At 38.5% G+C, this 288,358-nt stretch overlaps 2 protein-coding genes across 4 annotated transcripts; one reads left to right on the plus strand and one right to left on the minus strand.

Annotated features, from left to right (window-relative positions):
• Positions 1-25,670: 25,670 nt before the first annotated feature.
• On the plus strand, positions 25,671-122,857 carry LOC127433787 (E3 ubiquitin-protein ligase CBL-B-like). Of its 2 annotated transcripts, XM_051685989.1 has the most exons (20): positions 25,671-26,004; positions 26,452-26,480; positions 26,617-26,779; positions 29,118-29,368; positions 70,738-70,884; positions 82,768-82,924; positions 84,968-85,089; positions 90,912-91,049; positions 93,586-93,673; positions 93,900-94,031; positions 98,693-98,884; positions 107,554-107,721; positions 108,166-108,528; positions 110,328-110,413; positions 118,220-118,348; positions 118,706-118,770; positions 119,044-119,148; positions 119,614-119,769; positions 120,399-120,521; positions 120,819-122,857. In XM_051685989.1, exons 3-20 carry the CDS (start codon positions 26,627-26,629, stop codon positions 121,067-121,069), a joined length of 2,826 nt encoding a protein of 941 aa, XP_051541949.1. In that variant the 5' UTR covers positions 25,671-26,004; positions 26,452-26,480; positions 26,617-26,626; the 3' UTR covers positions 121,070-122,857. The 2 variants fall into 2 exon arrangements, with proteins under 2 accessions (XP_051541949.1, XP_051541948.1); XM_051685988.1 differs by lacking the exon at positions 26,452-26,480 and having other exon boundaries at positions 25,674-26,004.
• A 255-nt stretch (positions 122,858-123,112) lies between these two features.
• LOC127433790 (CD166 antigen homolog A-like) lies at positions 123,113-222,677 on the minus strand. 2 transcript variants are annotated; one of them, XM_051685998.1, is made up of 16 exons: positions 222,432-222,677; positions 152,048-152,154; positions 150,376-150,595; positions 148,802-148,866; positions 144,827-144,914; positions 144,084-144,257; positions 139,996-140,120; positions 139,701-139,833; positions 138,969-139,081; positions 135,819-135,945; positions 135,553-135,674; positions 130,567-130,696; positions 129,616-129,642; positions 129,130-129,244; positions 128,561-128,678; positions 123,113-125,030 (listed from the first exon to the last, which is right to left on the minus strand). In XM_051685998.1, exons 1-15 carry the CDS (start codon positions 222,487-222,489, stop codon positions 128,588-128,590), a joined length of 1,695 nt encoding a protein of 564 aa, XP_051541958.1. In that variant the 5' UTR covers positions 222,490-222,677; the 3' UTR covers positions 123,113-125,030; positions 128,561-128,587. The 2 variants fall into 2 exon arrangements, with proteins under 2 accessions (XP_051541958.1, XP_051541959.1); XM_051685999.1 differs by lacking the exon at positions 129,616-129,642.
• Positions 222,678-288,358: the final 65,681 nt, after the last annotated feature.

Below are 288,358 nucleotides of genomic sequence, written 5' to 3' on the forward strand. Positions count from 1 at the left end.
CACTATTGGTTAAGTTTACAGTAAAGTTTTAGGTAAGGGAGGTATGTTTTAGTCAAACCTCCATCTAAAATTCACCTTAAAGACCTTGTCTGATTACAACCTCATTTCACTTGGTTTTGGTGCCCCCTGCTGGACATTTCACTTGAAAAGTGCAGCCAAATGTGTTATGAAGCATGTAATTTCAGTTCTGCAAAAACGTTGCAATGCTCACATAAATTTCATGAGACCAGGCTGATGTAAAGGCAGAAATATGAAGCTTATAATTTTATAAAACCACTTACATGAATTCTTCTGTTAAACTCAAATATTATTTGAGCTGTAAAGTTGTTTAAATCGTCATTTTTACAGCCGTTTTAGGGTTTGTTGACATTACATCATCATGGCAACAAAGTTGTAAAATTGGCTATAAATTTAAACAGAAAAAGGTTATTAAGTGATTTTATCACCCTAAAATCATGTTAACAAGCATATTGTTTGCGTCTTTTGGCTATATTTTTGAAACACTGAGTATTTTAACATTTATGGATTGGCCCCTTTGACTTCCATTGTAAGTGCCTCACTGGAACCCAGATTTTTGCTTTTTTTAAATCAAAATTAATTTTTGTGGTAATCAACATTATGCCATAAATGCTGTTGATTGAGTTTAAAGGCCCAGATATACTGTACTTCATACGAAAACAAAGAACGAACATGTGTGACGTCATTTACAACAAAATTTGGCCAAAAAGGTGTTTTTGCGTTAGTTTCGGTGGTTCGTAACTAGGGTTGCTGCACGTACAGATGAAATGATGCATCCCATATCAAATCAATATGGAACGCGTTTTGTCCGGTATTTAAGCTGGTCCGATGACGTCACTGTGAAATTGTTCAAGATCATTAATTTAACCTTGGAATATTCCTTGGAAATTGTGCCTACGGTGGGTAAGGGACCGTCTGAAAACTTCAGCCAGCACCCCTTTTCTTTTGTCTTTATTTTGCACATTAACACTTTTATACAGTCATCACTGCAATTGTATACGTGTCATCATAAATTACAATAACAGCATAACCAACACATGTTATGGCCAAGTATAGCGTGTTAGTGCATTAGCATCATCAAAATGTAAACTGGACAAATTAAACATGTTCTACTGCATATATATTACTTTAAATCATCATTGAGTGGTTAAACCAACTTCTTTTACTGACCTCATGTAAATTCTACTCATAGAATGAGGCATAAAGTCATTGATAACACATTTTAATGTTACATTAGTTTAGGTTTTACATAGCGTCCTCATATTTAAATGTACTTCTAAACGCCTCCCACAGCGGTATAGCGGATGTCTTTCTGCAAGTCAGCAGAAAGGTTAATTAAAAAATGACACCTTGTGCAAATCTGACAAGACACTGTGAATCACTCGTTATACCACGGTTCCAAAGGGCACTTATAAATGTCTGAAAGTGATGCATCCATCAGAGAGTGGTCTCTTTTGAATTTTGAGTTGTGTTGCTCATTATCATGTGTGAGAACTCTGTCTACGGAAGTGGAAATGTTGGTTTTCAGACGATTGGTTGCTTGCAGTAAGCACTTAGCCCTGCTGGAAAAAAGAAAAAGAAAAAAGAAAACAGCTAAAACCAGCCCAAGTCGGTTGGCTGGTCTTAGCAGATTTGGGATGGGCTTAGCTGGTCACCCAACCTGACCAGCCTCCCAACTCTGAAACCAGCCAACTGACCAGCCTGACAATGTTTAAAGCAACCACCCAGAACAAACAACCACCCAGAAATGCATTAAAAGACACTCATAACAGCATGGCAACAACATAGCAACATGACTCACTTGTCATTAAAAAACATAAAACTCTAGTTCTTACTCTGGTATTATAACATTAATTCAGTCAGATCACAGGCAACTTTGAGCTCTAGACTAGCAAGGACAGTGTTTAATTATAAAGAAAGATCTGCTGATATTCTGAATGAACCAGGAAGTAGCAAATGACCTAATTAATGTAAAGTGTCTCTCACAAGCCATACTTCTTCTGCTCCAGCTCCCTGTCATAAGTACCATCATCACTCAAGATGACTCAAGATGGCACCGAGTATGGCTGCTGCATTGCGAGCTCCGACACAACATTGTAGTGTTTTGTTTGTTTTGTTTACAATTCTTATGTTTTTTGTATTGGATGTTGTCTGCTTTATTGTCTACGACAGACAAACACTTTTGGACATTGGTTCAGCAATTACACACCGTAAACCGGACTTCAAATTCCTCAATGCAGACCTGCTGTTTACAAACACACCAGCAGAGCCCTTTGTCTGGGCTGCACAGCCGCGGAAACACAGGAGGAAAAGGGGAAATAGAGCCGGCATTCTCATCAGAGAAAGATGTCGTGCAAATCGATCCCCGCTACCCAGTATACTACTGGCAATTGTTCAGTCTCTGGATAACAAGCTCTGCGAGCTGAAAGCGCGGATCTCTTTCCAACGAGAGATGAGGGACTGCTGCATTATCTGCCTAACAGAAACTTGGATGTCTGCTGAGATTCCAGACTCAGCCATTGAACCCGCAGGGTTCTCCGTGCGCCGAACGGACAGAGCGAAAGACCTCTCAGGTAAAAGTCTTTCTGTTCTCCTGATCTGGAATTTCTCATGCTTCTGTGTCAACAATTCTGGCTACCGAGGGAATTCACAGCGGTCGTTATCACTGCTGTGTACATCCCGCCACAAGCCAACACAGACCGGGCACTCAAGGAACTGTAAGGGATTATAAGAAAGCAGGAAACCGCGCATCCTGAGGCTGCCTTCATTGTGACCGGGGACTTTAATAAAGCCAGTTTCAAATCATGAAAAATACCACCAACACATTAGTTTTAACACATGAGGGGACCGGGTTTTGGACCATTGCAAATCCCTCCCCCGCCCACCATTTGGCAAATCAGACAACTCTTCCATTCTGCTTCTGCCCGCTTACAGGCAGAAACTGAAAAAGGAAGCACCCACCCTCAGAACGATCCAGTGCTGGTCGGACCAATCAGAATCTACGCTACAAGACTGTTTTGATCACGCGGACTGGGAGATGTTCCGGTCCGCCTCTGATGACGACATCGAGCTTTACGCTGATAGCGTAACGTGTTTCATCAGAAAGTGTGTAGAGGACGTCGTTCCGACCAGAACAATACGGATCTATCCGAACCAGAAACCTTGGATTAATAGCAATGTTCGCGCGGCACTTGATGCGTGGACCTCCGCTTTTAATTCCGGGAACGTGGAGGAGCATAAACAAGCCAGTTATGTCCTCCAAAAAAGTACAGCATCAGATCAGCAAAATGTCAGTACAGGAACAAGATTGAAGGAAAGTTTAACACCACCAACTCTAGAAGCATGTGGCAGTGAATTAACATCATCACGGACTTTAAAGAGAATAAAAACTCTGCCGTGAACACTGCTGCCTCTCTCCCGGAGGAGCTAAATACTTTTTATGCTCGTTTTGAGGGAAATAACACCGCCCTCGCGGAGAGAGCTCTCGCGGCCGAAGCTACAGAGGTTAGTTCACTCTCCGTCTCTGTTGCGGAGGTAACCCGATCCTTCCGACGGGTGAATATCTGCAAAGCCATGGGTCCAGACGGCATTCCGGGCCACGTCATCAGAGCATGCGCGAACCAACTGGCTGATGTTTTTACGGACATTTTCAACCTTTCCCTCTCTTTGTCTGTAGTCCCCACATGCTTTAAAACGTCCACCATTGTGCCTGTTCCAAAGCAATCCAAAATAACTTGCTTAAATGAGTGGCGTCCTGTTGCTCTGACCCCCATCATCAGCGAATGCTTTGAGAGACTAATCAGAGATTACATCTGCTCAGTGCTGCCTCCCTCATTAGACCCATTGCAGTTTGCTTACCGCAACAACCACTCCACTGATGATGCCATTGCATCTACAATACACACTGTGCTCTCCCACCTGGAAAAAAAGAACACTTATGTGAGAATGTTGTTTGTAGACTGCAGCTCAGCATTCACCACCATATTGCCCTCCAAGCTTGATGAGAAACTCCGGGCTCTGGGCTTAAACAGCTCGCTGTGCAGCTGGATCCTGGACTTCCTGTCAAGCAGATGGCAGGTGGTTAGAATAGGCAGCAACATCTCCTCATCACTGACCCTCAACACTGGAGCCCCACAGGGCTGTGTTCTCAGCCCACTCCTGTATTCCCTGTACACACATGACTGTGTGGCAACACACAGCTCCAACGCCATCATTAAGTTTGCTGATGATACGACGGTGGTAGGTCTGATCACTGACAATGATGAAACAGCCTACAGAGAGGAGGTGCACACTCTGACACACTGGTGTCAGGAGCACAACCTCTCCCTCAACGTCAGTAAGACAAAGGAGCTTGTGGTGGACTTCAGAAGAAAAGACAGAGAACACAGTCCCATCACCATCAATGGAGCACCAGTGGAGAGAGTCAGCAGCTTCAAGTTCCTGTGTGTCCACATCACTGAGGAACTAACATGGTCCATCCACACTGAAGCCGTTGTGAAGAAGGCTCATCAGCGCCTCTTCTTCCTGAGATGGCTGAGGAAGTTTGGAATTAACCGCCACATCCTTACACAGTTCTACACCTGCACTGTAGAGAGCATCCTGACTGGCTGCATCTCTGCCTGGTACGGCAATAGCACCGCCCACAACTGCAAAGCACTGCAAAGGGTGGTGTGAACTGCCAGACACATCATCGGAGGTGAGCTTCCCTCCCTCCAGGACATATATACCAGGCGGTGTGTGAAAAAAGCTCGGAGGATCATCAGAGACTCCAGCCACCCGAGCCATGGGCTGTTCGCACTGCTACCATCAGGCAGGCGGTATTGCAGCATCAGGACACATACCAGCCGACTTCATGACACCTTCTTCCCCCAAGCAATCAGATTTTTGAACTCTTGATCTCTCACGATCAAAATACATCAACACTGCACTTTATTACTCTTACTCTTATATCTCACACCGGACTGTCATAAATTATATTATTATTATTATATATATTCTCTCTTAACAACACACTGGCAACTTACTATCAACCGACAGCCTGAATGTCAATACAGAACAATACAACCTACTGTACATTCTATATATACTTTTTTATTGTATAATGAGTGGTGGTGGTGTAGTGGACTAAAGCACTGAACTGATAAGCAAAAGGTTGTTGGTTCAATCCCAACAGTTACCACCATTGTGTCCTTGAGCAAGGCACTTAACTCCAGGTTGCTCCAGGGGGATTGTCCCTGTAATAAGGGCACTGTAAGTCGCTTTGGATATAAGTGTCTGCCAAATGCATAAATGTAAATGTAATGTGTATTCTATATTGTGTGTTGTATACTGTACATTGTATGTTATTATTTGTATATTGTGTTGTGTGTAATTATGTGTATATTAGATTTTAAATTGTTGTAAATCTGATGTTTATTGTAAATTGGTATACGTCTCATCACTGTCACGACTACTATGTTGCTCAGAACTGCACCCAAGAATTTCACACACTATTGCACTTGTGTATATGGTTGTGTGACAATAAAAGTGATTTGATTTGATTTCATTTCATTTCACCACCCTCCCAAGGAGAGGCAGATAGCACCTAATGTGAAATAGTATAGAATGCTGTAGAATGAGAATACAAGTGTTCACACCCCATCAGGACAGAAGGAAGCTCTGTACATCAAGTAAACGATAGTCTGTGGAGCTTTAGATTTTACAGCACATTGTTTGAGCGAAATGGCCTTACATTGCCAAGTGAGAATCGCTGGCATATGGTACCAGGATTCCCTTCTGTTGGAAACAGAGCATGTGAGAGTGCCTTTTTGAAGATTCCACTCCGCTTGCTCAGCGCCACAAGCTCAGCCCAGAATGTGCTTCGTGATGTGCTGGTTTGGGAACCTGCAAAATAAGCAATAGGCCTGAGGTTGTTCAAACACTGTTTTAGTGATGTTGCAAACCTTATAGCCTAAATAAATGCAAAGAATAAATCAAAGTTAAGAACAAGGAAATCGAAAGGGAGTGGAGAGACTTTTGGAATAGAACGCATCACATTACCAGAGAGCACGAGGATGTGCTACGCAAACATAGCAGTGGAGCAAAAGGCGAGCTAGTAGGCTACACTACTATTCGATAATAAATTAAGAGATAAGTACATAGTAAGGTTCCATGGGGTTGCAAACGTTAGAGCACCCTCAATTGAATACTGCATATTGGCAAAGCATATTTCCTTGAATCCCAGCGAACACACACACAAAATCCCAAAACGAATAAACATGTATGATCTTGCAGATCAGTGTCGTAATTTGCAGGCGCAGCATTCTGCTTTCATGCCTTTATTGTACAATTGAGCAATTGATTGGTAAAGATTTCCGCTCTCGCATAGGAAATTTCATAGCGGAATTATCTCACTTAATCGACCGCCTGTTGCTTTCGATTTCTGCTTCAGGATAAAGCGGCACATAACTGCTGGTCAGGTTCCCAAAGCCAAATCCACACCTTAACGATAAGAGAAACGTAAAACACTGACACTAGATTAGTGGTTGCAGATACCATCTTCCGACATCACTTGCTGCATTCATGCGCAGAGAAAAATAAATGTGCGTACAATAGAAAAAAACTTTTCTTAAATGAAGGCAGTGTCATTTGTAAATTAAATAAATTGTATTTGTTTTGAATCATAAAACATGATTTCATCTAATATATATATATTGGACAAAATCTCACTTTATGCAGGACAAATATTTTTTATTTGTTAAATCCATGGTTAAACCCTGCTGTATGGTTTACGCATGGTTTACGCATATAAAGTCCGGATTCACTTTATAATGCTTTAAAAATATCAAGGAAAAACAAAAGGGGCACATGCTAACTACTAATATAATAATTATTATATAAATAACCACAGTCCTATAGATTGCATATGATTCGTACATATACAATTGTAGGGAATATTAATCGAGCAACAATACTGAAAAAGAGAAAAACATTCACTGCTCTTGTCTGGATAACTTAATACACCCTTTAAAACTGAACACAAAATTAGGATGAGAAATTGCTCATTTTAATTTACAGACACAAAGCCTGACAGCATTAAATCAGAAACCTATTAATGAATCAAATCTACAGTAAAAAGAACTAAAGAACATTCATGAATTTCACTTTTACCTGTAATTTTTTTCCTGGTATCAGTCCATGTTTTCATTATTGCCATAAATGACTCAAACAAACCTTAAAGTTGAAAAGATTGTGTTTTTCTAGGTCGGTTGTGTCACTCAGATCCAGTTTAAACTGAAAAGTGCGAATTTGCACGTATACGAGTTTCTGCACCACCGCACATACTGTATGTTTTATCACTTGTAGAGGCATATTTGATGACTTGTTTAAAGTAAATTTCAAAGGCATTATTTGAAGATGTTCAATGACATATGTGCTAACAGAGAAATATTTGACTGATTGCACATGATAACGAAGGTCTGGTTGACCCGATTATCTAACAGCCATTGTAAACCAGTTCAAAATAAACAGCAAGATTTGATATACTAAAACACAACAATACAATCACATAATTTCAGATGTGTACATTACTAAGCATTTGATAATTTAATAAATGTCAGCCTACAACCTAGCCTATATTTCACACAGAGGGGCATTTGCTTGGGCCAATGTAGCCACCCCTCCATGTACGTGCCCGGAAACAAGTATACTACAGAGACATTTCATGTTGGAGCGGGATTTGAGCAAAAAAAATTTTTACCAGTGAGCGTGAGTGGTACTTGAGTGGAGCATTCACTTGGGCTGCTCACATGCTCTGGTTGCAAAGCACCTCTGAACAAAACACTTGTAAATCATTAGAGGATTGTGTAGGACAGCCTTACAAAATGGTCTGGGTTTAACTTACACAACTTTGGTCATGATTGCATCTCATTACTCCCCTAGTAATATAAATATTTATTTTGTCATGTCATGGATTATTATGCCTGTCTCTTAAAGAGTCTCAGGAAATATCTCAGAGCAGGTTGCCAAAAGCTTATGTCTCTGACATTGACTTTGATTTAGTTTACACATATAACAGCAAAATGGAAACCATGTTATTAAGCTTTTGGAATTCATGTACTAATTTGCTTTTATGTTAGTGTTGGTACAAACATCTGGTAAAGCTGATGTATATAATTGACATTAAAGGGATAGTTCACCCAAAAATTATCTGATATTTTACTCACCCTCATGCCATCTGAGATGTGTATGACTTTCTTTCTTCTGCAAAACACTTTTGAAGATTTGTAGAAAAAGATACAGGCTCAGCAGGTCCTTAGAATGGGAGAGGGTGGTGATTAGATATCTGTATGTCCAAAAAGCACAGATAGTCAGCATAAAAGTAATCCATCCTATCTCCAGCGGTGACATTAATGTCTTCTAAAGCGAATTGATCACTTTGTGTGCGAAAAAGAATGATATTTAAGCACATTTTAACTATAAAAGATCGCTTCCAGTCAGGCATTGCCAAATGGCCAAATTTAACTCATTGGTTGTATGTCTGTCACGCGTCAGTTCACGTGCATTGCGCTTACGTCATGGGAGCACTCAGGTAAATTCGGCCATTAGTCAACACCTGACTGGAAGTGATCTTTTCTTTTTGGGTGAACTATCCCTTTAAAGGAATATTCCGGGTTCAATACAAGTTAAGCTCAACTGAAAGCATTTGTGGCATAATGTTGACTTCCACAAAAAAAAAAAAAAAAATATTATCGACTCGTCCCTCCTTTTCTTTAAAAAGGCAAAAATCTGGGTTACAGTGAGTCACTTGCAATGGAACAGAATGGGGCGAATATGTACACATTAAAATACTCACTGTTTCAAAATTATAGCCACATTGATTTTAGTGTGATGAAATCACTGTGTAAATTTCTGTGTAAAGTTAGCCAATTTTACAACTTAACGCCATGAAGCTAACACCCTAAAACGACCATACAAATGATGATTTAAACAACTTTACAGCTCAAATAATACACAAGTTTTAAAAGAAGAATGAAAGTGTTTTTATAAAATTACAAGCTTCACATTTCTATAGTAAAACCTTAAAAATTGGCCCTATTCACTTCAATTGTAAGTTGAAATGTAACTGTAACCTTGATTTTTGCTTTCTTTTTTTAAAAAGGACAAGTTTAAAGAACAGACTTTTTCACTTTACATACTGTATTGACAGCAGTCTCCTTGGCAATCATGATTTCAAGCTCGATTACACTTCCTATAGTGCCATATAGTGCTCTGCACACACGTCAAGCTCTAGGAACAGTAATCAAGGTTGAAATCATGATCGTGCCAAGAGACTGCAATGACAAGATGTACAGTGAAAAATGAGTTACATTTTGTTTGTTCTCACCCAAAATCCAACTGGATCACTTCAGAAGACATTGATTAAACCACTGAAGTCAGATGGATTATGTTAATGATGACTTTATCTCCATTTGGAGCTTCAAAGGCCTGATCATCATTCACTTGCATTGTATGGACCTACAGAGATGAGATATTCTTCTAAAAATCTTAGTTTGTATTCAGCAGAAGAAAGAAAGTCATACACATCTGGGATATGGCATGAGGGTGAGTAAATGATAAGAGAGTTTGAATTTTTGGGTGAACTATCCCTTTAAGTTCGCAAAGTTCATGATGATTTGTAACCATCTGTCTGCTTCCATCTCCTTTCAACTCTTTGCATGACTTAGCCCAGGTGGGATTTTCAAAGCCCTGTCCCGCAAATGGGACAAAAGTGACATTATCTCAAACCGCTTGCAAGGAGCCATTTCTCCAGCCAAGAGCTACGAGCAATTTAATGTAGAATATCACACACATGAATCAGTGCTAATGAAATGTGTAGGTTTTGTTCTGAGAACCTCTTGGATAGATTACAATCAAGAGTTTGTCATCATCCAGATTTCCCAAAAACTCTTTGCACTCCATGTTCAATCCAAACAAATCCCATGTTTACTCTCCGCATGCCAAGATTGCTGTCGGCTGGAAAGGTGCTGATTCTGTCCTATTCACATTCTAAATTAATCATCACATCCCACTCGACTGATCCCACTTTCTCCAAGAGTCTCTTTAAGGCTTTTGTGTCAAAGGTTGTATAGTCTTAAAAAGCCAGACCTTTGGCTAAACTACATATGGTCTCGTCCAAATTGCAGCTTATTCTAGCCAAGAACAAGCCACTTAGACAGAGGGAAAACGTCTTTCCAACAATTAAAGTGACCAACCACAGTTCTAGTAGTTTAGGTACAGTTTTTATCTGAAATAGACTATAGGACAACAATAGACATGAAAAAATAATTTAAATAATGGCACAGCATTCTCTATAAACGGTTGGACAGAAAACAACGTAAAAATAGCAGAAAATGTGCAATGTAAAAATGTTTTGTCAGGTAACCTAAAAAGTTTTTGTGGGCAGTGGACAGACTGTGGGCAGCCTGTAGGCAGTCAGTCTGAGGCTGAGACTAAAAGTTGGGTTTAATGCTTGGACTCAAAGGACTTCTTTCTGTGGATACAGTAAGAGAGATGTTGAGGACAGAAGAATGAGTGGTTTTGGTAGCACTTGGATGCTGTAGCGCAAATCAGCATGTGTGGATCTGTGTGGGTGGAGACAAAATGTTTGAGACCCGACAGGCTTGGAGTAGTTCTCCTCAGACGTCCTTAAACGGTGCAGTCATCCTACACTTATCCTCTGCCGTTCCCACAAATGTGGAAGTGTGGCTGATGAGATAACATGGTTAATACACACACATCTGACCCACATCATCATGGTGTAATCCAGTACAGTAATAACTCCCTAAATATACTTTAATAAACTGTAATTTCTTCAATGACAAGCATGTTGTGGCTGGATAGAACGCTTGGCCTCCAGAACTGTATGGGTTCTGCCTTATTATCTACGACAATGTCAATCTATATTATTAATATTCCATCTCCAGCAGTATCCACGGGTTTGCTGCATTTCCAATGCTGAGGTTTAAACTTTTTCACTGATATTCAAACAATCTTCCATGACTCTCTTTCTCTGCACTGTGGAAAATACGACTTCAATTTAGCCAGACTTTTTGGAGTACGTTCAACGTGTTTGGATTTACAATGGTAACTATCTAAACAGCTTTTTAAGTATGCCCAACTAATTGGTATTTACAGTAAGTGTATGATGCTTTCATCTAGCCACGGAATAAAAAAATAAAACTGTAATGTAACGAGCGATAGTGAGACAAACAGACCCAAGAGCAGAGGAACAGTTCAAAGGAATTATTAACAACAGATATGGGCAGTCACTGGGTTGTGGAAGTCAGGAACAGATTCGTAGAATCCTCCTTTGAAGCTTAGTGAGGTGCAGAACAACACCCAGCAGAGATGGGCAATATTAACACCCGATATGCGGGCAACCAACAGATACACGAGACAGGACCAACTAGGCAGAGAGAGTGAGGTTAGTACTCATCATCAAACAACAATCTTGCAAAGATACTGAGAATACGACGGGCTTAAGAAGGGAGTGAATTAGAGGAGAACAGGTGTTGCTCGGCATGATCAGTGTTCCCCGTGGAACAATCAATGCTCCTATGGAAACACCGATCATGCATGCCAGCTGCGCCTGCGAGACATGAGGGAGAGAAAATGACAAAACAAACAAAACAAACTGGCAAACTCACCGGAGCCGTGACAGGTAATTCTGACATTACATTTGACTTAATTTCTCGCAATTGCAACTTTAATAATTGTAATTGCTTATATCTCACAATTGTGACTTTAATTCTTGTATTACGAGATATAAACTCACAATGCAATATAATTTCTCACAATGCAAATTTACATCACGCAATTGTGACTATATCTCACAATTATGAGATACCATATTAACTCGATTCTAAAGTTAGAATTGTGAGATATAAAGAGTCACATGGGGTAACCTCCTCATGGTCGCTATAATGCGGTTCGCTCTCAGTGAGGCACGTGGTGAGTTGTGCGTGGATGCCATGGAGAATAGCGTGAAGCCTCCATGCGCTATACCTCCGTGGTAACACACTCAACAAGCCACGTGATAAGATGCGCAGATTGACGGTCTCAGATGTGGAGGCAACTGAGATTTGTCCTCCGCCACCTGGATTGAGGCGAGTCACTATGCCACCACGAGGACTTAGAGCGTATTGGGAATTGGGCATTCCAAATTGGGGAGAAAAAAGGTGAAAAAAAAAAAAGAACGAACGCAGCGGACGAATTACGAGCCATTCACCGCGTGTCTAAGCGATAAAACTAATGGTTGCCGTCTCCCCCACGATCGCTAAACCGGCTTCGGTGCCGTCACCCTGTTCTCTCTCTCTCGTGCTAACCGCACACACACACAACCCCTCACAAACATGCCAGCACACACATTTGGCGAACAGATAACTTGGCGATTGAGCCCAGCTTTGTCCCTAAGTTATCGTACCAGCGGAGACACGTGTTAAACGGGCAGACGCCACCAACCAGTCTCTCCACCCAGCTGGCTACCATTACACACTGTAAGTCGCTTTGGATAAAAGCGTCTGCCAAATGCATAAATGTAAATGTAGAATTACAAGTTCATATATTTGCAATTTAATTTCTTGCGATTGTGATTTTATTTCTTATTATCACAAGATATAAACTCATAATTGCAACTTGATTTCTTGCAATTGCCAGTTTATATCTTGCAATTGTGATAAATAAATTCAGAGTTGTGAGATATAAAGTCCGAATTTTTTTTTTTATTCCAGCTTCCATACAAGTGGGACTTACACAAATACTGTTGTGGAAATCAAAGCCTCCCAAACAAAGAATATCTGGAAACACTTTACAATAAGGTTCTATTTGTTGAGGTTAGTTAATCCATTTGATATCTTGAAGCAACAAGGAATTAGTTGTTTTACAGCGCTTATTAATTTTGGTTGATGTTAATTTTCAAATATACTATTGTTCAGTGTTCATGTTAGTTCATAATGCATTAACTAATGTTAATGTAAACAACTTTTAATGTTAAAACATTTATTAGCATATGTTGAAATTAAAGGAATATTCCGGGTTCAATACAAGTTAAGCTCAATCAACAGCATTTGTGGCATAATGTTGACTACCACAAAAATGAATTTTGACTTGCCCCTCCTTCTCTTTAAAAAAAAGTAAACATCTGGGTTCCAGTGAGGCATTTACAATGGAAGCCAATGGGGACAGTCCATAAATGTTAAAATACTTTTTCAAAAGTATAGCCACAAGACATAAACAATATGTGACAATATGATTTTAGTGAGATAAAATCCCTTACTAACCTTTTCAGTGTAAAGTTATATCCAATTTTACAACTTCATTGCCATGACCACGTAATGCTGTAAACCCTAAAACCCTAAAATTACTGTAAAAATTACGAATTAAACAACTAAACAGCTCAAATAATACATGAGTTTTAACAGAAGAATTAATGTAAGTTCTTTGATAACATTTTAAGCTTCACATTTCTGCTTTTAAACCCTCCAGAAACTGGCCCCAAGTTGAAATCAATTTTTGTGTTAATCAACATTATGTCACAAATGCTATCGATTTAGCTTAACTTGTATTGAACCCAGAATATTCCTTTAACATTAAACAAGATAAATAGGTGCTGTAAAACTAATGTCCATTTTTAGTTCATGTAGTGAACTAATGTTAACGAATACAACCATATTGTAAAGTGTTACTGAATATCTTGTTCCAAACAGTTCAATATCAACATCATGGAATACACAAAATATATGCTCAACTACACTTTAAAATGGACGTTTATTGAACTTGTGTTTACATATAAAAATAGTTTGTTGAATTTATTGTATTATGCTCATAGAAGGCAGAGACGACTTTAATTGAGTTGATACTAATTTGTGTTAAGGTTGAGTAAACTCAAAAAAGTCCTGAGCCTAGTTTCCTTCATTTATTATTTTCTCAAATACTTTTTTTTTATGTTGACAAATGTCCTTCAGGCTATATGAAACTAATCATTATTTGCTGAGTTTGCAGTGTGAAGCAGGTCTTGGCTAAAAGCAACAGCTAGCATGACTGTGAAAGGTATTGCTGTGGTTTTGAGGAGTTCAAAATATAACACGGGTTACTATGTATTTTTAACACAAGGAGACATTTGTCCAACAAGCTTGCTCTTTTCCTGTGGACTCAAAGTCATTGCTTGGTACACACAGGCACTGGTTCTCACCTGAGGCTCTGTGGTGAGGAAAATTGAGTGGGCTCTATTTTTGAGGAAATAGGTCTGACTACACTTTGATATGCTTGTTGTTCAACATACCCTCTGCACTTACCCCAGCTTGACCAAAAGAATGTCGACTGAAGCAGCTCTTTACTGTATATAACCAGAACAATCCAACCCTGTCACAACGTGGTACAACACACTTTCTTCATTTTCATGCTTCCATTTTAGCTGTTTGCTTTGTGCTGTGTGTGACTGAAACAGCATATTCGATAACTATGACTAGTTCTTAAACCGATAAAATAAAGATTTCAAGGTCTACATCCTCCTTCCGCTTTTTTGAAAAGGTGCACAGAAAGAATGATTTGTGACCTTTCTTCATGTCTTCAAGCTTTCCTCCCTACACAGATCTAGTCAAAGTATCTCTTTGTATCAAAGTGAAGTGTTGTTATTTCAATGGCCTTCATTGGATGTTTGAGGGAAATGTTAGTGTGTTCGAATCAGGGGCACTAGCACTTTTGGCCTTTTCAACTGTTCTTTTACGGCTGAAATTAATATATGAACCATTGCTGGTTCACATTAAAACCACATTTCTGATATAGGCTGTAATTTGCTAGCATTTGAGCTCATGAAATTATGTCAATCAGGTAAAATTGCCTTTTTGCCCCCACACTTACGAAAAAAGGCAGATCCCAGTAGCTGTCATCAGCCAGAGGGCAGATGAGTGGTTGAGAACCAGGCAACAGCGTGAAAGTTTTTCTCTCTCTTTCCTCTCTCTCGCTCTCTCTGTGTGTCTCCCGCTTGCCCTTTCCCTCTCCCCTCTCCCTCCCTCGTCTCTCCCCCAGGTTCCGAGGAGGCGGGGTGGACCACCGGCTGGCGGAACAGCCGGAAGGGCAGCGTCTCCCCTCCAGAGATGGAGTAGGTCAGTATGGATGGCCCCCCGGCCTGAATCGGGTGGGGGAAGAGTGTGGACGAGAAGGAGCCGGGCCATGATAGTGCATCGCCGGTGCTGAGTCAGCTGATCAGCGGGAGAGCGAGATAAAGGGGAGCCAGAGATGCCAGTTCGAGAGAGAGAGACACACACGCCTGCTGTATGTGTGTGTGTCTTTGTTTTAAGTTGTTTTAAGTTGAATTTCTGTCATTAAAGATAAGTTTACCTTTCTGCCGGTTCCCGCCTCCTCCTTGCCCACCTTAACCCATTACAGTTAGGTTTAGGGTTTGGGTTAGGGCGTATGGTTAATAAAATATGCACTCCTGTTAACTGTATTATATAATTTACAACTAAAAACAACTCACTTTACAACTCGCTTTTGGCGGATGCTGTGGACATTTCACCCAAAAATTGGAGCTCACACATGCCCATACATTCAACAACACTTCTAGCTTCTGCCACTGGGTCAGTGGTTTGAATTTCAGTAAGCACAGACTGATTTTAGATGAATATTTTCCTACCTACTGTCAAATTCACAGTGTGATCAATCTGGAACAAGCTACTTATTATTCATGATAACACCCCCCAGAAATTGGCAGGAGTAAAAAGACCTGAACGACTTTTGACAAGGGCCAAATTGTTATGGCCAGATGACTGGGTTAGAGCATCTCTGAAATGGCAAGGCTTGTGGGGTTCTCCCGGTCAGCAGTGGTGAGTACCTACCGAAGTGGTTCGAGGAGGGAAAAACCACAAACTGGCAACAGGGAGTGTGGCGCCCAAGGCTAATCGATTCGCGAGAGCAACGAAGGCTAACCCATCTGGTCTGAACCAACAGAAGGTCTACTGTTGCACAAGTCACAGAAAATGTTAATGATGGTTACGGGAGGAATGTGACACAACACGCTGCTGCGTATGGGGCTGTATAGCTGCAGACCGGTCGGAGTGCCCATGATGACCCCTGTCTCCCATCGAAAGCGCATACAATGGGCATGCAAGCACTGAAGCTGGACCTTGGAGCAATGGAAGAAGGTCGTCTGGTCCGATGAGTCCCGTTTTATTTTATATCAGGTGGACGGTTGTGTACATGTGCGCCGTTTACCTGGGAAAGTGATGGCACCAGGATACACTGTGGGAAGACGAAAAGCCAGTGGAGGGAGTGAGGAGGGAGTGTGATGCACTGGGCAATATTCTGCTGGGAAACCCTGGGTCCGGCCATTCATGTGGACGTCAATTTGACACGTGCCACCTACTTTAACATCGTTGCAGACCAGGTACACCCCCTTCATGACAGGATAATGCACCATGCCACACTGCACACATTGTTCAGGTATGGATTGAGGAACATGATGAAGAGTTCAAGGTGTTTCCCTGGCTTCCAAATTTACCAGATCTCAATCTGATTAAGCATCTTTGGGATGTGCTGGACCAACAAGTCTGATCCACGGCAGCTCCACCTCGCATCTTACAGGACTTGAAAGATCTGCTGCTAATGTCTTGGAGACAGATACCACAGGACACCATTAGGGGTCTTGTAGAGTCCAAGCCTTGGAGGGTCGGTGCTGTTTTGGCAGCACGCGGAGGACCAACAGCATATTAGGGGACCTGATTGGACTTCTCTGTCATATTGGTCTAATTTGAAAGTGTCATACATCAGTTGTCTACACTTAATTGTAAGCAAAAGGTAGCACGGGACGAACTGTTCTATTATGCGCTCACAGCTGTGCGAGTTGAGTCAACACAGTTACTGTGGTGTTACAGTTTCACAGATGGCCCCTTAGATTTTTGTTTTTGTTTTTGCGTTCCACAGAAAAAAGTCAGATGGGTTTAGATGGACATGAGGGTGAGTTAATGATAACATAATTTTCATATTTGGGTGAACTATCCATTTTAGGTGAAATGTAAAATTCTCTTTAGCTCACAGTCATGTTTTGGAAGCAGGACTGAATAAATCGACAAACCCAGACTCTCCTAGAGGCCAGGTGTCACTTTCTTGAACTGACTTTAGAGTAATAGAAGAGTCCAGTCTGGAATTGGTAAAGTGAAGAGTCTGGTGGAGTTGTATCCTGTGGAGCGCAGACTGTGAGGGTGTCAGATTTCACAACATAGGATCCGGAGATCTATGTTTGGGAATGGTGCGCTGCTTCCTTTTAAGGCCGATGAAGCACAGCAGGGCCCTCCTCCTCCTCGCAGATGCCATTTCCTGAGTGTTCACATTCTTCTGGCTCTCTGAGTCTCTGTGATTTCAGGACAAGAGTGGGATAAATATTAAGTGGGTGACGTAAGGGTCTCTCCAGCCCACACATCCTAACAATGTCATCACCACTTCCAGTCAAGGACTCAGCTTGGATAACTCAAAAGAAAATAATATGAAGGTCAGAATGCAGTTAAAGTGTGTCACAATGTCTGATATTGTACACTCTTAAAAATAAAGGTTCCAGATGAGTTTTACAACCTAATACCACTGGAAAGGTGAAGTGTTTAATTTTTGCACCACTAGTAGCACCAAACGGAATTGCAAAAATAATGACTTGTTCTTTCAAAACAAATAGTCACGCTTCAAACTCACAGCATTGGTTGATTCAATCAGTTCAATTTCATTCAGAAAAACAAAACAGTCTTTTTACAATGTAATTTAACTAGTCCTAATTTTTCGGAATAAACAAACCTATATAATACAATTGTAGTTTGGCGTCGTCCAGCATATATACACTCACTGAGCACTGTATTAGGAACACTATGGTCCTAACAGAGGTGGGTAGAGTAGCCAAAAACTGTCCTCAAGTAAAAGAACTAAGTCTTTTAAAAATTAATTACTCAAGTAGAAGTAAAAGTACTAATGTTAATAATTACTTGAGTAAAAGTAAGAAAGTATTGAATTAAAAGATTAAAAGCGAGTAACTAGTTACATTGCAAATTACACTGCAAAAATCAGATTATTCATTTTAACACCTTGCGTGCATGAATCATGTACCTATGTGATCCTTTATACCCACTGTTACAGTGATAGTTTAAACATGAAAATGATGATATCATTTATTCACCCTCATGTTCTAACCAGTATGACTTGGACACAATTAACACAATTAAGGAGATGTTAGACAGAATTTTAGCCTTAGTCACCATTCACTTCCATTTGTTTGTCATTTTTGAAAGTGAATGGTGACTGAGTATGTCAGTCCCTAACATTCTGCCAAACACATTGTTTTTTGGTTCCAGAGAAGATGAAGACATAAAGGTTTGGAACAACAAGAGTGAGTCTAAATGATGACAGAATATTAATTTATGGGAGAACTATCACTTTAAGGATGCTTCACAGATCGAGTTTGATAATTAGAAGAAAAGTTTGGAAACGTTCCTAGCAATTATTACAGAAAAAAACTAAATGTCTCCCAGGCTCAATTATATTATTATGTATAATATTGTATATTCTTAGTTATGAATCAAAGCAAAATCATTTGATTGGGGGGTGTTGCACTTAATGGTATTTAAGGGCACAGTCAGTGTTCAGGTTGTTACAACTGGTAATGTATCACAACAGAGCATGCATGCATTAAAAATGAATACAGAATTAATTATCAAAAGATTCTTCATACATGACCAAGGACATCTTCTCTGATAAACCTTCTTCAAACTATTATTTCTTAAATTAACCTTACAGGCAGCACCAAACTATATCAGTCTCCTTAAGCTACTAAAAAACTAATCCTATATTGATGACACTTTATACTTCCATTTGCCATTAACAAACATATACTGTAGGTAGGCCTAATTCTTAACAGATTAGTAGCTAGTTCATCAAAATTTAAATCTTTCAAATCAAACTTTCATGACATTCATAACTACATTAATGTATTTTCAGTTTTAACTGTCTATTAAGTGTTGTACAATGCAATAATGCTTAATGGGTTATTCATGAAAGTTATAAAAAGTTAATATATTTTATAAGACATAAACTACCACAAAGAATCAATTCTGCATCTGTATATGCTTTTTATATATATATGAAAATATATGCCAGACCAGTGGTTCCCAACCTTTTTACCTTGAAGCCCCCTCTACATATATATAAGTCTACACATAGAATATATCACCGCTATGGGAGCGCACTCTCTCTCTATGTGTTTGCTCGTGTGCGCGCGAGAGAGCACCATCATCGATGGCCGTGAGAAATGCAAAATTATGATTATAATACAATGATTTTTGGGAACGTGCATTGCCACGGATTTTGCATAACCGCAATAGACATGATACTTGATACATTTCTAGCGGTTGTTTATTACACATTGTCGCAGAGCCATGCAGCTGCTTGATGGTCTCGTTATAAAGCATCAACAAGGTATGCTGTTTTAAAAGGTTTTTACAATCTTGCAGTGCATGGTTATAATGTTATAGAATTTTCATGATCATTGAAGATCCAAGAAAAATAAACCCACAAGCACTTGTCCAAGCGACAGCTAGCGCACCTGCGTTAGAAGCAGAATACTGTAAATTTGGTGCGTATCATCCTCACGCAGTTGTGCAAAGAGGCTGTTTTTTGTAGTGACATTTCATGATTTTTTACATTTATTTTTCTGTTTGAGATTTTGCTTATCACATTGAGTTACTTAGACGAGGACGTTGACATGCTGTTTACTGTTATAGCGCATATTATTGATTCGCACATTTTAATTTGACTCTCTGTTTTCTTTGCATGCGCATGAAAGAAAGAGAGGGAGGGAGAGGATAGCGCTTGCAGCCATGTGAGAGTGAAAAAATGCGCTTTTAATGCAAAAATAACTAACGTGCCTCTTTTAAAATGTTTTGACTTATTATGGGGGTCCCTAATGCCTTATTGGGGTCCCTGATTGAACAAAAAAACACTATACCTTATTGTAGGATTTCTAGACAATTAAACTATACTTTGTTGCAATCAGTCAAAAATATCCAATTACTGTGCAATTATTCCTTTGATTTATTTGTAGTGTTATGATCCCTATGCTTTTTTATTCAAGCCATTCACTGTCACAGGCATGCCAGTGCTCATGGAATACTAATGCAAATGTCTGTTCCTTTGTAAAGCATATATGAATCAGGGCTTAAAGAATGCAGACAGGACATGATGATGGAGATGACTACGATCGTCACAGTGATGATGGTGATGATGGTGCGGTTATGTGACCTCATTAAGAGGCCACAGAAGAAGGCCTGTGTGCGCGCATGCATAGCTGTTTATGGATGTGTGTGTACAAGTTTGGTGCAAGTAGCCCAAAGACCAGCTGCAGCACAGATTAGAGGTTGTTTGGTGTTCTGGTTGACTGGATTGTTTCTCTTCTTTAGCTGTACCCTTTCTGAAAGAACTCCTATGTCTTATCTGAGCTCCACAAGCTTTCATGAATCTTTATATAGCTCTGTTGCCATGGGCATCATTCTGGATACAGTGCCTGACACCAACCATCAAGCATGACAGAAAGATGTCTAAGAGAAAAGACAAGCCAACACAGTTCACATCAAACCATTGAAATATTAGGTGAATATTGATACTTATTTGATGTTACATGATTCTGTGCATCTAGCATTGATGGAAAGTTAACTTTAGCAAAGCTATAAGCAGTGGTTGCAGGAAACTGTTGTTAAGAGAAAAATTGTGGGTAACAATCTCCTGTCCGGGCTGGGCTCAGACTGTCAGGCCGGATATTTGTGTTTGTTTGATGAAGTCTTAGTTTACTGTTCCATTACAAGAACAAATTGCAAACTGAGTGTCCAGCCATGGGATTCTCAAGGGAGCCATGTCAAGACACAACTGCCTTGCTGGAAAATCCAGCTAAAATCAGTGTTGTAGTTGTGTTTTAGAACAGGGTAGCTGATCTAAGCTGGTCCAACATGGTTTAGGTGGTTTACAAGCATTGAAACACCAACTGGTAGGGACCAAGCTGGGCTGGTAGACCAGCAACAAATCATCCTGACCAAATTATGTTGGTATGACTTGGTTTTTCCAAGTTGGCCCTGTGATCAAGATGGTCTACCAGCTCAGCCAGGGACCCAACAGCTGATAGTCCAGCTAGTTAACTACCAAAACCAGCTTGAACCAGCAAATAACCTGCTTGGACCAGCTTGAAACTAGCTACCATGTTCCAAAACACAGCTCCCACTTTAAGCTGGTTTTAATTTCCAGCAGAGCGTGGATGTAGTTTTTTTTTCTCTCGATATTAGAAACATTAAGGGTTGCCAGCTGTCCCGTATTAGCTGGGACATCCCATATTTTGGCCAAAATGACGACGTCCCGTATTTTAGCGGCGAGATGCCGAAACGCTTGAAGGGGACCCCCGTCCTGTATTGAAGTGTTTTAAATGCTCAAGCGTCCCATATTTGCATGGCAAAAAGTTGGCAACACTAGGCTATATACAATATTTTACTGAATTTACAATATGCATTGTTGAGTCTAAATGTTATGAAATGGTCTTTGACATCTGGATCTAAAATTATGGGTTTTGGGGTTTTACAGATTTAAAGAGAGCCTCAGCAAACAACTTAAACCAGAAAGACAGTAAAAGTGAATAAGGAAGGCCTTCCGGAAGCTAAGTGGGCACAGATGAGTCTAGCGCTGGCATAATGCTATTTTTACTGTCAGGCTGCCCCCTGGTCATTCCCATAGGCACAGTAAGCCCTTTTACATTTCCTGAACACACACAGTCACACTGGCACACATGATAACTCCCTGATTGAATCATCATACATCAAAGACTTCCTGTATGGAAAGCAACTAAATTCAAATGTGCACCAAAAGTCCAATTCAACACTTATGCAATACTTTAAATTACAGATACCTTGTGAGCTTAAATTACTATGCATAGTTGTCATTGCCAAGAATACTTTTCATATTCTAATTATGTTGGCTTTTTTTTAAATTCCTAAACCAAGACTAAAGTTTTAACACTAACTCCTCTTTTAATCTACACCCACCAAACTTGGCACAGACCTTCAGACTGTTCTGTCTTAGTATGGCATGTCTTTTCTAACTGATCAGACATATGGTTTTTGCATAGCAGACAATCAAAAAGTTTTAGAATCCCACAGACTTACATTGATGGAATGTTCAAATTGGCCAATGGAATGCTTGTTAATTCAAATTACAAGTCAAAAAATTCTAATGTAAACAACCTCACGAAAGGCCTTTGATCTGTTTTAAGTTGCTCTCTCTCTCTCTCTCTCTCTCTCTCTCTCTCTCTCTTGATCTGATGGTTTATGTGACAGTCTGTCTTACTATCTAGCTATCTAGCAAGCTGGCTGTTTGTCTTACAGTAATGTCTGTATAACAATCAAACATCAAACATTTAAAACTAGTTTAAACTTTCAGACAAGGCTTTGTCAAGCCAACAAGCCAAACCATTAGACATACTAATCCTTGATATTTTACTTTATTTTGAACCTCTACATCTAATATTGTGATGCCTGTTGCAACACCAAAGTCTATGACTGTCAATCATGTTTTGCACACACAATTAACAGGCCACAGACATCCTGAAAGATGGATCTCTCTGAAATACATAAATGTGCTTAGTCGTTACAGCAAAATAATGATTCTTCATCATCATTTCAGTGTATTGTTTCAAGACTAACTGCTATGTACATTATTCTTTTTCTTGAGACAGATGCAATTTGCAAATTGTTGCATTGTAATTCGATGCTTTCTGTTGGTTAGTGCAAATGCAATTTTATGTATATTGGATGTGGAGGAAAAGGGGGTCTTCACTGATCAGAAACACTCTCTTTCACTCTGGGCTCTCTTGCCTCCTCCTTTTCTAAGCTATTACCACATACTTGACCTCCACAGGTCAGGAAAGAGGAAATCGAAAGCAGGGTCACATACTAACAGAGAAGCAAGATATTATGCTGACCGTCTGATACTTTTGAGAGGAAATCAGTTACGCTGACCTTTCAGGCATTCTTAACAATCGTTTTACATCCTGTAATGTCACACTGAAGATAAGATGTGTTTTTGAAAATATGTTTTCGTATAAGCTGATATTGCTAATATTTTTCTGCTGTATCAGAGAATACCATATTTCTTTATTATAATTAAGACATGTTTACATATATTCTGAAATGCATGAGGCAGAAAGTATGAGTCATAATATGCAGTGAGATAGCAACATTAGCCTGTAATGATATGATTGTTCCTCCACTTTTGTGCAACTCCACTGCTTCTTTTTCTCTATCTGCTGTCTTTTCTTTCCTGAAAGATATGCCCAGGAGACACTGGATCACATATCCTGTGTGTGTGTGTGTAATGTCATTGAAGAGGAACTGAGAGCGTGGTGCTTTAATAAGCACTATGCTGTATCGTGTGACCTCCTGGTCATGGCCCCAGGAACACCCATTCTCATTACAAACATCATCCATGGTTTTTCGCTGTGTATGTGGGCAAGTTTACAATTTAAAAATTCTCATCAGGCGGTACATAAAAGCCAGGATTTTTTTTGTTGTTCAATTTTGCATGTAAAATATGAAAAACAAAGTTTTTCTTTTATTCTTTGAAAGAAACTTATTTTTCTCTGTGATGTACTGAAAAATGTATATGTGAAGGGATATGTGCTAACCACATAAACAGTTTCACTCGATCCAAACAAGCCTCAACATTCTGTTTCACACATTAAAATTCTGCAACATGGTTCTCAGTTAAATGAGGCATGTATTACATTTCTAATTTCCTTTTCCTGATTGACAGCTCAGAGTTCATGCGGTACTGGGCCATTTAAATTGCTTGTAATAACCAATGTGATTTCCACATTGGCATAATGATAAAAAATGAAACAGCAGACTTATAGGGATGGTTCACCAAAAAAGAAAATTCTCTTATTATTTACTCACCCCATGGCATCCCAAATGTATGACTTACTTTCTTCTGCTGAACACAAATGCAGATTTTTAGAAGAATATTTCAGCTCTGTAGGTCCTCACAATGCAAGTGAATGGGTACCAAACTTCTGAAGGTCCAAAAAGCATATAAGGCAGCATAAAAATAATCCATATGTCTCCATCAGTTATATCCATATCTTCAGAAACGATATGATACCTGTGAGGACAAAACAGACCAATATTTAAGTCCCTTTTTAAGATCAACCCCCACTTTCACAATCTTCTTTGGTTTTTGGCGATTCACATTCTTTGTGCACATCACCACCTACTGCTCAGGGAGGAGAATTATAGTAAAAAGGACTTAAATATTGATCTGTTTCTCCCCCACACATATCACATAGCTTCTGATGATATGATTTTAACCACTGGAGTCACATGGATTACTTTTACGCTGCCTTTATGTGCTTTTTGGAGCATCAAAATTTTGGTCACCATTCACTTGCATTGTATGGACCTACAGAGCCGGAAATATTCTTCTAAAAATCTCCATTTGTGTTCAGCAGAAGAAAGAAAGTCATACACATCTGAGATGCCAAGAGAGTAAGTAAATGATGAGAGTAATTTCATTTTTGGGTGAACTATTCCTTTAATAGTATACCGTAACATCAAGAGAATATTTCATAAAACAGGAATACAAAAGGAAGCTTATCTAAAGCCTTTGCAATAGTATACACATTGTACTATAATTAGATTTATATCACTTATACCTCAATACAAAACATTGTGTTCATAGAGTGTGTAAATGTCTTCAGATGCACAGATGTTTAATTGTTTTCGCTATTTCCTGTTGTGCTGTTAAAACCCTGCTTTGTCATGGTTTGACCTCACAGTTTCACATATAACGTTCTTGTAACCGAAAGGTTAAATGTTGACTTTTCTACACATCTAATTAAAGGGTAAAATACTAGGATTGTTCATTCATATGCAGGTCTCAGGGGAAAAAATGGGTGGAATGTCAATCTTAAAGATTGCTGTCATTATTGACCAGGCCTTTGTGGCCAATCTGGTTTATATTTACAAAAACCTGATCTTATAGAGCCTACCTGCATATACTGCATGATCAACAATTAAACTGTGAAATTATACTGACACATCACATTCCATCCTAACAAAGAATCATTTCAAACTGAACATGACTAAGTCTTCAGACTCTGATGAATGAACTGAAAGGAAAGTAATTGTATAGGATGATCACTATGAGTACCATATGATCAATCTGTAACCGTCATGATTAATGATTTTGATGTTATTATACAGCACTTACACCCTCTAATAATGCAAACAGCAGTCACTTTATAATGAGATGATGAATAAGGAAAAGAGAGGAAGAACACTTAAAAGATGTGGAAGAAGAAAATCAAGACATTCCTCCATGAACAACCAAGACAAAATGTTCAGCCAATGACCCACGTGCTTTTAGGGCGACCTAAACAACAGGATTTGTTGTTTAGGAGTGCGATTTGCATAATAAGAACAACCTACAAAAACGCTCGGCCCGATTTCATTACTCTTTATGTACGGAAATATTAAGTATGCGCTTACCGTTTTTAAACCTGATTGGTGATTGGACAACTCCATCACATCCGCGCACGTTCCCTCAGGAGACTCGCCATCTGATTGGACGTCTGAGATCGATTGCTTCATCGACCCCGCCCCTTCAGCTCCGCCCTGTTGCTCTCGCTCCAGCGCAGTTTAAAGCGTACTGATTTTCAACCGAGCAGCGTTCACGAGCGTATCACACACACAGAGAAGAGAGGGATTTTATAGGGTTTTACGTGTTAAGCGTGAGGACACGGAAGGGAAGTGTGTAGTTTGTAAACATCTGGACAGTGATGTGACAGTTTACTGGTATCGGCGTTGCGCTTTTGTTGTCATTTGTTTGTGAGCGACCTCCCTAAAGCTTCAGGAACTTGGGAACTCTCCACTGTCTTGGCAGCTACACTGTTTTTCTGTTGCCGCAGTAAGTCTGGAGTTTATCGGTGATACAACCCTGTCGAAACCAGCCTAAGCGGGTTGGCTGGTCTTGGCTCGTCGTCCAGCTTGAGGTTTTAGAGGGGTTTGGGCTCCTTTTAGCTGGTCAGGCTATGAGACCAACTTGAACCAGACAACCAGCTTAGGCTGGTTTTAGCTATTTTACGCATTGAATAGAGCAAATTGTCTGACATTAACTGTGATTTTTTTACTCTGGCTAGCTGTCATAGTCTTTAAATATTCTGCTGTTTTTATTACAATGGATTTGTGTACGGTGCAACACCGTAATCCTTGATTCTTGTGCTGTGGTATTTAAGCCATTGCCATGGTTACTGTTACAAGGCATGCAGCTGTTAAAGTAGCGTAATTTATGTTGACTATTCACCTGAAGTGATCTAATCCTTGGATTTATACTGTATATTTATTTTCTTCAAAGGAAACTTAACCAAAAGTTACCGTTCATTGGTAAGTACTGACTTTGATGGAAAAGTTTTCAGTCCAGATCCAGTTAATGGTACTATTGTCGAGGTTTGCATGGTCACACATCTGCTCGCGTTTGTTTTGTTGCCTTCACTAGCGACATTTCGTCTCTGTGTTACAGTGTGCAGAAAATGGCAACTGCTCTCAGTGGACGCCCACCTAACAATCGGAAAGGCCGGATTTTAGGCATTATCGACGCCATTCAGGACGCTGTCGGACCCCCCAAACAAGCGGCCGCGGACCGCCGGACCGTTGAGAAGACGTGGAAGCTCATGGACAAAGTAGTGAGTGTCTCGAGCGTGTGTTTACAGTGTTCCTGGAGATGACGCAACAGCGCTTCCTTTCCTATCCCGCCCTAAAAGAGTTTTCCATGAAGACAGTTGTTTGAATGTGCTTGTTTGATACATTGTAACAAACTGTTTACTGAGCGGCGGCAAGCGAGATAACTTTCTTTTTGCAACTGAATTCCTCCCAACTAGCTTACTTTACTAGTGTACCTACACTGTTACAGAACAAATAAATGTCAATATCTATCTGTCTGTCTAATTGCTAAGCTTGGAATTGTGATAGATATAGCATATCTATCTCTATAATATGATGCGTAAACATACTATATAGCCACTTGGTTTTGAAATGTATTCTGGCTTAATTTGTTATTAAAGGAATAGTTCATCAAAAATGAAATTTCTCTCATCAGTTACTCACCCTCATGCCATCTCAGATGTGTATGACTGTCTTTCTTCAGCAGAACATAAATTACGATTTTTGGAAGAACATCTCAGCTCTGCAGGTCCATAAAATGCAAGTGAATGGGTGCCAAATTTTTGAAGCTCCAGAAAACACAAATAGCCATTAGGGCTGGGCGATAGGACGATGTAATCGGATATCGAGGATGTCTTACAAAGGTCCCGATGCCGATTATGAACAGATGATGGTCGACAATATTGGGAAATGGCAAAACCATGGATCTGGGAAGTCGGCAAATATATTAAACAGTGGCCAGGGTGTGAAACTAGCACCCGCCAAATCCGACGAGGTTGAATCCAGTTCGCAAGCTCCTCGTCCAAATGTATTTCATGCGTGGGTAATTTTGCTCATCTAACCGCAACAGGCGGGCAACCTGTCTCAGAGTGACACATGACAAGAAATGCTGTTAGTCACAAAGACACACCCTTGAAGAAACACTTTTTGTTATATTTTTAAGAACCGACAAAATAAAAGCCGTCAATGCTTGTGTTTGATTCGTTGTTTGTTCAGAGGCGTGCAGCATGAGCCTGTCTCGTGGAACAAGCACATGTAAAGAGTTTTCACTCTTTTTTTTTTTTTTTTTTTTTTTTTCTCTGTTTCATTCATCTGAAAACTGTTCGCAAGAATAATGTCATCTATGAGAATGCTGAAAATGATCTCCGGTCATCTCGGGATGTGCTGTTTAATTCGCTTTATTTCCTCACGGTTGGCATGCATTGCAGATTCCGTGATGCAAATGGAGCCGTTGGAGACGGTAAATGTTTTGATTTGGGGAGGTGGTTAAATATAATTTTTTGATCACTTTGTTTTTTTATTGCTTTTTTCATTTAAAGTGCAATTTGAATTTAGAAATGTCTTTTATGTTTTTCGTGTTTCAATAAATGAATTAAATTTTTAAAGCAAAAAAATTCACCGACCCTCGGCAGGGGGGTTGACGATGTAATCAGATATTGCGATATTTTTACAAGGCAATTATCGCAAAAATATTTTTTACATATCGCCCAGCCCTAATAGCCATCATAAAAGTAATCCATAGAACTCCAGTGGATTAATTAATGTCTTCTGAAATGCTAGGTGTAAGAAATGTGTCAATATTGAAAACTTTTTTCTAAAAATTCACGAGGGTCGAGGTCACGCAGCCTCTCGCGTGACATAAGTGCATTGGCAAGTTCATGTGAGAACTGACGTATGAAATACGAAAAAAATACGGAAGCGCAGTTTTTTTTTTACAACAGAGGAGCACAGAGCTTCATACATAGATGCCTTATTTGGCTGGTTTGGATACGTCAACTGCGTGGCCATTTTGGAACGGTCAACAAGGAGAGCTGTTTGAATCGGTTTGAATGCAAGTGAATGGAGGAGATGCCTCAGACCGAGCTCCTTGCTCAGTCCACTGTATAAATAGCTTTTGTGTGAAAGCAGTATCGTGGTCCATAGGAACAGCTGTAAATAAGGTATCTACATATGAATATCTATGCAGAGGAGGCTTATGCACTTACAAGTGGAAGTTTGGACTCCACCCACCTCAACGAGTTGGCTGGAAATTAATTTTTTTTGTAAATATTGATCTATTTCTTACACCTAGTGTTTCGCTTCAGAAGACATTAATTAATCCACTGGATTACTTTTATAATGGCTATACGTGCTTTTTGGAGCGTCAACAATTTGGCACCCATTCACTTGCATTTTAAGGACCTACAGAGCTGAGATATTCTTCTAAAAGTCTTCATTTGTGTTCTGCTTAAGAAAGACAGTCATACACATCTGGGATGGCATGAGGGTGAGTAAATGATTGGAGAATTTAAATTTTTGGGTGAACTATTCCTTTAAAATGTATGTGTAGTTTGTTTTCTAAACCTGCGGTTGTTCTCGTAGGTGAGGTTATGTCAGAACCCCAGGCTGCAGTTGAAGAACAGTCCGCCATACATCCTGGATATCCTACCTGACACTTACCAGCACCTGAGGCTGATTTTGTGCAGATATGAGGACAACCAGAGACTTACTCAGCTAAGCGAGAATGACTATTTCAAAGTCTACATCGACAGCCTGATGAAGAAATCTAAACGAGCAATCCGGCTCTTTAAGGAAGCCAAGGAGAGAATGTACGAAGAACAGTCACAAGACAGGTAATATTCTCTGTTTATCGCTTATGGTCTTATTCCCACATGGCCTGGCCAGTGATTTGTAAATGGAAGCTTCATGCAAGCAAAATGGAAGGACAAGTCTTTGTGAACAGAGCAAGAATTTTACAAGTTTGTCTGCATCTATGTGCCTGCATGCATTACACTGTATTTCAGATGTCTGTTTTTACACCAGCAGATGGTTTTTTTAAGGTCATTTTCAGACATTAACACGGTTGTCAGTCTCATAACCTGAACAGTCCTTCTTTTTTGACACTGATCTGTTGCCATTTGAACATTTGGTCAGATGGACATAGGAGAGGTCAGGTCACATGACTTCACATTGGTCTGTACATCGAGTTTGCTCTGGTGTTGCATGTCAAGTTGAGTCATGGCTTTTTATTACGGAAATCCAAATCAGATCAAGAACAGCAGCCCTAATGAAAGAGGCTGACCCTCCCTGGATATGAACCCTTGGTGTGCTGACCAGATTCTGCACAGAGTGAGAACAAAGTGAGAGAGATTATTAACAGAGCAAGTGTGTCTCGGGCATAAGCTGACACATGCAGAATAGTTTCCCCCGGGGCTATTAGAGCTCTGGGCTACCCTCGGCGTCTTAGACATGAAACACAGGCCTTGACTAAAGAGGAAAATCTTAGTATTCCGTTGTACTGACAGCCAAGTGTAACATTCACAGCATCTGGTTTAAAGTGTAGCCTCACTTCAATTAAATTGTATTTAGGCCACTGACTATTTAGGTAAATACTGCACAGTCTGAAAACGTATCACAAGGCTTTTGATATTGCCAGGAAATAATAGTATTTTGGTTTACATCCCAGTAATTTCGAATGGTATCTGGCTCAACTCAGTTTAATTTTAGCAATGCTTTGGATCCCAGCTTCATCAAAATCTGCAGGAGGGAAATGATCCCGCAAAAGAGCCAGGCCAATGGGTGAGGGACTAAAAAGTGTGTATGTGTGTGTGATTTTGGGGTGATGGAGAGGTAAAGCAACATTTGTTAGCCCAAAGACGCTAACTGACAGGCTGTCCTGACATGTTGTCATATCCAGAAACAGTGACACACTCCGGACTGAGCATGGATATCAGCTGACAGCCCCTCCTTGTCTGCCGTGTCACTCTTCCTTAAATCTCCTGGGAGAAATCCTCTACTTTGCCTTCTAGCCTTTGGCTCCTGTCCCACACAATGGGGGAGATTGCAGAGAGGAAAGGAGGGCAAAAACACAGAGGAATGGACAGAAGTGGCAACAGGATAAGGAAAGGAAGAGGAGAGGCATGTGGAAAAGTGAGGAGAGTTCATCCATAGTGCAGTGGTGGTTTGGGGAGACATCAGTATGGAGAACTGGTCCCAGGCCTGCAGCCAGGCATCTTTGCGGAGGCCCCGCATGTGCTATAGTAATTATACTGACTCCTGAGCCTAACAATGGGACTCTCTCTTTCTGTCTCTCTCCCCCAGCACCCTCCCGCCATAAATATCATCACTACTATGCAAAGTTAGAGAGTCTGTGGAGGACAAATAGTCCCTAAACAACTTAAAACTGATTAAATCCCAATCTCGTCAAGTATGCAGGATTATATAGTGAATTATTTAAAACTTTATTATTTTTACGGTCTATGGAAATTAATAAAACCTTTTTTTTATTTTTTATTTTTTTTAATGTTTTTATGATTTATTTATTTTATTTAACTGAAAATGTTTTTTTTTTTTTTCCTAATGTTTTTCACTAAAATATTTCAATGGCCAGATATTTTTTTTTTTTTTTTGTGAGTGCAAGCTCTATAAAATTGTGTGCAACTTCTTATCCATTCCGCAGTACAAATGACTAGGAAAAACTTGGAAAATGAATTTAAATTTAAAGGAATATTCTGGGTTCAATACAAATTAGCTCAATCAACAGCATTTGTGGCATAATATTGATAACCACAAAAATTTATTTTGACTTGCTTCTCCTTTTCTTTCAAAAAAGCAAAAATCTGGGTTCCAATGTGGCATTTACAATAGAAGTGAATGGAGAAAATCCATAAACACTTAAATATTAACTGTTTCAAAAGTATTGCCATAAGACAATACACAAGTTTTAACAGAAGTATTAATGTAAGTACTTAAATAAAATTATAGTCTTCAAATTTCTGCCTTTTAAACTCTCCAAAAATAGGCCCCATTCACTTCCATTTAAGTGCCTCACTGCAACGTGACTTTTGCTTTTTTTAAAGAAAAGGAGGGACAAGTTAATATGTCAAATGCTGTCGATTGAGCTCAATTTGTATTGAACCTGGAATATTACTTTAATGTTCAAAAAAGTTGTTGGAACCCCAAATGTAAAAAAAAATAGGAATTTTTTTATTCTCATTCTCATGCCTCATTTATCAAAGTTATCTTTTGTTGACCACATCTGTGTTACTATTTTACTGTGTTTATATTTTGGAACAGCTGTGGGCAACACCCAACCCCCCCCCCCCCCAAAAAAAAAGATCCACAAAGTCACTCATGGGAGGATGATAAAAAAGTAACATCTCTTGCTTTGTATCATAAATGACAATATTTTTAACAGCAGTGAATTTGGAACAGCTGTTATGTTTTTAATGGTATACTGGTGATGTAGACGACCATCTTCAGATTGCTTTGTGTTGTAGCGCTGCTACTCAAAAATGCATGACTTGACAATGTCAACCATGTTTAAGAATTATCAGAGGATTGCTGAGGCTCTGAGTTTCCCTTTTACTGGAAAGGTCTAAATGCATTACTATCTATTAGTATTGATGTTAAGAGCTGGACAAAACGGCAGTCTGGAACAGAGATGAATGAGCAGGATGTATTTAATCTATGGACGGTTGGCAAGCTTCAGTTTATATGGGGCTGAGGTGGCAATCTTAAGTTCACATTGTGTTTTTGCAGTGTCATTTTATTTTTTTGCTTTACTCTCTTTGGTGTCTTTTTCAGTGAAGGAGATGGATGGCATTGTGGAATTAAGCATGGAACCATTCAGTAGACCAGCAGAGACACTGAAGCCTCAAAAGTGGCTTTTTTGCACACTTACTGATGTGCTTGTGTCTGAATTATCATGCACTAAGAAGATCAGCAGATGTTTTAGCGTTCCTGTGGCTTTGAGGTGTGACTAAATGAGGAGGAGACTGCTGTCAACAGAGATAGAGACCTCAGATGTACTGTTCTCAAACTCGCAGAAGGAAATATCTGAGGTTTGACCTTTAAGCGGTCCAGGGAGCTATTTTGCATTTGTGCCGTAACAGGCCCTGCTAAGCTGTGAAATCATGCTGTTTATTTACCACCGTCTGTGGGTAATTTAAGGACGAGGTGTCTGCTGTGTCTCCTCTTCCAGTCCTGTCACCTCTTGAAATGAAATGGCGGACAGAATTATTTTAACTCAGAGAGGCCTTTGCGAGAACTTGTATCCCTCTGAGAAAGGTAATGTACTCCAATAGCTCACAAGTGGCTAAGTCCCATTAGCAAGCTGCTTTATTGCCATGGAAAAGTTTTCAGAAACGTTTTATTTATTAACGTTCCACTTTCAACTTTCTTCCCACTTTTCACCTCTACGTCTTTTGCACCTGTAATGTGTGTAGGCGTAAGCACCGTGATGTTAAATTGATGTTTGAAATGTTTATGATTTCCTAAAAGCACAGGAAGTTTACCGCCTTCACCGAAGAACCATTCTTTATTCATGTCTGACTATAAAGTTTTACACAATCCTACACACATGATCACTAGTGCGAACACTAGTTACCCTGTTCTGCTGCAAGATGCTTCTATGCTCAGATTATTTCAGAACACTTGATGTGGATAAACACAGAGCTCTAGTTGTTTGCAACTGCTTTCTTTTGGAGCCAATTACCGTCTGCTGTAAGTAAACAGAAAAGGTTCAACACGTTACAGTACACAAAATGCAGCCCTAATGTTGCATTAACAGCCTCTCTGCACACAGAAACACACCCTTAAAACTCAGTGTCACAGGATGATACTCGGACTTGAACAGACTGAACGTAATTGCTAATGCAGAAACAAATTAGATCTTGCACAGAGCAGATGGAAAAGGTCACCAATGTAGCTTTAACTCTTTTTCAAGACACTGTCTGAGTCGTGACGAAAAGTCAAAGTGAATGTGCTGACATTGATGGAAACAAAGCTGTGGATTTGAAACTGCTATGCAGGGGAACTAAGAGACAAGCCTGCCTTGTTTCCTTTGACCTTGAGTAAGCAAACTGCAGACAGCATCTTTTAAAAGGTTAACCTAGTTATTTTCATTGTGTAAACAGAAGTTAATGTTCAGTGTTTTCTTGTGAAGAACTAAAAATAACTTCATTTGACTGGTGATAGCACAGTAAAAATTTCTTTCCAAAATTCATTTTAGCACATTTCAGCATGTTGCAAATCATGTCCCCAGTCCAAAGTAATGATTGTATTATCTTTCTGGCCTTCACGAAAGGTTATATTGTTTTGTGATTAATTGTATAAATATCTGTAAAAACTTTTCAGGAAAGTCAGTGTTGTTGCTTAGCGGTTAGTACGCAAGCTTTGACATTTTGAACCACGGTGCTCATATAGGGCCCTATGAAATCCATTTTATTTTTTTTCTCCAAATTCCATTTATTTTTTTCCCAAATTCTGTGTTTTTCCTTTTTATTTTTCTGAATTCTGTTTTAAAATGTAATTAAATTTTATCATAACTGTTTAATCAAATGAAAAACAAAACAATTATTTTTCAACATACACTACCGTTCACAAGTTTGGGGTCACTTGACTGAAGTGTTTCTCATGATCTTAAAAATCTTTTGATCTGAAGGCGTATGCTTAAATGTTTGAAATGAGTTTTGTAGACAAAAATATAATTGTGCCACCATATTAATATATTTAATTACAAAACAAAAAAAGTTTTTGAAATGGATGACTTGGACCAAATAATTAAGAAAAGCAGCCAATAAGTACCCAACATAGATGGGAACTCCTTCAATACTGTTTAAAAAGCATCCCAGGGTGATACCTCAAGAAGTTGGTTGAGAAAATGTCAAGAGTACATTTCTGCAAATTCTAGGCAAGGGGTGACTACTTTGAAGATGCTAAAATATAACACAGTTTTGATTTATTTTGGATTTGTTTAGTCACAACATAATTCCAATATTTCCATTTCTATTATTCCATAGTTGTGATGACTTTACTATTATTCTAAAATGTGAAAAAAAATTAAAAATAAAGAATGAGTAAGTGACCCTAAACTTTTGAACGGTAGTGTACCAGTACATTATTTTTGTCAAAGTGCTTCTATACAGATCCTCACAGCACAATCCAAAACACAACATTGGAGCTATTTTTTGTTGTTGTTGTCAAATACAGTGTTGCAAAGCAGAGCATCACAGTATTAATGAAAGCATTGACGAAAACCTTTATTCTGAACAACAGCATTCTTGCTTGTGAGATATAGCTTAAATATAATGTAATTATTATTGTTGTTATTATTATTTATTACTACATTGAATATTACATTTTACTATACAGTAGTAGTATATTTCTGTTGCAATTTCTTTAATTTCACACATCTAGTTAAATTTAGCTTTTATTTTGGCGGAAGGAAGCAATCTCAGTTTGAATGTTTTTGATGACAGCTTCACACCTCCGGATAAGCAGTTCGCTATATGGCTTAAATGTGCTTAATAAACCGCAATAAATTGCGATTTACACTGTATTTATTTAAGCCTCTTTAATTTAGTCCCTTTTGTAGTTTAACACACTAGGGCATATCAGCATTTTAGTTTGATTTATTGAGCATTAATACATTAATTTTATCGCAAATATGTTAAATTCCGCCAGTACCTAGTACATAGGGCTCTTGAGAGACTGCAGCAGGGCATGATGCACCCTGACTGGAGTTAATTGGAGTTATTTACAGGCTAAAAACTTTTTTTTTTTTTTAAAGTGAGTGGTCCCCCCACAGAGAATAAAAGGAAAATATAACCACCATTCATCTTGGACCATGCACACCAAATGGGTCCCCTCTCCATCCCCCTACCCCAGCCTTCTACAGCTGCATCCAACACACACACACAAGCACAATGAATTTAAAACAGTCAAACAAGAATGGAACAGAGCCAGATGTTTGTGTGTTGCAGAGTATATGAGGAAGAAGAAGAGAGAGGGAGGCAAACACATCACAATAAATCAAGTATGTCAGCCAGACTCCCAGAAGACCGGTACCACAGAGACACAAAGACAAAACACAGTCCCATATGGACACCCGTGAAACCTCACTAGACATTCCTCATTCCCTCACCCAATTGGGCATATAAATGCACATTCTACACCCACCTACTCCCCAAACACCTTGCATGAATCAAGTCAGGTTTGATTCAGTTGATGAATGAGTAGAAGGCTGTGTTTGGATAAAAGTGCAATTAGCAGCCCTCTTTCTACCACCAATCAGATGGGACCCCCCCACCTCCCCACCATGCCTCAGTTACCATACCGTGTGCTCTGCAGAGTGATGATGAGGTTCATCTGGTGCCTGGCTAATGATCGAAAAAGCTTCATTAAAGAAGTAGTTACGGACTGATTCCCAGCTTCAGATCAGAGAGATGGCACTGAATTCTGCTTGGAATTGACCTTAATTGGTGAAGCCTATGCTTCTCAACCAATCTAAAGAAATTCAGAATGCATTCAGTTTCTCTGTTCTCTGCTGTTTGGTACAATTGGATAAGAATTCTAAAGACTGTAGAGGAAGTGAGTTGCAAGTAGAGCAAGATAGGAAAGGAAAGATGCTGGCAATTATGAACTCAAGAGCAAGGCCTAACACACACTTGCAGGACCGGACAGTGACTGCAACCCAGTCTTTCTGCTGCAAATCAGTTCAGCTACATTGAGCACAAGTATCTCAGAATTTTCCCTTTACCTGAAAGAAAATGAATGTTGGAGGAAATGCCCCGCAACTTCTGTTTTTGTTTCCTCTGCATATTTATTCAGTTTCTTTGAACACACATACACTCGCTGAGCACATTTTATGGAACAGTATGGTCCTAATATAGTTCCCGACGTGGTCTTCTTCTGTTGTAGCCCATCCGCCTCAAGGTTCAACTTGTTGTGCATTCTGAGGTGCTATTCTGCTCAAGTTACCATTGTTTTTCTGTCAGCTTGAACCAGTCTGGCCATTCTCTTTTGACCTCTCTCATTACAAAGTCATTTCCATCTGTAGAACTACCGCTTACTGGATGTTTTTTGTTTCTGGCACCATTCTAAGTAAATTCTTGAGACTGTTGTGTGTGGAAATCCCAGGAGGTCAGCAGTTACAGAAATACTCAAACCAGCCCGTCTGGCACCAACAATCATGCCACTGTCAAAATCACTGAGATCACAATTTTTCCCCATCCACACGATTGGCTGATTAAACAGTCTTATGAATATGTAGGTATACAGGTGTTCCTAATAAAGTGCTCCGAGAGAGTTGTGGTGGGTGAGCAAGAGGCAGACACAGTGGGTATGGCTTCAAGCCTCAGAGAGGCATTTATTGGAAATAATAATAAACATAAAATGTCCATAATAGGAGAAATTAAAGTGTCCAGGGGGAATGGTGTTCAAAATAAAGGGGGAATCTGGCATCCTCGCGGTGAGATGGGGCTCCATGAAGGGTGGGGAAGTGTCCGAGGAATGGCCCAGGTAGCGGGGTCCGACAGCTGCACCCCTCCTGGGTCCACGGCTTGTGGGGCGGCGGCGAACTTGCTGGCCTGTCTTCCCATGCCCGTGGCAGGTGAGAGGGAAAGGCGACAAGGTCTGTAGCCTGTCGGCTATGACGTGTGCTGTTCTCCCACGGCGACACATCTAACTCGCGCCGGGGGTCCGAGGAGTGGGTCTGGCAACACTCTGGTCCTGGTTGTGCGAGGATGCCAGTGTGTGCACACATGGAGATTTGAAGCTGACTCGCCAAGAAGAGCTGCACTTTGCATTTTAAAGACAGCGATGATGAAGCATTATTCACATCAGGTGTGCTTCATCCACCACTGTCAGAACGAGGCTTATTAATTATCAGAATCAGCTTTATTGCCAAGTATGCTTACACATGTCTTGGTGACAGGAGCTTCCAGTGTACAACAATACAAAAACAATACAAAATCAGCAAGACAGATAATAATAAAAAATAGTTATACACATACGTACATACACACACAGACACACACATACATACATACACACATACACATATGTAGTGCAATCTAATACAAATCTGTTATCTGTTATGTACAGTGCAAATACAAATCTGATATGTACAGTGCAAAGGTTTTTTGTGCAATGTGCAAATTATGCACCACTTCTTGCTCCCCTGCCCAACTCCTGTTGTGAGCCTGGCTGAAGGACAGCCCTAAGAGGCGGGGCGACGATGACGAGAGGGAGGGACGGGTCTTTCTGCCACATACTCGCCCCCCCCCCCAAGCATCGCCCCATCTGCACCTCTTCCATGCTCGTATCCACACCATGGAGTCCAGAGCCAGAGGTGCGTGCTCTTTAGCCGCCCACACGGGAATGCTACTTCCTCAACCAGGCCCTACGGTCGGAGTGGGCGTATGGGGGATACCTCTATGGGTCAGCTGTCCCTCTCGCTCGCACCCAGGTGGGAACAGAGAAAAGCACAAATTAATACGACAGCCTCAACCAACTGCAGGGTAAATGCTTATGAAATGCCACTTACCCTTTGCTGCGGCTGGGAGCTGTCCTCGTGTTTTCTCCGTCCTACTCCAGGCTTTCCATCTATCCGGCGAACGAGAGGAAGAGTGACATCACTTTTGGTGCCCAACTGCGCCGTCTCTGCCCACAAAAATACCCGCATTCTCCTCCACTGTTGTGGGGTGAGCGAGAGACAGACACAGTGGGTGTGGCGTCATGCCTCGGAGAGGCATTTGTTGGAAAATAAATATTAAACATAAAATGTCCATAAAAGGAGAAAATAAAGTGTCCAGGGGGAATCTGGCATCCTTGCGGTGAGACGGGGCTCATTCCGAGGAATGGCCCAGGCATAAGTGGGGTCCGTTGGCCACACGCACTCCCCTCCTGGGTCTACCTCATATTAATGCCTTCTTTTGTCCAATCCCCTTTAAATTTGGGGTTAAACCTTAGCTGATCTCAGCTTGCAGATGGAACGCCTCCACTTTCCCTCCAGTGAACATCTAATGATTTATCAGCTTTTGAGGTATCATTTGTGTCTCTGCAAGTGGTTTTAAGTGTCAGAACATCTGCTCACCTCTTTTGCGTCTTGTTCTCTAATTCCTCCTTCATTCTCTCTATATTTTTTGCTCTGTCTTGTAGTCGGGCATCTCAAGTGTCACACATCACTGTTGCGCTCGTAAACTGAGTGGGTGGGTGTCACACTTTCCATAGCGGCGAGAATTTATTTCTCTGAAATCTGAGCCCTGTTAAGCCATCTGTGACAGCTTCTTGTCTTCTAAAGTGAGTGTTAGTGCAGGTTAGTGTGTGTTATTTCTTTAACAGGTGGTGCGGGCAGGAGGTGAAACTTCAGGATGGATTCAAATCAACCCAACATCCAATCAATACAAGTCCTGACTGCTGTCACATGCGGTTAAGTCTCTTGTAGAGAGTGAGAAGGGAAAGGAATGGAAAATGAGAGAACAGGCCTTTTGTTTTCATGTTTGTTCTGATCTGATAATGTCCCATCAGAGCTCTCGGTTAGGTCCTGGTGTGGTCCATTAAGGCAGATGTGCGCTTTTAAGAACAGAAACCTGACTCGATTCCTGCAAGGTGTTTGGGGAGTAGGTGGGGTGTAGAATGTTTGTTTATATGCCCAATTGGGTGAGGGAATGAGGAATGTCTAGTGAGGTTTCATGGGTGTCCATATGGGACTGTGTTTTGTCTTTGTGTCTCTGTGGTACTGGTCTTCTGGGAGTCTGGCTGACATGCTTGATTTATTGTGATGTGTTTTCCTCCCTCTCTCTTTTTCTTCCTCAAACTCTGCAACACACACACACACACACACACACACACACACGCACACCAGCAGGCCATCTGAGCCCAGTCACCATCGAGTGCTGTTGAGAATGAAATCCCCGGAGAGAGACTGTGAACAAACTTAAACATGCTGAATACATATGAAATGTACATATTTGGAAACATTACACCTTATCATAGTGTTGCCCATCCGTGTTGTAATCTCTAACTCTGTTCCAAAACTTAGTGAGCTGCCTTCCACTTGCATTCCATTGCAGTTAGGATGCTGCCAATGTATGCAGTCCACCAAACTAGACTAGGTTTTGGAACAGAGCTTGTTCCAAAACCTTCGAAGTTCCATCGTTGTCCTGTGTGCCTGTGTGTATGAACTTTCATAGCTATCACCATACATCATATTGATGTCAATGAAGCATTTGTGTGTTAAATGTTGAAACCTTCAGGCAGCCACAGAAGAACACCTGCTGTAGCACAGAATAGCTTTGTTTTTTTCCCGCCATAGTAGTGGTGACCTCATCAAAGGGACCATATAAACATTACTGTCAGCCTGTGCATTGTGCTGTCAATGCATGTTGAAGTACACAGGATGGAAACTCTGAGCTGGCAGCAGCTTCTATTCTTCTCGCTCTGATCAGAAAACTTCCTGAGACTCCACTCAGCGTAATGTGGCCCCGAAACTGCCCACAGCACTGTGACCGACTCACTACCTCATTGTGAAAGACTGTTAAACTGTCAGACTGGATTAGTCCCTCTGGGATCGGCTGCCTTCCGTCTGTCAGTCAAACTGAGATATGCGTCACTCATTGCTGGGTGTAAGAGACATTTTCCAAGCTTGTGGTCTCTTCAGTCCATTCCAATAAAACACATGATTTCTTGCTAAAGCAAGCATCGTTATTACTATTGTTCATACTTTGAATAAACCCCTAACCCTAAGTTTTAAAGTTTAGCATGTAACTTTTCCCACACCGTTCATTTGTTGTACAAACATAAAGCATATTTCAAATCATGTGGCTTGAGAAAAGGTGTGCTATTACTTTTTTTAAGCAACTGGACTTAATGTTTGCCTGCTGTTGGATGAAATGAGTGAAACAATCTCAAGGAGGGACCCAAGCCATATCTAGGGACCAGAATATCGTAGACTTTGGAGTTGGCTCTTTTGACTTGGGCCAGTAAGCAACCACCTGGAACACCCTAGTAACTCCTTATAATATCCTAGCGATCTCCCAGAATATTCTAGCAACCGCATAGCAACACGTCTTAAAACACTCAAAACACTTTTGCAACTACATAGCAATGAAAAAGCATGTGCAAACACAACAACAAAAAATCTTTTTGTTTATGATGCATATGTATTGCTCATTCAGTGGGTGTCCTAAGATAACAGAAAGGCTTCTTCATTAATCCATTAATAACTTTAAAACCTATACAGCTTGTTTTAATTAGAATAATGAAAGTTCTGGACATCTTAGACTTTTGCTATAATTAAAACATCACAGCTAAGTGCTTGGACATGCCCCCACTCTGTGTGTGTGTGTGTGTGTGTGTGTGTGTGTTTTCAGTGCACTCACACTGATAAGGCAGGATAGATCCTCCAACAACCTTCCTTAACTGAAACCAGTATTGATCTGCTCCATCCCGGAAGCAGCATCTTCCTCTAGCCAAACAGATAGCAGGTTTATTGTGAAATGAGAGATGGACCAGAGATGAAACACACTGATCAGTCTTTCATAAGGTCTTCTTAAGGTTCTCTGGCCTCTGGAGCTCTGAAAACCAGACCTAACAACCTACACTACCCAGCTACGTCTGTCTTGCAATGTTATCCTGCTTGAGGCGTGTTTTCAATAGACAGACAAACAAACTCGGACATGCCTTGTTCTATATGTTTTTGGACACTTTTATCGATAGAAACAGAGAAAAAGTGTACTTTGTCAACTTGTAAGTGAACACTAGCATAAAGAGACCTCCAAGCTTGCAGACATGGACTAAAAGCCACAAAACTTCACAAAAATGTTGATTTCATGGCGTCTTTAATTATAAATTGTGTAGAACTGATTAGAATTAGAAATGCACCAAGAGTTCTAGACCCTCTGCAGAGACTTAGATTAGCTCCATCTGGTGCAGAGTATATGATGTCTCATGCTTCAGAGCAGTTGATATGTACACATAGAAGCATGAGAAATCTGTCCAGCTGTTGTGGTAAGTTTCTGCCTCTCATGGTCAATCTGACAGCCATACCCACAGCAGCTTCCTAAAGTAGGTCTAATCACCACACAATCTGCTCAGCTCTTTAGTTTTTCATGAGGAAACAGGATGTTGACGGACCAGATATTTGTTTACCACATTCATTTGGACTCTAAAAAGCAAGCTGCTAGCCAGAGGTATATTATATACTATACTGTGCAATAATGTCCATACTCATGCTTATGTAAGCAGAGCAAATGTTTTGAGGGAAATGATGATTAAAAACAAAAATCTAAAATGGAGTTTTGTGGCTTTTAGTCCAGGTCTATTAGCTTAGAAGTTATCCATATGCTAATGCACTCCTAAAAGTTTAAATTTAGTTTTAAACAACATACACATTCAAGATACACATTCTCGGAAAACAAACCAAAATTATTGATGACTCGTTCTGGAATATGCAGATTTTTATCCAATCAAATGCTCATAACTAAAGCTTATAGACTATTTTTAAAAAGAGTATGAGCACTTTGATACGTCCAAACTTCCTGTTTCAATTTGAAATGCATCTACACAGGACAGAACTATCCATGAGTCTTTAAATAGCTGGACATCGAAACAGATTCATGACTCATCAAATTTGTTGTGAAAAATATTACTTGCCATTTTCACAGTTAGTCATCTACCTCACAAATGTGTTTCTGCAACTTGAAGGCGTAAAATGATATACTATGAAACTTCAGAATTGCAATGTGAAGTCACGTGCACCTCGCCTACCTTGGCACCAATCGGTTTCCTGCCGTTAAGCGTGGTCAGTGTTTAGAATGAGCATGTGCGTCAGTCTTATCGCTCTAGCAGAGCCACTCAAACAGGAAGTGACTGTGAAGCTGTGTCCTTCACATGGCTGTGATGTCATTCTACTTCCTGCTGATGTTGGCTTGAAAATGCCCATTCCCATTAGCCCTGTCTGAGCTTTGTCTGAGCTGAGGATACAGAGTATGTAGCTGTTTTCATAAAGATGGTCATTGTAAAGCTAATCTCAGATCTCTTTTTCCTGTTATCTGCTGTTATTAATGGGCTATACTGACACAGAAACGGCCGCTCTGGCCACTCACAGAGAAAAAATATCTCTGTTTGGGTAGATGTTGAGCTGTGGTCTCTTAGGGAAACCACTGAAGTTTAGAGCTTGTCCAGCAAACCACTGACACACACATACATACACACAGACTCACACGCAGTATTCTTGGCTAGTCTTGTTGCAATGTCAGAGCAAGTGGTGAATAAGTCTGTGGGAGAAATGTTGCTTTAATAATACCCTAGTATTACAGGAAATGAAATGATGCAGCTGCATGATGTTTTGGAAGTTATATGAAGTCCTGGAAGCTAGGATAACCTCTTTATACCCACGCAGGACACTGAAAAGTTGGTATCATCACTGCCCACTGTGGTTTTAGGGTCATATTTATTGTTTTGTTTTTTCAGTTCATTAAAGCTTAGAATAGATGCTTGTTCCATCTAGGGCTGGGTACTGATACATATTACCACATTTCATTTGATTCCGATTTATGTCCTGGTATATCCACAGTTTTCCTGACTAACCACTGGAGGCAACATAATAATTCTAAGTACCACTGGACTGTTTTCTAGTTCTGGTTTCCATAAGACTACCAATATGAGCATTCCAGATGGAGAACAACAACCATTTTAAATGTTAGTTGGAGTAAAAAGGAGTTCAGGCTCGATTTGTGCAGATGTTGGCTGTCATAACAACTCAAATTTATAAACATACTCAAATAATATCAACGTAACTAACCTTGGTTCATAGCTTCACTTCATCCACCTACTCCTTAAATTTTGACGGGTGAGGCACTGTCAAAAGACGCTCATCGTGACTCTCCTAAAGTATCAGCACTATGGAGCCACATGCTTTTTTTTGAATACGCTGAACATGTCATTATCCACTAAGAACATACTGCGATGCAAATGAAAACACTGGAGACCGGAAAACGAAAACAGGAGTCCATTATGAATCGTGGAACACTTCCGCATTCAGGGAAAAGCTGGATGATCTCAGCTAATGCTTTTAATTATACAAAGGACTTTCTAACTTGGTACATTACAAAAATATTAATAAATAAAAAAAATATATAAGTTTTCATCATTTGTCACATTTGGCTTTTTAATAATGTACAAATCCAAGTATTCCATCAATAAATATATCTTGAAATTGCATATATTGCATATATTTCGTTACATGCATAATTTGTACTATTTAAAAGTATTTACATTGATTTGTAGAACACGTGCTAAAACGGTAGTGTCTCTAAGAATAGCGGCACCTTTTGTGTCTGCTCCATTGTGTAAATAGCCTACTATCTTGTGTATTGTACCTGTATGTCAGAGTGTTGTAAGCCTATACTGTACTGTGCAGTCTTTGTTCAATGTTATTGTTGCTCTTATACAGACATCAATAAAGTACATGCATCTATCTATCTATCTGTCTGTCTGTCTGTCCATCTGTCTCTGTCTCTCTCTCTTCTGAGGAGATGGGGCTTGAAAACGAACGAGAGTGGAAGAAAGAGGCTAAGTGAGTGAATGTGTGGGAACTTGAGCTAGAGAGAAAAGGGGTCTTTTACTCATGACTGTGAGTAACAGCATGTAGGGAGTGACACTGAAAGAAGGAATTACGGAGTCTCCCTTCAGTGTGAGAGTCTTGAAGAGCGCCGACTTACTCAAAGCTCTGCCATTCCAATACTATGATCAAACCTGGGGATCACCCACACTAACCCATTACACTATCTGAAACGCACTCTCCTACATACTCATAGAGCCTTGCTTTCACTGACAAATTCTGGGATTCTTTACCAGGAAGTCCCCCTTTTTCATCCAGGCTCATGTAGGTAAGGCCTGTGGTTTCTTCCTAGGTTTCCTCCTGGATCATGCACATAGTGGGAATTTTACAAGGCTCAAGAAAAAGGAAGGCCTGATGGTCCGGGGCCAGTATGTTGAGAGTTTTGGGCCAGCTGATGGAATTGTCACTTACCCTATTCAGCCAGTGCTGATCTCATGTCCGATGTATTGTGTTTTTATGCTTTGCAAACTTAAACTTACAAATGTATAGCTGCCTTTATATTTTATTACACAGGTCTCTGAAATACTCTATTCTGATTGCTCATTGTCACCATCTAATGGTCTGATATTTCTGAGTAACAACTGCACATCTTGGGACTAAGACATAACAGATCGGTATTGCGAGTCATATTTCCTACCTCTCGGATAACTGTGTGATCTCTACAAGTAAACTAATAAAATAATTAGTGGTCAACCGATACGGGTTTTTTAATGGCCGATGCCGATATCCAGAGAGCAGGGTGGCCGCCGATACACTGCCGATTTATCGAACAATTTAATAGAGTAAATGACCTAAATATAAAATTGCTAAAAAAATAATAAACTCTTATTTAGCACTACATTATCTCAATTTCACACAAAATGTTAAGTTTGTAAAAAAGAATCTAAAGAAATAATATTGTATTTTTAATGGTAGATAGCAGTTTCTTCTGATTTCTGTTTAGTCTTCAAATTTTAGTAATTTATTTGCACATGAAGAAATTGTTAATATATTAGGAAGAAGGAAATAACAGTACTCACAGTAGTCCAGCAACCATGGATGGCATGTCCACGTTAGCAATCGCATTTACTCAAAAAATAAATAAAATAAAAATAAAAATAAATACAGAATCAAACCAATTGTACATACAGTGCATAGTGAGTAAGACATTTACTCATAGCACACGTGAAGCACTTTTACCTTGAAGTTACACCAGAGACTATTTAGCAGAGATGGGCCACATCTGTTAAAATTAATGGGAGAAATTGGAACGCCCAACTGCAGCCAACGGTCAACAGATGTAGATAGGAAGTCCTGCCTTAGAGGTAAAAGAGCCAATCACCTTTTAGATACAGACATCGCCTGTCAATCAACTCGGTAACATACATGAATATTAGCTATAAAAGCTGGGAAAAATGTGTTTTTTTTTTTAGCAAAATCTGAGGTAAAGAAGCACCATTTGTGATACCAGTGTTGTCAGATTTTACTGCTGATTTGAAATCTGTTCTTTGATTGTAATCTTGACCAACCAGTATATAATAGAAGTTTTACTGATATTTGCCTTATAATTAGAAAAGTTACAGGGAACTGTTGAGGAGAGACTGTTAGAATACGTGCTTTAGAGGTAAATAAATGAGCTCTCCACAGAATGCTGGATCTGCTGAAGTTGTTTACATCTGTTTAAACGAGATATGTGCATATTAGCAGATGGTATATGATATTAGTTTTCATTGATATTTGCCTTTTTATCATTAGACAAGTTAAAAGTTACAGGGAACTGTTGAGGAGAGAGAGGGAGAATGAAACAGGCGAGCACTTTAATATTATGAGCTCAAATACGTCTGCTGTGGCTCTGATATGCGGACCATTTAAATGACACCGTGTTGCACACCGATCGATTATTGTAGTAACACGATGTGTGTAACGACAAAACGAACCGTGACTGGTCGTTTACATGTCTCAGTCGCTTCACATGCAAGCAGGCCATTCTCAAAGCCCTCAAGAAAAAATCAGCCAAACAGGAAAATTTATCGGCATCTGCGATTATATCGGTTGACCACTAAAACAAATGTAAACTAATTTTAATGTTTCATGTACATTTATTTATTTAATTATTTATTTTTTTTGGCAAATAGTCTTGTAATAGCTAGATATTGGGGCTTATTTTTTAAATAAACCCCTTCAGTGTGATACAACACTTCGCGTCTGGGTCCTGATCACCCTGTTAGGGTTATTTTGTGATAAAAACCGGCTATCTATTATAACTGAATTATTGGATTATCCCTTATCAGTGCCTCATCATATAGTACGGGAATTCCTGTTTTCAGAATGATTCCTTTTTGGAAATCTGACTAATCAGCTCTCTAAGGTCTGACAGCTCGCAGTGGCCTGGAAACGACCCTTTTGAGCATAGCGTCTGGGGCACATCTGCTAGGATGTGGTAAGACGAACACAAGCAGGGTTGAGACATCTAGTAATTATACATCTATGGCTCAGGCAGAGAGAGGTGCAGCATGTGGGTAGAGAGGAGGAGGATGATGCCTTTAGAGATGCTCACTGTAAAGATTCAATGACATGCGCTTAGTCACTTTGTGGGTGCGGATGCCATTTTATTCAGCTGTTTATTCCTTTTATTAATGAATAAAGCCTTTCGACCACACGTCACATTCTGTTAATTAAAGTGGCAGAAATGCTACAGGAAATGGCAGTGCAACCTTGACTCAGTAAGTGAACGGGAGCTGACAGAGTATGTGAAAATGATTTCCAGTTAATTTCCTGCTGCACATCCTGTATCTGTGGGAGGGAATTGTCTCCCCTATCCTTCCTTGTCTTTCTCTTGTTTAATCTCAAGGCATACATTCACATCCCTCCCAGCATTAGTGGTCACCTGGATAAGGGGGCGTTCAGAAAAGCTATATGCGGAGCAACAAATATAACGCTTTTGAGACACGTTTTTAAAATTTGAAGCTCTTTTTAACTTAAACATCTTAAAAAACATGGCGCACCTTAGTGAGACACTGCACAACTGTCACAGACATGCGTCTAGAATGTGTTTACATGGCAAAACAATGAAAAAACAGTGCAGACATACAAAGAAAATGTGTCGCTAAGTTGTGTTTTTGATACTGGTGTGCTCAAGATGGAGACCAAAATATCAAGAAATCCGAAAACGCATCAGAAGGTGCTAGAAGTTTCTCTTCACCACAAAAGTTTAGTTTAGAAAATATACTAGAAGGCAAAACTGCAGCATCTGGGCTCCAGAGGAGATGGGATGCGTGGGTTTGTTTGCTGACTTTTGTGTAAGTTTGTTTGCTTGTGTCTATGTGGTATGCATGTGTTTGTATGCGCGAGCGTGTGTGGAGGCGCCAGGCTGGGGCTTTGGCAAAGAGTGACATTTATTCGTTATCTAGAATGATTGATGGCGGGATTCGGTTGATAAATCTTGCAGGCATGTCCTACACCTTTGTCCTAGACCTCTCCACCCCCAAACTGATTGGCTGTCGCTCCATGTCAGTGCATCCAGGTAAGTAACAAAATGCAGTTATCAGTTGAGTTTGTGGCTGAACTAGTGACTCACTGCTGGTCTGAGATCAGCATAGGCTGACACCCACACATTCACCAAACTGCAGTCTGATATCTTGGAGTGACTCCAGTCTCCATATACTCTGGTTTTGGTCCAGCTAGAATTAAACTTAAAATCTCTCTTTTGAACTCATTCCACATCGTTTCACCTAACGCTAAACAAGTGTACCTATGCGAAAGAAAAAAATCACAAATGAGAACTCTAATATATTAGTTGTTTCTCCTAGACAGCAATGAGGTTATGCATTGCGAACATATGGAGACTTTTGCTGAAGGTATATTGCTTTTTAGAATTTTCTCCTGAGAAAAAGGCCCCAATAATCTCACATTTGTGTTTCAGAAGAGATCTCAGCAGTTAGTGTATGTACATGCACACCAATTCTCTGATAACTACCAAAAATTTGCTTATTCAAAAATCAGACAACGCAGGAAAACAACATTTGCATGAGACTTGAAATCATCGGGTTGTTCTCTGCTTTTGATGCAAAATGGAAACAGTCATGAATAAGCCGGTTAGAACGCCGGTAAATATGTTTAAATGCAATGCAGGATAACGGGAAAAATATGTTTTGCTGATCAGCGTTTGCTTAAACCGTTTATGACCTTACTTCGATAAAGGAAAACCGTTAAAGTGTTTACAGTTTTAATTTTATGACAGACACAATTATGTATTTTTCGATTCAGCATAGCACAAGACAAATGGCCTGAGCTGTTGTACATACCGTACATACTTCTGCTGTCACAGCACTCAGTGACAGCACAGGCCATGTGGGATTTCAACCTTCAACTTTGAATTCCTTTGAAAATACAGACCATTTTTTTGTTGGTGCACCATATTTTATTGTACCAACTTGTAGGATGCACTGTGCTCTTGTGATCATGACTTTATAGCATTAGTTTATAAAGAGAAACAGAATGCAGCGTCCATCCAATCCAGCCGCCAGAACAGAATCAGACTTGATTTCTCGGCTACTCAGCTACCTCCTACGGAAGGGTGCGATAGAACCTGTCCCTCCAGCCGAGATGAAGAAGGGGTTTTACAGTCCCCACTTCATCGTACCGAAAAAAGGCAGTGGGTTGCGGCCAGTCTTGGACCTGTGAGTACTGAACCGTGCTTTTCACAGACTCCCGTTCAAGATGCTGACACAAAAACGCATTCTGGCGAGCATCCGGCATCAAGATTGGTTTGCGGCGGTAGACCTGAAGGACGCGTACTTTCACGTCTCGATTCTACCTCAACACAGACCCTTCCTCTGGTTTGCATTCGAGGTTCAGGCATATCAGTACAAGGTCCTCCCTTTCGGCCTGTCCTTGTCCCCTCGTGTCTTCACGAAGGTCGCAGAGGCAGCTCTTGCCCCGTTAAGGGAGGTGGGCATTCGCATTCTCAACTATCTCGATGATTGGCTAATCCTAGCTCACTCTCGAGACATGTTGTGTGCACACAGGGACTTGGTGCTCTCACACCTCAGCCGATTAGGGCTTCGGGTCAACTGGGAAAAGAGCAAGCTCCTCCCGGTTCAGAGCATCTCTTTTCTCGGTTTGGAGTTGGACTCAGTCTCATTGACAGCACGCCTCATGAACGAGCATGCACAGTCGGTGCTGACCTGTTTGAAGGCGTTCAAACAGAAAACAGTGGTTCCACTGAAACTCTTTCAGAGGCTTCTGGGGCATAAGGCATCCTCAGCGGTGGCCACCCCGCTCGGGTTTATGCATATGAGACTGCTTCAGCACTGGCTTCAGACTCGAGTCCCAAGATGGGCATGGCGCCTCAGGACACATCACATGGCCATCACGCTGGTCTGTCACTCTCTTCAGCCCTTGGACCGACCTCTCATTTCTATGGGCAGGTGTTCCCCTAGAGCAGGTCTCCAGGCACGTCGTGGTCACGACAGATGCCTCCAAAATGGGCTGGGGCACTGTTTGCAACAGGCACGCAGCCACCAGCTTATGGACGGGACCGCGGCTGCATTGGCATATCAACTACCTCGAGTTACTGGCAATTCTGCTCAACCTGTGGAGGTTCTGGCCGTTGATCCAGGGCAAGCACGTGTTAGTTCGGACAGACAACATGGCAGCAGTAGCATATATCAACCGCCAACGCGGTCTGCGCTCTCGTTGTATGTCACAACTCGCCCGCCGTCTCCTCCTCTGGAGTCAGCAGCACTTCAAGTCGCTGCGAGCCACTCACATCTCGGGCGACCTCAACACTGCAGCGGACGCGCTGTCACGGCAGGTTACCCTCAGGGGAGAGTGGAGACTCCACCCTCAGGTGGTCCAGCTGATTTGGAGTCGATTCGGACAGGCACAGGTAGACCTGTTCACCTCCCCAAGAATCGTCCCACTGCCCGCTTTGGTATGCCCTGGCACCTCTCGGCATAGACGCGCTGGCACACAGCTGGCCTGCGCAAATATGCGTTTCCCCCAGTGAGCCTACTTGCACAGACTCTGTGCAAGGTCAGGGAGGACGAGGAGCAGGTCGTCCTGGTAGCACCTTACTGGCCCACCCAGACGTGGTTCTCGGACCTCGCGCTCCTCGCGACAGCCCCCCCCCCCCCGGCGAATTCCCCTGAGGAAGGACCTTCTTTCTCAGGGACGGGGCACCATCTGGCACCCGCGACCAGACCTCTGGAATCTCCATGTCTGGCCCCTAGGTGGGACGCAGAAGACCTAAGCGGTCTACCACCTGCAGTGGTAAACACGATCACTCAGGCTAGGGCCCCCTCTACGAGGCGCCTGTATGCCTTTAAGTGGCATCTGTTCGCCAAGTGGTGTTCTTCTCGACGGGAAGACCCCCAGAGATGCGCAGTCGGATCGGTGCTTTCCTTCCTGCAGGAGAGGTTGGAAGGGCGGCTGTCCCCTTCCACCTTGAAGGTGTACATTGCAGCTATAGCAGCACACCACGACACAGTGGACGGTAAGTCCTTAGGGAAGCATGACCTGATCATCAGGTTCCTGAGAGGCGCCAGTTGGCTGAACCCCTCCAGACCGTGCCTTGTTCCCTCATGGGACCTCTCTGTAGTTCTTCAGGGTCTACAGAGAGCTCCCTTTGAGCCTTTGCAGTCAGCCAAGCTTAAGGCACTCTCCTTGAAGACTGCCCTCCTGACTGCACTCACTTCCATCAAGAGGGTAGGAGACCTGCAAGCATTCTCTGTCAGCGAAACATGCTTGGAGTTCGGTCCAGGCTACTCTCACGTGATCTTGAGACCCCGACCGGGCTATGTGCCCAAGGTTCCCATGACCCTTTTTAGGGACCAGGCGGTGAACCTGCAAGCGCTGTCCCAGGAGGAGGCAGACCCAGCCCTGTCATTGTTGTGTCCGGTGCGTGCTTTACGCATCTATTTGGATTGCACCCAGAGCTTTAGGATCTCTGAGCAGCTCTTTGTCTGCTTTGGTGCACAGTGGAAAGGAAGCACTGTTTCCAAGCAGAGGATCGCCCACTGGCACATTGACGCCATAGCTACAGCATATCACGCCCAGGACGTGCCGCCCCCGGTAGGGCTACGAGCCCATTCTACCAGGGGTGTAGCGGCCTCCTGGGCTCTGGTCAGGGGTGCCTCTTGAACAGACATTTGCAGAGCAGCAGGCTGGGCAACACCCAACACCTTTGCGAGGTTCTACAACCTCCGGGTGGAACCGGTTTCATCCTGGGTAGTGGCACGCAATACAAGCGGATAAGCCCTGGATAGCCGGCCGGATGTATCACTTGCACATAGCGCCTTTCACCTTCTCTGAGCTGAAGACGTGCGCCATTAATTCCCAGTAGTGTTCACAGACTATTTTCCCTGGTTGACTTCCTCCGAGCCCTGTGGCAGTCGAGTTTTCGGAGAGACTCGCTGCCGGCCCAGTACACATGCTAACTAAGAGCCCTGTTCTGGGGTTGGTGCCCCGCATGTGGCGGTTCCCTGTAAGGTAACCCCATGCAATATATATCTTCCGCTAATTTGTTTCCCTGTTGGCAAACTGCGTCTTCCTTGGGCAGAGCCCCCTCTGCCACAGTCTCCATGTTTGTAGTAACTCCTCCCCCGTTGGGTAGGATCAACCATGAGACTTCTCCACATGGTCGGCAAGACCATGTGACATATTTTCCACTTAAATATCCCCCCCTCTCTCTGGGCAAGTTGTGGTCTCAGCGGTGTCCTCCCCTTGGGAGGGACACCCCCCGACTAGACCTGGCAGCCCAGTCGGATAATCCCCCTTGTTTTTTAGGGAGTGGAAAAAAAGAAGGGGAAAAGAGGCCATGACTGGGCTAGCCTGTCTCTATCTTTTGGGTAGTCGACTTCTCCCCAAAGGGCTGTTCGACACTCATAACTATGTTGGGGGAGGTTACATGTCGGCCTACCACTCGCCAATTTTCATTGGCCTTTTATCAAAGACCAGAGGTGTCACTACATTGACAAAACGTCTCGTTCCCTCCATCAGGGAACGGAGATTACGCAAGTAACCAGGACATTGTAGCCCATCCGCCTCCAGGTTCCACGTGTTGTGCATTCTGAGATGCTATTCTGCTCACTACAATTGTACAGAGTGGTCATCTGAGTTACCGTAGCCTTTGTCAGCTCAAACCCATCTGGCCAGTGGGGTTCTCTGCAGGGCTCATTTGGTGCACCTTTTCCGCCGCAGTTCTCAGATTGGTGGATTGTTTTCTCTCAGGATCATGAGTTAAGACATTCCACTATTAAACATGTTTTTTTTTATTTTTATTTTTTTTATTACGATGCAGTAACGCAGACTGCAGGCTTCAACAGGAGCATATACCATCGATTAACAACCTCGGAGCTCACGGTAGGTCTGTGATTTAACGTTATCATTAAAATCAATTCCCCTGTAAAGAAATTATAAATGCGTCTTACTTCCAGAAACAGACTGTTGTGCTCTATTGAAAAACTCTTATCAGTCAACCACTAATTTCAATTATATGGTAAAAAAAGGGTGTATGTACATCATGTAAATGTATTACTGAATCAAATACTTCCCTTACCATTTTTACTCAGTAGATGACTCCTTTTGTTTGCATGTATCCAAACATTTTGTATGCTTCATTCAGCCCAGGCAAAAAAATAAAATAAAATAGAACACAAGAAACAAGTATATCAGTTACTTGTGAATTATTAATCTTGACTGTGTGACAATTATTCAAAACTCCTACAGAAGTCAGCTTGAACTTAGCTGGGTGATTTGACTGTAAGAGTGTGAAAAAAGCTAAGCAGTATCATACACTAGGAGAATGCCAAACATGCTCACATACACATTTCTAAACCTCATCTGACAGAGAGATAGAGAGAGAGAGAGAGAGAGTGATATAATCTTTGACCCAGTCAGAGGTGATAAAATCTATTGACCAATTAGCACAGAGGACTTGGCCATGTGTAGCCAATCAGAGAAGGGCTTCAGCTGTAAAGGTCTGCTTGGCTGTTGTGGTCCTGTGCATCATGCTAATCAAAGACCTCTGGATGGACTGACCCCTGTATGTATGCATGCATTCACACAGATGCACATATACTTAAACCCTGATTCCAGCAGAGATTGAAGTTTGTTAGATAAACTAATCAATGAAAAATCCCATTGCACTGCTAACTGTCATGAATGCCCTTTGTCTTGTATTATATATCCAAAATGGCATTTTTTCAGCTGGATATTCATTTAGTCTCTCAAAGGCTAAGATGTTATAAATAGCGTGCAGAGTTGATTATGGTTTGCCAGATAAAATTCTGCTGAATGTGGATTTAAATCAATACGTCAATGTGGTGGGAACGTTGGGATTGATTTCTGTGTGGCCCATCTTTTTTGCCGAACATCTCTCTCTTTCTCTCTCACTCTCTGTCTTTTCCTCTAATGCTTTCTCTCTTTAATGAATGTGTGTGTGAGCTTGCAGTGCTCAACAATATGAGTTGAGCCAGTAGTTGAGTTGTATTTTTTATTTTTTTGCCTTGCCTGCATTTTCACAGGTCCCACTACAAAAAAATTGTACATTTTATTTTTATTTTACTTTATATATTTCATTTCAGGAAAGAAATATTAAGTTACATTTACATTTTTAAAACATCTTTATACAGAAAAATAAAATGTACAACAAATAGTTAGATTGTATTAGATCTAATACTAGATTTTTTTTTTTAGATTGCATCTGGAAATTATACAGCTATAATTTAACCCCATGACAGCTTTACATTTATAAACACTTTCGCTGGAAAATAATGCCATGTAATTAGTGATTTATCATTTTGAGCTCATTCTGAAGTGATTCTCAAAATTACAGAAATCTCATTTATGTAAGCCACATGGATAAATTTACATTAGCGATGTATTTAAATCAGAATTCACTGCAACAATGTGCAGTAAATCACAGAAAATCGCTTAAGTTTGCAAGGTATAACACATGTATATGATCAATGGACGTAAGATGACAACACAGCATTGGCTAGTTTTGTCAGCTGGCCCAAAACTCTCACACACTGGCTCCGGACCGTTGAGCCCTGGTTTATAATATCAAGTTTACATTGTTTAAGCCAGGGCAGGGTGCCCATGCAGGGACAGGCCGTTAAAATGAGATGCACAAGGGCTGCTTGCCCAGCTCTCAACAAAAGTATAATTTGTAACACTGTAAGCTGAAAAAGGAGGGAGGAGTTGTGGCACCAAACAAAGAGATGGGGGTGTGCAGGATGTGGTCAAAGTATATCAAGAAGGGGTTTGAAAGTCAGGGTGGGGTTATGGGGAATTTTTGCTGGGGACAGGCCCCGTCTGCTCACTCCGCCCCCTCCTTTTAATTTCTTTAGGCACATGTGTCCCTCTTCTCCCTCGGGACAGACCTTAAACAGGCAGTGTTCTGATGAGACAGAAGTGTCCCTGCTCTTTGTTTTGATTGGAACGAGGCAGTTTTCTCCATACATATGCACACACACACACTGTCCTAGCAGCCTATAGCCCCCTGAACCAGAGACAGAAAAGCTGTAATTAATATTCTTATACCCCCAACTTCAAAGTGAATCTAATCTCTTAGATTCGGTCTTGAGTCTGTGTTTATTTGCAGGTCAAAGATGAACAAGTCTGGCGCACACAGAGAGAATCGAGTGATGACCCTGAACCCTAGCACAGGGGAATATATTGAATATTCAGTATACGTTTGCAATGAAAAATTATGAATATCGTGATACTATTAATGCACTTTTTATTTGCTCTTAGGTTTCCTAACGACCACATCGTTAGATTAGCTTTGTGGTCATTCTTTGTCCGGTGACTTGCAAGTATGAGAGCATCAACTGAAAAAGTGCCTGTTGGTAGTGCAATTCCTTTCTATGAATCAGTTCAAACTTTCCATTTCAGTGAATCGGTTAAAAACTATTTTTTTCAAAGATTAGTTTTGGTCATCACAATCGCAGACCCCCCCTTGTTTTTATGTATTAAAATGTTGTAGTAAAATATACAGTATGTTAGTAAATCTTGCTATTTACTACTATCCATTGTTATATTGGTGCATGTTTTTGAACATTATTTAATATCCTTCTTTTGAGTTAATTTAGTAAAAATCAGTGTGGAAAACATGCATTGATAATAAACTAGAATTTTACTTGCATTTTTAATTGACTTTGGTACAATGGCTGTTTGGTCAAAAAATAACTTTAAATATTGAATATCCTCAAAAGTCGATCCATCCTTCAGCCCTCTGTTTAGGAGTTCACCAAGGCTCTGTACTCGGCCCGTCTATAATCTGATTCCTCTTCACTCTGAGCCATTGAACTTGACCTTTAATTACACATATCACACTCAAAACTCTTGCATGGTTAAGCAGTCTGATCTGCACAGCTCTCCTCTAGTCACTTTTTTCATAATCAAACAGATTGTTGTGTAATTCAAGCTAGCACTTTGCCTCATGCGCTGTGAGCGGCAAGGAATGCCTGCAGTTTTTGAGGACTCATTATAGAAGTATAATGAAATTGCTCTTTTCATAGAAAATGTTTTGCCCTACAATTTTGTGTTTGTAAGATTGCGAGCAATATCCTATATGATGCCACGGTTATATCTTACTGTCTAGTCTTTTTTCAAAGAGCATTTATGACCACATACGTGGAATTAGAGATTTTTGCATAAAGAGAGGGAGGATTTGCTAATGAGCACATGAAATATTCTGGCAACTTGAATTAGTGTTTGGAAGCATTTGCATGTTAATGACTTCGCCCTGAGCGGATATACACATTACCATTTAGCCTAATTATTTGAATATTTTTTCATTGGATTGCATAAACTGTGAATTTGTTTACATTAGGCCTTTTTAATAAAACATGCATTACCTTACATGAAATGAAATGAATGAGGCTATGTTGACTTTTGTAAAAGCTCTGTGTATTGAAAAATTCACAAAGCCCTTACTGTATCACTGAAACTCTGCAGTGCTTCAGACAGGATAGACTGAGGCAGTAAAAACGGAAATAAAATGATGAGAATAAAACTTTTGAGATGAGATTAAGAGCGTCTCTGAACTTCTGAAGGATCATCTCTGTCTGAAGCCCTCAGCAGTCCTTAGAAGTTTGCTTGTCTGTTTCTTTCAGCATTTGGCTTTTACAAGCCCTTTTAAAATGCAGTTGCTGTGGTTTCTTTTTAGGTTTGAGGAGTGTTTGTTTACTGTGTGCTCTTTTTGCACCACAGCTGAACTGTAAAAATGTCATATTAACCCCAAATTCTCTAATCCTCACCTGCTCCCAAGACATTATTTTTTAAGAAGTGGTAACGGAGCAAAAGATAAGGGCGAAGGATACGGATGAGGTGACTGTAATGAAGTGCTTCTGAAAGACTGCAACGTGAAACGTTTACTCGGTTGCTGTCTTCCCTGATGTTTTACTGACTCTGACTTTTAAGGGGTTAATAAAATGTGCATCTTTTGATGCATCGAACTAAAACTACTAAAAGAAAACTAGATTTTTACATTTTCTGAAGAAAATGTGGGTTGTGCTTTCCTGTCTTAAACTCACTGCCATGATGCTTGGTTGTTCTTGGTGGTTGCTAGGATGTTGCTTTGTAGTTGTTTACTGGCCCATGTCAAAAGTGCCTATTTTCAGGTCTCTGACATTCTGGTACCTAGAAATGTCTCTGGCCTTTCCTTTAGTCTGTTTAGGATTTTTCCCTTTTTTATCGAAAATCTTAAGTCTGTCTATAATCCCAACCCAAAGTATGAGCAATAGTAATAGTGATTAGCCACTTTTCCACTATCAGGCAAGTGCGAGCCAAGGCTATCAACTGGCCAGCCGGTGCCAGTAGCCTCGGACCTCAAGCCCCGAGACCAAAATCTATCTGCATTCCCACCATTAGGCCAATAGCCCCGCAGCGTTGCCCTAAAAACCCACCCTAACCACGGCGCCCTGATGCCAACGTCACACATCCCGCCAATGTTATCTAGAATATTGCATTTATATTGTTTGTAAATATTAGTTAGCTAGCAACATAAGTTAGCGTTGTCAACTCACCAGCTGTAACTGACATGGTGTCCCAATTGGTCTCTCCACTAACAGCAGGACAATGTCCCAGCACACCGTCAATGATCCCGAACCATGGAAACTTATTTCTTTGGGCACCGCTTTGTCCATTGTGCATTTTAACGTATTTTTACTGTGGTGGCATTTTTTTCATTTAATTTTTTCGAACCTGTACCGTTGTGCGCTGGATACACAACCTGACAAATTTTTGCGAAACTCCACCATTGGCTGTTGGCCCCGAGAAAGCCCAGAGGATGCACAGTGAAGCCCCAGAAGTGACAGTGGAAACACAACTGACCCTGGCACGCACTAGCACGCCATCATTTGGCCCGACACTGGCTATTGCTTGCCTTAGCAAACCAGTAAGGTAAGGCCTCAAGACTTTCTTAGGGCAGTTTTGGCAAACATAACCATCAAGTTAATCTTTTAAAAGTAATTTTATAATTGGACTTGGATGTTACAGTACACTTTATTTCTTTTCTCTTTTTCTGATGCCCAAACTCCTCATTTGAACAATTCAGTTACTGGAATCCCATCAGTTTTTCATGAACATGTTCAAAGCAGATGAGTTGGAGTGAATTAGAGTGTGTGAGAGGAGAGAGAAAATAAAAGCAAGAGGGGGTTGTGGCAGCATTGATTTAGTCATAAAACAGAGAGTTGTGATGTCTTACCCCCATATACACATTTCTCTCTTTCCTGTCCCCCCCCCCCCATTATGGAGAAGAGTACTTCAAGGTTCAGCTGTTTAGAGGAAGAACAGACAGCTGTTCTTGGCTAATGAACAGGCTTGTTTGTCAGTTCCTCTGCAAATGATTGTCGATGGTTTTAATAATTCATAGTGATTTGTGCATGGGTGATGCCGGTAATGTGTGTGTGTGTGTGTCTTGCAGATTGGGCAGTGGCATGAGTTCCTGATAGATATTGCTCTCTCTCTCTCTCTCTCTGGGCCTTGCTGTGGAGCAGTCTGCCAGGTGTTTTATTGATGAGTCATGTCGCTTGCCTAGCTTGTGGGCTCACTCCTGCAGGGAGCTTTCAGATGGGGGGGGGGAGAGAGTGAGGAAATTCATCATTAATTACCTCAGCCTTCCTCTCTGATCTCTCCATTCTTAAAACCCTTTTTGTTGCTCAGCCTTTCAAATTATTGTTTCATTGTAAGTAAATGAGGCACTGACAGTGATGTAATTGAATGATAATAACATTGACTAGTGTTGGAAAAGAGCTAATGAAAAATATCAACGCTATTAACTTCTACATTTTTTAATAGCGTGACAGTACCTCAGCTGTTTTCAAAACAGAGTAGCTTTTCCCGTAACAAACTAATTTTCCAATGAGAACTGGTGTATATCCAAGCTAACTGAGATTTCTACACCCACCAAACACTGTATTAGGAACACCTATATACCTACTTTTCCATGCGATTATTTAATCAGCCAATCATGTGGCAGCAGTGCAATGCATAAAAGCATTCATATATGGGTCAGGATCTTCAGTTAATGTTCACATCAAACATCAGAATGAGGAAAAAATTGTGATCTCAGTGATTTTGTCCATGCTGTGACTGATGGGCTAGTTTGAGTATTTCTGTAACTGCTGATCTCCTGGGATTTTCACACACAACAGTCTCTAGAATTTACTCAGAATGATGCCAAAAAAAAAAAAAAACATCCAGTGAGCATCAGTTCTGTGGATGGAAACACCTTGTTGATGAGAGAGGTCAATGGAGAATGGCCAGACTGGTTCGAGCTAACAGAAAGGCTACAGTTACTCGCAACATGTCGAACTTTGAGGCGGATGGGCTGCAACAGCAGAATACCCTGTCTGGCACTTTATTAGGACCATAGTGTTCCTAATAAAGTGCTCTGTGATTGTATATTCTCTATTTATCCTTTTTGTTTTGTGTCAGATAAATTCTGCACTGATTACAAAAATACCTCAATTATATCATCTTTGTATTTATATATTTTAAATGAAACTGCCCACTTTAAAAAGCTTAAATATTGTTTTTATTAGTAGCTTGTAGTGTATCTAATTCATTTTTAAAAAGGGTAGCTTGACTATTTTAAAGGGGACCTATTATGCAAAATTCACTTTTACATGGTGTTTGAACATAAATGTGAGTCAGCAGTGTGTGTACACAACCACCCTACAATGTTAAAAGTCCACCCACTCCTCTTTCTTATATTTCTATTAATCAAAAACAGTGTCTCAAAATGACTGGTTTTCGTATCCGCTCTAAAGTGATGTCACTTTAGAGCAGGCCACACCCACGACTGGTGACGGACTCCATCCTATTATCATAGATCCTCCCCTGAGTGATCGACACACAGTCTGCCATTTTTTGTCCACGCTGGAGCAGCTACGGTGAGAAGAATAATGTCTCAACTTCGTAAGTGTTATAAGTGTTCTGTTGTTGGTTGTAAAAGTGAACATAAGAGTCTTCATGTGCTCCCGGCATCAGAGCCACTGAAGACGCAGTGGACAGGGTTTGTTTTTGAAGCAAATGTGCCCCAAAACATGCCAAAATTCGTGTATGTTTGTGCAAATCATTTTACACCGCAGGATTTATAGCATATAAAGCAGGATTTTCCAAAAATTTGACTGTCAAGCGTGGATCAGTACCAACTGTTCGTGTTCGAGCTTTATATCCTGAAGATGTAAGTATCGCACTTTATATTTTGTGAATGCAAATCGCCTTACCGAATGTGCTTATTAGCTGATTCCATGGCTAATGCAGCTAAAGTTACCATTGTCTCTGATTGTATTCACGGAGACCAGAGCTATGTCGTTATAGCTTGTTTGCACATGACATCACGTCACTGCGTTGCTGTGGTGTGAAATGCAGATGGAGGGCAGGAAGTGATTTTCTACATAAGAAGCACTATCACAAACTCAAAATGCCTATGTTTTGCATCATTTACGGTTGCTTAAATCGATCAAACCGAGAAACCACAAGGAGCTTTTATTGTGTACCAAAAGATGTTGTTCATAAGAGGGGAAAAATGCAAGAAATTGACTCTGTCCGACACTGGTTCATACATATATGGCTGAACTCCGGTATTTACGGTGTCAGTCATATTGGTTCTGATTTGTTGTTGCTATAGTATCCGAAGCACGAGCTGTAAAGGCACAGCCCTCTTCCGGAATGGGGGCAGGGAGCAGCAGCTCATTTGCATTTAAAGAGACACACACGAAAACAGCGTGTTTTTGATTCCACCCAAAAAAGAGGCATTTACAACATGGTATAATAAATTATCCGTGGGGTATTTTGAGCTGAAACTTCACAGACACATTCTGGGGACACCTGAGACTTATATTACATCTTGTAAAAAGGGGCATAATAGGTCTCCTTTAAATATTTTAGATTACAAGAAGCTTGTAGCTTGTGAAGTTACAGTTGCAAAGCAGCTTCCTCAACCCAGGTGCTAACCGCTAACCCAAGGCTTTGATGAGAATCTGGTGTTAATTTTTTAGATTTTTATTGAAATCTTTTCCGCATATCGAATACATTTCATTCCACCACAACGCTGCACTCTGACTGACAGCTGACCAGCTTGATGACAGTGTTTATGGGAGAGGGTGTGTGCAGCTGAATGTAGGTCAGCGTGAAAGTGAAAGACGATAGCGCAGGAGAGGAGGCGAGCAGCGCAGAGTCCTACAGGTGTCAGGAAACCTAGAGAATGTCACACCGGCCGTTAGACATGACAGGTGCATCTACGTCTCTCACATGCTCTTCTGAACCACACACTTCTCGTAGGGCCTCAGCTGCAACATGCATGAGGAGAATACAGGGTTGTGTGTGAGTGTATGTTGCAGAGTGAGGTTGAGCTACAGATGTGGAGAACCAATCTACAGTTCTGTAGTTTCTCATCAAGAAGTATTGGGTATGGTGCTTACTGCTCATTAGTGTGGACGTGGCCATAGAGCAAGAGTGTGACAAGGCAAACTTACTGTGCCATTTGGTTAACAAATACCTAATTATTTTTATTCAACCAAAATACATACTCAGAATGAACTAAGAATATAAGTCTATAAACTTTAATTTGAAAGGATGTTTATACATCTCCTCTGGCACCAAGGTACGCTTTTCCCATACAGCATATTTTTTATTGACATTGATGTATCTATGCTCTTGTCTATGCTACTTCAATGGCTCTACAAAGAAGTAAAGCATACGTTCAGCATTTGTTGTGCAAAGTACAGGAGTCCAGTGAATATGAATGAGAAACAAGTGAGTGAAAGACTGCAATATATTACAATTTTGAATTGCTATACACTACACATAAGGAATCGCAGTATTATGCTATTGTGACCAAAATATTGGCATGATAAAATATAAACTTATAAACGCAAACCTATCATGACATTTAAGGTTACAGTGAGGCACTTATAATGGAAGTGAATGGGACCAATATTTGGAGGGTTTAAAAGACAAATGTGAAGCTTATAATTTCATGTAATCACTTACATTACTTCTGTTAAAACTTGTGTATTATTTGAGCTGTAAAATTTAATGGTCGTTTTACAGTTTTAGGGTTTACAGCAATGCATTACTAGCATTACTAAAATCATGTTAACATGCATGTTGTTACATGCACTTTCATTGTAAGTGCCTCACTGTAACCCAGATTGTTGCTTTTCTTAAAGAAATGGAGGGACAAGTCAAAATAAATTTTTGTGGTAATCTACATTATGCAACAAATACGGTCGATTGAGCTTAACTTGTATTGAATCCGGAATATTCTTTCAAGCAATTGTTTTATGCTTTTTAGAAGTGTGATTTTTAACTTTATTTCTAAAAATCATGTTTAATAATAGAATTCCCAGTGAAGAACTACACTATCAATGAATCCTGAAGAGAGCTCCACCAATTGAAGAAGTCGCTGTTTCCATGGAAACAGAAAATACAGCAAAATAGCTCAACAGTGAATGACCACTCCCATGAAGCATTGCAAATGATGTAATCGAAATCAAAACCTACACTTTAAAACTCAATATATTTTTGCATATTGTGACAATAAGTGATCCTAAATACTTTAATATTGTACAATATTTTTTATTTGTTTATGTAATTCGCAGTGCTTCATTGGATTGTTGTCAATTCCCTCCAAAAGTGTTTCCTTTGCAAGGGTTTTCATATAATGATAAACACACTTGAACCAAGGTACACTATTCCCTCATGTCATTTTGTTACTGACACTGACGTGCCTGTCCTCTACGCTACTTCTATGAATCTATGATGAAGTAAAGCAGGAAAACAAGTGAGTAAAAGATTGCAATATATCACAGTTTTGAATTGCAATACACAAAACATGAAGAATCATAATATAATTGTATTGCAACCAAAATATTGATAGAACATTGTATTGCCAGGACCCTGCCCCCAGGTCCCACCCTTAAAGAGTGGGTCTCTCTCTTTCTCTCTCCAGAACTTCTCTGCCTTAATGGTCAGACCGTTAATCAAATCAATGCCTGGTCTCTGACATCACGATATGGCAAATAATTGTTCAGTACTCCAAGTACCTTTTATGAGTCTACATTTGACACTCCCTAATGCCCCCCTTTAGACCCAACTATTATGAGGTACTTAACCCTGATCACACTTCATTAACATAAAACAGTGTAGACCTGTGTGATCTTTCATGAGCGACAATGAGTGCTTTGATCTAGCTTTGTTGTTTTAGAAGTTGAGGTATGTTGTCACCGTTTTGGGTAATTTTACTTCCACTGTGATAGCAATGTAATGATAGACTCTGGGGCCCATGATTCATTTTGCAGCTCTGACTTTCCTCACAGAGGTCAATTCCTGCTGGACTGCGGTGGCCTTTAAAGGATGATGGGGCTTGATTGCAGGGCAACTTAGATGTGGCCTCTCACACAAAACTCTTCAAGGCCTGCAAACTTGCTTCATGCTCCAATTCGGGACATTTAGAAATGCAGTAGCTTTACCAAAATGTGGCAAATGGAAACATGCAACCCTCACTGGGCCACTTGACAACAGCCACGTGGCAACAACCAAAGCCGAAACGCTGTGTGCGCATGTTTCTGTGTGTGAATGGAGGTGGATATTAGAGGTTGCGACAGGAAATCCATACAGATTGTTCGAAAATAAGCGCTCTTCAGAGTAATTTCACAGTTTTTCCCTACTAACAAGATGAGCTCAGATGAACCCAAACCAAGCCACTTTAAAATCATCTGTTTTCAAATACAACACTGCCATCCTCTGTCTCTCAATAATAAATGTGGTTTTATGGGGTTGCAGTTGGAAACACAGAGGTCATCCACAAAGCAAGAAGCAAGTGAGGGTTTCTAGATTTGGCGAAGACAAAGGGATGATCACATAAAGCCTCACTCTCTGGTCAGGGTTGTAAGGCAGCGGCTTCTTAAAACAGCAGGAATATACCGTATTCACACAGTAGCACCATATTTGATTTTTGACATGAACGACAACAAGGCTGTGAGTGATATTCTTACAGTATTTTCAATGGTATACACTACCATTTGAGTTTTTATATGTACTCAAATTTTTTGGAATGATGTTTCTTTTTTTTTTTTTAATGTTTCGGCAGCAGAACGATCCAAAACACTTTAAACAACTGTACAACCCTGAAGAAAGTCTATCCCTCACAGCCTCGTTGTCATTTCCATCACAAATTAAAGATGGCTAATTAAAGACTGTGAATAATGTCCATAAGTTCAGACAGTATAAATACCATTCATTATCTCCATAGAGAAATTGGTTTTAGCAATAATCTATAAACCTATAAACACAAAACGTCTTTGAGCTTTTCCTTAAGCAATGTTATATTCTGATGTAGAAGCCACAAGTTGATTTTTAACTTAATTTATTAAAATTGTGTATTAGCAGACTTCCCTGTGAAAAACTATACTAAGTCAACACTGCATTTACGGTTGAAATCTTTTTCTCTGTTTTTATTGTTCTAATGTCATTGTTTGCAAAACATGCAGTTATAGAGAGCGTTTTCAAAAGTCTCTGGCTATGTCTACATTAATCTGGATAAAAGTAAAAATGCGTTTTTGATTTCGAAACACAGTTTTCAAATATTTTCCAAAAGTTTCTCATCCACACTGAAACATTTGAAAACTCTTATATCCCCTTACTGTGCATGCGAAAAATCGCAGTTCCATGTCTGAAACGCAATTGTCCTCGTGTTCTGTCGCCGGACAGCAATTCAGAGTAAATTTCCCGTCGCCTTTGAAGGAATGCAATGTAAAGGTTGTACAAAGTAACATTTATCTTCAACAATGCTATCAAAGTGTAAGAGTCTAAGAACTTATAGATATTACAGTTTAATTTTTTGTTAATGCATGATTTTTGGTAAAGCTGCTTTGAAACGATGCATGTTGTGAAAAGCGCTATACAAATTTTGGATGGGAGGCATAAACATCGCAAAATCAATACATTTTCAAGCAAAAAATTAATTGGTGTGGGAGAGGGCTCTACAATACAAGAAGTCACTCTTACCATGGAAAAATAAATTGCAGCAAAAGAACTCAACAGTGACCATCCACTCCCATGAAGCATTGCGAAATACATAATCGTAATTGAACCTTCACTTTAAAACTTTGTAGATATTTGCGTATAGCTGAATATTTAGTAATAAACTTAAAATATATTGTTTTATACTTATATTTAGTGACAATAAGTAAATAATTTCATATTGTACCATCATTTTTTTGTTCGATTACATCGTTCGCAATGTTTATGAAATTGTTGTTCATTCCCTCATTGATTCAGTTCTCAAACCACAGTGGGCCAAATCCCGTCTGCTCACCACAGATGTTGCTGTAGACCTGCATGCTGGTGATACGTGTGCTTGTATTAGCGCAGAGCGGCTAACATGCGCAATTAAATCGGACTACCTTTGATATCGTGGTGCATGTGACCCATTTGAGTTCTACATGAGAATTTTCTATTTTAAAGCATTATGGAGCAATTCAACCATGTCAAACTGCTAGACTGCCCAGGCATTCTGAACAGAACTGACGATGAAACAGAAAACATGGATAGCACAAACTCTCCTGTCATAAACAAGTCGTGGGTATGTTAGTATTTTGGATTGAAAGACTCGCTTGACTGTTGTAGCGATGACAAATTGTCACTGTTGTCTTTACCTCATTCCACAAGGCAAAGAGCTGTCATTAAACGATTGATGATCACATGTTTGTGACTATTTTATTTTTTATTTTTCTGTATTATTTTTTTTCAGCAACTGAAGAACCTTATTTTGTTGTGGATGTCCTAATGTAGATACTAAATTTGCACTTTTCAAAGAGCTCAATAAAATATTTAAATTATATTTTGGTTGCTTTTGTGAGATAATAAATGCAATTGATTGTGTAAAATAGGCACATAATATCGTAATCTCAATTGCAGGCCCCTGAATCGAATCGAATCCAAATTGTGGCAGACTTTGAGATACTGCCAAACATCAGATCGCTGGCTAAGAGAATCCATATAAGATCGTATTGTGATGAAACTTGCGATTTACACCCTTACACTTACTGCGTGGTTGCTAGGTTGTAACTTACTTGTTACAACCTAGCAACCACGCAGAATACCCTAGGAACTGCATAGCAATACAATAAAAACCATTTTGAACACCTTAGCAACCAAAGCAGAATTAAGTTGCTGACACTAGAACAAATAAGGAGAAACTACATTTGCAAAGAGAAGCAGGTACCTAGAAAATTAGTGTTATTTTAAACAAATCCGACATTTTGCACATGTAGCGGTTATGGAATTTTTTTTGGAGACAAGCTAGTTTTGCTCATCCCAGATTAGGATCCAGCTATATCCTGCTGATCCATGGTATTGCATGCGGTAGAAATGAGTACTATGGAGTACTGGCCCTGTTCAAGCACACTCCTGCTCCTCTCGATAAGAAGTGAGGCATCAAAAAGTGGTAATGCATATGGAATTAACATACGTTAGTTGCCTCTGGGCCGAGAATATTGTTCTTTTTTAAATTCAGTTTCTCCTACCTCAGGACAAGCCTCTGTACAAGGATCTCTCTCTCTCTCTCTCTCTCTCTCTCTCTCTCTCTCTCTCTCTCTCTCTCTCTCTGTGCATCCTTCACTCAATGTTTTCAGAGGTGCTTCTTCTCCCTGGCTTTGTGGCTAGCATGTGACATGTTATCAGTCTGTACTGCATGGATCAGGTTGAAATGATTCACGGACATGGCTGAGAATTGGTGAGTCAGAGGTGTTAAAGTCTTAACAATAGCTGACTTAACTCAACAGTCAGCACACTGGCTTCTCTTAGATTCATTTGTGTAATAGTGTCACTTTCCGGATGTTAGAGATGTAAAATATTGCAATTTGTTTTTACAAATTGATTCTGTTTGAATGTTTCCTGGTAATGGATATACTCGTTAGAGATTAGATATGCACATATGTAAACATTTAACATTCATTCCCCTAGATTAGATGAGTTTCTCATGGAAACTGTATGCAGGAAGAGAAAAGGGAGAGAGCTGATTGGATTGAAATCTCCAAAACTATTTGTCCAGATTACATTTTAATAACTTTTTTCAAGTCAGAAATGATAGAAATCTGACAATAATGGTATTATAAATGTAACTTCTTTAGCTCAAATTAATATGTACTAACTGTATTTTTAAGGCTGGCCCAGCTATTTCTCATCAAATTAAAGACTCATCCCAGCCAGAGTTCCAGAACTGTGTCAGAATTCCAAATCTGTTCTGTAGTTAAATCTGCATTTCTCCAAACTAACAGTAAATTAATTAAACTCTCAGCAGTTTTAGTACTACTGCATAAAAAAACAGGATGATAAAATGAGCAGCGACTCACTGAAGTGACAACTTGTAGAGTTAAAGGTGTAAAATGTTCTCTTGTGGGTTCATCAGAGACTTGTAAAGAAATAAAAAGATCCCTTGGCTAAGTTGAGCTGAAAGAACTTCTATTGCCTCTCTGAAGCAAGTACCACAGAGAACCAAAGGAGTATATCACATCAGATAATATCTGACAGTTCTAGCAGTTTAAATTCTCCCATGACATTAGTGAGAGGTTTAAGACTTCTTAATATTTATTTATTAGGGCTAACCATCATTCAACCAAACAGCAATGTAGATTCAAAATCTTTAATGCAAGAAAATTGAGAAAAAATAATTTGTCTTCCATTTCTCACTAAATTAACAAATGGTAGAATATTCGATGTATTATTTAAAATGTTTTTTTTGTTTACATATTTACCGGAATTACTATTACTATAATGTAATGTATAATATAATATAGTTTACCAAGTATAAAGTTGACCAATAAGACACATACAGTATTTTAAGTATTTGGACATATTTTAATATTTGAAATATTATTTTCATGTCATTCTATACCTGTGCAATATTTTCAAAATTTTCCGTGAAGGAAATCATATCACTATTTTATGATGTGATTCCAAGTTAAATATGAATAAATGACTTCTTAAGGTGTATGTGTATTAAGCACACATAAGCCTTAAGAAATATGACATTTTGCATGACAACTAGGCTGATTGTCTTAATGACAATGAAAACAAGCCTTAAAACAGATAATTAAATCGGTTAATCGCATTATTTATATGACAGTCGTCAGCCAAATTTCATAATCATGACAGCCCTAATTGATATATCGGCAAGCCCTAGTCGTAGGGATGCACCAATAGCATTTTTTTCTCTCCTGATCTGATTCCGATACCTGAACTCTTGATATCAGCCGATCCCGATCCATTACAAGTGTTGTATTTTCCTCAATTTACTTAGAATATCTATATCTCACTGTGTGGAAGTGATTGTCAGTACTCTGACAATATATACAGTATATACATATAAATCGATAAAAACGTGTATCCTTTTAAGAAAAAAATATATTGTTAACTAGTCTACTGGATAATGCAGCAGCAAAATTAACAATAATTCCAGTGGAAGTCTTCAGTAGAAAAAAAGCCAGTTCTCAATCACAGTTATTTTTCAGAACCCAGTCAACGTAAAAAATTATTGTAATTTTTAAAATGATAACAGACCTTTTTCACATCCTGGTTTTGGAACACAGAAGTAAACGAATGCAGGGTAAACTTCAACAGCAGTGAATGGGAGATCACAGCAAATATTATTTTCACATACCCATTTGCTCCATGACCAAAAGAAAAAAATCCACTATTACATTTGAATGACTTTCCAGAAGAAAAACAAAATAGAGAGCGGTGGATTAAGACAGTCAGATGGGAAAAGATGCCAAATTTATTGTCACTCTCTCAACAGCTGTAATAGAAACCCTCTCACAGCTGTTTAAACTAATTCCAGGGTAATATAACACAAAGCATAATGTTATAAACTTACTCAATATTTTCAAAAATGATCATATAAAAAAGTTTGCTAGATTTACGCTGCTAAATAAGGTGGAAACATGTCTTCACAGTCTGTGAAAAAAGTCTATAATAATAATAATAATAATAATAATAATTAGTATTATTATTATTATTACCAATGATAATTATATATATATATATATATATATATATATATATATATATATATTTTTTTTTTTTTTTTTACAAAAATAATATATTTCAGTTGTAATTTCTTACATTTAAAACCTTCAGACTTTTTACCTCTAGGAAGACTTTTGAGTGTTTGTTTGTAGGCTAGTTCGAAGTAGTTTAATTCACTTTTCATTCAAAATCTGGTCAAATGCTCCTCTTGTGGTGTTCTCAATGGATGGTACAAGCACTGAGAGCTAAAAATAGCAGCACATCACAAGCCCCACATGTGCTATGAGTGTCTTTAAACAGAGCACTGCCCATTCAGTGAGCGCTCCTCACATGCAAACTGTATTTTTATTTATTTATTAAACACAGTCTTTTGCGATTCACGGTACGAGTCATATGGACTACTTAAAGGGTGCTTTTATGGTTCTTTTGTCATTTTTTGAGCTTGACGGTAACAGCCACTGCCAACACGCAGTATCGAATTTGGATCAGACTTATTTGGTTAAAAACATCAGTATCAGAACCGGATCAGTGCATCCCTCATAACAACTCTCAATAAAGTACTTCAGAATTCTGAGGTAATCAGCGCTAGCTCCGTGTTTGTCCGCCATGTCTCATTTGCCAACTACCACCTTCTTTTGTCGGTTCTGAGTCGCTGCTGAAGTGCTAATTGCTTTGTTACAGTTTTGTTTTGACAGGAAGATACACTAATACAACGAGCTAATTAATGGGCCTCTATAAACATCCAGATTTAGACAAGTACTGCAAATGTGAAAAGTTTTTTGTCTGACACCAGTGAAAATTGAGAGATTGTTTGTGCCAAACACGAGAGTAGGGGCTACAGGTGCCCCTTTGCAAATTGCTGCCTTACAAAACACCACTGCGAATCCTAAAAACTTGTGTGTGTTGTGCCTCAGAGGGACTAGTTATCTACCGTTCCTCCCGGCCTATCTCCAGACCTCCCTTGAGCTGAGTGACCTGGCGTAATTAAGTGCCACCTGAATGGTTGTTCTGAAAGGCGATTTATCTGCCTGCTGTAATCCCACAGATGTGAGGGGGGACGGCACAGAGGGGAGGAAGGGGAGGACGAGCCCCTGAGGGCTGCAATCCCTGTTTACCAGCCACAAGGCATAGTGGGAAATGTCAGCTTCATAAATCACACTGGGACAAAAACTTTCTTAATGACTTGTGGTACCTAGAGACAGAGTAACTCATTATAGGTTCATTCTGTGTCAACTCAAATAGAGGTCCCTGATTGTTTTGTATAATTTTACTGGTCTGAACATAAATGATAAACATAAATGATTATGAAAGCCAAAATATTAAATGCCAGTGATCAATATTTACGGAGAAGTCCATTAAAATAAGTTGACTTCAGCACCTCTTGTTGCATTATATGCCAATGGTGAGTCCAAAAATGGGAACACACACTTTTTTGTGTTGTTTTTCCATAGTTTGAGTGTCTATAACTCCAGAAGTATTTAAAGTATCTTGATATTCTTTTAAATTCCTTATATGGTTAAATCCCAGAGTAGCTCTCAATGTGGCTTCATCCGGATTTTTTTTTATTTGACCCGTTTACAGTGGTCGAAAACCAAATGTGTTTTGTTTTTTAAAATGTAGTGAAGTAAAAGTCAGCAGAAACAATTACACTCATTGAGAAGAAGTTATTCCAAAGTATTTATGTTTCATTGCTATACACATCTGCTCCACAGACAGTTCTTGTTTTTTTTAAGCTTAATCTTCCAGCAGTATTCAGCTGCAACAGGAGCAGATTTTGATTTCATTCTCTTGCCGAGGCCCCAGTTAGTGTCTGTGTTCTGGCATAGATACATGCCCTTCAGACTGCATGTATCAGATTGTACCGTATCCTCCTGCTGTATAAAGAGAGACGCGTGCAGCACATTAACTCTCAGAAAAGCTCAAGGACAAGAAACTTGTGTCTTTTAGTTCAATAGATAATGCTAAGGGTTCACTTTCTGTGTCTACACTCATGCTGAATGCTGATTTCCTGTCTGTTTAATGTACTGACCTTTGTGCTGTGGTCTTTGTCTCTCTTTCTCTCAGACGAAACCTCACCAAGCTCTCGCTGATCTTCAGTCACATGTTGGCTGAGATCAAAGCCATCTTCCCGGGCGGACAGTTCCAAGGAGACTCATTCCGCATCACCAAGGCCGATGCCGCCGATTTCTGGAGGAGATCTTTTGGTGAAAAGTAAGATTGAGCAATTTCTCTTGTTTCCAAAAGTATATCAAATCAAATAAAAATTTGCAGGTTGGTTTTAATGTATGAAGTACATTTACATTCTGCAACTTTTTGATTAGAGATGTATCTTGATTAGAGATGCAACATACGTTACAAATACTTTGTACATTAAAACCATTCTACAGCTTTTTGATTCAGTTTCAATTGATACAAATCTGCAGGAACACGTTTGGTCTGGACAGCCCCTAAGACTAACGTATGTGTCAAAAAGTTTATACATCTCAAATCATCTCATGGTTTCAGTGTACAACATTTTTAACACGTGTGCATGAAAGTTATGTCTGATAAAGTGCAGTGCTGAAGGCTGCTTAGAGTCCAGTGAAAGGGGCTGTTCACACCGAACTCGCTTGCGTCTGTGGTGGTTATTAATTTTCTATTTTTTTTTTTAAGTTTCTGCACCACTAGCACCACCAAACAGAATTGCAAAAATAAAATTGTTTTCAAAACAGCTTTCTGAATACGCCTCCCACCTGTCATTGATCAAACAAACAGATAGCTCTGCCCCAATTCATGCCATTGGTTCAGTAAATGTTATTGTCACTCAAAACAGACAGAGGAATTTTTATAATGCCACAGAGAAACAGTAATTATATTTTTCAAAAAAATGTACCTATGAATGGCTTAACTATGTCTGTCTCTACCTATTAAGCAGGGATAGGAGAAAGTAACACTGAAAGTTACGTACTTCAGCTTTAAACATGCGCTACATTAACCATTGCCCCACGTCATGCTGTTTTTTTCAGTATTTTGCACAGGAGTGCTGCGTTTTATAGACTCAGTTTCAAATTAAAAACAACTTCAACTTTAAACGCTTCTCAAGACACCTGGGTTCTATAATATTTGTTGTGCTGCATCTATTTTTTTAATATATATATATATATATTTTAGCGCAAGAACACTTTCGGACTGAATGGCCCCTAATAACTAGTAAAGTTCGAAGCTGAAGGTTGAGTGGGATTATGTGGACGTTATCTGCCAAATCAGATCAACTCGTTCCAGTTCCTCAGAACTCCAGTCAATTAAAACTCTTTATCATATAGAAATGCTTTTCTCTCCTCCATTTAGCAGCTTGTGAGTGGGGTGAACTGTCTGGTCATGGGCTAAAGTGCTGCACTTGAGTCATCCTGGTGATTTAGCATACATCTGCACACAAAAACAGAATGATGATGCCTTTCCTAACTGATCTAGTCAGTGTTTGCAAGGTGAAGGTCACTGGTTTGTTGATTTTACTAGGCTAATATGGAGCATTAAGGGTCTTCTGCCTCTGTCTTAATGCTGGAATATGGGATTTCCCAGATGGCTTGACTAGTCTGGGCTTGTTTGCTGGGCAGAATATCTGTGCACACATATTTATGAATGCTGGTGCTTTAAGAGACTTATTTTTTTATTTTACGAGTTTGTTTTAAGAGTTTTTCTTTGACCAATGCCCTTTTCCAAAACTTCAGAAAATTCAAGATGGAAGAGGAGATGATAAATATGTAGATCAAATATATTTAATTAATTAATGAAAAGCATTGACTTTATGTTTTAGTCTAATAAAAAATTATGATACCTAACATTTGCATATCCCATATTGTTATTCTTATTAGAGAGCAACTTAGCAACATGCTCAATCAATTGTGAATCAATTTTCCCGTGTGGGAGCATGAAGTTGCTGTCTATATAGAGCTTTCCAGATCAGTCACTTATGAGGTTCCATTGGTGATAGGATGCTGCCTTAGTAGGCAACTGCCTATGTAGGCTGTAGGCAGCAGGGCAACTTACGAGGTTTTGGAACACTTAAGAATTTATTTTAATTGCTTCTCCTGATAGGAGAGAAAATAATGAAATAATGTGGAATGAAGACTAATTTCCTTTCTGAGCACATCGAGTGCATATCTCTCTGGATCTGAGAAGTGCCGCCCATTTACAGATGGCAATGTTAAATTCATTCTCAGTCTCTCTGGCTGATGCATATTTAACCTCCTGTTAAATCAAGCAAATCAGAGGGTTAAAGGAAGTGTGTGTACACACACACTCGCATGCATGGATAAACTGGCAGTATGGGCTGCACAGAAACTCGACCACAACTAACGTAGTTGACACCGCAAGCCTGAAGTCGACTAGTCGCTCGCCACATGACTGATAAAGCACTTCTGAAGGAAATACAGCGAGTGTGATGCCCGGTGTCTCTGTGCTGAAAAGGTGCCTGAAATAGTGCCTCAAATAGGCCTATATGATGGATGCTGTTCGCTCTTTCAAGAACACAACAGTTCGACGACAGTTAGAAAGCCCTTCAAGTTGGAGTCCAATGACCTGTCGGAATACATCCCGATTGTCAACTTTCTGTGTTGGGACATCTGAAATGGATGCTGTTCGCTCCTTCAAGAACGCGATTCGGTGACAGTTTAGAATTGCGCTTTCAACTTGGAGTTCACTGACATGATGGAATGCATCCCCATTGACATCTGCATGCTTGAGCCTGTGGCCTCCTGAAACCTGCAGCTGCAGGTAGTCCAGGCTAAGTTAAATATGTTTAGACACTATGGGTCTGTTCCAAAACCTAGTGAGCTTCCTTCGGAGGCAGCATTTTAAGGCATTATAGGCACACTTCCGACACGAAGGCTGTTCCAAAACATAGGTATCTTTATTATGATGCCTCATAAGATATCTTGTTTTGGCTAAAATCTAGGGTATCATTATAAGTATCCTTCCCCGGGTAGACGATCCCAGAATGCACTGCGATTAGCTCGGTGGAAAAATAAATCCAAGATGGCGGACAAAGCGAGAGATATTTCCATTATAAATATAATCCATTCAATACTGAAAAGTATTGTTAGAAAAGTGTTTAATATCATAGAAACTGACTATTTTACCCAAATTGTGCACATTGTATTTATGCTCATTAGAGTATCGCATCATTCATCTCGCATCACCTGTTTTGAAATTGGTTGTGAGTCAAGTCTCACTCTGCGCTGAGAGTTTTAAAAAACGCGCGGAGCTGCTGTCTATGTAGAGCATTATAAATTGCTCTCTTATGAGGCATCATTCCAGTAAGGATGCTGCCACAGAAGACAGCTGCTTATGTAGGCAGGAGACAGCGAGGAAACTTACTAAGTTTTGGAACAGACCCTATGTTAACTTTAAGTTATGTTACAGCTTGACGTATGCCTACCTTTTGTGGCACACTTATAATAAAAAGGTGCGTTCGAGGAGATTACATTATGGTTGTCATTTGTCAAACTACCATGCACATTTTCATGGCAACCAGTAGTACCCCAGGAACAGACTAGCTGGCTATCTAATGCCCGATGACATATAGCTACATTGATATTTTTATAAATACAGTACATATTATTAGCTAAAACCTATTACATTGTAGCAAACGTAGATCTATCTACTGTGTACTGTGGGATTGTACGGGTAGGGGATTTCTGCAAATTCAACTCGACTAATGGGTTCAACTAGTCAACAATAAAATCAGTAGTCGTGCAACCCCAAACAGGCAGTGTTTGGGGCGGAAAGGCCTCGTAATGGGGCAGGTGTGATCAGCTATCCCAGAGAGGAAGAGCAAGAGAACGAGAGAGAGAGAGAGAGTGAGAGAGAGACGGGAAAAGACCAGCATGGTCTCTTGTGTGTATCTAGTTACCGCTCTGATATATTATAGATTATTATAAAGGCCTACTTCCCGCTCGGTACAGAGGAAGTGTGTGTAAGTCATTGATATGAGAAATAGAGCAGTCTTCCTTTAGCTCTCTCTCTCTCTATCTCTCTCTGTCAACGTGAGTGGAAATGGAAGCCTCAGCATCCTTATCCCACAAGCACACATCAGTCTTGTGAGCACTAGAGCTGAAATCTGTAGACCACAGAATGGAGCTAGCTGCACTGCAGGCCTGCATGTTTGTGCGTGTTTTGGTGTATTGAGACAACAAGGAATGAATGTGTGTTTCTCATGATTTTGCATGATTAAGGCTATGCATAAATGTTTGAAACTAATATATATATATATATATATATATATATATATATATATATATATATATATATATATATATATATACAGTTGAAGTCAGAAGTTTACATACACCTTAGCCAAATACATTTAAACTCCGTCTTTCACAATTCCTGACATTTAACCATAGAAAACATTCCCTGTCTTTGGTCAGTTAGGATCACTACTTTATTTGAAGAATGTGAAATGTCAGAATAATAGTAGAGAGAATGATTTAGTTCAGCTTTTATTTCTTTCATCACACTCCCGGTGGGTCAGAAGTTTATATATGCTTTGTTAGTATTTGGTAGCATTGCCTTTAAATTGTTTAACTTGGGTCAGACATTTGGGTAGCCTTCCACAAGCTTCTTACAATAAGTTGCTGGATTTCTTGCCCATTCCTCCAGACAGAACTAGTGTAACTGAGTCAGGTTTGTAGGCCTCTTTGCTTGCACACGTTTTTTCAGTTCTGCCCACAAAGTTTCTATCGGATTGAGGTCAGGGCTTTGTGATGGCCACTCTAGTACCTTGACTTTGTTGTCCTTGAGCCATTTTGCCACAATTTTGGAGGTATGCTTGGGGTCATTGTCCATTGGAAGACCCGTTTGCGACCGAGCTTTAACTTCCTGGCTGATGTCTTGAGATGTTGCTTCAATATATCGACATAATTTTCCTTCCTCATGATGTCATCTATTTTGTGAAGTGCACCAGTCCCTCCTGCAGCAAAGCACCCCCACCTGCCACCCCCATGTTTCACGGTTGGGATGGTGTTCTTCAGCTTGCAAGCCTCACCCTTTTTCCTCCAAACATAATGATGGTCATTATGGCCAAACAGTTCAATTTCTGTTTCATTAGACCAGAGGAAATTTCTCCAAAAAGTAAGATCTTTGTCCCCATGTGCACTCGCAAACTGTAGTCTGGCTTTTTATGGCGGTTTTGGAGCACTGGCTTCTTCCTTGCTGAGTAGCCGTTCAGGTTATGATGAAATAGCTATTTCCTGTTTCCTCCAGCATCTTCTCAAGGTCCTTTGCTGTTGTTCTGGGATTGATTTGCACTTTTTGCACCAAACTACATTAATCTCTAGGAGACAGAATACGTCTCCTTCCTGAGCGGTATGATGGCTGCGTGGTCCCATGGTGTTTATACTTGCGTACTATTGTTTGTACAGATAAACGTGGTACCTTCAGGCATTTGGAAATTGCTTCCAAGGATTAACCAGACTTTTTTCTGAGGTCTTGACTGATTTATTTTGATTTTCCCATGATGTCAAGCAAAGAGGCACTGAATTTGAAGGTAGGCCTTAAAATACATCCACAGGTACACCTCCAATTGATGCCAATTAGACTATCAGAAGCTAATTGGCTAATTGCCTAAAGGCTTGACATCATTTTCTAGAATTTTCCAAGCTGCTTAAAGGCACAGTTAACTTAGTGTATGTAATCTTCTGACCCACTGGAATTGTGATATAGTCAATTAAAAGTGAAACAGTCTGCCTGTAAATTATTTTTTGAAAAATTACTTGTCATGCACAAAGTAGATAAACAACTTGCCAAAACTAGTGACTCGCCTCAATCGGGGTGGCGGAGGACGAATCTCAGTTGCCTCCGCGTCTGAGACTGTCAATCCACGCATCTTATCACGTGGCTTGTTGAGCGCGTTACCGCGGAGACCTAGATACTGACTGGAGTCACTCAGCATGCTGTGAATTCGAACTTGTGACTCCAGGTGTGGTAGTCAGCGTCTTTACATGCTGAGCTACCCAGGCCCCCTAGTTTGCTAATATTAAATGTGGAGTGGTTAAACAAATGAGTTTTAATGACTTCAACCTACACTGGTGGCCAAAAGTTTGGAATAATGTACAAATTTTACTGTTTCGGAAGGAAATTGGTACTTTATTTCACCAAAGTGGTATTCAACTGATCACAAAGTATAGGCAGGGCATTATTGATGTAAAAAACAGCACCATCACTATTTGAAAAAAGTCATCTTTGATCAAATCTAGTCAGGCCCCATTTCCAGCAGTCATCACTCCAACACCTTATCCTTGAGTAATCATGCTAAATTGCTAAGTTGGTACTAGAAAATCACTTGCCTTTAGATCAAACACAGTTGAAAGCTATTTGGTTCGTTAAATGAAGCTTAACATTGTGTATGTTTTTGAGTTGCCACAATATGCAATAGACTGTCATGTCTTAAGGTCAATATTTGGTCAAAAATGGCAATAAAGAAACAGCTTTTTCTAGAAACTCGTCAGTCAATCCTTATTTTGAGGAATGAAGGCTATACAATGCATGAAATTGCCAAACAAACTGAAGATTTCATACAAAGGTGTACACTACAGTCTTCAGTGACAAAGGAGAACTGTCTCTAACAAGGACAGAAAGAGATGTTTGACATCTGCATGCTTGAACCCGTGGCCCCCTGAAACCTGCAGCTGAAGGCTAAGGCTAAGTTAAATATGTTTAGACACTATGGGTCTGTTCCAAAACCTAGTGAGCTCAGATGTCAATGGAGCTAACTTTTCAGTACACTGGAACGATTTTGCGAATGAGACCGCCCTAAAAATGGCTGACTCAATGATCAGTGCCCTGACTACTGAACTAGGGAACTGATTGAGATGCACCCTAGATCATTAGACATGATGGTGCCTTGGGAGATGTTCTACAAACCAGTTTCCTTAGGAGGTACCTTCATACTAAAACTGTGTATTTAGTCATTGACTTTCTGGGCAGCAATGCAGCACGGCAGCTGCCTTTGGTTTCAGACACAACCAATAAGGGAAAAAAAAACATTTTTATCAGCATTACCAGCAGGAAGTGTGTTGCCCACTGTTTCCTCATTATCTGTTCATATTCATGGCTTGCTGTTTCACTCACTGACGAGTTGAGAGGTTTGTTTTGATGCTAATTTTCCTTATTAAACTCCCTTCTGTCCGCTGAGACTCAAATTTGTTTTAGAATGTTGTTTAAACAAGTGGCCATTGGCCAGCCAATAAGAGCAGTTTCCAGTGGCAACACTGAAGGCCACCGGCTGAGCTGCCTGTTTTCTGTATTGCTGAGGAAACAGCTGTTTAGTGAATTAAAACAATGCACTCTCTGATTTTCACCGATAGCAAGGGGGATTATCACACAACAAGCTACAAAGAATTAAGAAATTGCCCGGAGCTGGCACCCTGTTTTCATTTGGTACCCAATTTGTTTTAGCCAGTTGCATTTGCTGAGCCCTACAGATACAGGTGAGGTTATTTGCTTATATGCTGACATAAGGGATGGCACTTGAGTACTCGAAAGTGAAAGCAGTGATAAAGCATGAAAACTTTAAAAATTACATTGATTTGACAGACAGATGAGACACCGTAATTTTGTACTGTAAATGGTTAGAAAAAAAGCCCTCATAAAGGTAAAAAAGTGCCCCTAGAAAGCATGTCACATCACATGACATATCAACCTCCCAAACGTAGTTTATGTCAACTACCCACATAGACCAACAATTTTAAAATGGAGCAGATGAAACTCACTCCGATGTAGAGGCAGAAATTTGACTATGACCCGCCTTGGTCGGACTCTCCACCCCTTCGCTCATTCACTTATTGTCAGTGACATGATGTCATTGTATGTGTCTCTACCTGTCCTGGTTCAGTAATTGCCAAGGACAGGATCCAATCTAGCTGACTTTTTGTGTCTTCCACTGAGAGAGGCCCTCTGCCCATTAAAAAGTCTTCTTTAATTAAGGGGTCAGCTATTCAACTAAATTTAATTTAGCAAGATTTCTTGCTTGACCTGTCACTCAAAGAACCAAGCAGTCTCCTCTCTGAACATCTCCTCCCCTTGCCTCTCTGAACGATGACATTCCTACAGTTTTATTAGCCACACATTAATTTAATTACCCTTCATTAAACTTACCAAATTGATTAAAGCAGAACAGCCTTATTTCGACTGACACCTTTTGGCAAACCTCTCTTATTATTCTCTTTAAGATGAGTCTGATCCATACATCTTTATTATCTCGTGTCTATGTCGTTCCGTTTTCAGCACTGCCCAGCATTTAGCAAGTTCATCAGAGGCCAGAGCACATTTCCTTGTTTCTCAGGGCATGTAGTGATGAGTAAGCACTTTTGCACTGTATTGAGCTTTGCTTGCTGATTCTTAAATATGCAAAACAGTTTTGCTCTGGAAAAAGGGGTCAATTCCACACTCAAATCACGCAAAAGACGCAAAACGCGCAGAACTCATGCCATGACTTAGATGAGTTTGGCCATGGAGATGTTAAAGCTTCTCATTTGGTTTAGAAAAAAACAGTAATTTCTTCACTTGCATGTGGTACTTAGTAAATAAAGGTATCAGACGGCAGTGTGTGTGTGTGTGTGTGTGTGTGTGTGTGTGTGTGTGTGTTTTCTGTCAAAGCTTTCGAACAAAAAACATGTTCATGAGTAACAGAGGATTATGAATGCACTATTCAGAGTGCTATTTAGATTTTTAATGGCATCTAATCACACCGTAAATCCTCATGTTGGCATAATGTAAAATGTACTCAGAATGTACTTATTGTGACTCTTGTTTTCTGTGTGTGTGTTTTTCTTGCCTGGCTACAATTAAAGGGACAGTTCACCCAAAAAAGATAATTCATAATTTAATCACCCTAATGCCAACTCAAACTCATAAGAGTTTTTTTCTCCTGCGGAAAACAAACTGAGATATTTATAAGGATGTTTGATGTGATTTTGTCCACACAATGTAAGTCAGTGGGGTTCAAAATTTTCAAGCTCCAAAAGTACATAAATCAGCATAAAAGTTATCATTACGACTCGTGGTTTAATCAGGGGTGGAAAGAGTACTGAAAAATCATACTCAAGTAAAAGTACTATTACTTTCCAAAAAATTTAGTGTGAGTAGATGAAAAGTACCTGTTCTAAGAACTACTCAAGTAAGAGTAAAAGAGTTGCTCATTTAAAAGTACTCGTGAGTAGTGAGTATTGAGTTCGAAAGCTATGCCACCTTATAATGAACACAGTATGCTGCAATTTCAAAATGTGGCATACATACTGTAATTCACATTCCCTTTTATGGCTGTTTGTCAGAAAGAATGAAAAATATAGCCTTATCTATAATAAACAACACTATATGTATCTGCGTTCAAAAAAATAACAGGGAGACATGATTACAGATGAAAAGATTATTTTCAGTACACTGATTTTAAATCGTAATGTATGAAACAACATTAAAGTCAGTTTATATGTTAGGTCTAAATTTCCCTTAAAGGGATAGTTCACCCAAAAATGAAAATTCTCTCATTTACTCACCCTCATGCCATCCCAGATCAGTATGACTTACTTTCTTCTGCTGAACACACAGATTTTTACAAGAATATTTCTGTAGGCCCTTAAAATGCAAGTGAATGGTTTCCAGAACTTTGAAGCTCTAAAAAGGACATAAAGGCAGCATAAAAGTAATCCATAAGACTCCAGTGATTAAATCCATATATTCAGAAGTGATATGATAGGTGTGGATGAGAAACAGAACAATATTTAAGTCCTTTTTTTACTTTATCTCCGCTTTATCTTTCACTTTCAGATGTGAACAAGTAAAAGTATACAATTTTTAAACTACTTAAAGTACAATTCCTGAGAAAAAGTAATTAATTACAGTAACGAAAGTATTAGAAATTCGTTATTTACACCCCTGGGTTTAATTCATGTCTTCTGAAGCGATATGATCGCAAGCATTAAACTCGAGAAAGTGTGAACGAGCTTCTCTCACAAATGCGACTGTGGATTTCAAGATTTATAGTGAGTAAGCACATCAAAATATCTTTAGTTCGTGTTCCGCAGAAGCAAGAACGTGCTTTTTCTTTTCTTTTTTTTTAATTAGGGACTAGTCTACATTAATTATATTTTTGTGGTAATCGACATTATGCCACAAATGCTATCGATTAAACTTAACTTGTATTAAACATGGAATTTACTGTCAAAATTTGTATATCTGCTAAAAATAGTTATTATGCCAACTTTTAGGGGTACACTAGCATTTAGATGACCTCAAAGATAATAGACATGAGCTAAAAGCCACAAAACATTTTTTTTAATTCATGCAGTAATATTAGTTAAGGCAATTATAATATAATTAAGAACCATAATAGTAAAAAAATATTAAAATAGAAGTGATCAGGAAATCCCCAATTATATAGTTAGGTAAAGGCGCTTTATATGCGAATTGAACCTCAACCAGCAGGCCACTGCCCTCTCTAATAACAGTTAACAGAGTTCATGATTCCTCATTAACCTGCTGGTGTGGACTGATGGCTTCACCCACGGCTGATTCAGTGGGGATATTCCACCGTAATACATGTCATTATTTCTGCCATTCAATTCACTCATTTAATCTCCTGATTAACAGGCTCTGATCCTCATGCTGAATCAAGCCAGTTTCACTATTTTTACTATTTTAATCTTCAAGCCAGAACAGTTTTACAGTACTTCCTGACAGACTTGGGCTGCTTGTAAAACCTGAAAGTTCCTTGTTTCGGTGCCAACACATTCTTTCTGTGAAACAGTGGCCAACGGGATTCTCAGAGATTATGGGTAATGTTCTCTGACACTGTCACACTGTCAAAATGAAGAACAGTATATACTCTGTTATTAGTGTGAAGAGTCTCTTTTCTTGTCCAACCTAAAGGAAACTATATGACTGCTTGATGTGTCTTTTGGCCTAAAGTGAGAAGTGTCATGTTAACAGCATAAGGTCTTTTAAGAAGCAGCAGCTCTGCATTTCTCTTTCACACTTTTTCTCGCACAGTTATTTGACAGGTGTTTTTGTCATTGTGTGTGTGAGTGTGTTTACTGGTATATTTTTGACGGTCAGTGTTTATGAAGCTGTTAGAGAAGTCAGAGTAGCGTGTGGGTGGGACATTTCTCCGTAAACTCTGCTACTGACCTCAACCTCAATTTTGTCGCTGTCAGAGACCATCATGAGAATATGTGAGACATTTTACATTATGTGCATACGTCATACATGCATCATGACTTATGAACAAGTATAGAGTCATAGACACATGTAAACAGTAAGAAAATATTGATGGTTTTAAAGGATAGTTCACACAAAACAGAATTCTGTCATGTCTTTTCGAACCCGTATAACTTTTCTTTTTGAATGAATGACACAAGGGCGAATAAATAATGACAGAATTTTCTTTTTTGGGTGAGCTATGCCTTCAGGTTGTTTTTCAGGGAGAATTTTACTCAAATGTTTAATATATTTGTACAGAAGAGGTATTTGTACCCCTGAGGCTTTTACAAGACCAGACACCTTTCAGTCAAAAGAAAACTCCATGTGAATTGCTAAGGCATTACTCTTTCTCATACTTCTTACATTGTTCAAAACCATTTACCCAATGTGTTACATTTTGATGTGTAACTTGTTCTGCACCATTTGTGCCACTGATATGAATACCTCAAATTGTGCATCTTTTTGAGGAGAAGTGTATTACATTCCAAAGCATCTGGCCTGGTGAACAATAAAACAGGCAAAAATTCCCATTGGTTTATGCTGAAGGAGGGACCCAAACCATATCTATGGATAATAATATTATAGAGACTTGGGGGTGAACTCTTTTGCACACACCAGCAACTGCATAGCAATGTGCTAACAACCACCCAGAATTTGGTTTTGCACAGCTAAGCACCATTTTTTTCAGAAAATGTACACAGACAGTATTTTTTTTAGTTTTCACATAGCAGCCACTGAAGGATTTGGTGTCTGATTCAGCACAGTTCATTTTGATAGCCCAAAGCAATTGGATGTATTTCAAGAAGAGTTTACCTGAGCCTAATCCTAGTGTGCTTTTTGTGTGTGTTTGTTTGATTCCAGGACAGTAGTGCCATGGAAAATGTTCCGGCAGTGCCTTCACGATGTGCACCCCATCAGCTCTGGGTTGGAGGCCATGGCTCTCAAATCTACCATTGACCTTACCTGCAACGACTACATCTCTGTATTTGAGTTCGACATCTTCACTCGCCTTTTCCAGGTAACCCCTGAAACCCCAACCCCCACAAGCAGAGACAAGCTGTTTCAGAGCGTCACCCCTCAACACCCACAAACTCACATCAGACCTGCTTATTTTATGCTAACATTTAAATGCCAACTTCTAACTGAGAGCAACTTATTGTAATAACGAAAGTGAAACCAAAGGAACACCCTTGTTTTTCTTTTTCTCCAGTGTGGGTTGATCTACTCATTCTGAGGAGAAACCTTGCACATAGACGGCTCATAAGTACCATGACACTAACACGTTTAAATAGAAAACATCAAAAACATCTGGCGTCCCACTGTAGGTAGTCATTACACAACGTCTCCTTGTAGCGAGGAAAATAGTGCTAATAGTGGGGATCACCTCTGTGAGTTTGCGTAGAGTGGGAGGTTTTGTTTTACGCAGAGGAATCCCTTTGGTAAACAATTACACCTTGTTCTTCACCACAAAACACACACGCTAATAAACCTTTGCCTTCAAAAACCCTATTGTGTATCAGGTACGAAACACCCATGAGTCTACCTACTTTTATATCAAAGTCAAGCTTTTGGTTCAAAATACTAGAATTCCCATAAATGTAGTGGAAGGACTCACACCGTTTCGTCACCATGGATTTGTGTTTACATATGTGAGTCAGTCAATGAGCAAGATGGAGACGATGAATGCGAAGTTTGTATTTTGTATGTCTTCTGTTGTGACTTTCCCTTCTGAATCACCACTTACGACCCCAGCTACCTTACAGCCAAACCCAACAAAACTAAACACTCTGCTCCTTTTAACACCCAAATTGCTTAAGTCTGGATTAGTTCAGTCTGCCTTTGGCAACTTGATGCTTGTATGGGGAAGCAGAAATAGCACAAGTTTTTCCATTTTTCCACATATCCACAGTATCAAAATGCACAGCTGCTTTTCATTTAGCTATAACATGTCAGGATGAGTATATTTATGGAAATTTGTGGCATTTAGTCCATGTCTATTAGTTTTAAAGTCATCTCTATGCTTGTGTACTCCAAACTGTTGACAGAATTCACTTCTAGCACACATATTCATTTAAAATGTGCAGTCTTCATAAATATTGATGACACATGTTGCACTACACAGATCTTTGTCCAATCAGAGGCTCACTAGAATGAGAATTTAACCATCTGTGAGGTCAGTGATGGTAAAAATGCAATGTATCATCAAAAATAGCTTCTGCAGTCTGACTTCCGTTTTCTGAGCTATTCATAGTATCGCAAATTACTGTTTTTCTGACTTCCTAAACCTATTGCCTCTCTCTCTCTTTCTTTGTTCTCGCTTAACTTCAATTCCATGGTTGTCTTACATACATACGATATTGCCAAAGCATCAATAAAGATAGCAAAACATATAACAGTGACAGAAAAAATAAGGTGCTAGTATTGGTAAAAATAATCATAAGTAGACACTTAAGCAATATGTGATATATACAGCAACTATAAACAAGATATTCATACATAGGACCCTAAGCACTGTCCAGCTAGCTAATGCCTGATGACATATAGCTGTGTTGATATTTTTTTGTAAATGCATATAATTAGCTAAAACCCATTACATTGTAGCGTATATAGGTCTTTCTATTGTATACTGTAGGATTGTACGTATAGAGGAATGTGATTTCTACTTGGTGTGCGGCGGTTTGGGGGTGGATTGACGTCATGATTAGTCGAATTGCACTCGACTAATGGGCTCGACTAGTCAACTACTAAAAATCAGTTGTCGTGCAACCCCTAATCCAAAGCAGCATCAAGTTTTCATGACGCCAAGCATCAAACAGATTGTCAACGCTAAAAACACAGACAAGTGGAGTGATATGTACAGTGAAATGTCCCAGTGCTGCTATACTAAATATCAGCACTCTTGGAATGCCTTTTGTCTAATCAGATTAGAGGACCGGAGCTAACTGTTCTTTTGTAAAAACTCCTGAGTATGGTGGTCAAAGAAGTGATTGTTTATTTGAGTGTGCAGTTCACATATGAATTTGGCTGCAGCAATGAAAACACTCTTTCTCTCTCTCTGTAGCCGTGGGGCTCAATTCTGAGAAACTGGAACTTCTTGGCGGTCACTCACCCTGGCTATATGGCCTTCCTCACATACGACGAGGTGAAGGCACGTCTGCAGAAGTACATCAACAAACCTGGCAGGTAAAGACTCATCTGCATGTGTGTGTGTGTGTGTGTATGTGTGCTGTAATAGATGTACCATCTGCCGTGTGGAGCACAGGGGCAGCCAGCTGTTTTTTTCCACTCTGCTGTATTCTGGCAGACGACCTGCTGCTGGGAAAGCAGGTGAAGATGTTAGTTTATTACAAGAGGCTCAGGTATTAAGACAGACAGAGACACTTTGTCTGGACTTTTCCTCTCACCCTCTCTTTGGCCCTCCTTTTTGTTTGTAATTTAGTCCAGTGTTTCACAAACTTTTTTGTGTTATAAAGCCCCATATCCCCACCAGTAAAGCTCAGGTACCCCAATCATTGACAACATTCCAAGTTAAAAATTTAAGCTCAATCAACAGCATTTGTAGCATAATGTTGAGTACCACAAAAAATAATATCCTCCCTCATTTCTTTAAATAAAATAAGACTTGTTGTGTCTAAATGACAAGTACCGTTCCTTAAGAGCAATCTCAGTTTAAGTGCTTGGCTGAAGTGCAGGAGCAGAAGTTTGGTTATTTCTGGGTTCCTGTGTCACCGTAACCTGGAATTAAAACCGCTATCTTTGCGTTTGTAGCCCCATATGTACTGCTGTTTGCGTAGCAGTACATCGCTGTGGGGGCCATTGCCATAGGCAGACAGCAGTAGTCAAATCCAGTCTTTTTGGATTAGCTGATTTGAGAATCAGCATTGCATCTGTGCTGAAACAACTGTAAGGCCTAGAGTCAGACAGCAGGTGTGATTACACAGTACTTAAAGTAATTTAACCCAGCAGACAGATAAAACCAAGGCAATAAAATAAGAAACTTTTTGGGAGAAGACACCCTCTGTTTGATTTTCAAGAGGAAAACAGGCCCTGTTTAGAGGCTTTCAAAGCTCTAATGTGAGTGTATGTGTGTGTGATGCTATGAGCCGCAGTGATACAGTGCATCCGGAAAGTATTCACAGCGCTTCACTTTTTCCACATTTTGTTATGTTACAGCCTTATTCCAAAATGGATTAAATTCATTATTTCCCTCAAAATTCTATAAACAATACCCCTTAATGACAACGTGAAAGTAGTTTGTTTGAAATCTTTGCAAATTTATTAAAAATAAAAAACGAAAAAAAATCACATAAGTATTCACAGCCTTTGCTCAATACTTTGTTGAAGCACCTTTGGCACCAATTACAGCCTCAAATCTTTTTGAGTATGATGCTACAAGCTTGGCACCTATTTTTGGGCAGTTTCTTCCATTCTTCTTTGCAGGACCTCTCAAGCTCCATCAGGTTGGATGGGGAGCGTCGGTGCACAGCCGTTTTCAGATCTCTCCAGAGATGTTCAGTCAGGTTCAAGTCTGGGCTCTGGCTGGGCCACTCAAGGACATTCACAGAGTTGTCCCATAGCCACTCCTTTGTTATCTTGGCTGTGTGCTTAGGGTCGTTGTCCTGTTGGAAGATGAACCTTCGCCCCAGTCTGAGGTTCAGAGCGCTCTGGAGCAGGTTTTCATCAAGGAGGTCTCTGTACATTGCTGCATTCATCTTTCCCTCGATCCTGACTAGTCTCCCAGTTCCTGCCGCTGAAAAACATCCCCATAGCATGATGCTGCCACCACCATGCTTCACTGTAGGGATGGTATTGGCCAGGTGATGAGCGGTGCCTGGTTTCCTCCAGACATGACGCTTGCCATTCAGGCCAAAGAGTTCAATCTTTGTTTCTCATGGTCTGAGAGTCCTTCAGGTGCCTTTTGGCAAACTCCAGGCGGGCTGTCATGTGCCTGTTACTGAGGAGTGGCTTCCGTCTGGCCACTCTACCATATAGGCCTGATTGGTGGAGTGCTGCAGAGATGGTTGTTCTTCTGGAAGGTTCTCCTCTCTCCACAGAGAAACGCTGGACCTCTGTCAGAGTGACCATCGGGTTCTTGGTCACCTCCCTGACTAAGGCCCTTCTCCCCCCGATCGCTCAGTTTGGCCGGGCGGCCAGCTCTAGGAAGAGTCCTGGTGGTTCCAAACTTCTTCCATTTACGGATGATGGAGGCCACTGTGCTCACTGGGACCTTCAATGCTGCAGAAATGTTTCTGTACCCTTCCCCAGATCTGTGCCTCGATACAATCCTGTCTCGGAGGTCTACAGACAATTCCTTGGACTTCATGGCTTGGTTTGTGCTCTGACATGCACTGTTAACTGTGGGACCTTATATAGACAGGTGTGTGCCTTTCCAAATCATGTCCAATCATCTGAATTTACCACCGGTGGACTCCAATCAAGTTGTAGAAACATCTCAAGGATGATCAGTGGAAACAGGATGCACCTGAGCTCAATTTTGAGTGTCATGGCAAAGGCTGTGAATACTTATGTACATGTGATTTTTTTTCGTTTTTTATTTTTAATACATTTGCAAAGATTTCAAACAAACTTCTTTCACGTTGTCATTATGGGGTATTGTTTGTAGAATTTTGAGGAAAATAATGAATTTAATCCATTTTGGAATAAGGCTGTAACATAACAAAATGTGGAAAAAGTGAAGCGCTGTGAATACTTTCCGGATGCACTGTATGTGTGTCAGGGAGATGTGGCTAAACAAACAGAAGGAAATAGAGGACAGTGGGTGGTCGTGGTAGAACCCAAGGAGATAAAGTGTATTTTTATGTGTGTGGTAAGTAATTTACCATGTGCATGCTCAAACACACACATCAAGTTTGCTTCTACCCACAACATTCACCCAGCAAAATCAAGTTTTGACACACTATGCTATTATATTCAGATCCGTTTACATCAGAGTGATGTGTCATAAGAGGCTGGGCGGTATATCTAATATATTTACAAAGATTTTGCTGCCAATATAAAATCAAGCAACATTCTGAATATTTTGCTGATATTAATGCGTTTTTTTTTTCATTTGACATTAAAGCTGAAGTGTGGAATTTTTGCAACACTAGCGCAACTGAACGGAATTGCGTGTACGTGTAAGTGTCACTCCTCTGAATGGTGCTAGAAATTTGGCTTGTTGCCCATGACAATCACTTCACTGTTCCCCCTCTAGACATCCTCATTCAGTCTGTCCTCCCCTCCACACTCTCAGTCTACCAGGATCTGTGTCTGCCCATCTCGAGTGCTGAATAACCAGTTGCTGAAAGTGTACTTACCTAGAGAAACATAGAGCTCCATCAGTTAGTCTGTCTTCCTCTAGACTCTCTCAGGCAATGGAATGAACAAACAAGCCTAAAACAACTCTAATTATTGATCAAGCAGTGATATTTTATGAACATGAACCGTAGTGGTCAAGTGCTGGTCATCTGTGCCACTGCAGAACTGTGATTTTGTTTCTTATTCCAAGAGTTTCAAACACAGAATGTTGGTAGTTGGCATATAACAACCAAGTGTACATTTAAGGGGAGTGCATATTTTAGGTGTTTTTTTTTTTTGTACCATTTTTACACCAAAAATATATTCACAAAAAATTGTTTCAGATGGAGCATTACAGTTTTACAGTTGGATCCGTTTCCATGATAAGAATAATAAGCCATCGGAGCCTTGGCATAGCGGTTAGCGCTTATCTGCAACATATTGAGCCATGGTGTTCATGTGGGCAATGTAATTTGAATCTGGCTTGCAATTGTTCCCCAATTATTTACTGTTCTCTTTATACTCTCCTCTCAATTTAAAGTAGTAGAAAGGCCAAGATAAATCATTGTAATAGAAAAATTGTGAATACAAGGAAAAGAGACTTAAATAATGCAAAAAATAAAAAATAAATAAACAAATATTGTGATCCTTATAACCTATATAAAAAAGAAGCAATAACAACCCTGAGAGAAAGAGAGAGAGAGAGAGAAGTAAGAAAGATGCAGTAATGGAGCTGAGAGTTGATTTGAAAAAGCAGTGTATGTATTAATGAGAGTGATGAGACTGAACAAAAATCCCCTATGCGTGAAGAGTCGCGTCCAGCGTGAGAGCAGCACAGTGGAGCATTATGGGATTAATCACATTTAACACAGAGAGCTCCATTCATCCCATCACTAGCAGCTGCATTGAAATAACTCTTATGTAATCAAGAAATCCAGCAACAATCCCTTACATCAGGCAACAGACTTTACCCGTGATGACTGAGTCAGGCTGTGTTTGTGTGTTCTTACATATCTGGTAGTGTTGCAAAAAACTGTTGCTCAAACATCACCTTTATTTATGCATTTGTCATATCAGATGATCTTATTTATCTTTATTGGGGCATCATTTTGCATTTCAGAATGATCATTTTGTGACATGCTAGTTCTGCCATCACATGGTGGTGTTAATTTTGTGATATACAAAAAGTTTGACTGTCTTTATGATCACATTTAGTAATTAAGTCATTTGCTGCTAAAAATCGAATTCTGAGCAGCCTCGTTATATCTAGAAACATTGTTAAGACTAGTTGTAGACCGATATATATATATATCGGCCAGGATGATTAATCAGGGCTGATATTTCGCATTTTAAAATGTTCGTTTTGTGACATGAGGAATTAATGCAGTTGCTGCTATAAATCGAATAACAAGGCAGCTCTGAATATCTAGAAACCTTGTTCAGACTAGTGGTAGAACAAAATATATTGGCCAGGACGATTAATCAGGGCTTATATTTTGCATTTTAAAATGTTTGTTTTGTGACATGAGTAATTAATTAAGTTGCTGCTATAAATCGATTCTGAGCAGCCTCGTTATATCTAGAAACCTTTTTCAGACTACTGGTAGACCGATATATATTGGCCAGGATGATTAATCGTGTTAGATATTTTGCCATTTTAAAATGTTACTTTTTTGACATGAGGAATTAATGCAGTTGCTGATATAAATTGAATTCTGAGCAGCCTTGTTATATATAGAAACCTATTTCAGACTAGTGGTAGACCGATATATCGACTAGGATGATTAATTGGGCTGATGTTTGACATTTTGAGATTGGCAGCAACAGATGATAAATATGTCTGATTGGCTGATTGACAAAAATGGTCATTAAAATAAATGGGTATGTCAAATCAAACAGCCTTGTCAATGGATAATGCAAATGTTATGCTTTTAAGTTTTTGTGAATTTCAAGTAACTATTGTGTAAAATAAGTTCAGCAATTTTGAGTACATCTCATTTGCTGTCATTGAATTGTATTATACGTATATATCACAATTATATCGTCCAACGGCCACCCTGCTTTCTAGATACCAGTATTGGCATTAGCCGTTAAAAAAAACATATTGTTCGACCACTCATTCAGACTCCTTTATATAAAACATTTCCCACCAACTGCTAAGCAATGTCAGCCTGTTCTTTCATTCTTCTATCATCCATAGTGTTCCTTTCCTCTGGTCATGGTGACTGGCTGTACCACCCCGATGCTGAAAGGGGATTGAATAGAAAAGTTCAGTCTAGTACCAGCCAATATCTTAATCCTGTCTGAGTTTGCTGCTAGGCAGCCTCTTAACTGAAAGTTGTCTTTCAATAATTCAAATAATGTGCATTGCATTTTCTTTTCCTCTGTTACATTTCTTGTTGAAGGGTTGAATTTATCCATATGGTTCTGGTTTTCTCTTCAGGATAGTTTGTTCTGTTTGAAGTCTGCTAATTTAAGGAGCGTCTTATTTCATAATTGCTTGATTCCAAAACTGTGTCATGAATAAATATTTTTCTTAAGCCCATAATCGACTCAAGTCTCTTTCTCACATGAAAATAATAAGCACAAAATTTTATATTTAAATCTAATCCTTGCTTTGCTCTTTTTGTAATGGTAAGTGTCAGCAGTTTGTGATGCGCTATGGTTTTTACAATGGATTTCAAATTGGCTTTTTTCTCTCTTGCCAGCTACATCTTCAGACTGAGTTGTACACGGTTAGGCCAGTGGGCAATCGGCTACGTCACCAGTGACGGCAACATCCTACAGACCATACCACATAACAAGCCGCTGTTCCAGGCACTCATCGATGGATGCAGAGAGGGCTTGTAAGTCCTGCTTCTATAGATCCTGAGACTGATTGAACATGTCACTATTTGTCAGAACCATGGCCTAGTGGTTAGCACATGCTTCTCAATCCCATTCTGCATTTCCTGTTCTCTTCCTCCCATAATTTCCTGCCTTCAGTCCTCCTGTTTATTTGAGTAAAATTGGTATAAAGGCCAAACACAAGTAAACTATTCTTGCTTAAACTTAACTAACTAAACTGTAACCCGCTTAAAGGTTAATCTGTGCCACTAATGGCACCAAATGGTATTGCAAAAATAATAAATGATTCCAAACAGGTTTCCCAGACAGTCCACCAATCTGCCATTGTTAGAAAAGCAGGCAGTCCCGCTCCAGACTCACGCCACTGGATGAGACGCTTTTGGGCTACTGAAAAAAACTTATTTCAGTTCTGTTTCATGCCACTAGTGATGCAGAATGTGCACCCTTGGACCATTAAACTCGTATTCTCTCTCAAATATAAACCCAGATCTGAGTTTTAGAATTTGTATTTTCTGGATCAAGATCCAGAGTCAGTATCTTCTTATTCTATTCCATTTGACCTTTTTCTTGAAAACAGCTTCTGTCGTAAAAAACTTGTCTCTGAAGCATCCTGGCAGTGCAATATGTTCTTATAAACTGTTAGTTTATCTTGTAAACAAACAACACACACAAAGAAACATTCTCTCCCCCTCTGTTTCTTTTGGCAGGTGTCTTACGGGCATGTCTGTTTGAGGCATCATGTGCATGTTTTGCTTCATATAGCTGTCACCGTTGCTGTGTCAGTTGCCTCTCTTCAACCTCACTCTGGCTTTGTGGCTCCGTCTGTACCTCCCAGTGCCACATGCCAATCTCATACCTTCTGAGCTGTACCACACACTGTTACCTGATCAGTTTATCAATCTGATATCCTTTCATAACTCTAGTCAAAATATATCAGATTGCATAGTTAAAAAAATATCATATTACAGTTTAGGGAAGTTCCCCAGTACTATGAAGTGACAGCGATGATGAATACACAAGAATTGAGTAAAACATATTTGACACGGATCCAAATTTGCTGTTAAAACTCTACATAAATGTATCAAAAAGGGGCCTCATTTTTAATTGTGTGATTTGTTACATCATTTTCTGCACTACCTTGTGGTCCGACACCAACTTATCAGACACCAGTTTGCATAAATATTACACATGGAGGCACACAGCATATGGGGTCTTAATGAGTTTTTTTTTTTTCAACTGTTTAAGAATAGCAATATATAGTTTAAGAATTATTTTTAATTGACATGGCATAAAGGAATAATTCACCTCAAAAGGGAGATTCTGTCATAATTCACTGACCCACATGTCATCCTAACCTGATTGATCCTTTTTCTTATGCGAAACACAAAAGGAGACATTTAATGTATATCTCCGTCCGTCTTTTCAGTACAATGGCAGCACATAGTAACTTTAAAGCTTAAAAAGGACAGAAAAGTATCTATGCGACTTGTGCATCAAATTCCAAGTCTACTGAAGGTATACAATAAGTTTTGGTGAGAAACAACACAACTGAAGTCATTTTTCAGTAAAAATCTTGTCGACTGTTGTGCGTTTATAGTGTTCACGCGCTAGAACTTAAGTATTGTTTTCAGCACTTAATGCAAGTTCTCCCATGAAAGGATGGGTATATTCATTAAAACATAAAGTTATACAGGTTTAGAACAACATTATTTAAGTGAGTTAACTAAACTTTCAGTTTTGGGTATCACTTTACAATAAGGTTCCGTTTGTTACCATTAGTTAACAACATAAGTTAACATGAACTAATAATGAACAATACTTATTGAGCATTTTTTAATCTTGGTTAATGTTAGTTACAACATACACTATTAAAATCAAAAGTTGTATGATTTAACATTAGTTAATGCACTATGAACTGACATTAACTAGCCATGAACGATTGTATTTTTACTAACTAACATTAACTAAGATTAATTAATACTTTGTTTGCTCATGATACCTAATGCATTAAATAATGTTAACAAATGGAACCTTATTGTAAAGTGTTACCCATTTTTGGGTGAGATGCAAGGCCCTGAACAAACTTCAAGAAGCGCTTCTTTGGCAAAGAATGTCCATATGATGCATAGGTACGTACACCAACAATTAAAAAAGTGAATATGGAATCTCCCCAGACTAAATTACTAAAATGTCCATCTTTACAACAGTCACACACAAAAGGAGCATAGTGACATGGTTCGTGGATGTGTCCCTATCACTCACTCTCTCTTTGTCTAATTACCCAATCCGAGAGGTCTGATCCCTGCTGTAAATGCAGTTTGATTGCTGCTCTCTCACTGCAGAGTATCAGGTAATTGGACGGGCTGTGAAGGTGGCCCACTTTCACAGCACAGCTAATGGAGATGCCACAGAGGCAATTGCGCATGAGGTGACATTAGCTCGGCTGCCTATTTGCTTAGAGGAGAAACAGGACAAGACAAATTGTAAATGTTGTATCTCTTATCTCATTCCAGCTTTCTTTCTCTACCTCCGTAGTTACCTGTTTCCTGATGGGCGCAGTTATAACCCAGATCTCACAGGCCTGTGTGAACCCACCCCACACGACCACATCAAGGTCACCCAGGTTAGTGACTCATGTGTGTTTTTGTAAAAATGAGGCTGTATATGATTTTGTTTCTCCTGATCCTCTTTCTCTCAATTTTAAAGTACTTTTAATTACCATGACAGTTTTACATTCAGTACAACAGAGCAAAACATATGGTTATTGTAATAAAATTATAACTATCAAAATAAAATGAAACAAAATAAAAATTCAGTTCAATAAACTTTCTCTTTTTCTGTCTTTTCAGGAGCAGTACGAGTTGTACTGTGAGATGGGCTCAACGTTTCAGCTATGTAAGATCTGTGCCGAAAACGATAAAGATGTAAAGATTGAGCCATGTGGTCACCTCATGTGCACTTCCTGTTTGACATCATGGCAGGTACGTATACACATGGTCACAAAGCTGAAATACAGTTCCACACATCAAAGTTATAAATCTGGCTATGCACAACATCTCTAAACATAATCTTTGCAATTTAGCATGATTCCTGAAGACGCAGTTGGCTTGTTTGCTATTGCTATTATAGCACAATGTTACTCACGTGTGCCACCACTACACACAAAAAGCTGTCACAGCTGCTCTCATGCATAAAGTAAACCCATTGTATTTGAATGCACTGCGGTGCAACTCGTTGCATCACATACGATCATTCCAGTGATGCCTATTGCTCAGCTAATGGATCTTGTTAGAAGCACTTTAATTGCGTGGCGTGACCTGAATACTTAACGCCATCAAGGCTCAGAGGAGAACAAACAGCAGGTAGACTCTCTCACTCTCTCTCTCTCTCACTCACCCTCTCTCTCTCTCTCTCTCTCTCTCTCTCTCTCTCGCCATTGCCCTTGCGTTTGTCCTGATCACAGATTCAAGCGGTACGACAATGGGCAGGTGAAGGAAAGGCAGTCAGGGCAGTGAAAGTGTGCTGTCTGATTGTATTTATCTGCTGAGTGTTGGTTTGTGAAAAAATAAATGATTCAACAAAGTATCGTGATTCTTTGTAAAATGATTCTGGAATGATCATCTAGAATCATTATCATAATTTTAAATATGACAATATTTAAGGACAATACACACAGATAAGTGCCATAAGGTGTGCAACACAGCAAAAACTGCAGAGAGGCCTATCTGAGCGACATTTATACCATTAAATACTACTGTGCAAACAAATGTACGCAGAAGCCTTCAGATAAGTCAAGGACAAAAAGTTGAGTAATCTTAAGAGACCAACCAATGGCAAAGATTTGTGCCCTATGCTGTTGTTGGAAAAAATAATATAATTTTAGAGTTGGATTGTGAGTTGCATAAAGATTCCCATCCCTTGTATTAATGTGTATCACTGTATGACTCTGATTGAGGGTGTTTGGGTTTACATACTGTAGGTGATGTGAGTGTGGGATATGTAGTGTTTATGTGTTTACAATTTCAGTGCTGGCCGTACTGCCAGAAATATTCTGATCTTGGGTGTTGTCACAGCATTAGAGCATCTCTTATGGTAAATAGGGCCATCTTTTGTCAACTCAACAAAAGATGCTAACTTTAGTCAAGTGGAAGAGAAGAGCACTCTGAGATAATGTTCTGCTGAACTTGGAACAGCCACACCATATGTTTCTGAGAGGTTGAGTTCCACTCAGATCTGTGTTCTGTATTGCATGATGCAGTGTTAAAGTGACACGGCTCAAGTTCGTTGATTTCAGAAGAGCACTTCATATAAACATTACAGCCGCCCCCCAAAGAAAATTGGAACACAAGTAAGGAACACTTAAAAATGTATGAAGGTCATTGCATTCGATTACAAAATATCAAACCAAGTTTCATTTGTTTTCAAAGAAAGAAAGCACAAGCACATTTTTCGAGCAAAATATTTCACAAAAAGCTAATACAAGCTGATAAAATAATAAATATACTGATCAAATTAAAGTAAAAGTTTTGGATTCTTTCTGGTTGTCAAACTAAGTTGAACATACTGGTTACTCTGCTTGGACACCTTTGTGAACTTCAGGGGAAAGTTTAAGAAAAGTGCTGTTCGTTTCAGAAACACACAATATATGCAATCAAATGCTATTGAATTTTTTTTTATTAGCGGGGATAACCCCACATTTTGGTGCTAAAGGTATACAGTGTGAAATGATGCAGTGTTAGAATGTTTAGGAAAGTTGTTTAGCAACACAACCAATCATAAAAAGCTTCAGTTCTCACCTCATTTAGTATTCATGCACTTTGTACAGTCGCTGAAAATTTCCCCAACTTTCATGTGCTGTTTACGTTCTCCGTCTGAGGGAAACCGATAAGTGTCGAACAGTGATGGCAAACGCGATAACTGGCGTGATGAAGAGACAGTATTCTGTGTTTCATGGCATATTTCAGAAGACGAATGACAAACAGAGCAGATTTGCATGGCGACATTTCCGCAGAAGACAGAAGTGTGTCCGTTGCGAGCTGTATTCGTCCAGTCATTATTATTAACACCGCAAATATGCAAATAAGAATGTTCATTTGGGGTGAATACTTGGATTAATTATTAACCCAGGGTAAAGTATGAACATTGTGAAACACGAAACTGTATAACACAGGGTTCCGTTTAACCGGAATTTAGAATGACCTGAGGTTAACAATTTCAAGTGTGAAAAGCCCTTATGAGAGCTCTTGGTATTTATAAAGCAGTGATTTTGTATGAGACATGACAGAGTGCTTCTGTTTGCAGATGTGTGATGTGTGGTGTGACTCGGCTTGTGACCTTTACTTTTAGTTCATATGAAAGTGTTGACTTGTGTTTGTGCCAGTGTGAGTATGTGTGAAATCTCTGTTTTATGACAGATGTTTTGTCATTGAAGCCAAATCTTTACAACACATAGCAACACACAACCACCTCAACCAGTTCCTGATAACCTGTCCTGTTCACCTGTCCATCACAAGGCCATTCCTAGTCAACAGGAGTTGTAATATCAGTGTTTTTGAGTCAGTCTTGAGGGGCTCTTTAAATCTCTTCTGCTATCGCTAGCTCATTCGTTCTCTAAAACAGCATGAGTGGCTTCCCTTTTAACCTGCCACCTGCCTATAAAAAGGACCTGACTGTTAAATAAACCATTAAATGCTCTATACTGGTTAAGAGTCTAGGAAAGTGTCATCTCACCTCTAGCTGGCAGGGACATTAATATTTATTGCTGTTTTTCTGGTACGTTTAGGAACACACACACTGTAAGCGGTCACACAGTTGAAATCCATTAGAAAAGTCATCTTGGTAATGCCTCCAGGCAGCTATTTTCTATGTTAGACAATAGGCATACAAGTATTGCTCCTAGAGGCTTAAGACATCTGCTTGAATGGGAAAAGACTGAATTCTCAAAAAGTTTTACGTTTTCTCTTTGATAACATTTTTCAAACCAGCAATAAAATGGTCATAAGCCCTCAAAAATTGAGAAATCTCTCTCATTCCTAGAGTGCTTCCCCTCTCCTTTCAAGGGCTTTAATTAGGATTAGGTTTCAAACTACGCTTTGATGTATTTCACGACCCCTCAACCAGATGGCAGCCATGATCATCTTTTGTTCTTGTAAATATTGATGCACTTTGATTCTCCAAGTTTAATGGAGGAAATGAAAAATTATTGTTTTTCATTTTGCCATGTGTAAGCTGCCACCAGATGCAGAGCACGATGACATGATGGAGTGACCAGAATCTACGGCTGTGTCTCATCCTGCTCCCTGCGTCCATACGTCGTGAATCAGCATATTATGACCAAGATTTCAGGCACTAGCCAGGGTGTTGTACTCCTGACTCAATTACCTTCAACAGAATTATGAGGTCCCTCATTAAAATGCAGCTGATATTTATCAACAACAATGCTGTGTATGATATCATTGTGCATCTTCATTGTATATGTTAAAAAGTACAGCTCCATGATGAAAGAGAAGAAACATAAATGAGAAATAAGGTTTTTCTTTTTAATCTTCAAACAATTTTAATACATAAAAGTGTGCAGGATTGTTCTCCTTTTGTGCACATTAAAATCTCTTTGAAAGACAGAAAGTAAGGCTGAATTTGCACAATTTCTTCAATTGAACGGCCTTAGAAATGTCCGAATCTCTTTCTCGTGCACCGACTACTGAAATAGGGAGCTGATTGAAAAAGACCCTGCGTGTGTTTGTGTCTAGCTTACATAGCTAGCAAAAGTTTGTTTCTTAAATAGAAAAATACATTTGGTTCCCGGCCTGGGGGTCAGGGTCGGGGATGGCATGTGTGTTCCAGCTGTTTGTAATCAAGCAATGGTTTTTCAGATCCTGCCAGTAAAGAGCTTCCTCATGGCAGAGGAATATTTCCACAACAGTCTGTCAGTGTTTACAACTTTATACAAATAAGCAGACCAGGACCATTGGGATCAATATCACCAGAGGGGCTATGGCGTGTGTGCGTGCACATGAGTGTGCTCATATCTGTTTTGAGTAAGAGTCTTCTGGACTTTTACATGTGTTGAAGCCTTTGTGCATGTATGTTTGTGAGTTATCGTTAGTGTGCATAGCCCTATAAGTTTGTTTGAGCGTTGTTAAAATCAGTTGTTGTCAACTGGTGGGACGCAACCCAGCAATGGACCAGAGGTCTGTTCTGATAGGGTTGCGGACAGCTGGAGAAAAACATTGCAACACAATGCATCATAAAATGCAACTAAGCGTATAATGAGTTGGGCATAATTAAGATATTAAGGGAGAAGAAAATGCTTTCCACATTTTCACTTGGTAATATGGCAAATACTAATATAGTAATTGACCCAATGTTTGTTCCAATGTGTTAGGTTGGTAAACCACACTACTGCTAATTTTTAAGCAGTAACAAAATTGTCAATTTTCTTATTGAAAGTAATTTTGCATATTGTTTGGTCTATGCAGTCATATTAATAAATGTCATATTTGATTTTGAGGACATTTGTTTTTAAGGACTCAACGTCCAATGTAAAGACTGGGTCCTGAAGCAGAACCAGTTGAGAACCACTGTTTTAAAGTTTAGTGTTTGGTTTAAAAATCAGTGTGGTCCTCTTGTGTATTTTCTGCAGGATTCTGATGGTCAGGGTTGCCCGTTCTGTCGCTGTGAGATCAAAGGGACCGAGCCTATCATCGTGGATCCATTTGACCCACGCAACGAAGGAGCCAAATGCTTCCTCCTGGACCACTTCAGCTCCCCCATGCTGGACCTGGATGATGATGATGACAGAGAGGATTCGTTGGTCATAGACCATATCAAGAAGGTACACATCGAAAGCACTGTATTCTTGGGATTCCCATACAATTAAGTCAACATAAATTCAAAGTGGACCCTTTTTCAAAAACATTCCTGGTGTTATTGAGCACAATTCAACAGTTTAAATTGTTCCAAAGAAAAAAAGTATTTGTAAAAAGTAACTTGCTTTGCTTTTACACTGACATCACCAAGCCCTCTTATTTTTTAATCCCTCCCCTCAAAGCACCTGTCAAATAGAGACCACGGCCAGCTAGCTACATTGGTCCATTCTGGCATGGAACCGCCCACTTCCCATGATCCAATCAGTTCCCAATAGATAAAGTCAAGTCCCATCTCCATTTTTTTTTCTTCATATTTCACAGAAATATGTCACAACAAAAGTAAAATGGGTTTAGTTTTTTTTTTTTTTTTTACTTTGTGATGTTATCAGTTTACTTACTTTTGCCCAAACCTGCTCTGTAGATAAGACTTCATCAGTCACTGTCGTCTTTCCAGGACCAATCCTATTTTTTCTAGTGTTCTCAATCTCATTCTTCACTGGATTTTAAAGAGCTCTATATCCTTCTTTTTGTATTGGTGCAAGAACTCAGAACCCCCACCACCAGCATAAATGTCAGTCTCTTTTATTAGAAAAAAATACCTGTCGGAACCTGCCTTATGAGGATGCAACCTCTACAGCAATACCTAGTGGATTCTCATTAAATGATAGTGCTTTGAGAGGAATGAAGGGCACCTTCTGGCGGGAACATTTTTGAATGGAAATGTAAAGTCATTTTTTTTGCAAGAACTGGAGAACTTTCTTGTAAAGAATATTGGTCTCCTAATGGGTGTGAGGTAGTTTGTACTCTGTTATAAAGTTATTAAGCAGGGCACATACAGTAAATTTTCCATTTTGATTATTTCACTTTTGCTGTGCGATTTGTGGAGCAAATTTAATTAGCAGCCTCTTTTTTTCCATGATAATTATTTTTCTGCACCATGGACAAAAGCTGTCCAGCTGCAATTGCTCTGTTCATGGATATGCTAATGAGACTATTAGTTGATTAGCAAGTTGAATACCCTAACTTGCCCAAGGCAATTTTTGTGGACAATGCACCATTTTGATAACATTGCACGTAATCCTGATAATGGACAATAATGAAATGGTCTTTGTCCGTTTTATTGTACTGCTGTCTTGTTTGTTTCAAGCCCTTTTATCTTAATAAAGACCAAGACCTGAGCAACACCAAGTTTTTTCCGTTTTGCACTGATAACTACATATTTAAATTTTCTGAAGAAATTGGGAGTGGTGCTTGCCCATGCAGAACTCACCGTCATGATGCTAGAGTGTTGTGGGTGGTTGCCAGTGCAATGCTATGTGGGCGCATCAGTCCTGCCAGTCAGGCAATTGTGAATGTTGTGCCTTGCCACCAGGATATGTCACTTCCTGTTCCTGTTGCTGCTGGCGCCTAGCTCGAATCTGTGTTTGTAGCCTGCTAGCTTTTTTTTTTTGCATCGCTTATCTATCTGTTTTCAGCTTTTAATCTTTAATCTCTGCCATTTTTCAGCATGCATCAGGTTTTTTTTCCATGCATAATTCCCTTATCACGATTTAACTGCGTGCATTTTTGCTCATGCATCTGCTTTCTATTTTATCTCGATTAAACTGCGTGCATTTACCGTGCGCACCCGTTTTCTCCTCTGTGTTCCACGGATTATTGCATTGATCTCAAAGCACTGCTTATCAAGAACAACCATAACAACAAACAATTGCATGAGGGATTCACATCGATCTCAATCCCTTGCTACTTAGGAACAACCAACAACAAAAAACAATTGCGGTAAGTGATGGCATCCGCTCATGTTATTGCTTCCTGCATTACATGCCACATGTTTACTATAGCTTCTTCCGTCAGCAGTGAGGGATTTACATGTGATAAATGTAAGGAATTAGTCAGGCTGATGGAGAAGATTAATGAGTTTGAGACACGCATCTGAACGCTAGTGGAGGTCAGCGAGAAAGAGAAGCTGGTAGATTCTGATTCGGATGAGGATAGAACAGTGAGCAGCACACACACTTTGGTTCCGGATGTAGAGCCCCCGCAGCAGGGCATTTGGGTGACGTGTCGGCAGCATATTCGCTCAGCAAAGCGACACCACTCTCCTGTTCCTGTTAGGGTTTTCAATCGATTCTCCCCACTCAGTGATGCACCCACTGAGAATCATGTTGAAATAGCCCTGGTTATAGGAGATTCTATTGTAAGGAACGTGGAAATAGAGACTCCAGCCACTATTGTTAAATGCATTTCAGGGGCTTGGGCATCTGACTTCTTATCAAATTTACAAGTGCTGGCTAATGCTAAACGTAGATTTTCTAAAATTGTTATTCATGTCGGCACTAACGATGTCTGGCTTTGCCAGTTGGAGATCACTAGAGATAATGTTAAAGAGGTGTGTGAACTTGCAAAAATAATGTCAGACACTGTAATATGCTCTAGCCCCCTCCCTGCTTGTCGTGGTGATGATATTTGTATTAGATTAGTGTCACTGAATGGCTGGATGTCTGAGTGGTGTCCGGAGAATAGCATATGATTTATAGACAATTGGAAGAGTTTTTGGGGTAGACCTGACCTGCTAAAGAGAGACGGACTCCGTCCCTACTGGGAAGGTGCCACTCTCCTCTCTAATAATTTGGCTCATAGACTTGATAGAAATAGTATTTGACTAACTGGGGCCCAGGTCAGGAAGCAGACAAACTGGCTAAACCAAACATCTGCTAGCTGCATTAAGACGTCACACAGGTCACATAAACTACAAAACATAGAGACTGTATCACCTAGATAACATATAGAGACTGTGTCTGTTCCCCGAACTACCAAACACAAAACTCTCACTAAATTATTTAGAAAAAAATGTGATTAAGGTAAATCTTGAAAATAACAATAAAAAATGGAAGATAAACATCATATAAAGGTAGGGCTACTAAACATTAGATCTCTTTCAACCAAAGCACTAATTGTAAATGAAATTATTACAGATCATAGTTTGGATGTGCTCTGTTTGACTGAAACCTGACTTAAACCGGATGAATATATTAGTTTAAATGAATCTACCCCCATGTTATTGTTATAAACATGAGCCTCATCTGAAGGGTCGAGGAGGAGGTGTTGCTACAATTTCTAGTGAAGTTTTTAGTGTTACTCAGAGGACAGGATATACGTTTAAGTCTTTTGTACTAATAATGCTTAATATGACGACACCAGATACAAATAAAAAATCTCTGTTGTCTTTTGCCCTTGCTACAGTATCACTCGGGCCGTATTCTGATTTCCTTGGTGAATTTGCAAATTTTCTATCAGATCTAGTAATTACTGTGGATAGAATTTTAATTGTTGGTGACTTCAACATTCACATAGATAATGAAAATGACACACTGGGATTAGCATTTATTGATATTCTCAACTCTCTTGGCATCAGACAAAATGTGATGGGACTCATCGCCATAATCATACACTACATTTAATTCTGTCATATGGAGTTGATGTTGATACTACAGAAATTCTGCCACAGAGTGATGACATCTCAGATCATTACCTCTTCTCTGGTATGCTGCGATCAGCTAATGTTACTCAATCTACACCATGCTATCGTTCAGGTAGAACTATTTTTTCGACCACTAAAGATAGCTTCACTAATAATCTTCCAGATATATCTCAGTAAGCCACAAAGTCTAGATGAATTTGATGTTATAACAGAAAATTTAAATACAGTCTTCTCTAGCACTCATTATTTCCTCACAGTGTCACCCCCCTTTGATCAAAGAAAATTAAAGAAAAAAGCCTTGCACCATAGTACAATGATCACACTCATGCTCTCAAGAGAGCAGCTCGGAAAATGGAGCACAAGTGGAAGAATACAAAATTAGAGGTATTTTGCGGTGCATGGAAGGATAGTGTCTGTAGCTACAGACATGCACTAAAAGCTGCCAGGTCAGCATATTTTTAGCAAACTCATAGAAAATAACCACAACAATCCTAGGTGTTTATTCAGTACTGTGGCTAAATTGGTTAGGAATAAAGCCTCAACTGAACCAGATATTCCGTTGTGGCACAATAGTAATGACTTCATAAATTTCTTTACTGATAAAATTCAAATAATCAAAATAAAATTGGAATTATGCAGTCATCTGTCACAGTACCTCAGTAAACTGTGTCTCATAATTTTCCTCACAAGCAGCTTCAATCCTTCGCTGTCATAGGTCATGAAGAGCTAACAACTTATTGAACTTATCGAAATATCAAAAGCCACAACATGTATGTTAGATCCAATACCAACTAAGCTCTTAAAAGAGGTATTCCCTGTAATCTCAGAACCTTTTCTTAATATTATTAACTCCTCGCTATCCTTAGGACATGTCCCAAGAAACTTTAAAATGGCAGTTATCAAACCGCTTATTAAGGAGCCACAGCTTAATCCTGGAGAATTGGCTAATTATAGACCGATTTATGTCAAAAATACTAGAAAAGATAGTGTCCTCCCAACTACGTTCATTCCTTCAGAGAAATAGTATATATGAAAAATTTAGGCCCCACCACCGTACAGAGACTGCACTTATCAGAGTTACAAATGACTTGCTCCTATCATCTGATCATGGCTGCATTTCTCTTCTAGTGCTTTTAGATCTTAGTGCTGCCTTCACCATAGATCACAACATTCTCTTGAATAGGCTTGAGAATTATGTTGGCATTTGTGGACTTGCATTAGAATTGTTTAGGTCCTATTTAGCAGACCACTACCACTTTGTCTATGTAAACGAGGAACTGTCAAATCAAACAAAAGTAGGAGTGCCACAGGGATCAGTTTTAGGGCCTCTGCTTTTCTCCTTATATATGCTTCCCCTGGGAGATATTATCAGGAATCGTGGAATAAGTTTCCACTGCACACTCAAAACCCGATGAAATTTCACAGTTCTCTAAATTAGCAGAGTGTATCAATGAAATCAAAGATTGGATGGCCACAAATGTCCTTCTACTCAATTCCGACAAAACAGAGGCACAAATTAATGGACCAAAAACCTCTAAAACTAAGCCGCTAAAATATAATTTGACTATTGATGGATGTACTGTTACATTGTCTTCTACAGGGAAGAAATTAGGTGTTATATTTGATACCAATCTGTCCTTTGAAAATCAAATTTCCAATGTTTGTAGAACAGCATTCTTCCAGCTCAGAAATATTGCTAAGTTACGACACATGCTCTCTGTTGCTGATGCCGAAAAACTAATTAATGCATTCATGACCTCAAGACTAGATTATTGTAATGTATTACTGGGAGGATGTCCAGCAAGTTCAATAAATAAACTTCAGTTCTTCAAAATGCATCAGCCAGAGTGCTGACTAGAACCAAGAAATATGGTCAAATTTGCCCCAGTTTATTGTCATTACATTGGCTACCTGTTAAATTTCGTATGAATTTTAACATTTTGTTAACTACGTACAAAGCTTTGAATGGTCTAGCTCCGCAGTACTTAAGTGACCTTCTACCACGCTATATTCCATCACGTTCATTACGATCGCAAAATTCTGGCCTGTTAATAGTTCCTAGAATATAAAAATCCACAAAAGGAGGTAGATCCTTTTCCTATTTGGCTCCTAAACTATGGAATAGTCTCCCTAGCACTGTTTGGGATGCAGACACACTCACTGAGTTTAAGTCTAGACTAAAGACTCATCTATTTAGCCAGGCATACACCTAATTTATCCATCAACTCACAATTAGGCTGCTTTAGTTAGATCTGCCGGAACCAGAAACATTTATCATGATCTGTAACTCTGCAAAAAATGGAATGGCAACTATTCCTATCCCGAGGTCACCAGAACTGGCCAGATCCAGCTCCGTTCCTGCTTGGTGTTGGACTCCACTGCTATGTGTCTCTGTGTGATGACGACTAAATGCAGCCGGTGCCAACCAGACATCACTTCAGTCTATTATGATGGACTTCAGAGGATGAACTGATGCCAATTCCAACCATAAGACATGGGATACTTCATATGCCACTGCCTGAACCTTGGACTTAGGATAGACCTCACCGAAATGACCGGCCGGTTGAACCACGATGCACCTCACTCATCTCTGCCTGCATCAACTTGGTCTAATGATGGACTACACTCCTGAAATGGAATACATAATTATCAATCAATTGCCAACAAAAGCCTTCATTAGCCAACTAACAAAGGACAATGCATCTATGTAAACATCTGCAGTTAATCCAGAATGGACATCAAAGACATTAGTCATTAATCTTACAGTTCATACAAATCTTTGTTTAAACACTGGCCCTTTACACTTACTTTGTTTACTAATTTTAAACCATGACTTGCACTGCACATAAATAAGTAATACTGGCATTATATTCATGCTGTTAGCCAGAGGGGAACTGTAATATTGGCATTCTATTCATGCTGTTAGCCAGAGCATTTTTGCGTGATTATAGCTTGCTGTGCTTAAAAGTGAATAATTGTCAGCAAAGTAAAACCCTCTGAAAGAACTTTCATCTGTTTAGTCCATTTATGCACTGATGCTGTTACAGACATCAAAGCGCTACATTACAAGACAATCACTTTTGGGCATTAAATCCTCTGTGTTCCCTTGTTTTTGAGGTGCTTTGGAGAGACTAAAGTTGTTGGCTGATTCTGTCTGAAGCTGCTTATGTAAATAGCTGCAGTAAAATATGTTTAAACTGCTTGGTGTTGTGAACTAGATGTATACCAGCATTATTTTGCAGTTTTGTGCTTTTAAGGGTGCAGCGAGGATCGCCTTGAGACTCCCAAGCTCTCAAGCGCATTGAAGCGCATCATTCTGCATTCAGGATGTGCATAGGTGGTTTTGTGCCACTCTGTATTGAAGCCTTTCTTATTTTTTTTAAACTTTTTTTACTCTGATAGTTTTGTGCAATAAGATTTTATAGTTATTAAGCCTATTTATTTGTTGCATAACCAGTAGTAACTATTAGGGCTGGGCGAAATGTAAAAATTATTTTATCGATAATTGCCTTAAAAAATATTGCGATATGCGATTACATCGTCAACTCCCCTGCTGAGGGTCGGTGAGTTGTTTTGCTTTATTGATTTTGCTTTAAAATTATAGTTTATTGAAACACGAAAAACATAAAAGACATTTCTAAATTTAAATTGCACTTTAAACTAAAAAAAAAAAAAAAAAGTAATGAAAGAACGAAGTGATCAAAAAAAATCATATTTAACCACCTTATTTAAACATTTACCTCCAACGGCTCCATTTGCCATCACGCAAGTATCCGTCAACAACACCAGGTAGAAAATTATTAATAGCCTACAGATTAAGAACTAAAGACAATTATAAATGTAAAGACAATAATAATCATAATAAATAAGCCTAATAAATTCCCTTGTGTTCCCAAAATAATGCTGCCAAATGTGTGTTCTTATTGAATTTGTGTTTGTATTGCTTTTTGGTAATACAGTTAATGCTGCCTAAAGAAAAGAAAATAGAACTCAGTTTAAGGTTCATGGTGAATGTGTCTTGTATTACTTTATGATTTAATCACTTTCATCTTTGTTTCTTAAATACAAAGAAATATATTACTGAACCTGCGGAGTTGTGTTCACAATGCATGCCATTCGCGTAGAAATAAAGCGAACTAAACTCACAGCACCTCCCGAGATGATCGGAGACAATTTGCAGCATTCTCATAGACGACATTATTCTTGCAAACAGTTTTCAGAAACATAAAAAAAGAGAAAAAGAGTGAAAACTCTTTACAAGCGCTTATTCCACGAGACAGGTTTGCGCTACACACCTCTGAACAAACAGCTAATCAGACACAAGCATTGACGGCTTTCTTTTGTCTGCTCTTAAAAAATGTAATAAAGCATCTTTCTTCAAGCACTTGTCTTTGTGACTAACAGCATTTCTTGTCATGTGTCACTCTGAGACATCTTACAGGTTGCTGCCTCGCATGAAATACATTTGGACGAGGAGCTTGCAAACTGGACAGATGCTAGTTTCACACCGTGGGCTACTGTTTATTATATTTGGTGACTTCCCAGATCCATGGTTTTGCCATTTCCTGATATTGTCAATCATCGTCTGTCATTGAGTGTCGCAATCGGTATCGAGATCTTTGTGAGACATCGTCGATATCCGATAACTTCGTCCTATCGTCCAGCCCTAGAAACCATGTTAAAATGCTGCGCTTAGCGTAAATAGATCCTTCTAAATTGCGTCTGATCGGGGTCACATTATTATCTTTAACACTGAGTAGTCGACTAGTCTTTCAAACAACCAGTCGACTAGTCTTTCAAACAACCAACCAACTACTCGATTATGAAAATTGGTAGTTTTGCACATCCCTAGTTGCTTACTGGACCAAGTCAAAAGAGCCCACTCAAGTTTCTGATGATATTTTGGTCTTTAGATATGGCTTGGGTCCCACATTCAGTGTAAGTCAATGGAAATTTTTGTCCCCCATTTTATTGTCTGACAGGCAAAAACCATTAGTCCGATCTCTTTATAAAGTGAAAGCATACCTCTCCTCAACAAGCTGCACTATTTGAGTTATTATGTAGTATGAGCAAGTTTGAGCAATATTAATAGTAAGCAAACACCACTACATATTTCACAAGTTAATGTTGTTGTTTCTCTCTCTCCTGCTTTAGTCTATGGATATCCAGAACTCGCCGATAATGTCACCAAACTCATCTCCTGTGTGTGAGCGTCGGAAAACATGTGCAGATCACATGGTTCCACACCTAAACATTCCACCTGTACCACCTCGCCTGGATCTCATCCGTTCTCCCGCTCCCAGCCCCACAGTATCACCCAAGGTTTCTTGGCATTTATAATTATGATTCGATTTTAAAGGTGCACTAAGCAGTTTTTGTCATTAAAATATTTTACATATAAATAAATGAAAAGTATTTTTGAAAAATATTTAAAATCACCCAAATCAAATCACATAATGTTAAGACCACAGTCATATCAGTAGACTAATAAGTAGTTTTATTTTACATGGAGTGGGTCACCTTTTGGGGACTGACATGTTAAGATCACATTACCAACTGAATCTCTGTAACCCTTACCCTTACTGAATAGATTAATCATAACTGACATCAAATAGTGCATTTCTACAATGACATGGAAACAATTATCTGAAACATTTGTGTGATGTTGCCCCAAGTGCACCTTTAATTTCTGACTTAAAATCAACTCAATTTGATTGGTTTCTAAATGTTCTAAAATTTCTACAATTCTTTTTTTTCTCTCTGTAGTCATCACCAGGCATGTCCAGAAAACAGGACAAGCCCCTTCCTCCCCCTCCGCCCCCACAGAGAGACCCCCCTCCCCCACCTCCTCCGGAACGGCCCCCTCATATGTCTCAAGACAGTCGGGCCACCTGGCTTGTAACCCCCTCTTCTGGCCTGCCAAGAGACCAAAGAGCGCCCTTAGAGGCCTGGAGCCCTAAAGACGGCACTCCTCTGTCAGACTGCAGGACTGCTGCTGCAGACCGCTCCCCCAAACTTGCCCACGCTGCCCCTGCTCACATCAACGAGAGACCCCTGAGCTGCTCTGGTGCAGACCTAGGGGTGAACCGGACCAGCCACAGACTCAACACACAGTCAGAGTGTAGTAAGGTTAGCCACAGCCATTCGTCATTCTCTGCAAATGTATCTTTACACTCTCTAAAGATGCACTCTCACCTCAAAATACCTTGGGCTACATTTTATACAAAACCTAATGTAACATTACAACTGAACATATTTCATATTTCTAAGGGTAGATTTTATCATAAATTTAAAAATACAATCAGGTGGGAACTTACTGATAAATCATGAATTCTTTGTGAAAATATTTGCACACAGGATTTTTGGATAAATACTTCTGTACACACAGTTAATAAATAAAACCCATTTTCTCTGGATCACAGAGATCACGTCCACACACACACACACACACACACACACACACACACACACACACACACACACACAGATACTGTATATTAGAGTGAAATGGAACACTCAGAAATCCTGTTGGAATGTCCTTCTTTGATAAGCAGCCCGGGACATCAGATAAGACCATTCTTAAGTGAAAAATGGCTGGACATTGCTCTTCTCGATCACTTAGAACCTTTTGTACCTGTTCAACAGCACTGCCCTTACACTATTTTAAGCCATAAATGGCTGTTACTTAGCAACAGTGATGATATTTGCAGCGAAAGCAGAGCTGTAAAATTTGGCTGTGTGTAGTGTTTGTCTTTGGCCCTGGCATTAATGCTCTTTTAATAAGGCAGATATTTAAAACACATTCTGTGCCTTTCATGATTACAGCAGTACCCTTCCACCCCAGCATGTGTTTTTGCATGTGGGTTAATATACCAGAATGCAGAACACACACACATTCATGCCTTGCTGACAATTTATAGCTTATGTATTAAGCAAGCATGTCCTGCGAAGGCGAACATGAGAAAAGGAACATTAGATATTTTTATGTAAAGCTTCAGTGGGTCTCTCATTAAAACTCCATTTGAAACTAAAAACAACTTAAAGATGTTCTGGGTTGCTAACAGTGTGTATATGTGTATCTTTTGATCTTTTTATCTACACAGGTTTGCAACATGCAATTATATGGAATCAGCAATTGACTGTAAAATTTTCTCTGTCTTGCTCTCTCTCTCTGTTTTTCTCTGCTGTCCCTTGCCACGGTGTCACTGTATGGATTAATTTAGTGTTACAGTGTGGGCACAGAGGTTAGCTCCTGCTCTCCAGTCACAAACCCACACATTTCTGTTCAGCCCAATGCCTGCAGGCTACAGCTAGTGTTCAGCATCAGTCACTGTTCTTGATTTGTGAAATAAATGGGCACAGATATCTGAGCTTTGTTGAGTTCAATGATAGGGGTGTTAAAAAAAAGGAGGATCTTTATGAAAAGGCTTTACTATTTGTTCTCTCTCTGTCCTTCTCTCTCTCTCTCCTTTCAATTCAAATCAAAATGGCTTTATAGGTATGAATGTAAACAATACAGTATTCCCTAAACTAACAATCCATGTTAATACAGAGTAAACTATTAATAGATAATTAAAATAAACACATTACAGATCAGAGCTCATAAGAACAGTTGAAGACCACAGTGTTTGACATAAGACTAACATGACAACACTGCATGCACACCCACACACATACATACTGAGATTTGACTGTGGCCTTCCATCCATCCATCCATGATGTAATATTACCAGTAATTTAAATATTACAATGAATTGAATGTGCTATTTGGCCATTAATTTTCCTTAAGACTGTGCCAGTTGGCCAATTTCATGCTTATTGTGTTGGGAAGTTTGATATTCTGACTGTCTGTCTAGATGATTGTTTATTGTCTACAAAATCAGAGATAGGCGTTATTTAACATTGTGTATGTACATGTTTCTTTGCAGTCTTTCATCAACGGTTTGTTACCTGGTGATGAGTATGACATCCCCCCTCTACGCCACTCCCCTCCCTTGGTGGACCACAATCAGAGGTGAGTGCAACACACACATGCCACTCCTACAGCCCTGTGTGCGGCCCTTCTTTTTGTTCATGTTGATCATAATCAGTATAAAGCAGCTCCATCTGTCTCTCTCTATCCTAAAGGGAGCCTCACTAAACAAACAACTGTGTTTACCCAGCCCAATTTACTCATATCCACTTAATCTTGATATGATTACAGATATGTTGCATAGAAATCACCTGTTTACTCTACTTAACCACAGTGTTTTTTTCCGTGGATCTTGCTGATCTCATGATGATGGCAATCCAGACCATCTTTTCCTCCTTGCAAATGTTTTTTGTGGTGAAGATAATATAATCATGTGGAATTTATGAATGCGTTAATGTGAGCCAGGGATCGTGTGCACAGGCTGCATACTGTACATCTCGAGCTCTATCAGAACAACACACATACGGCAATGTTTGGACACGTGCACCAATTATGAAAGAGGTGAAGATTTGTGTCCATCTTGTCAGCAAGCACTCCATCAAATAAAGTCTGGAATTTGATCCAGAGGATGAAGGACAAGAACAGTGGTCCACAAATACATATCAAACATCAAGATTCACTTTTAACTTCAAAACAAGAAATTGAAAACATCTTAGCAAAAGCCTTTGAAAAGAATTCATCGATTGAAAACTGCCTTCCTACCTTCCAAATAATCCAAGCTCAACAAGAGAAGAGAAAGATGATATTTTCCTCAAGCTATATGGAACCATAAAACCAGCCATTTTCCATGGAAGAGCTACTAAGGGCTATAAAAAGATCCCATGACACAGCCGTTGGACCAGACAAAATCCACTACCAATTTTTAAAGAATCTATCTCACACTACTCTAACTATGCTTCTTAAAATTTTTAACTCCATCTGGATATCAGGAAATATTCCACCCGCTTGGAAGGAAGCAGAAATTATACCAGTTCCAAAGACAGGGAAAGACCATAATGATCCCAACAACTATCGCCCTATAGCCTTGACCAGCTGCTTATGCAAAACAATGGAGAGGATGGTCAATGATTGTCTAGTTTGGATACTGGAATTCAAACATCATATAAGTAGTGCCCAGTGTGGATTCAGGAAAGGTTGAAGCACAGTAGACCACCTCGTCAGTCTGGAAAGCTATATACGTGATGCTTTTATAAAGAAAAAACTTGTTGTAGCAGTCTTTTTTGATTTGGAGAAAAAGCCTATGACACAACATGGAAGTATGGTATTTAAAACTATTTGTATCAGCTGGGTTTTAGAGGACGTTTACTAGTTATTATTGAAAGATTTTTATCAAATAGACTTTAAAGTCAAGGTAGATAACACGTTGTCTGACCTACATACAGATGAAGTTTACATACACTTAGGTTGAAGTCATTAAAACTCATTTTTTTAACCACTCCACAGGTTTCATATTAGCAAACTATAGTTTGGCAAGTCGTTAAGGAAATCTACTTTGTGCATGACACGAGTAATTTTTCCAACAATTTTTTACAGACAGATTGTTTCACTTTTAATTGACATCACAATTCAGTGGGTCAGAAGTTTACATACACTAACTGTGCCTTTAAGGAGCTTGGAAAATTCCAGAAAATGATGTCAAGCCTTTAGGCAATTAGCCAGTTAGCTTCTGATTGGTTAATTGGCATCAATTTGAGGTGTACCTGTGGATGTATTTTAAGGCCTACCTTCAAACGCAGTGTCTCTTTGCTTGATATCATGGGAAAATCAAAAGAAATCAGTCAAGACTTCAGAGAAAAAATTGTTGACCTCCACAAGTCTGGTTCATCCTTGGTAGCAATTTCCAAACACGTGAAGGTACCACGTTCATCAATAGTACACAAGTATAAACACCATGGGACCACGCAGCCATCATACCGCTCAGGAAGGAGACGCATTCTGTCTCCTAGAGATGAACATAATTTGGTACGAAAAGTGCAAATCAATCCCAGAACAACAGCAAAGGACCTTGTGAAGATGCTGGAGGAAACAGGTAGACAAGTATCTATATCCACAGTAAAATGAGTCATATATCAACATAACCTGAAAGGCTGCTCAGCACGGAAGAAGCCACTGCTCCAAAACTGCCATAAAAAAGCCAGACTACAGTTTGCAAGTGCACATGGGGACAAATATATTACTTTTTGGAGAAATGTCCTCTGGTCTGATGAAACAAAAATTGAACTGTTTGGCCATAATGACCATCGTTATGATTGGAGGAAAAAGGGTGAGGCTTGCAAGCCGAAGAACACCATCCCAACCGTGAAGCATGCGGGTGGCAGGATCATGTTGTGGGGGTGCTTTGCTGCAGGAGGGACTGGTGCGCTTTACAAAATAGATGGCATCATGAGGAAGGAAAATTATGTGGATATATTGAAGCAACATCTCAAGACATCAGGCAGGAAGTTAAAGCTTGGTCGCAAATGGGTCTTCCAAATGGACATTGACCGCAAGCATACCTCCAAAGTTGTGGCAAAATGTCTTAACGACAACAAAGTCAAGGGCTTGGAGTGGCCATCACAAAGGCCTGAGCTCAATCTGATAGAAAATTTGTGGGCAGAACTGAAAGCATGTGCGAGCAAGGAGGCCTACAAACCTGACTCAGTTACACCAGTTCTGTCTGGAGGAATGGGCCAAAATTCCAGCACTTATTGTTTGAAGCTTGTGGAAGGCTACCCAAAAAGTTTGACCCAAGTTAAACAATTAAAAGGCAATGCTACCAAATACTAACAAAGCGTATGTAAACTTCTGATCCACTGAGAATGTGATGAAAGATGTGATAAATCATTCTCTCTACTATTATTCTGACAATTCACATTCTTAAAAAAGAGTAGTGATCCTAACTGACCTAAGACAGGGAACGTTTTCTCCAATTAAATGTCAGGATCTGAGTTTAAACGTATTTGGCTAAGATGTATGTGAACTTATGACTTCAACTGTAGACAAGCACTTGGAGTGCCTGAAGGAAGTATTTTATCAGTAACTCTTTTTAGTATTAAAATAAATAGCATTACAAAAGTAATTGGTTCAGATATTCACTGTAGCTTATATGTAGATGACATCTGAATATGTTACAGAAGCAAGTACATGAGCAATATTGAGTGGAAAATTCAAATGAATGTAAATAAAATACAGTCTCGGTCGATGCTAAATGGCTTCAAGTTTTCAAAGGCAAAAACTCTTTGCATGCATTTCTGCCAACTTCGCTCTGTACAAAATGATCCAGAGTTGCATTTGGATGGAGTCCCATTAAGATTGTAAAAGAGACCAAATTTCTTGGCATCACCTTTGACAGTAAACTATCCCTCATATTACGTTATTAAAAATGAGATGTTTTAAATCCATGAACATTTTAAAGGTTTTATCTAAGACAAGATGGGGTGCAGACAGCTCAATCCTCCTAGAACAAAAATCTATATAAAACACTGATTTGCTCAAAGCTGGACTATGGAATTATAGTCTATGGCTCAGCCAGAAAATGATACATTCGACTTTTGAATACTATACACCACCAAGGTATACGACTGGCTTTTGGAGCTATCAGAACATCACCAATCCAAAGTCTATATGTGGAGGCTACTGAGCTTTCTTTGGAAAATAGATGCCTGAAGCTGGCTTTACAATACTCAATCAAGCTTAACACAAATAAAGAAAATCCGGCCTATCCAGCAGTGTTTTCACCTAAACTTTCAATAATGTATGAAAAAAAAAAAACAAGTTACATCTGCCCACTTGGTCTACACATTAAAACTCATCTAGGGAATTTAAAAGTGGATTTAAACATTTTGGAACATACTCACTTTTGCAAAATTCCTCCGTGGGACCTCAGAAAACCAAAAATCCTTCTGGTTTTAACAAGAAACAAAGTCAAAAACTTATCTAAATTATTATCACCATCAACTTCTGGATATTAGACAAATGTTCCCATTACATATTCCACTTTATACAGCTGGATCTAAATCTGAAAATCATGTGTCTGCAGCTTTTGCAACAAATCAACTACGTCAATGTATACGTATTCCTGACCAAAGCTCAATTATCACTGCAGAGGCCAATGCTCTACTGTTGGTACTGAAGTTCATTGAGACTGCACAACAATGGGATTTAAAAAAAAAATATTTCTGATTCAAAATCATGTCTTGAAGCACTAGAATCTATTAAAACTGATCACCCAACAGTTGTGAATATTTAATCAAATTGTCATCCCATGAAGCTCAACATTTTTACATCATCTTTTGCTGGGTACCTGGCCACTGTGGAATCTTTGGAAATGAACAAGCAGATAATGCTGCCAAAGAAGCATTATCTACATAACTCAAAAAGTGCTCAATACCTTCCACAAATCTGAAATCTGAAATTCATATGTCAAAAGCAAGTGGCAATCAGAATGGGATCAGTGCTTAAACAAATGACATGAAATAAATCCTGCTGTTGGGACCAGAAGTTTCTTCTCTTTTAATAACTGGTGAGACCAAGTTGCTTATACACAGTGTTGAATAGGCCACTCAAGACCCTCACACAAATTTTTACTACTAGGGTAAAATCCCCCCCATATGTTCATCATGTCAGAGCCCACTGTCTATCAAACATATTTTATTGGATTGTAATATTTCTACTCCTGTGAGAATACTCTTTGTTCCGTTGACTCCCTTGAAAAAGTTTTTAACAAAATTAGTCCAAATTTAGTTTGAGTTTTTAGAAAAAATGAATCTTAACAACTTCAGTTTTACTTTTACTATTTTAACCTGGTTTTCGCCATGAAAGTAGCCATCGATTCTGGCATGGCGATAAGAAACAAACGAACACACTGTTTTTTCCGTGGGTCCGCAATCCAGACCATCTTTTCCTCCTTGCTTTTGTTTATCTGCATTCTGATGTTTCATTATGGAATTATTGCTTTTTTGCAAATACTTTTTGCGGTGAAGAGAATACAATAATGTGAATTTTATGAATGTGTTAATGCGAGCCAGGGATCGTGTGCACAGGCTGCATCCTGTACATCTCGAGCTCTGTCAGAACAACACACACACACGGCAATGTTTGGACACATGTGCACCAATTATGCAAGAGCACCAGGATCCGGAGAGCATGTGCTCTTTAAACAAACATAAAGGCATGCGCACACACATACACATGCAGATCTGGCAGTGATGGACTTCCTGTGGGGCTTTTGAGGGTATTAAGCAAAACCAGTCTTTGAGAGGTTACACTCCAGGCAGCAAGCCATCCTTTCTCTTTTGTCACAAACACTCGCCCTCTCTCTTTCTCTCATGGTATTGCATTTTTGTCATTATTATTAGTGGTGCGAGCGAAGGCAAGCATCACTATTATTATTGATCATAATTAGGGTTCGTGATTTGAGCAAACCCCTAAACCCAAATAGTGAACTTTGATGTGTAAGTTGTTTGTGCTATGTACATGAATGATAGTGCTGCATGCTAAGGGAAGTTATGCGATTACTTATCTAAAAGATTGGACTTTTGTTTTTTAACTTATATTTTGCCTGGTGTAAGACAAAACACATCCCATAGATTTAAAGAAGGTAAGCAAGTTATATCTAACGACCACAATATCATAGAGACTTTGGGTGGGCTCTTTTGACTCTTTTGACTTGAGCCATTATGTAAACACCTAACAACCACCCAGAACCACCTACAACACCATATCATTGTGACAGTAAGTTCAGCACAGGCAAGGACCACTTACGGTTTGTTCAGACAATTGAAACATTTAGTCATTATATGTGCTACAATGTTGATGTTTACATTGTCCAGCCCTTCTTAGCATTTTCAGCTTAGTTCTACAAGAAAAACATTCCTGCCACTGGTAAAAGATTTATCAAAAGAAACCTAGAGCTGTATCTGTATTCAGTGATGTATTGCATAGAGGCTGGCATCACAGTGTTGTTAGGTAAGTCTCTGTGTGTGGCACAGGCTGCAGCTGTGCACACTGCTCTACTGGCTTTGGACACTCTGGACACTTTGTGATGAGCAACGCACACATCATACACTTACTGTGCATAAACACTTAAACTGTTGAAGGCACTTACCACTTCTTTAAAGAAAATTAAACATGTGAACCTGTTATCCCACTCTTCCTCTCCATCCACTTATCTCTTTTTTTTCTTGGTATTTTTATACTGCGTTGGTTGGCTTTTATTAAAGATAAACACCTCTCTATTACCGTTTAACCCTCTTGTTGAAACAAACAACACTTTTAAACACTTTAGAGCTTGGGGATGAATGATCTTTAAAGAGATTGTTCACCCTAAATTAAAAAGTGTATTTCCATTTACTTACCCTTTTGTTTGTTCCAATCCAGTATGACTTTTTTCTCTTGTGGAAAACAAAAGGAGATGTTAGGCATCTCCTTTAGTGTTCTACCAGAAAGAAAGTGATATGAGTTTGAGACTACATAAGGGTAAGTAAATGATTACAGAATTGTAATTTTAGGGTGAAATATCCTTTTTAAACATCATCTTGGGTGGAGGAAACATCTTAAGCGCCCTCTAATGGTTAATTATAGTAGAATCCATGGCTTAGCTGGAAAAAAAACAAACATATTATCTGAGCCAGGGATAGGTAAAGGAATAATTCACTCAAAAATGATAATTCTCCCATCATTTACTCACTCTTATATCGTCTCAAACTTGTATGACTTTCTTCTGTAGAACACAAATGAAGATATTTTATTGGAGATATAATGTCTGTTTGTCCATACAAAGGCAGCAATATGTTAATCCATATGACTTCGGTGGTTTAATCCATGTCTTCTGAAGTGAAAACTGATCAAAATGTATCTCCTTTTACACGGTACACCTTGCCATTGCAGTCTCTAGGCACAATCATGATTTCAAGCTCGTTTACACTTCCTAGCGATAGGTGCATGCGCAGAGCACTAGATATCGCTAGGAAGTGTAATCAAGCTGGAAATCATGATCGCCAAGGAGACTGCTTTAGACTACTCAAGATGTAGTGTAAAATGAGTTACATTTTGGTCTGTTCTCACCCAAAATCAATTGGATTGCTTCGTAAGACATTGATTAAACCACCGAAATTGCATGGATTACTTTTATGCTGCCTTTATATGCTTTTTGGAGCTTGAAAGTTTGGTCATTCACTTGGACTGTATGGACCTAAAGAGCTGAGATATTCTTCCAAAAATCTTTGTTTGTATTCTGCAGAAGAAAGAAAGCCATACACATCTGCAATGGCATGAACATTTTCATTTTTGGGTGAACTATTCCTTAAAACTATCTCCTCCCTGTAAACACCTGACTGGTGTCAGATGTGCATTTTGGGTGCCAGCCTGTTTAAATATTGGGTGTCTATGCCCGTCTCAGCCTGGCCCATGACTCTTTGTTACAGCATTACGTGATTAAACTGGCTAATGTCACAGTAACTAGCTCTCTGACTGCTCTCTGTCTATGCTGACTCATTAAAACAATGTGAGTCCAAATCTTCAGTCAAGTGCTTTTATTCCAGAGTGCCATGTTGTCAGTTTCAATGTAGTCATCTATATACATGTTTACATGTGTGTTTGTTCCTCACTTTGTTGGAATTTGGGTACCCATGAAGCTGTTTTATGAGTTGTGAAGCAAGAACCATTATTACTATAGCTCATATTTTAGTTTAGGTTTTTTTTTAAATTCCCTAACCCAAAGTATTAGACTTTGGCATGATTCTCAACCCACACTGTGCTACAGACATGAATGGTACTTCAAATATGTGTGTGGTGTGGTCATGATTTTGTGTTTTTTCAGATGGGTCTGTACGATGTGTTGTGTAATTGTGAACTCTCTTTGCTTTATAGACACAGCAACCCCTTTACCAGCCACCGAAGCCTAACAGACAGAGCTGAGGACGAGTATCAGATACCCTCATCACATCCCCTCTGCATCACACAGTCGCCTGTCTGCATTCCCTACCGCATACCCAACAGGTGAATACAAACACACACGTTTACTTTGCTATCTAAATGGGGACATACCGTAGATTTCTATTGTGTTTAAATAATAAAATAAAAGAATTACTTAATTACTGTAGAATAGACATCTTAACCACATCCCTAAACCATTTAGCAACCACTCAGAATGGCCCCCTGAGGGTCTCCGGACCCTTTTTTGAAAACCCCTGTGTTAGACTATATAATATCCTATGACAAATTGAATTGAATCAACTATGCTCAGAAAACAGAGTTAAAGTTGCAGTAACTATACATTCCATACTGAAATCAATATAAAGCCATTTTATTTTCTCCTTTTCAGCCTACAGTTAAATATGCTTTTTCTCTTAAAAGGGCTTTAGAAAATGGCTTGTCGGATCTCTCTACAGAAATAAAGAAACCTAAACCTCCAGAGCATGGTAAGAAACACATATATACACACATACTGTCTCTCATCTGTCATCCTCATTTTCTGCATTTTGCAATGTGATTGTGTGCGAGTTTGTAGCATCAGGGACTAAAGAAAACAGGAGATCAGTGTTGTTGAGTAAGAAATGTATAAATTTTTAATGCGGATGCGATGATGGCACTTATGTTCACTGGAACATAAGCCAGCTTCATGTCTCAGTGGCCAGTGTCTGTCCTGTCCTGTCCTAGATTTAGATAAGTGTAACTGGTGTTGTGTTTCTCAGGTGGGTTTGACTCTGGCCCGTTGATTTCGAGTGTGGCTCACACCACACAGTGTCCCCTCCACAACAGGACGCCCTCAGACTACGATATACTGCTGCCCCCTCAAGGTAGCCAATGACACAGCTCCTCATTCAGGGGAACAATCTGATTGGCTGCCTGATTAGCAGAGTTTAATTTTGTTTTGTAACAGCACTGGTATTATGCATAAATGAGCACATGTACAGGAGCAGCTAAAACTTGAATTATATTATAGGAGTCATTTGTCCTAGGTAAGGTGTGTTTGTGTGGCACTTTGGTATTTGAAATGGATAACTCGCATAGTTATAATGGCATGTAGCAACCTCCACTTCCATTTGATTTTTTTTGTTTTAAATATGGACATATCCATCAAATCAGTAAATTGCTTTTCAATTCAATCCATATTCATGCCACCTACATATACCTAGCAGTAATGAAAATCAAATTCAGAATAATTTCAATTCAGGCTCGAATGATATTTTATCCCCATCTGTTGGTCAGACAAGGGATTGCAGAGGCCTGTTTAAAATCTCACATTCTCTCTGTTCTCTCAGCATCTCCATTGGAAGACCCTTTCAACTCTCTTCCCCCGTCCCAGCCTCCTCCTCCTCCCCCCATTAGGAACAGTTTCACAGAGCCCTCGTCCTCTTCGCCCTACCCAAGACCTGCTCGTCCCTCTTCTGGACATGACCACTTCCTTCTTAGCGCTGGTGAGGCCAACTCACCCTGAACTCTCTCACAAACACTGCTTTACTAAACATGGCCTGAAAACGAATTGACTTATTGGGTTATTTGGACCAGTGTGCTTTATACATGCAGAGCATGTACAAAATATCCAATTCATATTTCAACATAAATGATAGAGGTTTGATATGACCAAAATCTTATGTCACAGTATGAGTAATTTTATATCATGCTAATAGTACTGTATATACATGATATATTATTTTTGCTTGAAATCCAGCGGAATTTTTTATTATATTGAATAGTATAATGTGTTAATGCCTATTTTCGATTAATCCAGTGAATTAAATACTTAAACTGACAATAGTAAACAACTTAACTCCGCTTTGCACCATGCCTAACATCAACCGTTAATAATACAGATAATAAGTTAATAAAACAGGAATACATAATGTGTTAATATATATTAATTGAAAACATATGTTAATGAAATCATAGTACGTTAATATAAACATTATATAAAATATTATTAACGTTAATAATTCCGCATAAGGGAAAAGTCATACAACACATTTCTAATGTCACACGGTATATATAGCCATAGTAAAAGTGTAGTGTAAATTATGTGTATCTAATTATTTGTGTGATTTCATAGATATATTCATAGATGCGTTGAATAGCTCCGCTCCCAACCCTCCTGTTCGGAGACAAACTGGAGAAAACATGAAGACTTCATTCCGGGCTCAGCAAGACTATGATCAACTGCCTCCAACCTCAGGTACGGCACAAAATGAACAGGCCACAATAGATTATTTATATACAGAAAAATCTGTATTGCTAACACGCCTCCAGAAAAATTATCTAAAATCTGTGAGTACAGTGTGATGTTCTGAATACATAACAGCTATGCAGGTTTACTGAATTAAGCCATTAGTCGAAATGAATGCGCTCTATAAATGATTAATTATTAGCCTCTAATGGGTTTTTAATGTGTTTCAGCATCTTTTTAGTCAACTGTTGCAATCCATTCTCAATAGCCCATTTCGACTAAACGTTCTTTGTTTCCTGTTTACAGTGGCTGGAGATTGCTATAGAGCACCTGAGAGACCCCCGAAACCACTTCCCCGCATCATCCCACCAGACATCCACAGAAGACCGCAGGAATCGTCCCGAGAAAACTTAGATGGCAAAATCGCCAAGCTGATGGGAGAGGGCTACTCTTTCGAGGACGTTAAAAGAGCGTTAATGATAGCGCAAAACAAAGTGGACGTGGCGCGGAACATTTTGCGCGAATTCGCTCTGGTGGCTCCCAGGCAGATCCTGTAGCCCAAACAAACTGATTCAAACTATGACTGACTCTTAGCAGAGCTTACAAACCACAGTCAAACTCCCGCTTGCTCTTTCACTTGCATGGTCAGAATCGACTGTCTGGTGAACAAGACAAAAAACAGTATCCGTGCGCTTTTAGCCATATGGAGTCTATACCGTCAAGCTAAGGAGTGTTGAGTTAGTCTATGTATGACAGAATCCTGTGGAGAAAAAAAAGCCCTGTGTTTACAGTGATGTGGCGATTGGTGGCTTTACTGCTACTGGTGTACTCTGCAGAGCTCAGGTCAACCTCGTTACAGCTTTGGCCATTCAAGAGAGGAATTGATATATAATTTTTGTTATATGGAGGTCTCCGCCCACCTCTTGTGGTGGGTTTATTGTGTACTTTGCAGCCGTAAAGCTTTTATTTAATCTCTTGAATTGGCTGGACAGAAGTGAGAGTAACTCTGAGCCACTGTTTGCTTTGCCAGTTTCATACCATTTCTGCCACTGTTGCTGCCGCCAGTGCTGCCAGCCTTACCCTTGCACCATGCACATAAATTTCCTGGCCTTTTATGTATCATAATTTTACAGTAATGGATCTTTTCCTGGTCATTTCGCTTTTATCTCATTAATTTGCTTGATCACGACAAACCAGATCAGTGTCGGTGACACTTTTGAGACCATGTCAAAGAGAGAACTACAGATTCTGCTTGACAGACTGCTGAATATCAGGTTCTTTTACTTTCTGCCTTTTTTAAGGTTTGTAACAACATGAGGGTGTTTAGATGACTGAATTTTCATTTTTGGGTGAGCTATTCCTTTAATGGATGCAGTCGATATCTGTAAAAAAAATTCTAGCGTCTCTACATTCCAGTTTAAGCAGAATTGGGTTTTAGTAAGGGCTACCGATAGCTAATGTCATAATGGTTGTTTCATCTTCTGTAAATAGAAGGCTCAACCCTCTACATCCGTTATTACAGCAGCAGTTCCCTATTTATTTAGACTCTTAGTTCTTCAAAAATATTCAAAGTACTTGCACTAGCACTGTATCAAAAATAGATTGCAAAAACGAGAACTGGATGTGCACTATTTTTATTAGTGCTAACTCAACAGCAAACACACCAAAACATGCAAATTATCATCATCTCTGAGTAATTTACAATGTAAATTTGGTAATTTTTCCATTTGATCCTATCTGAGACTTAACATGTTGTCTGTGCCGTTGTGCGTCAAACGACAATAATTTGACGTGAGAGACATGAAAAAGCGATGATACAAGCTTAAAGTCACAGCTGTCAGCCCATAAACGGAAGAAAAAACAAATACAACGCAACACTCCGGTGACATCACTCATGAGGTCACTTAAAGAGACTCATTCAAGGCCTTTTGGGAATTCTGGAAATGGAAACCAAACCGCTTTGGCTCTTTCTCACTGGCTGTGTCATTCCTCCTCCTCATCAGATTTTCTCTTGAACTTGAAATGTAATTTTGCACTGGTCTTTCTCGCCATCGTACACTTAAGTCTAGAACTGAGTTGGACTCTCCAGTCGGCCTACAAATGAGGACGTGGCCTTTGACAGGTCTGCAGGGGAATTATTTCTGTTGATTTCCCCTCTTCTTTTTACAAGAGATTTAGTTTGTTGGAAAATGCCTTGTGAATCATTTAACCAGTGATGTGTGCAATTAATTTATACTTTGTTAAAAAGTTTTCTGAGATTATTTTCATCTTTCAGTAATGTTGGTAACCTGTGATCTGTTCTTGTGGAGACAAACTGTTTTTATAAACGCCAGTATTAACATCTGCTTTTGTGTTTTAATCATTATGGGAGGAATCCCTTTAAAAGTACAGGCAAATATCACTTTTGTGAATTAGGCGTACTCAAAAATTAGCCCATTTTACATAGAAAGGAGGTGTGTTTGCGAGCTTTGCCACATTTTTCTGTGCAAAGCTTTCAGAATTTTAACACATTTAGTGCCTGGTTTAACAGGATTGTGTACTGATATACCACACACAAAAGTGGTGCTGTTTAGTGACTTCCCAAAAACAACAATCCAGAATTTTCTTCAAAATGTACACTTTATTGTCAACAAAAGTACAAAAACAAAAGTCAATATTTACAATACTTTTATGACCTTCTTTTCAGTTACCCTCTTTGGTTTCACTGCTGACCTGATGGTTCAAAATATTCATGAGACAATTAGCCAATTACACTTAACACGAACATTCTTCAACAAAATCTGTAAGGACTCGTATGGAGACAAAACAAAAGTGAATTCAAACTAAACTGGATCATTTCTTGATATCTCCGCACCATGCAACAAAGTCAGATTGTACATTTCAAGTATTTAAATAAAAACATGGGTTTTTAGCTCTTTAGTGACTAAGCAGAAGCAGTTAACCTTGCGTGTCTCACACTTTATAAATAGCCAAACATAAGCTAGACATTCAGACTCAAACATATTTACAGCACGCTGCTTCAGACCACAATGAACGGAAAAATGTTTCATAGACTACAGTGTTTGACATCAACCTGACTTCGATATAGACCTACCACAGTATAACAAACAAACAGAACATGAAACATTTGCTATAATGTGTAAAAACAAAAACAAAAAAAGATGTAGTTTATTTGTAGTCTGAGGGGAGTGCAAAACTTCTTGATGAAAAGCTATAAAGTTATTGTGAGAAATGAGAAAATCCCAACAAATCGCATTAAAGTACTAACTAAAGTACGCCTTCCAACGCAAATACTGACTCATTCTATTAAGGCAGAAGTAAGGGGCTATTATTTTTAATTTATTTTCTACCAACAAAACTAAAGGCTCTGCATGCAATGTTTCTACAGCCCAGTTAATTACAGAGAGGGGACTTTAAGGGGTGAATCTTGCAAAAAAAAAAAAATAGTTTTTTTTTTTTTTTTTTGCATAAATTATATTTAGTATAAAGAAAATGAATCGAGCCATTTGCATTTTTTTGCATTGAAACATTGTCATAATAAAGCACATTTCCCACCCAAATTCACATTACCCTAATATTCTCATTACTGTAATTCAAATATAATCCAGACATGTTCTTGACAAATTGAGATTCACCCATAAGCATCAATGTTTGGCTCTAACAAATTTCTACTTTGCCGCAGTTTCACATTATGCCCCTTTTAATCATTTATGCACTTCGCTAAACACTAGTGGACTGTGTTCTGTGTAGCCCTATGCAGCTATGACATCATGCAATCTGACCTGAAGGCCACTGAGTGTAGCAGGACATTTCCAAAGCTATACTTATTGTCCATTAATCAGAAACCTAAACCTGTTTACTCTTAGCCACTCTACAGTAATCTAGAGGAAATATTAAACATGAACTTCATATGGCAGCATTGAAACGAGAGGTACCAATAAACAATAAATAAAACATGAGATAGACATAAACATGTTTCAGAGAGAACAGAAGGTGTAACAGCAGTGAAGTCATCATACTTCTAGAATCCGACCGCCATCTCAGGACCACTTGAATTCAGACAAGGGACTTGCTCGATATTGAGTCCCCCAAACTTTGACTTTAAGCAGAGAGAACATACTGTACTCCCCTTATTTACACAGGCCTAAAAAGTGTACAGTGAATTTACATTTTTACTAGAGGGGAAAGAAAAATAGCTGTGTCCACCACATCAGCAATGCGCATGAAACAAGAACATTCACTGGGAACACAAAAAGAAAATTAAGAATCAAATTAAACTAAATGCAGTCCTCAGTGCAGACTAAATTTACAACACAAGTGATTTTCTTTTACACTCTTGGATTGTGGTGGAGGATTATAATTATTTGGATTAGGAAATATTGTGGAAACATTCTGCGATGCATGACACACGCGAGCAGCCTGACAGAGGCGTGTGCGTCCAATCAGATGTCTGGAATTAGATGATTGAAGTGTAGTACAGCACATTCAGTGTGACAAGGCCTCTTTCCTGGTTCATACCTGAAACCGCACAGACAAATGCACAAAACTAATGAATTTCCATAACTTCTTTAGTAGTTTACACCTTGTCCTAACCAGACGCGACGCGATAAGATTCCAGCGACAAGCAATCTGTCTGTCCACACCAGGCGCGACGCGACACCGTGGTATTAATACACTAAAATGAGGATAATTGACAATAACGTACAAAATGGAGCAATCACAGTCAGGACGGTCCGTTTATTTAACGCAACTCATTTTCTCACATAAGCGTAGAGTTGTCACCTGTCCTGATAAATAGGGGATCGTCCTGTATTTAAAGATAAAATGATGCGATTTGTCCCGTATTTAAGCAGGTCAGATGGCGTCACGGTGAAATCATTCCAGATCGCTAATTTAACATTGATATAAATTGGAAAATGTATCTATGGTGGGTAAAGGACCATATGAAAAGTCCACAAATGGTGCTAAAACTGTGGATTTTTTTTTTCTATATAAATGTTCAGTAAGATCAAACAATGTATAAATACAATCATAAAGACAAGTACAGGTGAAGGAAAAAAATAAATAAAATAAATAAAAATGATTAAATAAAAATATGTATAAACCAAAATGTATACATAAATAAGATAAAGACAAATAATCAAAAAAATGAATATATTTTTAACATAAAAGATGTATTTTTTTTTTTTTTTTTAATAAGTCAGGGGTCAGGAAAGTTCTCATTTTAGCATATAAGAGGATTTACAATTTTTATTTAATAACGAATATTAACAACGTATTAATTGCTAAAACTGTGGAGGATGTGGTTAGGGGCCGGCTTTAATAAACTGTAATAAGAATATTTTTAGACCCATTTGTTGACAGGACGTCGCAGAAATAGAAACCATTTAAAAATATAGAAAGCCCTGTCGCTTGTGTCGTGGCTGGTTAGGACAAAAACTCTGATTAACATGGAAAAGATACCTTTTATCACGTGTCGCGGCATCGTGTCGTGTCTGGTTAGGACACAGTGTTATGGTTTGTGGAAACCGTTTTTTAACCCTCCTATGGTACTGAAAAAATGACACCTCCCTTTGGTCATTTTTAACCAGAAGGGTCAGATGTGTAACCCCCTTTTTTATGATGATAATAACATTTCTTCTTCCCTGAAGTAAGAGCAATAAAATTATACATTTCTTTTGGGATTTTGTTTCATTTTATAAGTTTAAACATAAAGAAAAAAGAGAATGTGACATATATTGGAGGCAGATTGCTGCCACCTGGTGAACAAAATATAAATAACATGACTTGAAAACCATGTCATTCCAGTAACAGCCAGTAGATGGCTGTGGCCACCTACTGTGAAGTCTGATGGCTTGTTGTAACCTAATTTTATGTTTTATCACAAGATATGCATTTGGATATATATTTAGACATCAAACTATTATTTGTCAAAGTTTAGCATTTTAAAATTGATTTGAAGTGTCAGTTTTCGCAGTTAACGTCATTATGTTTGTATCAAACCTGACCATGGTGTCACTAAGAGAAGACACAGAATAAGCATTTTTCTACCAATAATTTATTTCAAACATAAAAAAATAAATAAATGCATAATAATGTCAAGAAAATGAACATCAAGAAACAGAAATTAACTGCAAAATTCAAAAAAAAAAAAAAAATTCAATTAGAGTATATAACAATGACCAAAAGATCCACTTATTGATGCCCTGGTTCTCTCTCTTTCTGTATGTATGTGTATGTGTGTGTGTGTGTGTGTTTGCGCACTATCTTTGTGGGTATGTTACTGTCTCACCCCCTCATTTCTGAGTGTTTGTGTTTAGCATTGTGGGCTGATTTATTGGTTTTATTTGACAAATAAATAATAAAAAAAAATGCTGTTTTATAGTCTCACCAGTTCATTTTTGTGTGTGTGTGTGTGTGTGTGTGTGTGTGTGTGTGTGTGTGTGTGTGTGTGTGAGTGGGTGTATATGTTTTGCACTGAAGATGTTTAAGAGTCTCACCCTGTAATTTCTGTCTATTATTTATTTATTTATTTATTTATTTTCTGCATTATGGCTGATTTATTAATTGTATTTGACAGATAAAAATGCTCTGTTTTTTGGTTCTTCCCATTGTTTTTTTTTGGTCTTTCACTTTTTTTTTTTTACAACCATTTAGACTTATCGAATCAAGCCCATTTTTATGTTTTATGTATGTTCAGATGGCAAATGGAGGAAAAGTCATCAAGTCTTGTACTGCTCTGATAAAGGAAACCATTTTTATTAAATAAGGAAAATGTATTCCAGTCAAAAATGACCGAATGCCATAGAAGGGTTAAAAAAGTTTAGATTCAGACAGATTCTCTAATGAATCAGACTGATTTGTGATACATTTGGCCAATTACCTGAAAAGAACCTGCTCTAATCAATGATTCACTCAAAAAACTCTATGGCTTGCAAGCAAGTTATTCTCTACCAAAACATATGCAACAGCAATATTTAGCTGATAAAATATTGTAACTTGAAAAATATTTTGGATATTCTCTATAAATACGTTTCTTTAGAGAATTAATATTTTGTTAATGTCCAAGACTTTTCCAGGACTGGAAAACACCATTTTTAAATTCCATGATATTTCAAGGTTTTCTGTTAACGTGGGAACTCTGAACAGAATTTGAAACGGAGAAGAAATGAAAACTATATTTTGTCGATTCGAACCATCACAAAGTTCTGTGGCAGTACCATAGTACAGTGATGGTGTTAGATGGTAATATCATGGTACTAAATTATTACTATATTCACGTACCATGGTACTACAATAGTACAGGTCCAAATACCATAGTATTATGATTCAAAACATGTTCAAATCATCATAGAATTACCATGGCACCTTATCACTCACTCAGCACTTTATTTAGAACACCTGTACACCTACTTATTCATGCGGTTATCTAATCAACCAATCGTGTGGCAGCAGTGCAATTTATAAAATCATTCAGATACGGGTCAGGAGCTTCAGTTAATGTTCACATCAACCATCAGTGATTTCTCAGTGATTTCGACCGTGCTGTGATTTTTGGTGACTGATGGGCTAATTTGATTATTTCTGTAACTGCTGATCTCCTGGGATTTTCATGCACAACAGTCTCTAGAATTTACTCAGAATGGTGCCAAAAACAAACAAAAAAAAATCCAGGGAGCAGCAGTTCTGTGGACGGAAATGCCTTGTTGATGAGAGAGGTCAACGGAGAATGGCCAGACTGGTTGGAGCTGACATAAAGGCTATGGTAACTCAGATAACCACTCTGTACAATTGTAGTGAGCAGAATAGCATCTCAGAATGCACAACATGTCGAACCTTGAGGCAGATGGGCTACAACAGCAGAAGACCATGTCTTAGGACCATAGTTTTCCTAATTAATTGCTCAGTGAGTGTATATATAAAGAACATGGTAACACTATGGCGTTCCTTGAAACTTTTTTGATGGTGAACTGCCACATATAAAGTTCTCCCTGAGCATTACAATCTGAAAATTTTAAGTAAAAATAAGAATACTTAAGTTTTCTCACCTTCTTTGTCTTCTTGACAGCTCTCCTCTAGACATCTGCTTTATGATTGTTCTCCTCCAGTTTCTTACTCTCCTCTGACGTGCCCGCCTCCTTCTCTCCGGTCTTCCAGCTGCCTTGTCTGACAGGACAGTTTCACCTTTATTAATCTTTCAGCAGTTACTGCGTTCAAAATGTGCTCAGCAGCTAGATAGCCATAACATTTCAATATTGCTCCATTCTGTTGTCAATCTTAATAGTATCTGAGCAATATATATATAATGGTTAATATTATGACCTTTACAGCAACCATACAGTATATACTTCACCCAACACACAGGCCATGATTTAAACATGATAATTTAGGGCCGAAACATACTCTACATAGCAGACACTCTAAAAAGCTATGTGTACATAGACCAAAATTTAAAAAATGATGCAGATGGATGGAACAGTGCAGATGGATTTGAAGCTCAATTGCAAAATAAATTGCTGTCGACTTGGCCAAGAATTTACATCTGCATTTGCATACTTGTGTAGAGTGTTTCTGACCTTAAACTTGTCTATTTTTGCATTCTTATGATGCACCTCACCTTGATTTCTTTATATAGAGCCAGTAGATGAGTCCCACCAGAGCAGCGGCCAGGAAGATCCCAACCACTACACCCACTATCAGCTTGGCCTGCTCTGCTCCATATTCATTTTTTTCTAAAGGTGATGAACAGATAAACACTTTATGATGACTACTACACCATTTTGACACCTGTAGACCCAGGCAGGGATCCCATTAAAAGCACAAACATTCCACAAAAATATGACCACTAAAAGAAATTACAAAAGGGCATCTAGGATTAAAGACAAATGTTTGTGTGATGCCAGGATGCTCAACACCCTCTGAACCCATATGTCACTGGAATCACGATAATTTTGGATCCACACATCTTAATTTGTCATTTCAATATGCATCATTATAGAATAAATTACTTAAGTATAGGTGTGTAAATGATGACAGAATTTTCATTTTTAGGTGAACTATAGCAACTACTACGTTTAAGTGAAAAGAAATCATATCTTCTTACCTGGATTGGACGTCTCCTCTTTAAAAACTGAAATCAGATATAAAATTAATTAACTTTGGGTGCAAAAAGAAACTGGTATCCATGATAAATTTAGTAGAGAAAAACCACCACCCAAGTGTGGTTTAGAAATATAGATGCAAAACCAATTCAAATCAAAAGTAAGTATTGCCCAATCAGATTTTGGCATTTTCTCTATAGATTTAGAAAGGAGGAAGACCACAAACATGCGATAGCGGTCAGAAAGAGAGGAGGAGAAGAAAGGGACAGCAGTCCAGCACCCTGACACAGACAAACAGAACCTGAGCCAAAGCTGAGAACCAGAAGAGAAAAGAATCTCAAGCCCTGTGAGTGAACACATTCAACAGGACCTGAGGGAGAACAGCTAAGGTGTCTTTCCAATGTTCACACAAGGAATTTTATAATTAGTAATGTGTATTGTAATAAGCCAACAAACTGGCCTGCGTTTAAAGAGTGCAACAGGCAAAACATACTGTGAAACATGAAGATAAATGAAAAACTTGTTTTTAAAGGATTCTTCGCATGCACAAAGGAGATGTTAGATTTCAGCATTTTCTTATCAGGGCTGTCACTATTTTAAAGAGTAGATTATTTTTGCTTGTAAAAAAGAACTTAAAATGCTTGATGGTATATGGTTATCATCGCAATTTGCATTTGGCTATAAATCTAATATTGTCTGATTTTGCTAAATGTATTTCAATTTATTTATTTTTTTGCATTGTATAAGTCTCTCCACTTTGAAACCACTATCAGGTCTCATTAACTATATAATGTTAAATATGTATTAATGAAAAATGTAACAGTTTAGATTGAAATGAAAAATTATTATTATTCTTGACAGCCCTATCTTTTAAAGGGATAGATTGTTATGGTTAGTATAAGCAGTCCTCACATGTCAGAGCGAGAAACCTCTTTAGCGAGTTCAGTACTTACGAGAAAACACGCTGATGTCCTTCATATCAAATCCTAGTTTATTGGTCACATGACAGGTGACAGTGAGGTTCTTACTGGGCACTACAGTCAGTTTGTATATGGCCTTCCCATTGACGTATGACATCTCATCCTGTGGGACGACGAACAGAAATCTCAGTTTACAGGGAATCAGAAGTACTGTGTTGTCAAGCTGTATTTTAATTAAATGCAATTATTTTCATCTAAAAAAATAAAATAAAAAATAAAAAATTTGAAATATAGGATGTACAGTTTTTCTTAAAAAATAAAATGAAAAACAAAAGTTAAATGTATACAAAAACAAAATTAATAACATGATAAAATAAAGTTACAAAGCCATATTTCATTTAAATGTGCATTTTTGTTCATCTAAAAAAATAAAATAAAGAATAAAATAAAATATAGTTATATAAAAATATAAAGAAATAGATTAACATGGCAAATAAAATTAAATAAGATTAAATAAAAGGTAATATATATATATATATAGATAGATAGATAGATAGATATGTGATCATAAAACTCTATTTTGGTCTCGTCACTCCAAATTACAGTGTGCCAGAAGCTGTGAGGCATGTAAAGGTGTTGTCGGGCATATTGTAACCGGGCTTTTTTGTGGCATTGGCTTCTTTCTGGCAACTTGACCATGCAGCTCACTTTTATGGTCACAACCATAAGCGCTATGTTTGGAGAGAGGTCAACAAGTATTGTGCTCCTTGAAACAACCACACCGTCTTTTTACAGAGCAGCCTGTATTTCTCCTGAGGTTACCTGTGGGTTTTTCTTTGTATCCAGAACAATTCTTCTGCCAGTTGTGGCTGAAATCTTTCTTGGTCTACCTGACCTTGGCTTGGCATCAAGAGATCCCCGAATTTTCCACTTCTTAATAAGTGATTGAACAGTACTGACTGGCATTTTCAAGGCTTTGGATATCTTTTTATATCCTTTTCCATCTTTATAAAGTTCCATTACCTTGTTACGCAGGTCTTTTGACAGTTCTTTTCTGCTCCCCATGGCTCAGTATCTAGCCTGCTCAGTGCATCCACGTGAGAGCTAACAAACTCATTGACTATTTATACACAGACACTAATTGCAATTTAAAAAGCCACAGGTGTGGGAAATTAACCTTTAATTGCCATTTAAACCTGTGTGTGCCACCTTGTGTGTCTGTAACAAGGCCAAACATTCAAGGGTATGTAAACTTTTGATCAGGGCCATTTGGGTGATTTCTGTTATCATTATGATTTAAAAAGGAGCCAAACAACTATGTGATAATAAATGGCTTCATATGATCATTATCCTTAAATAAAAGACAGTTTTTTTTTTTTTTTGCATGATCAGTCATATTTTCAATATCTATGCCAAAATTTCACAATTTCTGCCAGGGTATGCAAACTTTTGCGCACTACTGTGTCATATATATATATATATATATATATATATATATATATATATATATATATATATATATGTCAGTATTGTGTCAATTATTTGAACCGTTTCACAGTTAAGAAATTTGGAGTGCCAAATTACAAAACATTTAAATAAATATTTTTAATAAATCATTATGTACATAATGAATTGTAAAACTATAAATTAATTAAATTAACCAATAAATTAATAAATGTCCCTTGTATTTCATATTAACACTAGTTTGCTTCCATTTTAATTTTAGCATTATCTTTAGGTTGATCTGTCATTTATGGTCACATAAGGCATTTTCAAGGTTATTGACATGTTATTTAATGTTATTTAAAGCATGGACAAAAATATAATGCTAAAATGAAAATGGACACAAACTACTGCTAAAATGAAATACAAGGAACATTTATTGATTTGTTTAGTGATTTAATGAGGAATGATTTTATAATTTTTAAACTATTTTATTATGCATTTAATGATGAATTTAGATATTTATTTAATTATTTAATTTAGAGTAATCTGGCCCTCCATAAAGAAAAAAACAGGAAAGCTAATCTGAATTTGGTTCAAATTTTTGTAGTTTTCTATGGCAATATCTTTGCTCGAGGCACCATGTAAAATATTTAACCACTAGAGGGTGCTAATGATCCACAGCCCATTGAGTATCTTGTCTTCAGTGCACTACACATAGAGCCAATGGAAACCCCCACAGCACACTCTAACACACCTCAGGGTCAAGAAGCACCAGTGCCATGTGAAAAAAAAAAAAAAAACCCCAGTCAGTAATCACAAAGCCATTAAATGAGTCACCATCATTAATGCTGTGCCTTCAAATGAGCATACGAACCCCTCATTGAGATTGCAGCACGAGTTATTAATGCCAGCACGGCAATCCATGGCATAACAGAATAAATAATCATTCATTAAGACTTTGATCAGAATCAAGTTCAAATTAAAAGTATAAAATGCAATTTTTCATAGTTTAACATTTATTTAGTAATTTACTTAATAATATGAAATAATATCAATAAATTAATAAGCATAGATTTACACTAACAAATCAGTTTTGATCAGCTTTACTTGGAAGGAAAAAAACTAAAAACATAATTATCATTTTAACATTTTATGGCTATTGTTTACAAATTATAAAAACTGAGGAGGAACATTTAGATCTGCTAAAGCCCTATTACAATATCAACAATACACTGGTGGCCAAAAGTTTGGAATAATGTACAGATTTTGCTGTTTCGGAAGGAAATTGGTACTTTAATTCACCAAAGTGGTATTCAACTAATCACAAGTATAGTCAGGACATTACTGATGTAAAAAACAGCACCATCACTATTTGAAAAATGTCATTTTTAATCAAATCTAGACAGGCCCCATTTCCAGCAGCCATCACTCCAACACCTTATCCTTGAGTAATCATGCTAAATTGCTAATTTGGTACTAGAAAATCACTTGCCATTATATCAAACACAGTTGAAAGCTATTTGGTTCGTTAAATGAAGCTTAACATTGTCTTTGTGTTTGTTTTTGAGTTGCCACAGTATGCAATAGACTAGCATGTCTTAAGGTCAATATTAGGTCAAAAATAGCAAAAAAAGAAACAGCTTTCTCTAGAAACTCATCAGTCAATCATTGCTTTGAGGAATGAAGGCTATACAATGCTTGAAATTGCCAAAAAAACTGAAGATTTCATACAAAGGTGTACACTACAGTCTTCAAAGAAAAGGACAACTGTCTCTAACAAGGACAGAATTAATGTCCTGACTATACATTGTGATCTGTTGAATGCCACTTTGGTGAATAAAAGTACCAATTTCTTTCCATAAGAGCAAAATCTGTACATTATTCCAAACTTTTGGCCGCCAGTGTGTGTGTGTGTGTGTGTGTGTGTGTATATTATACACACACACACACTATATTATATACAATTATAAAAATGTATGTGAATATTTTTTTAACAATAACATACTGTTACCTTTAACAATAACTAACAATAAGTTCAGCAGACCCCACTGAATTTGTTTGATGAGCACACGGTGTTGAAATGTTTCCTTCAGAAACAAGAAATTTGGGCGGGACATATCGAAGGGCTCATCCCTTGATGGCCAAAAGGCATGTTGATTAAGCTTGTAGTCCACTCAGAGGCTGAGATATTCAATTAAACAATGGGGGTGGTGCATGAACTGAAAATTAGACTGAATGTCTGTGGACGATCACATCTGTGAGAGCTAAAATGTATTGGAGCGCCACCTACATTTCAGATTGGCATTTTGTGATTGAAGGTGATAGAGGAAAAAAAATAAATTCTAGTCCTTGCTGCCCTCTTGACTATTTGGAGGGAGACGGGGTGAACAGAACCAGAATTACTTTCTTACAAAGTTAGGATGACAACAACAACAATACAAATATATATATATATATATTTTAATTTATATTTATCATAAGATTGTAAACATACAATATTATTTATGAATAATTGCATTGTGCAGTCATTCATCATTTTGTGCTACTTGCTAGTCTTTTGCTGGCGGTATTAGGGGGAGGGACATTCTCATTCTAGAGACAAAATCTGAGTGCAATATTCAATATTTATGGTCCATTTTCCTGGAAGAGAGAGAGACTGTAAATGTGAATGTGTATATCTGCTAAAAGTTTATTTTGTACACTAGCATATGGATGACCTCAAAGTAAACAGACATTGAATAAAAGCTGCAAAACTCCAATTTTGGCTTCATGGGGTCTTTAAGAAAATGACAAGACTGTCCAAACAGTGTGAGAAACAGGACAATTCTTACTGCGTGTGTGTTTGTATTGCAGTGTGTCCGCAGTACGCTGTGTGATTGAGAGAGAGAGAGAACCGATAACTGTTTTTTTTCTCACACATTGGTCAGAATGCTCTGTATCAAAACCCAAACACTGTACTGGGACTCATGGGACATACGATGTTTGGGTAACAACACAGACAAACACAAGCTAGTTTTGTGTGTCCTGCTTTCTCTGTCCTCATTATCCTGTTCTGATATCCCGGTCTAACAATGAGCATAATTCATGGTCAACTCCCCTCAGAGGTAGCAGTGAGAGGCAATTTGAGGAGGCAACTCGGATAAATAATAAAAATATGAAAAAAAACCTGAACAAAGTAAAAGGCTAGTCTCTAGGCCCATCAGTCTGCAAGAACACGGGATGAATAATCACTTGTGTGTGATGTTTAAACATAATTTCTATCCCAGGATAGCCCTTTTTTTTTTTTTGACAATGTACTTTTTTACTCAAATTTAAAGTCTGCGCCTCTGCGTTTCAGGTGTAGAAAATCTGCGACTTCAAACACCTGTGCACCTTTCATCTTTCCTACAGCAAAACTAAGTGAAGTATCTGGCCATCTTTCCTTTTCTCGTTTTGAATCGTGAGACTTTTTTTTTTTTGCAGTAATTTCAAAATACACACTAAAACCAAGTAACTCTGAAGCAATTTTTTCCTATGTTTCAGTGTTTGTGTAGTTACTTTGTTTTACCTTGTACCTTAGTGTTCGTGACTTACATTAGTTCCATTGACGCTCCATTGCACGTCAGGTTTAGGCAATCCCTCTGCCTCACATGTCAGGATTTTGTTTTTGCCATCATTGCTGCGATGCTTCGTCAAACTCAGAATTCTTGGAGTACCTAAAGAAAGCATTATATTTATGTTTAAGTCAGAAAACTAGTGACAAACAGACTTTGGAAGTACAACTCAAACGCCTCAAACAAAGGTATATACTGTATGTTCACACTATGAGCCTGGATTCCCAAGTGTGTATAACATCCTACCTTCTACTGTAAGTTCAAAGGACAAGCTGCGTCTGATTCCTTCAATGGACACGTCGCACACGTACAGGCCTGCATCAGCATACGTCAATTTAGAGAAGATGGGCAGATTCTCTAGTTTACGGTTATCCTGAAGAAATTTAAAAAATGTATTTGTTTAGTATGACTTAGGGGTGAGCACTGACATTAAGTTGACACTCAAACCTGTCCCAAAAACAAGACCTTGTGAACCGACCTGAACCAACTGGTACAGTCAAATGTTTTAGATGGAGCCCGACCTAAATCTGAAAATGCTTTCTAAAAACGGACTCTATGGAGGGCAAAATTACTCAAAATTAAATAATTAAATGCATAATACAATTGTAAATAAATAAATCGTTAAATTAATAAATAAATCAATAAATGTCCCTTGTGTTTCGTTTTTTAGCACTAGATGCCCACTGTTGTTGAGTGACATGTCGGTAGCCGTAACCCTAAAAATTAAAATTAAGACAAGAAACTTGTGCTTAAATGAAAAATCAACCCAAAGATAATGAACTAGTGCAAATATGAAATACAAGGGACATGTATGGATTTATCTAGTGATTTAATTATTTTTTTATGATTTCATTAAGTATTTTAAGGGATAGTTCATCCCCAAAAAAAACAAAAAACAAATTCTCTCATTTACTCACCCTCATGCCATCCCAGATGTGTATGACTTACTTTCTTCTACAGAACACAGACATAATTTTTTAGAAGAATATCTCCACTCTGTAGGTCCATTCAATGCAAGTGAATGGTGACCAGATATTTGAATCTTCAAAAATCACAAAGGCAGCATAAAAGTAATCCATAAGACTCCAGTGGTTAAATCCATGTCTTCAGAAGAGATTTGATAGGTGTGTGTGGCAGACAAGCCTCTTGTTCATTGGAAAGGAGGAAGCGGGAACCGGGTTATCAACCAAAAAGATAAATAAAAAGCAATATGCATTCAGCATAACCAAAACATGTCGACACACATACACATAGCTCTGTGTGTGTCTCTCTCTCTCTCTCTCTCTCTGGCATCTCCAGCTCCTCCTTATCTCTCTCTCCCTCTGACTGGGGCAACTCGGCGCCAGTCGTGCATCCTCACGGCCCGGCCACACCCTCCTGCTCATTACATACCCCCAACGCCCAATTGAGGCTGGGGAACCAACCGGCCTGACCTACTAATACCCCCCCCCCCCAAGAGGGGAGGAGTTGCCCCTTCAGCTGTTCATCCTCACGGCCTGGCCATTCCCTCCTCCTTGTTACAGAGTTGGTGAGAAACAGATCAATATTTAAGTCCTTTTTCATGATAAATCTCCACTTTCACATTCTTTTTCTTTTGTTTTTGGGCATTCGCATTCTTTGTGCATATCGCCACCTACTGGCTGGAGCTTGTCAAAGGTGGAGATTTATAGAAAAAAAGACTTAATATTAATCTGTTTCTCACTCACACCTATCATATCGCTACTGAAGGTATGGTTTTGATGACTGGAGTCGTGTGGATTACTTTTATGCTGCCTTTGTGCTTTTTGAAGATTCAAAGTTTTGGTCACCATTCACATATATTGTATGGACCTACAGAGCTGAAATATTCTTCTAAAATCCTCATTTTCATTCAGCAGAAGAAAGAAAGTCATACACATCTGGAATGGCATGAGGTTTAGTAAATGATGAGAGAATTTTTATTTTTGGGTAAACTGTCCCTTTAATCATTTAAGTTTTTATTTAATGATTTAACTTAATTTTTGATTAATAATGTGGCCCTCCATATGACTCAAATATGATGGTCATATTACTATACATTACTATATTTTTTTTAACATAAATTACAATATTTAATAAATAAAAACATTTTACACTAAAAAGAAACCTTCCATCAATAACCCTACATTTTGTCAGGTCCCATTGGGGAGCCTATAGTACAGACATGGGCAACTTTTGGCCACGAGCCAGATCTGGCCCTCCACATGTTTTAATGTGGCCCGTGGCTCATTTATCCTTAAAGCGTTTTTTTCATTAGATATTTGAGTTATCTTGCATTGGGTCCTGAGGCTCTTCCACAAGTGTTTAACATGCTCAGGGTTGCCAGACAAGAGATGCAAGAGATTTATACTTGCGCAAATTGGAAATATTCTGCCTAATGTTGTACTTATTTTGTGCAGTCTGGCAACCATGCACGTGATTGCACTCTTTCTAGCTCTAGCTATCCCCTTTGAACAAACTTAGTGATCTCTAGCGCTATATTCTGCTCAAAGAAAAGTGTTATACAGCCACTCCTTGTCCATTCTTTAGGCTGCTTGTGCTGTTAGGTTCTACTAAGTGTGCGAACAAACCTTCTCAGTGATGAACTTTAATAAAATATAAACATAGATCTCAGCATCATTGACACGTGGAGAGGTAATCACTGACACATGAGCAAAAGCAAGTGAGAGACGAATATGTATTTTTTTATTTTTGCATTTCAGTAATGTTGAAGTCCCTCGCAACTGTATTTTAATTTAACTCTTGCAGTAATAATTTATCATGCAGCCTGTTTTTTTCAGTTGTGTGCTTAATGGAAAGTCAAACCATTGGCATACAAACTACTGATGAGACCCACATCATGACCCTTTTAGTGCGTAAACAGGTAATGTTTTGAGAACAAACATTAAAAGATTTATACATTTCGATTTTATTAAAACCAATCCCTGATGTAGAAAGTGTTTAATTGAATAATAAATTACCAGGGAAATACAGATGGTAAAATAAATAATTTATAATTATGCTCAGCCTTTATTCAGTTTTTTAATGGCTGATAGAAAAGTATCTACCTTTGTATAGCAATACAATACATTAGGTAATTACAAAATAGTCCCATTAGTCACATATACACTTAAGAAAATTGAGTACACAACTATTTCTGGGCTTAAAAGATACAAGAACCAAATCAACGCAGAACATTGTATCTCAAAAGGAGCACAATGTGGCCCCCCCATGCGCTACTTAATGCCCGATGTGGCCCCTATACCGAAATAGTTGCCCACCCCTGCTCTAGTAGGACTATTGTGAATGTGAGACCTTTCAGTTCAATTTGCAACCAGTTCTTGAATTTATTGGCATTCCTTGCATTACTTTAAAATCACATCCCCTAAGATCTTTTACCTTGGTCCATGTCACTTTCGCTTCGGTGGAGGCGTTCTTTTCCAACGACACCACCAAGCTTTCCCCAAACATCTTTAACACCTTTCCAGTCGGAATGAGGCTTACATCCAGAACTGAAAAAGAGAACGTAAGACGAGTTGATAAGTGGTTAAAACCTGTATCAGACTACTTTTTAGTGCACATCAGTCCTCAAAACATTTTAACCTATGAGGAGACTTAATCACATCACATCTCTCTGCCAACTAAATGCTTTCGTACGGACCTCCAGTGCCCTCATCACCATCCCAACCCCCAAAACTCCCTGCTCCAGCAATTGTTTCCTCACACGGACGGTTAAGATGCCACCATCTTTGAAACCACATCGCACAGATGCCATGAAATACATCTGAGCCTACAATTTGAAGCATCACTAAATCCACATTATGGAGATCGTCAGGCCTTTTGAACTAAACGGACACACACACACTCACACTCCTAACTCAGAGTGAATTATTAAAAGAGGGCAGAGTGTGACAGCTTATCAGCGAGTAGAAGCCCTTGCCAGCCTAGCACTGTCTGCTCAACTCAAGTTAAAAATGCGTAATTAAGCTGTCTGCCTGGTGTCCCGCCCTCCTTGCTAATCCAACTGAAGATAGATTTGATTAACGTTTCACTCATGGGTTAATTTGTACCATAAAGGAGGGAATTCATTGCAAAGGAAAAGTTTGGTGTACTCCGGCTGTGTTCACTCACAGCTCACTGTGATGATCTGAGTCGACTCCATCTCTTCTTTGTCAAGTAAGGAACATTTATACAAGCCAGAGTCGGCTCGGGTGACACCAGTCAGGGTGTACACATCCTTGTTCGTCACTGTGACCTTCTGACCCTGTAGAGGGCAAAAGAGAGACAGAGAGAGATGGTGTGATTAAACAGTATGAAAGGATACAGGGCAGACAGCAGGACCCTGAATAGACGGAGCTCTTATTCTGGTGGCAAAGCAAGCCTTTGCCATAAGTGGTTGCTGTGGATACTGCTGGCAATTTCTCACCTTAATGTTGAAGTTGAAGCTGGTTGGAGGCGGGTTTCCGTCTGCCTGGCATTTTAGTGTCACATTATCACCTTCCCTAATGGGGCTCTGAGAGACAACCTGTAGACTCACCTTCTCTGTAGGGTCTGAGAGAGAAAGAGAGAGAAAAAAACAGACATTAGGAAGGATAGAAGTGATAGAAAGGAAACGGAGGAAGATGACTGTCATTGGACTGGTGCGTTGATTTTGCAACAAGTAGCATCAAAAATCATTTTCTAGGTCAGTATTGCTCAACCGTATGGAAGCCCATTTTCGCCACATAAAAAAAAAATAGTACTTTGGTAAATAAAAATTATGAGATACAATGTCAAAATTATGAGATAAAAATTCATTTTAAGATAAAAAGTCTTATGAGATTAAAGTCATTATTTTGAAATAATATGAAATAGTGAAATAAATGTAAGTACATTTTATGATAAATATCATAATTATGAGATTAAATGTCATTATGTTAAGATAAAAAGTCAATATCATGAGATAAAGTCATTATGTTGAAATAAAAAGCCAAAATTATGAGATACAAAGTCATTATTTTGAGATAAAAACTCATAATTATCAGATAAAAAGTTGGAATTACGAGATAAAAAGTCACCTCATAATTATGATATAGTCTCTCAAAATTATGATTTAGTATCTCAAAATTATGACTTAATATCTTATATTTATGACTTGTATCTCATAATTTTGGCATACCAAAGTACGATTTTTTTTCTTCAATATAGCGGAAATGGGCTTCCATACAACCGGGTTTGTTTCAGTACCCAGATTTTACACTGCGCAAGGGGTGACCCAACGCAGTATCAGAATTGTTTATCGGCCTTAAAATCAAACATTGGCATGTATTAATACTGCCCTGAAGGCCCAACAAAATGCAAAAATGGGTGATTTTCATGAAGTCTGTCAAGAAAATGTCCTGGTCATATTTAAAAATAAAAAATCTATTTTGCACAAAGAAAATGGGACAATGCAATATTGCATTGTGACATTATTTTCAGGGCACTTCAGCACATACCCCCATATTCTCATTATTATTTTTTAAATTAAAATCAGCGAAAATGAAAGGCAGTACCAAGGGACTACTATTATGTATAAATACTTTACAATTTAATTAATTGATAGTTTTTTCACAGTGCGATAATGAGAATATCATAACGACCATCAATTTTTGCATTACGGTAATGAGGATTGGGGGTAAAATGTGTGTAACTGTCACGAAAATCATATCACGATGTAAAAAATCATTAAATGGCACTAAAAAAGGCTTCAATTTCTAATTTGCAAAATATCCTTTCTTATTTGCTTCTTTTAATTTGGAGTAAAATAAGACCAGGACATATTCTTGACAGGTTTGGAGAGAATCACCCAAATATGTATGGGTAGTTCACTTAAAAATGAAAATCCCGTCATCATTTAGCCACCCTCATGTTGTCTCAAACTTGACTTTTTTTCATCCGTGGAACACAAAAGGAGATGTTAGGCAGTATGCTTCATTGTATGGAAAAAATAAGAGTGTCAACACTTTGTGTTCCACGAAAACAAGAGAATCATACAGGTTTGGAACGACATGAGGGTGAATAAATGATAACAGGATTTTAATTTAATTTTGGGTACACTACTATATGGTCAGTTGCACTTTATAATTTGCATTTAGCATTGTTTTGCCATGCTGTCCACATACCTAACAGAACATATTTTTGAGCCACAACCCACCAGATGAGAAGCACTGTTATAAGATACAACTCAACTCTGCAGACCCCCAAGAGGCTTGAACGCCTTAATTTCCACAACCATTTACCATATCTCATTCTCACCATCATTCTCTTACCCAGCAGCCTCAGAGATTTCATATCACATGTGCACCCTGAGGCACTAAGCAAACCTCTCAGCATTCAGACAGAGAGAGAGAGAGAGCAATGCATTATGTTTTATCAAGATCCAGGAAAAAACAAACAAAAAAATTAATTAATAAAATTAAGCCTGGCTCCCAAAGTGATGAGATAAAAAGTCTTGGTGCCACAAAATAATACAAATAGACAAGACGCCTTTCTATAGAGCACAACAGTGCCCAACCACATTTTTCAGCCTATTTCACCCCAGTTGTTTTTAATAGGGATTTCATAAAGTCCCTCATGAACCAAACCAACCAGCTCTGAGGTGAATCACAATATTAAGAACCAGTGGTGGAATGGCCCGGAGGGCCGGCCGTGAAATGGGGCCGCATGAGCCGCTGCATTATGCAGAACGCGCCACAAAACGGTGCCGCGATATGTGAAAGGGGGCAGCGATATGCAGAAAAGGACAACAACCCAAAGGACAAAAACCAAAATTTTTGGGCCAGTTTTTATGTAAAATCCCGGGCCGAATTTTCTTCCCAGTCCACCCCTGTTAAGAACTTTGATTTGAAGACTGTGTACTTCTACAATGAGGGAATGAACTACAATCCCATAACACATTGCGAATTATGTAATCTAATTAAAAATGATGGAAACAAATTAAACTATTGATTTTAAGTTAATATACAGTATATAACAATCTATTTTAAGTTTATTGCAAAATATTAATATGTATATTAATTAGGGCTGTCGATTTAACAAGTTAATTTAGTGCGATTAATTACATAAAAACTAATGCATTAAAAAAATAACCCCCGGACCGTAATAAGGAAAATTCCTATGATCGGAGCAATTCAAGCTTGAAGTACCACCTGTTTTCTCCAGGGGGCAGTAAGCAAAACTCCAGCTGTATAAGCAAGGCGCAGTTTATACAGAGAACAAACCACATTCACCGACAGCAGACAGCACGAGATGAGGATGGACGCGTTCTTACGTTCAAACACAGCTGGATGGAGCATAAATCCGAATGCATAAATCTCAAGATGTGTTTTTCTAACTTTCAAGCTACGTTTAATTTCACAAAGTGACCTAAAAACGGTATGTTAATGACACGGCGCAACCAAAGTGAGACGCTCCAAAAGCATCCGTCTGATGCAGGTGAACACTGACGCGTCCTTAGACAAGCCCTCATAATAAATCTTGGACTGATTGACAAATTCAATTGCAAAATGGATTGCTGTGAAATGTAGGCCAATGACTGACTTATGTTCAATAACATGGAAATAAACAATATACTGGATTCTAAAGCCAATTTTTGTATTCTCTTATCAATGCATTACTCGTCTGCCACAATAATGTAATGCATTTTCATTATCTGAATCATTTTTTATGATGCATATATTTTATATATAATTATTTAAATATAACTATTTATAATTATTTAATCATTATATATTATTGTTATTTGAGGGGCTTTCACAGCAAATATTTATATATGTGATTAATTGCGATAAATTCAATTAATTAATCAGCATACCATGAAATTAATTTGATTAAAAATGTAAACGATCGACATCCCTAATAAAAACGTATCTGTACTTTTAGAGGGTAGGTAGGCCGACTCGATTGCATCATTTGCAGTGCGTCATGGAAGTGGGCGGTCGCTGCAGAGCTTGTTTGGCACTGTTTTTTGGGTGCGACTCTCTGATTGGTGGATCTTTCTTTTTTAGGATTCACGGGTAGTATAGATTTTTTTTACCAGAAATTCCGCCATGAAATATGTTTTATTTTTTTGGCTTCACCAGATGCATATACCATTGATTAACAACCTCGGAGCTCAAGGTAGGTCTGTTTTTATATTTACATATAATTACAAATCAATTATCCTATGGAGAAAATGTTTCTTTCTGGAACCAGACTGTTGCGCTGCCTTTGCTGGCTGCATGCAGAAACAAACACTGTACCAGTGTCGTCCAAAAATAATTATTCAAAAATACTAATGAGTTATCAGTTTGAATGTCTGATAAATGAATCACTGAATCCATCTGAGCAGTAAATGAATTAACATCTAAGTCACCTAATGACTGGATGTTTACGATGATGTTTACAATAATGGGAATCTAAAAAACAGTTAGCATGTATTTTGTAACATATTGTTTTGTTTGGTTTTTAATTATGACCAATTAAGCAGGGGGTTATGGTAGTTACTCCACTTACAATGAATTTGGAAGGTCTCTGGTGCTGAAACCTGGTTGGGAACCAACACATGTTTCGCTATGCAGGTGAACTGTGATGTCATATCATCTTTCCTGGCTGTGTACTGCAGACTGGAAGAGGTGCTGGAGAGACCTGTGGCTGGCTCCTTGGTGACAGTAGATGTGATAATGATCGCTGCGGTTGCACACAAAAAAACAGACACATCAGTCACTGGAGCTGTTAAAAACAGCAATTGTCACACCGTGACTATCTACAACAGAAGTTACTGATGTTGTGTTGCGTCGTGACAGTGTGAGATTGTCAACACTGGAAGCAGCGCAGCTGCAAATCACCTCAAAATGGCTAACCATGGACAAATCATCAGCTAGATTTCAGCAACAGTAGCATGGTTGTACTTTATTTTCAAAGGAACAACAAAGGTATAACAACTGATTTTGTATGGGCTATTTTAGGATAACGAAACTATTTTAAATGTAACTTTACAAGTTTTTAGGAACCAAAGATGATATAAATTAGTAGTCCAGAGCGATAATGACGACTTGATTATACATTATCCCTTACTCATCTAGACAGATAGATGGAGCAAATAAAGTGGATAGAGTAGCTTTGCAATGCGTCTAAAATAGCAACTGGGTATCCATCAGTTGAGGATGTGTCACGTTGCATCAGGCACTTCGAGTGTAGACTGCTCTGGTGATTACAAAGAAAGCAATCTAGATTTGAGTTCCTAAACATGGACTTACTCTTGCCGTCATCCACTAGAGGCTGATTGTTTTTCATCCAAATGAGTTCCGCCGCTGGGTTGACACTCTCCACCACGCAGTCCCCCAACTAACACACAAACACACACAAAAACACAGTGCACCTGCTTTAGCACTAGGGGTTAAATATGCAGAAATCTCATCAGCTTGAATTTTAGAACTTTGGAACAGGTTCAAGTCTGTGATACTGAAACACTTTCACTTTCGACTGAGTCTCTCAGATCTATTTATGGACTTGTGACACATAGTATTGACTTGGATCGCATTATTTTGTCACATGACATGTCACTGCCTTCATTTTGATTTCAGTGTGTGTTTACATGTGACTCAGGGTACAGTTTCGTCTGGACTTTCCCTATTGATGATTCACAACCGAGGTACTGTAGGTACTTTTAGTCCCGCTGTTGCTGCGCTTGTGGTAGGTAAGTCCCGAAGTGACCCAGGAAGTTACATTTATAACATGACATCATCTGACATCCTGCCCCATTTACACATACAGTGTTATTGATGGGCTGCACAACTGGTCATAGCTGGTCACAAATAAATGCCATTCTATTTTGACAAGGAATCACTTTTATTGACTCCTTGTATTGCAAGCACTTTTGACATTTAATCATGTGCAGGTTATGAGTTATGGATATCTACACTTAAATTTTCACTAGTTAAAATACTTGGTATCACCAATGGAGTTGCTATTAGTGAAATTAAATTGTTGGAAACCCCCTCAAGGACAAAGAAAGACTTCTGTTCGCTGTATGTGTGAACACCCCTTTAAGTGGGTGGGCTTTAACTATGCAGTTGCGATACAAGTTTGGTCTCCCTCACTCTGTCTTTCACACCCTTTTCCTGCTTTTGTGTTGCTTTTCCTCTTCTCTCTGGCTGAGTAAAAACACCACTAGAGGCGGATCAGGGCCCGCATTAATAACACGTTGACAGGATTGCATGCTGACGAGCTATCTGCCCCGGGAAAGAGAGATCAGCAGAAAGAGAGAGAGCACAAAGAGATAATAATGGCGGTAGAGGCGAGTAGACAGCGGGTGATGCATGAGCTCAGGTGTTCAGGGTGGTGTGAGAAATCCAAGCTGTAGTGGAACCACGACTAAAGGGGTTGGGGGAGATAGGGTGAGGGAAATTGCATGCCATGATTCCAGTCTCTGATAACACATCGGACCCTCCTCAGGAGCCGGACCATGACACATCACCTCTCAAGCGCACAGAGTGCTGCCTGAAGCCTCAAGTTTCCACTGATTCGTGTAACTGACCAGCTGTGACTAAGCACTTCCTCTCTGAACTTTCTGGGACGAATTTGTGAAACAGTTCCACCACTTTTGTGCACGGTATTTCAGTGCAAAATTTGCATCTTGTTAGTGTTGAAGAATGGTTAAATAAAAGCAGCGAAGCTACTAACATAATTTTAGATACAACATTTTTCAGTAGCTCAATCATTTTTACAATAATGTAGCTTTTCCAGAAACAAACTACATTTTCGAATGAGTTACATAAAGCTACATTTGTCACACTGTATTGCAAACACAGCAATGGAGCCGAGGGAGTAATCAAACATGCTCACCAAAACCATCCAAACCATCCAATAACCTTTAAGTTAATCAGCTCTTTTGGATAGTTCATGTAAACAAATCCCTTATATTTAGCTTTGGGAACTCCAATTAATTTGAGTGATTCGGTTCAATTGGACAGTTCATGTAAATTAACTAGTTCACTTTAAAGATTCACTGAGTCCTGCGCAGCCTTAAGGTCCCAGTATACTTCAAGCAAAATCGAAGAATGAATGGGTGTAACGTCATTTAGAAAAAAATCTGGCCAAAATGAAGGTGTTTTCTGTTCGTTTCGGTGGTTTGTAACAGTGAACTTTGGGCAAACTTTCAGCAAAACTTCTTACTGGCTGCTAAACACATTCTTACTGCCATTGGTACACTTCATTGGTAGGTGTGACCTGCAGCTCCACCTACCTTGAGGTAGCCAGCTAATTCCCATTCACGGCATTCAGTCAGTTAAGAACAGTCAACATGAACACACCATTGGTGCAAATTGACCTATGTACATCTGTACGATTGTTCACGTAGACATTTTCCAAGAACATGTCATGCATTTTTATTTGTTTAATTAGTCTACAAAAGGAATCAAATCTACTCAAATACTCTTAAATGCCCTTTGACACTTTTGTTTTATATGCTGCTTCACTGATGTGCTATCTGCAGCAAAAGCCATTCACACATCTGCACAAAGTGAGATATGCCTATCATCATTCTTTTGTTTGTATTCTTCCCATTAACACTCTTTTTTACACCAATCTTTGCAGTAGTATCAGTCATCATAATTTACAATAATAGAGTGTAATCGGCACATATTATGACCATGTATAGCATGTTAGCGCATTAGCGGTATGAATTCACAATGTAAACAAGACAAATTGAGCATTTTTGACTGCATATATATTGCTTAAATTCATCATCAAGTGGTTAAAACAGCTTCTTTTACTGATCTAGTGTGAATTCTACTCATAGAATGAGGCATAACGTCATTGATAACACATTTTAATGTCATACTAGTTAAGGTATTACTTCTAAACGCCTCCCACAGTGGTGTGGCAGGTGTCTTAATGTTCAAAAACAGCACACCGTTGCTCGGCTGTTTCGACTTCTTTTTACCCTTGAACGAAAAATGAAGAAGAACTTCTCCGGAAGTACAGGTATAGTACATTGGGGACTTTTCCTTTTTTAATGCGAGATATTTTGTTTACTGCTGCTGTGTATCACTGTACTTCAATTCAGTTCTATAAAATAGAGTGTTTTCTAGCTTTATTAGTGTATATTAAGTATAAATTTAAATTCAATGTTTTAATGTTGTCACCTTATTTGCTTATCCCTTGCGAAAATTAACCATGGTTTTTGGCGTTACTACTAAAGTTATGTAGTAATCATGACAGTAGTAACTATGTTTTTTTTTGCATGAAACTATGGTTTGGATACAATTAACTACGGTTTTACTACAGTAATACAGCTGCATCCATATAGTAGCCATTGTTTTACTATCAGAATATTGTAGTAACCCTCACTGTAAAAATCATGTTTAATTTTGGGGTTAATATGGTTTTACTCCAAATATAATGCCATCCGTGGGCTCAATTCATTCTTTGCAAATTCCCTGCTCTCTCTCTTTTATTTCCTGTTTCCAGAATGGATCTAAGCTCAGACCTTTAGCCAGCCTGCATGTTTTCAAGACAAGTAGCTGTTTCAAATGGTATATTCAGAGGAGGTGTTCTCCCTTCCATCCCCTCCCCCTCTCTTGTTCTAAAAAAGCCTTGGCACTTTGAACACGACAGACCTCGGTGGGTGGCCACCTAAAAAACAGCTCATATACACAACCTATGCCTTCCCCACCCCACTCCTTCATCTCAACCCCGCTCTAAGATCTCTGCAGCTCTGAACTACATTAAAAAGAAAGCAAGAAAGTGAGAGAAAATGAAAAAAACCAACCCCCAGCTCCATTTACAAACACTGTCATAAGAAGTGGGAAGCCTTCTATATTCTCAAATCAAACCTCCCTCCTTTCCTCATAAAACAGAATAATATCACCACTGTCCTGCATCTGAGATGCAAACTCCAGACAACATAAAAGTTTCATGTGGCTTTGTAGCCGTGGGAGACAACCGCTTCAGCACTGCCTAAATCAGGTGTGTACAGACGCATTCGCTGATGCCTCATTAGTACTGTCTCAGAGCCATGGCTGACTGTGATACCAGCAAATGCGTGTCAATGTTGAGGCTGCTGGATAGACGGCTGGGTAATGAAAACAAAGACACAGAGTTTGATACTGCACATTGTTAGTACACTTGCTGGTTTATGTACTGGAGCAAAGACACTGTCTATGGGGATCAACAGAGGCAGCAGCTCTGGAAAAGGTCCTAAAGAGCAGTGTTTAAAGACAATAACTCACCTTTGTCAGTTTGCCGTTTTCAAGTTCTTTTGCTTTGTTTTTGATCACAGGAACTGATGGTTTCTCTGTAATAAAAAGGTGTAAGACTTTGGTTTGAAGAAATGGAACAGTGGTTGTTTTGGGAATAACATGCTACTACAAGATTCCTCTTACTATCTTTGCAATATTCAGTATGAATACTCTGATATTTATGGACATTTATACATTCAGGTTATTATCACGAAACCTGTCAAGTAAATGTCCTGGTCCTATTAATGCAAAATAAATTATATTTTGCATATAAAAAAATAAATCCTATTTTAAGGCCACTAAGATTTCTTTACATTACTTTACTGACATTAATTTCATGACAGTTACACACATTTATCCCCCAATTCTCATTATTGCAATGCGAAAAAAGATGGTCATTAAGATATTCTCATTACCGCAATGTGATATTAGACTGTATATTAGTATTTATACACTTATTTTAATAGCAATATTCTGGGTTCAATACAAGTTTGACAGCATTTGTTGCATAATCTTGATTACCACAAAAAATTATATTGACTCATTTTCTTTAAAAAGCAAAAATCGAAGTTACAATGAGGCACTTACTGGAGGTGAATGGGGCCAATTTGTGGAGCTTATAAAGGCAGAAATGTGAAGCTTATAATTTTATAAAAGCACTTACATTAATTATTCTGTTAAAACTGTATTATGTAAGCTGTAAAATTGTTTAAATCGTCGTTTTAGGTGTTACATTCATATGGCAAAAAAGCTGAAAAAGTTAACAACTTTACACAGAAAAGGTTAATATGCGATTTTATCAGACTAAAATCAAGTTAACATGCATATTGTTTACATCTTGGGGCTATTCTTTTGAAACAGTGAGTAACTTAACATTTACGGATTAGCCCTCATTTACTTCCATTGTAAGTTCCTCACTGGAACCCAGATTTTTGCTTGTCGAAATACATTTTTGTGGTAATCAACAATATGCCACAAATGCTGTTGATCAAGCTTAACTTGTATTGAACATTAAACATACAACAAAACAAGGTCATGTGACACCCTAGCAAACTGCTTTATGAAACATTTATCACTGGATAATGTTTACTGTTTCACATACTACCTTTTAAAAAAACTAGTAGGCCAGACAGTATGCAGTATGCACTGCTCAGTATGCTCATTTCAATATGCTCATTCTATTCCAAGCTTACCCATTTTACCTGATCTATAGGCGGTACTATCTCAAACTAGATCAAGGCTATGAAAGCATTTCACACACATTCTTCTCTCCTATATTAGTCATTCAGCACGCCCACTTTCTAATGCTTTTTCTACATTCAATGCTTGCATTCGGTTTCATCATAGAAGTGATTTTAAAGACTTAAGCTACATTTGAATTTGCAGACTAATAGCTTATATTTACTGCTCTCTGCTTTATCTCTTATTCATAAATATTGGCTCTGTTCCAAAATCTACACAGGCAGCATACTAACCGAATTGGAGCCTTATAAGTGACTGATTTGTAATGCTCTACATAGGCTTGTTTACACAGGTGTGTGTGTGTGTGTGCTTTGCATACTCACTGTAAACTTTCACTTCCACTGGGTATTCTTTTAGATTGGTTAAAGACACCACCATGCAGGTGAAAACTCTCTGATCGGCCAGCATGCCCTGAGTGATCAGCAGGCTGGAGTTATCGGCAATGCTGACTCTGTTTTTATAGCCATCTGTGGCGGACATGATTGCTTCATCCTTCTGCGCCTGCTTCACAAGAAGATCGCCCGGAGTGCCGTCATCTTTCACCTGAATGAGATAACGGGTCACATTTAGTAAACTGACAAACACACATTAAGCACCTTAAGAGATTAGATTACAAATCAATAAAACTGCTTGATGGTAGCAGTATATTGACCAGTGGATGTCATCAGAGGAGGCAAGGAAGGCTGAGCCTCCTTAAAAAATGTATTCAAAATGAGGTTGACAGCATAATGGCTCCTCTCACTAGTAAACTTATCAATAAAAATAGATATTCAAATGAACCAATATCATTTGTGGCATTTGCCAGTCAGCTCTTAGAATCTCTTTAGTGCATCATATTTAGCTGCAACAGATGAAGAAATCTTTTACATTTTAATGATCTAATAAAGCAAAATGATCAATGGAACAATCAAAAACAAGTCAAAGACTGACCTGCAGGGTCATATTTACATGTCTGAAATTAAAAAAAAAATAGATATAGTTATTGCACTAACTCAAGAGCCACATGTGTCAATGATTCTTAATAATAGTGTATTTGTGGACTCTCAAAAATTGAGATTTTGACATTATTGTTTTTATGTAAATAAAAAGAGGTACATTTCTAGATTCAACAAGATTCAACATATCTTTGTTTTGTTGGACAAGAAAAACTAGCTTCGTAATGTGACGCACATTTTGTTTTTAACCATTAAAGGTGGTTGAAATGTTTAGATGGAGGCACATTTAGAGCCCCATATCTCTAGAATTGAACCATATAGGGCCTTAAAATGAAAATTCAAAAAGGAAAGTTTGTTCTGAACCAGAATCTAAAAGGATATTAAGATATCTTTAAAACTTCTGGAGGTCTAAGCACTCCAATATTGGAAAGACTACACAAAAGTGTTTTTCCCTGCATTTTTGGACTAACACCATTGGCATATGATGCAACAAGGGGTGCTGAAGTCAACTGATTTTAGTAACAGACCTACCTATCACTGTGTAAAAATTATTTGATGATGCTGCCACCTTTCTAGGTTTTTATTTTGACCTGTAGTTTTGTGCCATTTTGACCACCCTCTACAATTGTTTTTATTACTCATTAAATATCTTAATAAGTGGCTTGCATAATCATGTTTCTTTTACTACTAAAAAAATAAATATTGAAAACAAAATTGAGCTGGGAGCATCTGGTTGAGTTGATACAGAATAACCCTTACATATTATTATTTCCTTACCCCATTGGCAAATAGTTTTTCTTCTCTTTTTATGCATAAACCTCACAAAATGTTGATGGATTTCTCTGAAAACAAGACTTAATATCTTATGTTTTTTTGCTTCTCAAGTAAAAGTATCTTGTTTTAAAGATTAGATATTTTTACTGAAAAATATGACAAGAAAAAAAATGGAACCAAATGTTTTTTTTTTTTTTTTTTGCAGTACATTTCCAAGCTATCCAGGCAGCAAGAAGGGTAGCGTTACGGAGCAGACACTCAGTAGGATAGGAGGAGAAACACTCACGTATTTCCATTTGGTGAAAATAAGGCCATCTGGCTTGTTATTTCCATTGTTGCATGGCACTTCAATGGTCTCACCGTACAGACCTATAACCGTCTCTATGCAGCTCCCTAGAAAATACAAGACAAGAACATCCTGTTTTAGATTCCAAGTTGATATCACACAGAGGTGCTGTGAAGCATCGACAGAAATTAGTGTCAAATATGACACACATACACAAACATCAAGGCATTATATCGACTCCAAAACAGAGCAACAAGAAATGGGAGTGAGAACAGGGGGCTGAGGTCTTGTTTTGATTATTCCCAAGACATGCGTACGTTCTGCATCTTAATTTCAAATTAGATGTGTTCAGAGAATGTGAAAACTCAGAGACATGCACTCAACGCAACACTGTTGCAATTAATTTTGTTTATGCCGCAGTTTATCAAAATTTAATTCATGAAACCTCTTGTGTGGGAAGTGGGTGCATACATCTATGTATAATTCTGCTTATGAGCATGTGCAGTTAGGCAGGGAACAAAATGACAGATGTGGATGCTGTACGGTGTCACTTGGAATGATAGACTGCATGGCATCAACATTTCATTGCCAACATGACAGTGTTGTTTATTATTTTTGCTGGTGAGCAATACAAACATCCAACCATCAGACACGGGTAAGCACTGAAAATCAGCAACAGTTGTTCATAATATGAATAAAAAGGCTTGGCACTGCGTGCTGGGCGCAATAGCAGTTTGGTTGGAGTGCAAACCTCCCTTTCGTAACTTTCAAAACAATTTTTGGGATGTCCAAAGCTGCATTCAGGCCACATAAACACTGCAGGTAAATAAAGAAGTTGTCACTCCACTTCTGTGCATGCAATCCTGTTCTGTACATACGAAGATTGATTATTTATAGCAGCGACATCCGCATTCTACAACTAAATTCACTCCGGAAAATAAACAACTGAAAATTTAATGAAGTGACATCTAAGTTTTAAAAAAATCTGTATAGTTTGTACAGAACCGAATTCACTCTGGTAAACTTCAGGAAGCGACAACCAAGTTTACGTAAAAACGTTTTAGTATGTACAGAACCGAATTCACTACCGAAAAATTCAGGCAGCGACAACCACGTTTATGTAAAATCTGTGTAGGATGTACAGAACCGAGTTCACTCCCGAAAAAATTTATGAAGCGACAACCGCGTTTACGTAAAATCTGTGTAGTATGTACAGAACTGAATTCACTACTGAAAACTTCCGATAGCGTCAACCACATTAACAAAAATCGTTTTAGTGTGTACAAAACCGAATTCACTTCAGAAAAATGTATGTAATGCCAACTGCATTTACGTAAAATCTGTGTAGTGTGTACAGAACCAAATTCACTACTGAAAACTTCAGTTAGCGACAACGACATTTACATAAAACATTTTTAGTGTGTAAAGAACTGAATTCCCTCCCGATAAATTCAGATAGAAACAACTGCATTTACATAAAATCAGTGTAGTGTGTACAGAACCAAATTCACTACTGAAATGTTCAGGTGGCGACAACCACTTTTACTTAAAATCTTTTTAGTGTGTATGTGGTGGTGGGGGTATGGTTGAGCGCAGGCTTGTGAATGGAGAGCGAGATCGGGAGATGAGAACGTTAAGGATCATCACCTGGCAATGATTGTCTCTAACAGCTGTGTGTCATTGCATTGCACTGTGTGAGTTGGAGACGGATTTAAGAGCGAGCCAGATGCCAATGAGAAGAGAGAGAGATGTATGTTGGCCACTGCCATTGTTCTTTTCTATTGAAACACCTTAAGTTTGTGTGTGTGAAGCTGTACCATTGCGCTCTGAAGCGAACGAGTTTTTGAGTTAAATAAAAAGACATTCCTGTGTTGGAATCGCTGTCTCCCGCTTCCTCATTCCCTGAACCTCAAGAGGCTCGTCTGTTACATTGTACAGAACCAAATTCGCTCCCGAAAAATACAAATAGCGACAACTGTGTTTATGTAACATCTGTGTAGTGTGTCAAGAACCGAATTCACTTCCAAAAAATTCACGTAACACCTACTGCATTTACATAAAATCTGTGTTTGTACAGAACCGAATTCACTACCGAAAAATGTATGCAGCGACAACGCATTTGTGTTAAATCTTTTTAGTGTGTACAGAACCGAACTCACTCCTGAAAAAATTCAGGTAGTGACAACTACCTTCACATTAAATCTGTGTAGTGTGTACAGAACTGAACTCACTCCAAAAAAACTATTCAAATATTGACAATCGCATTTAGATAAAATCCACTTGGTGCATAGATGCCGCCATTGTTAACAGAGGTTCACTAGAAATGCCTAGATGTTAATACGTCTAATTATTCTTTCAGTAAAAACAGCTAATACCAAATGAGTTTATCAGTTAACAACAAAGTTTCTTGTAAATAGCCGGTTATCACTATGCCATCCATTACAGGTTCGGGAGTTACTCCTGTATTCTGTACACCCACAAAACGATAAATTTGGGGATAAACTCTCAGATTTAAATGCAACTGTCACTCCCACAACTTTGAGTGTGTAAGTGGTCTCTAGAACATGATTCTGGGAAACGGAAAATTTAATAATTCAAGCCTGATTCTATGATTTCTTAAAGCGAAGAGCAAAAATTGCAATACTTAAAAGGTTGCAGGGCACTTTATTAATGCCTGGTGAGGTTGTCATGGAAATGGGACCCTGCGTTTAGTGGCATGGTGGATTTGGGTAAAGTAGTATAGGGGGTCATGAGGTTAGGGCTGCAGGGACATCATGGTCCACCCACTTTCATCAGCCCTCCGTCTCCAAGAGAGACTAGTCAAAGAGTGAATAACGAAAGTTCAGATTCTGTTCAAAGCAAAGACAAGAGCTGTGGGCAACCGTTAATATGCGCTCACACACTCAGCTTTAGCCTCCAGAGCAATCGTTCCCCATTTTCGCAACTTTTCATTGTGATAGCAGATTTAATATTGACCGAGTGGCTGCACTGCTGAGGATAAAATTGCTGATAAAGAGAAACAACATCACTGACTGGTACAGACACACACGAGCACACAAGTACGCACTGACACCAATTCAGCAGAAAAGGTCTTGAATCACTGAATACAGCCTCATCTGCAGGGGGAGAATCTCCAATTCTCTACACCATCCAAGCAAATCTCAGGAGTGCTAGCATGTAGGTACAGGAAAACTTGCATTATCATTGCACTATGTCTTTAAACTTTGCAAACCTAACAGTGTTTGCAGTCACTCTAACATCAACAGGCTATAATAAATTACAAAAGTAAGGGGGTTTTGCTTAAAGCTCTGAGCTAATAATACATGTTGAGGAAAAGTGGAGAACTTAATAGATGAAGAGGACAGGTGTGAAAGGCGTTGTGTACATAGCGGGGGCTAAAAACGTCTCAAGACTGTTGACTGTTTGAACAGCGAGCCAGTGATAATATACAGCACCGACACATGCATATGTGCAACCTGTACCGGTGGGCAGCACCATGACAACAGCTTATCTGCTGGAAGAGGGACATGGAGGTTTTGACCATTCCTGAGAGTGCTTTTCATTAAGGGCTTAAACACAAATGGGGGAATCCTGTAAAACAATGTCTAGATCATATCTCTCCAAAAATCAAAAGAAAAAATAAATAAATTATATTTTCATTAAGGCAAATTAGGCCTATTTTAAGACACTGTGACAGTTCAACTCCCCCTTCTTGTTACTGTAATGAAAAAAAAAAAAAAAAAAAATCTAATCATATAAGGACAGTGTGCCATCAACTTGTCAAATACTTCTAACTAGAAGTTGACAATTAATCGGTACCGTTTTTGGAACTATTATTTTTCAGCAAAAATCAACAATGCTTGTTCACTAATAATTTTTCTTATGTATGGTGCTGGAAGGTTCCAGAGTATGACAGCCCATGACAATGTAATACAGTGTAGTTGATTGTAAAAGTGCATCTTTTGTTTCCCTTGGCTTTGGGTAAGCAGGTGGTAGGAGGGCAGACATTTCAAAATAAGAGTCTCTGTGTATTTCTGGCTGGTTTATAGTTAAAAGTCCTGCATTATGCTCCACATCTTCAATATTTTCTGGTTATTACTGGGATTTTTGTTGTACAATACACTAAATCAGGGATTTTATTCATTTTGGACTCTCGTTGCCTCCATGTCTGTGTCCGTCACATTAAAGGTGCGCTCAGTAATTTTTTTCCTCATTAAAAAAGTTGAACTCCTAAAGACATGAATTGTAATTTTGCAATATATGTAGGAAATCATGAGCACTCACATTAAAATGGAAGACTCCAGTCATATCAGTAACCTTATAAAAGCTGTTTTATTCTACATGGAGAGGGTCTGCACATGGGAGCTGCCATGTTAGAATCACATGACCAGCCGAATACTACTCTCTTAATCTCAGTAACCGTCCTGTTATTTGACACTTTCACTCATTGATTAAAGTAATCATGTCTGACTGTGAATACTACATTTCTACAGTGGCATCTGAAACGGAAAACTACTGATTTTAAACTATGCTGCATCCAAGCCACTAGGTGTTAGTGTAAGTCTAAGATGACACAAAGACTAAAGTTACTGAGTACACCTTGAAGGAAAGACTAACACATTTGTAACATTCAATAAATCAATAAAAAAAACCTACTGTCCAATTAATCAGTTATATGCCTTTTCCACAAGCTTATTTCTATCAGGAAGACTTGCAGACTTGAGTGAAATTCAAGATGACATTTATTTGATGAATATAAAACAGAAAATGTAATGTCTCTTTTTGGTGTAAGCCCTGTCTGGCGGTCCGAAGAAGTTGTACTCGGAACCATCATATCCTGCCAGAGATAGGAGGAAGGGGCGAGGAGCCTACCCCCGTGTAGGACGGGACTCGACTGGTGGTGGTGGTTGCCGTGTTAGCACAACTGAAATAGCAACGTGATAGATTGTGAGCAGATTTATAAAGCAAATGGCTTACATGTGATTGGCTAGGAGTTACCTAGCTAATGGTGCGATGATAGCTCGATAGTTCGAATCCCAGGGTGTGCTGAGTGACTCCAGCCAGGTCTCCTAAGCAACCAAATTGGCCCGGTTGCTAGGGAGGGTAGAGTCACATGGGGTAACTTCCTCGTGATCGCTATAATGTGGTTTGTTCTCGGTGGGGCGCGTGGCGAGTTGAGCGCGGATGCCGCGGTGGATGGCGTGAAGCCTCCACACACGCTATGTCTCCGTGGCAATGTGCTCAACAAGCCACGTGATAAGATGTGCGGGTTGATGGTCTCAGATGCAGAGGCAACTGGGATTCATCCTCCGCCACCCGGATTGAGGCGAATCACTATGTGACCACGAGGACTTAAAAAGCACAGTGGGAATTGGGCATTCCGAATTGGGTGAAAAAAAAAAGAATGAGATGTAATAAGAATGAGATTTTGAGTTGTAAGTATATGGGGAGAAATGTGCTTAATGCCAAAAAATCTTAATGGAACATGCTTTATATACCTTATGTAAAATACAATTTACTTCTTTTTTACCTTTTGATTTTGGGCTGCAATATGACCTGGACATTTGTACGTGAAAATCACCAAATCTCACAGGCACTCTAAAAACACACTAAACTCAAAACTCACTATGACATATGTCAAAAAAGTCTTTTGTTTCACACACAAGACAAATGGAAGCATTCAAATGTTGGAATGTGTCAAAAAGTCTCTATGCATAATGAGGGGGATGTGATAAAATATGAGCATTAACAGAGCACTCCAGAGACCAGAGATCATCTTCCTGCTGAGAGCAACTGAGCATCATTCACAATCGTTTCTGAATCTCAAAAAAACCTGCCAACTAGTAGCAATGCTATTTAAACAGCCCCTAGAGAACATATCTCTCAAACTACGTGTGTTTTTTTGCAGTGAGAAAAAGCTCTCTATTTTCACACTGCTTTGCTACAGCTGGACAGACAAAATCAAATCAACGAGGAGAATTTGTTTTCTGTCAGAGAATTATCAGGCCTCAATGCTGAGTGATTGGAGCTCAAATCAAAACTCTCTGCAGAATAACAGATTTAATCTCTTTTTCCAAAACATCTCTGGATAGGGTTTTGGCCATTCAAAGAGTATCTCTTTAGATGAAACGTTTCATACCGTATGTCACAGAATAAAATGTTGCTGGGATCAAGGTTGTTTTTTTGTGCACTAAAACTAAACCTATGAAGAAAACTACTGATATTGTACTGAAACTAACAATGCATTGTGAAACTAACTAAACTGAAATGTAAAGTAGGTTTGAAAAAGTTTGAAAATAGAATTAAAATAAAAAATGTGGAGAATCAAAACTATAATAACCTTTGCTAGGATAATATGGAGGTCATGAAAGTATTTGATCCCACTTTGTCCCTGTGAAGTTCACATAAACACACACATGCACAACCAATTCAAACAGGCACAGGCCCAATACCTGTACACTTAGTGCCAACCACAAACAACATATGCTCTCCAGCGTGATTTTACTCAAAGAGGATAAACCTTGGCCAATACAAGTGCTTTGGGCCGCATCAGGAGAGGAAGAGATGATTCACTGTGTCTAAAGTGCTTTTATTGTAAACACCAAACTAATAGTGCTAATATTCGCTGAGATTTCGTACTGTCCTCAGGGTCAACCTGCTTCCACTGGGTAATTTCATGGCAGCATTTAGCCTCATTCCCAGCAATACTATTCAGGTGTGTTGTTCTTTGCTTTTGTTAAAAGAGATTTGCACAAACGAATTAAGTTTTCATTCCCATGGCGTACAAGCTGAAGTTTTGTTTTTGCCTAAAAGGGTCCAACCTGAACTTGGTTACATTAATCAAGGAGATCTATAATACCTGGAGAAGAGAGCTTTCCATTAGCATTTCCATTCATCTCGGTGGCAGAGAAAGAATTGCACTGAAAGCACCACAAGCCAGTGTTTACACTTTTTTTAGGGAATTAACCTACAAATAGCTTACTTATAGTTGTCTCTTCATATTAAGCTGGGATTGGAGACAGTATTTCAATATCCAAAAAAATTACACACTTCACATTTAATTAAGTCAGAACAGAGCTACTTGTAAATGGTCGTCAATGGAGAACTATGCTTTTTGCCCACAGAATGGTGTAGTTAAAGCATCTACCAGCAGGGGCTAACTGTCCCTTTTGCCCTAAAAGCTAATCTCACATTTCCCGTGACATCAAGCTCTATTAGGACTTATGCAAGACTCATCTTAAACTGCTAATTTCGTCACTACAACTTGTCAGCTGGAACACCCCCTCTCTCCTGTTCCTCCAAATCAGCTCCATGGATTCAGCAACCCCTCGCGGAGAACCGCAATGCCAGGAGAGGGAGGTAAAAGAAGTGTCACTGGGGAAATCAATGCCTTCTCTGCTTCGCTCTGCAGCCTGCGATTCATCAAACGGCGCCTGCCGTGCCCATGATCAAACCCAAACATATTAGTCACTAAACACGAGAGCAGATTGAAAGAGCTTCTCACAAGCATTCAGTGTTTATCTTACTCTGCTTTCTCTCAAACAGACTGCTGAAACAGGTTTTGGCATCGCCACATAACTTCAGCTCTTCTTCATTTAAAAACCTGCTGGGCTTAATGCCACTTTAAATAAATCCTGATTGGCTTTTTCAAGAAGGTAACCATCCAGATGCTAAAGTCTCCGTGAGAGTCGCAAATGCTGTTACTAGGGTTAGGGTTGAGTTAGAACATAATAAACAGTGCGTTAACGTATCACGCACCGTCTCTTGCGAGACTTTTGGCATACGGATGGTTACCTTCTAAATACGACCATCCTGATTCAACTCAAGAGTTGAGTTCTAACCACCATTCTCTGCCAATTGTCAGAATTGTCAGATGGGATTCTAGAACTTGAAAGTTAAAGGTGAAGTGTAACATTTCTGCGCTACTAGTGGCACCAAATGGAATTACAAAAATATATGTTTTCAAACAACCTTTGCCAACACCCCTTAGACTGGTGTAATAGCGTGGCGATCTCATTATTGGTGCTCTCGTTTGCCAGAGCAATCTCATCATTGGTGGAGTGTGTGTGTGTCCTCCGCCTTGTAAATGTGACTCCAGTGTTCACTCTGGTTTTCCACCGTTCTTTGTCTTTGTGTCTTTTAGCAAGTCTCCGTATTGTGGTGATGCTAAATTTATTTTCCTGTGTACACGTCTGCCATGGATATTCATATTCCCCCAGCTGAACAAGCAGTCCCGTCCCAAATTCACACTATAGGTTGTGCTAGAAAGGGATGGGTGGAGCTAAGCGGGCTGCTCAAAATATAAACATCAATGTTTTGATAGTGCGTTGGAGGCTCAGTGTTTATACTTTTGGGGAAGGTAAACCCACCAATGGCTTACTTATAGTTGTCAATGAACAATAAACTGGGATTGTAGAATGTACTTTAGAATGTACAAAAATTTACATTACCTTTAACATGAAATCAAAATTGCACCTTTTACTTTCTTAATACTCATTTCTGGTCTTATTGTCAGTGTTCCACACCTTTGACCAATGCATCTCCATTATATTTCCATGACTTTTCCAATCGTTCGTGATTGCTAGATAAGAAGTTTTACTAATTATTTTATAGAGATTGCATGGTTATACTTTACATTAAGGTTACATTTGTTAACACGAACTAACAATGAATAATAATTGTATGACACTTATTAATCCTGATAAATGTTACTTTCAACATATACTAATTTCCATGACTCTTCCATGACTTATTAAGAGTTCATTGATGTTCATGCCTTTTTCAGGCCTGGAAATCAACATCTCTAAATTCCCTGAAATTTCCAGGTTTTTCCATTACCGTGGTTGTGTTTTCCCTTTCTGCCAACATCATGTAGGCCGTGCAAGCTATTGGATACTGACCAATAGCCAAATATTAATTTGAGTCTGTTAATTAGATCAAATATTAAATATAGCCAAATAGGAAGGGCATGCGGCGTAAAACCTGTGCCAAATCAAATATGTGTATCACGGATGGTCTGCTGTGGCAACCTCTAACGGAAGCAGCTGAAAGAAGAAGATGATTAAATATAGCCAAATAATAAATTATAATAGCCAATAAATATTGCATTCAAGTCTGCTAGGGGTTGCACGGCTACAAATTTTTGAATAGTTGACTAGTCAAGCCCATTTGTTGAGTCGAATTTCGACTAGTCGTGACGTCATCCTCCCCTGAATTGTCCCTGAACTGCGTTCCTGAAGGAGCGAACAGCAATTAGGTCACATGTCCAAACACACAAAGTTGTGCTGATCATGTTGACAATCACCTGCAAGCGCAAATGGGGCCTTTTTAAATGATTGCATAGCACTAGTATATCTGGTATAGTGCTGGTATATAATGCCCACTTTTCATCATCCAATCAGTTCCCATTGGATCAATTCCATTCCATCCAAGATGGACAAAATCCTGTTGAACAGAAATATGTCATATTATGGAAGTCAATGGGTTGCGACTGCCATTTAACGTTGACTTAAAAGTGGATATGTTGGAGAACCAGGTTAACTTCAAGCTGGCCAAAGATCAGAGCCTGCCTAATCGGTCACGCTCAAACGCTGCTGACTTTGGCATCCACCACCTTTCGGCACTCAGTATAAGAGTAGGCTCTCAAACAACACAAACCTAATTACTGCTGTATGAGCTGTAAAATACAAATCGAAATTCATTTGGAAGCGTAAACCTAAAATGTTGTGCCTTCACCTGTGGGAGAAGTTAAAACTCTGCTGAGTTAACACTTTTGTGTTGATTAATTCCAACTTATGGTCATTTGACCAGAAGGGGCCACTGCAGTGCAGTAGGTATTGTACGATACAATACTGCCAACCTATTTTTGCATATTTGGAATGGATCCTCCACAGGTTTTAAGTCGGGATGCGTCACAATGGTCGACTAGTTGACTAGTCTTTGACTAGCTTATAGACAGTTTGCACAGTTAAACCCTCTCTGAAAAGTTAAGACAGATGTATTAGGGGCCTGGGTAGCTCAGCGAGTATTGACACTGACTACCACCCCTGGAGTCGCGAGTTCGAATCCATGGTGTGCTGAGTGACTCCAGCCAGGTCTCCTAAGCAACCAGATTGGCCCCGTTGCTAGAGAGGGTAGAGTCACATGGGGTAACCTCCTCATGGTTGCGATTAGTAGTTCTCGCTCTCAATGGGGCGCGTGGCAAGTTGTGCGTGCGTGGATCGCGGAGAGTAGCATGAGCCTCCACATGCGGAGTCTCCGTGGTGTCATGCACAGCGAACCATGTGATAAGATGCGCGGATTGACTGTCTCAGAAGTGGAGGCAACTGAGACTTGTCCTCTGCCACCCGGATTGAGGGGAGTAACCGCACCACCACGAGGACCTACTAAGTAGTGGGAATTGAGCATTCCAAATTGGGGAGAAAATGGGATATAAAAAAAAGTCAGATGTCTTAGGTTCTTACAGTCTCAAAGGACTGTTTTTTAGCTTTCCCCTTTGTTGTGTTTGAAGTTATATTTTAAAATGCCTCTGGAGACCCCTGCATTCTGTTCCATTCTCTTGTGCTTTGTCTAGCTTTACTATACAGCTGACAGAAAAGCTACGGTAACTCAGATAACCACTCTGTACAATTGTATTGGGCAGAATAGCATCTCAGAATGTACAACACGTCGAACCTTAATTAGGACCATAGTGTTCCTAATAAAGAGCTCAGTGAGTGTACATTTAGGTCTGACACTGTTGTTTTGGTTTAAGCACAAACATCAGCAATAAAGACGTAATGTCCATTGCATCTAATCCAATATTATAACCATCTGCTGCATATAATCAATTTCTCCTGTTATAAATACAGCTGTTGACTTAAAAAACAACAACACTTTTTTCTTTTATTTGATGAGAGAGAAGTGAAGTGTGGATGTACACCTGCAGAGCTCAGTGATTTCAATGAAAGGATAGTAATTAACATCAGTCTGCTCCTAAAGTTACATTAAGTAAAAATTGAGACATATTACAATGCATGGAGAGATACAGTGAAAGAAGACGAGAGAGAACGAGATCCACAATCCACAGCTTTGACCCACAGCATGCATAAATATATTACCCACCCCTTATTACAAACAGCCACCACAGCCAAACAGAACAAATGTACAGCTTACCTGACCACACTTCTAGAAGAAATATTATAAGTTGAGAACTTCGGCAAAAGTTTGTGATTGAGAATTCTGTGCCGATAGCCATTGAGCCTGATCTAGCACCGAAGGGCCTCTGTGCACCAGCGCTAATAAAACAAGCAATGTTTGCATTGGCAAGGTTCTTTCATCTCTTCTAATGTAAGTCTGTTCATCTTCTAAATCAAATATTACTGGCTGTCCAGAGCCATGGATCCACATAAAAATGATGGTGGCATTAGCAGAGAGAAAAAAAGTCAGAAAATGCCCCACATCTGTTTTTTTTCAAACAGGTAAATATCATCCACATCTAAAATGCACAGAAATGGTAGGTCTTTGTGATTTGATCTTCTCGGCACGTCTCACTACTTTATTTAAGCTTCTAAATATTTCAAAAGTGGCTTGCCTTCCCTTGGGTGTGCCCAAAAAAGGATCTATCTGTCTCTCTTTCTCTGTCTAGTGATTGAGGCCAATACTGATATCTAGAAAGTAGGGTCGTCAATGGTAAATAAAGAAAATGTTGGTAAATTTTGGAACTGACACAAGCTGTTCAGACTGAATGCGTTATTGTGCTAGATGCAGTGCAACGACTATAAATGAACGCAGGTGTCTCGAGATTTGCTTTTAAAAGTTGACATTCTTTTTAACCTGATATGGCGTCTAAAAATGCAACACTCCTGCAACAGACAGAAAAAAGCGGGATAAAAGAGCAATTTTCACAAGATCAGAATTGGAGTTTTGTGGTGTTTAGTCAATACCATGTTGGTTTGAGGCAATTTATATGCTAGTTAGTTCCTAAAAGTTGACAAAATTAGCAAATGTATGCATTTAGCATTTACTTTTAACAGATAAATGCTCTTCTCTTCCTGCAAAACAAACCAAAAATATGAATGACTCATCTTGCACTACAAATTTTGTCCAATCAAAAGCTCTCTACATAGGAATGCCCCACCCAATAATATCACCTGCTTCTGACTAGCAATAAGTAAGTAGCAAATTGGTTCATGGTTGTGTCGCACTGTAACTTAAGCTAATTGACTTGTCTAAGGGACACTCCCTTCAATAAGTCCAGCCAAAATGTCCTATTTCAATAGAAAACACATCAACACAGGAAAGAAAACTGCATTTGTAAAGTGGTTTTAATCAGTTTGGCCGATAAATCAGTCTTGCTGAAGGTTAAAATGTCTAACATCTGTATTATTCACAGCACCTTATAGACTCTTAGTGGACGCAGTGAAGCGCACCATACTGAATTCTGAACACGAAAGAAACTTGTCATCTGTACAGTTCCACTCCTCCCTAAACCATATGCACATCAACAAGATACATCAGCGCATGTTTGTGCTGCCATCTGTCTCGGCAGTAAGTGCTAGTTTGTCCAGCTTAATTGAAGGATTTGTCCGGTGTATCTGCACCCCCATAAAAAACAAAGCAAATGGCCAAAACCCATAATTCTGCTTACTGGTTACTCATATAGCGGAAATGGGAAACAAAGCACATACTGTTATCACCACTTCAATGAGAAAGACAGCTTTTTCTTGTGTTGTTTTTTTTATTATTCAAACCATATTCCTCACTATTTTGTTAAGCTAGCCATTATTCCATCTTTGAAAAGGCATTAAGCCGCGGTGCTCTTTGTTGTCAACGGCACATTGACAGCGGCGGTCATGCATAGAGCGGCTGGTTTAGCGATTTGTGTCAGGAGAGTGTTAGCATTACATAGGCGTGGATGTAATCAACTCTCTGATGGGCAACAGCAATTATAGTGCAGGGAATGAGCATTGTCAGAGGGGCTATTATTTGTTCAACTCCCTTAGTCGCTCATTCTCGCTCTATTTCCTGTCTGTGTCTGTACATGAACTGAGATCTGTTGGCCTGCAGAATAGCTGCCGAAATGCTTAGGAACTGGGACTCTCTCACGAAAAATTAGCAATATGACATTAGCAACCCAGAAACTCTGAAAATGCTTTGAAAATAACCAAACAAGTGAAGGATTTGTAAGGGAATTAACTATTCCAGTACTGATTCCACAAAAATGGATGTCTGTTGTAACATTTAAATGGATAGTTCACCCAAAAATGAAAATATTCTCATCATTTACTTTCATGCCATCCCAGATGTGTTTGACTTTCTGTCTTTGTCTGAACACAAAAGAAGATTTTTAGAATATTTCAATATTTCAGCTCTGTAGGTTCATACAATGCAAGTGAATGGTGACCAGACATTTGAAGCTCCAAAAATCACACAAAGGCCACATAAAAGTAATCCATACACTGATTTTTTTACTATAAATCTCCACTTTCACTTTCAGCATGTGAAAGGGGAGATTTTTAGTAAAAAGGACTTAAATATTGATCTTTTTCCTCACACAAACCTATTACATTGCTTCTGAAGACATGGATTTAACCAGTGGAGTATTATGGATTACTTTTATGTGGCCTTTGTTTGATTTTTGGAGCTTGAATGGTCTGGTCGCCATTCATCATTGTATGGACCAACAGAGCTGAAATATTCTTCTAAAAATCTTCATTTGTGATCAGCAGAAGAAAGAAAGTCAAACACATCTCATCCCAAATGTATGAAGGCGAGTAAATGATGGGAGAATTTTCATTTTTTGGGTGAACTATCCCTTTAAAGCTCTTTGGGATCTAAAAGACACAAATGTGCATCCCTAAGACCACAGATTTCTGCTTTACATCGAAAAATCTGTGCGAATAGCTGATATTTACTCGTTCTGTGACTTTACACAGAAAAGCGAGCAAATATTTGAGCTGTGGGTCCAAGCAAAGCTCTAGTCAAGATCAGGGCCAGTCAATCACCACATAGTGCCTCTGTGTACTCTGTTTTTCATTAAGACATATGAAGAAACACGCATGCAGGATCAGAGCTTGCTGCGATAACTGGCCTTTCCTCACCACTAGCAAAAGACGACAGAGAGTACCATTAATGACATTAATGATGCTGAGCAGGAACATCGCCTACAGTGGTCTAATAAACACCATCTATAACAACGTTATCCTGCACTGACAACAGGAAATCTGCTTTTGGCAAGGTGGCATCCACACTATTAACTTGCTTCTTCCACAAGCCCTTCCATTAGCCTAAAACTACCATGCTGTCAACATAATACCTCTTGATTCTGACTAGGCATATGAAAAAATTATGAGATAAGTGGGGTGAGAGATTAAGGCTCTGATGGGCTTCCTGTGGATGGAGACACTCTAATGGCATTGTACAACAAGGCACTAAAAGAGTTCACGTCAATCACAGTGTGTCAGAACATGGGGTGGAAAGTAAATGATTGATTAATGAGCTGATATAGAGAAGTTTGGAGACCGCAGTCTGGCCAAGCCCAGTCGCAGCTTCAGATGGCTTGGACACAGATCTGCCCACAGTCTATTCCCTGATCGTCTGGTGCATGTTGTGCACAAACATAGCAAGCCCTAGCTGAAATCACCAGTTCCAGTCTGCCTGGAAACAAAGTTGTTGATGTGATGAGCACTTCTGAGGATGAAGTAATCAAAGGTTTTCAAAAGTTTGTAAGGTTAGTTGTATCACATTTTTGAAAGATATTCAGTTTTGTTTGAGGCACTTAATACAGAGTTCCCACCCTTTCTGACCAATTAAATTCCGTGAATTTTCCACGACCTTTGTGATTACTTGGGTCATTGACCCAAAAGAACGATTCTCTCACAAATCAGACATCACTTGAGCAAGTTTTAGGAAACGTTCACATCGAACACATTTTTCCATCTGCCCGCACTGTTTTCAATAATTTTTCTATGTATGTATGTGCAAAAGATGGACATCTTTGACCATTGGCAAAGTCTTTCTAGCAAGTCAGTCCACTCGGTGGCCGTCTTTAGAAAGGTCTCAGGCAGCTATTTTTTTATGTAAACAAGCGGCATACAAGAGCAGCTCCTACCTACTTGAATGGGAAAAGACCAAAGAACATATTTCAAATCAACAGTAAAATCTGATAACACTGAAATCATAAATTGTGCTTCTTTACCTCAGATTACATTAAAATAAATGCAATTTTCCAGGCTTGTAAAGCTAATGTGCATGCATGTTCTCAAGTTGATTGACAGGCGATGTCTGTGTCTAAAAGGTAATTGGCACTTTTACTTGTTAGGAGGGACTTCCTTTCTACATCCATTGACTGCTGGGCATTCCAATTTCTCCCATTCATTTTAATAGTAGTCGCTTTTCGCTGCTAAATATTCTCTACTGTAGCGCAACATCTCGCTGTTTTTTCAGGGTCTTGCGCAGGAGCGCAGTGTTTTTTAGACACCGTGTCAACATAAAAAGAACTTACATTTTTAAAAATACACCTAGAGCAAAAGAAATCTCAAAAAATTGTCATTCACTATAAAAATTTCCATGCTTTTCCCATGACATTAAGGATTTTACCAATTTCCATGACTTTGCCAGGCCTGCATCACAATTTTATTTTCCTTGATATTTCCAGGTTTTCCATGAACCTGTTGGTAGTAAACTAGATATACACAAGCAGAACACGTGTTCCCTGAGGTTTTTGATCGAACACAAATTTTTACAACAAAGTCAACACATTTAAATCTATTTTTCCAATATTCCCTTTTCAACCATTCACAGATATTTCAGTTTTCTTGGTCAGAATAAGTTGCAATGAGGAGCAGGATTTATGCCGTAATTGAGACTGGACCACGCCAGAAGCAAGAACAACCTGCAGTACCTCACAATGCAAATACAAATAGGGGATCAATGCTCCTCGCCCACTAAATTTGGTCCCTAGTGCTGTTAACAAGCAAGAAGTAATTGATTAAGACAGCTAGCACACGCAGAGTAATGAACCACACAAACACACAGAGATGCGTCTACGTGAAGCAGACAGCAGGTATACTGAAAGTGAGCAGTCCGGTCAAGGGCAGTCTCTTTATTAAGGAAGTCTTCTTTACACTGCAGGCAGGCATAGAAATCAGAGCATCTTTTTTTCCATTTTTTTCATCAAGCTTCTTGTAGAGGCCTCTGGTGATGCATGCAGGCTAATTGACCCATCCATGGCCCAGGCTTTCAGGAGCAGACGGGCACAGAGCCTGGAGTGCTAAAATAATTGACTTGATGAAATGAAGAGCAGAAACTCTCAGAGGATGGCTGCCTCGTTCATGCACAACCTCTGTCTCTCTCTCTTTCCTTTTTGGTCTGGTACACAGACTGATTAGCAAAGAGAAGCAATTCAGTCTTATACAGGGTAGCCTGCTGTTATCGCATTTAAAGGGATAACTCACCCACATGTCATTCCATACCTACATGTCATTCCATACCTGTATGGGTTTTTTCTTTCGTGGAACACAAATGGAGAAATTTTAAAGCGTGTACTGGTCGCTCTTTTCCATGCAGTTAGAATGAAATGGACTGAGACGTTCAAGCTTCCAAAAGGGCACAAAAGCACAATTAAAGACTTAAAAGTCATAAAATTGGTCTGTATGATTCATGCACTGTATCACAAGTCTTTTGAAGTCATATCATAGCTTTGTGTAAGGGAACACTTAGTAGCAAGTAAACTAGATATCCACAAGCAGAACTGTATTCTTCTTTGTTTTCTGAGCTGTCTGTGAAATAATTATTACTTGGACGCACAGATATTCTAATCACAAAGTCATAACATTTACCAAATTTTTTTAATTTTTGTTTTTATTTTTTTTACACCTATTTACACTAAATTCTTCTATAAAAGAAATTTCAAAGAATGCACTTGTTGCTCTTTTCAACAATACAGTTAGAATGAATGGGGACTGGGGTTTAAAAGCTTTAAAAAGGACATAAAAGCACAATACAAGTATCCTAAATGTCATAAAAGAGGTCCATGTGTCTCACTTTTAAAGTCATACGATACATTTTAATGAGGAACAGACTCAAATTTAAGCCATTATTCATTGATAATCTTCCCCTACAGTGAACTGTTAGCTGCTGAGATTATTGAGTTGAACTCGAGAACCAGATCAGTCTGAATTTTCAAACATTGCTACAAAGCTCATGAACGTGTCAAGGAAAGTTAGGGTTTTCAGTGAATTGTCGATCTGTTTCATATGGCTTCAGAAGACTTGAGTCATATGGACTGCATTCATAATACATTTATGGTGCTTTTGTGTTCTTTTTTAAGCTAAAAAGCCTCAGTATACAGTATAATTCTTTAAAATACTTATTTGTTCAATGGATGAAAAAAAAGCAAATGTCATTTAGAAGGGTCAGTAAATGTCATTTTTCATGAGTAATTTTGATTTTTAGATAACCCATTCCATTGATGCCAGTGCTGTGCATACTGACTGACTCATCTACAACAACCCACTTAAACAAAAGCGGGCCCTGAAGAGGACCATGGAGAACAACATGTCTGAGCAGACCTCTTATAATAGACATCAGTATGCACTGTAGTGAAGGTTGAGAGACTGAGACAGGAATAGCATACATGTTGCTATTATAAGGGACAGGTGCCTCTTCAGAGAGTATGCTGCTTGTTTTCTAGACGCACACACACACACACACACACACACACACACACACACACACACACACACATGCAGACGTAGCCCTAGGCGTTAAAGTGAAGAGGGGATATAGCCCTTTGTCAGTGCATTGCAAGGACACTCTTTATAACCATGTTTTTTTTTTTTAACAAGTAAAGAAGTCTCTGTTGATTCCATACATTCTTGGATGGTGACACAGTTAAACGTGGTATGCTACAAGATCAGACTTGTAACAACCAAGGGAGATGAGTCTACAGGGGAGAAATCTCTCAAAACCCATCAAGAACATGTCTGAGTCACATATCAACCCAAAATAGGATAAAGGAAGAAAGTAGAAATTCTATCTTGTTTAACAGAAAATGATGCCTAATGTGAAGATCATTAAAAGGATAGTTCACCTAAAATGTTTAATTCTTTCATCATTTGCTCACCATCATGTCTTTCTTTCTTTCATGGTACACAAAAAAGATGTTAGGCAGTATATTAGTCTAAGTCACCATCACTTTCATTGTGTCTTTTTTTTTTCATACCATGAAAGTGAACGGTGAACGAGGCTGTCAATTACAGTAATGATCTAAAAAATGAAAAAAGTAGATGAGAATTTCATTCTCTTTAGGCAACATATCATTTATTCTTTTTGCCTTTTGATTTTGCTGTAAAAATGTAACCTGGACATTTTTTTTTAGTTTTGATTTACCTGATCAGATCTGTAAAACCAAGAACCATGTGTCTTTATTCAATGGAGAGAGATACAGAGAAAGAGAGACATACAGAGAGTAGACAGTTCTCAATGTACAGCTTGTGCTTCACTGAGAAGGTGGCAAGAGTTTGAGGTAGAGGGCCATGGACGTGAAAGGACAAAAAACATGCTAAAATTGTTCTAACCATGTTCCCAATAGCACTGTTAGCAACACAAGCCCTAAGGGCTTATCTGGCAGGAAAGACGCAATTTCTGCCACGCTGAGCTAACCAAACAAACTTACTCAATTCAAGCAGATTACAAAATTTCTATGGGAAAACCTTGGGGGCTGTGAAACAGGACAAATTGAGCAAACCGCACAAAATGACTATTGCACGAGTCAACACGATTTCCTGGAATTATAGGTGCTGTGATTATGTTTGCCTTTACAACCTTGAGCATCACACTCAAGAAAGCCACTCTCATGCAAAGAGAAATCAATGAAAACATTTTTTTTTTTTTTAGGGAACACTTAGGGATATAGATGTGTCTTTTTTTCTTTTAATCAACGTTGAAAGTAATTCAGTGTGAGATATCAATAAATGAAGCATGATGACTGCAAGGTTCCAGTTAGGGGTCTTTCAGACCAAACGCATAATTTCATTTAAAAAAAGCTAGACACAGCATGATAAATGAAACCGAATGCAGATTTTTAAGACGCATTTTTAAAAGTTTATGTTTTTTCTTTTTTTTTTCTTGATGCAGTGTCTTAAAAACTTAGCGTTCATGCATGAAACAAACCTTCAGTTTTACTCTGTTCATTACTAGGAGCTATCTTTTGAGGGCTTTGAATGTAGCAGTAGCCGTTTGGAATACTTTTTTATAAAAAAGTGCTTTTTTTGTATACATTTCTGTGACTGTACAGAGCCTGCGACAGAATTGTCTAAAATGAGGAGAGAATTTACGTTGCTATGGCGATGCCTCATTTGTGAGACTGCCCTGGTTTTTACAACCAGGAGTTTGAAAAATTTTTACCTCAAAATTTTTAACCTTACAACTTAGAGCAAGCACATACAGTCTCCAAATAGTTTTTTTTTTTTTACAGATCAGAGCATGTACTATTTGTTATGCTTCTTTTTCAGGCCTATTATAATCCATGTGGGGAGAATTTACACCGATGAGCCAAAACATTACGATCACCTGACTAATATGCTGTTGGACCTCCGCGTGCCGCCAAAAAAGTGCCGACCCGCTGAAGGATGGACTCTACAAGACCCCTGAAGGTTTCCTGTGGTATCTGGCACCAAGACATTAGAAGCAAATCCTTCAAGTCCTGTAAGTTGCGAAAGAAAATGGGACTCATCGGATCAGGTGACTTTCTTCTACTGCTCCAAGGTCCAGTTCCGATGCTCGCATGCCCATAATAGGCGCTTTCAACGGTGGACAAGGGTCATCATGGGCACTCTGACTGGTCTGCAGATACACAGCCCCATATGCAGCAGGGTGCAATGCACAGTGTGTTGTGACACATTCCTCCTGTAACCACCATTAACATTTTCTGTGACTTGTGCCACAGTAGACCTTCTGTCGGTTCGGACCAGATGGGATAGCCTTCGTTTCCCTCACACACTGATGAGCCTTGGGCACCCAACACCCTGTCGCCGGTTTGTGGTTTGTCCCTCCTCGGACCACTGTTGGTAGGTACTTACCACTGCTGACTGTGAGCACCCCACAAGCCTTTATTTGATTTCAGAGATGCTCTGACCGAGTTACCTGGCCATAACAATATGGCCCTTTTCAAAGTCGCTCAGGTCTTTAATCCTGCCAATTTCTCCTGCATTCAACAAGTTGACTATGAGAACTGATTGTTTGCTTCCCATCTAATCTACCCATGGCTCAACATTATTTGCTTCACCTGTGGTCATAATGTTTTGGCTCATCAGTGTATATTTGCTTTCATTGAGATTCACTTTCATTGTATGGAAAAAAGATGCAAAGAAAGTGAATTGTGACTGAGACTGACATTCTGTCTAACATCTTCTATTATGTTCCACAGAAGAAATAAAGTCATATAGGTTTGAAACAACATGAGGGAGTGTAAATAAAGACAGAATTTAAAATTCTGGGTGAACTATCCCTTTAATGGTTGTTTTTGCTCACTTGACAAGTAACGAGAGAGGAGAAAAGGAGAGGAACGAAAGCGTGAGAAAAAGTGAGCGTGTGTGCTGTGAAAGACCACTGAGCTTCTGGACTCTCATAGGGATAAGCATCATCATTCAGCATTCTCTTTCTTTCCCCTTCTCTTCTCTCGTACTGTCTCTAAGTCTCTGCCGGGCGTTTCAGATCAGTGCTGGCACTCCCAGTGCTCAGTGCTACAGTGCTGTCTGTACTGAGAGATTTCAATCCTATTGATAGCGAAGGTTTGTCTCTGCACTGAGGCATGGGCCAGCATTTTAATCCAGCGGCAACTCTGCTTTGCCAGAACATTCTCAAGGGAGCCATTCATTCTGTTTTCTATGTACACGAAATGCATGTTTGTGCAGTTTACGGAAGTTCTGAACCTTTGCATTCTTTACCACTTGCCATATTTGCTATTCAAATATATTCTAGTCAAACTGTCCTCACATCAGGATTACACCAACAGTTGTTAAAATGTACTTAATAAAATTTCCTGGGGCTACTGTACACGATTCATCAGTTCATCAGTGTTGCTTCATGTATAATAATCAATATAACAGGGCAATCTTCATTGGCGAAACTTGGATTCCATTATTTCAATCAAGAACACAAATAACAGGAGACTGTGTCTGTCTGTGTACAAACCCAAAAGTTCAAGGAAAGTACCGCAACCGCAATAATTATGGACAGCTCCTTTAATCAGACCTTTTGAGAAGAGTTGTTTACTCGAACAAAAACAATTAGCATGGCTTGTTGCCTACCAAGAGCTATTCTTTTATACAATTAAAGGATTTTTTAATTCATTTCTAAGGGAGTCTCTAAGGGGTTCTGTGCTTTAAATTGAAATTCAAATCAGGTAAAGGTGAGTAAATCCATAAAACTATCATGATACAAATTAAAGTTTGAGCCAATGATGCATGAGATAGCAACATACCGATGCAAATAAAAGAGCTAGTTCACCCAAAAATAAAAATTCTATCATCATTTACTCACCCTTAAGTTGTTCTAAACCCACATGACTTTCTTTTTTCCGTGATATACAAAAGTAGATGTTAGCCAGAATGCGTGTCTTAATCACCATTCACTTTCATTGTATGGCAAAAAGAATAAAAGCGTTAACATTAGGCTTGGGATCGATACCTTTTTCACACATCGATAATCGGAAGATTTTCCTGATGATTATCTATTTATATAGGGATTTGGGATGCTCGTTGCACAATAGTTTTTGTCTCTTCAGACATATTTCTCAACACAACTTGTGTAAAGTGTGAGCAACAGGGTAAATTGGTTGCACACCCGACGTGTCTGGTGGACGACATGGCGCATTCTAAATTTAGAAACAATTATTTATTTTCTACAAAGGTACTCATACACCGCCAAACCTCAGCATCAACATTCTGAAGTGCCACGGAGCGCATCTTGCATAGTTTTCCATTAAATTCGACCCAAATCATTATCAAAGGACAAAGAATATTTACTCTAGCCATCACTGGATGACCTATTGTAAACATGTATCTTTCATATAGCCTATACAATGTATTTTCAGTTACAAGTATGTTGTTTTGTGGTTTGACAGCTTGAATGAAAGACCTATTCAATGCTACATACAAAGAAATTGCATAATAAACGCCGCCATTTCTAATTGTCCAGTTTGTGCAGTTACACTAACCTGCAAACTCATCAGCATTGCTTTGTTTATTCTTAAAAAACTTTAAAAAAAACTTTATAACTTTGGACTGCCATCTCCTGCGCCGCTTCAGCTCATCCTGTGTGCGCATGTGTGTGAGATACATGTTATATCGCCCTCTTGTGGTCTCCCAACGCTATTACACCAGACTGTTAAACAGAGGCCAACTGAATGAATTGGAAAGCATGCGAATTGGACTTCTAATTTAAATTTCGGATAGTTTTAAAATATCTATGCCTCAAAAATATATCGATAAAATAATGTGGCAATCAATAATCGATATATCGATATTTCATGACTATCCCTAGTTAAAATTCATATAAATTCTAAATAATGACAAAATTTACATTTTGGGGTGAACTATCCCTTTAAGAACTTTGGATCTATTGTGTTCAAGCAATCAATCAGCCACCTACATTTATAGACGTTTCCAGACAGGTGACACATGGGAAATGTCACTGGAAATGAAAGGTTTTAAAAGGTAAAAAGCATCTTGAAAGCTGAAATGTCAAGAATTGGTGAGCTTCTCTCTCACTTTTCAAACACACATAAACAACTCCTTGAACGATCCCCCTGCACACACACACACTGTGAAAGTCACTCAGGTGAATGTATCAAATTTCTCACTCATGTTAGAAAAAAACATTTGACAATAGAATTTGCTTTACCACAACAAAACAAAAATCCAATTATCATAGCATTCAAACACAACAGCACGAAACGCCGAGACTGAAACAGTCACACTGAGGAACAGAAAAGAAAGAAGCAAATTAACTGTGCATTGTGCATCAGCCTAAAACAGCTTACCATCCCTTCCCCTTGCTTTTCACAGTCTGATCTCTTCTTTGCAATGGCAGGTGGAGCTTGTTAAAGAGAATCCCATTTCTCTTATCCAAATATGGAAGTTTCTTGTGCCACTAAAACTGAATCAGTGACATTTTTAAGAGTAATAATACTGCAGCAGTGTAATTATGTTTACAAAAACTATGTGTCTGTAGCTCAAATGGTTGAGAATAGTATTAGTAAAGTGAGTTTGATTCCCAGGGAACACACATACATAAAATGTATACTTCTAATGCAGTGTAAATTGCTTGGATAAAAGTGTCTGCAAAAGCTTTAAATGTTCATAAAACTAAAAATAAAAATGACCACAAATTAATTTTAGTTTTTAATACACAATATATGATAACATTTTAAACCTGTATAACCTACCTACATTAAAAAACAGACAGACATACGGATAGGTGGATGGATAGTTTTATAATTTTGTAGGTTCATCTTTCAGATGGCAAGGACGCAACAGAAGGGACAGTTCGTCCTCTACATACTATATGTGGAAAAACACCATAGTCCATAAAAAATTGAGGATCTTTCAAGACTCAGAGAACACCTTTGGGAATAAGACAAAATTGCTCTAGTGATTCTCCCCTTTCCTTTTATCTGTCCTCTTCACAAGGGAACATGCCACTCTCAAGAGCCAGAAGGAAATGAAAATCACAACCACATGCACACACACACACACACACAGAGAAAAAGAAGTGCACAGAGAAGCAAAAGACACTGTCATAAAACCCTGCCCATCAGTCATGGAAGGCAGGTAAGTGCACTTAGCAATCATTTCCGTAATGCTCTACTACATTATGAATATGGTGTGCGGGCTTGGAGGGCATCTTTTGGGAGAGGCGATGCATATGCTTCCAGGAAGTCCGAAGAAGACAGTACGCCCACCTTGCATAGCCGTTCGTGTTCTCCTACCATCCTTAATGAACCACTATTAAAACCATGGCAGGGCCATTTTGAAATAACAACGAAAACAAAACCTTCCCATAAGTAAAGACCTGCTGCAGGGCATCATTACACTGTAATCTCATTTAGTACTGCAGGTAAAGCAACAAAGTCATTACCTTGCATCTGTTTCACATACAAAAGAGACTATAGTACATCTGGAACCTGACACCAAACATCTGAACAGCACAGTGGCCAGATAAAAGGGGGGAACGGGCATCCTCCCATTACCGGAACTCTACAGTGATTGTGTGAGCAGATGTTGCCTTGTTTATATATTCAGGTGTAGGCTCTGATGGACCCTGGTTCAGCTCAAGTTCCCCACTGGGGAATTGAGGAGGTCTGAAATGATAGAAATGGAATGAAAGAGGGCCCAGGAGTGGCCCCTGTGGTACACACTTTGGATTGAGGTGTTATCTGTGGAGTTTAAGATCATTCTCTGGGGACCAACATACACATGCTCTTCAAATGATACAGCACGCAGATAACAGTGGGATTCGCTCAAGTTTCACTTATAGAAAGGCTGTTGCGCTAGCGCACACATGCTGTTTCTCATCATGCACAAATGCAATTTCGCTCAAATGCATGTACCTCTCACTCGGCTCACCGAGCTGAAAAAAATACCAAGGAAAACCTTTGTAACTTAATAGGTCTTTGCTCTGTACACCACAAGCAGGGATACTGTGACACACACATGCATCGCTTGATTAACCCTCATGTTCTGTTGACATTGACTGTATATTATGTTTGGGGTTCCTACGACTCCAATGTTGTATGAATTAAAATAATAATAGTAATTTTGAAATTAACCTTTACTTACAATTTAAATTCATTTAATATGATCCCCTGACCTAATCAAAACCCTGTAGGCAGATATTACTGAAGCTTTAACCCATCTGTAGGTTTGCACTTTTCAGAAATGTGATTTAAATAGTAACATTTTGTCTGTTAAGGGTCAATTTGTTAGCAAAAATTATAGAAAAATACAACTAAACAAATCAAAATAAACAACTGGCAGTAATGCACGACTATACAGTGTACACCAATCAGAAAATTTTAAAATGTGAGACCTCAATCATAAGTAATATTTTTCATTGAGGACACTGAGGATTTTGATTTATATATTTATTTATTGTAATCAGGTCTCATAATATTAGGAAAAGGAAAAAAGTATCAAATGGACACTAGCCTCAGTCACCATTTACTTTCATTGCATCTTTTTTTACATACAAAGAAAGGAAATGAGGTTGACATTTTGCATAACATCTCCTTTTGTGTTCCATGGATGAAAGAACATCATATGGGTTTGGAACAACATTAGGGTGAGTAAATGATGACAGAATTTTCATTTTTGGCAATCTATCCCTTTATATTTTCTGTTCTATTACAACTGGCTTAGGGTCTCCTGGACAAGATAATGAGGGTTAAACTCATTGTTCTGTACTGCCTCATCCACACATAGCAACAATCCTTCTCACTTGGCAGCGTCCAGATTTCCATGGCCATATGGAGAGTAGCAGTGGTAAAAAAAAAAAAAAAAAAAAAAAAAAAAAAATTCACACTGTATCCAAGCAAAATCCTATTTTAAAATCCTATAATAAGTGCCAGGTGCCAAAGGCCTCTTTTTTTATCCAGCTCCCAACCATAACCAGCAGCAGGAGAGGTGAAGGATAACTCCACTCTCTCTTGCCTGTGTGTTTGTTTTACTGATGTTTCAAGGTCTTCTCAGTGGAGAATGTTTTCCTCTCTGTTCTCCTGTCTCATGCTGGTGAAAGGCCAGCGGTGTGCCTGGAATGGACAACACCCAACCAACCCCCTATGTGATAACTGCAAAAGAAATGTTCCCATGAGAACAACACAGATGAAAAAAATCAGTCTCCATTCTGCTGCTCCAGTGCCCAATAGTTGCTACTGAGTGGAAGTCAGGTTTGAAAGCAGACAGGAAGTGAGGATGGGCTTGAGTGACAGTGTGAAGATCTTTTAATGGCTTGTGACCATTTAGTAACTATGACTGAGAGAACTGACTGACATGCCATGTACCCGTGCACACTGGAACCATTTCACACCTGTGGGAGTGTAAGCCTTTTAGGGCAAGTGTGTGTTAAGAGAGAAGTGCAAGACATGCACTATTAGTGCTGTGTGTGTGTCAGTCACGCTGGCCAAATCTCTTACCAACGTGTCCGGGAGTAACATTCCTCCGTTTTGCTTTAGATCACAAGTGAGGTGTGTAATTTATACTCCAAGTTAAATGGGTGAGCTCTGATCTGTGTTTACTCGTGGGAACTAGGGCTGGTAATATTTAGCTAATATTTCTCAATATTTTTCAGCCTTTTGGTGATATTTAATATCTTATATATATATATATATATATATATATATATATATATATATATATATATATATATATATATATATATATATATTTTTTATAATACATTACATATTTGCTCTAAAATGGCTTAAAATGCCCATTTATTTTAAATATGTGGAACCAATACAGCCATTGTGGCCAAGTAGATTCAAAATGTAAATACATTTAAAAGGAAGAATGATACAGTATTTAATCTTTCCATTTCTATACACTAAAATAACGATACATAGTAGTAAACAGCAATATTTATCTAGACAGGCTATTTGAATTAATTTATACTATTAAATTGAAATTACCAACTACAACACTGTTTTTGCTATTGAAGTTTAAATCAGAGATGCCGTTAAAACATCTGTTGTGAATCTACCGTAGTTTAATGACACGACCTTTGGGAAACTTAATAGCCAAATAAAAATCCATTCATTGATTGCAATATTCACAACGCTCTTTAATTGTATATCGTCAGCAAAATCATTGCTAATGTATCAATTAAATTCAATAGATCATCCAGCCCTAGTGGAAACTGAAATCTAAATCTGTCAACAGAAATCCTGTGGGGGGTAAACAGTGATAAACTTTTCATAGGGTTTGCAGAACATTCAGCAAATGTGAGGCTGAAGTTATGGTGAATGTGCAACTTTTGCGCCGATAGCCACCTGCCAACTTCAGCCCACCCATGAACCAAAGACATGCAAATGGCGCTATGTATGGCTAATTTCATTTAAAGAGAAAAAGCCACCTCGGAGGGCTAAGGGCAATTAGACACATCACTATGAAGAAATGACAGAAGATGGTTTTAAACATGGTTCAACACTTTAATTGAGGCCTGTGGACATCACCTTTCTTGCTTTAACCCAGTAACAGGCTGAGTTAATTAGGATGACCCCCTCCAAAGTAAGTCAGCCTTGGGCTTAACTGGCTCCAGGACCTGCTGTGCAGATTTAGCACTTGGTCTTTGGCTATCAGACCTCCTTTTGTGCAGTTCACTCTCAGTACAGCCCTAATCCCAACTAAAAGCCCTGATTCTAAAGTAATCCACGTGTGGATGTGACAGAGGAAGCTATTGATCTTTGAGTGTACATGGGAGTTGGACTGGTGGTTTGTGTTAAATCTTGCCTCCACTTTTGGATGGCTGGTGCTGCTGGTACATTGCTGTACATTTATTCCTATTGAGGACAAACATATTCTATGCAAGAATGTCCAAAATTAAACTACTGTGAACTAGTCCACACACAGACACTTACAGGACTTCCTGGAGTGTTCCGGCCATCAAAATAAAAGCCAGAGGGTTTTAAAGTTAAAGGTGCACGATTGAAATATATTACTGTTGTATTTTAAAATTCTAAAAGTCAATAATAATAATAATAATAATAATAATAATAATAATTTATTATCATCATCATTATTATTTGTTTATAATTATAAAAATATTTAAGTTTAATGGGTTCCAAAAATTAACTGTGTATAAAATGTGGACTGATATCTTACAACTAAATTGATCAAAAAAGAGATCTGATTCCTTTAAAGTCCAGATACAAGTTGAAAAATGTATGCAAAGAAAACTGGCTTCTTTTCTACTGATGACTTATACTGGAATTACTGTTAATTTTGCTGCTACATTATCCAGTAGACTAGTTAATAATAGAGTTTAATAGGCTATACATTAAAATGGAAATAATGTGTAGTTAGAGGTTTGTGTTTCTTTACATATAAAAGAGTACCCCCAATTAGTTCCACACAATTGTAAAGATATTCTAAACTGATTAAGAAAAAACAACAATACTGGTATCGGATTGGGATCGGTATCGGCTGATACTGAGATTTCGATATCGGAATCGGATCGGAAGAGAAAAAATGGTATCGGTGCATCCCTATTTTTCACCTTGCTCCAGAGAATTGGAATTACGAACTAGGACAACTACTGCACACTAATTCAAATGTGGGATTATCAGTAGCTGCAAAAATATTTGGACACTTACTGTAAATCACACTTAAATGAATGTCTGAATGTCACTGGATTAGATAGCAAATTGGAAATTTTCCACAAAGTTTAACAAGCAGAAAATTTCAATGCTGAAAAAATGTTGATTACCAAAAGAACTTATTTCAACTGGCCCCTCGTTTATTAAAAATACAAATAAAAAACTGGTTACTGTAAGGCACTTACATTGGAAGTGAATGGGGCCAGTCCATAAACAGTAAAATACACATCAATTCAAAATATTGCCACAAGACATAAAAATTATACGTGTTAACATGATTTTAGTGTGACAAAATCAGGGAATACCCGTGGGAACAGGGTTTTTAAATAAATGAGGGATGAGTCGAGAACTTGAGAAGTGTCTTTGTGCTACATTATGTTTCTTTAAAAAAGGGGCATTTATGTGTTGATGTGCTGATATATAATCCAAAGTCATTTTAAAGTTCGGCTTAAGTGCCCAAATAGTTTTTGGAGGCACTGTATGTATAAGTATAAAAATTATATTCTGATTTATGCTGAACAGGTGAGGAAGGACGACATCCCAAATGCTCCCCTAAAATTCTTCTGGCCCCTGCTTGGTGCTCCTTGAGAACCCATGGATCAAAGATCGAGGGGTCAGGTAAACAGCCCTAGCAGCAGGGGTCATGGGTGAGGCCAGCAGGCGATAGCTGATCCTTTTTTGCCTTGCTGATCGGAGCCCCAGTGGGGTCATCCGGAGCCCCTTAACATGGCAGCTGCTTTTGTCATCATTATTGTTAACTGGCTTCTATTCTCTGAAAGTCGAAGAATGTTCTGGATTGATTTATCACGCTTTAATGTACATGCGGAACCTAAAGCCTGCAAGCTCTGGAGTGCAGTCGTTACCCTGACAACCTGAGGGCTCGGCTATTTTTATTTTCTGCTCAGGACAGGAGAAAAGCCCATTGGCAATACAGAGGATGGACTTGAACACTGCATCCGGACCAGTGTTATCATTGTTTGTAAAAGTAAAAATGAAGGACTTTTCCGAAGGACATACTCATCTGATTTGCTCCAAAAAATAAATAAAGAAATAAAAACTGCTTATAAAGTACAAGATGAACTGTAATGCATAACACACTGTATTCAAACCATTCAGCCAGATTGCTGCTGCCAGAATATTAGTGAAGCAACCCTATTGCTTTGTTGCCATACACAGTGAGATAATATAATCTTGGCTTCTTCATATAATCTAACTGCAGATAATGGTTCTAGATGCTATCCGGATCCCATCAGCAGCTGGTCCGATAGAATTGCTGGTTCCCTCAATCACACTAATACTGTTATGTTCTTAGTGGAGTTAGTGTGTGTGTGTTTTTTTTTTTTTAGCTATAGCTAAAATTTTAAAGGGATAGTTCACCCAAAATGAAAACTCTGTCATTATTTGCTTTCCCTCATGGTGTTCCAAACCCGTATGACTTTGATTCTTCCGTGAAGCACAAAAGGACATATTTTGCAGAATGTCCAAGCTGCTCTTTTCCCTACAAGGACAGTAAATTGGGCTTTCCAGCTCCACAAATGTGATTTTTTTTTAAATCTTCTTATTTATGTTCAGTGTATATTCAAATATGGCACATCAGAATGTCAATGATGATTGGTCATGAACCAATAGCTAATAATGGCACTGATGTCACACCTAGTTCATGAACATATTTGAATGTACACTAATGAGATTTGAAATCTGGGAAAGATTTTCAGTAAATATCGACTTTGTTTTAATCTGTTTCTCACACAAAGCTATCATCTGGCTTCAAAAGACATGAAATATATTGTATGGGAATATGTAATGCATTTATGGTGCTTTTAATAATTTTTGGAACTTGGCAGCCACCGTAACCATTCACTTCCATTGTATGAGAAAGAGTGGCCAAAACATTCTTCAAAACAGTTTTTTTCTATGAAAGAAAGAAAGTCAAACAGGTTTGGAATGTCATGAGAGTAATTTAACAAAATAATTTTCCTTTAAAAAATGGCCACAACTGCATATAACCATTCTTCCATCCTAATTCTCATATACACATACCATTAGCCTTCAAACCCAGCCATCACTCACAGTACCACAGTGATAAACACACACCTAAGTGCTGAAAAATGGCCCATTTCATGCCCTCAAAAGAGGTCATGCTCCTCTGTTCCAGCATGGTCTCCACCCCCCCACTGAGGCAAAGGCGCTGAGATTACCACTTGACAAAAAGATCTATTTTTCTGGACTCACACAGACACACACTCATACATTGTTTGATTATCATGCATGAAATCTTTCAGAGAGCAGAGTTTCAGCCCAAGGGACAGTTCTTTAATGCATACACCATGTTGGCTGGTTGGCTTAAAAAGCCATCTTGTCTGTATTCTGGGTTGGGGAGGATGCAAGCAGCAAACACAGGGCTTCTAAAAACAGCATGCGTGAAACACTCTCTCATTAAGATCTAAGAGGGATTATGGCACTAATTCTGACAAGCAGGGAAAGCCCTGTTGTGTGGAAATTACGCTGAAGTTGGAACACCCGTCCCTCTAATTTCAGACTCTGGAGTCGATTCACTCAGTTCCCAAAAGTGTTACATAAGGAGTCATTATTTATTCATCCTCATATTGTTCAAATCCATATTTCTTTTTTTCCTTCTGTTGAACACAAAAGGAGATGTTGGGAAGAATGTTGGTGTCAGTCACCTTTTACACCGATGAGCCAAAACATTATGGCCTTAAATGCTGTTGGTCCTCCACGTGCTGCCAAAACAGTTGCGATCCGCCGAGGCATGGACTCTACAAGACCCCTGAAGTTGTCCTGTGGTATCTGGCACCAAGACATTAGCAGCAAATCCTTCAAGTCCTGTAAGTTGTGAGGTGGAGCTGCCGTGGATCGGACTTGTTGGTCTATCACATCCCACAAATGCTATACCGGATTGAGATCTGGGGAACTTGGAGGCCAGGGCAACACCTTGAACTCTTCATTATGTTCCTCAAACCATTCCCGAACAATATGTGCAGCGTGGCAAGGCGCATTATCCTGCTGAAAGAGGCCACTGCCATCAGGGAATACCATTGCCATGAAGGGGTGTACCTGGTCTGCAGCGATGTTTAGGTAGGTGGCACATGTCAAATTGACTTCCACATGAATGGCCGGACCCAGGGTTTCCCAGCAGAACATTGCCCAGAGCATCACACTCCCTCCACCTGGTTGTCGTCTTCCCACAGTGCATCCTGGTGCCATCACTTCCCCAGGTAAACGGTGTACATGTCCACGGCTGTCCACATGATTTAAAAGAAAACGGGACTCATCGGACCAGGTGACCTTCTTCCACTGCTCCAAGGTCAAGTTCCGACGCTTGCGTACCCATTGTAGGCACATTTGACGGTGTACAGGGGTCATCGTGGGCAGTCTGACTGGTCTGCGGCTACACAGCCCCATATGCAGCAGGGTGCAATGCACTGTGTATTGTGACACATTCTTCCTGTAACCATCATTACAATTTTCTGTGACTTGTGCCACAGTAGACCTTCTGTTGGTTAGGACCGGACTGGATAGTATTTTGTTGCCCTCACGCATCAATGAGCCTTGGGCACCCAATACCCAGTCGCCAGTTTGTGGTTTGTCCCTCCTCGGACTACTGTCAGTAGGTACTCACCACTGCTGACCAGGAGCACCCCACAAGCCTTGCCGTTTCAGAGATGCTCTGACCCAGTCATCTGGCCATAACAATTTGGCCCTTGTCAAAGTTGCTGAGGTCTTTACTCCTGACCTGATTGTTCGCTAACCATCTAATCTACCCAGACCTTGACATGTGGCCTTATTAGGAGATAATCAACATTATTTGCTTCACCTGTGAGTGGTCATAATGTTTTGGCTCATCAGTGGACAAATCAGACTGATACTACATTCTGCCTAATACCTCCATTTGTGTTCCACAGAGAAAATAAAGTTATGTGGGTTTGGAGTAAACGATGACAGAACTTTCATTTTTGGATGAACTATTGCTTTAACTTGAATGTTGCAATGGAAGCCAAGGTGGGACTGAAGTAAAGTAGTCATTAGTGAGGCTCCCTTGTTAAAAATTAGGATAAGTCCTGTATCAGACCCTTCCTGAAATGTCGCCGTCCTCATTATATGAGTTACCTTAGTCACCAGCTAAGGAGGAAAGTACAGATAGTCTCTATGGTGACTACAAATGATCAACTCTAAAATACAATCTTCTTGTCAAGTGAGGGGACCACCCACTGGCATCCTCTTCCCCACCCTGGTGGCATGCTCCCTAGCCACACCCTGTTCTGGGACTGCCAGGCTTGGCTCCTGGGAAGCATCTGGTGAGGAGAGGAGGGGCTGTGTCTGCTCTCTGTTCATCCAAGAGTATATTAAAAGGAAGAATTCACCCAAAAATGAAAATTCATGTCGCTCCAACCCATATGGAATACAAATGGATAATTTCTGAAGAACAGCTATTTTCGATACAATGTAAGTTCAGTGACCTCAGCTGTCAAGCTCAAAAAATGACAAGAGTTATAAAAGCACTTGGAAAAGTTCTCGACTAACTGATTCAATGACTCAAGTTAAAATGACTTGAGGGAGAGCTTATCAGTGATTTTAACTTCAGTCTGCTCCTCACAAAACAAAGTTATTGTATAGTTTCATAAGACTTGGAATATAGCGCACAACAAGTTATATAAACTACTTTAGACTTTATAGTTTCGCCATTTATTACTTAAATCCAAAAAACAGAAATAGGTATTGCTGAAGAGCCACATATGTCGCTTATTCTAAATAATAGTGCATTTCTGAACTCTCGAAAATGGAGATTTTGACATGATTGTTTTTATGTGAATAAATACAGTTCCATTTCTAGTTTCAACATTATTTGTACTTTAGACCTTTGTTTTGTTGGACGAGAAAAACTAGCTTCATACCATGTGACCCATATTTGGTTTTCGACCATTGAAAATGGGTAAAATTCAATGTATGAAGCCACATTTACAGCCCCACTTTTCTGGCATTTAACCATATAGCGCCTTAAAAATGAAGATACAAAAAGGAAAGCTTCTTCTGAACCAGAATTTAAAAGGATATTAAGATATCTTTAATACTTCTGGAGTTATAAGCTATATATATTTTTGGTGGTGGATGACACAAGGGTGAGTAAATGATGACAGAATTGTAACTTTTGGGTGAACTATTCCTTAAACAAGCCTTGGCTACAGAACGAAGCATTCCAGGAGCAACAGACAGGGGTGAAAGCGCTTCCTGCTTCTATCTCTGAAATATGACTAAAATCTATCCTGAACAGACATGAAGGCCCTCCCTAGGGAGTACAAGTCTGCAAACAGGTTGAAGTAAGCATGTTTGTGAAAGAGAGAAAGAGTGTGGTGGTGTGTTTGACCCCCCATGTGCTAAGCTCCTGTAACATAACCCGTGTTTATCTCGGAGCTCTCTTAAAGAGCAAGTGTTTGTCATTACGAGCAACTCTGCTCCTGTTAGACCTCAGAGATCACAGCAAAACTCCCTCATTCACCTCAAAACACCCCCATTTCTCAGCATGAGGAGTCTGATAACAACACCAGGATTAAAACCAGACTGACAGAAACAGTCTTCAGTCTTTTCAGACTCACCGACCGGGGGAAGGTCATCATTAAAATCACCCGCAAGAGACGAAACACAGAAACCAGTGAGAGTTTGTTAAAAGAAGTCCTGCAATAAGATTACTGTTTATTATCCTAGTGCAGGATTATAATTTATAATAATTTACAGAAACTGTCCAAAGGTCGAGAATTGACAGATTATATCATTGCAGTTTACCATTCATATGCTTTGACTAGGACCCCGCAGAATCTGCAGACTTTACACATTTCCTCGGTTGACTGATAAAACATGTGAAATGGATTATATATATATATATATATATATATATATATATATATATATATATATATATATATATATATATATACATACACAGTTGTGCTCAAAAGCGTGCAGTCTTTTGTAATAGTTGTCTATGAGGCCCCAAATTCTTGCAGGTGGTATAGCTGCCCATTCGTCTTTCACAATTTCTGCCAGGGTATGCAAACTTTTGAGCACAACTGTATAATTATATATAAGAACTGTCAGAATTAACACGTTAACACATAATTTAAAACGTTTAACGCGTAGATTTTTCTTAATCGCGATTAACACATTTATCGTTAATATAGCATAAACACTGGTGTGATAAAAGAATATCTGACAACGCTTCCCTATCAGTGATAAAATGATGGACAAAGGATCTCTTAACACTATTTAAATGTAAAAAAACCCCCCAAAAAAACAAGTCCAGATGGGAATTGTGACAGAATTCAAGTATTTTTCAGCCTATGTAAGGCGTATGGTATGTTCAAAGCGGCGCACAATGCTGGTGTTGCCACCCTGATACGAATCATGAATGCAGCTTCACAATTGCTGTAACAAAGCGGATAGCCACAGTCTACTGGCAGATTAATATTGTGGAGGATGAGAGTTTAAGAGATTTAATGCCCATTGCAATGAATATGCAACCTATGGGGAGACTGCTTCTTTCAATTAGTCAAACTCCCACTTAGACTTTGGGAAACGTTTGATGTGACTTGAATTGGTGATATTTTAGTGCATTTCTATGTTTATATTGTGGAAGGATTTGTTTGGAAAATGTTAATAAAGCATTGTATTGCTATATATTGTTTTGTTTTCTTCCTAAGACGGAAATAAATACATTGTGACAAATATATATATATATATATATATATATATATATATATATGTGTGTGTGTGTGTGTCAAATTTCAGCACTTTCAAAATCTGCAATTAATTGCGATTAACTACAAAACATTATGCGATTAATCATATTACTTTTGGATTACTTTTGGATTACCTTCAACCTAATTCTATTTTATTTTATGTCACATGCATCTGAGTAGGATAATCATTTTAACATAAAAGTACAATGTAGAAAAAAATGTATTCCATTCTTTATTACTAACAAAAAGAGCTCCTTAAGACATTTTTAAAAAGTGCATTAAACATTATATTAATGAAATAAACATCTAACAGCAATGTCAGTGCATGGCCAAAGTTTATAATTCAAAACACTGAGTCATCAAGTTCATTTTAAGTGCATAATAGCAGCATTACGAAAATTAATGACCATAAAATCAACATAAAACGATCATAAAATGAACAAAAATGAATGACCATGAAAACAACAGCAACAACGTTGCCTAGGTCAAAGCTTTCATCGAAAAACGATGAAACACTTTTAATCCTTTGTGTTTACTGATAGTCCATGGCCTATTCCAAAGCTGAGGTGCAAGATATTATCTTTTGAACAGCAAGCATATTCTGAAAGAGTTTAAAACAGTAGAGTTCCACCGAGTCACACAAGGAACAATTGTGTCAAGTTTCAAGCAGCGGACTTCACTGCATTAGTAGCAACAGTAGAGCGATGGGCTTTGTTCCATATTTCTGCACATTTTGCAGTTGAACTATTGTGTATGCTGCGGGTAGGACCCTTAGAGATGGCATCCACTAGATCCTTTGAAGCAAGTAAGTTCAATGTGTGAGCTGCACACCATTGGTTAGGTAGTAAGAAATAATAAAACATTTTTAAACATATCTAGTTTATTTTAAGTGCATAAAACAATAAAAACATTACATGAACAAACAGTAATGAACCTGATATCAACAGCAATGACATTGCTAGGTCAAAGCTAACAGCTCAAAACTCTGACACATTTACTTTTAACCCTTACTACTTAGTAACAGTCCATCACCTATTCCTTATCTGAGGTGCATATCTTACTGTAGTAACGTAAAAGGAGAACAAGCTCAAAATTTTCATCTGTGAGACTACTGCGATTTAGCGTAAGAATATGATGATATTGATATGAAAATGATCAATAAATTATTAACAATTTACTGCCGTTGCCTTGTTAATATGTAATCATGTAATCTATAAAAAGAAACCGTAGTCCGATTTAAAATGTAATCCAATTACAAGTACTTCATTTTGTAATCGTATTAATACAGATTACATGTAATCTGTTACAACCCAGCACTGTGTGTGTGTGTGTATATATATATTCTTGAGGTATTACCCTGGGATGATTTTTAAACAGTATTGAAGGAGTTCCCATCTATGTTGGGCACTTATTGACTGCTTTTCTATATTATTTTTTCCAAGTCATCAATTTCAAAAACTTTTTTTTTTTTTTTTAATTAAATTTTAGTATTATAATTAAATACATTTATATGGTGGCACAATGATATTTTTGTCTACAAAACTAATTTCAAACATTTAAGTATACACCTTCAGATCAAAAGATTTTTAAGATCACGAGAAACATTTCAGTCAAGTGTTTCAAAACTTTTGACCGGTAGTGTGTGTGTGTGTATGTATATATATCTATAGACACACACACACACACACACACACACACACACACACACACACAGCCGCGGCCCATGCATTTTAAATCTAGGCCTTCAGTGTGATTCATGTCATTAAGAAAACACAGTTTCACAATGAATAACCAACTAATAATACCAATTGACATTTTAAAAACACGTCCACGCATGAAAGCCAGAAACAAGGAGGTCAAATACCAAGAAAAAGCTCTCTAATAATATTTGCGATTTAAATTTTGCTTGCAATACATTTTGTTTCGTCAGGGTACACGGTTACTTTTCAAACCTTGATCCAACACTGAATGCACAAGCAGCCTAATTTACACTTAGAAAACTCCTGATGTTGTTATAAGAATGCAAAAAGCACTTGTGAGTCAGTCCTCCTTTCCTGTTTAATTAATTGCACGATCATGCAGAACATCTCAGGTTTTTAAATCCATAGGGATCTCTTTCTCAATGGTAATGAGGCAGTGATGTCAACAGTGATGACAGCCGACTCGTCAGCAAGATCTCGCGCTCTTCGCTTTCAAATTATGTACATCACTTAAAACGTGATAGCGTCACTCAAGGCCAGCTAGAAGGCCTGGACTGGGACATATCCTAAAGACCACACCCACAAGAACAAATAAATAAATCTGATTGGCTGATGAATCTGACAATCTGACTTTAGATGCTTATTCACTGCAGTGTTGAGGGATTCTGTGGAAATTCTGAAGGCCTGACGGGGTGGAGCTCAGACTCATGCACTGCTTTGGCTTCGGGCATGTGACTTGTGAAACAGTTGTCACACTTTGTTTGTAAGCATCGAGGAATAAATTCTGATTGGATAAACTTTTTGTTTTTTGCTATTTGTTTGTAGATGAATTAAGAGTGGAAAGCGATTGAAAATACATAGGCAAAAAGGTGAATGAGAATGAAAGGATGAAAAAATATTTATTTATTAGGCATGTTACGCCAGCAGAGAAGGCTTTGCTGGCCCTGAGAACTCGCCATTGTCTATATATATACACTATATTGCCAAAAGTATTCGCTCACCCATCCAAATAATTGAATTCAGGTGTTCCAATCACTTCCATGGCCACAGGTGTATAAAATGAAGCACCTAGGCATGCAGACTGCTTCTACAAACATTTGTGAAAGAATGGGCCGCTCTCAGGAGCTCAGTGAATTCCAGTGTGGTACTGTGATAGGATGCCACCTGTGCAACAAGTCCAGTCGTGAAATTTCCTTGCTACTAAATATTCCACAGTCAACTGTCAGTGATATTATAACAAAGTGGAAGCGATTGGGAATGACAGCAACTCAGCCACGAAGTGGTAGGCCACGTAAAATGTCAGAGCAGGGTCAGCGGATGCTGAGGCGCATAGTGCGGTGAGGTCGCCAACTTTCTGCAGAGTCAATCGCTACAGACCTCCAAAGTTCATGTGGCCTTCAGATTAGCTCAAGAACAGTGCGTAGAGAGCTTCATGGAATGGGTTTCCATGACCGAGCAGCTGCATCCAAGCCATACATCACCAAGTGCAATGCAAAGTCGGATGCAGTGGTGTAAAGCATGCCGCCACTGGACTCTAGAGCAGTGGAGACGTGTTCTCTGGAGTGACGAATCACGCTTCTCCATCTGGCAATCTGATGGACGAGTCTGAGTTTGGCGGTTGCCAGGCGAATGGTACTTGTCTGACTGCATTGTGCCAACTGTGAAGTTTGGTGGAGGGGGGATTATGGTGTGGGGTTGTTTTTCAGGAGCTGGGCTTGGCCCCTTAGTTCCAGTGAAAGGAACTCTGAATGCTTCAGCATACCAAGAGATTTTGGACAATTCCATGCTCCCAACTTTGTGGGAACAGTTTGGGGATGGCCCCTTCCTGTTCCAACATGACTGCACACCAGTGCACAAAGCAAGGTCCATAAAGACATGGATGAGCGAGTTTGGTGTGGAAGAACTTGACTGGCCTGCACAGAGTCCTGACCTCAACCCGATAGAGCACCTTTGGGATGAATTAGAGCGAAGACTGCGAGCCAGGCCTTCTCGTCCAACATCAGTGTCTGACCTCACAAATGCGCTTCTGGAAGAATGGTCAAAAATTCCCATAAACACACTCCTAAACCTTGTGGAAAGCCTTCCCAGTAGAGTTGAAGCTGTTATAGCTGCAAAGGGTGGGCCGACGTCATATTAAACCCTATGGATTAAGAATGGGATGTCACTTAAGTTCATATGCGTCTAAAGGCAGATGAGCGAATACTTTTGGCAATATAGTGTATATATATATATATATAGGTCTTGTGGGACTGCTAATATTGTTGATTCTTTTATGATTAATGACAAAAGTCACTTTTGAAAATATAGTCTATAAATTGACAAATGTAAATTAAATGTAAAATGCAATTTTATAAAACTGATAGTTCCAACTCTAAGAATTTGCAATTGTAAAATATCACATATCACATTCAATATTAATTCAAGGCAATAATCTGACATGCTGCGAGACTTTTGTCTGTGTCCCGCAACTGCTATCGCATCCTTAAATAACATATGACGTGTGAGAAAGGGCAGCCGGAGGAGTTTCTGGTGCCCCCCTAGGGTAAGATGGTGCCCACTCAGGGAGTTGGTGCCCTACGCAGACTGTGTAATATGCGTATAGGGAGCGGCGGTACTGCTTAGCACTCCATTTCATGTTATGCCTGAGAATATCCATTACCATGGTAAAATCAATGTAACGCACAGCCTGTAATAATTTAGTAATGAGGAAAAACATCTAAATAAAATTCAGTTCAAATTCAGAAATCTTTTTGAGCAATTCTGCCGGCCTAGCTCTGAGAAGGGATATGCACGAGTAATCGAGTACTCGTTCTGCACCAGATACTCAAGTATTAAAATCACTACTCGAATATCGCAAATTCATTTTCCTTTCCGCATTTGCCTGCTGTGAGCAGAGCTGAGTTACACTGTATTTTCCCTCTGAATCTCTCACCAAATCTTGCAGTTATAATTGAGTCCATTGGGAGCGCTGTAAATGTGTGTCGTCGAGGTGTTGGATGAGAGAAAATGATATGGCATCGAAAGCAAAGTGAAGTTATATTACAAGGCAATACTTGTAATATGTTGATTCTTGTTGAATTCTACTCTATTTGTATTCGGTTCTTGTTGGAGTCATGCAAACCAACCATCGAGGATCTGCTTTTACGGGGGAAAGATAAGAGAAACTCGGAAGCTTATCAGACCAGTATGTGTGTATGTGCGTGAACACGGACAGAGCGTATTTTATAAAACGCCAACTTTCACCACTTGTTTTTCTGAACAATAAGATGTGAAATGGTAAAGATGTGATAGCCTTTATGTAGACTCAGAGAGTTTATATCTGTGTGTTACCCTAATGCTGTCACTATTAGCTTCTATTTAAAAGTGTCATCTCATGAAGACATCGGTCAGCCGATATTAGCCTTTCACAGATATATCGTATCGGCGAATATGTTTTCCGATATGCGCAGATATGAAAACATGTTTTTTTTTTTTCAGAACATATAATGCAGAAAACAAAGCTTGGGGGGATTTAGAATTGGTGTTATAACGTAGTTTGTCCAGTAGAGTGCGCTCCGACAGAGCTGAGCTGACGGTGGTTCTGCTGATGGTGTGGAGTTAAGCAGTGTCTTCACGGTAAGTTGCAAACTAGTTTGTGAAATACATACTGAAAAGTTAATAAACAATGACCCCATCATTTTCCCTTTTCAATATAACTAATATAATGTTAACCCTGTCCCTGACAACCATGTCACTCATGTTTATCACATCTGTTTGCTGTTAGCCAGCTATAGTTTGTCAGTGCAATCAGTAACGTAGCAGATTAAAAGGTAAGCATCTTAGCATCTTTTTGCAGCTCAGCAGACAATGGTGCGGTGGTGGATTGTGTCTGTTGAGTGTTGATTTCACGCTACGCTGTTAACTAGCTGGTGAGACACAATGCTGGAAAGTAAATAAACAATGTCCATCTTTTACTCTCCATGACAATGAGCTTATAGCTAACTAGCTAACCACGTAGCTACTTTCATACATTGTCAGCTGAGTGGAATCTAATGTGTAAACGTATTCACCAAACTGTTGTATTCAGGATTCGCAGTTTGGTATCCCCTTCAACCAAACAATTCCAGTCATTGCATTTACAAAACGTAATATTTAAAAGTCTGGTTTTCCACCGTTGAAAGTTCCCCTGAACTTGTATAGCAGAATATGGTGTAACATCGCTTCCGCTGTTTATCTCTTGACTCGGCAGGTGTAAATGCATCTTGTTTTACAACCTGCCCCTAATTGACTGGCAGTATTAAAATAGTCAGCATTTGACTGATACTAAACAGTACTACTGATGTTTATTTAGCTATTTATTTTATTTGAATGTATTTATTTAAATGGTCAGCAATTGACTGATTCTGAACATGCAGTACTGATGTTTATTTAGCTATTTATTGTATTTTTATTTATTCTTTATTTTCTCAGTGTTCATTTCTAGAATTTGTTGGCAATGTATAATATTCTTTGATAAACATATTTAAGAAAGTAGCCTTCTGAGTACCTTTGCATAGTCATATCGTTGCAAAATCAGTGCACAATCCTCATAGAAAAGGTCTGTTTTCATTCCAGCTCAAAAATTAACTATATCGGCCACCATATCAGTAATCTGTGAATTTTCCCCTCTAAAATAGGTATCGGTCTAAAAAAAAAAAAAAAAATCCCATATCGGTTGGGCTCTAATTTTGACATTTAAGAGGTCATTCTACTTTAAAAGCATACTGTAAATTTCAGAACTCAAAACTTAATGCCCAGTGCAATAAAAGCATTTATTCAAACCAAGCTGCAAAAACACCTCGTTCTCTACTGCCGCGACTTCTCTCACTAGGGAGCCACTTAATTAATGATCGCCTCTACAGCAAAAAAACATCAGTGCCTACATTACATTATCGCATCCTTGGCCCCGCCCACTAGTGCTTCAGTTCGTAAATTGAGAGTGTGGCCTAACTTTTCCTGAACACCAAAGGGGAACCATCTGGTCTATTTTTTTTTATTATTTTTCTATATAAACATGCGCTAGACAGATGTCTTTGACCGCTGTCATGTATCTGGTGCTTCTTTTAAAAGATGCAGTGTCAAGTTACAACTCTGAAGAGGAGAAGCCGTTCTCTTTCATTCAGATGCTCTGCCTCTTGCTGTTATTAGCACAATCTGCTCAACAAACTGTTCTTTCGCCCATCTGCCCTATTTTTAATTGTTGTTGTATGTAAACATGCACTAGACGGACATCTTTGACCATTTTGATGCGTTTCCAGCAATGTGATACTGTTCATTTATGAATATTTCAAATGTCATGACTCTTTGATAGTTCATGCTGCTGAGTTTAAACATTTGTGCTTGAGATAACCAGTATAATACAGTATATTCGGATGCAATGTGTTGGATGTGCATTATGTGTAAACCCTGAAATTTTGTTTTATAATGTTGTGGAGCTTGTTAATCTTCTGATTGAGTTATGGCTATTTGAGGGGCTGTACAATGTTAGCCAATTATATCAGTTGGCATTTACATCGAAGGTTTAAGGAGGCGCTTAGGCCAAAACCAAACATTTCAGACAGAGGGCCAGAGACAGGGTAAAAAATTGTCATATATTACTGACTGTTTTGGTGAAGAAAACAAAACTTTGCTAACAGTATCAGTGGACCTCAGGGAAGATAATACAGTCATTTTCCCAAAGATCATTTCATGACTCTTTAAGCTCCGGTTGAGAGCAGATATTTTTGCTGTAATTGTTTTAATCTTTTTTGTTTTTCATTTTTATTAATGCATTTTGTTCATTTAATTTTTTTTCCCAAAAGAAAAGAATAGTTTATTGAAGTCATCTTATTTCAAAACCGTTCATGGTAATGTATATGAATAAAACAAATGATAAATTGAAATTATGTGTCATACGTGTTATTTTTAACGTGCATTTTAATTTCCGAGTTCCCGAGTACTTGTTTTTTGTGGGTTGGAGTACTCAACTACAAAATTACTTGAAAATGCCCATCCCTAGCTCTGAGCAACCAATGAATGGAGCTACCACACAGGCTCATAATCTTTTACATGTGAGTCATCACTGTAAAATCAAAACGAACCTGTATCATTCCTACTAATGGAATAAGCAGGAGATGAGAATGAGCCAACAATCTGTCAACACTCAGCTCTTACCAAAACACAGATGACTCATTCTATCTGAAAAGGGCATGCTTGATATAAAAAAAAAAAAAAGGAAAAGAGTAGGACGTTGCTCGCCTGGGGGCATAAGATTGAAATGTTCGAGAACTCTGACCCAAAGAGGGCATCACAGAATGTGAACTCTAGGCATGGGCTGACAGAGGAACCTTTGAGGCCCATGAAAGATCCATTGAGGGGTGTCAGAGTTGGGTTTAGACAGGAATGACGGTTACAAGGGAGGGGTCATGGCAAGTCCTTTCATTTCGCCTACCCTGCCAAGCAGGGTCTGCCAGGGTTGGCAGTGAGCCTTTGGAGGGTGGAAGGAGGGGCAGGTATGAATGACGCTGGCCACAGAGAGCTCAGTGTTGGGCTAACTATTAGCAGGGGAGTGTATGAGGGAGTTTAGAGAGATAGCTGAGTCAAGGGCAGAGGTCACCCTGTCTCTGTGAGTCTCAGATAAAGCCCTGGTGGAGTTGTTGGCAGGGGGTTTGGAAAGGGTTACCAGGCTCTTTCCAGGCGGGGTGCAGCCCACACTGTCCTGCCGACGCCTTATCTGTGCTGGTGTGCCGGAATCATCCATTCACTCACACCAGCTCAGATAAACCCAGGAGGGTGCTGCAGACACAGCAGGCCTCTGTGAACAAGCAGACCAGGGGAAAGGAATTGATGGTGAGAAGGGTGTCAGGAGTGGAGGACAGAAAATAGACATTGTTGCTGAGTCAGACCAGATCTCATCTCTAAACAACACTAGTGATAGTCCGGTATAATGGCTAATCAAATTACCTGAGCCATACACGGCCATTTTAATATTAATGGCCAACAACTGTGCCCGATAAGTTGATTAACAAAAGTAGTCTTTCCACCTTGAGTTTGTTTCAAAATCTAGTTTCAAAAGTTTCAAAAAAGTTGCACGTTTTCTGATTTAAAATATATTGTAGTGAATTTTTGTACATGTTTTGTAAAGTAAGTTAATTTTGTGAACAAAATCACAAAAATATGAGCAAAATATAAAAATATTTATAAGAAGGCAACAGTGCTAACCACTGAGCTACTGTGCCGCCCAGTAATTCTGTTCTCTCAACATATAAACACTTTGTGTATTATACTTTGTAAGCCTTATTCAAACTCCACTATAACAACATAAATATCTAGCAAAGAAACGATAATGCTAAACTCCCAAACACTGAGAGAACATATTGTGTGCAAGAACTTTGATATTAAGATAAATTAATTACTTTGTTCTGAGGAGGACTTTGCTTTTGTGTGTGCTTGTGTGTGTATGTGTGTGTGTTAATGACGAGTTGGTTTATCTTCCTCCTGCTCTGAAATGACTCTTGGGCTGCACAGAGGTTGATCTTCATATAATTAAAATATGCTAATGCCATCCATTATGTCCCACAACTTTGAGTCAATTAAAAGAAGGAATGCTTTTCCGAAAAGCAGACGGCAGCAATAACTTACAACCAATCTTGACGACACGATTATGATGTAAACAAATGAGGTAAATTTAGTTTCAGGAATTTTATATGAGTTTTTAGTCCTTTTCTATTCAGGTCCTGAAGCCGTCTTCTAACGAGAAAATGGAAGCAATTTCCAAACCTACACAAGCTTTTGATTTTATTTGTCCGCACGCTCATTATTTTCACAGTTCGTTGTTTTGCTTATCTATAAGACATTTATTCAAGCTGCTCCTGTAGCGCACTTATCACCGCATTAGTCACATAAACACAGTCTTTGGCCTGGAGATCCGATTCACTGTCTAATAGGCCCGTGCCTTTTGTGTGCCGTTATAATCTATCATTTGATTGTGCGAGGGGACAGATCTAATGAAAGCAGGCAAAAAACAACAGAAAAAAAGCAACAAAAAAAACACAGCAAACAAACAGAAATAAATTAGTAAATCACCAAAAGAACCTCCTGGTATCCCATTACAAGCAGAACTGCTGTGTCAGAGAATCTTACAAATGCAAGAAAACACAATGCCAATCGTGTCGGTCTGGAACCCGTTAAGCCTGTGTGGTTTAGCGGGTAATCCAGCTGTTACAATACCTAGAGATGGATGTGACTCTGATTAGGCTGGCGGATCAGAGGAGATATATTTGGACCGGTTGTGAATACCCAGAGGAATACAGAGATGGCGCAACGACTTCTTTGTCTTCGGTGCATCGCAGATACTATTGGAGGAAATGCTCCCTAGTTAAGACTGAGTTAGAAGAGAGAACATGTAAATTACCAGTGAGAATAGAGTAGCTCTCCTAAATCCAAGGCTATGGTTTCTTGAGACTGTATATTTAAGATGGCTATCAGCAACTCGACACCAACTGGGGTCGTAAATAAGATAAAAACGTCAAGAGGCCGCCCATAGATATGAACATTACTTGACTACATAAATTCTTCAAGAACTGCACCACCCTTCCCTCTAAAATCTCTTCCAGGCATGATTTTTTTTAATTTCATCAACATTTCTGAGTTTTGGCTGGTTGTGAATTAAACAGATAATAGACTATTAAGCAAAAACAGCTCGAACTATCCTTGCTGTAGATAAGGGGCTGTCCCCCTACGTGATACAGAAGCATATCTTTGTGGCTTACCGGTCTGGTGACTGATGTGAAGACTTTAGAGCTTTTGTTGAAGCTCAAATTCACTTTGATAAAAGTCTTAGAGAAATACATTGAAGAAATGTTTTGTTTGCTCAGGTAATTCAGGTCCCATTTAAGAAGGTACACAATCACAGACAGACAGAGAAAGCATTAGTACACTTGGCACATCCACTGTTCAAGCACTAAGCTGCTGCCAAGGAAGGCTGTGCAAGCTTAGAGAAAATGCCTGACTTAGGCCAGTAACCATCATAATTCAGATTAGTATTCAATCAATATGAGGTTTTTACCCTGCTGAAAAGAGCAGTTAGGACCAGCAGGAATCTCCATGGGGACAAGCATCATCCAAAATTCAACATATGCAACATGTTGTCCCCCTCCCCCAGTCTTATGAATATTTGGCTATATCCTTGAATGTTTTTCCATCCAAACCTATGGTACTAAAAGGCAGTCTGACACATGTGCTGGAACTGTAACCCAACATAAAATGATGTATCACCACTGTCATTTCCGATTACTGACAAACCGACGTGGCATGAATAGCCTTCGACGAAAGCATATTAGCAAAGAACAAAGGATATGACATTTGGTACAATTTAGCTATTCAGCATACAGCGGCAAACAGGGGCCCATGGTTAATCCGAAAGGAGTTTCTATATTGAGGAACATCCATATTCAATCACAGTATCTAGAGTAAAACATCTTGCCTTCTGTGAATCACACACTTGCTTTATTACCGTATTTGCAAGAAATGTCTTGTATTTGCCGCTGGCAATGGGAGGATGGAAAACGGAATGATTTCGTAATGGCTTCTGGCACATCCATTATTCAATATGAAATGCCTTGAAAGTTTATTTTACTGTGCTCCGTCTCGCATTTCGAGCTGCCATTTCATATGCAGCTAAATTGATTCAATGGTGTTGTGTGGGGTGAAACATTCTGACCAATTTATCATGCAGAGGTAGGCTTGAGAAACAGAGGATGTTGGGAAAGGGAGATAAAAAGACAAGGGGCACGAATGTTTGGGCACACACTTCCTGGTTATTAAGAAGTTCTCCAATTAGCTTTCAGCGAATAAGAAAGCTAATACGGCTGTTAATGGCCACAGGGTCAAGCTCTCCAGAATTGAATGCAGGAGGTTTCTTTGTAATCGGCAGTCCAACACTTGGAATCAATATCGGCTTGCTCTTTAAAGATAGAGTGGGATTGACTAATCCCTAAACAATGTGAGAATCAGAAAGCTGGTTTAAACTGAAAGTATTCTCGGGGGGGGGGTTGGGGGTGGGGGGGGTTGGGGGTGTTGAAGAACTTCCAGTAGGGCTTTACAATTAACTGAATTAATAATCAAGATTACAATTACAGCTGCTAGAATTAACAAATTGTGAAACGTGTCAATTATTGCATTTAGGTCTACTTACAGTACTTTTCTGTTTGTAACATATTTCTTTGCAGTGGCTAAGCATTGCAAAAAATTACAGACATGTTACTTGCTTTCTGTGTATAGCTTAAAATTACAGTTTTGTTTATCATGCTGCTAAGAGGGCCAATGTGGAGTTCGACGTTTAAGCTATGTCTTATTATTAGAAGGCTCTCTGGAATACTCGATTCTGAATGGTCAATCATGCCATCCAATGGCCTAACATTTCTGAATAATGACCGCACCTGATATTTCACTAGTCATACGGGTTTTGCGAGTCATCTTTCGTACATGTCCATTTTTTTTATTTATTTGGCAAGAAGTCTTGTATTAACCTCTCGTGCGACCCCGCGTACACATGCATGGATGTTGTATTTTGGCTTCGCTATACGCAATGCATAATTTAAATTCATTTAAACCGACTGATCTCAGTTCAGGAGAATCTGTGCTGTCAGTAAAGTGTTAAACTTTCGACAGCAGAGTTTTCTTTGGGAGAAACGCCAACTACATCTGGTAAGAAACTTAATTAAGTTTTTACATGGAACCCTGTTTGAGTCAAAAGATTAGAGTCTCTAGTTTCACTCGATATGCCATTTAAAAAATGTGAGCAATTTATCGCGAAACGCCATGCTGCTGTACACTAATGTGTACTTTAGCAAATTTTTTCCTTAGAAATCCTGTTGTGCATTATCACACTGAGAATCAATGGGTTTATCCAAGAGCTGCAAAATGTTGCTTTCAGAGGCTTTATGTGGAGTTAGGATGAAAATAAGGTGCATTTCGAACTTGAGACCAGTGCAGACAGACAGCACACTGGAGGTAAAGTCATTCACTAAATAGGGAGCAAGGGAGCATCCTATAGTGCATTCAATCCAAACTTCCTATCAAAAGTTCAGTGATTGGATGATGCTGGCCAGTACTTTGAATCAAATTAATTATGCTAATTTCTAATGTAATGTCTGTAATGTCTCAAAAACATGAATAACCAACACTACTGGAAACAATACAGTCAGCTGGTTTTTATTGCAAAGTAAAATAACAGTTTACATTTTCACTTACATTAAAAACATCTATAAAGTAATTCAGAAACAGTTCTCATCTTGTTTTGGATTTGAGGCCTACATAAAGAATATGGCATGAAGATGCCCCAGACTTAATACGTATTTTAGCGTAAACTTAATCTAAATTAATTGCAAATACAAAATCAAGGGAAAATAATCAACAATTATTATTTATGTCATAATCGTACATCCATGAATTCCAGCAGAGGTGTGCCTAATTATTTTGCTTTGCATGTTCTATGTTCATATGTTGGAAGATGGAATGTGGAGCTTCAGGTAATGCAGCTTTTGCGAAATGCAAAGAGAGAGAGAGAGAGAGAGAGAGAGAGAGAGAGAGAGAGAGAGAGAGAGAGAGAGAGAGAGAGAGAGAGAGAGCAACTGAGCAAGAAAGTGATGGGGAAGAGAAGAAAAAAACACAATGGATCCAAATTGAGCTAGTGCGGGGGAGTGTTGGTGGCAGGCAGAGAGGTCGAGAGGCGGTGCCACCAATCTAGTTATGACCCAATGTAGTGATTGCTCTGCAAAACTTAGCAATTACACCAGTTCCCTCTTGCACCAGAGGCTACTATGTATGCATTCAGATTGGTTTCTTTCAAACTGGCGGCCAATGTGCTATAAGCAGCCCAAAAACTTTACCACTGTGATATTGCCACAAAAAACTCAGATCATTAACATTGTAATAATGAGATGCATAAGAAATGTAATACTATCATAATTATAAACACACAGAATTGCTACAGGGTTTGTCATTTTACTACCCTCCTGAATTCCCATGCTTTATGCTGGTTAGTGCTGGTTTGGTGCTGATCTAGAGGGTGAACTAGTATAATCATGCTGTTCACCAGCAAAAAAAAAGTTTTTTTTTCTTTCTTTAGTGGAATACAAAAGGGGATGTTAGGAAGAAAGACAGGGACTGGCAGCCTCAGTCACAATTCACTTTCACGGCATCTTTTTTCCATACAATGAAAGTGAATGGTGACTGAGGTGAACATTCTGCCAAACATCTCCTTTTGTGTTCTACACAAAATTATAGCTACACAATAGCTACACAACATATACTGGTGACCAGCTTTTAAATGGTTTGTTTGGATGGGATAGCACTGTCAAATTGTATTAAGTCATTAATATACTGGTCACGTCAGGTAACTGCAGGCAGAAGCTAATGATCGGGTGAGAGCTGGAGAGAATGTTTCTGAGCTGCTTCGGTCTAGGGAACATGTGTTGAATCATTTACGGTATTTACTCGCCGTGTCTGATGGTTTTAGACTCAAGCATGTTCAAATAATTTAATTTTAATAATCTAAAAGAGGCTCTAAAAAGTTTTTTTTTTTTTTTACCTGATATCCTTCAGATTTTATTTGAGCTACATCATAAATGCAATCAACTTCAATAGAAAAACTGTTAAATATTTTCTGAAACACCAAACGTAATTTTAAAACCGGCATCTTTTACGAAGCAGATTTTTTGTTCCAATTAATTATTTTGAGAATATTTACACAATAAGAGTTTCCCATAACCATAGAGCAACCTTTTTGAAGGTAAAATGTCTTTGAAATGCAGCAAATGCAAGGAGTAAATAGGCTTTTGCTTTTGAAGAGCCAATATGAATGAAATCTTGCGAGCCTGCCTCATTCCTCTTTCTACAGTTGACACCGATTTTCTTGTATTTTACTGCCCAGTATATCTTCAAGTCCACTAGACCCTTAAGTTCAAGCATTTCATCCAAAGGCTAGAAAAATTAAAAAGGTAATTTTCTGGGTTCTTCTCAGTGAATTTGTATGGTCAAAGTGTCAAAATGCTTCAAAAAGTTCCTAGCTTAGTGTCAAAATACCACTATTGGCTTTTCTTTAAAATAGAATTTGAAATCAAGGTCTGTTCCTTAAAAAGAATATGAAGCCTAGTCATTATGAGTTGATCTCAGTTGGAAGTCTGATAAATAAAATGGAATCTGTTAAAAATGTCAAAGCTCTTCACAATATAGGCACCTGGCTGTCCAGCACACTCTACCTAGTGCCTATGGCAAAAAGGGTGATATGGGGACTTTTCATTGGATAACAAAACTTGGAAAGACAGGGTAACTTTCAAAAACACTGAACTAAGATATTCCAGCATTATTGAACACACTCATTTCAAATAGTGGGTTATTTTTCAATGTTCCACTTTTAAGTGCTATTGTAGATCCACTGCACAGCACGGTTGAAAAATGCATGCAGGACTTGGATCCTCAGTATTAAGTCAGCTGCTTAAGAATCCATTCACCTCAATGGGGCTGCTGGCACAGAGAAGCTCTGGCGGTGCCCTGAAGCTTTTTTTTTAATTAATCTACTTTATGTGTGTGTGTGTGTGGGTGTGTGTGTGGGTGGCTTACAATTAAATTTTTTAGGTTACAACTGGTAATTACAAGGGTATTATTCTATAAATGTGGTTTATGAGGACATTTCCGTGTCCCCATAATTCAAATCACTTAAAAACATACTAAATGATGTTTTTTTTGAAAATGTAAAAATGCATAAAGTTTTTTGTGAGGGTTAGGTTTAGGGGATAGAATCTATAGTTTGTATAAAAATCATTATGTCTATGGAGAATCCTCGTAAGGATAGCTGCACCAAAATATGTGTGTGTGTGTGTGTGTGTGTGTGTGTGTGTGTGAGAGAGAGAGAGAGAGAGAGAATGGGGGTTTGGGTGTAATTGGGTGGAGGGATGTTGTGGGTGTGTGTATATGCGTTTTAGAGGGGAAATGGTATTTTACCCTGAAGCAATCTGCATAGTGCACTTAGAAGACATACCTGTTGACCATAACCAAACTCTCCAATTGCCCCCTTTCTTAAAAGACTGCATAAGACCAAACTTGAAGTCCAGAAGAAACAAAAAATAAAGATGAACAGAACAGACTGTCTCTTAGCGACCTGTTTGTATGTCTCTTTTTATTTTCTTAAACTTCTGCTCACCCGTAGGAAAGAAAAATCTTAAATGAGATCTCTTCAATATCACAATTGTGTCCCCTAGACAGTAATATGATTAGAGCAAACGGATACTTTTGCTCAAGTTTCCTGGTTCTTACATTTTTCTCTGTATGTCAACAATTGTCTAATTCTTTCTTATTTTATTTCTCAGACTGTTAGGAGAAATTCAAGTAAATTTTATTTGTATAGCATATTTCACAATGCATAGTACTGTATTGTTTCAAACCTTAAAGGATTAGTTCACCCAAAAAGGAAAATTCAATCTTTGTTTACTCACCCCTGTGTTGTTATAACCCTATATTACTTTCTTTCTTTTTCTTAACACAAAGGGAGAAATTGTGAAGAAAAAAAAACAAATGCTGTGTTCAGTGATGTCATACAATGGCAGTTTATAGTGACAACCTCTTCAAGCTTCAAAAGAATGCAAAAGTATAATTCAGAAGTCTAATAAATTATTCCATGAGACTCATGATTGTTATGAAACCATATGATACGTTTTGGTGAGAAAGTAACTGAAATCTAATGTACCTTTGACCTCCTGTGTGCGTTCATGATAGGGCATGAGAGCAAAAGTTCACACAGCCCCAGCTCACGACATGGGGCATTCAATCGAAACCCAGTTTGTTTATCTAAAAACAGGTCCTCCACAGTGATACAAAGAACAGAGCACAACACAGCTGCACACAAAACTTACTAAACATGTTTGAAGAATTTGTAGTCGAAGAATTGATGCATTTCTATGCCCAGCCTTATTTTTTTGAAAATGTTTGGACTGGTGCCAGTTCACAGCGGATATTGCAGAAAATGCCGAAAATAGAAAACAAGTGATTGATATAAATGTACTGTCACTCATCACTGCTTTTTAGGACAAAAACTCTAATTACCATAGAAAATATACCTTTTATCGCATGTCGTTTGCCATCAGGTTAGGACAATGTTGTGACTGTGGCTGCCTGTATCCTGCTCTATGTTTCTGTTTGATTTCCAAGAACTCAAAACATTTTCAAAAAAATAAGGCTGGGCACAGAAATGGATCAATTCTTCGACTACAAACTCTTCAGACATGTTTAGTAAGCTCTGTTCTCTGTTTTCTGTGCAGCTGTGTTGTGTTTTTTTGTCACTATTGCTGTGGTGGACCTGTTTTAAGATAAACAAAACAAGTTTTTCCATGAATGCCCCAATGTCATGAGGGCGCTGCATGAATGGCACAGGAGATCAACGGTCAGTGAACATTTTTCCTAAATAATACATTCGATTTTGGTTTGTTTCTCACCAAACCTTATCGTATGCTTTCTTAAAAATCATGAGTGTCATTGAATTATTTATTAGTCTTCTGAATTATACTTTTGCATTCTTTTGAAGCTTGAAGAGGATGTCACTATAAACTGCCATTGTATGGCATCACTGAACACAGCATTTTTTCACAATTTCTCCCTTTGTGTTAAGAAAAAGAAAGAAAGTTGTATAAGGTTATAACAACACAGGAGTGAGTTAACAATGACTGAATTTTCATTTTTGGGTGAACTAATCCTTTAAGATGTTTAAAAATACCATACATAAAATTCATATCTGAGATAAGAGAAACATCTGAGACAAAGATAAAATAATCGAGATCTCCTTTATGCCTACTGAGCAATGAAAGAGCAATACACTTTTCCTTTTGCAACAGCAGATGCTTCTCCAAATCAAAAACGCCCACATTTCACATTTCTGACACAGATATCAGTAGTGCGTGACAGAAAAAGGTGTTTATCATGTGTTTGCAGTTTATTTGAAATATAATGTGAAAACATTGAACGGACAGAAAGAGGAAGATGAATGCAGGACATAAACAGCAATTCTGTGTCTGGTTCTTTTGAGAAACATCACAGCTTTCAACTATCAGCCTCCCTCAGCATAGACCTTCTGTTCCTTCAAAGCAGTTGGTTTAGAAAGTCCTGCAGACACCTGATGTTTTGTTCAAATACTTGTCAGGGCTGGGCACACGGTTATGGCATCTCTAGATTTCATGAGCCCTGGAAATGTTATTTAAAAGGAGGGAGACAAAGCCAGGCATGTTCTGAACAGAATGAGAAGATAAAGTCAGCTTTTCTTTGTAGTTTCAATCATGTGGGGTGATGCAGTATAGCCACTGGCTGGGGGAGCGAGGAAGAGGGCAGCCAATTTCCTCCCCACCGTTTTACCGCACAGCTCCTGGGGGCACTCTGGATTCGGTTACCGCAACAGCGCAAGCTAAGATAAGATTTAAAAACACATTCACTGGCCAAGAACGAGAAATGAGCCCCAGATTCCAAAAAAACACAAACACCTGAGGAATATCTGAGCAAAATCAGAACAACATATTCAATATGAAGGAGCACATTGTTGCCAGAGTCTTAGTACTGGAGTTTCTACTAAAGTTATGTTTGTACGAAGCCAAAATGGCAGTGAACGCAAACTGCATGACAAAGAGCACATTTTAGGAAGAAATACTGTATTTTAGGTCTACGTGCTGACAGCTTTCAACCTGCTAAAAAAAAAAAAAAAAAAAAAAAAACTGTATAAACCTGGTTTGCTGATCTTAGGTCTCCCAGGCTGGTCTGTTTGTCATTTTTATTTTATGCACTTGTGCACCCAGCCCTTTTTTGTGGAACCATCTAGACCAGCAAAAAACCTGCATGGACCGGCTAGAGCATTTAAACTAGCTAAGCTAATTTTAGGCCAGGTTATGCCATTAACTGCTGTGCATGTTACATCTTGCAGTGCTATTGTGCTGTAACAATGTCACAACAGATGTTAGAGGCCGAAGTGGTGATTTCAGCTGTACGGTGAAATGCAGATGTGGGGTGTTAAGCAGATGAGAGAGGAAAGTAGCTGCACAACCACCCAGGATGGTGCAGAGTCTGATGCTTCAGATAAAACAGATAAGTTGTGGCACTGAGCCATTGGCTGCCTTTGCCCATCTGAGACGTGAGAGGTGCGGGGAGGAGTTCATGAAAGGGATCAAACACGCTCCAGAGCTTTACAGAGATATGATATGTTACTCTCCCCACGCTTGAGAGACAGATGCGCGAGAAAATAAGGGAAACGATACCGAAAGTTGCAGAATAGAAATTAGGGACTGCCTGATCTGAATAAAACATAGGCCTAACACCAAAGTGAAAAAAATGCATAAAAATAAAAGCTATTGAAAAAAAAAAAGGAAGTGAAAAAGGCAGAGGCTGACTAGAGGTGTTGACTATACAACCAAACATCATACTACTGTTCTTCTGTGATTTTGTTTTTTTTTTTACTGCTGAATGTTTTATGAACTTCTTGTAACATCTGTTTTCTGAGAATGAGAAATTCTAAGGAGGTCGATAATACCTGGAGAGAGCCACCCATCAGCATTCCCATTCACACAATGGCAGTTGCATGGTTGGTGCATGACTCCACAGAAATACACGACCTGCTTGTCATCTTTGCTTAAGGGTGGAAAGAAACATATTTTTTAAACCTATCACGTGTGCATGTGCGACTAATTACTTTAGAGCTGCACGAAAAGTATAATTAGTTTTTTTTTTTTGTGTGCTGCCATGTCTCATGCAAATTTTGTCATCAACACAGTATGCACGTGCAGCCCAGATTTACTACATGAGAGGAGAGTCCACATCTGTGCATGTCGCCTGATGTTGACTGTATAAAATTTATCACAAAGCAGCAGTAGTGGGCATGCAACGAAGACGTCCGTAATATAGGCTTGGGATCGATGTCTTTTTCACACATCGATAATCAGAAGGTTTCCCCAATGATTATCGATATATATATGGATTTTTTCAGATATAAATAAGGCTGCTCGTTGCACAATAGTCTTTGTCTTTTCAAACATATTTTTCAACACAACTTTGGTCAAGTGTGAGTGGCAAGGTAAATTAAAGTGTTTAGCATATCAGACATGTCTGGCAGATGGCATGGCGTGTTTCAAAATTCAAAACAATTATGTTTCATCACAGTAAGTGCAACGGCACTGACAGACGACGAGCTAAGACACAGGAGGCTGCACATTGTGCAGTGCTACTGAATGCAACTTGCTTAGTTTTCCATTAAATTCAACCCAAATAATTATCAATGGACAAATATTATTTACTCTAGCCATCACTGTGTAGACATTGTGTATATGTATCTATCATATAGCCAACACAATGTATTTTCAGTTACAAGTTCAGTTTTTTGTGGCTTGACAGCTTGAATGAAATGCATTCAATACACACAGATACATTTCATAATAAAGTTAATCATTTCTAACTTACCTGCAAACTCATCAACGTCACTTTGTTTATTCTTGAAGAAGTACAAAAACGTTTGTTACTTTTGTGTGTATAGTGATACACCACAACCTAGTTTGGACTGCAACTGTGCTTCTACCGGCAACTGGTTTCAGTAAATGTTATATCGCCCCCTTGCGGTTTCCCAAAGCTATCACACCAATGGAAAGCACACAAATTAGGCTTCTAATTTAAATGTCAGCTAATGTTAATTTATAGATGCCTCAAAAATATATCGATAAAATAACGTGCCGATCAATAATCGATATATCTATATTTTATGACATCCCTACCGTAATAGCACTCGACCATGCATGAGATGTAACGGCACAGAGAAAAACAAAGTATACCATAGGCTTTGGCAAGACATTGGCTGATGGCACCACAAGAATGCACAGAGTCGTAAACCCTTCACTAGCGATTATACAGTGTGTATGCTGTGACGTCAAAGGCAGAAGACAGGGAAAAGTCCTTTTCAAGCTTTAAAAAGTTCTCAAAAAATGGGAACTTGTAAAACTTATACTAAAATATTATGAAATAATAAAAAAAATTACATTTTATACAGTATGTTAATGACAACATTTCTTGAAAATACTTTTGCCTACTTTTGAATGGCCATCAAAGGAAAATGTTGCTTTTTGGCAACACAATGAATGGTGTAGTTACAGTAGGTGCTAAATGACCTATGCTAACCAGCTATACCTTGACCCATTAAAAAAATTCAGCCTTCACAAAGAAACCAAGGTAGTAATTAGCATACATTCCCCAGTGTGTTGTCCCATAAGGAACCTTGTGTTTTTTAGTCAGTTTCATTAAATGACAACCAAAAAGTGGTCATGAGACCACTGCAAGGGCCTGAATGAACAAATACTTTAGCTTGTGTCTCCTATATATAGAACAGCAGCAGATAAGTGCTCTGCCCAGAGAAAAATACATTGCCTCTTATCTCTAAGCATCACACTCAAAGAAATCTTTTCAAAAGTATGTGCACATCATGAACGAGAGGAAACGATTGAGATTGAAAGCAGAAAAAGGAATTAAAACTCTTCACCTGCAAAAAGTCCACGTAATATTTCGGGAACACCAAAGGTACAGGCTTTTATTTAGTTACCTTTAACATGAGATCTACAATAACTGCTTGCTGAATTCCCAGGAATGGTGTTATCTCCAAGCACTACAAATGTGTTCACAGGTACTTCCAAATAAGGATGTAAAAAAGAAGAGGAAGTTGGTCAGCTTGTGGTTAATTTTAGTGTGCTATCACCCAAAGCATTCAGCATTGGTCCTTTGTAGACATCCGCCTAGCGTTCCTCTTTAATATATTACAGCCTCACGTCAGCGGAATGGCACTTGAGAAGATGGAGTAGACTCCTTAAAGTGCTCTAGATATGCTAGTGACTGTTGTTATAAGTAGCAGAGTTATTTATGTTTATAAATTGGGGAATAACTCTCAGATACATCACTTTAGTTATAAGAACAGTGGGAGAGAGCTGTCAGATGTGTGACAAATGTCCATTAGGACCAGCCAAAAATATACAGTGCTTGATTAGTGTGTAAAAAAATGACATCTGGCTGCAAACCTTTTCTCTTTCCTTTCTCTTGCACAGAAGCCTTTAGATCATATAACATCTAATAAAAACAGTTGAGAGTTGTGAATAGTCAGAACAGAACAGAAAAGGACACAATAGTTAGTCTTGCTATTAAAAACGCACCGGTTCACAGATAAATCACAGCTTTTAGCTGTTACAAGCCATTTCTGTGGAACGTACAGGTTAATGCTGGATGTACAATTGCCTCATTCACTGTGAGGAAAATTATAGGACAGGTCAATAGGAGTATTAGCATAGAATACTAGTGCTTTAAATTGGAGGCCAGTCAGACAATCAAAAATGAACTCCCGTGGGGTGACAAAATGGCTGACTTCCTTTGAAACAAAGCCTACAGGGGAATTTTAAAGGAATATTCCGGGTTCAATATAAGTTAAGCTCAATCGACAGTATTTGTGGCATAATGTTGATTAACAAAAATTTCGACTCATCCCCCCTTTTCTTTAAAAAAATTTAAATAAAAAATCGAGGTTACAGTGAGGCACTTACAATGGAAGTCAATGTGGACAATTTTTAAACGATTTAAAGGCATTACATCGTCATGGCAACAAAGTTGTAAAATTGGCTCTAACTTTACACAGAAAGGTTAGTAAGCGATTTAATCACACTAAAATCATGTTAACACGCATTGTTTTATGTCTTGTGGCTATACTTTTTAAATAGTGAGTATTTTAACATTTATAGATTGACCCCATTCACTTCCATTGTAAGTGCCTCACTGGAACCCAGATTTCTGCTTTTTTTTTTTTAAAGAAAAGGAGGGGCAAGTTAGGGCTGGGCGATAAATTGATCTCGATATATTTATCGCAATAAAAAATCCACGATATCGATGATAAACTTTTAGGTAATCAAATATTATTTAGCATATGTTCTACATCAAGGCTCAGCAGAGGTTGTACTTCCTTCGCCAGCTGAGGAAGTTCAACCTGACACAGGAGCTGCTGACACAGTTCTACGTGGCCATCATTGAGTCTGTCTTGTGTACATCTATAACTGTCTGGTTTGGTTCAGCCACCAAATCAGACAGAAGGAAACTACAACGGACAGTCAGGACTGCTGAGAGGACCGTTGGTGCCCCCCTGCCCACCCTCCAAGACCTGTACGTCTCCAGAGTGAGAACTGTTACCCTCTGGCCATCGCTACAGAGCACAGAGCACCAGGACATCCAGGCACAAGAACAGTTTTGACTAGGGATGCACCGATACCACTTTTTCTCTTCCGATTTACTTTAATCTCAGTATCGGCCAATACCGATCCGATACCAGTGTTGTTTTTTTCATAATCAATTTAGAATATCTATACCTCACTGAGTGATTCTAATTATATGTAAAGAAACACAAACCTTTAACTACACATTATTTCAAAATAAATGTACAAACTATTAAGAAAAACTTTATTTTGAACAAGTTTACTGGATAATGCTGCAGCAAAATTAACAGAAATTCCAGTCTAAGTGTTCAGTAGAAAAGAAGGCAGTTTTTCTTTTTTTTTTTTTTTCTTTTTTTTTTGCAAAAAACATTCAACTTGTATCTGGACTTGAAAGGATTCAGATCTCTTTTTTTTTTTCAATTCAGTTGTAAGATATTTTCATTCACAGTTATTTTTTGGAACCCATTAAACTTAAATATTGTTATAATTTGTAAACAAATAATAATTATAATAATACATTATTATTATTGACTTTTAGAATTTTAAATACAACAGTAACATATTTCAATCGTGCACCTTTAACTTTTAAACCCTCACGCTTTTATTTTGACATTATGAACTCTCCAGGAAGTCCTGTATGTGTCTGTTTGTAAGCAAGTTCACAGTAGTTTAATTTGCTTCTTATTCAAATTCTGGTAAATGCACCTCCGGCACCGTTCTAAATGCATATTATAAGTGAACCGAACTATTGAGCATCTACATCTGAGATGTTGTTTGTGAGTAGCGCTCAAATGTTGCCTAGATGATCAGGTGCATGTCGCTAAAAATGCAAGCAGTTCGGCTTTCTCAGACTGTATGAATTTGCTAACGTCAGCTGCCTTGCTAATGATTAGGCTATGCCAGTCACCCCGGTCTGGGTCTGGACCCCGGAATGATTCCATCTGGACAGCAAGATATCATGACGACGGTTGCGCCCTTTCATCATCTCTAGTGAGCAGCACGACAAAACAATAATCAGATCTGATCTTTCTGCACTGTATTCTTGAATATTTTTCTCTTACACCAAACACGCTTCATTTATGCCCTGTCCCGCTCTGCACGCGTTGCCTCTTTTCCCCGCATGTGAGTAGACATGAGGCACCACATAAGTTAACATGGTTCCAGAACGCCTTTCAGTGTTGGGTGTAATGCATAACTAAGTAATGCTTTACTGTAATTAAATGACATTTTCTTTGAATAAAGTAAGGGATTACTCTTCATTTTTCAGTATTTACAGTTACTTCTGATGTAATTGCATTAAATACTGTACAGACTATAGAACAATTCTATATGAAACAGTAGTGAATTTAAAATCAAAATTGAACGTCTAATGTTAAAATTTATATTTTCTAATTTAACGCTGCCCCCTTAAGTTCTTTTGCCAGTTAAAGAATAACTTATTTGATTTTATGTGATTTATCTGAAAGAATTAAAAGAACAATCTCATGTCTATCCTTGTATTTTTCATCTGGATGAGGTTGATCAGGGTTTTAGAAAGTAATTAATAATAAGTAATGCAATTACTTTCCAGACAGAGTAATTAGTACAGTAATCTAATTACACTGTATAAGATGTAATTAGTAATGAATTACTAACCCAACACTGGCTTCTTTAGACCATAACATTTTTCCTTGTAAATTTCAGCATGTTACGAGCCTTTAATAATAAACAAACAGAATTCTGTTCTAATTTTGTGAAATTAATCAGATGTCATCATCTCTGGCATGGATGACAAGGAAAGACAATAAAATTACTAGTTTGTAGCCTAGTCTTTCACACTTTAATAAAAATATAAAAATGGTCCATTCAGATTTTACATTCTAAATTGTCTCTCAGGGGATACCCCTGAACCCCCATACAGTATCATTCCTCAGTCACAAGGGCTTCTATGCCCCCATACTTGCTAGTGTACTGAGTGTAACAAAATATAAAAATAATTTGAATGTAAAAAGTATATGCTGTCATTATGAACAAATGAGCTTTTAACATTCATATCCACCTGCACTGGATTGATAAACTCAACAAAATATTTTAATATTTTGGTAGAAGATCCCTCAGGCACTGCTTTGGCTGTCTCTGGGCCCCCAATGCAGTTTTGTATAGACTATTTTGACTGTTTAGGATTTTTTTTTCTTTCTTCTTTTCCTCTGTCAAGTAGGAAATAATAAAATAAAAGTGCAATGTGCAAATGTGAATGTATATTGTGATAAATATCGATATCGAACAATATGAAAAAGAATATTGTGAATATTGAATATTGTTTTTGGCCATATCGCACAGCCCTAGGGCAAAATTATTTTTTGTGGTAATCAATATTATGCCACAAATGCTGTCGAATGAGGTTTAAACTATTGTTTAAACTCATGACTTTCTTTTTTCCATGGAATATAAAGGTGAGTTATCCAGGTTTGGAACAACATCAAGGTGAGTGGTAAATTACAGTATTTTCATTTTTGGATGAAATATCCCTTTAAGCATCAGCTGGTTTGCTTTACCTAGTCAGGCTAGTCGGTTTGCTGGTTTTAGAGAAGTTTTGGGCACTTGTCAGGTAGTCAAGCTGGGAGACCAATTGGCCGGCCAGCTAAACACAAGTTTAGCCAGTCTGGGAAACCAGCTTGACAAGCTTAAACCAGCTAAAAGCTGCCAAACATCTTAGGCTGGCTTAAGGAGTTTTTTTTTTTTTTGCATAAGGGAAGATATACACCCAAGCTATTTTCGCTAAAGAGCACAGCCTCCAAAGACTTGATATTCAATGTAGCTCTTCAGTTTTCCTCAGCTTGATTCATTTTGCACATCTACGTAGATGACTTTAAACATAGAGCCCATTGTCCTTGACCTCTCTGAAAGGTATATAAATACATTTGAGCTGAATACAGAAAGTGCTGTCACACTAGATGAATAAAGAAACAAGGGATTCTGAAGAGAGGATTTTGAGGGGGGAGGGAGGTAAAGGGCGAATACCCAGAGGTGGGATTTATCAAATGAACAGAGAGAGGGATCAGACCTAAACTTTCCCTCATAACAAGATTGAGAGAGAAAAAGGTGGCAAGACAAAGTCATATCATCTTGGGAAGGCTTCTGCTTGATCTTGCTCTCTGTGGTACTTCAGTCTTAAAAAGCGGCAACAAAACACCTAAAGTTTGCATCTTGCTGCATATAGCGCCAAAAAAAGCCTCTTAACCGTCAAATTTGCAAGTGAAGAGGGAGATAAAAGCAGAGTCTGTCATGAAGACAGCAATTCTGGAAGGCATCAGAACATTCCCTCAGGCCACCATTCTCGATGTGCCGAAACAGGTACAGAGGCTTCTTTCGTCTTTCTATGATGTGAGCTGAACCAGCTGTGCACTGGTTGTGTATACATAATCAACCATTTACCTCTACTCCAACTTCCGACCTCTTAAAATCGCATTAGAATGGCACAGACTGAAACAACAGCTCTGAGGGAGCTCCTCCCGCCCGCGAGAGCTGGAACTAATTTATCGCATGAGAGGATACTTCTTTCCCCTGCCTCTTAGGAGCAGAACAGGTCGGCTGACTGCCCTAATCATTTTCACCGTGAGGTTTACTGAATGTTTAACCTGTCTAAAATCCGGTGCTATCCAACTATGGCATGTAAAGTTATGAGGTGAAGCTGTTTTTGGAGATTCAAAGAAAAGGGATATTAAATTCAGTTGCAATTGATTCTGTATGCCACGCATCTTGCATTTCTTTTCATCGACAAAGTGTGTTTACTTGGGAACCCGTAATGAGTTTCCTATTCCTGATTTTATTGGGCACTGCCAGGCAACAGTAATTGAATCTGGGTATGGTACTTCCAGACTGTGAACTTGCAGTTGAACAACTTCTTGCTCCCTTTGTTTCATTGACAGAAGTCATACAAAATAACAAGGCGAGTAAATGATGACAGAATTTATTTTCTGGGTGAACTATCCTTTAAAAGGTGTTTTATTTTTTTTACGCCCCACCACAGCCTCATCCACCCATCCATTCATCCTTCCATACTCTCCCAGTGCCCTCCTTTTCTCTCACACAAGTAATCCTTAAATTAAATAACCAGTTTAATCTATTACTAAGGCCGGAAAAGACAAAAATTCAGCACCTCCAAGCTTGATTTAGTGGGAGGTGCTAAAACTGGGATGTCAACATGAGGTAGGAGGCCACTAAATTGATAGTGGGAATAACATTTGACCTTTTTTCATTAGTGCTATGTACTCAGATAAGCCACATGGAAAAGACAGATGACGCACATTTGTCTTGCCCAAGTCTAGACTGGACACAATGACTTCAATAGAAAGCCACTTCCTCTCTCGGTGGTGGCCTCTTCCACAATTAAATCTCTACCAAGCGTATCTCCAGTCTGGGCCTGTTAAGACCTTCTCTTTTTTACTTCAGCATTATTATGTTCTAAATACAGCAAAGGAACTTCCACAACCACAGGCATATTAATGATTCTTAGTAGCCTTTTTGTTTTGCACCACGTTGGAATTCAGAATGAGGTGTTTGGGTCTTTAAAGGGATAGTTCACACACAAATGAAAATTCTGTTATTATTCGCTTACCCTCTTGTCACTGCAAACTAATATGACTTTCTTCATTGGAGCGCAAAAGAAGAAATTTGCCAAATAATGAAAGTAACTCAGGGTGGTCAAGCTCCAAAATGCACCAAAAAACCACCACAGAATCAGTGGATATGACTAGTGCACTATATTCCAAGTCTTCTGAAGCCATATGATTGCTTTATTTGAATAAAATGAAAGTGAATGGTGACTCGGGTCTGTCAAAGACCATAAGGACAAAAAAAACTATAAGCCCACTTTAAAATTAGTCAATACGTCTTGTGCAATATAATGAAATTTTTCTAAAGCCGTATAGTCACTTTGTTTGATGACTGAACAGGCCGAAATTTAATTCATAATTCACTCTCAAATCAAATCTGTGATTGACTCCTGTTTGCAGCATCCAAATCAAATTATGGTGACTACAAAACATGTCTAAACCATTTGTGAACCTGCTGAGAGAGAAATTAAAGCTCAAAACATTATGGACACTAACACCCACTGCTGACCATCTCTTTCTCCCATGTTATGTGTTCAGTGGCTCTGAATAGCGCCATCACACGTCAAGTTTGTGGTTCAACTGGCTTCACCTTTAACAGATTTAACCAACATCAGTGGTTCCTTATTCACCCTGACAGCTCAGGGAGATCCCGTCCCTCACACATGGGACTCATGGGCACTCGACCCTTTTCGGCATCCACCACTCTCTCTTTCTCTCTCTCTCTGTCTCGCTCTCTATCCAGAGCGGATTTAAAAGAGGCAAAAAACTTTGCCTTCCTCTGTCATGCCCTTTTGGGTTCAAAGCATCACTTGAAGAGACGAGAGTGGCAGGAAGAAGCGTCTACTCACACATGGAGAAATGCAATCTTCACATCACAGACGGCATCAAAGCAGCGGACCCAGAATTGGAATCCGATTATCGTGCGTCTCCATGACTGCCAGAAAGGTTGTGTGGCTTTGAATGTCAGCCTGAATTGAAGCGCTCAAAGCCTCAGATGGATATTTGACAGAATGTGATTTGGGGGGGTAGGTGGGGTTAGGGCTTCTATAACTCGCAACCTTTTGTAGACAGATCTAAATGCCAGGACAAACAGTTGACATTGATGAAATAATATCTGCCAGACCACCATTAGCCAATACACATGAAAAAGCAGCCTGATGTATGTAAATCCTTTCCTTGGGGTATTATCGACCACAAAACTGGGTGGCTTAAAGCATCTTGGATCAAAACCTGACGTCTACATTTCATAAGCACAAGCAACCTTGCACTAAACGTACTTAAATTAGCTCCACGCTATGATCTCTGAACTGATCGATAAGACAACCTTGAGTAAAGGGTGACTTATGACTCTTGCGCTATAAGCAAACTTATAAATATCATTCCAACAGCCAAATAATTGCCGCTAAAACTATATTGAAGGGCTGGAGGAGTGGAACGGCACTCTTGCAAGTTATGAATGCAAGTTAAAAACACGTTCTATAGAAATAATTGGATGCTTGTCGAATCGATATCCATCCCCTGACCCTTCCATTGACTGCCACATCAATATATTTATATTACCAGCCCATAAATGAGCAAGAATGGGCCAAAAGAGTCAGCTATGGCTCTTTAAACACCAGGCCATTAAACTTAGGATGGTATAACACAAAACTCAATGATAGTCTAAAGATGGACCTACCTGTTTGCAGTCATTACAGGTCTGCCTTGGGGCGCCAACACAGTAGAACATTACGAATCTATGGATTTAACTGTAAATGGTGCATTGGAAAAAATGTAAAAGGGAAAAACGCATGGTTTGCAAAAGTAATGCTTGAGAATAGGGATGGGAATCAAAAGGAATTTAACGATTTGGTTCCTTATCGGTTCCATTAACGATTCTTTTAGAAGCAGAAATGTCCGACTCAAGTGGGACATGACGAAATGAATGACTTGCAGTTCAGTAAGATTTTGATTTACTAATAATATAGATTCAAAAGAACCAGCTCATAAGATTCATCCCATACAGAAATATCATACACAGTATGGCCATATACACTCACAGAGCACTTTATTAGGAACACTATGGTCCTAATAAAGTTCCCGACATGGTCTTCTGCTGTTGTAGCCCATCCACCTCAAGGTTTGCTGTGTTGTGCATTCTGAAATGCTATTCTGCTCACTACAATTGAACAGAGTAGTAATCTGAGTTACCGTTGCCTTTCTGTCAGCTCGAACCAGTCTAGCCATTCTCCATTGACCTTTCTCATCAACAAGGCATTTTCGTCCACAGAACTGCCCCTCACAGGATGATTTTTTGTTTTTGGCACCATTCTGAGTAAACTCTAGAGACTGTTGTGTGTGAAAATCCCAGGAGATTAGCAGTTACAGAAATACTCAAACCAGCCAGTCTGGCACAAACAATCATCCATGCGATTATCTAATCAGCCAATCGTGTGGCAGCAGTTCAGTGCATAAAATCATGGAGATACAGGTCAGGAGCTTCAGTTAATGTTCACATCAACCATCAGAATGGGGAAAAAAAAATTGATCTCAGTGATTTGGACCATGGCATAATTGTTGGTGCCAGATGGGCTGGTTTGAGTATTTCTGTAACTGTTGATCTCCTGGGATTTTCACAAACAACAGTCTCAAGAACGTACTCTGAATGGTGCCAAAAACAAAAAATATCCAGTGAGCAGCAGTTCTGTGGATGGAAATGCCTTGTTGATGAGAGAGGTCAACAGAGAATGGCCAGACTGGTTCAAACTGACAAAGTCTACGGTAACTCATATAACCACTCTGTACAATTGTGGTGAAAAGAATAGCATCTCAGAATGCTATTCTGAGATGCGGGTGACGCAGTATATATATATATATATATATATACTGTATATAAACTTGATTCAATAGCATTGTAGTGTTCAATAGTGTTGCAATACCGCTGAGTGGTAGCAGGAAAAACTGTCAGAGTATTTTAGAACCGTTAATGGTATTTCTTTTTAAAGAAGTTTTCCAATCATACTTGAAAACATTTAACTTTTGCTGAAATGCACTCTAAAATAAGCATCCAATGACCAATGGGAATCTCAAAGAGGGGGGTTCACTATGCTTTCAGAAATCCAAAATCACTGTATTCCGCTTGATTTCGAACTTACCAGGCTCTTTCCACGCCCTTAAAACATAGCGTACACATCTGTCAAATGCTCCGTTGGAGCTTTCTCTAGTTTGTTGGCACCCTTATAGCCTGACAAGCTGCCAGACTCTGTCAGTATGCAGTCTCGAGAATCATCAATATTAAATAAATGCAGATAAACCTATCCCTCTAATTTCAGACATAGTACGTACAGTCTGCAACCATTGACTGGCTTTTCATATTCTGATTGCGAGATAAAAAGCCCTTATCCAAGTGACAGCTGCAGAGGTTGGCTTCTAATGGTCAGTTAAGATTTCTATGACAGATATTGATCTAAAGACATGCTGCCTTGAGCTTTTCACAACTAAGCGAAAAGCAGCTCTGCCACCGGGAGGAGTTGAATCAAACACTGTTGCTACAGACTTCCATATTTGATTGTGCGGATGAGAACTCCACTGAGAAAATTGCATTATTGTGTACAGCATGTAGAAGTTAGATCTTTCTCTCTCTCTCATTTAAAGCTTATCTCTGAAGCTTCACACTTGTGTCTTCCTGCTGTGCATCACTACACAGCTTAAATGAATAACAATATTAAAGTGAGAAAATTATATTCCCTCGAGGCATATGATGGCAGTGGAAGGTCTTCTATTTAAGACCACATGCCGCCTTCTATCAACCAGCAATCTTGGGAATAGTTGTTTTATTGTACACACACGCTGGTATCAAACCAACAGAACAGTCAATCAAACAGTGTACACACACCTAATGAAAGCGTTCCTCATGATATGTGGTACAAAAGGGTTGTGAGATGGAAGAGGGGAGGGTTGAAGAAACCCCTGGGGTCGTTTTGGGTGATGCAGACAGCAGGTCTCCCTTCTTAGCTGTACTCTGATTAATCCATTAGTAAAAGAAGGAGAGTGCGTATATGATGGGCAAGAAAGACACGAAATGAGGCCATAGAATTGATTATGTATGCGGGTATTTATCACTTTGTGAGGACCAAATGTCCCCATATGGATAGTAAAACCTGAAATTTTGTCAGTCCCCATGAGGAAAACAGCTTATAAATCATACTAAATTATGTTTTTTGAAAATGTAAAAATGCAGAAAGTTTTCTGTGAGGGTTAGGTTTAGGGGTAGGGTTAGGGGATAGAATATAAAGTTTGTACAGTATAAAAACCATTATGTCTATGGAAAGTCCCCATAAAACATGGAAACCAGTGTGTGTAGATGTGTGTGTGTGTGTGTGTGTGTGTGTGTGTGTGTGTATGTGTATGGGACAGGGAGGGGAGGGGAGGTTCATGGTAAGCAGATGCTCAACCAACACATGGCCTGAGTAATTTACTTTAAAAGCCTATAATGGGGATATGGAGCTTGTGCACGCGTGTGTGCAAGTGGTTGGGAGGGAATTTAAATATGAATAAATGATGACATAATGGCCTCAGCACTCTAACCAATTTAAATGGTTGGTCCAAAAGCACATACTGATGTCTGTCTGTGTGATCCAAATCTGAATCAATAATTTTAGCATAATACCTAAAATTTTTACCACATGAATCACAACTGTTCACTTATGCTCTTGACATCTTGTCCTTTTTTCTCTCCTCTTCCCACCACTTGAGAAGAACAAAGCCCCAAAGCTGTAAAATTAGCTTTTACCATATGCTCCCATCGGCTCTTCCTGGAAGCAGTTCCATAGTTAGTCTTAAATTAAATGAATATGCAAATATGAATAAGACATCTCTTCTCATGACATGTTTTTTCTTGTTTGATATCTAAGTGGAACTGACATTAATCAGCTCAAAAGCCTGCCTACCAATAAACAATGACAAATATTCAAATTAGACCCATTAGATCACGGATGCATGAACATGAATCTTTCAGTTGAATGCTTAAGTGATCAGAAGTGGAATTTCCTGGTGGAGAAACCTTTAAGTGTATTGGTCTTAATAAAATTGGGGTTTCCATCTCTCATGCAACTAAACAACTTCTTGACTCAGATGCCATTCAGAGTGACATCACTGAAACAAAATTTTGCATAAAGTCCCAGACGTACAGAAAACACTGTAGTTTTAACTTGAAATAACCCTGGTGTATCCCCACAGGATGTCATGTGAAATCCTTTTCAACAAAAATTCAAGAGTGCACTTTACAAATGGACCCTTGAATCCCCCACTTCCTTTTATTTCAAATATTACAGTGATTTACAAAAATATTTTCATGCATGCTACTAAATCTAGCCTTTATTCATCAGTTCTTTAATCATGTAGCTTTTAGAATGATATCTCTAGGAAAAAGAAAATATGCTTAACTGATGAAACGTGTCTTTTTCAGATTACTGTATGTTATTTAATGATTGACAAATCAAATCATGTATTCAGAAAGCTGTCTGGCAAAACATTTTCTCTGGTATAAAAGACATTAGGTGAACATCCAATGACTGAGCACACAAAGATGGCTCAGGCAATTGTTTTAGCCTTTGTTCATACAGGAAATCTGTTTCACCCACTTACAGCACTTCAGGGAAACTGTCCTCTACAACATGCAAGTAGAAAGAGCCAGAGGGTCATAATGGCAAATAACCTTTGAATGGAGGCTATGCGTTGTGTGTATGTATTTGTGTGTTTGTTTTGAGCGGGCAACTGCCCCCTCAACGCTAACACAGTTTGCGTAAGGGGAAAACAGACATATACTAACACACCTGACATTACAGTATAAATCATGAGATGTCATGTTCTCTCACTTAGAAACTACTAAAGGAAATACCCAAGGATGATATTGGGACCTCAGGCAAGAGTGTGAACCATGCCCATTCCCCTGTCAGATAAGACAAGCTCACAAAACAATAGCCTGAAGAGAATCTGTACAATTTTCCAATGAATTTTCAAAGGCATTCTTCCATAATGAACAAAAATATAATATAAACTGTAGTTCCGCAAAGAGGTATTGCAAATGTGATATTTTTGAAAATATCACATGATGTGCATGTTCTTGCCTTATGATGGAGCTTCCTTCATTTTTTTTTTTTTGTAATTTTATTTGGATTTGAACACATATACCCTTATGGACTGTCCTGAAATTGAGTTACAGCCTAAAATATTATTACTTAACATGGAACACTCAAAACTCATTTTAGTCACTAGTATGATTGTTTGGGAAGAAAGTGGTCATGTATAGCTACAGTCGATTTTAAACAGGTGCCAAAACAGTTGGACTGAAAACAATCACAATTACAGCAAATAAGTGCATCACAAAGAGCATATATCGGTAACACAATAAGGGTCCATTTGTTAATGTTAGTTAAGAACATTAGCTAACATGAACTAACAATTAACAATACTTTTGAGGATTTATTAATCTTAATTAATGTTAATTTCAACATATAACCTAATAATACATAAAATTAAAAAAATTAAAAATAATTGTAAATGTAAACATTAGTTAATACACTGTGAACTAACATGAACTAACAATGAACAATTGTGATTTTTATTAACTGGCATGAAAAAAGATATTAAATGCTGTATATATATATATATATATTGTTCATTGTTAGTTCCTCATACCTAATGTATTAACTTGTGTTAACGTATGGACCCTTATTGTAAAGTGTTACCCATTTATCTTTTGGGTAAAAAAAAAGGATGAGCAATAGCCTACAGCAAATAACAAATATGAATTGTGAGAGAACAAAGATTAGTATCTATATGACGGCAAACAAATACTACTTTAACTGTAGTTTAATGAAAAACAAGCATGTGACAATGATTAATTAATCTACAAGTCAAATGACTGAAATTGTGACAGCGTCCTCCACCTCCGCAACCTCGCGTAAGCATGTACGCGCACTCTCTCTCTCTCTCTCCTCACACACACAGCGCACATAGGCGCTCAAACATTATTCTTGGGCACCTGCGTTCACGTGCGCCTCAACCCTCAGATCCTGTCAGACTTTCATTACAGATTAACTTGGCAAAATTTGCGCATGCGGCACAACACGCCGTGAATGACACCAAAAGAATTGGGTCACTTATTAATATCGGCGCTTATAGTTTCTATTTGGGAGTGACGCATATAATATGACGGGGATTTTACAAACTGCAGATGTGATGTCATTGTTTCTATGTGGTTCCTAATGCAGCCAAAGTGAAACCGAAAACAACGTAGTGTCAACACAAAATTACGTCGCCTTTGTCCAGTGATTCATCAGAATTTCAAGTCCAAACCAAAACCTGAAACGCTCTGAATGTATACCGTTCTGTATTAGGACTCTTTAAAGTTTGTTTTAAAGCTGTTATCAAATGAATGAATGTGAATATACCAGGCGACCAGAGATGGCTTAATATTCTTCAGGTGGAGGGTTGACCCCTTGTTCTTAACGTGGGAAAAACAAAAAGCATAACACATGTCCTGCTAATGATTGCCAAATGAATTGCGACCTAATCTATAATAAACACTTGTTGATGTTTCATTTAGCCTATACAAGGAATTCAAAAAAGTCGAATAGTCACTATAGGAGCGAACCTGTCAAACGGAAGTCTCAGATAATGGCAGCGATGTTTAGTGAAAGAACCGTATGGGAACAAAATATTGCCATTATAAATGTTTACATACCTTGAGAAAACATCACGGCTGCTATGAAGGCACCGAAAAGCCAGATACCCGAATGCATCCTTAAAGAAAACCCTGGTTCTCCTTTATACAGTCACTTTTTCTTGTGTCCGAAGAGAATCTCAAAAATGTGAACCGCTAAAGTTGGTTGGATCAAGAGAGAGTCGCAGGGTCGGTGCGATGAAAGGATCAGGATCGGGCTGCTCTCTGAGCTGAGTGCGCAGGAAGTCTGGACAAACTGTAGGAGTGAGTGAGGATTCACGCTGGAGGGTTGAGCGCTAAACTCCGCCCCTAGACCCGCCTCCAGCTCCACGCCCTCTTTGGGTGAAGCCCCATTGCTGTGGCTTCAGCGTTGGTAAGTCTGTGTGAACTGTTTCACTTAAAGGTGCACTCAGTAATTCTAATCCAATACACTTTGGTCAAATTCTGCAAATATCTCCTCACAGTCTGCTAGCTGCCCGTTCTGTGGGTGGGCTGAAAAAAAATCTAGTATTTGTACACAGCCCTGGCTCTGTAATTGGGACAAAAACAAAGTGGATCAGACTGATCCACACAACACTACTCCAGCCAATCAGCAACAGGGTGTGGTTCTTGCGTGTGCACAGGATGGGAGGTGGGGGCAGAGCGATGGCAAATCTGGCTGATGCGAACATTCTAAACTCCAAAGAGGACAAATGGCTGAGAAACAGACCGAGAGAAAAAGGTCAGACGAATATAAACTAAAAAAGAAGGATTATGATAAGTCGAGGGCTACATCGTCAACATCGGTGAGGCTTTTCAGTGGTGGAGAGCCCTCCGAGAGGTAAAAGGAATGAATTTGCGTGCATGAATTTGGGGGGTGGAGCTTCCAAAGGAGCACTGAAGGGAGGGGTGTGTTTGATTTAACAGTTGAGTTCGAATATCAACAGTGTTTCTCAGGACTTTAAAAAAGAGATTCATTTCACACAGCATTCGAAAATGTTGGGGAGCAGTAAAATACATACTTAAACAGGGTTATTTGATGCTTGATTGTTTGTTTGGGTTACCCACATACCATTCTGAACTTATGAGTTTACACTACACGATTTTAGCCCTGATTTTCCACTCGCTGGCAGTTAATGGAGATCACAGACAAAAGTCAGAAATCAGAGGCAAATTGGTGCTCGCTCCTGTGAGCGACGATCGCTATGTGTGAATTTTCAAAGACGCGATCTGAGAGATATCTAGCAGGTTAAATATCTAGACCTGTCTGCGACTACTAGTCCTGCAGTGTGAAATGTGTTTTGATTGGAAATGACATCAGCGACGACCTACAGCCAATGAGAGAGTTCCCTGAACCCATTCTTATCATGAATCTATTTATGGTGAGCACAGTATATAGTTTCTATCAGAATAAATTGGCTTAAATGGAGTTTCTGTCAGAATAAATTCGGATACACATACAATAAGCTTTTTGATTATTTGAAACAAAAACGAAGCACAAACATGTCCTTGTCGAGCCACAACACCAGCAGGCAGCTATCTGCATTCATTGCAAAATGATTATATACCAGAACAGACAATCCTTGCTGCCTGTGTCTCCCCAACCATTCCCTCCTCCATAATATTTTCTTTTTCTTTTTTGGGTTTTCACTGCAAATCAGCGCACAAACAACTTGGATCGCTAGCTTCTTGCGGACCACCAGTTTTATAGGGAAGAACTCCATTCTCATGTGAGAACTTTTGTCATTTCCTGTATCATTTCTTGTGTGCGTTTTGTTATGAAACGTAGTTTGGAGACCAGACAGAGTTGTCTGGTATTCTTCCTAGTGAAACGTTTTGTAATGTGTAACCCCCTGTTGCCGATCCCTTGTGTAATGTGCAAACCACAGCAACTTCAAGATACCCCATTATAGACAGACAGTTGTGTAACATGAATAGTACAGCAATCCAACGACTTTGAAAGTTGTATAGTGTGTGGGCGGCATTAGCCAAACCAGTCAGGGCCACCTTTTGGGCGGTGCGACCAACCACGGCCCGCTCTCCAGGGGGATCCCAGTAACCAGGGGAAAATGTAAATAATACAATTATTTTAAATAAAAATGAAACTTATTAATGTTGATTAATTGGTTTTATAAAGTAAGAATTCATTCTAAAATACCATCTTCTAAGCTATCCACCTTTTTTCTGAATGCGGAAGTGTTACACGATTTGCCTGTTTTCAATTTCTGGTCTCCAGTGTTTTTACTTGAATCGACGTATATTCTTAAAGTAAAATATTGCATTTGTAGAAGTTGTCAAAAACATGTGCTCTATAGTGCCGATACTACAGAATCGAGATAACTGTTTTTTTACAGTGACTCACTTGAGTATCTAGATATCATGAAGCGATGGTCCAATGCTAGTTGCGTTGATATCATTAACTACTTTGAATTGTTATGACAGCCAACAACTGCACAAGTTGAGCGTGAAATACATTTTTACTCCAAATAACACTAAAATGGTTGTTGTTATCCATCTGGATCGCTCGTTTAGGTTAGTTTTACACTGCGTCTTGAGACCAGAAACAGAAAACAGGCAATTAGAATCATCATGGTGCTGCCAAGTGGTTGTTCAGGAAAACTGTGGATGTGATCTAGTTTTACCATTAAAAAAGTGCTATACCACTCAAGAGCCACTTCCCACCAAGAGGTCTGGTAGTCCCCAAGATCAAGGGACTTTCTGGAAGGACAACTTTTTAGAGCAACTGTTTTACAGAAGAGACTTTTCCCTCTTGCATTCGCACTTACAAAATACCATTGTGATGAAGAAGTGCCAGCCGTTTGTTTTCCGACGTTGTTTGCACGCGTGATACAATAGAGCGCAACATTGCCCGCCCACTTTTTCAGCCACTGCCATCCACCCAAAGGAGCAGCCACGGCCACCGTCCACAAAGGGAGAAGGGGCTCGCTGCCGGCCAACTGGAGCGGTGGAGCCACTGCCAGGGGCAGATGAGTTCCCTAACGGCCGCCAAAACGCGGAGGGGTGTTCCATCCTCCAGGGGTCGGAGGACTGGCCCCGGTCCGCCCGGGGAGGCTCGGCTGTCGTCTGCCAGAGGGTGGAGGAGTGATCGAGGACCAGGCGATGGCATGTCTGGGAACAGGCGAGCAAGTTTTTTTTCTCTCTCTCCTCTCTCTCACTGTAGCTCTGCCTTGCCCTTGCCCTTTCCCTCTCCTCTTTTTTTTTTGTTTTGTTTTTATCTCCTCTCGTCCCCCTCCCCAACCCTAGAGAGGTGGGGAAAAGCCTGCCAGTAGGCAGGGCCAGAAGGGTAGCAGAATTTGTGTTAGCAGACCAACCATTAACTCGTGAGTTTGTTTTCGAACATAATTAATCTGTTGAGTTCAGAGAGTTTAGTTCAGTTTAATTTATCAAAAGGAACCAATTCAAACAAATTATTTCATTGTGAATTGGACATCACTGTTTGTTAAAACGGGAGTGTGTAGTTTCTGTGCCACTAGTGTCACCTAAAAAAAAATTGCAGAAAATAACCATTGTTTTCACACCATTGGTCGAGACAACGATGCTGTGTCAGGCTGGATGGGCAGCTCAAACAAACAAAACAATGTTTTGATAGCACCACAGAGCCAAGGTGTTGTACTTTTGAGGAAAGTCATCCTACAAATGTCTTTTTTATTTATAAAGAATTTTAACACTGAAAAACAAATTACACACATAAGCTTTGTACAAGTGCCAGTGTTATGAAAATCTGACGTACCTGCTCAGGATGACCAACCTTAGCTGTCATGCTTGTCTGATAAAATCAGCTACCATTATTAGAAGGGTGACACCATGTCAGCAGGATATCTCCTTAATAAATGTGTTGAAAAGTTCTAGTCACGTGGGACATACCCTTTACCCCCAGCCCTAACACTAACCTAACCCTAAATCGAGACATTGAACTGATAATGGTAGTGTTGTTGTACATCTTATTTTTAGATCTTTTAGTGCAAGACCTACAACCCAGAAGTTCAATTCTTAATGGAGTTTATTGCAGTTAATGAAATCATACCACCACCACAGTAGGAATTGCCTTCAGGAATCAGGTGAAATGAATAATTTAGTACATTAAGTCACACATATCTAAATAAAAATCTATATTCAGCAGTGTCACCACAGTTGTCATTTGATAGAGAGGCTCTAAGGAAGGAAATGACTTCAACTGATTCCCAAAATTAGGTTATATTTGAATTGTCTGTAATGTTAAACACCTTTCACTTAGTTTTCTGTAAATTGAGATAATTTTTACCAAATGACAAAGCAAGATATTCACATTTATGGAATTACTGAAACTAATACTACACTTTCTCATATTTTAAGATATACAGTAAGAGGTTGCCCTCTCACAGGAAGGTGGGTTTTTTCTTAAATGCACGGGGGATTTCCCATTCACAGTGTTTTTTTTTTATTTTTTTTTTTTTTTTTTGCTAAACTTGAGAAATCTTGTAATGGTGTATATTAATAATAGCTGTAAAGGATTCATCTTTTGTCTTCTTACAAAGTCTTTTCAGTTTTACTGCAGCTATTTCATTATGAATATCTTCGTGACCCTCTTAACCGAATAGCCTGGGGGGAAAGACTTCAAGGTCTCTTTATGTTTAGGGCATTAACATTAATTAGCCGTGTTTAATGATAATAAGCTCTGGCTGTTTTCCTTGTTTTTTAATGAAGACCAATTCTTAATATTCTTTTATTGGAGCTGTTGAGGGACCTTACAGGACCCTCCAGGTAAGAACATGCCATTTTAAACATAATTAGACTTCACAAGACCTCTGAAACCAATTAGCAAACCATGTGATCGCAAAGTAAAGTACACATAAAAAAAAGTGTTAACCTTGCCAGGTGCGTTATTATTAATAGGCAAGTTTGAAACTTTGAAGTCACCTATTTAGCCTCTGTCATCAATTGGCCACTAACCAAAGAAAAAGTGCCTCCTCTAGGTATATGAAAATTTGATTTGATATTACAGTAGATTTCCTCACAGCTTGTTGTTGCTACATGTTTGAATAACAAATGACAGTGTGATCTCTACATTGTATGCACATATTCATACAAGACATCGAGGAGTCTTTTCATGATCCTTGAAAAAGAATCAAACACCAGGGGTTTGCTTTGAACTGAGTATGGCATGATATATGCTAACACATAAGACATGCATCAGATTTTGTGTGATCTAGATACTTTGCCAGAGCTGTATTTTTTTTTTCAGCTGTCAGGCCAATTCAGCACTCTATCAGTTTGGCTGTTTCATGTCCAACCGCAGCTGTGAACGTGTGCACGTTCAAAATAGACTTCATTTTCGATGAGGGGAATGGACCGCAGGGCTGAGATAGTAATGCCCATCTATCATCTACAGCACACCAAAGAATACATTGGCGGAAACATGACTGATTGGAAGCTGAAGCTGTTGCTAGGTTGACAATGTTTATGTTTTTGAAGAGAATTGTCATCATGCCCCACATCTTACATTTACATTTAGTCATTTAGCAGATGCTTTTATCCAAAGCCACTTACAAAATGAGGACATAACCAATTCGTCATACAAAAGCCAACAATATCCGCAGTATCACACTGCTAAGTTATATTCGTAGCTAGAGTAGTACAGAAGTTAGACGAGAAGGAAGACAGAAGCAAGTTTACTTGAGATTCACTTTAGATATTTTCATTTTGGACTAAGAAAACATTATTCAGCATTTGTGTATGCAAAACTCTAGTAGCTTTATCACTAACAGACAGCTGAACCTCTGGAAATTACTTAGTTTTTAATTAAAATTTAAATCTGGAGTTCCTTGGTCTCTCTGAGTTTTAACATCTAAAGTGTAATATGGGACAATAGAAAACAGAAAAAGACTCCTTATCAGTCTTCCAGGCATAACAAATAGAAGACTAATTACCTGCCTAGCCTTTGCAGTCCAGTGCCATTCTCAAACCAAGACTTGGCAGCATTTATAATTTATATCCTCAATTTTTTAATACAAGATGTGGTTTGGCCCATTCTCAGCACGCATGGTGTCAAACTTCGAGAGTGACTGTCACAAACTTTCAGGACTTGGACATTCAGAGATTAATATATTTACCAAAAACCCTTACAATTTAGTTGTTTTCATGAGGTGAAATCAGCAACTTTTAAATGGATAGTTCACCCACTAATTAAAATTATATCATCATTGACTGACCCTCATGTTGTTCCAACCTGCATGACTTTCTTTTTCTACAGAACACAAATTAAATTATCTAATTTAATTTAATTCTTAATTTAATCCACTTTAATTCACTTTAATGCTTAATAAAGCACACAAAAATGTCATAAAAGTAGTCCATGCACAGGGGCAGTGCCAGGATTTTTTCACAGGGCGGGGGACCTGGCAGGGTACAGTGATCAGTCTGACCTGGGGGGGGGGAGGGTGGGCATAGGTGCTGGTGCGAGAGTTACATCGTCTGACCATTTTTATAACATAAAAAAGCTTTGTTTTCTTTTTAAACCATAGCCTACACTTTTATAGAAACATTTCTTTACTTCAAAGTCAATTTTTTCTCAACTCTGCTATTGTTTTTCCAGCAGAAGTGCTTGATTTTTCTCAAAAAAATTAATGACCATGGTCATTTGCATTTACATGCCCAACAACACGTGTCATCGTCATGGTACTCACATCCACTGGTGCTCAGTTCGTAAACAGAGAGAGAGAGCAGGACAGACGGGGCTAGTGTGGCCTACTAACTGTTCTTGAACACCAAAGGGGACCCATCTGAACTATTTTGAATTAGTTTTGTATATAAACATGCACTAGACAGACGTCTTTGACCATTGTCATGCATCTTGCGCCACTTTTTATATATATATATATATTTTATTATTCCATTTCTTACATGACTTACACAAACGTAACAAGAAAAACAAATGAACCAGTTTATACCCATTTACGAAAAAAACAGAAACTAAAAATAGAAAAAAGAAAACACTCAGCTGTCTCAGCATCATAATATATAACGATCCAAAAACAAAGAAAATGTCATCAAGACTGTAATTATTTCCTTTTAAAATTGTGTCATATATTCTACAACATCTTTTCCTCTCTCCACAGTAGCTGCCAAGTCATTAGGTATATGCTCTAAAACTGGTCTCCAAACATTATAATGAATATCATTATTCCCTTAGTTCTTGCACTCAATCTTTCCATAGGCAAAACTTTACGTATCTCTCTATAACATTGTGTAATTGTTGGTGGTTTTTCACTGATCCAGTTAAACAAGATACACTTTCGTGCTAAAACAACAGTTTATACAACAATTTCATATTATAGAGGTTCAATTATTTCTGCTCAGATAGAAAGCTCAGAAGATAAAGACCTGGATCCTGATCTATTTTTTTGTTGAAAGATCATTCTTAACTGAGAGATTTGGGACCAAAATCTAACAATCAGGGACAATTCCAAAAATAATGAATATATGTTCCTATATGCATGTTGAGCACAAAGATGAGTGTGAGGGGTCTATCTTATTAAGAATATGTGGAGTTCTATGTTGTCTATGTAATATCCTAAACTGTGTTTCTATAAATCTATTACAACAAAATGTTGTATAGACTACAGAAAGACATTTAACCCAATCACTTTCCTCAATTACCAAGTCCAGGTCTCTCTCCTATATTCTCTTAAAATGACTTACAGTATACTATGATTAGTCCAAGTAAGGACTGACCTACTATGAAATATGACCCTTATTCCCGTTAAACTGAAGTAAACATCTATCTACCAGAGTCCTTACTGTTCCGTCGCAATAGAAATTAATATTTTTTGTGATATAATGACGAACTTGTAAATAACCAAAAAAGTGATTCTGTGGGATGTAATATTTGTCTCTAATTTGTATAAAGGACATAGGAACATTGTCTGAATACAGGTCTCCAACAGTCCCTATTCCTCTTTTGAATCACTCATGAAAAATACCAAATGTCAAACCCGGGGGAAATGCTATGTTATCTATTAAAAGGGTGAGTGAAGAGGAAATTCCCTTTCTGACAGTTATTTTCAATAATTCTTGCCATGTTCTTAATGTGGGAGAAATAACTAAATTATTCCTTAAAATGGGTTGGAATCTTATCCCCACAGTTGGTAACCAATCCTAGCAGGGATGCTGGAACACAGCACCATGCATCTGGGGATATACCTCCTCTTTTAAATGTGCCCTAATCCAGTCATTAATTATATGAGCATGGCAAGCCCAGCTGTAAAATAATATGTTAGGCAATGCCTGTTCTTTCGGTAACTGCAAAGTTTTAATTGCTATTCTAGGTCTTTTGCCATCCCATATGAATCTGGAGAAACCTTTCTCAATGTTCTTTACCATTTTTCTTGTTACCCACAAAGGGAGCATCTGGAAAGGGTAGAGCAACCTCGGTAAAATATTAATCTTGATCAGATTAACCCTACCTATCCATGAAATTGGGAGATCTCTTCAAAGCTGTTAAAAATTATGTTTCAGCCATTCTTTAGGATTAGGGGGAAACAAAGATTCCGAGATAAGTAAGACCTGCAACTGACCATTTAAAAGGAAAGTTTGAAATGGAGTATATGTCTTGTAAGTGTCCTAAAGTTATTGCAACAGACTTATCCAAGTTTACTTTGTAACCTGAGGTTGGACTAAATGACCCAGTGACTGAAATAATAGAGGGGATGGAAACGTCAGGGTTGGATACAAATAACAAAATATCGTTGGCATTCAGGGCAATTAAAAAATTATCTTGCCTACCTCAATTCCATATATGTCATCTCTGGCCCTTATGGCTTCAGCAAAAGGCTCAATAATTAAAGAGTGGAGATAGGGGGCAACCCTGCCATGTGCCTCTCTGTAATCTGAATTCAGGTGAATGCATGTTATTAACTATTACACTAGCAATGGGAGCATGGTATATAAGTTTAATCCATTTAATACAATTATCTCCCAACCCAAATTTTTCCAGCACTATAAACATACCATATATGACCACTCGACTCTATCAAAAGCATTTTCGGCGTCAAGCAATACCACAAGCTCTTGTGTCCTTGTCTCTTTAGCATGCTGGACAACATTTAATAGTTTTCTCATTTTCGCAATAGAATGCCTGTTTTTAATGAACCCTGTTTGATCTTCATTAACAATTTGTGGGACAAAATTTTCTGAACAGGATGCTAGTAACTTAGACAAGATCTTGCTGTCCGTATTTATTAGACTTATAGAACTATACGATCTGCACATGTCCAGAGGTTTATCCTTCTTTAATATTAGGGAAATACTTGTGGAGAATAGCGTAGGTGGAAGATAGCCTCTGTCAAATGATTCTAAAAACATATTAGTTAATGGCTCAGCAATTTTCTTTTCAAATAATTTAAAGCTTGCGTTTTGAAGTGCTTTTTGCCAGTGTGGTCAATTAATGATGAAATTAAATTTGATTTAGCAGCCTCCCATAAAGTCGATGCCCCCACATCTTTAGTATTATTTATAGGGGGGCAAAACAGAAATATGAATAGGTGCATGATCAGACAGGTTACAAGCTCCGATTTCAGATTCTTTAATTTTTACAAGAATTTCACAAGAGACAAAAAAATAAGCAATACAAAAAAGTTCTGACAGGGATGAGAAAAAAAGTATAATCTCTCCCATTCGGATGAAGGACCCTCCATATGTCAAGTAGACTTAAATCGGTACAGATATCCTTAGTTGCAATTGACTTTTGTGAGGGGTTCATTACTACGGGCAGTTTCTTATCAACCTCTGAATCCATCACACAATTAAAATCGCCTGCTATTATACATCGTGAAATTGAAAACGACGCTATATCTGACAGTAGTTTATAATAAAAATTATGTTCATAACTATTAGGAGCATATACGCACCCAATAAGGATACGTTCCCCATATATAGTACCCACTATCAAAACATATCTACCATGTTGATCTTTAAAACATGAGTCAATAGTGAGAGGACAGTTCTTGTGAATTAATATTGTAACTCCTCTTCTACTAGATGAAAATGAAGAGTAAAATATCTGTCCTACACACTCCCTCTTCAGTTTTCCATGTTCAAAATCATTCAGATGGGTCTCCTGCAGCAATGCAATATCTGCCCTTTCTCTTTTAAGCCAGGTAAGATTTTTTTTTCCCTTTTTTATGACATGATTTACCCCCTTGATATTAAATTAAATTATTTTAAAACTCATTTATAGCTGATATAATTATACATGTAATGAGGGAGATGATGTTCTGCAGATATAACGTAACAGCATATGTGACACATAATTACAATACGAATGAACGAATTATAAGTAGAATTCATCCATCCTGAGAAAGCCTTTTCAAACAAAATACATAACAAACAAATACATTTATTCTCAATGAACAAAATAGACACAGAACTTCCATTACAATAAAAACAAAAACAAAAATTAAATCACATAAATGAGAAAATAACGCATGTGATACTGAGAGAATCTGGTAGATAAAGCCAGATAATTGCTTTCTAAAAAAAAAAAAGAAAGAAAAAAAAAAATACTGGCATTGCTCCCATACCAGTTTAGTCAAATTAAACAAATATAAGTATATCATCATTTCCACACTGAGTAGGTTGTATATATGAAAGATTCAACACACCTGTCAACTGGCGAGCTACTCAGGCAGCCACGAGAGACGAAACAGAGAGGGTACAAACTACTAAATAAACAAACTAAGCTATAGCGTAGAAGGCTAACTTTGTTGAAATATTTAAAATCAGCTGAGGTATCATTCATGGTCAGTTATCAGCAGAAATCATGTAACATAGGAACTATAAAAGTCCATAGCTACCTTTGCTTCTCACCCACTCATGAAGAAGGTAGATTGTCTAAGAAGGACTCAGCCGATTCAAACAGATAGTCCTTATGTTCATAGGTAAAGCACAAAGTAGCTGGGTAGAGCATCTTGAAAGGAATTTTTCTCTTTACCAATAGTTCACTGGATGAGTTAAAACTTCACCACTGTTGTAATACACTTGGCACAAGGTCAGGTCTGATATAGTTTCCCTTTGTACTCCATCGGTTGTCTAGCTTTAAAAGCCGTGAGGATCCTCATCTTGTTGGCATAATTATGCACCTTTACCTCCACAGTTCTAGGTGTGTCCCCTCTGGGCCTTCCTAACTGGCAGTGACAACGATCCAGTTTTATCGCCCCTTTCTGTGTTTCAAGATCCAGGTGTCAGTAACCTTTTCCTTCAGCTCTTTCACATCTTTCTCTGCACGTGCAAGCTTAGTTTGTAAAGATGCTATGGTGTCCTCTACCGAGGAAATGCGCAATTCCGCTTTGTCAATGCGTTTAGAGTCAAACTTGATCCTTAGCGTGATAGTATCCAGCGTGTCTGAGAATTTTGACAGTTTTTCTTCCAAAGTTGATGCCACACTGCGAGTTCAGGACTTGACCAGGGAAGAGGTTTCCTCTGCAGATAGCAGGGCGTTAGAATTAGCATTGTTGTGAGGTTTAGGTTGTTCACCTTCACCCATGGTTGTGCTTTGAGCTTGGATCCGTTGTTTTTCCGCTCTGGATATTCTCATATCTTCTTTGAACTCCCTGGTTTCTTTCAAGGACATATCAGACGATTAACTAGTGTAATTTCTGTCACTTTGCTTGTTTTTAAATGATCAATATAACTTTTTCCCCCCTATTTTAAATTCCGGTAGTATGGGAGCACCACTGCCAACCTACTTCTCAGTATGATGTCATCACGTGACTCGAGCGCCACTTTTAAAAGACGCGATGTCAAGTTACAACTCTGAAAAGGAGACCCCATTCTATTTCATTCAGCTGCACTGCATCTTGCTCTTTTGAGCACAAACGTGTCATGGATGCGTTCTGTCGCCCATCTACACAATTTTTAATTGCTGGTATATGTAAACATGCACTAGATGGACATCTTTAACCATTTTAAAGCATTTCTGGAGATGTTCACCTCAATGCAGGATGAAAATTTGTGTGCCTCATGTGGATGTGTTTTAGCGTGGATTGATTTTTCGGCTCATATCAGTGTGGATTGCTTCTGAACCACTCATAATATTATTCAAACTTTGCAAAGGAACTGTCATTGAAGGATGGGGCAGTTAAAAACACTTTTGGACCCAATCGCAAAACCATGAGTAAACATTTCATTCATGAATATTTCAAATGTCATGGCTGTTTGATAGTTTATAGTGATGCTGTGCTTGAGTGAACAGTTTAATATATTCAGATGTGCAGTGTGTTTGGTGTGCGTTATGTGTAAACCCTGAAATGTAGTTTTATGATGTTGTGGAGCTTGTTCATTCTCTTCCGACTGAGTTTCAAATGTGGCTGTATTTGAGGGGCTGCAAGATGCTAGCAAATCATAACAGTGGACATTTACATTTAAGTATAAAGAGGACGGCCAAAACCAAGTGTTTCAAACAGAGGGCCAGAGATGGGGTGGAGAATTATCATATATAACTAGATTTTTTGCACCTATTTTGGAGCAAAAAAAAAAAAAAAAAAACTTTACTAACATTATAAGCAGGGTTGGAGAGTAACGGAATACATGTAACGGGATTACATATTTAAAATACAAAATATAAGTAACTGTATTCCACTATAGTTACAATTTAAATCATTGGTAATTAGAATACAGTTACATTCAAAAAGTATTTTGATTACTGAAGAGATTACTTTGCATTTTATTGTCATTTGTTTCATTTAATATTTAGTCCTTTCAGATGGAAAACATTTATACATATAAATGATGCGATCCAAAGTGCATTTGAACAGCGGTGAAACACTTTCTTATGATGTGTTACATTCATACAAGCAGACAGAGAAGTAAGTTTGAAGTAAGTTTGGAGCAGAAGAAATAGAAATAAACCTTGTGTAAATTGTCAGCTTTACGCTAAGCTAAAGTGCTATTTCTAGCCATTTTACATGCACGTTACCAGGCACCATCATATTTTTTATCAAACAAATTCACGTTGGATCATAACTTATTTTTTTCTAGTAAGACCTTTGATATTAGGGCAAAAATCACATTCTTGATAATAATTTTTGTATTCTTTTCCTGTAAAAATATCTAAAAATCCTTAAAACAACACTGCATAAGATATTTAGGTTCAGAGAATGTATTTTTAACATGTGTATTTTGTCTTACTGTAATGGCAGAGTTTTTATAGTCAAAACAAGTGAAAAAATCCACCAGTGCTGAAGAAGTAATCCAAAGTATTTAGAATACATTACTGACCTTGAGTAATCTAACGAAATAAGTTACAAATTACATTTTACAGCATGTATTCTGTAATCTGTAGTGGAATACACTTCAAAAGTAACCCTCCCAACCCTGATTATAAGTGGACCTCAGGGAAGATAATACAATTATATATATATAAAAAAGAAAAGAGTATGTCATGATGCCTTTTAAGGTACACTTGGTAATTTTCTGAAGTATGTTGAAGTGGCTTACATTGGTGTACACTGACACCTAGTGACCTGGATGCTGCATCATTCAAACTTAGTACTTTTCAGTTCCCAAAGCCACAGTCGAATTTCACTATGCACAGTAAGCCAAGATCTATTTAATTCATGAATGAAAGTGTCCAATAACAGGGCAGTTACTGAGATTGAGCAAGTAGTATTCAGCTGGTCATGTGATGCTAACATGGCCCAATGTAGAATAAAAGAGCTTTTATAAGGTTACAAAGGTTTCAAAATTATTATTCATTTCTTTAGAAGTAAAACTTTTTGAATGAGGAAAAAAATGACTTAGTGAACCTTTAAGGTTTGTTTTGTTAACATTCACTACATGGAACACACATTAGGGTGAGTAAATGAGGAAAAAAGTTCATTTTTGGGTTATCCCTTTAATGATTAAGGCATTCAGTTTTGTTATGATTCACTAGAATAATTTATTTGGTTAAGCATTCTGTTTGAGAGAAGACATTGTGAACTAAAACTGTACTGAAAACAAGCAAAGTTGTATTATTTGTGAAGTTATTCTTTTGATTTTTTTTTTTTTTTTTATGTGAGTCTCACTCCTCGTCCACACTTGTAGAATAGTAAACTCTCTGCTGTGTTGTGTCTCGTTTTCTATTACCTCGACTTCCCTTTGGCAAGGACAAACAGAGGTTAGGGTTGCCTTCATAACTACTGATAGGGTCCATGTTTTTGTTTTTATGTTTTCCAGTGAAGTAAATGTCAGTCAATCAACACAAGATTGATTGTTATGATAGTATTGACTCGTTTGACATGGCAGGGAAACCTGCCATTATACCTGCCAGTGTACAAGATTCAGAAAAGTTATTAGTAATGGTCTTACAGGAAACTGAACAAGTCACAAGGTAGACTTTGTGATTAGGTTTTAAAAGGTATTAAAAGTGTGTTCTGTGGTGAAGGTAGCAATTTGAAGCAATTGATTTTAATGATTAATTTTCCTTTTTTCCCCATTTTCTTCATGAATAACCATTTTCAGTTTTTAACCTTTCAAAAGCAACACTGCAATTTTTAGATGTTGTCACAGAATGAGGACCCACATGCAAGAATGAGTAAAATAAAAATAATTTAATTAAAACTGAAAACAGAATCGGAAACAAAACTCTCACGGGGGAGAGAAAACAAAACATAAACTAGAAAAAGTATAACAACAAAGACCAACCAGGAACAGGAATAGACTAAGTAGTAAGAAAACTCAAAAAATAATCTGACAACTACAAGAGGGAAGAGGGCACAATATGTAGGCAAGGCACATGAGGAACAGGTGAAGGCAATTAACATAACAAGGACTACATGAAGGAGAGTGGCAAGGGTAATGAGGAGGCGGGGACAGGGAAGCACACAGCTAACAGAAACACAGACACAGCCAATTACACATACACACGTCAAACACACACAAACAGAAAACAGACAGAACAGGATCATGACAATTGTACGTATGCTGCACAGAACATGTGAAATAAAGCCCATAATTAAAATTCTGTCATAATTTATTTACCCTCTGTTGTTCCAAACCCAAATGATGTTTTTTCCCCCCCACAAAACACAGATGGAAAAATTTTGAAGAATCTTCATGCAGGTCTTTTCCATACAACAGTTCATAATAATAGGCACCAGCGAAGCCCCAAAGATATTTGATATTGCCTAATGCGAATGACATCTCATCTGTCTGCTGCTCTTTCTCTGTTTTGTTTAAGGATGGCTTCTCCTAAGTATATTGTGTATTCCTTCAGATTGTTCTACTGTTGACTGCTGCTCTATATTATCTATTGGATTGGTTTCACTGGCACAATTTAAGCCATTCCAAGACTATAAAGGATTTTCAATGAAAAAACACCATGGCAAATGCAATTTAACCTGGCTTCTGACACTTAATCTGTGTCCAAGAAACTAACCCTTTTTGTGTCAGAGCATAAAGCTCTCAGCAAAACCTCATCTGAGGATTCATTAGCCTTCATCTAGAAACATTGAAATGCTTGCTCTGGTACTTTCAGAATCTTTTGATTATATGTTGACAAAATAATTGGTTGTGATCTCACAAGAGCATAAAAAATACTGAAAAACAATGCAACTTGCCACAAACAGTTGAGAACCCAAGGTAATCACGGTGTAATGGATTACAGCAAATTGTAATCCATCGTTTACATCTATTAAGTCAATGGTCCAAAAAAGTCAATGGACCATTAATTTTATGACTCAAAGAAATTGCAATATAGATTTTTTTGTATGGATTAATTGGGTATATTTTGCAACTATTAATCCAAAATGTGAAAAGGATTTAATTGACTTTTCGTTTTGAGGTTCAGTTTAGAGATTTTCTTTTTGCATTGTGGCAAATTTTGATCTGATGAAAGGATCTGATTGATTGTCATGGTTGTATGTTTGGGATTAATGTTTACTGAAATGGAGGAGCTTTAGAACGAATTGGCTGGGTGATTATTGTGTGGTTGTCAAAATCCTGAATGCCATCAATTGTCAAATCCATCTTAGGCTTTCAGCAGGCAATATGAGCATGATTACATAATTGTATGTGCAAAGTGCCTCTGAGGGGCCTGCAAGTGGTGCAAACAAGAACCATTATTTACTGTGGGCAATACAGCGTACACCATTGAATGACCAGTGCAATTGCTTGAGCTGGAGATAAACGACATTACCTTCCCTGGTACCTTCAATGTGGAATTATAAAAGCTCTTTCCATTTCATTTCCCATAAAGGTGAAAACACATTATTGGATCCATGAAAATATGTACACATAAACATGCATACTGTTTGCCTGCCACTTGCTCAATCAGCTTGTTTCTGCTTTAAAAAAGGAATTGCATGTGTGTGTGTGTGTGTGTGTGTGGAGAGTAGGGATGCACCAATATGGAATTTCTGGGTGGATATCGATAACCGATAATGCACAGCTCACTGTGGCCTGTTATGATAACTGATAATTTTACTTTTGTCTTTTTAACCCTTTAAAACTGGAGCTGCTGGCTAATTAATTAATAAACCATAACTAATTATCAGTGAAAATATCAGCGGCAAATCCAACATTGGTGCAATAATAATAATCGGCCAATAATATATCGGCCACCGGTATATTGTACACCCCTAATGGAAAGTTTTGTACTTAGTCATTTAGATGAATTCCTTAGGAATATGCTAGTTCTTGCAAGGAAAGTTTAGGTTTAAGTTTTTGGTTCTATGTAAATAAAATGCTGCATCAGAGCCACTTGTCATGACACTCAGCGCACATCTTGTTTTTTGTCGTTTAATGAGAATCAACAATGTGACTTCCTCATTGCTATTTTAAAAGAAAAACACAATTTAATATGCAGACAGCAAAAATGTGCAAATATAGACTCACTGAGCAAGTGCCCGATGTGGTCTTCTGCTGTTGTAGCCCATCCGCCTCAAGGTTCGACGTGTTGTGCATTCTGAGATGCTATTCTGCTCACTACAATTGTACAGAGTGGTTATCTGAGTTACCGTAGCCTTTCTGTCAGCTCGAACCAGTCTGGTCATTCTCTGTGGACCTATCTCATCCAGTAGCGGATCCTGGCATAGGCAATATAGGCAGCCGCCTAGGGCGGCAACGCTCTCTGGGGCAGCATGACAGGTTACCTGCTCGGCTGCCCCGCACAGAGCTCGCAAGATTGCGATGAGGGAAAGGTGCCCCGAATTGTGCAGCCCCGCCCCTGGCTCGATCGCGATTGGAGAAAGGTGGTCCGAATTGTGCAGCCCCGCCCCTGGCTCGATCACGATTGGAGAAAGGTGCCCCAAATCATGCCACTCTGCCCCCGCACAGAGCTCGCAAGATCGCAATGGGAGAAAGGTGCCCTGAGTTGTTCCTGATAGGCTACTCAGCCTCAAAGGCACTATATGGTTAGGATTATGGATGTTCATAATGCGTTCTCACATTCTGAAGAAACATAAGATAACCATGATAAACAGTATAGGTACACCATGACACAGGATCGTCTCAGTGGTTTGAGAAAATTAGTATCAACCATGTGATTGCTGGGTAGATATGACAAAGTCATTGATGATTTTGAATGAATGAAAACTAGGAGGGGAATGTTACATTTTAAATTAGGGATTAAGTGCAATAGCACAAGCAGCAAACTGTAAGTATTCTGCCATTTTCTATATTTATTGACTCGTTTAATTGTGCAATTTAAGTTATGTAAATATAATGTAAATTTTAATATCATTTAATATATATATATATATATATATATATATAATATAAATATTAGTTTACCCAAAAATGAAAATTCTCTCATCATTTACTCACCCTCATGCCATACCAGATGTGTATGGCTTTTTCTTTTGCAGAATATAAATTAAGATTTTTAGAAGAATATTTCAGCTCTGTAAAATGCAAGTGAATGGTTGCCAGAACTTTGAAGCTCCAAAAAGCACATAAAGGCAGCATAAAATTAATCCATATGACTCCAGTGGTTAAATCCATGTCTTCAGAAGCGACATGATAGGTGTGGGTGAGAAAATGTTAAAAATTTATCTGGGGGGACTCCACGTCGAATCTGAAGTAAGCCAGAACTGCCACTGCTCTCATCAACAAGGTGTTTCTGTCTGCAGAACTACCGCTTGCTGGATGTTTTTTGTTTTGGCACCATTCTGAGTAAACTCTAGAGACTGTTGTGTGTGAAAATCCCAGAAGATCAGCAGTTAAAGAAATACTCAAACCAGCCCGTCTGGCACCAACAATCATACCACGGTCGAAATCACTGAGATCAGATTTCCCCCCATTCTAATGGTTCTTGTGGACATTAACTAAAGCTCCTGACCCATATCTGCATGATTTTATGCATTGCACTGCTGCCACACTATTGGCTAATTAGATAATCACATGAATATGTAGGTGTACAGGTGTTTGTAAATAAAGTGCTCAGTGAGTGTATAGCTAATGTCAATGGGACATTTTCAAACTTAAATCTGAACAAAAACCTAAAATAGCACACATAAGGCTGAAATTATCCACAAAACAAAGGTGGAATAGAGTTTGTATGTTAAGGAATAGTTCAACTTCATATTGTTCCAAACTTGTATGTCTTTCTTCCATGGACCACAAAAGGAAATGTTAAGCAGAATGTTTGCCATTCACTTACATTGTATGGGGAAAAAAGATGAATGAAAGTGAATGGTGACTGAGGCTAACATTTTGCACCTCTTTTTCTGTTCCATGGAAGATAGAAAGTCATATGGGTTTGGAGCAAGTTCAGAGTGAGAAAATTATAACAGAATTTTCATTTTTGGGTGATCTCATTCAACGTTTTGTACTGAATTAATTGCAGAAATGTAATACTTAGTCTTAGGGATTTAGAACAAACCTTAACCAGGATGTAACCAGGATGTTAAAGGTCAATACGGAGAATAAAAATCAATACGGTGCTGCCTTGCAAGCACTATAATAAAGTCTCAAAAGACTACGTCCACATAAATCTGGAAAAAGTTGAAAGCAAAGTTTTTGTTTCGAAATGTTCTTTGTCCACACTGTCATTTTCCAAACATTGCTCATCCACACTGAAACATCTGAAAATGCTTAAATCCCCTCATTGCGTATGCAAAAAATAAATAAAAATAAAAAATGTTAAGCGTGGCCCTGAAACTCAATTGTCCTTGTGTTCTGTCACCGGACAGCAATTCCGAGTAAACTTCCCGTTGCCTTTGATTTGAAGGAATGCAATGTGAAGGTTGCACAAAGTAAAATGTATCTTTAACAATGCTATCAAAGGGGATAGCAGGCACAACAATGCCGGTACAACATGGGCTGCCATCGTTTTGGGTTGAATGGATCACATGACTGCGTCACATGTCAACAAATACGCCATTGTTTTCAAATATCCCTGTTTTCCCTATCCACACTACAACGTGAATATAGCATTTTCAAATTAATCCTCTTTGAAGAGTGTTTTCGAAAAGCTCAGTTTTCGCTGGACAAAATCACTGACTCAGTGTGGATGGAAGGCCAAAACGTAGAGAAAAAGATGCGTTTTCAGAGCTATCCGGATTAATGTGGATGTAGTCTAAATGATGCTTTGAAGTTGGACAGTTGTAGCAAGTTCTAGATATGCAGAACACTGGATCCCAATGGACCTACAGATCTGTTCGCATAATTTTTTTTCATTGGTGCCAATTTCTCTTGGAAGGAGCAGTGTGGGCTGCTGGCAGAAATAGCTGGACGTTAAATGTAATTAGACTGATCTGATCTACGCTGTGATTATAATGCATTTGCCTGGAATGTTAGTCGTAATATGTTCGCCTGGAGCAGACTGACCGAGGCTGTCTTTGCTTTGAGATTAGCAGTCAGTAATTTCATCACCATTAAAACTATTTACTGACTTTGAAAGACACAAAGAGAATCACAATATCCTTCTTCCACCTTATACCAAACGTGACTGCATTTGAATTTCTGCATTTTCTCTATTGCAAAGCATGGCATCTGTGACTGAACCTCTGTGGTTGTTAATTGACTCTGAGTGATGTCATTAATATACTTAACTCAATCACTAACTAGTGTGAACCCACTCAAATGCTCTTTTATGGCTTTCACCTCTGTCATAAGCATATTAGCAGATAACATTTTCCTTTTGAATTATGTCAAGAGGCTAATTACCAAAATGCCATGAGCTAGTTACTTCACAGCTTTGAGTTTTATGGGGATTCGGAGATCGACTGATGATTTTTTTCAAGCACCTGCATTCAGTGAAGCTGCAGGTGCACCCTCCAGGCTCGAGATACTTTGCCGCACCGATACAGAATTAGCATACCTGCATCAAACTGTGTCACCGTGCAAATTAATTTTTCAGGGGTACACTTTGCTGTGGGAGAAAAGGGGAGAGAGAGAAAAAAAGAGAAGACAGGCAAACAGGCTCCCATATATTAAAGGAACCCAAAAATGTAAATTCTGTCATTATTTACTCACCCTCATATGGTTCCAAACCCCTATGGTAGTGTTTTTGTTTTGGTTTTTTTCTTCAATGGAACATAAAGGCAGAAATTCCAACCTGGTCTCATTGAAACAAAAATTATTTTTATGTAGCTCGTTGTACATTGCATGGCAGTTTCCTTATGAAATGAACACTAGAGACTCTACAACAATTACTTGTATTCCCTCTCAGACAAATCACGAGTAAAACGTCAGATTATCCGTTCATAAACTCTTACTTTTAACCCTGTTCCACACACAATGCTATCTGATATGTGACATCAAAACACCTTTACTGTGGTGTATGACTTGTACGGCAATACATTTAAAAATTTGCATTACATTCCCATCACATTACAAATGCACGGTAGCTTAGCTAATAGAGTGTTGCACTTGTAAAGGACTGAGGTACATTTCCTGAGTTCACAATTCGACTCGCAAGCTGAAAGTGTCATACTGTAGAAGCACCACAAAAATTACAAGATTGCTTCAACAATTGCATTTTTTATGTCACATTTGCTTTTTATAACAGTTTCAGTTAGGCATAGGTTGAAGGTCTAAGGGCGGAAACCTTTTTGGTTTTGCTGATTTAAATCTTGAAAGAGCATTAACCTTAAAAACATCATCTTTTTTGGAGGTAATTTAACTCGCTTTTAGCTCCAAAAGGGGACATTTAACCTCTGAACTGCTGCGATACATGTAAGGAGCCACGTAATATGCCAAGTCTTCTGAAATGATACAATAGCTTTGTGTGATGATCAGACCAAAATTTAAGTCGTTATTCACTGAAGCTCATGTCTAGAATGTGTTCAGATTAAAATATGTCGTGTTGGCCTCACTGCAGCCAAACACTGACATTGGTTCTTTTGTGTGTAGTAACAGAACGTGACAGTTTTCTATACGTGAACATGGGCTAAATGACTTAAATGGATAGTTCAGCCAAAAATGAAAATTCTTCCATCATTTACTCACCCTCATGCCATCCCAGATGTGTATGACTTTCTTTCTTCTGCTGAACACAAATGAAGATTTTGAGAAGAATATTTCAGCTCTGTAGGTCCTAACAATGCAAGTGAATGGTGATCAGAACTTTGAATCTTCAAAAATCACAAAAAGGCAGGATAAAAGTAATCCATAAGACTTCAGTTGTTAAATCTATATCATTAGAAGTGATATGATAGGTGTGGGTGAGAAACAGATCAATATTTAAGTCCTTTTTTACTATAAATCTCCACCTTTTACCAGCCCCGACCAGTAGGTGGCAATATGCACTAAGAATGCAAATTGCCAAAAAACAAAAGAAGAAGAATTTGAAAGTGAATGTGAAAGAGGAGATTTGTGGTTGAAAAGGACTTAAATATCGATCTGTTTCTCACTTCAGGAGACATGGTTTTAACCACTGAAATCAAATGGATAATGTACATTAATGCTGACTTATGAGATTCAAAGTTCTGGTCACCATTTACTTGCATTATATGAACCATTAAAGGTAGATATTCTTCTAAAAATCTTAATTTGTGTTCTGTTGAAGAAAGAAAGTCGTATATATCTGGGATGGCATGAGAGTGAGTAAATAATGAAAGAATTTTCATTTTTTTTTGTCTGAACTATCCCTTTAAATTTCGGTCTCTTCCTTACATGAAGCTTATAGCGCCTTATAGAGTCATATTAACTGCTTTATGGTGCTTCTTTTGTCTATTTGGAGTTTGACAGCCATGGTCACTATGATCTGGCATTGTATGGCAAAAGCTGCATATTGATTCTTGGAACAACATAGGGGTGTATATAATGAAAAATAAAAACATTTTTGGGTGAACTTCTCCTTAAAATAACATTATATGTATAATCAATAGAGACGGCCATCCTTTACTTTAAAAAAACTATACTGCAAATTTGCATTGTCTCTAAAGCAGAAGGATTCAGCATTTATCTACTATCAGTGACAGACAGCAATGCCTGGTGTCCTGGTTTAAATGGAACATGTGTCTCCCATACATCAGAGCCCTTCGGATCAGGGCTCCACATTTCCACTTGTGTGAACATCTCCAGATTCCTTTACGAATTGCAACCCAACTTCCTGCCCTTCCCTCCCTTTAAACTCTTCATGTTTGTTCTTTTCAGTATCATGAGCAAAGGGCTGACAGATTGGATCCTGACATCGTTTGAGGCACAGGTAGGCGTAGATTGGCAGTAATAAGGGCTGTTTGTCACCTCTGGGGACTCAGCATTTTCCCCAGCAACACGCGGAAACGTTTTATGAAAAGAGAACAAAACAGATCCACATCTCTGTTGAAATGTAGCACAAATGCCTCTCATTTTCTTTTGTGGTAATTACATTTTTCCTTTTTATGTTATAAATGAAATGTTCCAAGCATCCACGCCACATTTGTAATTTAAAGACTGGGAAAATATATGGAAAGAGAATTTTTGTCTCTTTGTACTGTTGTGCACATAGAGGACATTGACTTTAGCAGAACCAGACCTGTTCCATTTTCAGTAACTGATTGGCTCGGTTTTGAATCATGCTTGCATTTCTCTGCTTATGAACTCTGAGCCGTATAGGAAAAGATCTCATTATGTATACAGGCGCTCACGAATTGCACTTGTTTGGCAAGTGGAAAATCAGATGGACAGTGTTTGAATCAGTTTTAATCCCCTGTGGTTGGAAGTTTTTACAGTACTCTAACAAACAACACAATTTCCTCTTGCCATATAGTGTAATAATCTCTATATACCACTGTTGCTCCTACCCGCCTGCTGTTCATTCAAAGTGATGTTGTATACAGTATATGAGATGAGAATGACATGGTGTGATGTGAGCTATGGGATGGACTATATATAAACAAATCTTTGCACTTTCAAAACCCAGCATTTCCCATTTTCATAGCTTTGCTGATATTTAGTACAACAACAGAATTGCGATATACTGCTTTATACAACAGTTCTACATAGAGAAGTTGATATTGAGTTACTTTTAGACAATATGGCCAGTTATTTTGTCTATTTTCATTCCTCTAATGAAAACCGTTCCAAATAAAACCAAAGTAGAATCAATCTTGCTTTGAGCTTTGATATTGATTATATAAATATCTTAAGAAATCGTTGTTCTTTTAAAAGCCAACATATCCCAAGAAGAAGAAAATTATTCAATATCCAATACTGAGCCAAACATTTTCCACAGAACAGTATATTGACAGAATAATGCCACAGGCGAATAAAGTCTTAATGTCAAATGACCAATAAGTGCTTCTAGCAGTATAGACGCAAAGCCATAAAGAACTGCGATATCTGTATAAACGATTCAGAAGAGTCACAATGAAAGGTCATTAACTCTTCTTCCTTTAAACAGAACATTCATCTCTAAGTCTACCAACCTGCATAGGTGACTGTACTTAAAGGGCATGTTCACACTGCAAAGTTTTGGAAGTGACAACAACATAACCGCAGGGCTAGTTGGAGGAACTACAATTAAGAGAGACAACTGCATTAGCAACTTGTATTTCAGTTTGGTTCTGTACTATTTAGATTTACTGTCATAAAAATGTGAGTTGCAGAATGCGGTCGTCACTCTGTGTGTAAGATTTTGTACTTGATTATTTTGAGTTATAAATGCATAAAACCTTAATTTTATGGACTTTGAAGCCAAAAAAGTTTAAGGAATTGTAGATGTTTAAGTAAAATAACAAAAAGTAGATGTTATGAGTTATGATTCCAAAACTTGATATTTCAAGTAATGTTTAGTTAAGTCCATTTGAATGGTTTTATTAAAAGAATGTTCCGGTTTCAATAAGTTAAGCTCAATTGACAGTATTCCTGGCATAATTTTGATTACCTTAAAAATAAAATTTCGACCTGTCCCTCCTTTTCTTTAAAAAATGCAAAAATCGAGGTTACATTGAGGCACTGACAATGGAAGTGAATGGGGCCAATCCGTAAAAGTTACAAAAGTATAGCCACAAGACGAAAAAAATATGTGCATTAACATGATTTTAGTGTGATAAAATTGTTTATTAACCTTTTCTGTGTGAAGATATATCCAATTTTAAAACTTCTTTGCCATGACGAAATAACGCTGTAAGCTGTAAGCTCTATTTTAAAGCTCAAATAAGACACAAGTTATATACACAAGTTATATAGCAGAAGAAATAATGTAAGTGCTTTTATAAAATTATAAGCTTCACATTTCTGCCTTTAAACCCTCCAAAAATTGTCCGCATACGAGGGCCAAACAGGCTGGCGGAATGCAGCCAGATCTGGGTCAAGATAATTTTGCTATCTGGGCATTCACTTCCATTGCAAGTGCCTCTGTAACTGTGATTTTTTTATTTTGTTCTGTTTTTTAAAGAAAAGGAGGGACGACTCAAACTAATTTTTCATAGGAATCAACATATGCCACAAATGCTGTCGATTGAGCTTAACTTGTATTGAACCCGAAATAATGCTTATTTAATAATAATAACCAATTTAATGCCAACTTTAGAGTTTACATTGTAACAGTTACTTCATTAAAACTAGTAAGAATAGCAAAAAATTCATAAATACTGTAATAAGCTTAAGTCAACAAATTAGTTTAATTTGAGATAGCAGTGTGAGATTTAGCCAACTGTTTTTACTTACAGCATTAAAATAGAGCTTTGTACCAGAGAGTGTTAGACTTAAAAAATAAAAATAAAATGATTAATTATAGCAGAAATAAAGGACAATTAACAGCTACACAATACTAAAGGGCACAGATCTTAGCAATGTGCTAATTTAAGGTGATGCGCAATGGTTGATGTATAAGTGTGAAGTCCTTATCAAGGATCAGACTCTCATCTCTTTCTCTCTCCTCGCTGTCACTATTTAGAGCATCCAAGTTTAGAAGCAGAGCAGTTTGTGATATTAAAAGGAGTAAGACAGCTGCTTACAGCTGTGCGCTGACTTCCCTTAATTAATGCACTCGCCACTCGCTTCACAGTGTCGCGTTGACTGAAGTGCTTTTAAGTGGGTCTCGGATAAAACACCAAGAAAATCCACTACACTAAGGCCTAATTTAGGGGGAAAAAACCCTTGAAAAAAGCTCCCTGCAGCTGCGATGTGTGGAACGCAATGCTAATTTAGCAACTGGCTCGTCTTTTTAGTGGAGTTAAGATCTGACAGCTGAGGTTAGGAACTTTTCATGTGCTAAGCAAGCAAATTGTTGCCATGTTGCCATTCTCGGTTTACAATATTCAATGTTGGTTGTCTAGCAATGCAGTTCTATGTTTTTCTAGGGGGCAATTATATTTTCCTGTGGGCAGTTATGTTCTGCTGATGGCATTGGAAGGAGTATTACGAACTGTTGATATCCTGTGCCTTTTTAATGCTTGCTCACAAATTTGGACTTATTTTGGGATATGTGGTATTCAGACTTTTAGTCTTTCTAACAAACCCTCCAAAAATAGCTAACATAGTATTCAGGCTGACTTTAAAGAGATTAATTGAGCTAATATCCAAAGATTCAATGACATTGCAGTATTGAACTTTTTGACTGCTGGCATAGACCATGAAGCTAATTGGTGGCAGAAGAAGAGATTTTGGCTCTTGCATAAGTGCAAGTATGCATCACAGACCCATCAAGTATGCATCAAGTCTCCCGATGACTTCTGCCTAATTAAATGATTGTGTCCATTTTCAGTGAATACATTCATATCGATCAGTCCACAGTTGTTGTCTTGCTACGTGCACGATATTGATTGTAGTAGGAGATTATTTGTCTTATTTCTTTATGCTTACTAAATAGCATTTATTAAAGCTAAATAAGAGTAATATATTAGGGCTAGAAGCCCAATCTGGGATTCATTAAAGTGAAGATATTGAATCACCACATTCCAAAGGGAGATGAAGGTGTGTGCATATTTGAAAAGTTAGGGAAAATAAATGAATAACTTTATGTGTGAATGTTTGAGAAATAATAGATAGCCTAATTCTTGTACAGTAGATGTGTTTATTTTTGCACTGAATAGATGATGGAACATATTTACATATAATTGCAATTAATTAATCCACCAAGATTTAGATTTAAAATAAAGCACCATTTATAAACATAATGTGCAGGTTTAATAGGCCCATTAAAGTCTTATTAGGCAGCTCATGTGGGTGTTTTTAATGTCCCTGTTAGGCTGCTGGTAATTGCTGTAGTGTTTCCTTGAGCATCAGAGGTGAATTTCTCTCTGTGACCAACAAATTAACTTTATGTGAGACACAAACAGAGCCGACTGCATGTGACCAGAACTGCAGCACTTCCAAAACCAAATCTCCCATCAGTTCCAGTGAATTCTTTACCCATCACTATATGTGAAATATCCTCTCAGTAAAGCAGGTAATCCCTCCAAAGTGCCTAGCAGATTTCAAAGCTGACATCATTATGCCAACACTGACATTTTTTACAGAAGATTCATTCTTGGGTAAGGGTTGGCTCCAAAACAGGAACCAGTGGGCTGTTCATCTGATGCTGGTTGGGGCACCACACAATTGTTGACGTGTCACTGTAGACCTACGAAGTTCCTTTGCAGCTGTTTTCTTTTGCCAAGTGATACAATAAAACTCTCTGAAATGGCAAGGCTTGTGGTGTGCACCCGGTCAGCAGTGGTGAGTACCTACTGACAGTGGTGTTGGGCACCCAAGGCTCATCGATGCACGAGGGCAACGAAGGCTGTCCCGTCTGGTCCGAACCAACAGAAGGACTACTGTAGCAAAAGTCACAGCAAATTTTAATGATGGTTATGGGAGGAATGTGTCACAACACAGTGCATCACACCCTGCTGTGTATGAGGCAGCGTAGCCGCAGATCGTTCAGAGTGCCCATGATGACCCCTGTCCACCATCGGAAGTGCCTACAATGGACATGCGAGCGTCGGAACTGGACCTTGGAGCAGTGGAAGAAGGTCTGATGACTCCTGTTTTCTTTTACATCACGTGGACGGCCATGTATGTGGATGCTGTTTACCTGCGGAAGTGATGGCACCAGGATGCACTATGGGAAGACTACCTGCCAGTGAAGGGAGTGTGATGCTCTGGGCAATGTTCTGCTGGGAAACCCTGGGTCCGGCCATTCATGTAGACGTCAATTTGACACGTGCCACTTACCTAAACATTGTTGCAGACCAGATACACTCCTTCATGGCAATGGTATTCCCTGATGGCAGTGGCCTCTTTCAGCAGGATAATGCGCCCTGCCACACTGCACACATTGTTCAAGAATGGTTTGAGGAACATGATAAAGAGTTCAAGGTGAAGCCCTGGCCTGCAAATTCCCCAGACCTCAATCCGACTGAGCATCTGTGGGATGTGCTGGACCAACTAGTCTGATCCACGGCGGCTCCACCTTGCAACTTACAGGACTTGAAGGATCTGCTGCTAATCTTTGGTGCCAGATACCACAGGACTCCTTCAGGGGTCTTGTAGAGTCCATGCCTCTGCAAAATCCTTTGTTCATTCCCATATATTAATTACATCTTAAATCCCTGATTTTCAATGTGGTGTCACACATTTGGACCCCAGTGTAAATGGCATATCTATGAATGGATAAATGGATGGATTGATTGATAGATAACAAGAACTTTCCAACACAAGATCGGCATCCTTTTGTTTGCTAACTTCACTTTGTCATAAAAGTTTAAATCACTCTGAACTGCAGTGGCTATAGTTTTATTATTGGAGGTTTCTCAACAGTGTGTTAATAAATAGTTAATTAAAGACCAACAGACTGAGTAGAAAACAGAGTCTTGGTGAACCAACCGGGATGCTATTGGTGAAATTTTTCAGGCCTCTCTGTTCAATATGGCTGACTTCTTCTATCACTTAGTGAACTATTGAGTAGACTCATAATTGCTAGATATTGTTTTGCTCTGGTCAGCACAACAGTAAGCTTTTATTTATTTATCTTATCTAAGACTTTCTTAGTATGTGAGGTGGAGTGGCTACTTCACAAGGCTATGGTTATTTTTCTAAGAAACTATTTGTGTTGGAGCTGTAGCACAGAAGGAAGCACTCTTGCTCACAAATTACAATAGACCCAAAAAGTGTTAGACACTTGAAAATGTATGACTGTCTTTGCATTATGTAATAAAATATTATTAAGCAAAAGATTTCACAAAAAAGTTTGTTGGTAGGGCTGGGTAAAAATATTTTTTTTTCCTATTAATCACAATCTACATTTGAACAATCCCAATATCAGTTCTTAAAATCCCAAGATCGATCTTTTACTCTTTGCACAACCCTCTACAATGCAAGTAAATGACTCGCTTATGCAACCAAATTACGCGCTATGCGACCAAAAATGTTCAGATTTGACTCGGCAGTGATTAAGTACTGTAGTATAGTGGTGAAGAAGTTTAGCACTGAGATACCTTCACTGCGTGTTGAGAGAACTTTGGTTTGACTCACTCCGTGTAATGTGTCTAAAGATGAAATTCACGCAATCCATTTGTCAATGAATAACGTTTATTTTAATATCCTGTTCTGTTCTTAATAATCAGTTGTTGATCAAAACAAGAACAACAAAAAAATAAAACATTTCAATTACATTACAAATAGCATGCATGCGGTAAACGAGCTGCCTCTAAAGAAGTCATCAACCAAAACACTTCTATCGGACACTCACTGAACTGCCGCTATTTTTAAAGGAATATTCCAGGTTCAATACAAGTTAAGATTAATCGACAGAATTTGTGGCATAATGCTGATTACCACAAAAAATAATTTTGACTTGTGCCTCCTTTTCTTTAAAAATCTATGTTACAGTGAGGCACTTACAATGAAAGTGAATGGGAAAATTTTTTGGAGGATTTAAAGGAAATGTGAAGCTTATAATTTTATAAAAGCACTTATATTAATTATTCTGTTAAAACTTGTGTATTATTTGAGCTGTGAAGTTGTTTAAACTGTCATTTTTACAGTCATTTTAGGGTTTTAGGGTTTGTTGACATTACATTGTCATGGCAACAAAGTATTAAAATTGGCTAACTTTACACAGAAAAGGTTTTTAAATGATTTTATGACTAAAATCATGTTAACGCATATTGTTTATGTCTTGTGGCTATACTTTTGAAACAGTGAGTATTTTAACATTTACTGATTGGCCCCATTCACTTCCAGTGTAAGTGCTTCACTGTAACCCAGATTTTTTTTTTTTTTTTTTTTTAAGAAAGTAAAAATTTATTTTTGTGGTAATCCATATCATGCCACAAATGCTGTCGATTGAGCTTAACTTGTGTTGAACCAGGAATATTCCTTTAAAGAGACAGTTCTGTTTTAGCCCTTGTTCTACATATCCATCTGAATACTTCTAAATAGTACAAATTATGCATGTAAGCAAACATGTAACCAAAAAATATATATGTGCAATATAATTTATGCAATTTCAAGATAATAATAATAAATAATAATGAAGAAAAAAATACTTCAAATAATCAAGTATTAAATAAAAGTATTAATAATCAAATAATCAGAATCGAATCAAAATTGGAATAGAATTGAGAGTTTGTGAATCCAAATCAAATCGGGAAATCTGTATCAATACCCAGCCCTATTTCTTATGTTTATAAAAGTTTATAGAAGATTAAAAGAAGTTCATATAATTATAAAACAATAGATGTCAAGTTTAAAATAAGACAAAAAGTGTATTTTTTTTTTTTCATCTGCTTTCTAGTTGTCAAACTTTGTGGAACATGTTCATGATAAACTACCCCTAAAAGTTGCTCTGCTAGGACACCTGTGTGAAGGGATGAAGGCATCTGACTTCCAACAACATCCACTAAAAGTAACTTTGGGACCAGTTGGTTAAAAGTAATTGCAAAAATATCCAAAGAAAATTGCTGGACTGTCTTCTAAATTAAAAGCCTCAAAATAATAATATGATATTTGTTTTGAACAGTTACATCGAGAGTATCACAGAATGCACTGGGACATTATTATGCATTCAGCGTTGTTTAAAATCATCCCACCAACTGCGAAACATCCCATCTTACTCGTTCCAGTTTTCCTCTACATGCTCACCATTCTGAAGCGCTTCATTCCAAACCTTCTAACCCCCCTGCAGAGACACACTCAGCTGTCTAACCCCCTACTGGCAGTCTAACTCCCTCCCACATTGGCTGACTAACACCACCTTGCAGTTGCCTGTTACACTCGTCTCTGGCCTGCTGCCAGCCAGCAGGCAGTTGAATCTCTCCCCTTACTGATTTCTTGTTTTCCTGTAATCGCAATGGCCCATATTCACACAGCCTCTTAAAACACCAGCTGTTCCTGGCTCAGATTCGATTTTTGTTAAATAGCGTCTGAAATTAGTAGTGACAGGGCAATACCTGATCCCGGAGCATCACAGCTAGCATGGGACACTTCGAAAACACAGAGAGAGAGAGCTCAGTTGGGTTTATTTGGGAGTCACTAGTACAGTAATAGAAACTTTTAAGGGTTAAAAAAAAAAAAAAAGACAGATCGAAATGAAAGAAAACAAACAATAACCCTGGAGCCATTACACTTGAGGAAATAAAACTGTCAATATGCAGTACAATGTTTTTTCCAGAAACCAGGGAGTGTACATCTTGTGAGAATGAACTTGATGTAGAAACGCCATGGGTGGTAACTGTTCCGAGCTTTTAGGGCAGTTTTGTTTCAGCTTGACATTTTTGTTGGTCTCAGCATGCTAGTGTTTCATCAGTCATAGAGTGTCATAAAATGTTTAGCTCAGCTAAGGACACAAAAATGTGTGTATGCTTGGATCACCCTGCTGGAAAAAAGAAAACATCTTAAACCAGCCTAAGCAGTTTGCTGGTCTTAGCAGGTTCAAGATGGCATTAGCTGGTGTAAACTGGTCTTAAATAGTCTATCTGGTGGGTATTCCATGTCAAAATAAAACAACATTTTAATTTTGTCAATACTTTTTCTAAAGAAAGATACACATAAATGATAATAAAAGCCAACATATGAAATGCCACAGATCAATATTTACTGAGTAATCCATTATTTTGTAGAGGTGGTTCAAAAAGTCATTTTTGCCTATGATTTGTAGCAAATTACAGGTTAAAAAAAGGGTGCAGCAGCATTATTTTATTTTATACACAGAGATAGGTCTATTACTATAATCAGTTGACTTCAACACCCCTTGTTTAATTATATCTCAATGGCATGTGAGTCCAAAATAATAATAATAATAATAATTTAATCACTCACTCTTACGACATCCCAGATGTGTATGATTTTCTTTCTTCTGCAGAACACAAAGAAACAGTTTTAAAAGTATATTTCAGCCCTGTTGGTCCTCACAATGCAAGTAAGTGGTGACCAGAACTAAGAAGCTCCAAAATCACATAAAGGAAGTATAAAAGCAATCCATAAGTCTCCAGTGGTTAAATCCATATCTTCAGAAGCGATATGATAGGTGTTGATGAGAAACAGATCAATATTTACGTCCTTTCTCTTCGCCACTTTCACTTTCACATTCTTCTTTTATTTTTGGCTATTCACATTCTTCGTGGATATCACCACATATTTGGCAGGAAGGAGAATTTATAGAAAATAGGACTTAAATATTCATCTTTTTCTCAACCACACATACAGCTCTGGAAAAAAATAAGATACCATTACAAAATTATCAGTTTCTCTGGATTTACTATTTATAGGTATGTGTTTGAGTAAAATGAACATTTTAGTTTTATTCTATAAAGTACTGACAACATTTGTCCCAAATTCCAAATAAAAATATTATCATTTAGAGCATTTATTTGCAGAAAATGACAACTGGTGCAGTGTTTTCAGACCTCGAATAATGCAAAGAAAACAAGTTCATATTCATTATTAACAACACAATACTAATGTTTTAACTTAGGAAGAGTTCAGAAATCAATATTTGGTGGAATAACCCTGATTTTCAGTCACAGCTTTCATGTGTATGCTCTCTACCAGTCTTTCCTCGGAGTTGGGGAACATTGTCAGAGCAGAAAGATGCAAGTTTTCTTACAGGATAACCTTGTACGTGGCTTGATTCATGTGTCTTCACAAAGATGAATCTACCCAACAGTGTTGTAGTCAAGACCACCTAAACTGAGACCAAGTCAAGACCAAGACCAGAGTGTATCGAGACTGAGACAAGACCAAGACTTTGAGGGGTTGAGACCAAGTCAAGACCAAGACCAGACCAGTGCGTGTCCCACTCTGCATGACACACTTAAAATAAAATGTGGAACATGTAAACCATAGACACTCCTCAAATTGATCTGAAAGATCCACATTCCCATAAAAAACCCACAGAAAATAAATGAAGATTCCTCTTCATTCACCTCTTTTATTGCCATATACAGGTGCATCTCAATAAATTAGAATGTTGTGGAAAAGTTCATTTATTTCAGTAATTCAACTCAAATTGTGAAACTCGTGTATTAAATAAATTCAGTGCACACAGACTGAATTAGTTTAAGTCTTTGGTTCTTTTAATTGTGATGATTTTGGCTCACATTTAACAAAAACCCACCAATTCACTATCTCAAAAAATTAGAATATGGTGACATGCCAATCAGCTAATCAACTCAAAACACCTGCAAAGGTTTCCTGAGCCTTCGAAATGGTCTCTCAGTTTGGTTCACTAGGCTACACAATCATGGGGAAGACTGCTGATCTGACAGTTGTCCAGAAGACAATCATTGACACCCTTCACAAGGAGAGTAAGCCACAAACATTCATTGCCAAAGAAGCTGGCTGTTCACAGAGTGCTGTATCCAAGCATGTTAACAGAAAGTTGAGTGGAAGGAAAAACTGTGGAAGAAAAAGATGCACAACCAACCGAGAGAACCGCAGCCTTATGAGGATTGTCAAGCAAAATCGATTCAAGAATTTGGGTGAACTTCACAAGGAATGGACTGAGGCTGGGGTCAAGGCATCAAGAGCCACCACACACAGACGTGTCAAGGAATTTGGCTACAGTTGTCGTATTCCTCTTGTTAAGCCACTCCTGAACCACAGACAATGTCAGAGGCGTCTTACCTGGGCTAAGGAGAAGAAGAACTGGACTGTTGCCCAGTGGTCCAAAGTCCTCTTTTCAGATGAGAGCAAGTTTTGTATTTCATTTGGAAACCAAGGTCCTAGAATCTGGAGGAAGGGTGGAGAAGCTCATAGCCCAAGTTGCTTGATGTCCAATGTTAAGTTTCCACAGTCTGTGATGATTTGGGGTGCAATGTCATCTGCTGGTGTTGGTCCATTGTGTTTTTTGAAAACCAAAGTCACTGCACCCGTTTACCAAGAAATTTTGGAGCACTTCATGCTTCCTTCTGCTGACCAGCTTTTTAAAGATGCTGATTTCATTTTCCAGCAGGATTTGGCACCTGCCCACACTGCCAAAAGCACCAAAAGTTGGTTAAATGACCATGGTGTTGGTGTGCTTGACTGGCCAGCAAACTCACCAGACCTGAACCCCACAGAGAATCAATGGGGTATTGTCAAGAGGAAAATGAGAAACAAGAGACCAAAAAATGCAGATGAGCTGAAGGCCACTGTCAAAGAAACCTGGGCTTCCATACCACCTCAGCACTGCCACAAACTGAACACCTCCATGCCATGCCGAATTGAGGCAGTAATTAAAGCAAAAGGAGCCCCTACCAAGTATTGAGTACATATACAGTAAATGAACATACTTTCCAGAAGGCCAACAATTCACTAAAAATGTTTTTTTTATTGGTCTTATGATGTATTCTAATTTTTTGAGATAGTGAATTGGTGGGTTTTTGTTAAATGTGAGCCAAAATCATCACAATTAAAAGAACCAAAGACTTAAACTACTTCAGTCTGTGTGCATTGAATTTATTTAATACACGAGTTTCACAATTTGAGTTGAATTACTGAAATAAATGAACTTTTCCACGACATTCTAATTTATTGAGATGCACCTGTATATACTGTATATATACAGGGTTGGGAGGGTTACTTTTGAAGTGTATTCCACTACAGATTACAGATGCTGTAAAATGTAATTTGTAACGTAGTCCGTTAGATTACTCAAGGTCAGTAACGTATTCTAAATACTTTGGATTACTTCTTCAGCACTGGTGGATTTTTTTCACTTGTTTTGACTATAAAAACTCTGCCAGTACAGTAAGACAAAATACACATGTTAAAAATACATTCTCTGAAAAACCTAAATATCTTATGCAGTGTTGTTTCTAAAACAAGATTAATCAAATTGATCTTGTTTTAAGGATTTTTTGATATTTATACAGGAAAATGTTTTTGCCCTCATATCAAAGGTCTTACTAGAAAAAAAAAGAAATTATGATCCAGCATGAATTTTCTTGATAAAAAAATATGATCGTTCTGTAACAATTAAGACAATGTATTTACATACATTCTACTAGTATACAAGGTACCTTTAAGACGCTGACCATCTCATTTGCATATGCGTGTGCTGTGTGATTAGAGAGTTACTCAGTCTGTGTGCAGGTGCAGGAGGATGATGACCGATCTGCTCTTCCTGACCTTTATTATACTTTTATGTTTTGTGACGCTAATGGTTTGTTCATTTTCTTATGTATGAGAAGAGCATGCAGCCTGTGTATCTGCCATTAAATGTGTGGAATACAGACTTTTGCTGTTTGGCTCTGTGATTTGTCGCACTAAACCATTTATCTCCGGGGAAAAGTGTTACAGTGCCTGGTTACGTGCATGTAAAATGGCTAGAAATAGCATTTTAGCTTAGCGTAAAGCTGACAATTTACACAAGGTTTATTTCTATTTCTTCTGCTCCAAACTTACTTCAAACTTACTTCTCTGTCTGCTCGTATGAATGTAACACATCATAAGAAAGTGTTTCACTGCTGTTCAAATGCACTTTGGATCGCATCATTTATATGTATAAAATATATTTATTTTTATCTTTTCAATTATTTGTCTCCTTTATCATATTTATGTATACATTTTGTTTGGTTTATACATATTTTTTTCTTCCTTCACCTGTACTTGTCTTTATGATTGTATTCATACATTGTTTGATCTTATTGAACATTTATATAGAAAAAAATCCACAGTTTTAGCACCATTTGTGGACTTTTTGGATGGTCCTTTACCCACCATAGGCACATTTTCCAACTTATACCAATGTTAAATTAGCGATCTGGAATGATTTCACAGTGACGCCATCTAACCAGCTTAAATACAGGACAAATCGCGTCCCGCCTTGATTCGATACGGGACGTATAATTTTATCTTTAAATACGGGACGATCCTGTATTTTACGGGATGGGTGACAACCCTAGTTTAAGTACAGATGCTGCGTTTCATTCAAATCGGATGTGGGATATTCCACTTGATATCGCCGATCTCTGACTAAAGACATTCCAATGCCAGATGCTCAGAAGATGACGTTAAAGGAAACAAAACTGCAACGCTCCAGTTAGCATAGCTGGTGTTTGACTGTCACCAGAGATGTCTCCTAGCAACCAAATTCATAAACAATCTGCAACACTAGCATTTGTGCTGCAGGTGTACAATTATCAAAAGAGAGTATAATTTACCATGTTTTGAACACCTACTACTCTGCTAACGTTTGTTAACTTTAAAATCATGTAATGTAGAAACTTTGATTAACTGATCAATATTATTTAATAAACGTGAATGTTTATCACTTATTTTGTACATATTCGAGGGTGCTGTAAGATTGTGTGATTCATGCACATGCATCTCGGCACAAATCAGAGTTTAAAATTTCCACATGACTTTCCAAGTTGTAATTACGACTTCAAGTGGCGTTCCATTGCACTTTTCCGAGTAAGAAGTTGGAAAATCTGACTTTGCAAGTTGAATGAAACACAGCAAGAGTCAGATTGCTAATGTTAGCTAGCTAGCCTTGTTAGCATCACTTGCACTTAGCTTACCTTTCTTTATGCTTCCTTTCTAAGTGCCGATAAAATTTTGACGTGGTCCCAGCCGTCATGGTAAGCATTGCATTGCAGAATTTACATACTGCTGTGTGTTTTCTTTTGGACGCTTTTTTGCAGATAAACTCTTTGTGGTTTAGGACAGTGTTTCCCAACCTTTTATTCTGCCATGGCACACTTTTTAACAATTAAAAAATCCCATGGCACACCACTATCCCACATAACCAACATTGATAGTTTTTCATTTAAAGAACTTGTCCATGTTTTCTGTCCGTCTTAGTATCGTGAACTCGTAATGTTTGAAATTCAGCTATGCAAAAAACGCAAGTAACATAGGTACACTGTATAATGAGGTCACAGATGCCAATAGGGCTAATTGGATAATGAAAAACCAACAAATTTGTGTCTTTTCCAATTTGTAGATTTGTTCTAGCAAATTGATTCTTGCAACGGCACAGCAAATAAGTGTTTTATTTTTATTTTTATTTATTTATTTATTTACTGTATTTTCCGGAAATAATGTCGCACCTGACTATAAGTCGCACTGTGTCAAAATCACGTTGTTGATGGACATGAGTCACTGACAGAGGTTGGATCCAGCAGGCACTAGAACCCGGGAACAGCCTCCCGACATCCATTCACCGCTTCAGATGTCAAACGTGCTCTGTGAAGATTACAGTACCTCAGAATCTACAGGTCGTATCACAGTGTTTTTGGACTTGTTTAAAACAGGAGAATTTGCTTTTAGTAATCATATGTAACAGTTTCTCATATTCATTTTATGTTTCAAACGCGACAAGTAAGACACATCTGTTCATAACAGCTGTAACTCTATGCTGTGGACAAATAAACAGCTTTTAGTCTTTGAGTAAAACATTACACTTGTTGTATTCTATTCATTCATTCGGTTCACTGACTGAATGTTTTTACTACATATGTGATGATGAAGCATCATTTTGTGGGCATGAGAGGAGTTTAACAGCGGACTAGAGTTTGTTAGAACAATAATGTTATGGTGGACAAAATATTTAAACTGGTTGCATAAAACACTTTGTAATGGAAAATATACTGAATTGGCAACTTTAAAACTCTTCTACTGTCTCTATGCCTTCACTAAAATACTAGGGAAATTTATTTATTTATTTATTTAGAGGAATTTGATAATTTTCCATTGCACATCTGTCAATCTTTCACGGCACACTAGTGGACACATTGGAACACTGGTTTAGGTAGCCAAACTGTATTACAGAAGATTTGGCTGACATCTCTCAGACAGCCACAGTTTCTTCCCCTGTCTCCCGCATTCACTTTCTTGGAGTGTATGTGAAAGGGGGGCGGGAAGGGGTGACAGCTGTTAACAGTAACAAAAATTTCAAATTAGAATTTAGTCAAGTTATTGCTTGCATTAGAAGCAGGAAGTTTTACAGCCAGTCACATTAATGATGTTAACAAATAAATCAGACAATGCACAGGCAATTTAGTGACATCCCCACAGTTGTGGTCTTGACCAGTCTTTAAATAAAATCCAGAGTCCTCTTTGTCTGAGGCTGAGACGAGATTTAGTGAAAATGTGGTCAATTCCGAGACGAGACAGAGACCTTCAAAAAGTGGTCTCAAGACTGATCTCGAGTACTACAACACTGCTACCAAATTCCAGCCTTGCGCGACACTGTGGCTTGAAGGCCTCTCCAGGTCTCAATCTAACTATTAGACGAACAGGTGGAGGATCAGTGATGATCTGGGGGTGCATTAGCAAGGCTGGAATCGGGCAGATTCATCTTTGTGAGGGATGCATGAATCAAGCCACATACAAGGTTAAAAACGTATTAAATGTACTATGGCAATTAATACTTAGGCTTTCATCATCATTTATGTTTATCTTTCAATAAAAACAACAAATCTTAAACAATTTTGAGCCTGGGTTGAGTTGACTCGGAAAGCTAGTCTTAGGCTGGTTTTAGCGGTTTTTCAGCAGGTATGTTCATTTGAGTGACATTGTCTACCTCTACCTCTTTTTATCTTCTCGAATTTGTTGTGAACAGGCATGCAAGATTCATGGCAATCATCTCTCTATTATACTTAAGTTATGGATTAAAGGTTTGAACTTTAGATCAAATTGTAATGTTGCAGTTTTCAGGTAGATTTCAGGTCTTGGGGCAATGTGCTTTTCAAGGTGAGATCTACTCTGTAGCAATGCAGTAATGGAGTGGGGTGGGCAGAATTTGGCTGTGTACCTTTCAAACATTAACAAGGAGGTGGCAAGTTCCATAGTTACCAATATAGTTCAGCGATTTGGTGTTTCCCAAAACATTCGCAAACAGCATCGCAAAGTTGTGTGGTAAGAACTACAGCTCTTTACCTGTGGTTAGAAGCAAAGTTCCTTGTTAGTTTACTGGATGGATATACAGTGCATTCAGAAAGTATTCAGACCCCTTCATTTGTTCACATTGTGTTATGTTGCGCCTTATGCTAAACTGCTTTAAATTATTTATTTATTTTTTCACATCAATCTACACTCCATACCCCATAATGACAAAGCAAAAACAGATTGTTCATAACTCTGCAAATTTATTAAAAGAAGAAGAAGAAAAAAGGAAATATCAAACTGACATAAGTATTCAGACCCTTAACTCAGTACTTAGTTGAAGCACCTTTGGCAGCGGTTACAGCCTCAAGTCTTTTTGGGTATGATGCGGCAAGATTTGCACACCTGGATTTGGGGATTTTCTGCCATTTTTCTTTGCAGATCCTGTGAAGCTCTGTCAGGTTGGATGGGGAATGTTGGTGGACAGCCATTTTCAGGTCCCTCCAGAGATGTTCGATTGGGTTCAAGTCCGAGCTATGGCTGGGCCGCTCAAGGACATTCACAGAGTTGTACCTAAGCCACTCTCGCATTGTCTTGGTTTTGTGCTTAGGATCATTGTCCTGTTGGAAGGTGAACCTTCTGCGCAGTCTGAGGTCTTGAATGCTCTGGACCAGGTTTTCATTAAGGATATCTCTGTATTTTGCTGCGTTCAGCCCTGACCAAATCCCTCAGCCTGATGCTACCACTACCATGCTTCACCGCTGGGGTGGTATTGCACAGGTGATGAGTGGTGCTTGGTTTTCTCCAGACATGATGCTTGGAATTGAGGCCAAACAGTTCAATCTTCTTTCATCAACCAGAGAATCTTGTTACTCACAGTCTGAGAGTCCTTTAGGTGGTTGTGGTGATGTGGTCATGGCCGAGCAACGTCTGTGGAGAGCGAGGCCATGAGAGGAAGAACAGTAGGGATTGACACCTGTGATAAATCACCTCTAACAGCTGTTTTGTGTTGCAGTGATAGCTGGAGGGGGTTAAAAGGGCAGTCTAAACCGCTGGAGGGGAGAGAGAGACGCACGCAGCCGAGTTCTTGTGTGTGTGTGTATTTATTACACTGAAAAGCAAACCTGTTTATGTTACACTGAAAAGTGTGTGAAAATAAAGACTTATGTTGAACATTTACCCGGCCCTAGCTTCCTCCTTGAGAAGAAAGTCAGAGACCTTGTCCAGTGTTTTTTTGCAAATTCTAAGCATGCTTAGAGGAGAGGCTTCCATCTAGCCACTCTGCCATAAAGCCCAGATCGGTGGAGTGTTGCAGTGATGGTTGTCCTTCTGCGAGTTTATCCCATCTCCACACATGATCTTTGGTGCTCAATTAGAGTGACAATTGAGTTCTTGGTCACCTCTCTTACCAAGGCCCTTCTCTCCCAGTCGCTCAGTTTGGCTGGGTGGCCAGCTCTAGGAAGAGTCCTGGTTATTTCAAACTTCTTCAGTTTAAGAATTATGGATGCCACTGTGCTCTTGGGAACCTTCAATTCAGCCGTAATTTTTGTGTAGCCTTCCCCAGATCTGTGCCTCAACCCAGTCCTGTCTCTGAGCTATGCAGGCATTTTCTTTGACCTCATGGCTTGGCTTTTGCCCTGATATGCATTTTCAGCTGTGAGACCTTATATAGACAGGTGTGTGCCTTTCCAAATCATGTCCAATAAATTGAATTTGCCACAGGTGGACTCCAATCAAAGTGTGCATCCCATTTGAACCTGAGCTAAGTTTCAAGTGTCATAGTAAAGGGTCTGAATACGTTTGTCAATTGTCATTTTTTCTTTTTAATAAATTTGAAAAGTTAACAAAAATCTGGTTTTTGCTTTGTCATTATGGGGTATGGAGTGTAGATTGATGTGAAAAATATAATAATTTAAAGCATTTTAGCATAAGGCTGCAACATATCAAAATGTGAAAAAAATTAAGGGGTCTGAATACTTTCTGAATGCACTGTAATTTCACTTTGCTGAGGCTTCTATATCTTTTATTATATATATATATATATATATATATATATATATATATATATATATATATATATATATTTCATATTGTCAACACTTTGACCACATTTACATGCATTTAAGAAAACTGTTCTGAAACGACACTGTAACGGGGTAGAATGGAAAGGAGGAGGTGAGAACCGGACGAAGCATCAAAATAATGTTTAATAATAAATTAAAACTCAAAGACAAAACATAAACACATACAGGGCAGCTGCCTGTAGCTGTCTTTCTCCCAAACCTCTGCCTCTGGCGGCCTTTATCCCTCTCGTCGGCTTGATTAGCCTGATTAGGGGCCAGGTGTGCATCATCACGGCCCGGCCCCACCCTCCTCCTTGCCACCCTCCTCCCTTCTTTCCTTCAGGCCGGGGAGCCCCCGGCATGACGTACATCCCCCTCCCCCCCCCCCCCCACCTTTCCAGCCCTGCCTGCCAGCATGTCTTCCCACCTTCTTGGACCTGGGAGGGAGACAAGGGGAGGGAAAAGCAAAAAAGAAGGGAAAGGCCAACACGGAGTGACAGTGGGAGAGAGAGAGGAGAGAGAGAAAAAATTTGATACACCATAGCCTGGTCCTCGGTCACACCTCCACCCTCTAGTGGATAACAGCCACTCCTCCCCAGGTGGATCGGAGGCAGTCCTCCGGCCCCTGGTGGACAGAATGCCCCACTGCATTTTGGTGGATGGTAGGGGTCTCCTCCACCCCTGGCAGTGGTTCTCCCGCTCCAGGTGTTCGATAAGGAGCCACTCCTCCCCTCGCGGTTGGTGGTCGTTCCTCCGCTTTCAGGTGGCCGGGCTCCTCTGTCCCCCGGCGGATGGCCATGGCCGCTCCTTTGGGGTGGATGGTAGTGGCGAGGACTCTACTACAGCGCATCCCTCCTCCTTCCTGGGTTTCGGCACCAATATAATGGGGTTGAATGGAAAGGAGGTGACGAGAACCGGACGAAGCATCAAAATAATATTTAATGATAAATTAAATCACATAGACAAAACATAAACACATACAGGGAAGATGCCTGTAGCTCTCACTCTCCCATACCTCCACCTCCAGCAGCCTTTATCCCTCTCATTGGCTTGATTAGCCTGATTAGGAGCTGGGCATGCTGGGCCTAGCCCCGCCCTCCTCCTTGCTACAGTCACGTAGATGAGAATGCAGCCATTTAAGGAATTAAAGGCTGTTAAGAGAAAGTGCTTTATCACAAACGGTTTCTGTCAGAGAACACAGTGTTTATGTTAACGCATAACTGCCGTTTATATGTTTTTGTACGTATGTGTTCAAGTGTGTCAGGGAATCCCAAAGTTTGATGTAGAGGGACACCCATCTATTGCAGCCTATGTATATACACAGTGCATGCAGCTTTCCTGTCTTCAGCAGCTTTCTCACATTAATAGGCTTTCTGGTGTACGTGTAAATGACCTTTTATTATTTAATATTCACAGAAGTTATTACTCCACCCCCTGCGTAACGTCATTAACGACAGCTCTATGTTGTTAAACCAATGTGGTTCAAACGATGGATGTGCAACCTAGTTTCGGGAAACAGTCATGACTAGCTAGTTAATTTCTTCAACAACGCATAGTACTATGGTGGTTAAGCAGTGAGTAATGTCATTTTATAGGAAACACATCTCTTGTCAAGATGGTAAGGCATGTCTATTTTGCAGGTTTTAGAGAGGCTTTGAGCAATTGTCATCTTTGAAACCAGCTGGCTAACAAGCTAACACCAGCTTGGCCCAAGTAGGTATAGCTGCATGCCGGAATGGGGGCGGAATCTCCAAAAGAGGGCAGGGTTAATACAGAAGGGGCGTGGTTACTCCAAAACGGGTTTATGTCAGCTCCAAAAGGGGGCGTCACTTTCACTTATGGTTAGGGTTAGGGAAAGGGTTAGGTTTGGGGCTCCCTTTATCTTTGCTAGTAGTTTGGAGCTCCCGCCCCTTTTTGGAGCTCTGCCTACAGCTATTTCCTTCTCGTTGGCTAGGCTGGGACACCAACTAAACAGCTAAAACCTGTGAACCACATTGGTTTGGATTAAGCTTTTTTTTTTCTGCAGGGAATTTCAATACAATGAAATATTATGCACAAGAAGTAGGGGTGTGCAGCGAAGCCATTATCTGTATTTTTATCTGTATCTGTCCATATGACAAAATTATCTGTATCTGTCTTTGTATTCGGATAGAACCGTGTACGGGCGGGTCTTAAACTGGAAGTGCGTCAAAACTAAATGAAACGCCCATTTTTAAGTGTTACTCTTACATTTGTAGTTTCTATTAATAAAATGTGCCTTGTATATGCCTTGTAATAATAATAGCCTAATAATAATAATAATAATAATAATAATAATCATAATAATTATAATTATTATTATTATACAATTATTATTTATTAAAAAATTTTATTTTTTTTTCTTCTTACCAGATGAAGCTGAATTTGTAGGCTACATTAACTGTGGAATATGTTGTTCACTGTGGTTTCTCCTGGTATTTCAGATATTAATATCTGCATATATAACAGCATTATTCTGGAGGCAGGAGGTGTCAAGCAAAATGTGAAATGTCAAGCACACATTTTGTAGTGAATAATAAATACAAATTCAAACATTAAAATAAATTCAAATAAAATCAATATAGCCTACAAACAGGTGAAAGTCTCGTAAATCTATCAGGAATTTTTATGATAGGACATCATTAATTAGTTAAATAATAATAATAATAATAATAATAATAATAATAATATTAATAATATAAATTTATATAGCGCTTACCAGAGTTCAAGAACACTTAACATTTTCAAAGTTAGCACAGTTTAAAGAAGAAGAAGAAGGAAAAAAAGAGGAGTTTCAGTTACTTCATTTTACATAAGGAGGAATATTCCTAATAGATGAACAGGCTACTCTGTGGAGAATTTAAACCTTTATGGAGCATTTTAACTTTTTTTTTTTCATAATAATGTCAGTTAATAACCTTAATCGCTGATGTGGATATAAATGTGGTCAACTTTAAGAGATGGAAAGATGAGCTCCGATGTGAAATCACTTCAGGTCAGGAATTTAACATTGGCTTAGAGTCACGTGTGAATCGTGTGATACATTAACATAGACATTTTAAGAAGTGGAAAGTGTATATGATGTGCATCTTAGTTAATATTACACTTGACAAGCTCCAGACGCGCACAATTAACAGAGACCGCAAACTGAGTCGAGACTGCTTCCATCCGATTTGAAATCACACCGTGCATATTTTCATTCATTAGGTTTACACTTTAGAAATATTGTCTGCACCGATTCATAAATTTTGGATATATTTATTTAAAATGTCACTTTATCCTTGTGCTTCTTGGATAATCAGTCATACGAATATTTTTTATATTATTTGGATGAATCTGTTATTCGTTTTTAAGTCATTATTCGTGCCTTTCCAAATAAGATGTTTGGCTTCGGGCACATCCCTAATAAGAATTATGTATATTTTAGTTTATTGTTATCAAGTATGTCACCATCCTTACTGGGGAGTGACCATGATGAAATAAAAAAAATAAAGTTAGATCTTACCAAAAGTTCAAGAAGTTGACTGTGAATATTTTCTATTTTATCGAGACAACATTCTGCACTCGGGTACAGTAAATGCCCTAGCCAGTTTTTACTTTCTTGTCCTATGTTTCTTCACTTGAACTTGTGTCACTATCTTATTCTCTGGAGGGGCACAGGTCATACATTATTAAACCAGCAGCTGTTATTTCCATATTAGCATAATTTTCAATCCAATGAGTGCACTTACATTCTACTCGATGCATTTTTAATCTCCCATATTTCCGACCAAATGGCTTGGTAGCAATTTCTGCAGGGCCCTCTCCTCCGTATTTCACATCACATTAAATGTATTTAACTCACAGCGTTTTGACTAATAGTCCACATCTGATTCTTTAAAGGTGCACATAGCTTTAGTTATATTTTCCTTAAAAAAATGTTTTACTTGTAAATATATAAATAGTACTTTTTATTACAATGCCAGTCATATCAGAAGCCTAATAAAAGCTGTTTTATTTTACATGTAACGGGTTGCCTCATATGGGCCACCATGTTGAGATCACATGACCAGCCGAATACTACTCATGTTATGTCATTTTATTAGTCATGTACTTTAATGAGTACACCTTTTATGTTAGTTCTTAGGGAGTTTATTATTAGGGTTTCGCTTTTTGAGGGTCTGACCCACCTAATCAAAGCTTGACCCCCCCCCCCCCCCACACACACACAAGATGGATGACAAAACAAATATGTCTTAAAATCAGAGCTTTGCGTTGAGAAGTGGTTGATTCTTGGAAGAATGAGACCACTCATGCCACACAAGCTGTTGGTCTCAGCTTTCAAAGGAAAAAGAGAAGGCAAAGCAATTATATCAAGTTTGATCCCAGAAAAGGCTGTGGATGCTCGGCGTAAGCATCCCCATTACACTAATCCAAAGACAGAAGTCGTGGATAAAAAACACCTTTGACAATCAACAAACTCTGCCATCTGCAGGGCCTGAAAACATGTTAAATTACAGAACCAGTCACCCAGAATGGATGAGAGCCCAAACCTACAGCTGTGTTTGAAAGACACACAAAGGGACTACATCTACACCCCCCCCCCTCCGGCAGGGGTGGCTGTATGTATTTTCATGTTTGTTTGCCTGTGTCTGTGTGCAGGGAAGTTCCCTAGGCCAGGAAGAGATGAAAAGAGGGATGGTTGTCCCAGCTTTGCTTGATAGCAACACCTGATTGTTGTGGCTGATGGGAGGGCCATATTCCCTCTCCCACCGGGTAAGTAGCTCGGCTTATGGAGCAGCACAAACATTTCCTATCTCATTTTATCTTCTCATGTCTGACTTGGGGTCTAGACTGTTCACAGATGTTGCTACATGCTCTGCCTTTCAAGTCACAGGCTAGCAGAGATAATGCAGTGTACAGTTCATATGGTTGTGTTTGCTTGAACTGCTTTGCCTCTGCCAAATTATGCAAATTTTACATGGATAAAAAACACCTTTGACCACCATCTAGAAGTTGTAGCCTTTTGGTGAGGAAGAACACAGAATTTTCTAAAAACATCCAGTGAGCAGCAGTTCTGCGGACGGAAACGCCTTGTTGATGAGAGAGGTCAACGGAGAATGGCCAGACTGGTTTGAGCTGACAGAAAGGCTACGGTAACTCAGATAACCACTCTGTACAATTGTAGTGAGCAGAATAGCATCTCAGAATGCACAACACGTCGAACCTTGAGGCGGATGGGCTACAACAGCAGAAGACCACATCGGGCAATTTATTAGGAACATAGTGTTCCTAATAAAGTGCTCAGTGAGTGTACTTCCAAACCTAAGGACAATCAGAGAGATAATCTCATGATTTATTATTAAATGGTAGCATAAACCATGGCTTAGCAAAACAAGGTGATTTGTTCCTGGCAAATCTGTTCAGGTTTCAACTTTTCAAATTGTTAGAAGAAATAACACTCACTGCAATAGCCTCATAATATGATAACTGAGCAAAGTGTTAATTTGCTAACACATTTTTCCATCTTGCATGAACATCTTGCATTTTCTTTCACTGATTCGTCTATCGAGCAGAGTTGTTTTATTTTGTGTGAATCCATGCCACACAAAAGAGTATGTTGCACTCAATAAAACTGTCAAAACTCTTCAGAGAAAATAACAGGTGTGTGTTTTGTGTTGATGGAAGCATTTTTTTTATTTTTTTTATTTTTTTTTTATTTTGAGGAGTGCCATTTTCTGAAAATAATTTTTTACTGTTTGAAAAGGCTTTTTGGCCATTTCTGAGGTTTGTCTTATTATAATCCTGAAAAGTGTTTTTGCAGTTTTTGCTCTCAGTGGTCATATTTTACTCTGTTTTTTTCAATTTCCTTTTGTCGCTACACATTTATTTTTTTATCTTTAGTTTGTGTTTTGGTCTACTTCTGGTGATTCAAGGCAAACTGAGGGGGAAAATGCAATGAAAAACACAATATAATTTTTTTTATTGTGGATATTCTTTATTTAAGTCTTTTTTAAGCTATGAAGACCAGCATACTGTGTATGATTAAAATGGAATGGAACTCCTCTGCATTTTCCGCTAGTGTTGTCCTTTGAAAGATTAGTTTAATTAAAATTCAAACCAAAATTAGTTTTATAATTTAATATGTTGCTTAAACATCTTTATTATTATTATTATTATTATTATTATTATTATTATTTTGCAAAGCCACATGTAGTCTAACCATGAGAGTCTAGCTAGACAAGATTTAAGCTCTATACCAAAACCTAGTAAGCTGCCTACATAGTTATCAGCCTTCTAAGGCACCATCCAAACTGTCAAAAACTTTGTGACTAATTCATAATGCAGCTTGCATGTTGAATGTTAGCATTTTGCTAAGCTAACAGTGTGAAACCTTTATAAGCATAAAAATAGCCTACATAGTGCACACAAATATTGATTAAAATAATTCACTTTCAATAACATTGAACTTTTTTTATTGAAACTTTTCAGAATTTATTGAAATGCAAGCTAATTTAGACTTTTCGCCATCTTGTATTTCTTTTACACTAAGGCCCAGAGACAGGTTCTGGTCCCATGGAAACCAGGAAGCATTCCTGTTCACTTAAACGATGAATGAGATTCGGAGGTTGCATTTTCACAAAATTACAATTTTACTCCACTGATGGATAGGTTTAGGGATGGGGTTTGGTTGTAGGGTTAATAAAATATGCATTCCTGTTGACTGTCATCATTTACTAAATTTACAGCTCACTTTTGGCACCCTTCTGTGGACATTTCACCTGATAACTGGAGCTCATCCATGGCCATACATTCAATAACACTTCCAGCTTCGGCCACTGTGGGCAGAGCTTCGAATTTTGGTAAGCACAGACCGACCTACTGGCGTGAGATCAATCTGATGTTGAAGATCACTAGCTTTTGAAACCTCACAAGGTTTTGAGCATTTGTCTAACAAACTACAAGAGCAGCAAAATGCTGAAAGAAATTAAGATTCGGTCTAGTTTGAGCACATGGATTCACTGAGCTGAGGCTTAGCATTTAATGAATGAAAGTCAGGCCTAAATTTAAAATGAACATTGGCTACCAGTTAGGCTGAATTAAGAAATTCCCAGTATTTCACTTCACGTTTGAGTCTCAAGACACCTAGCCTGGTTGTGGAGCACAGGCTTTGAGAAGATACATAAGGGTCAGAATGTTGGTGACCCTGTGCGAGGTCACTAAATCGCACAGAGTCACCAACATTCTAACGCTTATGTATCTTCTCAAAGCCTGTGCTCCACAACCAGGCTGGGTGTCTTTAACCAAATCCTATCAGTGAAACCTTTGGGTGGGTGTTTGCGTCTGGTCAGCCGTAACGTTGATCAGCCCCACTGAGCTTAGGAGTGCAGCGATCCGTGGTGCCGATGAGCTGCTTGGTACCTACTTAACTCTCAACATTAATGGGTCTCACAGAAAGAGAGCTGGAGCACAGATGGGGTAGAAGGGGAAGGGTTATTTCTCAACACTGCTTCTCTCAGAACTCTAGCTGAATGACAATCAGCTCTGGTTATTAGTGCCCTCTCAGAGCTGGCAAGCTCTTCTGGCAGTCATTAACTTGCTGTTAGCTAATTTTCTGGGGTTTTGAGTTCCTTCTTATTTCTGTATTTCCTGGCTATGCAGCACACCCCCAGTCACCAGCTGCAGGAATTTTCTCCATTTAAATTTTTGTTGATTTTGTTGAAATTTGTTGATGTGGTATGTTATCATTGGAGAGGTATGAAGCAATGTGTGCCAGTGTTTCATAACAAAGAGCAGGAATGTGGTTCCAAGGAACATGGAAATAGATGTTTTTTACAGAGCAATCAAGTCCACAGTGAATGGCTATGTTTGCTTTTTCAAACTAAAAAAAAATATAGTATAGGGGTGACTGAGGATAGTTGGCACACTGGGTAGTTGTCACAACAGCTATATACTAGTAACAATGTCTCAGAGTCAAAAGTCCAATTGTGCAAATGTGTGTTTTCTCTAGCAGAGGTTTTGTGTGTTGATTTTGAATACCTAGTGAACATCCCTATTCTCTTGGGTTCACAAGCGAACAGAATCAAACCATACTGGCTTAAGTCAAGAGTTAACTATATTATGAAGACACATTTTTACTGAAAGGTTTAAATGTTTTCTTAAGATAAAGTTTTTTTTTGTTGTTGTTGTTTTTTTTGTTTTTTTTTGTCTTTTTTTTTGTCTTTTAAATAAAAGTCAGGTCGGGGCATGTTGTCACATATTTGTACAATATTTTCAAATTTTTGTACATTTGATACTATATTTATAAATGATTATTTCGTGTTTTACTTCTGGCTCCTTCATCGCACTGGAAAAGGAAGGTCAATACAGTATTTGGCGCAGTGTGCTCTGCTGTGTACTGTACATTTTGGCAAATGTAGTAGGTCATCAAGGTAGTTTATACCAACTAGGTTTAGTCTTAGGCAGCACGCCCACAGCCTGTGCTCTATTTCTGATGCTTATAGCACACAAAACTGAAAAACGCTTTCTCTGTCAACTAAGCGCAAATCTGATTAGCTGGTTTCATGGATCTTCTGTGAGTAGACGCACACAGGACACGAGTTGTGCTCACAAGGTTCCACGTTGATAGAATTAGCGCTTCTGTGGATGAAATAATCACACAAATCGCTCAAGTTTGCCAGGATAGTGACATCAAATCTTTTAAAAATATTCAGAAGTTTCGTTTGAGGCGCATAGCAGAAAGTAAAGCGGATATCCACGAGCAGAGCTGCATATTCTGCTTTGTTTACTTATGTTTAATTTAGTTGTTTAGTTATGTCTGTAACAATTCCCTAAAATTAGGTTTTCTGTGCTGTACTTAGACTTTTTCCCATGTGTTTTCTGTGCAATACCTCATGGAGACTCGTGCACCATTATACAAATTATTTATTTCCCTTTTTTATTATGTTATTATTGTAAACATGTAAATTCTTCACACTGTAACCCCCCAATGTTCGAGCCAAATCTATGCTCTTGGCTATAGAGCCAAAACCTTTGCCAATACAGACAGAAAATTTGCATACAGTGCACAGTATACATAATTCTTTCCACTACAGTTATAGGATGTTAGTATGCTATTCCAAACAAAGCATTTAAAGGGAAATTCACCCCCAAAAATAATATTCTCTCATCATTTACTCACCCTTATGCCATCCCAGATGTGTTTGACTTCCTTTCTTCAGCAGAAAACAAATGAAGATTTGTAGAAGAGTATTTCAGCTCTGTAGGTCCTCATAATGCAAATGAATGGTGACCAGACATTTGTAGCTCCAAAAATTACATAAAGGAAACATAGAAGTAATCCATATGACTAGTGGCTAAATCTACGTATATCTCCAGAAGCGATATGATAGATGTGTGTGAGAAACAGATCAAAAAATCCTTTTTTAACTCTAAATCTCCACTCTCACTTTTACTTTCAGATGTGAAAGTGAAACTAAACAGGCACCAAATGTGGCTTTCAGATGTGAAAGTGGAGATTTAAAGTAAAAAAAAAAGGACTTACATTTTGATCTGTTTCTCAAACACACACCTATCATATCACTTCTAATGATATAGATTTAACAACTGAAGTCTTATGGATTACTTTTATGTTTCCTTTATGTGATTTTTGGAGCTACAAAGGTCTGATCACCATTTACTTATATTGTAAGGACCTACAGAGCTGAAATATTCTTCTAGAAATCTTTGTTTGTGTTCTGATGAAGAAAGAAAGTCATACACATCTGGGATGGCATGAGGGTGAGTAAATGATGAGAGAATTGTCAGTTTTGGTTTGAACTATCCCTTTAACTCCCCTTCTGGGTAAAAGGCACTTTTGAATTAATTTCCTTCCAAAACACTAAACGGCAACAAAAACTACAGTAAATCCTTAACACCTGTTTGTCACTATACACTGCAGAATATTCCTGATCCATGAGATCATTGTGTGCAACGTCTAAAGTTTGATTTTGAGGTAATCTGATCTTATATTACATTTTTTAAATGTTGCAAATTCATGTAGCTAATGAGAATCCCTGAAATTATCACCCTTATTTTTTGACAAATTACTTATCATTTTCAGTTTTGTTCAAGCTGATTAAATCAAAAGTTTTTTAATAAAACATTCAATAAGTGAAAGGATAGTATTTGTGGTAAAAAGCCCCCCTGTTGAGGCTAAAGACCCCTATAAAACACATGGTTTTTCTTAAATGGGGCGAATAGATTTCTTATGAAAGTTGTTCAAAGTGGGCTCACATTGACTGATCCAATCACAATGGAGATTAAGTTGTTTATAGAATACTTGAGATGTTATAAAATGCCAAATGTGACTGAAATGAACAGAAAATGTTTAACCCTTTTCTGAAGTGGTTATTTTCAGTAAATATGATCTTAATTTGTTACTCAAAAAAGAATCTGGCTGTTGACAAATTTTGCCCTTTAATTATTATCCCTATATACAATATCACTTTAACTCCCCTGGGGGCCTTTTACCCCAATTATGGAGACCTTTTATTTCAAGTGTGGGGTTAAATGTTCCTTTGCCACCTTTTTAAAATAATAATAATAATAATAATAATAATAATAATAATTTTAATCAAAACAACCTTCCATTATTTTTTATTGTATTTTTTTTTTTTCTCACACAAATCATGTTGCTTCATCAATATTCAAAAAAAGAAATGTATTTTTTTTTTCAATCTGGATACACTTTGTGACCAGAAAAAAAAAAAACACATTTTCCTTATGGTGTGCCTTTAACACCAGTGTACCCTACACCAACTGTCTCTCTGTGCTCAGACTCTGATAAAAAGAATAATTGGTTGCCAGACTGCTCATTTTATGCAGAAATCTGTTCGAACCTGGCTTGGAAAAATGCAGCAAACGTTTCCACTTTGGCAGTCACTAAGCCCGAGAAAAAAAAGAAAAGAAAAAAAAAGCACTGCTACAGCTGGACAGTAATAATTGTTTTGCTACCAAAATTTCGACAAAGCTTGATGCTCCAAATGCTTTCGCTTAAAAGACTCTCGTGCTGCATTGGCTCAGCACTATTTCTAAATCATTTTGAGAACAAAAAAGGGAACCTCTATCTAGACTCTGCACCCCAAAACAAACAATTATCTCAGACTGAACACATACACTCACACTATATTGTGTCTTCCTCTTACTTTAATACAGTGTCAACTGTAAAGTTATGGACTTTATTAAAGCTTCTGCCAAATACACTTTATTGCCACAAAAATGTGGACACCCCCTTCCAATGCCAGCCTCCTTAAAGGGATTTAAAAAGGAAAATTCTGTCATCATTACAAACCTATATGACTTAATTTCTTCCATGAAGCAAAACATCACCATTCACTTTCATTGTATGGACAATGACTAACATATCCTTTTGTGTTCCATGGAAGAAAGAAAGTCATACAGATTTTGTGCCCATCAACAAATGATTTAAGTAATGTAGTTCTTTTTGTTGGTTCCCCATTTATCTTTAGTGTGACCTTTCACTGAGCTCTGTAGAGTCTTCTTTACACTGGGTGTCATGGCACGGCAAAACTTCCATTAGTGCCTGCGAACAGCTAATTGACTGAAGTATATTTTTAAACACACTGAAGTTTAACTTGAAAAAAGGGAGACATAGCTCCGGGAAGTGTCTTGTGTGGATTCAATGTAAAAAGCTCATTTGTGAAAGGGGAACGAGCTGGAGTGTGAAAAAGCTTAATCAAAAGCTCCTTTGGAAGATGGCACAGGGCTCGGAGATAACTGTATCACCAGGAAGTTACAACCCTGTGCATGTATAGATGTAAGACATTTAGACTCTATTGAATATTCCGGAATAGGAATGAATGTACTGAATGTACCTCAAATGGTTGAAAATTCCAGACATGGAACTAGGGTTGTTACCAGGGGCACGACTACTGAATTTTAATGGTAGACTAGTCGAGCCACTTGCGCTTCCCCCTCCTTTTTCAGCGGCTTGTTCAGATGATTACGGGCAGACACGGGATCTAGCATGCAGGATGGGGATGCTTTCCCTCATGTCATCGCACTCTAACTTGAAGTGTTTTTCTAACTGTCGCCAAATCAGGTTCTTGGTGGAACGAATAGCCGCCAGGTCAGATGTCCAAACAAAGTTGTGCTGATCATGCTGAAAATCACTAACTAGCGCCAGCGGGTGCCTTTTTTAATGATTTTGCATAGCACTAGGATATTTGTTATATTTGAAGGCCACTTTGCATATATTGGAGTTTATTGTAGCATCTGTGTCATCTTTATCAAAGTACATTTGAGACACTTTGATCTTACATTGCAGAGCCATCGGCCTTCACACCCCATGGGAAGTTCCTGAAAAGCAGTATGGCAGGGGAAGTCATTTATATTCATGAGTAAAGCAGTAACTGATTGGACGATTCAGTAATAGGGTACAAAAGGCTAAAGGACCCTGGGGTAAAAGGCACTTTTGATTTTATTTGCTCCCAAAACTCTAAACAGCAACACAAACTACCATAGTACTGTCCTTTTTAACACCTGTTTGTCATTTTACACGGCAAAACATTCCTGATCCGTGAGATCATTCCATTCAATATCTAAAGTTTGTTTTTGAGGTAATTTGATCTAATATTTAATAATTTTCAAAATGTTGCTAATTTAGTAAAAATGAGAATACTTATTTATAATTTTCAGTTTTGTTCAAGGTGATTAAATCAAAAGTTTTTTAAAACTGTACAGTAAGTGGGGGCCTGGGTAGCTCAGCAAGTAAAGACACTGAATACTATACCTGGAGTCGCAAGTTCAAATCCAGGGCGTGCTGAGTGACTCCAGTCAGGCTTCCTAAGCAACCAATTGGCCAGGTTGCTGGGTGGGTAGAGTCACATTGGGTTAACCTCTTCATGGTCGCCATAATGTGGCTCTCACTCTCAGTGGGGCTTGTGGTGAGTTGTGCATGGATGCCATGGAGAATAGCATGAAGCCTCCACACACACTAGGTCTCCACAGTAACACACTCAACAAGCTACTTGATAAGATGTGCAGATTGACAGTCTCAGACGTGGAGGCAACTGAGGTTCATCCTCCGCCACCCAGATTGAGGTGAGTCACTATGCCACCACAAGGACTTAGAGCACACTGGGAATTGAGCATGCCAAATTGGGGAGAAAATGTGAGAGAAAAAAAAAAAAAAACTCCCCAATAAGTGAAAGGATAGTATTTGGGGTTAAAAGCCCCCATAAAACATATTATTTTTCGTAAGTAGGGTGAATACATTTGTTATGAAAATTGTTCAAAGTGGGCTCACATTGACTGATCCAATCACAATGGAGATTAATTTGTTTATGAAATACTTGGGATGTTATGAAATGCCAAATGTGATTGAAATTAACAGAAAATGGTTAACCGTTTTCTGAAGTATTTTGAATAAGTATAATCTTATTTTGTTCAGTATTATCTTAATTCATAAAAATAAGGGACATTATAAGGGACGGTCGGCCCTGGGGGTTCTTCTCTCAGAAACTCCACCGGCTGCCCTTACTCGCATTTTATTTGTTATTCAAGGACCCGATGGCAGTTGCAGAACACAGATGTTTGCCTCATGCACCACCTGGAACGTGGAGCAATAGTACCTTTCAGTGTTGGAGTACCTCAGCCGCTGTCTCTTTATCAATTCAACATGACGATTACTCTTGTGGAGGCAGGGCTATTCAAATGAACGTCACATGCTGATGTCACAATGTGGCTGAGTCGATTTTGCAGAGTGTAAACAATAAATGCTCTTTTTGGATTGGAGAGGAAGTTTTAAGTTTTGAAATGTCCAGTATGCTTTTATAGAACAATGACCTCTTACATGTCAAAGTATCAAGGAAAATATGATTCCTCATGACATGACCCCTTTAAATAAATAGCAATTGTACTGTATAGTTTGATCCCTGTTGTTCATTTTTTTAAAGTAACATTTTTATTTATGTACCAAGTTAGAGGGTTCCCTGCATAATTTACAGCATTAACTGAGAGAATTTCTTTCATATTCAACCACAATTGACATTATAACTAAAATATATACCCAAATGAATCACAATTGAATCAAATCGTATCAAAATGGAAAATAAATCAGAACTTGCAAATCAGAATCAAATCAAGGATTAATCCATGCATATTTGCTATTTTATAAAAATTGTTTTACCCCGTAACCTTTAAACAAAATGTCATATCTTGCTCTTCCGGTGAAATGACTGGCTCTTCCCAAACTTCTTGGTTGCGGGCCAGCTGGCTTGAATTTACATTTCGAGAAGGAGGAATAACAGCGACTTCGCGGATGCATTTGAGACATTTCACGTTTGAATTGCTGAGGTGATCACTACTGATACAACGCTACTCGGATGCCTCAGGAATTTATTCATATTTTTTAATGCAGGTATCTTGAAATGCACAGCACGATTACGTTTTTTCCCCCGCTTTATATTCAGTGAATTGTGATTCAAAACATTGAAATATTTTGATCTTTTACTCTCTTGTTTCTCACCAGCTACAGCCTCGTTGTAAGTAAAGACTTATCAGTGTGTTAAGATCGCTGCTCAATTTCCCTGGTAAATGGCTCTGACCCGAGCAGCACGGTGGAAATGGTGTGTGTATCTGTGTGTCGACTGCAAACTCACATTCAGATCTGCCTTCATTCCCTGTATGCAATGCCCACTTTTTACAATCCAGTCAACAACCGATGGATAAAATCAAGCCCGCTCCTAAAAAAATTTCTTGTTCAATAAGCTTTTTCATTTGGATATATGTCACAGTATGGAAGTAAAGTTGGTCGCAACTTCCATTTCATACTGACTTTAAGTGTTTCTAAATAGGTAGACATTGCTTCAACATTGCACCAATACGTACAACTTGTTTGTACGTGAAAGTCTCCTGGAACAGTTTTAATTTAATGTGTTTTTATTTTTTAATAAACAAAGAAAAATTGCAACTAAACTTGCCAGTGATCACTATGCATTTTCATTGTATAAAAAAAGATACATTTTGATAATAACTCCATTGTGCATTACAAGGGAAAAATAATCATATAAGTTTCAAATGACATAAAGTGGATATATGATGACAGAATATTCAGTTTAAAGCAAATAATATGAGGAAGATATGACTCGATTGGACTTAACAAATTTAGACGTGAAAACGTGATGTCTGCACCAGCGTTTTAGGCGAATACTTTTTTTTTTTTTTTTTACCTAAAAGTTATATGGGTTTGGAACAACATATGGATAAGAAAACTATGATTTTTTTTTTAAAAGCTGTATTCAAAATCCACTTGTCTCAAAAATCTGAGTGGGCACGTTGGGGCACAATTGAATGGGCCTGATTCTTCTGGAAGTACTGGTTGACATTACATGTATCTGTGGATTAGTCTAGATTCCTCCTTTCAGCTCCTGGCTGGCAGAAAGGCCTGAGAAAATGCCTTTGCCCGAGAGCTGCTTATGACAAAGTTTGAGCATGTTTGAGGCTGGTAGCACAGTCTCATCAGTGGGAATTATTCTCATCCTGACATGCTGTTGTAGACATGTTTTGCTAATCAGACACTAACACGGAGCAGATTTAAGAGGATGTCAGAGCAGCGTTATACACCAGTGCGTGTATGTCTCCCTGTCTGCTGTCTGTTTTTCTGTTTCCCTGCATCTTGTCTGTCTGTCATTGGATGTTGTCAGGGCTGAGAGACTTTCGGCTGGCTGTGTGCTGATGTACCGATGTTATCCTGTCTTTATCTCATGGCTGTCTACGGCCTTCTCTTCCGCTGATGTTGGATTGGCAGCAGTGGCTGCAGCTGGTTCACTTGAATGTGGTTGGGGTAATAATATGTGTGTATGTCTGTGTGTGTATACAGTATATGTTTGTGTGCAAAGACCATATGCAAATCCTTGTCAGTCACTCAGCCATGACTGTATTTACAGTAGTTCCTCCTTAGTACTTTTCCTCAGTTGGGTCATCTTTTTATGGGCGCATCCGAAACAGAAGACAGCGGTCTTACTGCCTTTCTGCTTGTCAGTCATTGTCGGTCACTACTGAATAGGGCTTGGCAATAGGGCAATGTAATCGAATATTGACAATATAGGACAAATATCCTGATGTCGATCGTGACAGTCATTGACAGACAGTCATAGACAGGAGCTGGGAATTTGCCGGATATATGAAATAGTAGCCTACTATTTATCACGCACTTACGTTTTTAGACACTAATCAAATTATTACACTGTTAAATACATTACAGATTAAAAACGTCCGGTTGTACCTACATTTTCACTGCTGACATGTTCTCTGAAAAGCATGAAACATTTTACATAGTGGTTATAAACTACTGTATAGACTCAGATATGAACTGTAGCAAATACGCTATGAATTAGCAACTAGATAATAATAGTGCGTAAATAGAAATGTCATAATTAAGGAAAGACAGACATTAAAAAGACATTATTATGAAATTATCATGGGATCATTAATATGAAGGAGTCTTCCCTTGTCATCCTATGTTTTGAAAATCTGCCACTCGCCGTATTTCCTACAGATGCGTTTTGTAAAGAACTTGGAAAGCGACCAGTCGACTTCAGGCTAACAGTGTCGACTACATTAGTTATAGTCAACTAGTTAGCTAGTCCATGCAACTCCTAACCTAAATGGTTTAAAAAAAGTTGGTTAATATGAAAATATTTTTTTCACCAATATAAAAAAAGTGGCCTAGATCAGGGGTTTTCAAACTGGGGTCCGAGGTCCAAAAGGGGGTGTGCTAGGGTGTCCGTGGAAAAATTCAGAGAAAAAAAAAGATGTCGACATTATTGGAAATTATTTCCATTTCATTCTGAAAGCATGAGATTAATAGCAATTATTTAATTCTATTGACAGCCATTATTTTAAATAGTCAGAAATCGAAACAATGCATAGAATTGCATTTATTATGAACAAACATTTCTTATTTGTAAGAAATGTACTTCAATATTCTCTTTAAAGCTGCTTTGAAACCATATTTATTGTGAAAAGAACTACACAAATAGACTTGAATTTAATTGAAAAAAATTTTTTTTATCTGTGGCTTTAAACATCTTACATTACTATAATAGACATACTTACTAAAAAGTACATGTTTTGCATATAACATTTTAATGATTAATTTTGCTTTAGCACAAGGGCACTAATAAAAGCCAGTTATTTAATTTAGCAAACAACATGTCTTTATAATATCATGTTTACTATTGTTCTCAAACAGGGGGTCCTTCGCAAGCGAATCATCATATTTGAGGGTCCTGGGCATCAAAAATGTCCTAGATGACTGTGGTGTCGGTATCCAGGATGACAATAGGTTCATTGTAAACCATTGCTTGTCACACACAATCCTTGCATATTATCCTAATAGAATGTGCTAACACTGTTGAATCAATGCCCACTGACCCCAAATATATGCTTGTGTTTCCTGCCTGGTGCTTTCCCATGCATATCTACACCATTCATTCTGCACTTTCTATGTTTACTCAAACATTTAATTATGTGTGAAACAACACGCTATTGTTGAGTTTTGAGCTTAATGTTTGTCTCTCTAATGGGCCCCTGATAATGAAAAAGAGTATTTCAGTAATCGTCTTTGTCCTCCTGTTTACAGAAAATAAACTTCTCAGACTGATAACGCACTCATTTTTTCAAAACGTTTTCAGAGCCATTTCTTATTCTAATTGAGTGGGTTTCTTGATTTATTTTCCATGCTATCCAAAAATGAAAGATATATAAATGAGAGAGTTGTTAAATATGAATGTATGGTGATTTATTTAAGTGTTTAGTGTCTAAAAGGTGTTTAGCAAAGGCAATACACCTGCCTTTGTCTGCCATACATCAATTTCTTTTTAGCTATTTTTCCAGTAGAAATGAACTTTTATTTGTTGTCTTTAAAGGTACATGCACTTAAGGAGGGTAGCTCCACATGACTTTGCATCAAAACTAGGCTTATAAACGTCAATTTTTCAAATAAAAGTCACAAATACCCCATTGTGAATTAGGGATATCTATACAACTAGATCTCTCATAGTGAGTGGCATGTGCATTTTTTGATGTCCTACTGCTGGTTATTCTCGAATCTTAGAATATAAGTCTTGAACTTTAGCTAGGATATTTAGTCATCTCCGTGTATGAACCAGTAATGGATATGCCATCAGCATGTGCTCTTGGCGCGTCAAAGGGATACAGGTATCAGTCTCGTTTGCATGTGTTGTTGTGTTCCTGCCGTTGTTTTGACAGGTGAGAGACAGAACAGGTCACATCCTTCGCCTTCGCCAAAGGTGTGCAGATCAAGAGAGTTATATGCGGGAGTTTCCATCTGTATGTGCTGAGCCTCTGCATTGCCCTCTCCTGAGTTTCATCTTTGTTGCTATGCTCATTAGTCAGTCATGGATTTTAAATTGAACATGTCATGGTCCTATTGTATGGTCCATTAGGGCATTAATTAGACAATCTATTGTAATGTCCTCCACATATCAGGGCAAGGAGCTCCATTATTTCTGACAGGTATTTCTGATCAACTTCAACAAGGTTATGTAATAAAAAAATAAACAGATCTCTCTAGACCAGGGGTAACAGCAGGTTCCAGGGGGTATGTGAAAAGACTCAGATTTTGCTATGTTGAACCTAACAAAATCACATGCTTGGCTTCAAATGAAAATAAGGGATGGGTAAAAATAAAGATTTTCCAATTAATCACGATCTTCATTTAAAAAATCCCAATAGCTGTTTTTTAGGGTGCTTTTACACTTGGTTTGATTCCTTGGTCCGAACCCGAGTTTGTTTCCTCCCCCCTCCGACTGCCCCCGCTGGTCTGTGTTTACATCATATTATCTGGGTTCAAACCGCAGTTCGATTGCGTCATCAACATGAGTACAAGAGGCAGCTGTTTACCACAGTAACTGTGTTATTAAATTATTACTCACTTTGGATTTACTACCAAAACTTTACATACACAGAACAACTCGAGAATAGTGGAATACTTGGAATAGTTTGGAATAGTTCACCAACAAATGAAAATCTCAGATATGTATGACTTTCTTTCTTCTGTAAAACACAAACGAAGATTTTTGGAAGAATATTTCAGCTCTGTAGGTCCAAACAATGCAAGTGAATAGTGACCAAAACTTTGAAACTCTAAAAAACACATAAAGACAGCATAAAAGTCTTCCTAAGCGATCTTATTGATTTTGGGTGAGAGCAGACCAAAATATAACTCCTTTTTCACTGTAAACCTTGCCACTGCAGTCTCCTTAGCAATCATGATTTCAAGCTTGATTAAACTTCCTAGTGCTAGATGAGTGCTAGATGGCGCTAGAGGAAGTGTAATCAAGCTTGAAATCATGATCGCCAAGGAGACTATTGATGTCAAGATTTACTGTGAAAAAGGAGTTATATTTTGGTCTGTTCTCACCCAAAACCGATTGGATCACTTCAGTAGACATGGATGAAACCACTGGAGTCTTATGGATTACTTTTATGCTGCCTTTATGGGCTTTTTGAGCTTAAAACTTCTGGTCACCTGCATTTGCAAAACTTCACTTGCATTTTATGGACCTACAGAGCTGAGATATTCTTCTAAAAAAAATTGGAGCCTGCAAAGACATAAATTATTCGTCATCAATAGCGGATCACTTCCACGATTTAATACGATGCATACGTTAACAACCTTATTGTAAAGCATTTATTAATCTTGGTTAATAAATGTTGCTTACATTATTCTTGGTTAATGTTCATTTATTAACATACAATTGTTCATTGTTACTTATAATGTGTTAAATAAGGTTAACACATACAACGTTTAATGTTCAAAATGTATTGGTACTGTATATGCAGAAATTAACATTATCCAAGATTTACAGTTATTGTTCATTATTAGATCATGTTAAGTATTGTGTTAACCATTTTTAACATATACAGCCTTTTATTAAAGTATTACCAAATTAAGAGACAGAGTGATAAGAAAGACTTGAAACTTCCACAGCTGTGTTGGAAATTGCTTGTTTGGGACAACGGTAAATTATCCGTTTTAGCAGTTATACAGAAATATTGATTTTGACCACAGAATGTTGGGATTGACCAATCAGAATAAAGTTTTCCAGAGAGCCATGCAATAAAATTATATATTTAGTCCTATGCATTTTACTTTTTGACACAATAATAAGAAATATGTTATCATCTGCTTGAATCCCCAGGGGTCATGGATAACATTTGCATTTTCAATAATGGATTTTGCTTTAGAGAGAATTAGCTTTATTTGGTTCTTTTCAGCAGAAGCTGGTCTCAGCACGATCTAACATAAACTGTTAAACCATATGTATGTGAGCCAAAAACAGAGTCTCACCTATGAGCTTTATAACATGTTGTCAGAACTAGTTAGTGTCACAACTTAATCTTCCAGATAAACATTGTACTCACCAAACAAAACAGTTGCAATTATACATAAAACATTTGCAATACTGTGATTAACACAGTGTAATTCTTTCATTACCTCTTCATTATTATTCCTCATGTGATTCAGTTTGTATAATATTTGTTTGTACTGCAAAACTTCTTCACAACTCCTCATCGCAAGTGTCTGGGATGATTTTGTAAATGCTATTTATCGCATGTAACAGAACAGTCTTTGATGATCAGATCTGAATCATTTAAATTTTTCAATGAGTAGAGTAATGCTTAGTGCTGGAAGTCCAATCTGGCATTTATTAAAGATAAGATACTGAATTCCAAAAGATGAACATATATGTATAATGTGTAATGTTTGTTAGTAATGCAAATCTACATCACAACTCCTCCACATCACAGGTTTTTTAAACTTTATTTGTTGTCGCTTAAACTGAACATACTTTAGTGTGCCTGGACGAAACAGAAGCAAGAGGTGAGTGTTGATGCCTAGAGCTGAACTCCCATAGGGCATCTGTTCTAATCAGTATGCACCCCACTGAGATGGCCTTGAGGGGGCTGGATCTACAACCCGAAGCCCAGTGCTGACCTTGAGCAGTTGCATACTAATTCAGAAGGGAATGAAAAATGCTCTTAGACCTTTAGATGTGAAACCCTTGCATCTATAATTCACTGGTGCCTTAATGCTATTCATTAAAGCCAATTGAATGGGACTGTTGAGAGAGAAAGAGTATGTTTATAGAAATTTCTTGGTTCATTTAAATGCCTTTGCGGTGCCCATCATATGATCTGTAATCTTTAGTCTCCATTTAGTCTTCCACATCATGAAAGTAACAGCTGCTTTTATTTCTGAAATTGCCCTTAAATATGTCACTGATTGATGTACTTAGCACAAGAAATGAGGCTACAGATGATTTATAAACTGCCCATAGTGGAGTTGAGATCAGGTTACCATGAGTCAAGGGTTGGTCAAACTTTATAAACTGTCTCCTTTTCAATTCATGAGATATAACAGGATGTTTACATTTTTGTATTTGAATTGGAATGAACTGTAATTCAAAGAAATTCAAGTCACACAACAGAACTTTTATCAGTTCAACACAACAATGAAATGGGCAAGAACAAATCATTTGAGTGTTCTGTGTAAGGTTTCCATTTTGTGGGTCTGCTTTATGTTGTTTGCCTCCACTTTGAAGACTTTGTTGTAAATTACAGCGTTCTTGGAAATGTTCTTTTACCGTGGTCTATAAATGAAAGTTAATGCATTAAATATAATGAAATGCATATTTAAATTACATTTTCTATAAAGTTTCTCTAGGTATCATTTCAAAGATTGATTATTATCATCATCTAATGTTTCTGGAAATCCCTAATTGATGCTTTGGCGTATAGTGTACAATACAGTGGGCAAACCTTTACAATAAACAAAATAAATTCAACATGGATGATGCACAAACAGTGTGGAGTAGAGTACATCTGAAATGTAATCCAGTACTGATTACAAATACACAAGTAGAACTGTAATCAGTAACATAATATTTTATATTACAATGTTGTTAATCTAATCTGATTACTTCATAGTAGTGCTGTCGATTTAACGTGTTAATTCAGCGCATTTAATTATATAAAAAATAACGCGTTAAAAAATTAAAGGTGCTGTAAGTTATTTGTTTCATTATTGTTAGTTCATGTTAGTTTATAGTGCATTAACTAATGTTAACGAACACAACATGTATTAGTATATGTTGAAATTGACATTAACCAAGATAATAAATGCTGTAAACGTATTGTTCATTGATAGTTCATGTAGACTAATGTTGTTAACTAATGTTAATAAATAGACCATTATTGTAAAGTGTTAACATCTTTTTAAATGCTTTACTCGTATGCCACAATAATGTAATGCATTTTAATTATCTGTATTATTTTTTTATATATTTTTTAAAAAATATATATATTTATAATTTCTTAATCATTATAAATGTAATCATTTTTATTTGAGGGGCTTTCTCAGCAAATATTTATATATGCAATTAATTAAGATTAATTCGATTAATTAATCGGCATACTATGTAATTAATTAGGTAAAATTTTAATCAATTGACAGCTGTCATGTGAATTTTGTTGATTCATGTCTTTTATTTTGAAAAGTTTAGTTCCTGTTCCCTTGTCATGTGATTTCATGTTTTCCCTCCATGTTCATGTGTCATGTTTTCATTGGTTTATTGTTTAATTATCTTGTTAGAGTTCTGTTTGTTCATTGGTTTATGTTCCCCCATGTCCATGTATTTAAGCCTCATGTTTTCCATTGTGTTTTTGTCAAGTATTGAATGTATGTGGATGTGTTTTGTGCTAAGTCAAGACAGGTTATGTTTATGTCAAGTTTTAAATCATAGTCATGTTTATGTTTTACGGTTCACATTTGTAGTTAGAGTTATAGGTTATCACATTTGTAAATAAACTGCACTTGGGTTCTCTACGCTTCGTCATTGTTTTCATCATTGCCAGCAGCCAGCATCGTTACAACAGCCCTACATATTATATAATATGTAATCCATACAATTTTAATTTATGTAATTCATTAAAAATAACTAATCTGCTTACATTTAAAATGACAATCAAATTACAAGTACTTTTGTTTTGTAATTTGGTTACATAATCCATAGTACATGTAGTGCATACTACAAAACACTGTGCTCCTCTGAAATATATTAACTACCATCTTCTTTTGCTTTGGACATTTTGAGTAACTCTCTATTCTGTTTTAAAAGTAACAATAAACATTAAGATATTTTTTTTTCACTTTCTGATTTAATAATTCATGCATCAGAGGGTTGAAAAATACACCAACAGAAGTTATATGAATTTCTTTGAATTTCATGCTGTTTACTTCTGCTTCCTTAAATTCAAATTTGATTTTTAATTCTTCGTTCTGTTTGCTGTCCTACTCATATTCAGGAGTTGAATTGGAATTTAAAACACATTCTTTATTCAGTTCTGAATGGTGCACAACCCTGGTCATGGTTCATCTCGCCTGTTCCCTTCCACGATGATGTATTTACTCTCTTCCCAGCACCTCTTGACTTCCCCTTGTTCTTTTTCATCACTGATATCACAGCCAGCTTTGGAGAGCTTTGGACACTGGCTGAAATGTAGCCAATCATGAAAGATTCAATGTCTGATATTGAAGAGAGTAAAGGTGTTTTTAGGTCGAGCTATTCCAGGAGGACGTGGGCGATGCTGCCCAGGGCAGCACACACAACCTGTTCACTTTTCACTTTTCTCAGTTGGTGCTATAAAGTATGTCCCCAGGGCTGCTCACAGGGATTAGTGGCCTGCAGTTCTGTTTCAGGACCAGCATTATCTTAGAGTTTTTGCAAGGCCTGGGGCAACTGTGAGGACCTTTGATACAATGTGACCAGATTTTAATTCTTAAACAGACAACTGTCCCCAACCTTAAGGACCCCATGAAATCCAAATTCGACTTTTGTGGCTTTTAGTCAATGTCTGTTAGCTTTGAGGTCATCTATATGCTAGTGGACTCCAAACCATTGACAGCTCATATACACATTTAAAATGTTCAGTCTTTCTCCTCTAGGAAAATGAACAAACAATGTTAAAAAAGAGAATGTCCCTCACCCAATACCATTAGCAACTGAATGGCAATAGCAAGATTAAAATCATGGTTGTGATGACTAAAGCCTATAGGCTATTGAAAAAAGGCCCTTCACTATGTCCTAACCAAACTTCCGGATTCAATAGGAAATATGTCAAGATTGGAAAAACAAACTACACTTGTCAAGCAATTTTAGGAGGGTGTTTAAGAGCCAACTTTATATTTTGGGATGTCTGTAGACCTTTGCAAATTTGGAAGAGGCAGAGACCAGTTTCTCAGGCTAAATATTCTGTTCTCACTTGTTTCACTTCAGAGACCACTGATTTGTTTTCTTCCTACAAGTACCATGATTCAGCCTTGGAAAATTAATAGGTTGTCGCTTATTTACTACCCTCACATTTCTACCTTTTCAGTTCGCACTTTATAGAGAGCAGGGCTGAACTCTGACTCATAAGATGCTGTTTTGAGTGGCAGCTCACAGAATGAGGAGTCTTGTAAGCTAGCAGGAATAAGTGAAGCATGGCTTTTGAAGCTTCCTCTGTGGACCTTTGGCCTTATTTTACCCTACTAAAACAGATATCAATTCAACCTCTTGCACAAGCAGAGGTAGAAAGACTCTGAGAAAGCTTTGTCGATTCCCTCCCTAGAGGAAAAATGTTTGTATAGTATTTGCTCTTTCATAGCTCAGGAGACTTAATGGAGTTTACATTTACATTAAGTGATTTGTCCAAAGGAACTTACAGTGCATTCAAGGTATATATTTGGTCCATTTTTTTTTAGTTCCCAGAAAATCGAACTCATAATCTTGTTGTTGCTTGCACCATCGTCTACCAACTGAGTTACAGGAAAATCAGTTATAGGAGTTCTGTTATGATTGATTTCAGCATCAACCTTCTCTCGAATGTTCCTTCTAAAATTCGTTTGAATAAATGTAAAATCTCTATTGGAGTAAAAGTTGTACGATTTTGTACGAGTCAACTCGTACCATTTCTTACGATATCATCATCTCATATTATTATTATGACTTGTCATGAGATTGGACTTTGGTATCTTGGCAAGATGAGCCCAATTTGATAAATTGTTGAGATGAAGGTCTAGAGAAGACACACCTTAGAAAAATCTCAAAAGCAGGAGAATAAAGCAAAAGTCAACAAAAAATTGTTCTCCATTTAATCTCATTGCAATTGAAATATTACAGATCCCATTTGTGATTT

The sequence above is a fragment of the Myxocyprinus asiaticus genome, chromosome 43, assembly GCF_019703515.2.
Source record: "Myxocyprinus asiaticus isolate MX2 ecotype Aquarium Trade chromosome 43, UBuf_Myxa_2, whole genome shotgun sequence".
Classification (NCBI taxonomy): Eukaryota; Metazoa; Chordata; class Actinopteri; order Cypriniformes; family Catostomidae; genus Myxocyprinus; species Myxocyprinus asiaticus.

Excerpts from the sequence above, each read along its gene's own strand:
- LOC127433787 (XM_051685989.1), top strand. The coding sequence starts at position 26,627 with ATGGCAACTGCTCTCAGTGGACGCCCACCTAACAATCGGAAAGGCCGG. Across the intron at positions 110,414-118,219 it reads TTGGTGGACCACAATCAGAG|ACACAGCAACCCCTTTACCA; the intron begins GTGAGTGCAACA and ends TTTGCTTTATAG. Across the intron at positions 120,522-120,818 it reads TCAACTGCCTCCAACCTCAG|TGGCTGGAGATTGCTATAGA; the intron begins GTACGGCACAAA and ends TCCTGTTTACAG.
- LOC127433790 (XM_051685998.1), bottom strand. The coding sequence starts at position 222,489 with ATGCATTCGGGTATCTGGCTTTTCGGTGCCTTCATAGCAGCCGTGATG. Across the intron at positions 150,596-152,047 it reads TTTTCACCAAATGGAAATAC|GTGAAAGATGACGGCACTCC; the intron begins GTGAGTGTTTCT and ends TATCTCATTCAG. Across the intron at positions 130,697-135,552 it reads GGAGCGTCAATGGAACTAAT|GATGAGATGTCATACGTCAA; the intron begins GTAAGTCACGAA and ends GTCGTCCCACAG.